This window comes from Aythya marila (genome assembly GCF_965140915.1).
Source record: "Aythya marila genome assembly, chromosome: 8".
In the NCBI taxonomy this organism is placed as follows: Eukaryota; Metazoa; Chordata; class Aves; order Anseriformes; family Anatidae; genus Aythya; species Aythya marila.
Genome location: NC_139049.1, coordinates 13,784,301 through 14,072,658, shown reverse-complemented (window position 1 = coordinate 14,072,658; position 288,358 = coordinate 13,784,301). Strand labels below are relative to the sequence as shown.

The window sequence follows — 288,358 nt, the reverse complement described above, 5'->3', positions numbered from 1 at the left end:
ATATCCTATGATTCCATGGCTCTGGTAAGACATTATGGTGGTTTTACTCAACTGGGTAGCTGAATTCCACCACAACTGCTCTCTCACTCCCCATCCTAAGGGGAAATGTGGGAGAAAATATTGTGAAAAGGGGCTCATCCATGGGCTGCAGCATTGAAATCTGCTCCATGTGGGACCCACAGGCTGCAGGGGGACAGCCTGCTCCACCAGGGGCCTCTCCACAGGCCGCAGGGGAACTTCTCTGAGCCTGCAGCACCTCCTGCCCTCCTTCTGCACTGACCTTTGTGGTTGCAGTAATGTTTCTTACTCCTCATTCTCCCAGCTGCTTTAGTGCAGCATTTTTATTTTTATTTTTATTTTTCCTCCCTTTCTTAAGTCTGCTCTAACAGATGCACAAACAACATCACTTATCAGCTTGGCCCTGGCCAGCGGCAGGTTCCTTTGGAACTGGCTGAAATTGGCCTTTATCTAACATGGGGCAGCAGCTGTACTCTTCTCACAGAGGCCACCCCTGCAACCTTCTGCTACCCAAACTTTGCCATATAAACCCAGAGCTGTTTAACCTGTTAATGAGGATTCTTGCAGTACAAAACAAGTCTCTGAAAACTGTAAATGAATTCTCTCGTAATGTTTTGTTTCATGAACTCCAAATAATGCTTTAACTTTTTATCCCCAAATTTTGAATTTTGAAGATTTTTCTCACCATTAAAAAAAATCATGTGAGTATTTTAAAATAACATTGATAGTTTCCCTGAATAAAATCATCCTTTATATATATATATATATATATATAAATATATATAAATTATATATATATATATATATATATAAAATGAAAATAGTCAAATACTTATTTCTGCAGCCTGTAACATTTATTGAATCATAAAGGACATTGGTTTCTGATATAGTAATTGAACTCAAGTATCCGATAAGAATGTAAAGAAAACACAGTGAACACCTGATGTCTAAAAACATAATACACTTCTATGAAATTAGTTAATATTGATCTTTAAACTTGTAAATAAATTGTATCAGGAATATTATCTTGGATGTCTTGATATCTTCCTTGAGGACCGGTGTTCCATTAAATGCCACCTTGGTATACTTATCCATTTATAGAAATATTTTCATTAAGAAATATTTGTATTTATTATTTCAAATTATTATTCTCTCTCAAAGATTCTGTAGTTGTGCAATTTTTGAAGTTTTTATGTTGCACTGAAATTATGTTTTGTTTAAAATATGAGACCTCTGAAACACATGATCTTTTGCAACTCAAATGTTCTGTAAAGAGAGAATTGCTGATGCGTCTAATGAAATATTACCTGACACACAAATTTCTTCCTTTATTAGTACAGTAAACATTCTGTGATCAAATCCTGACCCCACATACACAAATTTTACCCATGATTTTATCCACTGTCTTAATGTTCAACAGAGCTACAAAACTCAATTGTTACTAACTTAATTGCTGTCAGATAAATATAATTCAGTCTTCGTTGTCCACTACTTTTTAATAGGTTCAAGGTTTACTGTTAAAAATGAACAAGAAAAATTTTTAATTTCAATTTCTAATAATGCAAGTGCAAGAATTTATTTGGGTTCCTAATTATGAATTCTGGCAAAAATAAGGTTATAAGGTTATAAGGTAAGTGGATAACTCTCTTTCCTTGTACACATCATTTTTTATAGTAGCAGGAGAAGAGTTGACTAGTATAGGTACGGCAGCAGGAAAGCCTTTATTGTACCCTCTTGTCCTGAGTTATTTATAACTTACAACCCTGCTTTTATAGCCTTATTCTCATAGGAGAAAAAATATCTCATCTGGGACAAGTACAAATAATTCAGCAATGAAGATTTTAAACACATCAGCTGAGAAGAAGCATGTCAGAATCTTTAAGTTGAATGGGCTGGTCTGCATAAGACGAGGAGGAGATGTAAAAATTAATTAATTAGTTTCCATAATTTTTTTTTTTTTAATTTTTTTTTTTAAGGGTCATCTAAAACACTGAATAGTCTTACACGTTCCTCCAGGTACCAATCATTACAAAAGCATATTAAAATTCAACCTTAATATTAAATTTTATCAAACAGCTTGTATTTGTGATATGAATTAAAATTTAATTTTTACTTCATTATACTCTTACCCATATATCAAGATTTTGCTATAAATTGTTAATAGCTCAGACAGGCATCTGCTTTAGTTGATGTTACAGTAATTTGTACTGGAAGTTTTGCAATAACAAATATTACTCAGACAGTAAGCCAGTGTTGTATATCAACTTGCATTGGTTTGCTAACAAATAGATTGTCATGTTATACATTTAACTGTATTTCAGTGATTATTTCTTCAAAATGGCATGATTAATATTTTTTGAAAGTAACTTCAGAATAGTACAACTCAAAACCACGAGAATTCAGAACAAACAACTAAAAGTTTGCTATAGTTTTACCTGTTCTAGAGTGTGGCTAAACACATTCATTTTATTTTACAGGTTTGCCCAAATTTCTAGTGTTTTTTGTTTGTTTGTTTTTTTTAGCTGAAAATGGGAGCCATCCTTTTTTTCTTTCACATTTTCTATGATTAAAAAGGTAATAGAATAATAGAATGTGAACTACTTCCATAAAAGTGTATCTTCAAGTCGGTAAGTAAACTTTGCTTTAAGGGTGTAGATTCACTCACCACCACCACGCTTACACCCACTGGTTCCATCTGCAATAGTTTGGACTTTGAACGTTACAGATAAAGGGTGTCCCAAATGATTTATAAACTAATCAAGTATGGAAAGCACATAAAAAAAAGTTTCTAATTCCATATTTTCCTGGTGGTGAACTGAGACAACAAAGAACTTCTTCCCTGTTGAGATCTGACTTTACATTAGCTGCCTTGAAGCAGAATATTGCATGTTACAGTTTCAGTTCACACAGTCCATAAACCTCATTTCACTTATATAATGCTGGCAATAAATCTACAATGTATTGTTTCATGTGTATTTTAAGTGTGTAATTTAGATTCTTAAATGACTGTATTCAATAAAGATGAATTAATAATTTATATGCATTAACAGCAATCCAGGCTATTGGAGCTGATGCCCAGAGAAATACATTTTGAATAATGTAATGAGAATCAGTTCTTAGTGCCACCTCTTATTTTTCTTGCTGAACATGCTTTGTCAGAATAAAAGCAAAAACAAACAAGCAAACAAACAAACAAAAAACACCACCAACAAATTCTTTTCTGTACTCATTAAAGATCTTGCAATCAAATATTTTGTTGTAGAAACATAGTTCTAGAGTCTTAATATCTGACACAGTAAATTGTTACTGCACACTGGAGAGCTCCCAGCTATCACTGCTGATATAGTATTTGGCAAGTATCATTCTAATCTTGACATAACAAGAAAGAATCAGGAAATGACAAGAAACTATACTCCTTCTCTCCCTCCTCCCCCCCCCCCCCCCCCCCCCTTTTTTTTTATCAGGTTGGGGGAAGAGATTATTTTCATCTCTTTCATTAGAATGAACACATCCAAGACTAGCTTATGTATTGACTTGATTTTCCAGGGATCCATTATTCAGTTTCTCCAGAATTCTGCATACAAAAAAAATACAAGGGCTGCACAGAAGAGAAATGAAAATAAGACTGTAATTTTCATTACAGTTTTTGGAAAGACAGTATTTGCTTCTATAAATAGAGATGTGTTTAACAGAGAAATTAAACATTATCTCAGTTTTCAAGAATATGAAAACAGAAGCACAGAAAGCATCTCATTCAGTATTTTGCTGGCCACTAACAGGGCCAGAAATAAAATGAAAATCTTTCCATGCTTTAACTGAATTCCCTGAATAATTGCATCTAGCAGGTATCTATTTTCTCTATAAAAATAAAACTTGAAAAACTTATATATAGTTTACATATAAATATATATATATATAACGCAATCTTTACATAATGAAATAAAAAAGTAATGTATGGAAATAATTAAAAATGGACAAAATGAAGTATAAAGTTGACCACTAAGTGGGATTTAGGAAAAAACTAGCAGGGTTGTTCGATTACATATATATAAAGTCATGTAAAAAAAAAAGGAAAAAGGTTCTTGATTAGTCATACGTTTTCTCCTGGTGCAAAACCCAACAATAGTTAGACTCTAAAGTCTGTTTACAGACCTGATTCAAGTATGCTTTTTCATACTTTTAACCAGTAGAGATGTAAACAGTACCTCTGACAGATTTTTCCACACTACAACACCTAAGTTAGCTTCACAGGCACAAAGGAAATAGAAGCAGCTCTGTTAACTGATTCACTTAATCAGAGCAGATGGTTATTGCCATTAGTTCATTACAGCTAATTACAGAAATTATAGAAGCTTGTATGCCCTAATGTAATGGGTTTACATGGCAAGGTTTTGGTAGCAGCAGGCTATAGGGGTGGTTTCTGTGAGAAGGATCTAGAAGCTGCCCCATGTTTGGTAAGGGCCCCACTGCTGACAAGGGCCAAGACAATAAGCGATGTTGTTTTGCGCCTCTGTGAGAGCATATTTAAGACAGGGAAAAAAAATGCTGCGCCACACAGCAGCTGAGAGAGTGAGAGGAGTGAGAAACAGCCTTGCAGACGCCAAGGTCAGTGAAGAAGGAGGGGCAGTCCCCTGTGGCCTGTGGTGAGGACCTTGGTGAAGCAGGCTGTCCCCCTGCAGCCCATGGAGTACCACGGTGGAGCAGGGTTCTACGCTGCAGCCTGTGGAGGAGACCACAGTGGAGCAGGTGGCCCTGCACCGACGGAGGTTGTGGCCTGTGGAAGACCCCTGCTGGAGCAGATTCCGGGCCAGACCTGTAGCCCGTGGAGAGGAGACCACACAGGAGCAAGTGACCTGGCAAGAGCTGCTGCCCATGGGGGACCCAGGTTGGAGCAGTTTTCTCCTGAGGGATGGACCCCGTGGTACAGACCCATATCTGGAGCAGTTCTGGAAGAGCTGCTGCGTGTGGGAAGCCCACACCGGATCAGTTCATCAAGGACTGTATCCCGTGGGAGGGACCCCACAGGGGACGAGAGTGACCGAGAAGGAGCGGCAGAAAAGAAGCACTGTAGACTGACCATAAGCCCCAATCCCCCGTTCCCCTGTGCCACTCGGGGGGAGGAGGTGGAAGAAGGTGGATGGAGGGGAAGGTGCTTTTGGTTTCTTTGCCTTGTTTCTCACTTCTCTAGCTTGTCAGTAATAAGCAATAAATCTTGCTATCTCCCTATGCCAAGTCTGTTTTGCCTGTTACAATAATTACTGCGTGATCTTCTTGTCCTTATCTCAACCTTGGAGCCCTTTTCATCGTATTTTCTCCCCGTTCCTCTTTGAGGAGGAGTAGTGAGAGAGTGGCTGTGGTGGAGTTTGGCTGCCCACTTGAGTGGAACCACCACACCTAAATGGAAAGTAGTAAAAATAAGCATGCATGTGTAGATAACCGTTATTAAGGTAACTTTCACAAATGTAGTAATAATATTTAGAAACGGTAGCTTAAAGAAACTTGAAAGTATTGTGTTTTTTGTTTTTTTTTTTAATTTATACTTGGTTCTGATGCAAGCATTACAGAAAATGAAAATAAAAATAAATACAAATTAAAAAAAAAAGTTAGTAAAACTATATTAAGGATTCCTTACTTGCATGTTTTCAGAGTTAAGTTCCTTAAAATGTATCTCATGCCTTTGGGTTCTGTTTGACTTATGTATAAGTGGAAACCACATGCACTCTGCTTCTCTGTTCTTATTGACATTTAATGTTAATATAGTGCATGCATTGAGCTTTCTTAATGTTTTTCCCTTCATTCTACTTGTTCAGACAATCATTTCTTTAGCAGCTTTTATCTTCTCAATACAAAACGCTATCTTGTCTACAAAAACAAAGAATTGGAATGTAGCTGTTTTTTCATGACTGCAATAAATTTGCTGTAAGCATCTAATTTAGTTGGAAAGAAGTAAATGCATCAAAAACACTTATTAATTGCCCATAACTGCTGAAGCATTGTCTGCTGAAATCAGCAGAAAGACTATTATTGACTGGAATAGGCTTTGTAGCAGTCCTTTAGCTTGAAAGAAAGAGGGAAGAAGAAGAAAAAAAGAATAAGTTAATGGATGTATTTAAAATTCACTTCCTATATTGGATTACATGTGAATTCAGATCTCCCTTATTTGCTCATGTTTTGAAGCAGCAATATAATTGAATGTAAGTTCCAATCCTCAAGCATTATACATATATGAAGCTCAGAAGACTTACTGAAAAATTAAACTATTGCAGAAAACATAAAAAGTATTCAAAATACAACTTATTTCTTAACCCACATAAAAAGAAAAAAGAAAAAAAGGAGAAAAAAAATGACAAAAATAAAAGCATTCAACTGTGGTTGATATTTGCTGCAAAATGATGTTTGGAATCCCCTTCTGAATTAACATGTTACATCTTATCATATTTGAGAAAATATAACAATATAATTTGTCAATAGATATCCTTCATGAGAAGCAAAGATGTAGAGTTCATCTTCAGGCTTTATCGATAAACACATGAAAAAAAAAAAAAAAAAAAAAAAAAAAAAAAAAAACCTCACCACAGAATTGACTAAGAAGGTTTGAAGGTTTCCAAAAACTGGAATTTAAATCTGTTGAGGAAAAAAGAAAATCTGAAGAAAAAGTCAGAGCTTTGCTTTTTCATCAAAATTTCTTCTGATTATTCATAATGAATCATGTGTCAAAGTACATGTTTTACAACTAATCTTATTCTATCAGTATGCAGTTCTCCGTGAGGGTATGTGTTAAGAAGCTGTTTACAAATAGGTAGATGTTTTTTTCTCTATCATTATATTCAATGGCAAATAAATTTAGCTAATGATAGAAAGACAGCTCCTTGTTTTCTGCTAACTGAATACCCAAAATAACTTTTTAAAACCAATGAAGACTGTCTTCTATAAAAGTATCATAAGGTTTGTTTACTTTTAAAAGTATCTATCAAGAATGCATTAGAAAGTCTAAATGTTTATACCTTCTTCAGGATTGTTTCAAATGATAATTCTTAAGCTTAAAAAGTTGAAAGAGATTTTCTAGAAAGAATCTTGAGTGATTGATTTAAGAACCCTCAGACTGGAATGTTAATGAAATGCCAGAAATTTCAAGGGTAAAACGATTGCAGTCTTTTTTTGATTAAAAAAAAAAAAAAAAAGATAAAACTTTTTTTTTTTTATTGCCTAGCATTGTAGTTCTGATAAGGTTATGTTTTGAAAGACCTGGGGATATCTACTCTTGAAGGTTTAACAGGAAAGGTAATAATATGCCTCTGGTTTACAAAGGGTAAACGAACAACTAAAGATACTTGTTTAGGAAAGCATCAGTTTATAATGCATCTTTGAAGTTTATACACCAGGAGTCTCCCTGGGATGCAAGAAGATGACCTTCTGAAGCGTTTTTATCAAAACTATTCCTGTGACTCTGATCTTTTATAATAGTATTTCTCTAACAGATAAGTGGTTTTAAACTGCATTGAATGGCTGTATTTAGGGACTGCTACAGACAACTAAAAAAAAAACAGTACCTGTATTATTACTTATTCTTCTTTCTTAGTAAAGCCTAGTCTGAAAAGAAAGTTCTAATCTGAGAAAACATTATATCTAAGAACTCTAAGAACTAGATGGAAGAGTGCTTAAAACCAAAGAAATATTTTTTTGTTTTTAATGGAAATTTTCTTATTCATTGAGGTTGGGATTAACCCTTCTACAGAAGCACTTTTCCATCCAGTTTTTAGAGTTCTACAGAAGGGCAAGCCACTTGCCGAGATCAGCTCTGGGGCAGACGCATTCTGCAGCAGAGCAGGGGATTGGACAGGCAGGGCTAATTTTTCCGGCACCTAGCATACTTGAGGGAGCCACCAGGACCCGGCAGCCCTTGTAAGGGACGTGAACGAGGCGTAGGCGGAGTCAGCAGTGCTCCCTCCCCAGCTGTTCATAAACTAGGGAGTGTGAGTGACCAGGAGCATGGCAACCAGGATGGGCAAACAGGGCATGGCGCGTCAGAAGGGAGAGGCGCGGCAGTTAGCACGGCAGGTTGAGCAGGCAGGGTGAGCAGGAAGGGCAAAGCGTTCCCCCCCACCCATATGAACATCTCTTCTAACGGCAGTCTACCGCTAGCTCACCAGGCACAGTGCTGTCTCCAGGAAGTGTTTACACACCCAGACCGACTGCCCACTCAAAACTGTGGCAGTTCACGTCTCCGGGTGCAGGGAATGCCTGAGCCTGTTGCTACCACCCACGGGGGGCAAAGAGGCAGGGGACCTAGAAGTTGAGGAGGAATGGAAACAGGTCCCTGCTTGACATCGCAGGCGATTTTCCCCCCCTACCGGCACCACATTCCCAGGTGCCCTTATGCAACAGGTTTGAGACCCTGGAGCTTGAGAGACCGGTAGCTGAGGAAGAGGTAGAAAGTCTACCCAGGAGGATGCCTAGGGTGAGGAAGTCAACTCCACGCCTCAGGACTGCCTCCACCAGGACAGAAAGAAGGGTGATTGTTGTGGGTGACTCCCTTCTCAGGGAACAGAGGGACCTATTTGTCAGCCTGACCCTACCCATAGGGAAGTCTGCTGCCTCCCTGGGGCCAGAGTCAGGGACATTTCCAGAAAGGTTCCCAACCTGGTTTGCCCCTCTGACTATTATCCTCTTTTAATAGTCCAGGCTGGCAGTGATGACATTGAAGAGAGAAGCCTGAAGACCATCAAACAGGACTTTAGGGGACTGGGACAGTTAGTGGATGGAGCGGGAATACAAGTGGTGTTTTCGTCCATCCCTGCGGTGGCAGGGAGGGGTACAGAGAGGACAAGGAAAGCCCACCTGATAAACACGTGGCTCAGAGGCTGGTGCCAACACAGAATTTTTATTTTTTTTGACCATGGGGCACTTTACTCAGCACCCGGCCTGATGGCCACAGATGGGTCCCTATCTCTAAGGGGAAAACGGATCCTAGGCCAGGAGCTGGCAGGGCTCATTGAGAGGGCTTTAAACTAGGTGAGAAGGGGGACAGGGCTGAAACAAGGCTTGTTAGAGCTGTGCCAGGGAGAACAATGGCAAGGCTGGGAGAGAAGGCAATGGCCCAACTGAAGTGCATCTATACTAATGCACGCAGCATGGGTAACAAACAGGAGGAGCTGGAAGCCATCGTGCGGCAGGCAGGCTACGACTTGGTTGCCATCACGGAAGTGTGGTGGGACCACTCTCATGACTGGAGTGCTGCAATGTCTGGCTATAGGCTCTTCAGAAGGGACAGGCAGCACGGAAGGGGTGGTGGTGTGGCTCTCTGTATCAGAGAGAGTATTGATGTCGTGGAACTTGAGGCTGGGAAAGATAAGGTTGAGTCCCTATGGGTTAGGATCAGCGGGAAGGCCAACAAGGCAAGCATCCTGGTGGATGGTCTGTTATAGACCGCCGAACCAGGATGAGGAGACTGATGAGGAGTTCTACAGGCAGCTGACAAAGGCTGTGAAATCATCAGCGCTTGTTCTTGTGGGGGACTTCAACTTCCCAGATATATCCTGGAAGCACAACACAGCCCAGAGAAAGCAGTCTATGAGGTTTCTGGAGAGTGTGGAAGATAGCTTCCTGACACAGCCGGTTAGTGAGCTTACTGGGGGGGTGCCCCTCTAGACCTTCTCTTCACAAACAGAGAAGGACTGGTGGGAGATGTGGTGGTTGGAAACTGTCTTGGGCAGAGTGAGCATGAAATGGTAGAGTTCTCCATTCTTGAGAAGCCAGGAAGGGGACCAGTAAAACCACTGTATTGGACTTCCAGAGGGCTGACTTTGAACTGTTCAGGACACTGGTTGGTAGAGTACTTTGGGAGTCGATTCTGAAGGGCAGAGAGGTCCAGGAAGGCTGGGCGCTCTTCAAGAAGGAAATCTTAATGGCGCAGGAGCGGTCTGTCCCCACGTGCCCAAAGATGAGACAGTGGGGTTGGGGAAGAAGACCAGCCTGGCTGAACAGAGCTTAGCAGGAAAAAGAGGGTTTACAATCTTTGGAAAAGAGGGCAGGCTACTCGGGAGGACTACAAGGATGTTGCGAGGCAGAGCAGGGACAAAATTAGAAAGGCCAAAGCTCATCTGGAGCTCAATCTGGCAACTGCCATCAAAGACAACAAAAAATGTTTTTTACAAATACATCAACACAAAATGGAGGACTAAAGAGAATCTCTGGCCTTTACTGGATATGGGAGGGAACTTAGTTACAAAAGATGAGGAAAAGGCGGAGGTGCTTAATGCCTTCTTTGCCTCAGTCTTTAGCGGCAAAACCAGTTGCTCTCTGGATACCCAGTACCCGGAACTGGTGGAAGGGGATGGGGAGCAGAATGTGGCCGTCGCTATCCATGTTTAAATGGTTGGCAACCTGCTACAGCACTTGGATGTACGCAAGTCGATGGGGCCAGATGGGATCCACCCGAGGATACTGAGAGAACTGGTGGAGGAGCTAGCCAAGCCGCTTACCATCATTTATCAACAGTCCTGGCTATCGGGGGAGGTCCCAGTTGACTGGCGGCTAGCAAATGTGATGCCCATCTACAAGAAGGGCCGGAGGGCAGACCCGGGAAACTATAGGCCTGTCAGTTTGACCTCAGTGCCAGGGAAGCTCATGGAGAAGATTATCTTGAGTGTCATCATGCGGCACTTACAGGGCAACCAGGTGATCAGGCCCAGTCAGCATGGGTTTATGAAAGGCAGGTCCTGCTTGACGAACCTGATCTCCTTCTATGACAAAGTGACACGCTTGGTGGATGAGGGAAAGGCTGTGGATGTGGTCTACATTGACTTCAGCAAGGCTTTTGACACCGTTTCCCACAGCATTCTCCTCAGGAAACTGTCTGCTCGTGGCTTGGACTGGCGTACGCTTCGTTGGGTTAAAAACTGGCTGGATAGCCAGGCCCAAAGAGTCGTGGTGAATGGAGTCAAAACCAGTTGGAGGCCGGTCACTAGTGGCGTTCCCCAGGGCTTGGTACTGGGGCCGGTCTTCTTTAATATCTTTATCAATGATCTGGATGAGGGGATCGAGTGCACCCTCAGTAAGTTCGCAGATGACACCAAGTTAGGTGCATGTGTCAATCTGCTTGAGGGTAGGAAGGCTCTGCAGGAGGATCTGGATAGGCTGGACCGATGGGCTGAGGTCAACTGTATGAAGTTTAACAAGGCCAAGTGCCTGGTCCTGCACCTGGGGCGCAATAACCCCAAGCAGAGCTACAGGCTGGGAGATGAGTGGTTGGAAAGCTGCCAGGCAGAGAAGAACCTGGGAGTATTGGTGGATAGTTGGCTGAATATGAGCCAGCAGTGTGCTCAGGTGGCCAAGAAGGCCAATGGCATCCTGGCTTGCATAAGAAGCAGTGTGGCCAGCAGGTCTAGGGAAGTGATTGTCCCCCTGTACTTGGCTCTGGTGAGGCTGCACCTCGAGTACTATGTTCAGTTTTGGGTCCCTTGCTACAAGAAGGACATCAAGGTGCTCGAAAGAGTCCAGAGAAGGGCGACAAAGCTGGTGAGGGGTCTGGAGAACAAGTCCTACAAGGAGTGGCTGAGGGAGCTGGGATTGTTCAGCCTGGAGAAAAGAAGGCTCAGGGGCGACCTTATCGCTCTTTATAAGTACATCAAAGGTCGGCTGTAGAGAGGAGGGGGTTGGTCTATTCTCCCACGTGCCAGGACGAGGGGGAACAGGCTAAAGTTGCGCCAGGGGTGTTTTAGGTTGGATGTTAGGAAGAACTTCTTTACTGAGAGGGTTTTGAGGCATTGGAATGGGCTGCCCAGGATAGTGGTGGAGTCACCATCCCTGGAGGTCTTTAAAAGATGTTTAGATATTGAACTTAGCGATACAGTTCTGTGGAGGACTTGTTAGTGTTAGGTCAGAGGTTGGACTCGATGATCTTGAGGTCTCTTCCAACGTAGACAATTCTGTGATTCTGTGATTCTACAGAAGATTTTTTTCTATGTTTTTGTCTGAATTTAAAGCCGTATTGAAAGCATAAAAACATTCACCTCTGAAAACTTGAAATATCTCTTACAACATAGTGTTGTATGTCCCCTTACCTGATTAACTTTGATTTCATTTACTTGATCACATTAATCACATACTAGGCTTGTCATTACTGTTATTATAAAATCATCTGAGAGTCATTTCAAAATCTTTACTCATAAAAAGAACTGCTTGCAATATAAATTGTAACTTGTCTGAAAGATGTGTGTTCAATATACTTTGTTACCTATTTAATTTTCAGCTCTTCTGTGACAGGGGGAGGATATACATCAAGTGTACAAAATCAAAAATTGATTTAATGTAACCAACAGAACTTTCATAGTAGACTCTAAGACTTGTGACAACCCATGGTATCAATAAAAGGGTATAATTGCAGGGATTTAAAAAGGCTGGTTTCACGAGTGGACAGGGCTAAAGGAACAAAAGAATGATTTTAAGAATTCCTCACACTGCTATCAGGGTCCATTAAGTTAAGCCAGAAGAAGGTTTTACAGCTGCTGAAAGAAAACTTCTGCATGCCAGGGAAACAGATTGATGTTGAACCAAGCACCAGCAGATCACCAATACTTGCTGAACTATTGCCACTCCTAATTTCCAAGCAGACGTATAACAAAGGAATCCTTGTAGTGTTCCACGTGTGACAAATGGTTTGTTGCATACGCTTTCTAACATTATGTTGCCTTGTTCGTACCTTAGGATTAGGTAACATGTTTTACCATGTCTTTACTAGCTAGGATAGGCACCCAGAACAAGCACCAGATAAGGCTATACTGATTATTGATAAGGGTTGCTTGAACTAGTAGCCTCACAGACATGAAGCTGCAATGGCTTAGCACCTCCAGCTGCAGATGGTAGCAAGGGACCTGGAAGTGTTGATCGATGCTCAACTGAACATGAGCCGGCAGTGTACAAAGCAGTAGGTGTTTGGTACAGGTCACACAAAGAAAAAACAGGATTTGACAGTCAAATCTTTTTCATAAGGATTATACTTTTTAGTTATTATTTTATAAAATTTAAGGGACTGAAAATGAAATGGAATGAAATGAATGAAATATTGTCTGTTCCTTAGTTGTTTTTGTTTTGTTTTGTTTTGTTTTGTTTTTCTTTGTTTATTAGAATTGCCAGCACAGCTAAAATACAGATGAATGTGAGAAACATTTACTCTGGTCACTGCTCAGTAAACTGTTGATAAATTCTCAAAGTTACTGAAAACTCCTGGAAGAAAGACTTAAAATGGCAGTCATTTCCCATCCTTCCCAAACTGCTGCACAACTTCTGGAAGACTGTGTGGAAAAAAATCACTCTCAAAATAACCAACAGAAATAAGCAAAGAAAATGATGTATTTAAAAGTGTTTAATCTCCCAAATTGCATGTTTTTAGTGATTTGGGACGATTGATGGAGATTATATGGCTGGAGATTTTTGTTTTGTACAGGCAGAGTGATATTTACCTACTTAGGAAAACTGGTCTTACAAACCACAGTTCTTGTGATGTTTTATTGTCACATTAAGCTGTTTAATGCTGAATGCCATATTAGGCTTATTAAAACTTCTGTGAATCTCTCATTTATCCTGTTGACCTGATGTCACAGCAGAGACTTCTGTTACATCAAAACCGTAATAGCTCTGGCATTCTGGGAGTGGGGCCAGGCTACAACTTTCCAGCTGGTTACTCAAGGACAGAACTTGTAGCACTGGACTCCAGTATCATGTCACCATGTATGATTGATACAGGGTCTCAGCAATTCCGTCTTTCTGATACTCTGTCAACTGAAAGGCCCTTTCACCAATTTTACATCTTTAGCTTGCTGAATCAATGCCAGAGAGATTCCATTGTCATTATGTATGTAACTCCAGACCATTGAAGTACATCAAAGCAGAGGTTCTTATGACATTGTTGGCCTGGAAAGTCAAATGGTGGAAATGGCCCATAGCTACAAAATCTCAAGTTCTTTTGTTAGTTATGAATGAACATGGAATTATGGAATAACTCCTTTTATCTGCAGGTACCCTAGATCAAGAGATATTTGTACTAAGTAAAAAAAAAATACAAATACAAATACAAATACAAATACAAATACAAATACAAATAATAAAAATAAAAATAAAATAAAAATAAAAAAACTGTCATATGAAAATGCTTTAATTCTGAAGCTATCATGTTGTCTTACAAATCATATCAGGGGACAAAACCATTTGTGGAAGGGTAGTTTAAGAAGAAAGCATTTTGGGGAGAAAAAAAAAAAAAGCAATTGAAGGATTTCTTTTTTTTTCAGTTACTGGTTTTGTTAAATCTGACGGTTACTGAGTACAGCAGCAGCATAATTTTATGCTAAATACTTCAATTGCAAGAACAAATGACTGGATTGCTGGTGGATCAAGCCCACTGTTTGTAGAATTAATTCATTCTGGAGATCTCATAAATATTCACCACATTGCAAACAGAGACTCTCCCTCATGACTACAGCATATTGATTTTTATATTTATACCATAGATTCTTTACAACTTAAAGAAAATTCTTCCACATTAGACTGTAAATAATTGATGTGCCTATTGATCTTGTTTAATATGTTTTAACAGTTTTTCTGAGTTTGTATACTTTATAATTGACCTAATGTAATAGTGGGAACAACATGTTATGACTGTCATAAATGGTTACTCAAGGGAAAACACAATTACCCCAGCACCTTTCAGATGTCTCATGACAGGTATGCTAATGTAAGTAATTATTGCTCTCTTTTTTATAATTCCTCTTATAAATGTGAAAGTTCCTTCAATCTCTCAAGTGTCCTCAAAAATAAATAAATAAATAAATAAATAAATAAATAATGTGTAGCTATAAAAAAAAAATTCACTGAAGCACAACAAACTTTTGCAGTGATCAGTGGCACAAAGTGTAGTGACTGGTACTGTACCCCAGTGGTCAAAACTGGGTCCAGTTATGTTTAACATCTTCGATAATGATCTGGACAATGGTGAAGAATGTAACCTCACCTTCTGTAGGCACATCAGTGAAAAAAAGAAGGTTAGAGTAAATGCGGTCCCACTGTACTGAATTCCTGCCTTGCCTCAGATGTTACTAGCAAGACTGGCCTTCATGAATCACAGAATCAAAGAACGGCTTGGGTTAGAAGGGACCTTAAAGGTCATCTGGTTCCAACCCCCCTGCCATAGCAGGGATGCCACACACTAGATCAGGTTGCCCAGAGCCTTGTCCAGCCTGGTCTTGAACACTTCAGGGATTGGGACATTTCACAGCTTCTCTGGGCAATCTGTTTCAGTGCCTCACTGCCCTCTGAGTGAAGAATATCCTCCTAACATCTAATCTAAATCTCACCTCTTTCAGTTTAAAACCATTCTTCCTTGTCCTGTCATTATCTGACTGAACAAAATGTTGCTCTTCATGTTTTTTATAACCCTTTTTTAACAATTGAAAAGCCGCAATGAGATCTCCTTTTCTGTAGGCTGAACAACCCCAGCTCTCAGTCTTTCTTCATAGAAGAGGTGCTCCAGCCCCTTGATCATCTTTGTGGCCCTCCTCTGAACCTGTTCTAACAGCCCCATATCCTTCTTGTGCTTGGGCCCCGGACTTGGATGCAGGACTCCAGGTAGGGCCTCATGAGGGCACAGCAGGAGGGGACAATCACCTCCCTCAACCTGCTGGCCACTTCTCTATTGCAGCCCAGGATGCAGTTGGCCTTCTGAGCTGCAAGCACACACTGCTGGCTCATGTCAAGGTTTTTGTCCACCAGAACCCCGAAGTTCTTCTCTGCAGGGCTACTCTCAGTGAGTTCTTCACCCAGTCTGTATTCATGTCTGGGGTTTCCCCAACCCAGGTGCAGCTCCTTGCACACAGACCTATAGAATCTCATTAGGCACATTCACGTGTGCCCAATTCTCAAGCTTGTCCAGGTCCTTTTGGATGGCATCCTTTCCTTCTATTGTTTCAACTGCTCCACTCAGCTCTGTGTCATCTCCAAACCTGTTAAGGGTGCACACAATCTCACTGTCTATTTCATAGAATAAGAATCATAGAATAGTTTGGATTGGAGGGACCTTATAAACTACATAATTACACTCCCACAACCATGGACAGGGTCACGTCCCACTAGACCAGGTTGTTCATCCATCACCATCCAACTGGGCCTTGAACACTTCCAGGGATGGGGCATCCGCAGCTTCTCTGGGAAACCTGTTCCAGTGCCTCACCATGCTCTGAGGAAAGAATTGCTTCTTTATATCTAATCTACACTCTTTTTTTAAAACCATTACTCCTTGTCCTATAACTACACTCTGTGATAAAGAGCCCTTCCCCAGCTTTCCTGTAGCCCCCTTTAGGTACTGGAAGACTGCTATGAGGAGTCACCAGATCCTTCCCTTCTCCCAGCTGAACATCCCCAGCTCTCCCAGCCTCTCTTCATAGGAGAGGTGCTGCAGCCCTCTGATCATCTTTGTGGCTTCCTCTGGACCCACTTTGTTAAAGTGAAAGCCCCAGAACTGGATGCAGCACTCCAGCTGGGACCTCACAACGGCAGAGCAGAGGGGTACAATCATCTACCCTGACCTGCTGGCCACACTGCTTTTGGTGCAGCCCAGGATATGGTTAGCTTTCTGGACTGCAAGCGCACAATGCCATCTTGTGTTGAGCTTCTCATCAACCAGCGCCCCCAACTCCATCTCCTCAGACCTGTTCTCAGTCCATTCTCTGACCAGCCTGTATTTGTGCTTGGGATAGCCCTGGACCTTTCAGTTGGCCTTGTTGAACCTCATGAGGTTCACAAAGGCCCACCTCTCAAACCCGTCCAGGTCCCTGCGGATTTCATCCCTTCCCTCCAGTGTGCTGACCGCAAGACACAGCTTGGTGTCATTGGCAAACCTGCTGAAGGTGCTCTAAATTTCACTGTCCATGTCACCAACAAAGATGTTAAACAGCATCCGTCCCAATACAAACCCCTGTGGAACACTACTTGTTATTGATTTCCACCTGGACATTCAGATCTCGACCACAACTCTTTGAATGCAACCATCCTACTATTCCTTACCCACCAATTGCTCTATCCATCAAATCCTTGTCTCTCCATTTTAGAGACAAGGATATCATCAGGGACAGTGTCTAATGTTTTGCATAAGTCCAGGAAGATGATGTCAGTTGCTCTTCCTCTATCCAGCAATGCTGTAACACCATTATAGAAGGCCACCAGATTTTTTAGGCACAATCTGCCCTTAATGAGGCCATGTTGGCTGCCACCAATCACCTCCTTATTTTCCATGGGCCTTAGCAGAGTTGACAGGAGGATCTGCTCCATGACCGTGCTGGGTACAGAGGTGAGACTGACTAGCCTGTAACTCCCTGGGTCTTGCTTTTTTCTCCTTTTCAAAATGGGGGTTATGTTTCCCCACTTCCAGTCAGTGGGAAGTTCAACAGAGTGCCACAACTTGTACTGCTTCTTGTAATTCAATTACAATGTGTTTAAAATTGTCCATTTCTTCATTTTCAACCTACTTGTAACAATTACAGATCTCTTTCTATATCAATAGAAGACAAGCTGTTTCGTCTAATGTATCAAAATAGCCTTCCCTAAGCTAAAGTCTCCAAGAATAATGACTAATGACATAGGGTAAGATTCATGATTACATGTGTAAATCAACAATAATCTTTGTTTTTGTGTTAGTTTTACTTTGGTCTTTTTTTATTTTATGTTTTGTTTTTACAGCACGTTTGATTTTTTACTAAAAAGTTTTAAATAAGAGCAACCCCTACCACAAAAATACTTTGCTGTATTGCATTGGTTGTATAAACAAACTCTATTTATCATCAGTAGGTCACTGAAGGATAGCAATATTTCATTCTGCTTACAATTTATAATTAAATTTTTATCATTTTCTATGAGTTTCCTATGTTCGGAGGTACTATCATGGGTATTTAAACTATGAAGTTGGTTTGTCATGGTCCTTGCAGCCTTGAACCATTTTAATTGTTGAACCATGTGAAGAAATGATTGATATGAAAAGAAAATCATAGTAGTAAATTGTTGCACCTTAAACAGCTCCTTTCCATATATCACTTTCTATACAAAACCCCTCCAAATTAGCCTTGTTTAAATATTATTTGCATTTAAATTGCAGGACAAATTATAGATGATTATATGAACAAGACTAAATGCTAAAAACAGAGTTATATATTCTCTTAAATAGTGAAATCCACTAGTACACTTTGAATGAGGCATAGTTTGAATGAGGCAGGCTAGAGTGAAGGACCTTTGAGGAAAAATTCTTTTGATATTTGTAAGGTTAGGGGTTAAGAGACAGTGTAGAAATGCACTGACTCTGGGTTCTGAATTGTGAATAACGGAAAGTATTTCCATGTTCTGAACAGTGTCTTTGTAAACACATCTTCATTCAAGTATTGTACAGCCTAAATGGATTTTCTATATGCTGAATTGTTTTGTTATTTTGCAGTTAAACTTCAAAATGTTCTACAGAATGGTAGCATGGTAATAGAGTGCTACAGTGTCACTTCTATCCATAGCTTAAGTAATGAAGATTCTAACTTTACATTGACACTAAAAAAAATATTGTTAGGAAGCCCAATTATATTTTTTTCCATGCTCAGTTTAAATAAGTGCAGCAGGTCAGTTATTCTGAATAACAAATCAGCTTCTTAGCCTTTCCCAGAAATAGTTTATTATTTGAATAATCCATCATTGATTTTCATTTTCCAAAAGAATGATGAAAGTTTTATAAAAGACCACTTTTCTTCTCCAGGGCCTTTCAAAATTCAAGACCTATCTATTTAATAGAGTGCCAAGAATATAAGATGTGCATTTATTTCCCTTTAAAAGAATCAAAAAGCAAAAAGCAAAAAAGCAAAAGGCTATAAAATGGAAAATATAACTACATTTTTTCTATATAGGCTAAAATCTGTGGGGTTTTGCTTCATTGTGCAACAAGCTAAGAAAGGACAATGTATCACAAAATGCCTATTGAAATCTGTTAAAGAAGGGCATGGCAATATTCTTAAGAGACTAATAGTCTCAAAGAACTAATGTGATAGCAAAGTAATTTTCCAATTCAGAATATTATAAATGAGATCCTTGTCTGCAGTGGACATGAAATGGTGGAGTTCAAGATTGTTAGGGCAGCAAGGAGGGAGCACAGCAAGCTCACACCCTGGACTTGGTGAGAGCGGACTTTGCTCTCTTCAAGCATCTGCTTTGTAGAGTACTGTGGGATAAAGCCCTGGAGGGAAGAGAGACACAAGAAAGCTGGCTAATACTTAAGGATCATCTCTTCCAAGCCCAGGAGCAATTCATCCCAACAAAGAGGAAGTCAGGTAAGAATGAAAGAAGGCCTGCTTGAATGACTAAGGAGCTGTGAGAAACTAAGTTGTGCTTTTGCAGTAGAGAACTCATTTTCTGTATTCCAAGGTTGTTGTGTAGTTATAATAAGGAGAAATGCTAAGTAGATAAGTGGACAGTAGAATGCCTCACTGTTCCAAAATAAGGTAGAAGCTTGAGAAAAACAGGATGGGAACAGAAAAACAAAGATCACAGGTTCTCAAAACATAAGAAATGGGGAAAGAAAAGAGAAAAGGGAGAAATTAAAGGGTTAAAAAAAAAAAAAAATTTACATATATGGTATAGAGGAGCGTCAAGTAGCTTGTGAACCTGTAGTACTCAGCCAATGAGGAAACAGGAGAGGTGATCAGGTGTCAGGTAATAGGGAATAAAAGGTTATGATTAGTTTACTGTAATGTGTTCCTAATTGACAGAATGCCCACTATTGCAATTGCAAATAAAATAGCTTCACAGAAGATCCTGTCTGAAGAAAATCATTTGAGATTTTTCTCATATGGTCAAACTCAAACACAAAAGGGTAGCTCTACAGAGGGTTGAAGAAAGGACAGATAGCCTTGGAAGAATAGAAAGACATTTTTTTCTGAGCAGCCAGGGATGGAGTTAGGAAAGCTAAAGCCCTGGTAGAATTGAATCTAGACAAGGACACCAAGCATAACAAGAAGGGCTACTACAAGTACCTCAATGACAAAAGGAAGACTAGGGAAAATGTGGGCCTTCTCCTGAGGGAAACAGAAGACATGGTTACCTGGGACAGTGAAAAGGATAAGGTACTGAATGTCTTCTTTGTCTCTGAAGTCTTTAATAACAAGACTTCAGGAATCCTGGGCCCCTGAGGGCAGGCTGAATGGCTGGAGCAATCAAGATCTATCTTTTGTGGAAGAGGATCAAGTCAGGGAATATTTAACTTGAGCAATTGCAATGATAAGATTTACCCATGTGTACTGAGGGAGCTGGTAGGTGTGATTCTGAAGCCACTCTATAATTTTTGCTCGCTTGTGGCAACTGGGAGAAGTGCCTGAAGACTGAAGGAAAGCAAATGTCATTCCAGTCTTCAAAAAGGGCATGAAAATGGACCTGGAGATCTACAGGCTGGTCAGCCTCACCTTGATCCCTGGGAAGGATGTGGAAAAGCTAATCCTATAAGCCACTTGAAGGCATATGAAGCAGAAAAAAAAATCATCAGGAATCATCATCAAGGATTGATCAAGAGGAATTCATACCTGACCAACCTTGCTGACCAACAGGTTCAGCAATGTACCCTTGCTGCTAAGAAGGTATTCTCAGTATTCTTGGATTATTCTTTGCATTAGGCAAAATACCACCAGCAGGAGGTGATCCTTCCCCTCTACTTACCATTCGTGAGGCTGCAGCTGGAATACTGTATGCAGCTCTGGGCCCTCCAGTCCAAGACAGATGTGGACATACTGGAAAATATCCAGTGGAGGGCCACCAATATGATCAAAGTAATGGAGCACATCTCCTATTAGGAGAGTACGAGAGAGCTGGAACTGTTCTGATTGGAGAAGAGCAGGCTCAGGGGTGATCTTATCAATGTCTACAAATCCTTGAATTCAGGGTGCAAAGAAGGTAGAGACATGTTCGTTTCATTGGGGCCTGGTGCCAGGATAAGAGGCAGTGGGCACAAACAAGGCACAGAAGGTTCCATCTAAAAATCAGGAAGCATTTATTTAATGTGTAGATGATGGAGCACTGTAAGAGGTTGCTCAGAGAGGTTGTGCAATCTCCCTCCATGGAGATCTTCAAGAGCTGCCTTGTCATGGTCCTGGCCAACATGCTCTAGGTGTCCTTGCCTGAGCAGGGGAGTTAGACCAACTGATCTCCAGAGGTCCCTTCCAACCTGAACCATGCTGTGATTTTGTGAAAAGATTGGGTGACAAAGAATCTCATCCTAACATAGAAAAACTATGAAAGAGTGTAGTAACTGTAAAAAAAAAATACAACAATTATTTAAATAAATAAATTTTATTTATTTAAAAATAAACTCCTAATAGTAAAGGTGTTTATTGAAAGATTTCATCAGAAGGATAAAACAGTCCTATCTGTTTCCTTGCTGTGACTTCCAGGGCACCAGTAATCAGCAACAGGGCTTAGAAAATGGTTCTTAATGAATGAAGAATTAATTTGAGAAATATGAGTTTTTTATTTTTTCCCCATGAAGTTAGAGTATCAGAGTGTCACTTATTTGAAATACTCAGCTACAAAATAATAATAACTCACAAACAGATCAGTGGAAGTACTTCTAGTGCATCAGGCACGTGAATGGTAGAGATTACATTTTATGACATGTTTGCATAGGTCATTTACGTGCTGCTCTTGATTACAGCCTTTAAAACAGACTGCTAAACAAATAAATGAAGAACAGCATCAATTGAATCTTTGTGCATGTAGTGGGTTTACGTGGCAAAGTTTTGGTAGCAGGGGGCCATAGGAGTGGTTTCTGTGAGAAGGATCCAGAAGCTGCCCCATGTTTGGTAAGGGCCCCACTGCTGACGAGGGCCAAGCCAATAAGCGATGTTGTTTTGTGCCTCTGTGAGAGCATATTTAAGACAGGGAAAAAACGCTGCGCCACACAGCAGCTGGGAGAGTGAGAGGAGTGAGAAACAGCCTTGCAGACGCCAAGGTCAGTGAAGAAGGAGGGGGAGAGGTGCTCCAGGCGCCGGAGCAGAAGTCCCCTGTGGCCTGTGGTGAGGACCTTGGTGAAGCAGGATGTCCCCCTGCAGCCCATGGAGTACCACAGTGGAGCAGGGTTCCACGCTGCAGCCCGTGGAGGAGATCATGGTGGAGCAGGTGGCCCTGCACCGACGGAGGCTGCGGCCTGTGGAAGACCCCTGCTGGAGCAGATTCCGGGCCGGACCTGTAGCCCGTGGAGAGGAGACCACACAGGAGCAGGTGACCTGGCAGGAGCTACTGCCTGTGGGGGACCCAGGTTGGAGCAGTTTTCTCCTGAGGGATGGACCCCGTGGTACAGACCCATATCTGGAGCAGCTCTGGAAGAGCTGCTGCCTGTGGGAAGCCCACACTGGATCAGTTCATCAAGGACTGTATCCCGTGGGAGGGACCCCACAGGGGACGAGAGTGACCGAGGAGGAGCGGCAGAAAAGAAACACTGTAGACTGACCATAAGCCCCAATCCCCCGTTCCCCTGTGCCACTCGGGGGGAGGAGGTGGAAGAAGGTGGATGGAGGGGAAGGTGCTTTTGGTTTCTTTGCCTTGCTTCTCACTTCTCTAGCTTGTTAGTAATAAGCAATAAATCTTGCTATCTCCCTATGCCAAGTCTGTTTTGCCTGTTACAATAATTACTGCATGATCTTCTTGTCCTTATCTCAACCCTTGAGCCCTTTTCATCGTATTTTCTCCCCATTCCTCTTTGAGGAGGGGGAGTGAGAGAGTGGCTGTGGTAGAGCTCGGCTGCCCACTCGAGCAGAACCACAACAGTGTGCAATATTCACAGTAGCTTCAAGGGACTGTAGCATGATAAGTAGTGAAATATTTTCATGTTCCTATGTTTCCCCATGTCATTTCTCTATCTGTTAACATACAACTTTTTTTAGGGCCCAAACTATTTTTTGTTCCCAGACCTCATCTTGGATAGTCAATAGTTACTTCTGTAATTAAATTCAATTCATTCTGAACACTTTGAAAATGTGAGGATCCAGGACTGGGCATAGTGCATGAAAAGGGAAGGGAAGGGACCAGAACTGGATTGGAGAACTGTTAGGAGGCTCTGAGGGAGCCGGGATTACTGCACTTCATGCTGTTCTCCCCATCTTCTGAGTATAGCAGCTACTTTCACTCCATATTCCATGCCACTCATGCTGGCTTTTCAGAACCACAGGTAGATTATCTGGAGCATGGTCTGCTCCCCTGGGCCAACTTCATGTGCCTAAAGCTGCATATTGATCCAGCTAATATGATTACTTGTGTTTTCATGTGTATGTTTACAGTAGGTGGAGAAAATACCTTTAGCAATACATGTGAATTATTTGAATCAACTTCTCCATATTAGACTAATCCTGGGGGTCTAGTAATTCCAGTAAGTGTTTGCTCTTTATTTGCATCTCAGAACAGCATCCCAGAATAACAGGTAATACATAAAGTCAAGGGCACTTATTATAAACAGCCAATAATCTGGTCTACAGGAAAAAGTTTAGAGCTTTTTTTTTTTTTTTTTTTTTAACTAGAAGTGTTAGAATTCTATATAAAACATTTCTTCTGGTATTTCATTAATCTTAATTAAGCTGATAGTTACTGATAGGTATCCTCAGTCGCAGGGAGTCTTATAATGTACTTTTTTCAGCCACTTATCTAATATGTAATTCTCCATATCCAAAATGTTTTAGTTGTTTCTCACATCTTTATGTAATAGAGCTATGACCCTACAAGCACTTAAGCAAATTCTTTCTATTGACATCACTAAGATACACAATTTCTTTGGTTACTGTATGCTAACCACAATATAGACTTAGCTGCATTTAACTCAGAAATATGTTGGCATATCTAATGCTGCACATCAATGAATGCCATTAAAAAGCATACGCTAACTGTGCAACTGTTTTGCACACATTCACAAAGAACAATAGATAGGTAAGCATCGATTATTTTAGGTATAGGTTTGCAAAAGTTGGGGGAAAGATAGAAAGATCATACAAACTGTCAAGTTAAATGGTATCCTGCAATATATGTCATCTAGTTTATATATATATATATATATATATATATGTATGTATGTATGTATATATATACATGTATATACACACACATAAGTTTTGGTTGAGAATTCCATTAAATAATTATGTTATTTAACCTGTAAGCCTTCTAATCACTTTTAGCATAATCCTTTGTATTTTTAATTTATATTTAATTAAATAACATAAAATGTTATTATGTGGGTATTTCAAATTTACATTTTCAAGAATGGACTTCCAGATTGGACACACTTTAGTTGTGGGAGACAAAGGGATTTGGCTAACCTCTTTTCAGTGGTTTGTGGGGATAGGACAAGGGGTAATGGCCACAAGATGGAGCACAGGAAGTTCCGCACCACCATGTGAAAAAACTTCTTCACGGTGAGGGTGAAGGAGCACTGGAACAGGCTGCCCAGGGAGGTTGTGGGATCTCCTTCTCTGGAGATATTCATGGCCCGTCTGGACACCTACCTGGGCAGCCTGCTCTAAGGAACCTGCTTTGGCAAGGGGGTTGGACCCGATGATTTTTTGAGTTCCCTTCCAACCCCTACAATTCCATGATTCTGTGATCCCAAGATGATGAGAATAAAATGATGAGAATAAAGCAGAATACAAATGATCATCCCGTCCTATAACAGGGAAAACTTTTGAGGGCCTCCTCATTGAGGAACTCCTCTAGGTTTCATCTTTGAACAGATTCCCATGAAACTGATGATATCTGAAGGCAAACTGGAGTAAAACAAATCAAGCTTCCATTTAAAGTAAAGAGATGATCAGCTGAAAACTTTGTGTGCTGGTGTTAGAATTCACAGTTCATAGAGGCACATGGGAGAATATTAATCTCAGTAATCTTAAGGTGTTTTTCCTTACATTTCAGGTTCCCAGTGTATTGGTTCATCTACATAGAAGCATCACAGAGGACATATTTCTTTAAAAGATGAGAACTCCTCTATTCAGATCTAGTATGTTATTTGCTTTTTCAAATGTACTGTTTGCTTTTTGGATGTAAAACACTTAAGAGCAAAGACAAATGTCCTATTGTGCATCACATTAAGTGGCAAGCATTACCACCCCATTAAAACATGTCTATGAGTTACACAGAGGGTTTTTTTAATTTATAATATGCTTACAAGTAGTGCCAAGTCACACACACAGACACACAAATATCGTTTTTATGAGGTCTTCACTTTCTGTTATATCCTCTTTTCAGACAGAATAATTTCAAGAAATATCAGAGAACTTTTTTAAGATAATTGTCCTGCTTTACTGATACCCTACAATGACTGCTCTGATGAATTCTTAAAGAAGCGCCTTAGAAAAAGGGGAGAACATGATAAAATAGTACAATTTATTGACAATTATTACTGTCAAGTGTTATTTCTGAAATGAAAATAAAATATGAATCATTAGAATAGAGCTAATAACTTTTAATTTGGAAGGAACAACAGCAGCAGCAACAACAACAAAAGAAAAAGAAGCAAGAGAGGCATTAAAACATCAAAAGCTCACAATGCTTCACTCTTCCCTCATAAACTAAAAAGAGCAAGAAAATGATTGCAACAGCAATATTGGCACCTCCTCAATCTGTCTGTATTGTTATCACAGAAGCAAGTACAGGAGCAAAGACACTGATAATGGCAATGCTTATGTGAGAAGTGAACATAAGGCAGGGGTAGTATGTCCCATATATCAGTTTTTCTTTGCCTCCTTTTGTATTTAAAACAAAAATGAGGTAACCAGTTTTTCTCAGTTATATTACACCAACATATTGCTATCCTCCCACTCCCCAAAATTATCAGCAGTCTACAGCTTTTCAACTGCTGCAGTATAAAAGTGAACTGTGAAAAGAAGAGGCTAAAATGATCAGTCTGCTAAGTTTAAAGATAGGCAAGTTTGGATGTCTTGCTTAGTTGTTCCTGAAAATGTATGGTTAGCAAGAGAAATCCTAGTCGGCAGTCTTTCAGAAACAACCTCCAAGATCCTTTTACTAGCATTATGGCTCAGAATATTCTCTTTAAATCAGTTTTGTGGAATTATTCTAGTTCCCAGAAATGGATTTTTTTTTAAGTTATACGATATATGTAGAAACATTGTTTGTTTGTTTGTTTGTTTTAAGATGTAGCCAATATGTCTCTCTGGGACTAACATGTCCCTTTGTCAAAAGCCAAAAATGAATAATAACAGTTTGTATACATGTGACTGTGTTATCTTAAGACCTTAAGCAGAATGTTCATTTTCTGTAAAGCATCTAAGAACATATTAAACTTTTTGTATAAGAGCAATTTGACAAGACCTTAAAGCAATGTATTTATGAAATAGAAAATTTATCTGATACTAGTTCCTGAACATGCAATAAGAATCAGTGTGCAAATCCTAATAACTTAGTGCCTTGATCGGGCACTCATTTCCAGGACGGATTTTAACAAACAATATTTTCAGAGCATTGTTGAAAAGGTTTTCTAGTTTCTGCAGTTTCTGGTTAAATTTTGATTTGCAGGGGCTTACTCTTTGATATATCTTTTCCTACTTGTATGTTGTCAGAAAATTCTGTGTGTGTGTGTGTGTGTGATTACCCCCACCTCCCCCCCACTTTATTATTTCGTTGGTGTAATATTTGCTTTATTGCTGCTGCCTTACTTTCTCCTGCATAGGTACTAATCCTTCTCTTTTAAACATTCCCTCTCTTTTTTCAAACAAAATAGTTGAACGGAATTTTAAATTCCTCAACAAAAACAACACTCACTTACCATCTACTCTATGCCTACTAATTTTTGAACAATATTTCTCCATTCTACAGGCTCACAAGAATCACCTGCAAGATTTAAGTAATATGTATATATACACATATATACAGTCACTGCTTTTGAGAGATGGATACAATTTAATCTAAAGCTTTTAAGAAGTCTAAAAAATTAATTCTCTATATAAGACCCCAACAGTTTGTTCAGAGGGGGAAAGAACATGTTTTACAACTGTTACCATTTGTATTTTTTACCTTATGATTTTTTACCTTATGATTTTTTTTTCTTGGATTGAAGAAAATACGCCAAAACCTCAGAAGATATCTGAATATAGAAGATGACAGCGTTAAGTGAATTGAGTCTATGAATAAATATTGTGAGGAACAATTGTTTGCTTTTGCAAAAATTTACACTTTTACATTTTTTTCTTGTTTTTAATAAAAATTCTTCACAACTTTTTATTGTTCATGTCCAGCCCTCCCTCTTTAGATTGAAGGCATTAGACATAACCTATTCAAATATTATAATATTTATTAAGAAAATCATAATTTAAAAAATGGATAATCAATAACAGATTTAAGTAATAAATCCACCACTACTTCTAATTTAAAATTTCTAATTGCTGATTCTGGAAACCATTCACACTAGTACAACTGCACTAATTATCAGATTAGATGAATCACATACAACTATTATTGAATTATAATTCTACTATTCATCCCTCCACACAGCACTTAGAATAGCTCAATGTCCAAGTGGAAACTGGTGACAAATGGTGCTCCTCAGTGAGGCCAAGTATGATTTAACATCTTTTTTTTTTTTTTTTTTCTGATGGACAGTGGGATCGAGTGTACCCTCAGCAAGTTTGCAGATGACACCAAGAAGAGTGGTGTGTTTGACATGCTAGAGGGAAGGGATGCCATCTGGACGGACCTGACAGGCTGAAGAGGTGGGCCCATGTAAACAGCATGCAGTTGCCAACAAGGCCAAGTGCAAGGTCATGTAATCCCAAGCATGAATACAGGCCAGGCAATGAGTAGATAGAGAGAGAGCACCAGATACAGAGTACTTCTCCCTGTGCAGAAGGATTTGGTGTTGCTGGTGGATGAAAAGCTTGAGATGAGCTGGGAATCTGCACTTCCACCCCAGAAAGCCCACCGTATACTGCACTATATCAAAAGAAGCATAGTTAGCAGGTTGTGGAGTCTAGCTCCCCTAGGCACCTGCAATACAGTTTTCATTATGTTTTAACCATCCGCCTGACTATCTGGAAAGAAAAAAGACCCCAAGAGCAGTCACAACAGTTTTCATTGCATGTTAACCATCTACCTTAAAAGGGAGCTAATGTGAGGGAGTGGGCATCATGGAGACAGGGCAGTGTCTCTCTCGACCGATTTCCTCATATCACCACATCAGCAAAAGTGGCTGACTGCACCTGAAATGGGGGATGAGATAGAAGACCACCATGGACCCCGAGAACTACCCCAGACTAATTTCTTGAACATTCCACTATATGAAATACACATGCTTGAGAAAGGGTTGCATAGGACTTCTGAATCTGCCCAAATTATCAGTAAAAGTTATAACCTTGTTGAAACCCTGAAACCCATATTCTCTTGTCTTATGACCCACAGATTCAAACAAATTTATTTTCTCCCTGGCCAAGTGGGACCCAGCAAAATGAAACAAGAGACAAGTCAAAGGAGGTGATTCTCCCCCTCTATACCAGTCTCGTGATACTCCACCTGGAGTTTTCTCCACTCAGTTCAGCTCTGGGACCAGTAGCAGCATAAGACATAGACTTGTTAGAGAGAGTCTATTGGGGAGCTACAAGGATGATCAGAGGAGTGGAAAACCTTTCTTACGAGAGAAGGCTGAGAGAGATGGGGTTGTTTAGCTTGTAGAAGAGAAGGCACTGGCAAGACCTTTTAGTGACCTTCCAGTACTTACAAGGGCCTACAAGAAAGATGTGGAGAGACTCTTTGTCAAGAAGTGTTGTGATAGGGCAAAGGATAATGGTTTTGAATTAAGAAAGGGTAGGTTTAGATTAGTTATGAGGAAGAAATTCTTCATGATGCAGGTGATGAGGCACTGGAACAGGTTGTCCAGATAAGTTGTTGATGCAAATGGAAGTGTTTACGCCCAAGTTGGATGGGGCCCTGGGCAACCTGAGGTAGTGGGAGGGGTCCTTGCCCATGGCAGGGGGTTTGGAACTAGATGAGACCTGGGTGGAACCTAACTACTTTCCCTCCTTTTTTACACTTTTTTCCCCAGCCATTATAAGTGCAACCCAGTAATAGGTCTTTCTCTCATAAGCAGTAGAACAGCAGTTTCACAGTGAAGAGCTAGCACAGATAGCATTAAAAATGCATCCTCAACTTAAATGATTAATTGCACCTTTTTCAGTACATCTCTTAACTTTTTTTCTTTAATTCTATTAATTCCATCCTGGATACTGGATATTCTGGAAATAACTGTTGAAGAAAACAGCTCCATGAAGTACCCATTTTATGTGTTTCTATGATTTGTTAAAATTAATATTCAGTGAATTGTTGCTTTTAATCTCAAAGCAAACACCCAAAATATGAGGTCATGATCAGCATTGCTTTGAATGAAAGCAAAATCACTGAGTCCAACTGCATATCAAGTCCAACTTTGACTAAGATACTAAAAAGTACTGGTCCCATTAGAGATACCCAAGAGCATCTCACCATCACTGTTCTTCATCTGGACATTGAGTAACTGACTGCAACTCTTTGGACATGGCCATCCAGACAATTCCTTATCTATCAAATAGTCTATCCATCTCTCTCCAATTTAGATAAAAGGTTATTATGTGAGACGATGTCAAAGGCCTTAAAAGCCTTTATTCAGTTTATACCTATAGCAATAGAAAGCAATCAAACTAAAGAATTGGTTGGGTTGGGGTCCCCCGCTATACCAGACTGCAGAAGAAAACACAATAGTGTGCCCCTAGATTACAAGGAGAGATAAAAATGAAAAGTTGGTGTATAACTCATTTAGTAAATATGACGATGAAGGCCCAGAATATGTGAAGATATAGAGAATGGTAACTATAAAGAACAGCATATTTTATAAAAAGAATGGAAGACATTAGAGAATGGTATACTTGTATGCCTGCAGTTCCTAATATGCTCAGTCAAGATGGCAGGAATAAGGCAAAACTTATGGTGCAGATGATGAGTTAATTGTTGAGATCAGAAATGACCAAGACCTAAAGACAACCCTTTTCAATGAGAAGGCAGAACCCTATGTAGCATCAGACTATAGTAAAGGCAAAATATATCAGTATTGCAGCACTACTGATGAGAGAAGCACGTACTCTCTGGTTTTGAGTATCATCGAAATTCTTCCCAGCTTCACCTTGTCTTATGTGCAATATTAGAAGAGTCAGCGGGAATGAGTAAGTTACCTGTGTCACTTAAGGAAGAGAACTGAAGGATTAGCAAAGAAGACTAAAACCGTTAGAGCTTCCTACCATAAATATGCAGTTGCAAGAGAGGGCAAATCCATTTTTCCTGTTTTATACACAGAGAACTGAAGCTTGAAGGTGCTAAGTGATTTGATGAATATGATTATTGGAGAGATGGAAAGTGAAATCTATGTGTATTTATATTTTTTGGTTGGTTGGTTTTTATTTTCCCCTTTTTCCATCAAAGGAGAATTTTTCTTATCCTATTTTCATATCTATTGCTTTTCTGATTCTAATTTTATCTTTGTACTGTGGAGATTTTAGGATATAGATAATTTTTAACTTCCAAACTGCCTTGCACAACATGACACTATTCTAGTGGCATCTTCTAGAAGCACATTTCTTTATATTATAGAATAAATCATAAATAACAAAAATGAAAAATATATATATATATGCAGTAGAGATCCTAAATAAAGTAATAAATTGCTGTCCAACCAGCTTCTGTAAAGCTGCAAACCTTACCATTGGGACAAATCTTCAAGATAAAAAGAAAAGTGTTATTGCTTAGAGTTGTGCAACCCTTCTGCTGACGATGTGTATTCAGCATTCATTTAAAAAGTAAGCCAAACTATGTCATATATTTTTCAAGAGACAATGGAAACATGAAATTTATGATCATTGATTCTTTCTGAAGGCTGGTACTGTGAATCTGTATTTGTCACTTCAATTGTACAAAGTCATTTTTCAATTTTTTGTGGCTGGCTGAAGGGTTAGAGTGCAAATGGCAATAACACATTAAAATAACATATGTCAGAAATTTTGCAGAAGGAACTGAGAGCGGCCTTAACAGACCTTATAAAATATCACTCCTCCTATTGAATGGGGGGGAGTATTTCACATTTGTCTTTTAAGTTTATGTTTGGTCTACTTTGAACTGGAACTAGAGGATTGAGCTGTGAAGGAATTTCAGTTTGTGTCAGCGCATGTGAAGATTTCCTTTTAAAAACATTGAGCTACTTATATTGTCTTCTACTAAACAATAAATACGTTTGCTATTTTAAAGGTCCTTGAATAGTATAAAAACATTCAATCATACCTTTCGCTGTTCCACTGCAACATACTTAATTGTTGTCCTCTGTTGAATTCAACTACACAAAGATTATTAATTTCCCTTCTAGTTATGCTTCGTTCAGGGACTGTTCTCCAGTGCTTTCTGGCCTAAGCTTTGCTCAAAGATTTTGCCAGCGTAAGTATATCAAACAGGAGTGTGAAAAATCTTTTCCCTCTCAAGTACATTTCTTCTAGAAAACAGAAGTGTGTAGGGGTAAAGAATAGATGTAAAGAATGTGAATGAAAAAAAATAGTGAATTTGTGATAGTTAACCAATTTTATTGAGGGAACTGGTCTATCCTAAAAAAAAGTCCCTTTGTTGATTAGGTTTGTTGGTATGGCAGTTAACAACCACACTCTCTAATAAAGGAAAGGAATCATTTTTGCACTTCTCAGGTCTCCTATCCAGTTGCTTCCTTTGTTGTTGTTGTTTGTATTGTTTTGTTTTGTATTTTTGATTGATTGATTGATTTTTTTTTATCGTGTGTGATTGTTATTTTTCTCGGTGATGGTTTTCCATTTTTTTCTTTCTTTGTTGTGATAACTTCAACTTGGCATTTGCTTTCCATTCTAAAAACCGAGAGGATTATGTTTACAAAAGAAAGAATGTGTGAAAGATGTCCTTGGATTTCCTGGCCAACTCGCTCCACCTTGGCTGTTATTAGCTTGATTCATTACACTTCGGTTGCATGGAAAAATAGGGTATGAATCTCAGGCAGCATCCCCTGGGGCTGAAGCTTCTTCCCAAGAAAATCTGTCAAATCAGTTATGATTCAGATGATGTTCAGTTAACAGTAAACAACATGAAATGAGAAGCTGTATTCAATTTCAAATCCAATCACTAAGCTAATGTGGAAGTGAGCACATACTCCATGAGACCAGGCTGACTTTCTCACTCAGGCACTGAGACATCTGAAATTGTTTACTCATCTAGGAGATCGGCTCTGTAACAGATGTGTTCTGCTGTACATCTATACCAATGCCAACAGCATTGGCATTACACAGGAGGAGCTGGAGGCCATTGTGCAGCAGGAAAACTATGACATAGCTGCCATCACAGAAACATGGTGGTAATAGATGGTAAAACAGAATACAGAAGAATAAATACTACCTTACTGAAGAAGACAACTGTATCAGACACCAAAGAAAAAAGAGTGGTTATAAAAGAATGGTTATCAAGACTTTTCATCTTATTGGAAAACTTTCATTCAGAGCTTATACATCCTTTGGACACTGTGAAATCTAATCATAAAACACAAAGCCATAGGAAACCAAACTTCTGTGCACTGTATTAATCAAAGATCCACTTTTACTATAGCTGAAGTTAGAATATTTATTTTTATTAAAAAAAATGATACCTATTAATTAAAAAAAAAAAAAGAAGAAATAAAAATCACTTCCTGTTTTAAATCCGTTAGAAAGAAGCTGTACTAAACTAATATATGCTAAAGTTAGAACCTTACCATTATAAATAAATATGAACCTAACCATAATGCACTTTTCTTAATTTTACCATTAAATTCCAGACCATTTTCCTGTTTAGTTTAAATATTTTTCTATTTGTTTTAATAGCCTTGGTTCTGTATTCTCTGTATTGATTGAGAAAGAAATCATTTGCTGAGGAATTTAGTCAAATTTACTAAATAATACACCAGCAAAGATTAGTGTGAGCAATCCTATGAATAGAGACTAGTTTCCACACTGGTTGAAATGAATACTAAACATCTGTGACTACCACTCTGAGTTTTGATCCGTTCTGTTCCTGAAACCTATACAAGCATTAAACTCCAGAAATAACTGCTTTTTACTGTTTATTTATGTTGCCTTGTTCTCATTTTTCTGGTTTTACAGGGTTATATTCCATGCTGTAATATCATTAAATGGATTTGATGTATTTTGAAAATATATGGAAATATTCATATCTTTAACCTGCATTCATAGTAATTGTATTTCACACTGGAAATCTGATGTTTCAGAAAAACAAAACAAAACAAAACAAAAAAAGTATATAGCACATATCTGATCTTTTGGACATATAAATTCTGAGCATTTACAGTGAGACATGGTTATTACATGTACACTTTGAAAAACCACTACCCTAAATGAGTCATTCATACTACTGAATGAAATTCCAATTTCATTGTTTTTCTGAATAAACTACCTTGATTTATTTAAAAAGAGAAGAATGAGGTGAAATGTTTGAAACATTAACTGTGGCAAAAAAAGTGAATAGGGAGGCAGGATTCTCAGGTGAAAGCAGAGCATTTTGAATTACTTTTAACTTGTTGAGGAGAGATTTTTAAGCGACAAGCAGGAAGAAGCATTGCATCTTCACTCTTTCCTATTAATTTCACCATTTCTGAATGTAATGTGGGTCTCTGCATACATCAACATCCAAAGAACAAGGCAAAACAAACACTTCCCCCCAATAAATAAATAAATATATTAATTCCTTTCTTAGGAACTTAACATATTTTATTAATTAGGTATTTTTTCCAGTTTGTTTCCTTTCTTTTCAAGATATTTTTACACTGGGACTGTTAATAAATAAATATACATTTTAGATAATTTTAGTGATATTAATCTTGCAAATGTGCACATTTTCTTCAACGTACAACAAACTTCTCTTACATATTTTATAGCATCCATCGTTCTTTCTATATCCTTATCAGTTTTAAATCAGAAAATACAGTTTCCATAAAATGCTGTCTTCTTTATTTTACTCATAAATAATAGAGCATTAAATATAAAGGGAAAGAACATTTTATCAAACTATTTAAAGCCTTTCCATAATAAATTCCATCACTTAAAAATAAACAAAAGGCTAAACTTGAAAATTAACAAACAAGCAAACAAAAGAACAACAACAACAAAAAAAGTCAGTCATGCATGGCTTTAAAGTATTTTCAATCAGACCTAAAGCATAATGCCTGTAAGCCTTGTTAATACAGAGGCACATGATTTAATAAAGTCAAAAGGTTCTTTCTTTATCAAAAAGCCTAAAAATCATGACTGCATTCTTAGGTACTTCAGGATATTTTGAAACCAAAGCATACAGAGACGCCTGTACAAGGCCATAAGCTCCCCTAAGGTATATTGAGAAAGCTAATACACAGAACTAACACTATCAATCACTTTGCACATAGGAATAACAAACATTTCACAGAATGGCTTTTTACTCTCTCCCACTGAAAAAAAAAAAAAAAATGGTACTGGAAGAAAAATTTTGCTAAAATAGTCTTCCCCAGAATGAAATTACAGTGACTAAGTAGCTATGAATAAGTTGTGCTTTAAATAGGGCACTTTTTCAGTACTTTGTTGTGTAATGAATTTTTTGCAATGTGATAAAATAGTAGTGGTGCATGCTATTGATTAATGGCATAGTGTGACATAATGAAAAAAAGGTAAGTTTTTTGTTTGTTTTTGACTTTTAATAGAAGAAAAAAAAGCTGCTGCTGCACTGACAAGATCATCTTATTTCTGTATCAAGATTCATCTGAAATATGTAATATATCAAATACATCATAGTCTAACTCATTCATTCCAATACTGTTACATTATTCTGATATGTCATTTTTAGTATCTGGTTATTTCCTGAACAAGCATGTAAGAATATAAAATGTATGTGCGTGATCACTACTCTTCTAAACCGTTGTCTAAATGCATTCATTGAAGCAGATTAAAATGAAATTAAAACATTATTTTCTGGAAATTTCATGACACACAAAGTTCTTTATGAATGAAACCACCACAGGTTTTTAATGACTTCTAGAGAACTCTTTTTGGGAGAAGTTACATTTTAAGATAGTATTAGAAAAAAAAATCAACATAGTAGATTGGGAATTCTAATCCTTATTATTTTTTTTGCATTTATTTTAAGTTACTTTACTGCCTTCTTAAATGCAATGAGATATATATATATATATCCTATTATTGTATTGGCTTGAACAGTGTCAGTCTTCGACATCTAGAAAAATTGTAATTCCCCTTGAATTGAAGAAGGAATTTAATTCTTTAACACAATGACTATTTTTAACTTTTGTAAAAAATAAAAAGGTACTACCCAATTTTTACTTTCATAAAAAAGTACCTTTTGTAGCGTATTAGAGGAACTATTGCATAGCTAAAACAACAAAATTCTATTTTGTCAATAGTTATTGGTTATATACCAACACTTGCCAATCAAAAGCAAACTTTATGTAAATTGTTCCTTAATATATGTTTCTATATGCTAGGAATATGGACATCCTAAAAAGATGACTTGCCTTTTCAACCTTTCAGTGACTGCTGCAGCTGCTACAAGGAAACTACCAGTCTCCATCACAGTAATTTTCTCTGTGTCCTTACTCTTTTCTCCAATAAGTATAAAATTAGAAAAGTGAAATGTACACATTGGTCCTCCCTATATAAGAAGTGCCAAACTCTCTTTTTATTCTACATACACATGCTGTGGCATTCTTTGCAATATTTCAAAACACTGACTTATTTATACCCAATCTAAGTTTTTCAGCTGAAGCTCTTGATTTCTCAATGTGTTCAATTACTGTTGTAATAGTCCATTACATATATGTCTGTATATATATATATAATATGATATAAATCTCCATCTTTTCTCTGAATTTCTCTATTGCTGGGGATAGGATAGGCACTGTGTTATTCTGAATGTTGCTTAAAAGTAAAATTAGTTCTCGAAAAATTGCAACTTCAAAATTTCTTCTCCACCTGTGTGCCATTAAGGAAAAAATAAAAAAAAAAAATTACTGCTTGCATCATGGTAGTGCCTAAGGAAACTGTTGTTTCCATTGACAGTGACATTCTACTCTGGCCTTGTTGGAGGATAATATTTTTTTTATTATTATTATTGGTCTGTTCTCTGTTATTATATTTGTTTGTTATTATATTTGGTCTGTTCTCCCACGTGCCTGGTGACAGGACGAGGGGGAATGGGCTTAAGTTGCACCAGGGGAGTTTTAGGTTGGATCTTAGGAAGAACTTCTTTACCGAAAGGGTTGTTAGACATTGGAACAGGCTGCCCAGGGAAGTGGTGGAGTTACCATCCCTGGAAGTCTTTTAAAGACGTTTAGATGTGGAGCTTAGGGATATGGTTTAGTGGGGACTGTTAGTGTTAGGTCAGACGTTGGACTCAATGATCTTGAGGTCTCTTCCAACCTAGAAATTCTGTGATTCTGTGATTATTTATTTTTTGGCGTAATTTGAAGAATTCAGTAGCATATGCAGATGATGCTCTTGTAGCAGCAGATTTGGATAGTTGTGCCACACCACCTCTTCCACAGTCTGAGCTAATGAAAAGGTATAGCCTGCCCAGTCCCACTCTGCCCTTTCCCCTCCCCACCCACCATCTTACTACATCATGGCTGATGCTGACCATGTGCAAGATCAAGAATTCCTAGAGAAACTATGCTAAAAACAGCAAAACAGGAAACAGCACAGTAGATGTAATTCTAATTTGCTGGACTTGCAGAGGGGAGAAAGAGTGTCTTTTTAACTATTATGTTAGGAAAAGTGTTTTTTTAATTACTGGCATTAATAGATTTAAGAAAGAACTGTATTATATCTATAGAGATTTTTATTTTTTTAAAAAACTTTTATGAGGTCTTTAAAATGTTCATCTATTTTTTCTTTTTGTGAAGGTGCAGGGACATTTTTTCACTAAGAATGACAAATTTCCCTTGTGTTATTAGGATGCATTTCTTAATAACATTTTTTAATTAGAGGAGGTTCAGTAACTAAGTTATTGAAACCTACCTAGCTTATTTCAAAGTTCTTAGGTGAAATCATTAATTCTGTCACTTTCTTCTAAATATTTATTCTAGAAAGAAAACAATGGCCTTGATAACAAACTTTAAAGAGAAAGGAAAATATCCAACTTTTTCTGTCCATTGTGATGAGAGTAGAAGCATATGGCTTAAACCTTAATCTTTCTTCCTAGAATTTGGTATTAAAACCATGCTCTGTTAGCTAACATAATAGCAGTGAAATGCTGGAATAAATTGTATGTGAAGGCTGGGGAAGTTTTGTTACTAAAGCTCTGTGCAAATGAAGTAGACCACCATCTGCCAGGAACAGCATTTGGAAAGTTAGTGCTGTCGTGCTGCAAGAAAATGAACTTCAGACAGCACCATTTTCTATAATTCTGTATGTACTAAAGTTTTGTGATGATATTGAATAACATACAGAAATGAAAAAGCAAAGAGACATATCTCTGTGGATTAGAAATAAAGGGGCAAAATTGTTTATCACTTCATGCTTTTAATTAGAATAGAGACATGCACTGCTTGCAATAGCAGACTTAATGAAGGAGTCAATGCAGATTCTCTTTCTGATTTTGTTTAAGCCTTACCTCTTGCATGAGAAAAGTGTCAATATTTTTTCTGGGTCAGGGGCATTCACCCATTTGGCCAGGTGAATGCCCCTCCTTGCTAAAGGCACCCTCCCAGCCATGCTCCCTCAGGCTGCCTCCTACAAGGGTTAGGGTGTCCACCAACAGTGCTGGCTCTGTCCATGCCTCCTCAGGCACTCTCACAGGAGCTGCCACCCCTGGGGGGGGGGAAGGCTCTGCACTCCCCGGAGCTGCTCCATCTCAGGAATCCCCACCCCCACTCTCCCCATAGGCTGTGGTCCCCCCACAGTGCTGCAGAATATGCCCCCAAAGCTGATCACCTTGCAGAGTGTTGTGCCCAGCAGACAGCCAAGCACTACACAGCCACTCACTCACTTCCCCCTGCCATGATGAGATGTGAAAGAGAATCAGAAGTGCAGGAACTCATGGGTCAAGATAAATAGTTTTCTAGGTAAAGCCAAAGCTGTGCAGGCAAGCAAAGCAAAACAAATATTTCATTCACCAATTCCAGTCAGCAGGCAGGCCTTCAGACACTTCCAGAAAAACGGCTCGTCATATGTAACAGTTACTTGGGAAGTAAAATGTGCACTGTGAACACAGGGAACATTCACACCCTGCTACCACCACCACCACTTCTTTCTTCTAGCTTTTATTGCTCAGCATGACACCACATGGTATGGGATATCCCTTTGGCCAGTCTGGGTCAGCTGTCTTGGCTCTGTCCCCTCCCAGCTGCTTGTGCAACCCCAGTACCCTCACTGGTACAGGGGTGCCCGTGTGAGAAGAAGGGGGGGTGCCTCACTGTGAGAAGATGAAAAGTAGGCACTGTAAGCACTTACTGTAAGCACTGCTCTTCAACAACTAAAACATTGGTATGTTATCACCACTATTTTCATCAAGAATTCCAAATACAACACCATACCACTTACTATGAAAAAAATTAACTCTATCCCAGCCAAAACCAGGACAATGAGGGAATTAGCATTTATAAGCTGATCTGGAGAAGGCATTTATTGCCTTATGGGTTGCAAACTATAGTGGAACTATACTATATCCGTGTCTTCTGTGAATGCCTATTTCCAGGTTCTGGTATGAATGGCAGCATCATAAATGTGAAGAAATGCCACTGGCCTTGTTAGACTTATGCTGATTTTCAGTGTAAAGCTGTTTTAGGACTGAGCTAAGTTGCAGCTTAGGTTGTACATATAGTTATCCTTGAGTGAGGGTCACACAGTTTATTTTCTCCCCATCAGACATTGAAGTTTAATAATATAAGTTTCAGGTGGCAATTGATAGGTTTAATTTCCAGCTCTCCCATGTGCCATAGGTGCTTTTCAATGAATTATTCATTAGATATTTGTGTCATCTGTATATACAAAATGAGATGCAATATCTGTGCCCTGTAAAAGTGCAGAGTGAAAGTTGCTGATTTTCTATTTAATATATCTGCAAGTTCCACATATATTTTTGAAAACAGTATAAAAAAGATAATGTCTGCCCTCCATTGTCTATTTTATTTTTCTGTTGTAGTGTTAGGATTGCATGGCACCCTGATTAAAGTGAGTAACAAAGGAATTAACTTCTAGATTTAGTAATATTGCTACTCCAAAAATCCTTTTTATTATATATAATTTGCCAACTTTCAGTGAGATAAAGAAAAACATATATTACAGTCTTGAAATTACACATAATGCTCAATCTGTTTTTCAACTAATGAGAGTATTTTTCTATATTTTAAGTATTATTTTTTAATAGTGGTAAAATATTAGGGCTTATTCTAACCCTGCTCATATTCCTGTTAGAGTGAGTATGAACTGGAGTACTTTACTTATACCATTCATAAATGCCAATGCCTTGAACAGAATTTGTTCACAGAGCCTTGCAAAAACTTCCACTAAAGTTCCACAAATCAATCAAACAAACAGCAGCTTTCAGGAACTTTTATTTCTACTTCTATGCAAGATTGTCACCACATACTATACAGTTATTTACTTCTGCCAGAGACCCAGAAACTGTGAGGTAGAAAATCTAATGACCCAGAGTGGTTTCTTTGTAAGCACATGGTCTTGAAAAGAAAACCTGATATAGAATTGGTTCTTAATAAAAGCTTTAGTGTTCATGGAAATACTTCATACTAAATAATCCTCTTAACAAATGTCAATGTGCATTGTGCAAGTTCTCCCCATTAGTCATTAACATGTCAGGCTTTAGCATCTTTGCCATACAGCTTTATAAGGGAAATTCATTTTAAGAATATTCGGCCAATGTAAGCATTCTTTCAGCTTCAAAAGGTAATACGTCTTCTAATTTTTTTATGTATTTGTCATACATGCATACTGTGCAGAAGTACACATTACTTCATAGAATGAAGCTTTAAATATTTAAAGAATGCACACTTTTCTGATGTTAATGGATAGTTTTCATTGTGACTCAATAAGAAATTGCAGTGGAGTTCTTAGATTTCAGATCTGTTTGCCTCTCTTTTGTGGCAAGTTTACAATGGATTCTATTGAACTGCTGAGCTCTGACAGTCAACGTAACTGAATTACACAATGGTAATCTTAGTATGTTGCAAACATGCATCATATACATATATTTTCTTATGACAAGGTGCAAAAGGTGCTGTGCTGGAAAAATATAGTAGTGTTTCTGCCACTCATTCATTTTCACTCCCACAACTGTTTTGTTATTAAACAATGAATGAAGTAATGAGGAACCCTCTTACTAGTTGGCCTAGCAGGAGAGCACAGAGACTCAAATATGCTTAGTGGTAAAGCAAAAACAAGAGTAGTAAAGAAAAAAAGAGTTAATAAGATTCTTTCTTGGTGGTTAGCAATTGGGAGCTCCATATTGACAGAATCACAATCAAGCATCAGGCAAACAATCATTGCATTCCTGTGTTCACAATGGAAGAAATTACAGCATAATAACAGCATTATCAGCAGTGCTGCTAGAAAGCTTCATCACTGTTATATGCAGCCAGATTATAATAGCCTACATGTAAAGAGAATGTAGGAGAGGAAGACAGCAGGCATCCATGCTCTGTATTTGCAGAAGAGAGCACAAGAGGCTCATTTTCCTCAAGGTGCGTGTGAATTTAGAGCTCACAGGACCGGGCTCTTCCAATTGCTGTGATGAACTTGTGTGTGTACAGCAGTTTTAGGAAACATTCACTCTCTCTGATTGTGATGCTACATGACCTCTTAAATATTCCAAAACCTCAAAAAGAGCTCAGCTAGAGCGGTTCTTCTGCAATGTCACAACTCCACCAGTCTCTAGAGGCAGATTACTTTTAGACTAAATTGATAGCTAGTTTTTGTGCTCCTGGTATAGTAGTTCAGTGCAGGAGCAATGTTCCTTGTTCCTCTGCTTGTCCCCTGGTTGCAAAAAGAAAATAAAAATGTACTGCACTTTTCTCTGTTTGTTCCCAGAATTCCAAATAATTTTTTTTTTTTTGTCTTAATAGTTCAGGTCCATCATACCTATCTGAACTTCCTGGAAATGAAGTAGACATTAATACATTAATTCATAATGATTAATTGAAACATTACTTCTGGCACAGTTACAGATACTTCAGCTTTTTATTGATTTGAGTTTGGCATTGACACCTAGCTTTTCTTGCCAGTGTTGATGAGAGAATAAGACCTCATTACTAAAAAAACCAAGGAGCTATTGAGGTGAATGTACATATGACATATACAGTCTCTTAAATAACCCCACCTTAAGAGATCTGTCAGAGTTGTTTTTATTCACCAAAACAGTTCAGAAAGCTTTTCAGCTTTTTCCTTTAAATCTAAATATCTCATGAAATTGTGTCTGTTTTGATTGTCTTTCTCACAGAAGAGTTTTGAAATCCACTCATTGAGAAGATGAAATGAAAACCAGACCTCTCTGAGCAAAAAAAATAGACTTTTTTTTTCAGAACTGTGTTGTGTTTTTTTTTTAAAAAAAAAAAAAAAAAAAAAAAAAAAGCTTTTTAACAGGGAAGTAGTGGAGTTACAATCGCTGGGGGTGTTTACGAAAAGGTTGAAACTGGTGCTTAGGGACATGCTTAAGTAGGTGACATTAGTAGTAGGGTTATGGTTGGACCAGATAATCTTTAAGGTCTTTCCCAACGTTAATATTTCTATGATTATATGATTAAAAATTTTCTCTGAAGTGGAATGCAAAAAGAATTAGAAAAATCACAGAATAGTATTTCTGGTCTCCAGCAATCTCTATTATTCACATAGCTGTTAAACAGAATCTTCCTGAAGTTCTTGGTTAACTGTTTTCAGAAGAATAAATACATATGATTTTATCTGAAAATTGAAGAAAACAAAATACCAGAAAGAAGGGGCGGGGGGGGGGGGGGGGGGGGGGGAATAGAACATTTATATAAAGCAAGAGACTTAGAACCAAAGGATGACAACTAACCAGAACAGAAGTATTACTAGACCTTATGCTCACCAACATAGATCATTAAAGAGGTCAGGATCAGAGGCAATCAGGGCAGCATGATCATGCACTGGTAGTTTTGATCTGGAGGGGTATGGATGGGCATAGTGAAGATTCAAGTCAGGACACTGAACTTTAGGAGGCTGAAATTCCAGATGCTTAAAGAATCAGTGGATAGGATCTACTGGGAAACTATCTTTACATATAAAGGAACAGATCAGAACTGGCAGCCCTTTAAGGACTCTTTTCATAGAGTGCAAGATTTCTCAATAGACATGGACATGGAGAAGGCTGAGGTACTCAGTTTTCACTAGCAGCCACTCTTTCCACCACATCTCTTAAGTCTCTCAAGTCCCTAAACTTTCAGACAGGTACTGGGGGAGTGAAGCTCCTCCACATTTTTAGGAATGCTAAAATCAGTACTACAGTAGCAATACTGCATTACTGGAACTATTAATGTTTAATATCTTAATTGGTGACATGGACAGAGGGACTGAATGCACCCTCATCAACTTTGCAGATAACACCAAGGTGAGTGGTACAGGTGATATCTAAAGGTAAGGGATGCCATCTAGAGGGACCTAGACAGGTTTGAGAGGTAGGCACATGCAACTCTTATGAGGTTCAACAAGGCCAGGTGCAAGGTGCTGCAGCTGGGTTGGGGCAATCCCAAACATCAGTACAGACTGGAAAAAATGGATTGAAAGCAGCCCTGGGGAGAAGAATCTGGGGGTGCTGATGAGAACATCAGCATGAGCTGGCAATGTGTGCTTGCCACCCCAAATAGCAACTGACTCCTGGGCTGCATCAAAAAGAAATGTGGCCGGCAAGGCAAGGGAGGGGATTCTCCCCCTCTACTCTATCCTCATGAGGCCCCACCTGGAATACTTCATTGAACTCTGGGGCCCCAGCACCAGAAAGAGATAGGCCTATCAGAGCAGGTCCAGAAGAGGGTCAAAAAAAAAATTCAGAACACTGGAGCACCTCTCCTATGAAGAAAGGCTGAGAGAGCTGGGCTTGTTTAGCATGGAGGAGAGAAGGCTCCAGGGAGACCTTATGGCAGCCTTTCAATACTGAAAGGGATCTTATAAGAAAGATGGTGAGAGTATTTACAAGTGCATGTAGTTTTAGGACAAGAGGTCATGGTTTTATGCTGAAAGAGGGTAGGTTTAGATTAGATATAAGAAAAATTATTTACTCAGGGGGGTGAGGCACTGGCACAGGCTGCCCAGAGAAGCTGTGGGTGCCCCCATCCCTGAAAGTGTTTAAGGACAGGTTTGGGCAACCTGGTCTAGAGGGAGGTGCCCCTACCCACAGCAGTGGGGGTGAAATTAGATGATCTTTAAGGTACCTTCCAACCCAAACTATTTTGTGATTCTATGATTCTATGCTGGGCAGGTGGGTTGAAACTAGAAGATGGTTAAGGTCCCTTTCAACCATTCTGATTCTATGATCTAGAACAGCTGTGTAAGCCTGAGGTAAGTACTGCACCTGAACTGAAGGTCTAATAAAGCCTAATTCAAGAATTAACAATCTACCAATATAGCAAGGGAAATGGAAAAGCTCTAGAGGTGTCTGGAAGTTAATGATGCAGCATTGTGGTAACGACCAAATCAAATTCACAGTTCTCACTGCAAAAATACACTAAAACTGAAGTACTTCAGGATAAGGCTGTCTCATGCTGCTTGGTGCATTACTCCTCCTGATGTATTTATTATTTTTTTTCCCTGTTTATACTGCTAACTGGAAGTCCTGCACATAAATGCATTCTAGTTGTCAACCACCAGCTACTTAATAATTTTAGAACTTTGAAGTCCTATTGAACCTGCTTTGGCAGGGGGGTTGGACCCAATGATCTGTCAGGGTCCCTTCCAGCCCCTACAGTTCTGTGTTCTGTGATTCTGTGAAATCAGACCTGGCTGAACATTGACCTAAATGGAGTGCAGTGTCCCCCATGGGAAATGAACTGGTGAGATATTTAAACTAAAAAGATCCCTTGCAACAGAGGCAGATTATCTGTATACTTCTATAAACTCTCCTGTATGTGTGTTTGATGGTGACTGCTATAATTCTGATATTAAATAATAACTCGAGATTCATATGTCAAGCAGAAATAGATGTTATTCCCTGGACTTCTATTTATATTTTTATTTACTTAGTATACTAAATTAGTATCATTTTCCCATGTAGGGATACTGTTTTACTGTGACACATGCATAACAATCTGTTTTTAAGTCTTGTTTAGATTTTCCAAAAATGCAGTGCCCAATTCATAGCCTTGTTGCCTGTCCAAATGACTGGACTGCCTATAGAAAAAGGCAGTCAGTCTATCATAGGTATGGAGATACCTACAGATCTGAATAGATGCTAAGAGGAAAAAAAAAACAAAACAAAACAAAACAAAACACATTATAATAGGAATATATAACACAAGAGTTCAACGGAAAATCAAGTTATTTATCATTAAGAAAGGCTTAAAGCATACAGATATTTAAAAAGACAAAAAGACAGGTAAAATGTTTCTATTCTCATGAGCTCTGAATATATGTAACATGAATAATTTTAAATCAAAGTCTCTGTTGATCTGGAAGGCCTAACTGAGTTTAGCTTCTGTCTTATGGATCTTCAAGGAGTTTTGATTTCAGAATAATTGTTTATGTATTTATTTATTTATACAGGCTGAGTAGCAGCATATAGCTCCTATCTTTTGAGCAGCCTTAAATATATATATATGTAATTCCAGACTGGCCCATAATATAAGGATAGAATTTCATTGTCAAGGAAATAAGGATGGCAAATTTAGAACTTGAAAGGAAAGGGATAAGAGATTTGTTCTCTCACCAGCTGGCCACAGAGAAAGCTTGTTTTCTTGGGAGCACTAAAAAAAAAAATCTTCATTTGACAGCAGATCTGAAAAGGTGGTCACAAAATAAACAGTGCTGCTAACAGGAGCTGTCACCATGCTTAATACTGATGAGTAGTAATTAATGCGGATTCTTTCAGGCAAGACTTGCAGGCTCAAATGGTGTTTAGTGATTCATGGAGGGAGAGGAAAGTGAGAGAGAGAAACTCTGAATGTGAATTTACCCCGTGTTAAAGTCTGGCAGCAACAGTCCACAGAGCCTTCAGCAGCAATGAAGTGACTCTGTGTATTTATTCACATTGGAAAATGCTTTAAAGGCAAGAATATTCACACTTACTGGAGATGAACAAAATACATTCTTATTCTCTAATATACTTTGTACCTGAGGGCAATTTAGATCTTGATGGAAAATCTCAACTTTCTGGATCATTGTTTAGAAACCACATAATAAGATTATTGTGAGGTTTATAAGTTAACTATGTGGTGGTCTAAGAATGAATCATTGAGAAAAAAGTTGATATGGATGATGATTGAAAAGCACTATTTTAATACCTTTCATTTAGCTCAAGTGCCAACAGTCTGGAGAAATATATTTTAATAATAATAATATGTAAGGTGTAAGATGTAAAATATAGGATATAAATTATGATAGATATAGGTGTTTTATGTGTGAGAACCTTTTATCTCTTAAATTTTAGATGGAGGTGCACTAAGGTTGCATCTCATTATGCTCAGACAATCTGTCATGCTGTAGAAATGTTTATGCACTTTGGAAATACAATACAAAATTCCACAGTTGTCTTTATGATATTTTTAACATTGATCTTTTCAACATATGGATACTGTAATTTATAATAATGCAGAAACCAAGAGAGTGTGTTTTACATCACTGATAGGTTTTACACAAATCTGTGCATCACATAATAGTAACTATCAAACATAGTCCCACTGATATCAGGGGAGATAAAGCTGAGCTCTTCTTGGATTTTTAGCTCTTGTAATGCTACAGCTATTCTAAGTATAACTTGTTAGCCATTCTCATAGTATTTAAAAGCACTGTAAATGTGTTGCTTTGCTACCTATTTCAGCTAGATGAAAAGTGCTCAAGGATGTCCTGCTTGTTAGATTCCTTAAAGAGTTATCAGTCAGGAAACTAAAAAGTATGTCTTGTGAAGAATTTCTGAATGGGGTAGTTATTTGATGTGATTTACCCTTCAGCTATCTGTAGGCTCTGTATGGTTCAGCAGTAAAATCTGAGGATTTAATCTTGGATTAAGTTTTGTGGCTGGGTGACCTACTGGTAATTTATTCTTTAGGAAACACAGATAATGACAGATCTTTGTTCTGTGTATTGAAGACATATATTTCCCAATATAAAGTCAAGTTGGGGAAAATATTTTTTTTCAATTAAAAATAAAAGTTGAATAGTGAGAAATAAAGACAAATTAAATCAACACCTTCCCATTAACTGCTTCCCATGTTCAACTTCACTTACAGTTCATCTACCACCCTACACCCCAAGTGACGCAGGGGAATGGGGAATAAGGGTTCTGATCAGTCCATCACAATTCCTTTCTGCTTTTCCTTCCTTCTCACAGCTTTCTTCCCATGCTCTTGTGTGGGTTGAGCCACAGGGCTCAATTTCTTCAGGATAAACTTGCTTTGGAAAAGGTCCTCCATTGGCTGCACTGTGGGTATCTGCTCTAGTGTGGTCAAAACCAGTATCTTCATCTCAAGCAACCAAGAACATTACAGAGTGCAAAATTTTTTCAATATAGAAATTAAAGCTCCATGCAGCAAAGAAATAATGGTTAATTGATTACTTATGAGCTTCCTAGTGATTAAAAAATAAATAAATCAGTAATCAGAGAGATGTATTAGCATAAATTACATATGCTTAGCATAATAGCAAAAACACCAACCATGTGATACTCTGAATCTGACTTAAAAACATGAGAATGTATTGTTAAATTAACGACTCAAATTTGTTTAAGTCTATTTATTTTGATCTTTCACTCCAGACAATTTCAGCTGCACATAGGTTGCACTGAGAGAAACAAGTGCAGTGAAAAGGTGTTAATCTGCCACAGGAATGGGAGATCACAGAATCACAGAATGATGTTGCATATCAGAAACTTTGGTGGCTCTGGCAGCTTGGAAAACTTTTTTCTTTTAGTTTGAGCCTGGTATGGAACGTGCCATCTGGAAGTGTATTTCCTAGTGTATTCTTGTTTCATTACTAATTATTTCTACCTAGACATGAGGACTAGAAACTTAACATTTTTAGTGTGTGTAATGAAAACTCCCTTAGTGAAAGCTCCAAGACCTGTGCTTTAAAACATTAATCAGGTATCTTCAGACTTACAGTAAAATCCCTTAGCTGGCAAAATATCAGCACTTCCCAAACAAGTTAGTTCAGCCTGCCTGCTAAGAGGAGAATATACATTTGTTACAGGGAAATTCAAAGAAAATCAAGAGAAAACAGCTAATAAAAATGTGAATTATTTTATCTGTATGATATGTTTGGCAAAATGTTAATTCTTTCTTTTAAATAAACATCAATCAGAAAGTGCCTCCCCAAAGCCACAAAGCAACCAAAGCATTCATAGATGACTCTTGATCAATTCTTATAACAGGCTTTTTCCATGAAGTACATTTCACCAAGTGTGCAAAGTGCAGCTCCCTGATCTCAGCTTAATGCATTTAATAAAACCTAATGAAAAATTTGTAAACTTAATGAAGCACTCTGGAAATGAAAATAAAGGCAAGCCAATCTTCTTCTAAATGGAAACTAGACCATCATAGTAGTAGTACTGAAATAACTGAAATAATACTAAGCTTATAATGTGTCTTTTGGGTTCATCAGTAGGTTTTCAAGTAGAACAGAGTATCATAAAAATACTGTTACATTAAATAAAAATGATCACAGATGCATAAATAGTGCCAAACTGATTCAGAACTATGCTCTAATTCATTTTTTTTTTACTACTGACAGTGTCCAGTGTCATATTTCTCTGAAAATGGTGGGGAAAAAAAAGGGGGGGGGGGGAGAGAGAAATAAAATTGTTTGGGATAAAATTGATATCTGGATCATTTTTACAGTTACCTTGTCATTTCCTTCTCTTCTCCTCTCCTCTCCCTTAATATACACATTAGCATCTCTGGAAGCTTCAGTCCGATAAAGGTCCCAGTTCTGCAGAAGCCAGGTACAGGCACCTTCTCTTTCTGGAAAGGCTATATATGAGCCCCTTGAACACCTGTAAATGAGGTTCAATTAACTAATGAAAGCCTTTGCTGCTTTCCTAGGAAGTGAAAGCTGGGAACAGGTGCCTTCCACTGTATTTAATTCATTTTATATGAATTCTTGCATGGTCATATTGTATAGCTTTACCTTGTGAATTTATGATAATTTTTTAAGGAGAAGAATGATCTCATTCTTATTGAAACAATAAACTCCTTAAAATGAATGGTCTTCATCCACAGCATTTTGTCTGTTTTCTAGTTGTTTGATGTCTGCTAGCACAAGCAGTGAATAAGCAGATATCCAGGACTTGGTACTTTTGGGGACATTTTCAGAGTCAAGTTTAGAGTAACTTGAACCGTTGTTTCAGCAGAAAGGTTTTCCATTACTGTGAATGTACTAGAAGCTCTTGAATAAGGTCAAGTGAGATGTGGCAATATAGTTTGTACATATGGACAATTCATCCCGTATTATAAATATGGGCCTTGTTTGGCGTCATGTAAGTAAGTATAAAAAGTGCATTTTCACTGTTTTATCCAGGTCATCTCATGTCATCAGATTCATCCTGATGCTTTCTGGCTAGGACATACATCACCTGAAGCATGCCTAATTCAGATACATGATTTATGAGGTAGGCTGGATTCACTGAGTTTAATTTGATTTAGTGAAAATTCTGAGAACTTACCAGGGGAAAATCAGTTATAAATCAAAACATCATATTTCATAAGATTTTACATTTTCTCCTAATATTTTAAAAATATTTCCTTAAGGCCTGATTCTACGGTAGTTTTCACATTAAGCTGCGTTACACTTTCCTGGATTTAAGTACAACGAATAAGGAAACTTCCTTCATGAGCATGCAGTGGCTAAACATGGGCTTTGATTATTTCTTACACAGGTGATGCTTCGTAAGGTTGAATTGTTTTTGTTTGTTTGTTTGTTTGTTTGTTTTTGATGGTTGTTGTTGTTGTTGTTTTGTTTGTGTGTGTGTTTGTTTCCCTACGTTCTCATTTATATTGCAGGTTTTCCTAGGGAATAGCCCTAATTTCAGCAGAGTTGGCACAGATGACATTAAAAGATTTTTAGAAGTTCTGCTCATTTTCCAACATGGCTTGATTAGTCACGCTGTCCAACATTATACATGTAATCTAGGTTATGCGCATAGGATTTTTGGGTAAATGGTGGCCAGGTGTAGTCTATTAAGATATCTGAAAATTCTCTTCAGGTCTTTATCATAACTAGAAGAAGCCCAGGCTTTCATCTTAAAAATATATATAATAATAATTTTAGATGCTTTACATTTTATTAAATGAATACCTCCATAGAGGTATGAATGGCTTCAGGGATCTGACATTACCTTATAGCATTGTGGCAAAAAGCTTACATACAAAGCAACTTCTGCTTCTCATATATTGCTTGTATAGCACTATATATAGCGCTATATATAGTGCTTAGGTAGAAATTACAATTGTTAACCTTAAAGTCAAATATTCTTGCTTGCAGGGGGATTACTACCTAGTATACCTCAGCTCTTTATGTAACAGCTTTTACTAACTTTATCAGAGTCTACAAGTTGCCTCTTAAAGAAAAGAGTAACTAGGCAAATTCAATGAATGCCTGAATGTACTTGTGTGTATATATGTGTGTCTAATCCAGCTATTTTAATAAATAGTCGCATAAAGATTTTCAAATCAATGTGGGATGACACTGAAGTGACAATCATTACAGTTTATTTTAATAAGAGATTGTGACGGGACTTTCATTGCTGTTAAATTTTTTTCAGATGAAGGAAAAAGACCTTTCATGAACATATTACATTTACACTAGGACTTATTAGATAAGTCCTAGAAAATACCACTGGTATTTTCACTCTAATTCAGTAGTGTCTGTTCATTTTGATTTCTCAAAATGTAAATACTGAGAAACGGTATATAAATAATTAGTAATTTCCCATGTTGGTAAATAAAGTCTGATTTGTAACTAAAGTCTGACTTTGAGGTTTTCTCTGGTCCAGATAAGATTTTAACTAAGAATTTCCATTTTGTCATTTGTGTTGACAAGTCAGCACTTTAAAGCACCTAGCAATTCAGTCCCCTTCTTAACTTTGTAGATTCAAATATAAAAAACAGAAAAATAAACAAACAAATGAAAATTGTAATATATCTGTCCTGCAGCTAAACATGAACTTTCATATATAATGCTGTCAAAGTAGTCCTTTCAAGAAAGGCTGATTTTGGTGTTGAAATCTTAAACACTGAATGTCAATGAAATAAATTAATTGAACTTCACTGAAACAAAGCCAGTTAAAAAACATATTCACTTTCAGATAACCAATACATTATAGAATTATTATCTAGTTTAATTTTATTTTTAAAATAAAATTAGATTTAAAATATCTAATTTTTAATTATCTAATCTAATTATCTAATCTAATATTATTATATAATATATAACTCTTTGGCATGTCTTTTAAAAGCATATGGTTAACGTTGTTACTAAATGATACAACTCTGTTATATTGTTGGAATAAAATATGAAATGCTTTCAGCTTCTGAGAACAGGTTAAATTATTTTTTTTTCATTGAGCAAAAATTTATACATTCTATATCATGTCATCTCCTTTTTAAACTGTCTTAACTACATTTTACATTTGGTGGTGGTGATGGTTTTCATTTATTTGTTTGTTTAGTGGTGAGGAAGGACTTGGAAAATATGTAACTGAATGCAATCATATATTTTATTTAAAATTATATAGAAAACTAACTCACATTAGAGTAAATTTCTCTCACATTACAATGCTTTAATTCTGTAGGTAAAAGAATTATGCCCTAATAAATAACTGGCATACCCAGTGACTAAAGTGGAGGAGGTTGTCAGTAAAAAAAGGCACATAAAAGAACATATGCACTTTTATAATGTTAATTATCTTTTGTTTTTCTTTCATGCACATGTTTAATACTTAAAGTTTCTTCCACACCGAGAGGGAAAGAAATATATAATTTTTATTTTTTTTTTTGCTCAAAATCAATTTTGGCAAATTATCTCATGTCACAGTCACACCACGCAATAGTACCTAAACTTTATATTTCAGGTTTCCTGTTGTATTTATCCTTATTGTATCTAAGTGTTCTTGGACTGAGTTACACACCTCTGATGAGATCCCAAAGACACTTTCAGAGATTCTTTGTTCTTCCTCTTTCACCTACAGAAGAACCATAGATTGTTATGCACACACCCAGCTTTGCTTTAATCCTTTAATCCTTTTTTTTTTTTTTTTTTTTTTTTTTTTTCTCCTTTCAGTTCAGAAATGACAGAAGCTGGACCTTCTCACAGGAGTGATTTTTTCCAAAGCAAAGCCATCTCCACTTTCCAGGTGCCTCTTCTCTCTTTTCTGTTTCCTGTATGTTGACGAGGCGATATAGAATAACTAGTGCAGCAGTGTCCTAAGAGCAGATAAGCCTCCATCATCCATCTTTACCAGCATGGTTGTTTAGAATCATAGAATCACAGAATCATTAAGGTTGGAAAAGACCTCCAAGATCATCTGGTCCAACCACCTCCCCAGCCACTAATATCACCCACTAAATCATGTCCTTAAGTACAACATCCAACCTTTCCTCAAAGTGGGGAGTTTTAGATTAGAAAAAAAGCAATTCTTTACTATGAAAAGTAAGGCTCTGGAACAGGTTGCCCAGAGAAGGTGTAGATGCCCCATCCCTGGAAGTGTTCAAGGCCAGGCTGGAAGGGGCTTGGAGCAACCTCGTCAGGTGGGAGGTGTACCTAGATGGAATTAGATGATCTTTAAGGTCCCTTCCAATGCAAACCATTCTGTGATTCTATTAATCTATGCCGGGCTAAAATGTACCATAAAATAAGAGCATTTTGTATGTTGAAAAAGAGACATTGACATTCACATTACTATCAAAAAAATAAAAATAAAATAAAATTACCTGTGTGGAAAGAAATAGTTTCACCATTCCTGGAAGTTATTCATAACCCCAACCTTAATGTTGGTTATGAGAGGAAAGAAAGACATTAGGAGTCCTGCTCTTCAAGATACATGTACTCCCAAAATGGAGTAGTCTGTGGTGTGGCTATATATTATATATATATGTGTGTGTGTGTGTGTATGATCCTATAATCTCTCAGAAAGCCATACACTCCACTTTCACATGGGTACACTGACATTATATAGTTATAGGTTGCTTCAGGAGTGATCTGTATGTGTAATATTAGATTATTATACTACATCTAGAATAGGCTTTTCACTTACTGTTTGAAGGTCAATGTGTGGATTTGAAGTCAGTTGTGCAGCCCTGTAAACTGCCTGTGCTGTAAATCTCAACAAAGTGCGTATGGTATTAATAATACTTTACTAGCTGTGTGTCAAGGTCTATCATGTCACTGATTCTCACACAAAAGGAGCCATGATATGTTTTGTTACCAACTTCTATGACACCCAGGGTAATTTTGGCTTCTTTTTTTTTTTTTTTTTTTTTTTTTTTTTTTTTAACTACAGTGAGATACAGGTGTTCTCTTCCACATGTTTAAAAGCCTAGTAAAATGATACCATTTCCCTCTCCACTTTTTCTTAGGTTCTAAACTGCACTCTAGCTGTCTTGTCAGGAACTCCTGGTACACCACCTGGAGCATGCTCCCATTAATAAAAGTGACTGTACCAGAACAAACAATAGTTCAGATTCTGCCATCTACCTGTCAAAGAAACAACAGCCAGAACAAACAATAGTTCAGATTCTGCCATCTACCTTTCAAAGTAACAACGGCCACTAGATTGCAAAATCCATTATCATATCACACCACCCATTTCCTATTACACCTGCCATGCAAGACATGCCATAACTCAGTAGGACAGCAATGTGTGTTGATCAATTTTCTTTCTTTGTGCTGTGCAATATTTTGTTTTGTACCAATATGCACTGTGTTTTCAAGCAAATAACATTTTGATTTTTATAGCACCCTCCTTCATGTATGTCTCTGTCCTCCTGTGTAAACTGCCTGGCTGCCTATCCAGCCTGGAAAAAATTCCTTACTTTTGCTTCTTTAGTCAGATAAGGTATCCGATGAGTCAATTGCTTTCACAATTAATGTAGTCAGCTTATGCATACTTTAGGAAACAAAGGCTCTTCCTTCAAATATTTGTAAAGACAAAACTGTCCTGTGGCAAAGGAAGTAACACCATAATTCCGGTTTAGGCATTGATAAGGTAGAAAATCATTATTATCCTTTGTTCCTGTAATAAAACTTATAGATGTTAGCTTGGCTTCTTGAGTCTTTGAACATAGTCTGAACTGTGTTTCCTTGGAAAAGATTATTATAGAAGTTTGTCACTGGTTGTGTTTTTGTTTGTTTGTTTGTTTTTATTTTTACTGGATAGCGGTTGCCTTCACTTAAGCAGGAAGGTTACTGTGTTATAATGAATATCTATCTGGTTATTGTGCCTATAGTCACTAAAGTTTTTTCTGAGTTTTTTTTCAGGTTGTTATCATGCCATCGCATAAATTACTATAATTTGCTTGTCTTTTTTTTCAGTTTATAACAGCATGTAATAAAAGCAGTAGTGAATGCAATGGAGAATGAACAGCAAAAAAGCAAAGAGCAAGGATCTGAGGTATATCATACACTAAACAGAGGAAAAATATGTTATGTCTGAGTAAAAATGAGTGTACATATGTAAACCCACAGTTCCTTCTTATCCATAAGTGAATTCATATCCAAGTAAACAACAACAAAAATTTTATGCCTTGAGTTCTTGTCTGTTTTGACTTGTCCAGATTTTTTATTTTTTCTCTTTTTATTCACCCTTAAGTTCTCTTTGAAAACACAGAAAAGTATCAAGAGGGAAATATCATTGGCTCCCATTTGTAATGTGAGAACCTAATAAATTCTGTGGTTTTTTTTGTTTGTTTGTTTGTTTTGTTTTGCTTGTTTGTTTGTTTTTGCTATTCACTTATGATTTTCCTTTTATATTTTTCTTTATTCCCTTACTATTAAAAGAACGCCCTGGTTCCAAAGTCTGTAAGTGGCCGATAGGATTTTTTTCAGTTAAATACACTTAATGTGTTGTGTAATAATTGTCTGTCTTAATCCTCTTTTGGTTTCATCTTTTCTGTGTACATATTTGGGTCTAGAGAAGAACTTTTATTCTCAAAAAAAAAAAAAATTGAAAAAAGAAAAAGAAAAGGAAAAGGAAAAGAAAAAGAAAAGGAAAAAGAAAAAGAAAAAGAAAAAGAAAAAGAAAAAGAAAAAGAAAAAGAAAAAGAAAAAAAAAGAAAGAAAAAGAAAAAGAAAAAGAAAAAAAGAAAAAGAAAAAGAAAAAGAAAAAGAAAAAGAAAAAGAAAAAGAAAAAGAAAAAGAAAAAGAAAAAGAAAAAGAAAAAGAAAAAGAAAAAGAAAAAGAAAAAGAAAAAGAAAAGAACTGTTTTAGGAAGGAATTTGAAAAAGGGGAAAACATCTCAGGTGATTTGCCACAACATAACAGTATTTTCCTTAGCAAAGGGATAACGTGAGTGCTTTATCACTGCACCACATTTCTAGTGTAATTTTTATTTTCTATGAACATAATAGGATTTCTTGCTTTTTGTATATTTTGTTACACCAGTCTTCTGTTTATTTGAGAAGACTACAAGAGGGACTGACTAGTCAAATCAAATTGTCTAATTCTGCATTTTATTACAGTTACGAAAGACATGCCAAATGAAAAACTTGAAGATAAGGAGTAGTAAGAATCTTAACTCTTAGTCTTAGTAACGTAAGCCAGGATTTTGATACAGACAAAGAGACGGAGATGCATTATTTATCAGCAAAAGAAAGCTGTGAGTAGAAACCAAACAGGAATTCTAGAGGCTGATTTGGGGAAAAAGGTTAACTTTAGTACCGCTAGGCTTCCTGGTATAGGAAGTATAAGGAATTATCTGAATATGTGTTGGTGAAATAGGACATGTTATAACTATATGATGAAATCAGGAGGGAGATGAAAGAAGAAAAAGAAAATTCTCTGTTGTAGCGGAGTTTTTGAAGTGTTTCTGACCGTGCATTTTAATTTTCTTACATATTTAATTTGCTTACAAAACATAGCATTTCTTTTGCTGTTGTGGTCTACCTAGAAACAAACTGAAGAGTGTACCTTAAGTTCAGACTAGGCTGCAATTCAGAATTAAATTGTAAAATAACTAAATTGAAATTAAATTGAAATTAACTATTTTTATTTCTTCATGTGCAAGCACATAAATAGTGGTTTTATATGTAAATTCTGTTCCATTAAAAATATATCTTTATATAAATGGCATGAATTCAGATTTCACATAAAGAGGTGTTACCAAAAGACTTCACATCAATTTCCTTCATTTTATCCTATATTTACTTAGAAAGACTTCTGAAAGCACAGCCATTTGTAGTATTCACTGCTTGACAGATGCAGCAGAGATTTCTTGGGAGTCCCAAGTTATGCCATCTTAGACGCTTTTTTTTTTTTTTTAATGTTTAAAATATCAAATAACTTAATTCTGATCCACAAGTATGCACCATAGTTAATTCATTTCATTAATAGATAATTACATTTATTTTCTCCTTCTGCTTTTTAAACTAGATTAAAAAACTGCCATGTATATGTAAAAGAGCGTGTTATTTAAAATTGAAAAATCTTGCACTGAAAATTTATTATTTGTACATAAGACAAAAAAATCCACTTATTAAACACTTGTATTGTTAGAGAATTTTTTTGGTTGAACTTGAAGCTTGTCAGCATGGATGATATTTAGGTAAGTAGTTGAAAATGGATAATTCTATATTAATACTATTATGTGTGTACATGGGGGAAGGGACAATATATACATAGGGTTTACTATTTCTTCTTTCCAGAACTATACAAAACACATAGTCAAAGCAAAGGATTATGGAGACTTCTGAACAGGTCTTTTTCTGGAAATGATTGTCTCTTGTAGGTGAGTAATATCAATTTCACAGGCAGGCTCTCACCTGTCTGCTATTGAGCTAATGCAACCTTTCATTACTGTGCATCTCACAATACTAACCTCCTGACCATCCTAAAACCCTCAATATTGCCACTCTGGGAGTCTGTATGTCATGTTAAGCAACTTGAAACCTTTTCAAGTCTCAGAAGTGTAGCAAATAAAGCATCACTACAGTTGTCATGTCAGCTCAGCATGAACATTTAGATTCATATCCTAATAATATAATATTCCATAGTTTTGACTTTTCTGTGGTTTCTTTTAAAACCATAAGTCACTATCTTTTATTTACCTACAACCCGTTTTCAACACACAAAAGTATATCAAGGTTACTACTTTTGTGTAAGAAGAAAGAATCCCACAGCATTTCTTTTTAATAACTGTTCAGCTACAAAATTTTATTGGTATCCTTCTATGTTCCCTCTAAAGGATGTAATGCACAAAAGCATTGGCACGGAACATATAAAATTACAAATCAAATTTATTGTAAAAAGTAGAATGTCTTCTAGACTGGTGTCAGTATTTATTTCATTCATAAACCAAAACTGCAGGTATAATATATTCATTGTCAGCAAGTTCATGTGTGTGAATTGCCATCCAACAGTATTGACTGATATAAGACAGATATTGAAAAGACAATTTAAATTTACTCTTCCAAACATAAACTGTTCCACAAAAGCACTGTAAAAACTCCTTCAAGGTTTTGTGTTGTGCTTCACATTTATGGTTAACTACATAATTTGGTTGTGTCATAATCCACTGTGTTTGGCAATTTGGCATTAAATGCCTGCAAAGCAGATTGAATCCTCACCACTTCACTGGTAGACAGTTTGAGTCTATGACGGAGCAAGCAAGAGAAGAGGTCTAGACGACGTTGACCAGGTGGAGAGAGTTTATTTACACGATCACGTATCTCTAACAGCTGCAAAAGTGCCGAGTCCTGTGATCCCTGAGTATAGGGGTAGTCCAGCTGCAAAATCAAGTCTCGAATTGCTTCTGGGTCAAAGTGCATGCTGTAGCCAAACACTTGGATGTTATTGATTTTCATGTAGCCCAGATTTCTTGAGGGATCAATAAATTCCAGGGGTTCATAGTAGATGCTCTCATTGCCATTTGGACCATTTGACTTTATTCGACTCCTCAGATAGATGTGTACTGTTTCAAAAAATGTCTTCCATTTGTTGCCCAGAGTCAGTGTCCAGTTATAACACTGAAGGGGTAAGTCCAGTTTAGTCCGCTCCCAGTCTGGGAAATTATTTTCATTCACAGGCATAAACCAGCTCTCAGAGTGGCTGCCCCCAAAAGGGTTGATGTAAACAGCAAGAACAGGCTCTAAGGTGCTGTTTTTAGTTAGGCAGATTTGAAGAGAGAGGCCTAGTATCATATGAACCAGGCTAGATTTGTACTTGTTACTCTTAAGGGTAAGGAGCATCCGCTTGCGCCAGGAAGGATCAAACCAGCTGTTGAGGCGCATGTCATTGCTGATGAAAATTGCATGGACCTCAATTCTCCGATCTGTCTTCTGCAGTAAATACTTCATTTCCAAGTCTTGAAGATCAGTCTCAAACCCAATGTAGTGTTCTGTTGATTCTGCCACTTCAGGCTTGCAAATCCCTTGGCTTAGCATGTATCCAGCATTGCAGCTCCCACAACGTGTGCGGTTGTCAGGAGCACAGCTCAAACATGCAGAACCATCTCCAATTGTGCAGGGAAGGAACCCATGGCAGGCAACTTGATCATTAGGGCAGGTGCATGTGTGAGTCTCTTCAGAAAAGCTCCCCAGGAGGCCATTTTCATTGCAGTAGAGAAAGGACTGGATGCGGTTGAGCCAATAGTTGGAAGATCTGCAACATTAAAATAATATATTTTAGCTCAAACTGAGACACAAACACAATAAGTACAACCTTGTAATTTTTTTTATCAGAAAAAAAAAAAAAAAGGGGGAAAGATAAAGCTGTTTTTAACAGCAGATTAAGGCACTATAAACATACCTAAAGTCAGATGACAGCATCTGCTGGTAGATAAATACATGTCTAAATCACCTTTTAACAATGATAGAGAACTTTCCTTATAAGATCACACAACAGAAACGTTTGGTTCATTTACTTTTTTTCTCTCTATCTCTGTCAAGAAAGCCTATCAAAGAGCTGTTTTTTTGTAATTGTCTTCAGATTAACATCTTGAAATCCTATACACTTGAGATTTTTTTCCTCGTACTTTTTGCACAGGGACATGCTTTGTATATATCTGTGTGTATGTGACTTTGTACCACCTCTCTGTTTTTCTTTTGAAGATTTTTCTAAGCTTGCACACTTTCTTGTTACTAGCTGTAACCATCCTGATTTATAGACAGTGAGTTACAGAATGACCAAAATTCTTACCTGGAATAGCAAATAGGATCCCGCACCCCACTAAAACAGATTCAGTCTTAACTCTCTGAATGAATTCCAACAGAACAATATCCCTATGGGAAGCCACAGATGACCAAGCTGTGTTTAATTTTCACGTTCTGAGATGAAATTGAATGATCACTTATCTTTTTCTTGTCATTTCATTTCAGTTCCACTAGAAACAACAGTTTATGTCCTAAATTACACTGTGAAAACAGATACTGAAACCAATAATTTAGCTGATAAGGTACAGTTGCTAGCAGAAAGAAAATGTGAACATAGTTATATGGACATAGTCAAGAGAAAAATTATCTCCTTTTATAGGTCCTTCTTAGTAATCCTACAAGTGCACAGCTTAAAGGACCTGTTTTGTCTGCTGCAGAGTCAATTTTATTGTTGCCATGATGACGATGGCAATGATGATGGTTGTACAGTTCTTCTGTTTCAATTGCACTGTTTCAGTGCAAGAGCCTCATTTACTAACTTACATTTTCTATTATACCTGAATTTATCTCAAGCATTGGATAGTTCAAAAATCTTAATGATTTTTTTTTTTCCCAACTCTAGTGTAAATACTAAAAGTAAAACATATGGCATCTCAAAATCTGATTTTTTGGAAACATGAAAATAAAAACCAGTAATATTACATCATTTTATACTCTGGTGACTCTCTGTTTTTAATGTTGTGGTTTTCTTTTGTTTGGGGAGGTTTTAGTACTTTTTTTTTCACCTCTTTTCTGTTTCTTTTTTATATATTGTCTATCAGTATTTTATGGAGGTATAAGTATATACAATAGCATTTGTGACATGAATGCCTAAACAACTTGCTTCTCTATATTTAGTAGAAAGTCAACATTAAGGAAAAATATGTTTGGAAAGTTTATATCTTTCTTTCCTGAATAAAACTAGAACATCCATTCTACAAATAAATCCACTGTCACAATATAAATGTTACTCCAAAACTGAGTAGTACATTAAAACTACAGCTTTCCCAGGTAGAATGGGAAGTTACTGTGTACTTGCTTTGACAGTAATCTGTATCTACTGAGCTTGCCCTGGCATCACTATATGTTGTGTAGGTTGTTCTATCTAAGGATACATTTGCATGGTATATTCTGCTCAAATGAAAACTCACTGTGCCTGAGCTCGAAGGTTAAACAAAGGCAGGTAACTACATTAGTTTCTCAGCAGAGATTAGCAGCTTGTATTTTGCATTGTGCTAGTATGGACAAGACATTTCTATATGGCTTGGAGGTTCAACAAAGACGATTTCTACTGGCCCAGAGCCCAGGCAGTGTTATCTTTCAACTATATTCCAGCTATGAATTTTGGAGCTTGACTTCAGATACTTTTAAGCTAGATTTCTGAATAGTACTTTATTGAGGTATACTGGATGTCAGTGGCACGGTTATGGCAGTGGAGAAGGGGGAGTAAGGGCAGCCTTTGTGAGAAGAGATCAGGGGCTGCCTTAGGCCAGACACAGAAATTCCAGCCATCTTCACAACAGCCCCACTGTAGCTGTAGCCGAGTCTGTCAGTAAAGATGCTGGCACCTCTAAGAAAACATTTAAGAAAGGGCAAAATGCTTTCTACCAGACTGAGGTAGAAAAGTGTGATAAAGGAGGGGGAGGAAAGTGTGATAAAGGAGGGGGAAGAGGTGCTCAAGGTGCTGGAGTAGATTCCTCTCCAACCGGTGCAGAAGACCCCATGACAAAGCGGGTCTACCCTAAAGAGCTGCAGCCTGTGGCAAGGACCTACACTGGAGCAGGAGCAAAGTGTGAGCGGAAGGAGTGGCGGAGAGGAGCTGTGATGGACTGATTGTAGCCCCTTGCTCACCACCCTCCATCACTGCCTGGGGCAGGAGGAGGTAGAGGAGTTGGGAGTGAAGGAGTGGAGTAGAGCCAGGGAAAATGGGGGTGGGGGGAGATGTGTGTTTTACTTTTTGTTGTTGTTGTTGTTGTTTCCTACTATTTAAGTCTCTTTTGCTTGGCAGTAAATTAAATTAATTTTCCCCAAGTTGAGTCTGTGACTATAATGGGTAAGTGATCTCCCTGTTCTCATGAACTTTTTCATTTGATTTTTCTGCTGCATCCTGTTGAAGAGGGGGAGTGAGAGAGTAGCTGGGTGGGCATCTTGCACCCAGACAAGATCAAGCCACCACATGGGGAAAGGGAGAAAATTTGCAGCTTTAAGATGATCTTTAAGATTTAAGGTGTTATGTTTCATTTACCCTTTCTTCCTCTTAGATGTAGTGCATAGGATTCCGGTTTATTATATTATATTGCTACTTTGAAATAGTTCAAATAATGTTCTTCATGGTAATTTTCAGTACAAACAACAAATATCACTGCTAGTGTTCTGCAGGAAAAAAAAAAAAAAAAAAAAAAAAAAACAGGAAGAAAACAGGAAGAATATGAGGCTTTCGCACTAGTTAAAGTCAGATACTGTCTACTCTTATACAGGTATTAATTGACTCTGGAAAAGATGTTCTGTATCAAACGTGTATACTAAAAAATGTATATAATACATCTGTGTGAAAAGTTTTGGGATGTGCTTGTCCACAGTTTGCTAGGAAACTGAGTAGGTAACTAGAAGGCAGTGAGTAAAAATGTCCAGTTTGTCTTATCCTGGTTGTTCAGCCCCCATATTTATATAAAAGAATTGGGGGGGGGGAATAAAGGAGGATGTCTCCTCCTGTGGATACATCTGGGAAGGTTAGATTGGACAAGTATCTGGAATGCATGGTGAGCCAGACAGAAAGAGAGTCTGCAGAATTATTGCAGATTGACAAAGAATGGAGTTCAGAGAGCAGGGAACAAATTCTCTTGGTGCACAGAGGTGATGGAAGGAGGGAGACCTATTGATAAACATGACACTGTTGGAAGAGGAGGATTTTCAATTGCTGGATTAAGGTTATTTAAATTAATAAAATTAATTGACAGGTTGAAGGTTGATTTGACTTGGGTAGTTTACATCTCCAGTCACACAGTCTTTAGAATTTTTTTTTCCTTAGTAATGATATAATCTACTGTTTCTGTTATTATGACAAGTAAAATCCTTAATAACACTTTTTTGTTCTTTTTATTTTTAAAAAGCCTACCTTTCTTCTTTTTCTGTTAAAGGATAGAAGAAGCAGTCAAAAAATCTGCATAAAATTACATAGCTGAACAATTAAGTTGTCTACAGCTTTGAGATTTAAGGTGCTGCCTTTCTTCAGTGCCTATAGCCAACAGATGTAGATTGAGTCTCTAATACTTAAGGACAAAAAGAGCTTGTCTTCCCGAGTGATATATAAACCCCTGATATTTACTGTCCAAACAGAAAATTTTGCTGCCTCTGTAAGTTCATTACACAAGTCCAATCTATGCTAACACCAGAATTTGAGGACCATTGAGCTGTTGAATATCCTCCACAAGGACCTCAGCCACAGGTTGACTGAAAATTTTACACAAATGAGTGACTACAAGTCAGTAATTACATCTATATTATGACAGATAGTTCTGAAAACATAATTAAAATAAACAGCCTTTTAAGGAAAATCAAAAGACATTTACTAGATATCTTTCGGGATTTTAAGGGGATCCATTTTTCTTGCTCAGATCTTGCCATTGCCTCCAGACAACAGTATAGTGCAGGAATATTTTTTTGAAACTTGGTGCATATAGTACGAGACAAACAAAATCTCACTTTCTTCTAGATCATTATTTTCTTCACCTAAGATTCAACTAGTATCAGCTATTACTTGATGTCATTCGTTAGATTTCCCTTTTCTAGTACATGAGATCTAATTATTCTTTATTTTTCTAAGTTAGGTGACTGAGCTTGGTTGTCTAGATACACTATGAAGTCTTGAATGTACCACTTCTAATTCATCTGGGTCGGGGCAATCCCAGATAGGAGTACAGACTGGGAGAACTCATTGAAAGCAGCCCTGCAGAGAAGGATTTGGGGGTTTTGGTGGACAAAAAGCTCGACATGAGCCAACAGTGAACAATTGCAGCCCAGAAGGCCAATTGCATCCTGGGGTGCATCAACAGAGGAGTGGCCAGCACTGGAAGGAGGGGATTGTCCCCCTCTACTCTGCTTTTGTGAGTCCCCACTTGGACTACTGTGTCCAGGTTTGAAGCCCCCAGAACAAGAAGGACATGGATCTGTTAGAATAGGTCCAGAGGAGCGCCACAAAGATTATCATGGGGCTGGAGCACCTATCTGATGAAGACGGGCTGAGAGAGTTGGGAATGTTCAGCCTGGAGAAGAGAAGGTTCCAGGGAGACTTTGTTGCAGCTTTTCAATACTTCAGGGGGCTTATAAAAAAGGTGGAGAGCAAGGGGTTTTTTTTTGTTTGATTGTTTGTTTGTTTTGTGGTTGTTTTTTGTTTTTGTTTTTGTTTTTTCTTGGGTAGATGATAGGACAAAGGGGAATGGTTTTAAACTAAAAGAGGGGAGATTTAGATTAGAAGTTAGGAGGAAATTCTTCACTCAGAAGATGGTGAAGAACTGGAACAGGTTGCCCAGAGAAGCTGTGGATGTCCCATCCCTGGAGGTGTTCAAGACTAGGTTGGACGAAGCCCTGGGCAACCTGATCCAGTGTGTGGCATCCTTGTCTGTGGCAGGGGGTTGGAACTCAATTATTTTTAAGGTGCCTTCCAACCCAAGCCATTTTCTGATTCTATGATTCTGTGACTAAATTTTCAGTACATCCCTTCATTCATCGCATCATTCTGGACACTGCCTGTGTCCTTTTACCTTTAATTGGTTCTATTTAATCAGTTATATTCTCCTTGTTTTAATGGGTAGCTAGTCACTAAGAGGCTACTTGTCTTGAGCAGTTGCTACTTACTTATTAATTAATTAAGAAATAAATTAAGACAATAAGTATCTGGGGGAAAGCTGAAAGGGCTTTTTAATTATCCTTTCAATAAGATTATAAGCAATATTATTTCATTTGGAAAATTACATTTACTAGCCTAATGTGTTTGTTTTTGCAGACCTTGAGCTGTAGAACTTTTGTGTTCCAAACCTAGTGAAAAAGAAAAAAAATATTATTTACTTCAATGAGCTTTGAAACAAAATGTGTTGCTCGAAATATCTGTGTTTTCAAGATCATATAATGCTATGCGATAAGCAATTATCAAAAGCTATTTTAATGAATAGTATACTTGACATCATAATTACTTGACATCATAATAATTACTTCTAAATTAAAAAAAATATATAGTAATATGTAGTAATAAAGTAATATTTAATTTAGAGAAATAAATTAATTGTAGTGTAAGACACCTTCTATTAAATTACACAATGCTCCCCAAAATTCCTCCAAATTATTCTGTAACTTTTTTGTTGATTAATACAGAGTTATGGAAATTAACCATTTAAAAACCAACAAAAAGTTACAAAAGAAGTGCATATTCCAGGCTGGAATTTCTATGTAAACATAAATATTATTGATTTTTCTGATAGCAGAATACCTGTTGTCTTACTAGGAAATAGACCATCAACCCTCTGCTTACACAGTGTAGGACACTGAACCAGGTAACTCACACAAAACACATACAATTATAAACCACATACATGTACCCTTTAGTTAAAACCCATCAACTGCCCTTCCACTTTGACTGCAAAGAATTTCTAGTCACCTGAACCACAAATCTCTTTTGTGGACAAACATTTATATCCAACCCTATTTAATTAATATATTTACTTGTGTGTGACAATATTCCAGAAATCTTTCACAAGTCTTAAAATTTAGTGGGAAACAGATTTCTAATTATTTATAGTTTAATAACAGGTCCAGCCAACTGAAGGAGTAAATTCTACCTTCTCACATTTAACCCTTTTCCTACTATATCAGAAGAAAATCGGGCTGTTGCTGGATTACCAGTATCTTTTGGGTGAACTTTATGTTGCACAGGATGAACTAAGCAGTTGTCTACCATGCTTTCAGCTAGAATATTTACAGAGCAAATAAAGCCTGCCATATAATCCCACATTTACACAAGCATGGCAAAAAATAGCAATCTTAAGTGTTTTTGTAGATGAAATAATTCTGTGAGAGATGCACTGCATTGCCTCTTTATGAAGTGCTTTCTGATTTTTAATTCTAATATGTCTTTAAAATATATATATATGGCTATGCAATAACTTTACATTTCAAAAGAAAAATTAATTTCTTTGAATAGCAGTTGCAAGTTGAAATCCAAAACTTAAGCTTACTCTTGTTCAATACACTGTAATATTAAACGTAAGAACAAAGCAGTATGGTCACCTTATATAATAGTCATGGCAAGTACTTAATCATGATATGACACTTTTACCTCCCCCTCTGCCTCACTAAGTGCTTAACATCTGTTGTACATCAGATGGTTCAATAGCAGATGATGAGTACTCAGTGAGGCAGATGCTAAGTAAAACAAATTAACTGAAAGTGTATATGCAGTAAAATACCCATTACCTATTTTTCCCTCTTTTGGAGGTTGAGTCCAGTATAAATCTGTAAGACAGGAACATCAAGAGCAAATACAAGCTTAAAACATCCTACTCTTGATCTTGTGGGATCACTGCTTGGGAAGGACAAATAAGAATCCAAGTACTTAGTTCCTCTGCTGTGATTCCTAACAGGAACATTAATTTTTACTCAATTTGATAATGGCCTTTATGTGAATGCACTTTTCTTCTGGGAATCACCAAAAAACTACTATCCTGACAGTCACCAGAAGGCCAGTGAATGATTGATTAGAAGACTGAATGTGTTTTGTTTGTTGAGCCTTACAAAATTAAAGTAGTACTACAAACACTGCTCCATTAAACACGCCTGAAATTATTTGACTATGGCTGATGTTACAGGTATGTCAACGATACTCTCAATAACAGCTTCAAATGATGATAAATGGGAGCAATGCAGCTGTTCTGAGTTCACGTCTTATAATTTCACAGCTGGTTCTGCCTGAGCCAGATGTTTTAAAGCTCTTCTAAAGATCTGCACTAGGTACATGGCCTGTGGTGAAACTGAGGTCTTCACAAGCTGCATACTCATCCCACAGCATATTGTGAGGTAGAGAAGGAGCATGATACTTTTCTGAATGTATATACATGTAAATGAAAGAAAGAGCTTCTGGTTAGAAATTTGCTAAAATCCCATGCTAGTGTTCACAGAAAACATATTAATTATGTGTGAAAATTATATAGAAATATCATTACCATATGCTAAAATTGCTTCCAGCAAGAGGATGTGTGAACTAAAAAGTAGCTTGGTTTGAGACCTGTGTATGATACCTATACTACAGGAAAGGGACTGGAAGAACAAGGAGACTGATTCTGTTGCTAGGATTAATAACAACCTATACTGAATCTACATTGACTTATTGAAGTCAAATACTGTCTTCTCCCTTCTTAATCAAATCTAAGAATAATCTTTGCAGAACCCCCAGTTCTTGTGTCAGTTTCTGCAGTTCTTGCCACAGCAATGAGTGGTACTCTATATTTTAAAACCAATAATGAATGTTTAATTTAAATTCCAGATCGTCTTAATTATAAAAAAGCAGAATTAAACCCCTGTACTAAAAGACATAGACATCTAACACCTTGTGGAAAAAAAAAAAAAAAAAAAAAAAAAAAAAAGTTACTTGATATTTCATACTAAAAACAATTGACATTGAGAAGATATTTGTCATTATTTAGATTTAGTTCATTGAGATAAGTCTGACTTGGGGCAGCTGCTAGCTAAACTCCCACAAAAGTTTGTTTGTTTGTTTGTTTGTTTCCTTAAGAATAAACTCCTGACATTGTTTTATTGATTAAACAAAGCCACATACAATTTGAAGATCTCAAAGTTCTTGAAATCCTCACTCTAGGAAACAAAGCTTTTAACAATAAATCTTTAATGCTTTTTTGTTTGTTTTCTTCTTAATAAAATGTTGGTTGTGGTAACACAGCTAGAGCAACTTAGACTTTTATCTCTGAGCAAGTATGTACATGTAGTTATTTAACTTTTTAAAGATATTTAGGGCTTGTTGATTTTCCTGGATATAAAGATCATATTCTGCTTATTTTTTCAGAGGATCTTTCCAGTTAGCATGTTATGAGTACACAAATCTGTAGTTTTAACTACCCTAATGTTGCACCCCCTTTATTCTTGTAGCAAAGATTTTTGCAATCTTTAGCACTTCCCCCCCCCCAACAAAGAATAGTCATATAAATAGCATTTTAAGATAACATACCCACTCTTCTTTGACAAAGTTATAAGCATAATGACTATTGAGTGAAATCACAATCAAACTGCTTTGTAATAACAGTTACTTATTTAAAAAGCTTCAAATCGGAGACAAGCTTTGAAAGCTTTTGCTAAATAATGATCCATAGCTTTTAAATAACAATCCATAGCAGGGACAAAGGAAATGCCAGTAAAATTAATTGATCATGTTAAATTAGGAATTAAGGTGCTAGGAAAAAAAAAAAAAAAAAAGAGTTAATGTGCACAGGAGGAAGTTACAAAAATAACAATAATGCAAATTATATGACATCATATCTGTTTCTTAAAGCCACTCATCTGATACATATCTATGTTCATGTACTTGTTTTTCTAGTGTTAGATGAGTATAAAACTCATCTTGGGCAACAGATTATCCATTAATTCTGCAAGCTTTTACATGGGCTTTTCCACATGTATATTAAAGTGCAATTGTGAAGAAAAATTATGAAAGTAGGAGCTAGACATTTTAATTATTTGTCCATTTGATATGCATCTTTAACACATAAAAATAACTAGGAATCTTATTTCAACACAATCAACCTTTTCATGTCAGGGAAAGTGAAGGAAGTATATAATCAGACAAACTGAAGATAGACCCCCCAACTACATATAGAAAGGCAAGTAATATAAGAACATGATAATATAAGAACATGATAATTCCACATAATACACTCATACACTAGCATGCAATTGACCTATTGATTTGACAACAAAAAGAATATCCCTCTGTAGAGATGAATGCTTACATCTTGAAATCAGCATGATTAGTGTAGCCCTGTACCATTGCTGCCTTTCCCCCACAGCTTCATGTTAATGTAGGTAGAGCAATGACAGCTCTTTGTTCTGTGTTCAACTGTCCATAAGATAGATAAAGCAATGAATAAATTAAATGGAAGGAACATTAGCTTACAAAAAGGAAAAAAAAAATAATTAAATGGTATTTTGAGATTAAAGATATTCCATTGTAAGATGCAAGATGTAAGTGTAAAAATAGCTAATTTTTGTGTGTCTTCTGATCCAAAGTTACACATAGCAGTGAAGTAATTGTAACATAATTATGAGAACAGGGCTTCCCAAAATTATCTGAATCTATTTTAATTAGGCATACTTCTTCCTAATTTATAGGAAGAAGTGACACAGTAGGGGCTGCTAAAACCAACTGGATTCCTTTATCAATATATATCCTCCCTTTGTAAATTCGTGACAAGGTTTTGGTAGCAGGGGGCCATAAGGGTGGCTCCTGTGAGAAGAATCTAGAACCTGCCCCACGTAAGGTAAGGGCCCCACTGCTGACCAGAGCTGAGTCAATAAGAGATGTTGTTTTGCACCTCTGTGACAGCATATTTAAGAAACGGAAAAAAAAAAAAAAAAAAAAAAAAAAGTGCCACACAGCAGCTGGGAGAGTGAGAGGAGTGAGAAACAGCCTTGCAGGCGCCAAGATCAGTGAAGAAGGAGGGGGAGAGGTGTTCCAGGCGCCGGAGCAGAAGTCCCCTGTGGCCTGTGGTGAGGACCATGGTGAAGCAGGCTGTCCCCCTGCAGCTCTGCAGCCCATGGAGTACCATGGTGGAGCAAGGTTCCACGCTGCAGCCTGTGGAGGAGACCACAGTGGACCTGCACCAATGGAGGCTGTGGCCTGTGGAGGACGCCCACCAGAGCAGATTCTGGCCTGGACCTGTAGCCCATGGAGAGGAGACCATGAAGGACCAGGTGACCTGGCAGGAGCTGCTGCCCATAGGGGAGCCAGGTTGGAGCAGTTTTCTCCTGAGGGATGGACCCCGTGGTACAGACCCATATCTGGAGCAGCTCTGGAAGAGCTGCTGCCTGTGGGAAGCCCACACTGGATCAGTTCATCAAGGACTGTATCCCGTGGGAGGGACCCCACAGGGGACGAGAGTGACCGAGAAGGAGTGGCAGAAAAGAAGCACTGTAGACTGACCATAACCCCCATTCCCCCGTTCCCCTGTGCCACTCAGGGGGAGGAGGTGGAAGAAGGTGGATGGGCTGAAGGCGTTTTTGTTTTTTTTTCCTTTTTTTCCCACTTCTCTAACTTGTTAGTAATAGGCAATAAATCTTACCATCTCCCTATGCTGAGTCTGTTTTGCCTGTCACGATAATTGCTGAGCGGTCTCCCTGTCCTCCACCCTTGAGCCTTTTTTGTCATACTTTCTCCCTGTTCCTCTTTGAGGAGGGGGAATGAGAGTGATTGTGGTGGAGCTTGGCCACCCACCCAAGTAAAACCACATTACACCAAAGCAAGAATCTCCCAGTAAATATTAATGATTTTAATTAAAGAATACAAAACTCAGTTCTGTATTCATACCTCATACATGTATATTATATTAATATTTTTTTTTATAAAAAAAGGAGTTCAATGTGCTTTTTTTTTTCTCTCATGTTAATAGTAACTGAAAACAACATAAAATAACTACATTTTGAGCAAGCCCTCAGTTTTAATGTAGGCACAATATACTTTACAGGAGAAGATAAGTTTGTTTTTCTGTCACGATATGCTTGAATAAATTACAAAGGCACCCTTATGGTTCTGAAGAAAATTTAGAGGCTGTCTAAAAAAATAGTTTCATGCTGGTTTTAAAGAAAGTGTTTCTGTATTTTGTTTAACAATGTGTAATTCTAATACAAAGATGCCAATGGTGTGAGGATCATAAATAGGGAAAGTATTAACGTAAATGGACAGATGTTGCAAGTACATAATATAGACATATAAAATTTTATATTACATACAATATATAGAGATATGTAATGTAATGATATTGTATAAAACTAAATAGGTGACAGTATAGTAATAATGCTTATAAATAAATTCCAAGTAATTACACCATAATCTTTTTTGTCTATCTTAAATGAACAAACAAACAAACAAACAACAAAAACAAAAGAACCAACACTCAAATCACAGAAATCACACAGAAATCACAGAATTTCTAGGTTGGAAGAGACCTCAAGATCATCGAGTCCAACCTCTGACCTAACGCTAGCAGTCCCCACTAAACCACATCCCTAAGCTCTACATCTAATGCAACATATAAATTGATAGAAAGACTGGATGAATTGTTGTTCCCTCAGAATTTCTTCTGGCAGAAACAAGTCAAAATATATACTTGTTATACATGCCACATTAACTCCTGTGCATTAATTTGCAGTTCTGCCAAAAAATCAAAGTTGTTAGGATATATCTTACAGCTTTCTAATGGAGCTTTGATGGTTGTGGTTTTTTTGTGTGTGTGTGTTTGTTTCTTTATTTCTTTGCTTGCTTGTTTTCTTTTTGATCTTGTCATCGGCTCCCCAGTACAGTGGTTACAGCCCCCAGCCTATCAGTGTTCAATAAATGATTGGACAATGTTCTTAGATAAACAGTTTATCTCATAGGTTTCTCAGTATGGAATCAAGAATTGGAATTAAAGATCCTCATGGGTCCCTTCCAAATCAATATATTCTATGATTCTATGATTTTATTTGTTTTACAAAAAATTGTTTTCCTACAAGAAAGCAGGAGAAGGACTCTTTATCAGGGAGTGTAGTGTTTGGACAGGGAGTAATGGCTTTAGACTCAAAATGTTGGATTAGACATAAGGAAGAAATTCTTTACTATGAGGGTAGTGAGGCATTGGAACAGGTTGCCCAGAGAAGCTGTGGATGCACCATCCCTGGATATGCTCAAGGCCAGGCTGGGATGGGGCTTTGAGAAACCTGATCTAGTGGAAGGTGCCCCTGTTCATGTCAGGGTGGGTGGAATTAGATGATCTTTAAGGTCCCTTTCAACCCAAACCATTCTACAATTCTATGGTCAGGTCAATCTGTTTTGTCCACAGTTTTCTTTGCTGCATCATCATGTTATCTGTTCAAGAAAATCACATATGTGGGATTATGTTAATACCCTCCACCTGAGAAGAATGTATTATCAATTATAAATCATAATCTGAAGTTACAACCTTTGATACAAAGAAAGAACATATTAGTTCTCCTAAACTGTTTATGTTTCTAGATATTCAATCTCATGCTGATGAATTGCTCTTTCCTCATTATTATGTGTTTATACTTACCATAATATCAAAGGGGAGAAAGAAAATCTCCCCATGCAGAAGAGCTTCATACAATCATTTTTCTTTCTGTTTAGTGAAACTAGCATGCTGTTCCCAGAAGGGACACAGAACTGCAGAGAAACCATGTGTACTACATGTTTATGTAAAACTGTTAAATAGTTCTGTTAAATGTGGTTTCTGATATGGAATTATACAGAAATGCAAGCAGTGCTCTTACTTCTGGAAAGTTACCTGAAGGAAGATTGATGCACAAGCTGCAGAAAAGTGCAGTGCTGTCCTCAGTTATTACAGAATGAAATGCCATGTAGAGCAACTTGCTATCCTTTGCTTGACGTATTTGGATGTAATCTTGAAACTCATATGCAGAGTAAATGGCTGATTTTTATTTATTTTTTCTTAACCTGTACAAAATCGTACACCTGTAGTATCTTTGCACTTATAACTACTTAATATCAAGAAGGATTGTTAAACATTAAGATTGTGAATCAGGTTATGAAACAAAGAATTCCACAATGACGGTTTTTAAATACGTAATTAGTAGGATAATAGCTGTACCAAGATATCTCAAAAAGGATTTTGTCTATTCTCAGCACCTTGCAAATATTATTGTACTCTGTATTGTGTTTATAATGAAAGTGCCTTCAGAACAAGTATGAAGACATTACCAGTATAGAAAGTGCCAATCTTTCTTAAGAGACTTTGTATAGAAGAATTTCCAACCTATGTGGCACAACAGACGAAAAGAAAAAGAACTGGGATGTCGGATGTGCTCACAAAGGTTTTAGAGATATAGTGAGGGGATGACAAGAACTTGAGGTGGATAACTGCAGAGCAACTAGCTGAATTGTGCGTCTGGAGCTTTAGTATTCCCTCTGCCCTGCAGAGGATTTCTTACTGTGCACAGTGAATACCACTGAATAACAAGGAATAGCCACAAAAATAGCCCTAATGTCCTGAGGCATAAATATCACCTTTTTATTTTTTTTCTTCTGTTTATTCAATACACAATCTGTCCACGTGAGTTTCCAGGTCTTTTTTATTTGCATTTTGGTGGATAAAATGACTTCACATTCATAATAAAGGGGCATTTACAGGTGCTGAGAAAATTTGGTTGGATCTTTTTCAGCCTGCTTACTATGGCACTTTCCCTCAATGCATTAATGCCTTTTCACCTGTCTGTAGCTGCTACCATTTTGTGGTTCGTTTGACAGCAAAGGCAAGCAGATTTGTCACTGGGAAATTAAGCAAGGCTCTAACACAAACACTCTCACCTTGATGAATAATTACAGTCTCTATTGGCAAAAGGACAGAAAAGCCCAAATCTACACAGAATCCAGTGTTTTTCATAAAGCTTGTAACAACTGGAATTGACATTACCAGGAAGTTAAAGAAAAATAGACTCTGCTCAAATTTTGCCTACTTGGTTGTTTTTTGAAGTTAACTGTATGCAGCCAAACATTTGTAGGAAGACATGTAGGTAATATAACTAGATAAAATTAATGTTAGTTTTATATCTGGCAGGAGTCTTATGATCTGTGCAGCTTGCTGCAATACAGTTGTCAAGCGTTACTATTATCTGAATGCTTATTACTTTTTTGATCTACTTACCTCACTATGGACTCATTCAAAAAATGAAGGCATTGATGAAAAGACTACCTTTAAATTCAGAGCACTCATGATCAACCATTGACATCAACCAGTTTAATATTAGCCCTGTGAGAACCTGTGTGTCTGACTAGAGGCTGAAACTCAGTGACATAATTTTAAAAGTATATAAAGATACTACCTATACTTACAAACAGTACATTGCAAATGATCCTTATTTATTTAAATGTAACTGGACTGAATTCTTTTAATACTACCTACTCCAATGTGTTTTTATTTTCCATGGAAACCATTACAAATCTTTTTCACGATATTTCAAATCTGAATTGCTACATGAACTACCTCTCCACATACAGGTACTTAAGCTCTTAATTATTTATTAAGAGCTTATCTATTATCTAATTTAATTATTAAGCTCTTCATATTTACACCATTAGCTCCCCCCCCCCCCCCCAAAAAAAAAAAAAAAGGAGTTGGTGGGTTTTGTAAGACCATTTAATTTCCCTGAGATGACTGAAATGGATGAGAAAATTTGAAACTTCAAAGAGCTATGGCATAATCTGCAGTCTATTCTAAGATAACCTAAAGGTTGAGGATTGCAACAATTTCATAACATCCATATGAAGACAATATTAGGGTAAAGATAACCATTAGAAAAAGAGGAGGGAATGTTTATTCATCGCCATTGCCCTGGAAGAAAGCCTTGCTTACTTGCCCTAGGGTTATTATTTTTGGTACAGGCTGATCTGCAGTTTAATTGATTTTTCTTTTTCTTACAGATTCTACTTAAAATTTCCTACTGAGTTTGAGCATGGCTGTCAAGCAGGCTGTTTTATAGATGCTTCCAATTTTGAACTTTTTAATATGGTTTACATTTTGTGTTTTTTGTTTGTTTGTTTTTACAATATGCACTGTGATTAAAAAAGACTATGTTTTGTTAGCCAATTTGTATTCAGCATATGCTGTTAAGCACGTAAAACTTAAGTTCACTAGGATGACTTCAAAAGCAAAAACTGTAATGCCAATACTCAATCTCTCACACCCACCCCTAATAAGGTACTTACCCTTCAGGTAATCCTACAGTCAAGTATAATTCTCAAGTACATGAAGGGAAAGCAAAAAAACAGAAGACTGACTGAATCCTGTCAGTATGCTTGGGTAGCTGATCCCCATGCCCTTTGCTAAAGCACGACATAACTTAAAGTCAGGGAATTATAATTCAGAAACAGAAATACCAAACTTCAGATAAAATGAAATCAAGGTGAAGAACAGAGAACAAAAAAAGAAAAAGCTGTCTATAAAAGCTTAGCTTTAACAGTGTTGTATCAAAAAGAAATATGATATTTTATCAGCTCTCTTACTGTTGTTTGGAAAATTGCCACCTTTTTAATATTGGAAAGCATTTTTTGTTTTCTTTTTTCTTTTTTCTTTTTTTTCCTTTATTCTTCTTTTTTTTTTTAACATTTGATTCATTTGGAATACAGAGTTACAATACCTTACAATAAATAGTTAGTTATGACCAGCTTATGCATAACAATGATCTGGGTTTCCTCTTAAAATCAGTGGGCTATTAATTCCTAATAAACAAAATATTGTTCATAAGATTTTTTGTTTTTGAGAAACATTGAAAATATTGAGGAATATCTATATTACTTACATTGCGCTAAGAAATACCTTATTCTAGTTCTACAACTAGTAATGAAAGAGCTTCCTTTTCTCAAGGGAGGGTGGAAGCAGTATGTTCTTGTGTCAGGTAGAAGGGGCTGGATTTTTTCATCAGAAATTTATATAAATCAGAAATGATTGATGGATAGGACTTTCTGCCCTCAATGCATACCAAGGACATAAAAGTACCTCTAAGGATCACATGAGGCCACAACACAATGAACTCAGACCTACCACTGTGTTACAATTTTTTTCACATTTTCTTTCCTTATGAACTATCAACATTGCAACAACAACAAAATAAAATAAAACATCTGATGATTAGAAATGAGAACATACAGGAGTTCCCCTAGACCTAGGATTTCCCTGTATTGAATGCATGCACTGGGATTTATCTTTTGTTTGTCTTTTCCTGCAACTAGTTCTTTATTCATTTGCACTGCAAAAGGATCATGAATGGTTCATATCTCAGTGTTTTCAAATTTCATACCACTTTAGTATTAGTTGAGTAATGTTGGATATATCAGTCTTCTGTAAAGTACTTTTTCAGAGCATTTGAAACAATAATATCTGAGCTTTTATTTAGAAATATGCAGCTTCCCTACTTAGGATCCACTATAATATAAATGATTTGTGAAAATGTTGTTTGAGATGCTACTCAAGATTCTTCTGTTTTACAACCAGAGCTGTGCAGGCTCTGAGCAGTGAATCTAATTTAGTGCATGAGCAGCACCTGTTGTGTTCACAATGACAATAACTTCTAAATACTTTTTAGATGAGCATGCATACTAAATTTACAGGCAAAGGAAGCCCTCTCCAATTAAAAATAGATTGTTCTTAATAGAATCTAAAAATGCAAAATATAGTATCTGTGCTATTTTCCTTTTGCAAGATTTTTTTCTCTTTTGTAGCAAATTTTCCTCAACTTTTTCTGCTTTATTGTCCTGATAAGATAGAAAATTCCATTTCCTGCCATCTGTTGTTAAATTTGCAATTTTCTACAATATCTGTATGCATGTGTAGTATTTTTTTCATTTGTTACTTTAGAGAACTTACTATAGATAAGCAAAATAATTGTTCCATTTTTCACTTAAAAAACCCTATCTTGATGTTTTGATTAAGGGAAAAAAAAAAGAAAAAAAAATAAAGAAAAAAAAAAGTGGCTAAAGTTATGCTCCTACATTATCTACATTGTGAAAAGGTTTGCTGGGTATAAAAAATTGTTCCCAATTTCATCTGGTGCCATTTACAGAGACATGGTGGGATAGCTCACATGGCTGGAATGTGGTCATGGATGGTTATGTCCTTCTCAGGAAAGACAGGCCAGCAAGGCAAGGTGGTGGATTTGCTCTTTATGTGAGAGAGCAACTACAGTGTGCTGAGTATTCTCCAGGGGCTAATAAGGAGCAAGTTGAGACTCTGTGGGTGAGAATTAAGGGGCAGGTTAGCATGGGGGATACTTTTTGGGGTATCTATTACAGACTACCAGATTGGGATGAGGCAGTTGACGAGGCCTTCTGCAGGCAGCTGATAGCATCCTTGGAATTAATTCCAATGGTGGATGTGCCAGCTAGGAAAGGAGCGCTGCTGGATTTTGTCCTCACTAACAAGGAGGGTCTGGTTGAAGCAGGGAAGGTTGAGGACAGCCTTGGTTGCAGCCATGAGATGGTGGAGTTCAGGATCTCATGGCAGGAACGGAATACCAAGCAGACTCACAACCCTGGACTTCAGTAGGGCCAACTTTGGTGTTTTCAAGCAATTTCTAGGGGAAATCCCATGGGACAAGGTATTAGAAGGTAAAGAGGTCCAGGATAGTTGGTTAGCATTCAAGGACTGCTTTTTCCAAGCTCGAGATCAGAGCATCCCAACAGGTAGGAACTCAGGAAAGGGAGCCAGGAGACATGAATGGTTAAACAGGGAACTGCTGAACAAACTCAAGTGGAAGAGGAGAGTCTACAGATCATGGAAGGAGGGGCTGGCCACTTGAGATCAATATAAGACTGTTGTCAGAGGATGCAGAGATGCAACTAGGGAAGCTAAGGCCTCCTTAGAATTAAACCTTGCAAGAGGGGTCAAGGACAACAGAAAGGGCTTCTTCAAATACATTTCAGATAAAATTTATACTAGAGGCAATGTAGGCCCACTGATGAATGAGGTGGGTGCCCTGGTGACAGGAGATACAGAGAAGGCAGAGTTACTGAATGCCTTCTTTGTCTCTGTCTATAATGCTGGAGGCTGTCCCCATGAGCCCGGTGCCCCAGAGGAAGTTGGGATGAAGCAGGAGTTTGCCTCAGTTGATGAGGACTAGGTTTAAGGACTGACATGACCATGAGCCAGCACTGTGCCCTTGTGGCCAAGAAGGCCAATGGCATCCTGGGGAGAATCAGAAGGGGTGTGGGGCAATGGGTGCAAACTGGAACATAGGAGGTTCCACTTAAATATAAGAAACTTTTTCACAGTGAGGGTGACAGAACACTGGAACAGCCTGCCCAGGGGAGTTGTGCAGTCTCCTTCTCTTGGGACATTCAAAACCCCCCGGACGTGTTCCTATGTGACCTGATCTAGGTGTCCCTGCTCTGGCAGGGGATTGGACTATATGATCTTTCAAGGTCCCTTCCAATCCCTATCATTCTGTTATTCTGTGATCTGTCTCCTCAAAAGTACAGTCTATTTCTTTTGAAATGTTTGGTTTTTATTCAGCTTGAAAGCACTCTGGCAGATTTCTGGGAGAGAAAAAAAAAACAAATAAACAAACAAAACAAAAACATAAGGAGAAAAGTCTGATATATGGATGCTGTATTTTAAATTCTTTTATTTATTTATTTATTTATTTTTAAATCACACCTTTAACAGATCTATGAATGCTGAAGTTGGTCAGAAGCTAAAACCAGTCTCTCTGAAGTCATTAAGGAATACCAACTAACTCCTGGTTTAATATGTTTATGACAAAGGAAAAATGACCAGAAGAAAACATGATCTATATACTCCATGTCAATAACTTCTTCAGTACAGTGTAGCCAGCATTCAGAATGTTCAGAAACCTGTCACTACTTTGCACATCTATTTGCCACTGTATCTCAAAGAATACTGACAGTTACATTCATAGCAACAGTCAGGATACTAAGTTGAACCTTTTAAAGTGGGCATACTCTTTAAGGACATCTTCGTTTTCACATTCAGTTAAAGGTCATTCTCTAAAGCAGCGTTTCAGGGTTTGAGCAACAGGAAAAAAAAAAAAAAAAACTTTTATTTAAATGTATTTTACAAAGCATAAGGAACAAGAGCATTTTTTAGCTCTAGGCAGAATTTGTTAATATGTGTTTACCTTTTTAATCATGACGATGTTTCCATGATGTGTAGTATATTTGCATTACTCCTGTTTGTTAGGTAAAGAGATGCATTGCCTTTTATTATTTATATTTTTTCTGACCTGTGAAAATATTTCTTATTACGACTTCAGCTTCACCTAGCCAGATCCATCTTTGTAAGTTCTTGTGTAGCAAAAAATTGATACTGCAGTAATATACTAAAACTACCAACAACAATTTTCAGTATGTAGCTTAAGTACATAGTCATTGCTTGTAGCTAAAAATATACAGATACTATATTATACTTTCTTATAAATAGTTGATGAAAGTTAATATACTGAAGAAAACTACTGTTTTAGAAATACTTATTTTTGTATTCATTTACTGACAGTTTAACATATCTATGTCAAATTAAATACTAGTATGGGGAAGTATTATCTGAGCTATGCATATGGAAAATATACAGTTCAGAAATGTGCATATAATTCATATTATTCTATTAATGAAAAAAGGCTAAAATTCTGCTAAGGAAATTTTATTTGCATAAAGGAACTTCATTTTTTTTTTTTCACTTGTTTAATTGATAATTTTCTTTCGACCTGTGTCTTTTTGATACCTGCCAGATTGCCAGTAAATTGTTCTGCAGATTTATATAATTGACGCTACAGAAATCAAACTGAATCCTTATGACAACAGACAAATACAGTTGAAGTTATTGGAAAAAAAAGTTAATATGCTATCAAAGGTAAATTTATACTGCCTTACAAATAACAGAAAAAGAGGAATGAGTGAGAATCTGAGCAATTAAGAAAAAAAAAAAAAATCTCTTCTTGTGTCTCAACCAGTCATAAAAAATAAGATACTTGAAAAAATACTAAAGACTTAAGGATGATTTCGCTTATATATATATATAAAAAAAAAAAAAAAAAAAAAAAAAAAAAAAAACGGTAACTTAGTCTTTATAAAGGAGAAGCTTTTATCAGCTGCTATATCCTGCATGTCAGTAAGTTGATACAAATTGGTATTTTTAATTTGTTATCATCAGCCACTTCCTTATTTCCAAAGCATAATATATTATTTTACAATATTATTTTATTATATTATGGTTAATATCATAAATATGTTTTTTATTTTGAATACACCATGATTCAGTAACAATTGATTCTATAAAATGTCTGATTAGTAGAAAGTATTGAAAGGAAGAATACCTACCATGGCCAATAGATATAAACCATAAATCAAGAGAGTAGAGGTAGACCATGACAAAAAATTGCTTGAGATTAGTGTGTATCTTCCAGCTGATGCCAGCAGTGCATTAAATGAATATCTTTTGTGAGTGATATTTCACGACACATGGCAGCAATTCCATTTGTGTTTCAGCAGAATTTATATGGTTGTAAACGTCTTTTCCTGCAATTAGTGAGTGGTAACAACTTAAAGTCAAATACACTGCTTATTCAGAGTTGTCAGTATACTATCACCTCTTACTGCTGTTCAGGGTATTTCGGTGCTTGTGCATAGGTCCTATCATGAATGCCCTAAATGTTGATATGGTATTTCAGGCACTCTGTGCCATCTCTTCATGCTCAAGCATGAGACTGAAAGACAACGCATTTGATCCTTAAGAAGTACACAGTCACTTTCTTCACAATATATTCAATGGCTTTGCAGCTAAACCCTTTAACATGAAGTAAAGTAACTACCATGATATTGGGACTCAGAGCAGCAGTTCCCAGCATCCAGCTGTACCTATGCCCAGGCATGCCCCCTAGATCTCCTCAGTCTACCTGGACCACACAAGTTAAGAAAATATTATTTTCTTATGCTCCCATGCAGATCCAAATATTTACATCTCTTCTGGCATTTGTATAAGGACATCAATGTCTTCTGAACACCCTTACAGAGTTTTATACTCCTCATCCTCTTTGAAGGTGAATGACTGAGGAAGACACTGAGTTTCTATGCAGAATATTTCTTTTTGTTAGAACATGGGAACTGTTAAGATTCCAATAATTTTTTAGATATTCAAAAGTGCTGTACTACAATAATCTACTTTTATGAGAGTTTGGAAGATGAATATACAATAACATAATCCCCAGCTGTGCTGTTATGTGCAAAGCTATCCCATTAATCATACTCAGTTTTACTTCATAGCTTAGCAGTATGCAAAGTGTTACTGCCATTCAGGTGCCTTAATACCAGCAGTTGCACACCTTAACTGCATTTTCAAAGCTATCTTCTCAAGAAATTAAGCACTCAATCTTTTCCTTTGCTCCAGTGGAAATGTTAATTCGGCACCTTCTGATGTCAACAACATATTCAGAACATCCTAGAAATCCAGGCATGCAAATGAAACCTCACCAGTAGACCAGCTTCCACACTCAAACACAAAGTGTTAACTACATTAAAAATAAGTTCAACTATTCTTTTTGTTTGCAGATTATCTGAAATGATTCAGCATCTTTAATTTTCCATCAGGACACTGAGCACAAATAACAGTAAATGGTTAACCTACATCATTACAGGGAAAAGGGATTAGATTACCTGAGCTTCAAAAGAATAAATCCATGCCAGATTAGACTGATGTTGCCAATAAATATATACAAATGTCAGTAATATCTATGGGAGCTTACAGACATAAGACTGCAGAGGAATCGTTCACTTTTCTGGTGCTGGTAACAACGACGATGGATTTGAATTATGATCAAGCAACTGAGTTTAGGTCTACAAGAAATATACAAAAATCTCATGAAGAAAGGACATTACGGTAACTAATTACACTTTTTATCTGCGTGTTGAATACTCCAGTTTTCTACTTGTGAAGGCAATGCCTCAGATCACAATCAGGAAAATGTAAAATAAGGCTTTTTTTTTTTTAAAGTATGCAAAGTGCCACTTGGAGGGATTGATCTGTGATATACCCTCTTAACACAAAAGTCCTAGGAATGTTAAATTAGCATCTGGAATTCAAGGTAGTCTTATAAAATTGCTGGGGGTAGATTTAAGAAACCAGTTGTGTTTTTTTTAAGATACCAGGTTTTATGCATTTTAACTTGTGTGCATAAGAAATTTCAACTTGGTAATTATGATAGAAAGTTACAGAATTTCAGTAGAGTCCTAGAAATATTCTCTTTAATTTTATTTATTAAATTTCTGTATCTGTATTTGTGTGAATACGATTTTGTGTGCAGAGTTGTATTTTTGATATCAATGAATAGGGATTACAACATGCAAAAATTACAATTTATATTTACCATTAAGGATAGACATTTAAACAGAACAATATCAAAATTATGAGAATTTCACACACAGAGAAAGTTTCATTTCAATTCTGCACCCACTCCAAGGTTAGAAAGAATTTAATGAATGCTCTTGCATGTTCAGAGATGAAATAGATTTTTAAAAAACGTTTGTAAAATATATTTACAAAATTTGGTGAGATGTATGATCACATAGGCTGTGAGACCTGCAATGTCATTGATTTCAGAACTGCATGGCTCTATTCATCTGGATTTGTCTACAACCAATTACTGTCGGCTATTCAAAAAAAAAAAAAAAAAAAAAAAAAACAGGCTCTGGAATCATTATTTGCCAAGATTCACAGGTGCCTCCTGTAGGAAACTCCTTTATAATGCTTCACTCCTCTGTATTAGGACACTAACCTCTATTCAGTACAGAGAAATTTTGCCTTTCATAAACATAGGGTCTCTTCTCATCTTTGAAGTTAATCCAACCCCAACTTGCAACAACACTTAGAAGCACAGATGTAGATATCCTGTATAAACTTCCTTTTAAATATTCATGGATGGAAACATGTTCCTCTACTTCTCACATTTATAGTTGAAGATTCTGGCTTTTACAAACTTTTGCTTATGTCATAGTCCACAAGTAAAATGTTTCCTCTCCAATTCTGTTGACATTATACCCTAATGTGGATAATATGGATAAGCAGCCTGAATATGCAGCAGATGATTAGATGAAGAAACAATAAAATAAAATAAAATAAAATAAAATAAAATAAAATAAAATAAAATAAAATAAAATAAAATAATCACTTAATGTTGAACAACCCCATACCAGTAGCAAGATTCATCAACTGTGGACTCAACTCAGCAAGAAAGAAAATGCTACTCAACTGTTTTGCAATGTATTGAGGGCTAAATTGATGAAACTGAAAGCCTGCCTGCTGTCTTGGGATTTGCTACATTGGTCTCTACTTAGGGCTAATTTAACTGAAGTTTTGTAGAGAAACATTACGGACAACACAGTCATCATCTTAGCTATCCATTTCACAGTACCTTGCTCACCTCTTGGATATATTTGCCAGCTTTCTCATTTATATTTATACTGTATCTTAGCCATCGCTCCAGGAATTACATAAACCAGTAGTGCTTTCTGAAGAAAATACACTGATGAAGCAATCTATACAGATGGTAAGCTTTCAACTTACATTAAAAAAATCATCAGTTATTGTCCCCACTTTTTTCCAAAATTAAGGCAAGTTTATCCTAAAATGTATGAACTAATATACACAGTGTTTCAAGGGTACAATGCCTGTGGTTTCTTCTAAGGTCAGTTAAAGAATCTTTTAGGATTTCTACCTAGCTTTCAAAAAGAAGTTTCCTAACACTGGGAAAATTAAAAGCAAACACAAAAAAATGGACAAGTCTAAGATAATCACCCTGATTCTGGAACCTATTAGAAATATCCCAGTTTTACAGAAAGGAGGAGGGTTTTAGGATCTATAGTGAACAAAGTCTACACCATATTGACATAGCACTGCATGCCAGTTGAGAGAATTGACTGTTCTGTGCTGGTGGGGTTTCACCTCAAGTAGTTTTTTTCCTCCTGGAAGCAGTGTCAAGGCACATGCTAGACCAAGAGGCGATCTGAAACAGCCAGCATGGCTTCACCAAGGGTAAATCCTGCCTGACCAATCTGGTGGATTTCTACGATGGAGTGACTGCATCAGTTGACAAAGGAAGACCAACCAAATGTCATCTACCTGTACTTCTGCAAGGCATTTGACAAGGAGGGAGATGGATTTGATGGGTGGACCATTCAGCGGATAAGGAGCTGGCTTGAAGATCACACCTAGAGAGTGGTGGTTAATGGCTCTATGTCCAAATGGAGGCTGGTGACTCCTGAGCGGTGTACCTCAGGAGTCTGTCTTGGGACCGGTACTGTTTCATACCTTTATCAATGACACAGTGGGATCGAGTGCACCCTCAGCAAGTTTGCAGATGACACCAAGCTGAGTGGTGTGGTTGATACAATAGAAGGAAGTAATACCATCAAAAGGGACGTGGACAAGCTTGAGAAGTGGGCCCACATGAACCTAATGAGGTTCAAGAAGTTCAAGTGCAAGGTTCTTCAAATGGGCCAGCAAAGCCCTAGACATGAATACAGACTGGGTGAAGAACTCATCGAGAGCAGCCCTGCAGAAAAGGACTTGGGGGTTCTGGTGGACTTGGGTAAAGCTCGACATGAGCAAGCAGTACGTGCTTGCAGCCCAGAAGACGAACTGTGTCATGGACTGAATCAAAAGAGGAGTGGCCAACAGGTGGAGGGAGGTGACTGTCCCCTTCTACTCTATCCTTGTGAGGCCCCACCTGGAGTACTGCATCCAGGTCTGGAGCCCCCAGCACAAGAAGGATGTGGATGTGTTAGAACAGGTCCAGAGAAGGGCACAAAGATGATCACGGCTCTCTATAAAGAGAGGCTGAGAGAGCTGGGGATGTTCAGCCTGAAGAGAAGGATCCTGGGAGACCTCATTGTGACCTTTCAGTACTTAGAAGACTTATAAAAAAAATTGTGAGTGACTGCTTAATCAGATAATGACAGGACGATGGGGAATGGTTTTAAATTGAAAGAGAGGAGATTTAGATTCAAAGTTAGGAGGAAATTTTTCACTCAGAGGGTGGTGAGGCACTGGAACAGGTTGCCCAGAGAGGTTGCCCGATCCCTGGAGGAGTTCAAGGCCAGGTTAGATGAGTCCCTGAGCAACCTGATCCTGTGAGTGCCATCTCTGCTTATGTGGGAGTTGGAACTAGATGATCTTTGAGGTCTCTTCCAACTGAGCCATTCTATGATTCTATGACCCTTGTGGGTCTCTACCAACTTGGGATATTCTATGAGTCTATGTTCTGATGATGATTAATGGCAAGATAATTTTTTAATTGCCAAGTTTTAAAAGACTATGCATTTTGAAAAGTTAATTTATTTCAAAATTTCTTACAGAATACAAAGATATATATATGAATTTTAATTGAGGCAACAGATCCTGATATTTGTAGCACTTTTAAGTGATGAGGAGAGAGTGCACAGTGAAGTACACGCTGCAGCCATTCTTGTCACATAGGAGCTATTTCTCTTAAGAATGTGAATGATCAAAAAGCCAGAAAGTGAAAAGAAAAGAAAAGAAAAGAAAAGAAAAGAAAAGAAAAGAAAAGAAAAGAAAAGAAAAGAAAAGAAAAGAAAAGAAAAGAAAAGAAAAGAAAAGAAAAGAAAAGAAAAGAAAAGAAAAGAAGAAAAGAAAAGAAAAGAAAAGAAAAGAAAAGAAAAGAAAAGAAAAGAAAAGAAAAGAAAAGAAAAGAAAAGAAAAGAAAAGAAAAGAAAAGAAAAGAAAAGAAAAGAAAAGAAAAGAAAAGAAAAGAAAAGAAAAGAAAAGAAAAGAAAAGAAAAGAAAAGCCTCCAATCTTCTGGAACCTCTTCAGATAACCAGGAATGCTGATAGATGGTGGAAAGCAGCTTGGCAATTACCTCCTCCAGCTCCCTCAGCACCCTAGGGTGGACCTCGTCTCGTCCCATGCATTTGTGATGTTCCAGATAGAGAAGCAGGTCTCTAACTTTCTCTTCCTGTATTACAGGGGGGAGGGGTTCTTCACCTGAATCACAGGGGACATCCAGGTCAAGGAGTAAAATACCCTGAAGATAGCTGATCTGACTACTAAAGATAGATGTAAAGAAGGCATTGAGATCCTCAGCCTTATTCTTATCCTCAGTGATCTCATTTTCTGCTGCATCAAGTAAAGGATGAAAATTTTCCTTGGTTTTTGTCCTGGTGTTAATATATTTATGAAAGGACTTCTTGTTCTATTTTACTGCAGTGGCCAAGAATTCAAGACAGGCTTTTGCCTTTCTAACTTCCTCTCTGCATATCTTGGCAACTTCCTTCTAGTCGCCCCACGTAGCCTGTCCCTTCTTCCAGCAGACATAGACTCTCTTTTTCTCCCAGAATCTCAATAAAAGTTCCCAGTTCATCCATGCCAGTCTTCTTGCTCTCCAGCTTGCCTTACAGGACACATGAACAGCCTACTCATGTGACTTTACAGTTTCCTTCTTGAGGAGCATCCAGGCTTCCTGGACCCTTTTGTCCTTCAGGATTGACTCCCAAGGGACCCCTGCAACAAGTGACCTGAATAGGTCAAAGTCTGCCCTCCAGAAGTTCAGGACAGCAGTTTTGCTAGTTACCCTTCTGACATCACCAAGGATAGAAAACTCTACAATTTCACGGTCACTCTCCCCAAGACAGTCCCCAACTTTCACATCTCCCACCAGTCCTTCTCTGTTAGTGAAAAGCAGGTCTAGCAGGGCACCTCCCCTGCCTGGTAGGCTCTCATACCAGCTGTGTCAGGAAGCTGTCTTCCACACACTCTAAAAACCTCCTGGACTGCTTCCTCTGCGCATTATTATACTTCCAGCATATATCAGGGAAGATGAAGTCCCCCATGAGAAGGAGTGCTGGTGATGGTGTAACTTTCTCAAGCTGCTCATAGAATGCCTCATCCATCTCTTCATCCTGATGAGGCAGTCTATAACAGACCCCGACCAAGATGTCACCCCTACAGGACTTCCCCCGATCTTTATCCATAGACACTCAACTTTATCATTTCCAACCACAAGCTCTTCAACATCAAAACACTATTTAATATAAAGAGCCAAACTACCACCCTTCCTATCTTGTCTATCCCTTCTGAAGAGCTTGTAGCCATCCATCACAGTACTCCAGTTGTAGGAGTGATCCCACCATGTTTCAGTTACTGCAACCAGGTCATACTTAGCCTATCTCCCAATTGCTTCTAGCTCCTCCTGTTTGTTGCCTATGCTGCATGCACTGGGGGAGACGCACTTCAGATGAGACATCTGCCTCACCCCCAGCTTCAGCACTGTTCCCCTAGGCACTTTTCTGGTGAGCCCTGTTTTAACCCTTCCCCCATCATAGTGAGTTTAAAGCTCTCTCCACAAGTCCTGCTAGCTCCTGTGCTAGGATTTGCTTCCCCCTTTGAGACGGGTGAGCTCCATCCATCGAGAACAGGCCAGGGGTCAAGTAAACTGCCCCATGGCCAAAGAACCCAAAGTTCCTGTCTCAATACCAGACTCTCAGCCCATTATTCATTCCCTGTGTTTTCATAGCCCTCTCCATGTCCTCCACCTCCCAAGAAGGAATAGAACAAAACACAACTTGCACTCCTACTCCTCGAACTATTTGCCCTAAATCCCTGAAATTGCTCTTCAGAGTTTGCAGGCTTCTCTGAGTGATTTCATCACTGCCTGCTTGAACTATGAGTAATGGGTAGTAATCAGTGGGGTGAACCAGCTCCAGGAGTTTTCTAGTTATGTCCCTGCCCCAGGACCCAGGTAGGCAGTACACTTTCCTACGGCTTGGGTCTGCTCTGCAAATGGGGCCCTCTGTACCTCTGAGAAGGGAGTAGCCTACCACAACCGCCCTTCTTTCTTTCCTGGCTGAAGCAGTCTGAATGCGTGCAGTCAACTGTCTTGTCCTTGGTAACTTCTTTGGAGGACGTTCCTACACCTCCCCACTTACCTCCCCTTTGACATCCAATGCTACAAACCTATTGCTTAGGGGGACCTGAGGGGATGAGGGAAGCAGATGGGGGGGGGGGAAGGCGGAGTGGCTCGCCCACGATGCCGAGCAGGGACCCTCTCCCAACCCTCCCCATCCCTCAGGTCCCCCTCCTCTGCCCAACAGGGGCAGGGCAGGGGTCCACCACCAGTTGTGGGATACCTCCCTGGTGCCTTTCCCTCTGGCATGCCAAGGAGCTGCCCCGCCAATTGATCTCCTGCTCACATTCCCTGATGGCCCTCAGTCTCTCAGCCTGCTCTTTCAGCTCTGCCACCATGCTGACCAGGTCTTCCACCTGCTCATATCTCACACAGGACACAGGTGATCTCCCCGCTGCCCTCCCCCGGGCAGGCTCAGGCACTCCCTACAGCCAGGGCTCTGGGCAGCCCTCTGTCTGGGTCGCCACAGTCTTTTTGGAGTGAGCTCTCTGCCTACTGGACACCATACTAGGCGTTTGATCTCGCACACTGCCAACAGTTAGTGCAGAGGCCCCATGCCCTGCCACACCAGCAGCACGCAGCTGCAGCCCCCTCCCTCTCTGTGATGGCAGCACACAGCACCGCCCTCCCAGGAGCTGTTTCTAGGTAGAGGGCCGGGGCGGAACCGCCCTTGCCCTGTCAGCCTCTTGAAGGAGCTGGCGGGTGCGGCCTGGCCATGCTGGTGTTCCGGGCCACCCCTGGCGAAGCAGGGGCCCAAGGTGTGCCTAGTAAACAAATCCCCCGAATTGTTTATTTGTGAATATTTTACAATTCGGAGACTGGAAAAGCTTGTTTTCAGAGACTGACAGGCGTGACCTGCCAAGAAGAGGCCTCTGTCAAAATGAAGCATTGGAGCAATGAAAGGTTTTGCCTGAAATATGCTTATGTATGGAAATAACTCACACACGCACTTTCTGTCACCAAGTCCACTCTTCATATTCCCTTTTATTCTGCAGTCATATCAAAGCTTTTGTGTGTTTTGCATTAATACTACCTTCCCGCAGAGGAGACACATTTTTACTTCAAATACCACAGGTCAGAAAACCATTTATATTATACAAATTAATACCAGCCCTAGCTGAGATTGGGTCCACACTGTGACGTGTGCTGTACAAACATAGTCTCTCACATAGTGAGAGACAGTCTGTGTATCAGTTTGAAGAAAGACAATAGACAAAACAGAGCAAGGGAAATGTGATATTGGCAGTATATTGTCAGCTCTGTTGCCTAAGAGGAGCACAGGCAGAGGGACTTTGGTTACTCCACAGAGGAAACGTGATGCTGGAGACTGAATATCAACGATTATTCTTTCTTATTTTTCTCACACCTTACATAATAGATCACAGATGATAAAAGACCTGCTCATTTGCTACATTTTATTCTCTTCTAGATTACATAAAGCAATGCTCAAATGTTCTCTTATTCTACAGGTGAAATCTGGAGAATACTAGAACTATCTGGACTTGTGAACAGCATGAAGCCCAGGATGATCTGAAGTCCAGTATCTCATGCTTATGTGTATGCCTGACCTCCTGCTGAATTTGTGGTTTACATGAGCGTGCTTGTTGAACTTGGGAGGCACTATTTAGAATGCATCCTAGCCATCATGTCAAATGTCATGACTGCAAAGATAGACAAGCATCAGCCCAAGAGCAAACAGAAGCTGCCAAGCCAATAAAAGTTTGCCAAGATCTATCTATATGTCAAATAATTATTTTAAAGTACAGGCTCACGCTCCTCATGAGTCACTGCAGTGTTGGCTCTAATGTTATTTCTACAAGCAATTTGTGTGGAATGGTGATTAAGATATCTTTAAATTTGGCATGAGTGAATGTCCATTACAGCATTTAGGTCGCAGTGAAAATCAAAAGGCCAAGAGCAAGCTCCGCAATATCCTGGATATACATTGGAGAGCCAACGTGCTGAAAACTGGATCTTTATAATAGAAATTCTGTAGCAGCTTTTTCTTAATATGCCCTTTTCTTCTTTCATACACCATGTCTATAAAATAAAATTTAATTCAAAGTTGATTTCATTTTATTATGTTACAATTTTCAGTCTCCAGTGCTGACAGCATCAATCGTGTTATAAAACTTGCCTGGAGGAGAAATATATATTTGGGCATTTAGGCTATAAACAAGGGACTTGGGCACTTGGGCATTTGGAAACAACAGAGGCAATTCACAGTGGGATGAGTGTTAGCAGATCTAAAAAAAAAAAAAAAAAAAAAAAAAAAAAAGATACTGTAGATACAGTTTCATAATGGAGAATGGAAATTGCATCCCAATATTTCACTTCTCGGAACTGCACTGTACAGAGGAAGCTTATCTTTGAAAGGAATTTAGTATTTCTGTTCCTCTTACCCTGTTATTCTTAGAAGATAACTTACAAGGAGTTTGACAGTAAAGTACTCATCAGTCTTCTTGAGTGAAATGTTTTCATTGAGTCATTTTCTGCTGTTGGACCTCTGAATACTGTCACCTTTGAGCTATTGTCTGAGATACTGTTGTCTGAATATTCAATGTTATTATATAAAGGAACCTGGAATGAAGTCATATCCCTCATGCCAATGTTTTGTTCTTTTAAAGTGTAGACTGTTTGCCATTCTTCTAATAGTGGTTTGTGCTTTAGTAACATTTTAAAATCATAAGTGTCAAAACAAGATGTGATGCAACATCCCAAAATATTATATTAAGCACGTTACATTATTATTTTATTGGTAGAACTCCTTTCATGTCCGATGATTCCTACTATTTTATTTTTTTTTTTAACATTTTGTTACATGATGCAGGACATTATACCTTATCTGAGACTTATGCTACTAAAATGTGATTACCAAAGCACTATTAGAGTACTGTTGCACTAGCAAGTAGTCCATACTTTAAAAGGACAAAACATTGGCATGAGAGATGTGGTTTCAGGTACACTCTTTGCTGGGTTAAAAACTGGCTGGACGGTAGTAGTGGTGAATGGAGTCACCAGTGGTGTTCCCCAGGGGTTGGTGTTGGGGCCCATCCTCTTTAATATCTTTATTGATGAATTTGGATGAGGGAATTTAATGCATCCTCAGTAAGTTTGCAGACAACACCAAATTGGGGGGAATTGTTGATCTGTTGGAGGGTAGGGAGGCCCTGAAGAGGGACCTGGACAGGATGGGTGGATAGGCAGAGGCCAATGGGATGAGATTCAACATAGCTAAGTGTTGGATCCTGCAGTTTGGGCACAACCCCAGGCAGCGCTCCAGGCTTGGGGGAGAGTGGCTAGAAAGCTGTGAAGAGAAAAAGGGTCTGGGGGTGCTGATTGATGCTCATCTGAACATGAGGCAGCAGTGTGCCCAGATGGCCAAGAAGGCCAATGGCATCCTGGCCTGTATCAGGAATAGTGTAGCCAGCAGCGCCATGGAGGTGATCGTCCCTCTGTACACAGCTCTGGTGAGGCCGCACCTTGAGTAGTGTGTTAGGCTTTGGGCCCTCAGTACAAGAACAACATCAAGGCCCTGGAGCGCAACCAAAGAAGGGCTACGAAGCTGGTGAAGGGCCTGAAACACAAGTCCTGTGAGGAATGGCTGAGAGAACTGGGGTTGTATAGTCTGGAGAAGAGGAGGCTCAGGGATGACCTTATTGCTTTCTACAACTACCTGAAAGGGAGTTGTGGGGAGCTGGGGGTTGGCCTCAAGTTGCGCCAGGGGAGGTTTAGGTTAGAAATGAGGACACATTCTTCTCAGAAAGAGTAGTCTTTCTTCTCAGAAAGAATGGGTTGCCCAGAGAGGTGGTGACGTCACTGTTCCTTGGGGTGTTTAAGGAGAGGTTGGACGTGGTGCTTAGGGACATAGTTTAGTGACATTGGTGATATTGGTGGTAGGGTGATGGTTGTACTAGATGATCTTGAAGGTCTTTTCTAACTGTAATGATTCCATGATTCATTCCACATATTGCTCATGTCATAATTTCAGAACATGGAAGCAGGCATAAGGCTGCTCTGTGACATTACTATAACCTGTCTATTAGTTTCACAGCAATTTATAAGATGATGAGATTATTTTCTTCTAATGTTGTTAGTCATCAAAAATTCACAAAAGGAGTTATCAGAAGGCTTGAAAAAATGTCATGTATGGCAAGAGATTGAGAATAGCTTATGTGAGTAGATAATAAAGTGCAACATTACAAAACCAAAACAGAGAGCAGAGAGCTTCTGAGTGGTTTCCCCTTTTGTATGCACAGCTATTACGTTATGTGTGAAAACATATCTATAAACAAAGTTTTATCCTAGATATCCATGCTATCAGAATTATTATATGAAGGCCTGTGTATCATATTTTTATATGTCACATTAGTTTTAAATAACTCTAATCCCCCATGCAATTAAAGGCATCATCTCAAATTGGATTGCTTTATTTCCTCTGAGGAAAGATGTGGACTTATTATTCAGTTTACTAAAGCAATCACTGTCAAACTGACCTTCATTTTATCTCACATACTTTCACCTTATCACTTTCCTTTTATATGGCATACAACTTTCAGATGTCTACATGGTGTCTTAGCTCAAATCAAATTTTAACTGGATAGGGTTCCCTTACATTCAAAGTTGCCAATTCCCAAAGGTGAATTGATCCACTTCTTAATGAAGTGGATCAATTAATTTTCTAGTATTTGTTGGTAATTTAAAATGTTGTACAATCTAAGTGCATTTCTCTTTGTCCTTTCTTAGAACATTTTTTTTAGAAATGTCACTAAGTTGTACTCTATAAAAAGGTGAACATGTCCCCCACCCAAAAAAAAGAGGGATATTATTGGTAGTTCAATTTTGCTTCTTCAGAAGCACCATATTTAGACCCAGTCCATACAACTGAGTTTTTGCCGTCTTACACTGTCTTTCTGTAATGCAATTTTTGTCTAAAATCATTATTTACCTATCACTATTTACCAGTCTGCGAAGTGATGTATCAGATGAATCAGATCTTTCTCCTTACATCCAGTGCCACGAACGTGCTTTGAAAGGAAGAACATATTTGTGATGTATTGTGAAATATCCATGTATTGAACTTTGTGGCTTCCTTAGTGGAAAATTTTATTCCTTAATAATTCTATGCCCGGAATCAATTATGCTTACAGTAAAGCAATCTAAAGTAGCTTATAACCAACTTTGGGCAGTAAGGAATTAATGCTGTGTGACATCTTGAGGGCAAAAAACATTATGGTTTTTGTGTATTTCATTCTGAAGCATTCTCCCGAAAACAGGTTACAAAACCTCCATATTCAGAAGTTTAAAATTAGATTTTGTTATTGGTGTTATAGAAAAGTCAGATTTCTCAAATGCTTCTTTTTTTTTTTCTTTTTATTTCTGCATATGGGCTGTAGAGAACGCTGAAACACAAGTACCTTCTGTGAAGTGTTTTTAGAGTACTCAGGCCCTGTTGTGCTCTTAGGGCATGTGAATTTTTTACCCTGTGAAGTTCATGAAGAAATGGAAAAATGCAAATTCATAACTCATCTTTTTTTAGACCTTCCTGTGGTGCATTCTTTGGGAAATTCCAGAACTAACTTTCTTTTCAAAAAACAACTATTTTTGCAGCTCTTCGGTTTGATGCATCCATTCACCATTTACAATGATGAACAGCAGCTAAGTCTACATTAGCTCCCAAAGTATGTTTCTTTAAAAAAAAAAAATAATTAAAAAAAAAAATATATATATATATATATAATATTAATAGTCCTTCATGAAGATAAGGACATACTTCAAATGTAAGGTGACTGAGAATGGCCTTCCCTTTAGAGATAAGAATTCTAATATTTTAATTAAAATCTTCTTTACAAGCTATTAAACAATTTTTTCTATATTTGCCTTCAGCTTGCACTATCAGAATCAGATTTGGTTTTTGTTTGTTTTCGTGGTTTTGTAAAATCCATTCTGTTAATGACTGGGCTGGAATGTTGGTATAACAAAATTCCTTGCTGTACATTGTATGACAATATGAAGCATCCATTAGTTTTAAAGATTCAAAAACTGACATTTTATTCAAGATTATATGCTTTTTGTGCAATATTTTTCGTCTTTTAAAATTAAAAGTTTTATTTACATGAGTTGCTCATAATCTTCAGCTGCAATTTCTTGCAGCACATTTGCATTTGTTACCATGCCAAGCAAGACGTAGTTTATTCCACTGGTTGTTGTGTTTTATTTTTTTTATTTGTGTGTGTGTTCTTTTTTTTTTTTTTGCATATTTTTGTTTGTGTCTTTATTTAATCACAAATTGTGCTGGTTAAATTTGGTCTTGAGTGTTGCTTCTTCATTATGAAGTGTTTTAAACTGCATATAAATAAGGTTCATACATACAGCAATATCCTGCACAACATTCATTCACTCAAATAAAATTAGCCAAGGACCCTATTTGAATAACATAGAAAAAGAAGGAAACCAAGCGCCAAACTGGCACTTCTGAAGGAAGAAATGAAAGCTGCTCCCTGTCTTCAACGTCTTTCAGTAGTGCTTAGGTATCAAGTCCACTCATGGAAAATCATTGCAATTCTAATTGAAATTATAGTTGGGAAAGTGAAGATTCTTTTTCTCCTTCAACACAGCTTATACTTGTTTTACACTCTTAATCATAAATCTGCCAATTTTATAATCTCAGTTCCCTAATTCGGACAGATTTAAGTGCCTGCTTGCCCTCAGCTCTGATTCATGTCAGAAGTTACACTGATAACATTTCATGGGTAAGATCACATCTCTTCCTTTGATTTTCAGCTTCTCATTATATAGTCATTAAATTTTAAAAGAAATCTTACTGCTGTGTTAACCAAAATAGAAACTAAACCCACTTTCACTCCCCAAAACACACTGACAAATGTATAACCACAATTTAGGTGGCTGTTTGCTATATGGCCCATTGCTATATGTGAACTAGAGTGATGTATATGGACTATTAAAATATAAAACCAATTATGTAACATTGATACTTCTTTATTTCCTCCATTTGTTTTGTCTTTGAAAAATGAGGAGATTCAATCCAAAGGTGACCTTAACATGAGATGAAAGATACACAGATCCCAGGACAACACTTCCTCACCACATTTGAGAAAGACACTAACAGAGTCAAAAGCTTGGACTAACTTTAGGGTTGTGTCATTCCTTTTCTCAGGCTAGATATACTAAAGCACAGATATCATATGCAAACTGCTTCCAAAGATTTACAATTATTAATTAAGCGTCATAGTCTCAGTACAGAAGTAATGCATGATGGCATTAGTGCAGAAATACAGTTTTACACAACACCTTGATTCCTATAGAGCAAAATGTATTGAGCTGCTAGCAATGATTCAAGAACCCTCTAATGCACATTTTATGCCACCTACTGATTCCTGCAAAGCGAAATGTATTGTGCCACTAGCAGTGTTTCAACAATCTTCCTGTATAAAAACTGCAGCAAGATCTGGCCATCTAGTGGAATAACAATTGCTGCATATGGTGGACTCTGGCAAAGCAAACACAATAAGCATACCATATTTCAAGGTTTTAAGGCTGATACGTAAATGCAATGAGAGCATGTTAGTAATAATCTCTTGAACCTTTTGAAACAGCAGAGCCTCAAGTTCGTGGAGGCATTAGATCACCCTGGTAGTAGTCTTTCACAGAAAATCAAAAATTTCTCTTTCCAAGTACATTTCTTTTAACCTTGCTTTTTTTGTTGTTTTTGGTTTTGTTCTTTTCCCTTACTTTCTTGGAATGTTTTATCGTTCTATCACCCCTATACGCAACATGAGAACAGGTTATCCACACAGTGATTTCTGTAGAATTTCTGTAGTCCTTGTTGGTTTTGAATAGGTATTTTTCTTTGAACTTAGACAACCAGTAAATACTTCAATGATTATTGAAGTGTATTGATTAATTCAGGTGAATTTTAAAAGTTATGCTGAACTGTGCTGTAACAATTTATAATGCAAATACATAAACTTGTGATGTATCTTGGCATGATATGACTTTCAGGAAGAGGAATAATGATCCATTTCATGGTAATGAAAAACAGCTTAAATCTGTGAAGAATATCCGGAACTTAAAAAGCTTTGTAATGAGCAGAATAAAAAAAAATAGTAATCCTGTTCCCATCCTATGTGTATATGAAAGTGCTGCAATAAATAAGTCCTTCTGATTGCTAGTGCAGACTGAAAGAAAACTATTTACACATTATTCTAGTTGAAGAATACAAACTGTCTTTTAAAAACAGATAGACAAATGTATCTTTAACTTGCAAGTTAATTGACCCTCTTCTACCATGAACAATGATGCTAAGAGAGGATTCAATGCTATTTTCATTCAAGGATTAGAAAATGAATATATAAACATAATTTAGTTTCAGCATTATTTTAGCATTATTAGGGGGCTATTTTCAGGAAATATGGATAAAGTTAAAAGCAGTTGTGACTAACAGATTAATTGAATATCATTGCAAAAAAAATAAAATAAAAATAAAAATCAAGCAATGTTATTTTTCATGTTCAGTAACACAATTCTAAGGCCAGAAAGATGGGTATTTTCAGTAATGAATTACAACCTTGACTCTATGTAGGAGCTCCTTCAACTGTGACAAAACGATTTCTGGCAGACTACATAGATAAATCCCTATAAAACTCAGTCTTACAGAAAGTTTTCATGAATTAAATTAAACTTTTAGGACATAACTCCCAACTTCATGAAATAGAAAGCCAGCTCTCACTTTCAACATGTTCATTTAAAAATCTTTTGTATATATATCATCTATTGAGTTCTGAAATGCAATGTAAAATTAAACATTACCACAGTTGCTTTGTTTTACTCACCTCCAGCATCATGATCTTTATTAAAATCTGAAGGCTTTTTAATCTATATCTGAAAAGACAAGTACCTAAAAAATATAATTTTAAATAGTATTTATACCTCCCTTAACTCTCTCTAATTCTGTTTTTTATTTTTGACTGGTCCTTTGGGGACCCAGCAGTTGGACTTGATGATCCTTATGGGTCCCTTCCAACTCGGATATTCTGTCATTCTATAATCTCTCTTTACATAAAACAATTCACACTTAACTCTCTGTAGCAGGACCCAAACACTAATCCAAATGAGTTGTTTTGAAATCCTTTAGAAATTATTACATTTTGTTCAAATTCTTGAACAAAATTCTTTCTTGTTTTTGTTGGAGTCTTTAATATCATTGGCACATGAAGCTGTTTTTTGCTTTTACTTCTGTCTTCTCTCAAACTCAAGAAAAAGTAGTATTTAGCTTTGCTCTTTCATTCAATTCCCTTTCTGTTGAAATGTCTACTTTATAGCCTGAGAGATAATTCATGCTTCTCCATTGCATACCCTAGGTTTTTCCTACTCATTTACTGCTTAACTGTTAGCTGTTCCTTACAGACAAACACAGCATGGTGCTTGCATTAAGTATACTGTCATCACTAGAAGTACCTGAACAGTATTCTGTCATGACCTCTGTTTGTATTCTTCCTACCATCCCTCGCGACTGAATCCTTTATCCATCCCTGTATCTCTTTCTGAGTTATTTGTTGTTTGTTTGTTTTTCTAACCAGTTTTGGAAATTAAATCAGTTTCTTTTGGCCTTTCCTTCTCACTTCTCACTTTAAAGCTTTTTCTTATCAGGCATAAAAGCCTTGATGTCAGAAGGCAATTTTCCCACATAATCTGATGGAATCCATCTTTTGAAAATGCTCTCTTTTAGTAAACGCATCCCGCTGGCTAAGTATTCCCAAACCTGCCTTTAACATTGATCTTGGAGCTATCTATTGATCATCATTATGTCATCATATTCCAGTTTTCTTTTGTGGTAATTATATAACCTTTCTTAGTGGAATGTTTTATAGTTATGAAATGACTCCAAAAAAGCAAACATACATACATATTTTTGTTTCAACTAGCAGATCACAGGATGTGGGGAAAAAAAAAAAAAAAAAAAGAAAAAGACGTTGAAGGAAGGAAGGAAGGAAGGAAGGAAGGAAGGAAGGAAGGAAGGAAGGAAGGAAGGAAGGAAGGAAAAGAGATTGGATTAGCTGTGTGCTACCAAAAGGCAAGGGGAAATTGATGGAACTCCAGCAGAGCTGAAAGAAGGGGAGTGTAAAGTACCCCTGGCAGTTCTGGAATACTGAACCTAAACTAGATTTCTTCAAAACTGATGGGGATAAGTGCTAAATTCAGGAGTCACTGGAATAAATCCATGATGCTTTTGCTCAGAAAAATAATTTCCCTAAAAGCTCATTCATTTCAGATTTATTCTGTGTCATTCCACTAATTTCAATAAAGTTATTTGATCAGCAATCAACAATAACCACTTTATGTTAATATAGATTTGACTAGGTAGCTTTCAGGTTCTCTCTGTTTTTAAGCAGAGCTAAAACACGTTTTCTTTCCTTAGGCATCCTTTCAAATCTAATTCATATCTGACGAATGAGACAAGAAATCAATAGTATGTAGTATACACTGTATAATGACCTGGAAAGTTCTTAAAATAGCTATGCTTGCTTCAGAATAGGTATTGAGTATTCTGTATACAATTATTTGGCACTGTTACAATTGGCCAAGTTCCACTGAAAATAGAATTCTGTAAAAAAGGGGTAAACCAAGCAGGGCATGAATCTGTATGCTCACGATACTTTTAAATTGCCTGACAAAACACAATAGCATACAAATCAGGTTTTATTTTGATCTTTACCATCACATTTAAGACAGCATGAACAGAAAAATATGAACATATGTAGAACATACACAGCATGAACAGTATGTGTATGTTGTACATACACAGCATACTGTACATTCCCACTTCCATGTCATTAAGGATACTGTAGCATTAGACAATACTATGAGTTTCTCAGGTTTTCTTACCTCTGCCTTGGCATGCGGATGAGTGGCTGTTTATGGCATCTCTTACTAAGGCCAAAGAGCTTGTGAACAATTTTCTGTGCCTTGAGGAAGAGCTGCTTCATGCTGTTTTCTAGTTGCTCATAGCGACGTTGAAAATTAGAATCCATTGTCCACAAATGCATTACAGTAGATGTGTTCAAGAAATAATTCATGGGCAGCCTCTTCATAAATAATTTGAATTCGTCTAAAAAAAAAATAAAATAAAAGAGGTAAAATTTAATAGACTTTAATTATGTAGCTATTTTTGCAGCAAAAATTAACTTCTTATTTGGTGTTCTCAAACTTCAAAAATTTTCAAATGAACTTTTGTAATTTTGGAATTGAACTTTTTAACTGTTTTAAAGTAGAAAGATAACTACATTTTTAATGGCAATACTAGCACAAAAACATCAAATGTTGATTTTCCATATTCGGAAGGACAGAGGTCCATGATGAAATAAAACGTATTTTTTGGCATAGATTTTTCTGTGATGGATTATGATTCATTGGAAGAAAAATGATATTGAAAGGTCTTCAGGAAGATACAAAATGAAAAGCAAGGGCAAAAAGAGTGATTTAATATCTAATAAGCTGGTTTTAATAATGCATTTGTGATCTCCTTAGCAATGTGTTATTCATTTTCTTGCCTTGCCTTCCTCTTTATAGCCTTCTACTATTCTCCACTTGAGGTCAGCACCACTGCCCCCCTGCTGTCTCTGGGTGCAAATTAAGGGTCTTAAGGAGTTGTTTCATTTATGAAGTATTTGAACCCTAACTCTTACCCTTCACCTCTTCCTGATCCTTTTCCTAATTTTATCTAAGATATTGGTTCTTATCCCGTATTCAAAAAGAGTAAATATGTGTTTTTACCTTAATTATTCGATTTAATAGAAGTATTTGACAAGTTCTGCTTTACCACATGAGCAGCTCTTTGTCTTTTGGTGTAATTCTGGGAGAACCTATTCCCAAGTGACAAAGTGACAATTACACCGTAGTCTCCTTGCACAACACATCCCAGATATCTTTTCCCTTCAAGGCTTGCATAGATGTTGTGAGTGAGGGTTGTTTGGTTTGTCTGAAAGAGGCACAGTCTCATTGATTTGGTAGAGCATTTCAAGCCTGAGGAGTGTATTTTCAAATTTATGAAACCAGTATCAAAATAAATAAATAAATAAATAAATACAATAAATAAATAGGGTTAACTGAACTGTTTCAAAGTATGTCCTTCGGCAAAGCTCTGATCTGCAGTTTGTATAAATCAGCTAAGCTCTACTGACTTCAGAGGAGTGTACTAATACACCCAGGTAGGATCAGATCCAAAAGCTGCTTTCCTGAATACCTGTTCTAATCACTAACTTCTCATTTCTCTTCTGTTCTTCTGAGACACTGGTATATTTACTTAAACTCAGTGTCATGATGACCAAAAATAAAAATAAAAATCTCAGAGAATGTATTCAGAATATGACTTTTCAGTTTCCATATTTATGTATTAATTTATTTAAGAAGCACTGTCCTCTGCACAATGGTAATAAACTCTACAGCTAACAACTAATCAGATGCAATGTTTAGAAGCAACAAGGAGGGTTTACAGACTTTAACTTACAACAAAAAACCATTCCAACAAGAAAATGCTCCTTTTCCTTCCTGTAATAAACATCATCCTTGACTATCCCTGTGCCCTGTATGATCATTCTAATGAGCACCACCACAATGCAGGTAAAAGAGAGACAGAGATAAAATGAGCATGGTTACATAGTGCCTTCTGAAAAAAAAAAAAAAAAAAAAAAGAAAGAAAGGAAAGGAAAGGAAAGGAAAGGAAAGGAAAGGAAAGGAAAGGAAAGGAAAGGAAAGGAAAGGAAAGGAAAGGAAAGGAAAGGAAAGGAAAGGAAAGGAAAGGAAAGGAAAGGAAAGGAAAGGAAAGGAAAGGAAAGGAAAGGAAAGGAAAGGAAAGGAAAGGAAAGGAAAGGAAAGGAAAGGAAAGGAAAGGAAAGATAATGTGCTCATATCTTAAACAGACACATTTCATGATCTGTGAAACTACAACATGAACTCCTACCATTGAGAGATGATTAAACTATTACATTCTTGTAATTATTGAAGGATTGTTTTTCTTCAGAAGAATTGACTCAGTATTTCATAATATTTTGTAGATAACACTTTATGCTTTCTACGTCTCAACAGTCTTTTCTGTTTAGATAGCCAGTTCTTCAGAGAAGAGCCTGTCCCTTATTATATCTTTACAGGGCACTTAGCACAATAGACCCCAAATTTAATTGTTGGCATGTAATAAAAATAATAATAATAATAAATTTGCCTGTGTCTTAAGGCAACTGTATCCTCTGGATTCCACACTGATTGCTGCATTTAATGTGAAGAGCGAGACTTCTGATGGGAACAATCTCATAAATCCCAACACATTATTACACCTTTTACGTAACAGGACTGTATGTGGAGGAAGAAAAAAAAAAAAAAAAAAAGTTTCTCCTTAACAATATGACCATAGTAATATAATTACTTTCCCATAACAATGTTTTAATTGTTACCAGGGCAATACATATTACAGCAAGTCAAATACCAGCATCAGCTGCAAATTGATACCTCAAACCACAAAGCTGTTAGTCTGAGAGAATAAAAAGCAATAGGGCCTACATTTCTAACAGTTGGATACGGTTGCTGTTCAATAAAGTGCTGCCTCAATATTGTTTAGATATTATTAAAGAGATTTATAAAAGATATATGATTTTTAAAATATACCACTGTGATTCAAAAGCCTGGAGAAAACAAAGTACTAAAATTAACATATATTTGTTTTTATGTTGCAATGAATTTTAGTTGTTTGTGATACATTACTTAATTTGTCATGGAAGTAGCAGCTGTGATCCAAGAAATATATGTTTGAAACTAATCCAACTGAAGGAAGCATAAGACTGTGGCTTTAAAACCACCTTATTTCTTCATAGAAAATACAGGAAAAGTAAACTTTTTCTTTCCTTCCTCCCTTCCTTCCTCCCTTCCTTTTCTCTAGTTTTCCAATTTATCCACATTTAAAGGATAAATCATTTAGCTTTCCCTATAATTAAAACACTTACTTCTCCGAAGTAAATTAATTTTTTTTTTTGAACTTTCTGAAGGACAAAGATAAGGAATGAAATGTATCTGCTCTGGCAATATGGACTTCATATGAAGGAGAGAAGCTCAACATTTAATATTGGAGATGCCGTTTGAACTGGTACAATCTAATTGCTTTGCAAGTCTCAAGTGAAGCAAATTTTTATTATTCTTGTAGTGGGCTAGGGGCTTCTGTTTGTTTGTTCTTCCTCTTGGCTTTCATTTTTGAATTGAAGATTGCTGCAGGAATAGATCCTCTAAACTCTAGGCCTCTAAACTCCTCTCCAAAGAGGAGACAACAGGGCTAAGTATTAGCACAGTTGAAGGTGAGATTGGTGGGGAACAGAGATCCTTTGGTCCTTCATTAATGTGTAATTTCTTAGGAACCATATGCAAATGTTACAGTGGAACTAATTTTACTAGAACAGGAAAGTCTAGATATTCCCGTTACAAACCCCTCTTGGTGCACAGATAAAAAGGAAAACATTGTAGAGTTAAAGGTGTCAGTATAGTTAGAATATCATCCTGCAAATCAAGGAGAAATTCTGAGGTTTTACTAGGCAGCAGATAATTTTCCCTAGACTCTGCTGAGAGCAGAAAAGACACAGATTTCATATAAATAAGAAAAGACTCATTTCTTAATTTCAGTCTAAATATGACTTTGACTGTGAATTCACTTTGCAGAAACCCACAAGATGAACTCCAACAGCCGTCTCCGTAAATCCCAACTTATAAAGGATCCTTCCTTTGTCCTGTTATTCTTTCAGGTGTGATTTTAAATAATTGTTCCCTTCAAATTGTTCATATCACTACCCTTCCACTGGCCATTCTTTGTAATTAATTGTAAACTCAAAATAATAATAATAATAATAATAATCTCAAGAAATGTATCTGTTTTGAATCATGGGTTATTTTGGATTTTTTGTGAACATTTTGATAATTTCAATAGTTTTTTTGTTATACAAATATTCCTGCAGCACGGACATTCCAATTTCTATCTCGTGCTAGCTGTTATCATTCTATAGCACTGTAAATGCACCTAATGCATAGGACATAATTCTTATGTGTAGATTTCGGCATAACCTTTGTCATCCCCAGAAGCTACCTTTCTTATTCTTGGCCATGTTGATAACTCCTACACCTTGAAATCTGGTTTAAGCAAATAAACACGTAAATATGTCAGAGAAGGATAGTTCAGGAAAGCGAATGAGTTAAACTGAAAATGTTCTTGGAAAATGCCTTGAAGTAAATAACCAATGTTAAACTGTTACAAAAGAAGATTTAAGAAGCTACAAACCAGAATAGACAGCATTGCCTACATTAAAAGTGAGACCATGGAGTGACATCCCTCTTAATAAAGTCCAAAGATGCCAGAGAAGGTCGGAATTCCACCAGGAGTGAGTTTGTCACCAGCTTTGAAGTGAATTACATTATGTCCTGTACATGGTGGACATAAGTAGAATTGTATTAGATCAACTCTTCCGCTCCTCCTCTTATTACAATATCATCACAACATTTTAAGTGTCTAAGAATGCAAATACTGTGAAAATCTTTAATAGGTTGATTTGCCAGGTGCTGCTTAAGCAGGAGGTATATAATGCTTTTAGGTTTGAAATACAGGCAATTATACTGACAGGACCTAATGGGCCATAGCCTCATTTTTTGAATCAGAGATGAACATTTTAGATATTGACTCTCTGAAGAAAATCTACACATCCCACCTGTTCATTTTATTAGAACAGTGACACCTCTGCAGGGGTGAGGTGGGGAGTATCAGTCACAGAAGGAATGACAGCTTGGTATATCGATTAAACTTCCTGACAACCACATAGGGAAGTTAATTACTGGGAGGCAAATTAACACCTTTGCAAGATAATAGAGAAAACAATAATTATGTTAGGAACTCAGGAGGCTAAATTTTCTTGGCCTTGAGCCTGAGGCTGTGAATGCTGTTTTAAAGAAAACCACTGCTCTAGTGCTCTGGGGCAAATAGTTTGAACCATATTGATTGAAGTCTTTATTCTCTGTGATTAAAAAGCACCTTCAACTTCCAGTGAGTCTTTTGAGACATTCCACAAGGAGTCTTTCAATTAAGATTTCAAATGAGACTCACTTTGCATTGCAATTGGTCTATTCTGGTCAACAGAAAGGCAAACTGTGCTACCAAAATGACCTGTGCAGTTATGCCTTATGTGTGCCATGTAAGATGAGATTGCAAGGACCTTTTGACAGGTACATTCTCTCTCCTGAATCAATAAAAATTAAGCTTATTAGAGAGCAAGATGAAATCTGTTGCTTTTATAAACAGAAGAAATCCTTCAGTTTTCCATTTGAATTTCAGGTTTATTTTTTGTAGCTTATGCTACATGTGTATAAGTTAAAATACAGCAACTGGAAAAGTAGTAATCTGTCACTGAATCACAGTAAGAGAGAACTTTAAGTGGATATTGTTTTCTCTGTAAATGGCAGTGTGGAGCTTTAGATTTACTGCCTGTCTGTAATGCAAAATCAAACCTATGCAGCTCACAATGTTATTTTTTAAGAATTGGAATCCCAACACAGACCCTCAAAGTCACTCTGGGCACTTGTCTTCTATTATAATTGCAAGAAGTTTCTTCTGGTCAGAATGTATGTATAGCAATACCTATGTTTGATATGACATTCCTAAATTAAACCTTTAAAAAAATTAAAGTATTATCACAGTAGTTTACACATGAGTTATTGAGGGCCCTGTTTGGATCTTAGGTTGTCCTTCCTACTGGTAGTAAGTGAGAAGTCCAGAACCCAGGCTCAGAGATACACAATGTAGTGAATCTGCAAGCTTGGCAGATGGGAAAAATTACCTTTTTTACTTGTCAGCTAGGTGACTGATTTGAAGATAGCAAGAGGCAATAAAAAGAAATTCCATAATGCATATTTTTGCTAAAGCAGTTTTAGAAAGAACTTGCACTGGGGAATAGAAAAATTGGTGGCTTATTGGGATGGCAAACAAAATTATATTAGAGTCTCCTGACTAAATGGAGGGATTGTTAGTGTTAAACATCACACAGTTACAAAATGGAGTGCTAACATTTCTTTTAGATGACACTGGACAAACCACCTTAAAAGAAAATTGATACCATTTAAATTATTTGAATGAAGTGGCCAGATTTCAAAAGGTACTCAGCAGCCTACCACACCAGGACTGGTCTTTGGTACAGACAATGCATGATAATTTTCTTACCCCGCTATCAGAATCCAGAGCGTGTGGATGGATATTCATGCCTTCCATCCATTTTAGAACAGGTATCATGATTTCTATAAGATGCTAAGTTGCCAGACAGGGGTTGACAGGGTTATTTGTTAGAATTTGCTTCTTTGCATTGGTAAGTCTTGCTAAAAAAGAGTCTCTGGACTTTCAGAATCAGCAATGTACAACGACTATGTGTTCCTTAACAGCATTACACACATCTTGTAACCAAAAGCTTTCAGAGTCCTACGTAGTTTTAAAATTTGGGAATATTCCTAAGTAATCTTCTGACACGCTTTACTGTGTGAAACTAATTAGCAGTTGAGTGTTTAGATCAAACATTTTTCCTGAATGGGAAAGATTAAATTTACAGAGCAGGTGGAGTAGGAGGGGGAGCTGGACATTGTCCTAACAAAAGGAGTAAAATAGGTAGGGATACAAGAGTAAGTGACAACCTGAAAAGAGCAACACATTGAAAACAGATATAGTCCTGCCCTGCAGAGTGGTCATACTAAATTTTCACCTTTATGCAGTTGTAATTGTAATGTACAGGACCTTTGACTTTTAAGTATGTACACACATTTTTCTTTTGCATCTCATGATTTAAAAGGCAAAGTAATATTGTAAACTGGCTAATCTGGAAGAGAGCAGTAAGCCCTAGAAAACAGTCATATTTTCTTCTTTTATTCTTTCCTTCCTTCCTGCATTCCTGCCTTTTTCTTTTTTTTTTCTTTCTTTCTTTCTGGAGATTCAGATGGAGAGTTTCAAACATACAAACTAAATCTAGCTACCCATTGATTTTAAATGGGATTTAGGCACCAAAGAACTGCCCTTTTTCACTTTAAAAAATATGTTCATCTGTTTTATCTTGAACAGACAGAAAGAATGATAACACTGACTGTAAATAAGCAATTTTAAATAGACTATTTACTTCCTCTTTAGGCTAAATTCTGTCCACAGATAAAGTGCATGACCTCAGGTGAACCCAGGAAGTTTTATAGGTCTTCATCTGGGGAAAAAATTGTCTCTGAATTCAGATAATTATTCTGTTATATGTAAAGTAAGGAAGGGTTAGGGTTGCAGGAAAGTTAGGAAGTTAATACACTTGTATTAAACTTTATGTGCATCTGGAGTTCCGTATAACCTCATAATAAATGTAAAAGTATGGAATTAATCCATTTATTCCTCTGCAGTTTGCAATAGGCTATATAGGCCAGTAGTTAGTGTACTGGATTATGCTGTATTTACCTACTCAGATTCCAAATTCTTAATCTAGACATCCTTTTCCCTATTCTTGTCTAGCTAATTTATTTTTATTCTAGATTGATTTCAATAAAATAACATACTCATCCCAAAAGCTGACTTACATTGATTAGACAAAGCCTGAAGGATGTACTTCCCTCATCAAACCTACAGAATATCTATTTAAAACATTAATTTTGTCTAGTAACAGTCACTTTTGTTCTCAGAACACATAGTTAACATGAATCAGATATTGCAGGTATGTTATTGTTCTTAAAGTTTTCACAAGGAAGGTCTAATTTTCTTCAGAAAATCTCGCAGTAATCACTGTTGCTGGAAATGCTTACAGATTATGTGTGTCAATATTAGACAGGCATTTGAGGTGGTGACATATGATTTACAGAGGAAGACTGAATGAACCATGACTACATTATATGTCAAATGTTCACATGACAACTCTTCTTCAGCAAAGTGCAGGCCCAAGCACTGAACAAGGTTTCTTATGCAAAATTGTTTATAAATAAGAACAGAGATTTCCTAAGCTACATATGAGATGTAGACATGATGCTTCATACATTTATTAGATTAAAAATAATTCAAGGGCTTAAATGTACATGTGGCATATGGCTTAATGATACTGATAAACCATATTTCACAGTTTATTAGTTAATGTGATTACTAGCAATAACCTAATTGGCATATGTAGGTAAAGTTTTCATGTTGGGTATTCACATAGCTGAAAAGATACAGAGAAAAGATAAAAAGATAAAATTTCTAAGTTTTTTAAAAGCATAGAATTTAACTCTTACCTGTTTGCCTCCTGACAATCATGGTTCAGTCCTGAACACAGGACTACTTGTGTCTGACAATAAACTATTCTAACTTGTAAGTTATTTGATGTCCCTGTATATCTTGCCATAAGAATTCTCCACAGGTTCCAGTATGTGTATAATCATTATTTTCAGGTAACTAAAATTGCTGCTAAGTAGGTACCATCAAATGAAATTCTTCAGTTATTGAATAAGATTTCATCCTGATCAAACAAGACAAATTTTGGTAAACAAATCTGTGTCATTTAGTAGAGTCAATACACTCATTCCAGTTTGCAAAGCAGTAAATGATATCATGAATCCAGAAATGTATAAGGATGTTAAAGTAGCCATTGACAAAATGCTGCTTTTATGTACACAAAATGAAATATAATTTAATGCTTTATAATCAGTAATTATATATTTTTAAATTTTATAATTAATTTTATATAATTTCCAGGCAGAAATGTTCTCCGGAAAGAACGTTCTGGTGTTCTCATGTCAAGAGTAAAACTGGAGCTTGGAAAAGGACCTAAGATCTTCAAAAGCAGACTGAGATGCAGACATCAAGTCTCACTAACAGTTAAAGTGATGAATATGTAACTGATATAGAGTCTTTAGAAATTTTTGAATTTCTTTAACAACAAAACAGCGAATGTAAAAATGTAAAAAGTAGATCCCTGAGGAGGTTAAACCTTGCTCTCCTGAAGTCCAGGGTCACAATCTTACATTTTGCCCTGTTTCCTCCTCATAAGATCCTGAACTCTACCATATCATAGTCACTGCAGCTAAGGGGCTGCCCCCTACCTTCACATCTCCAACTAGTCATTCATTAGTACAAGGTCCAGCAGCACACCCCTCCTTGTTGGCTTCTCCACTAACTGTGCCAAAAAAAGTTGTCATCAATGCACTGCAGGAACCTCCTGGACCCTGTGTGCCTGGCTGTGTGATCTTCCCAGCAGATATCAGGGTGGTTGAAGTCCACCACGAGAACCAGGGCTTGGGACTGAGAGGCTACCGGGAGCTGTCTGAAGAAGGCTTCATCTACCTCCACTTCCTGATCAGGTGGCCTGTAGCAAACACCCACAACAGGGTCAGCCGTGGTAGCCTGCCCTTTAATCCTTACCCATAGGCACTCAACTCACTCTTTGTTCAGCCCTGGGCAGAGGTCCACACATTCCAGTTCTCCTGTGAGAGAACTGCGCTCTATTGTTCTCTTGCTGTTCTCTTCTGTTCTCTTGTAAAGAGCAACTCTACCACCTTGCCTTCCTGTCCTGTCTTTTTTTAAAAGTGCGTAGCTTTCCATGATAGCATTCCAGTCATATGAGCTATCCCACCTCGTCTCTGTGACTGCAATGAGATAATAGCCTTGTGACCACATGCAGCTCTCCAGTTCTTCCTGTTTGTTACCCATACTAAGTGCATTAGTATACAAGAATTTCAGGGAGCTGAAACACCCATTGCTGAAATGCTTAGTCATTTTGCCCCTCTCTGCCACTTACTCATCCTCTTTCCCCAGTACAACTCCTTTCAAACTATGATTTCTGCTTTTTCCTTATCTCCCTCATTTATCTTTTTTCTTGGTGATTTTTCCCAGATCTGCTTAGATCTCCTTACTTTTCCCACCATCTGGCTAGACAGATGTTACTGATACCACTGAGTGAAAACAGCTGTTCAGAACCTGATTTTACCTGTGGTTCTCATTCTCTAAGGGACAGGAAATTCTGAAGATCAGGACAGATGAAATGATGTATGAAACAAACCTTGATGCTTTAGAGAAAACTGATGTGGTATAAACATTCTGCAATGGCAATGGATAGGCCCAGCATAAGCAGAAATCACATGAAGATAACATATAAGTTATCAACTACAATGGGATAACTATTAACTATTTGGTAAATTAAAGGCAGGCTGTGCTCTCTGTCTCTTGGCATCTCCAGAGGTATGAGATAAAAAGGAAGTACAACTCTGACCCAACACAGCAAAATGGATGTGAAATGAAACAGTTTTTTCAGCAATAATTGAATAGACAGTTGTTTCAGCAACAGAATAAAAATTCAGAATACCTGTGTTAAGTATATGCAACCTGACTTTGTTCCCCATTTGATTTGCTTTCTGCCTGCTCCAGCACAATTCTTGCTCCAGTAGGGACCAAGTCCTCACAGCCCTGGACTCCACAAAGTGTAAGAGATGCATACTCAAACATAGCCTGCTTAAACACTGATGTAATCACACAAACTGTTCAACATGATGTGATGAAAGCAGTTTATCAGAATGTTTTAATAATTAAGACTGAGATCCAGGATGTTTAGCTTTAGATCTCTGAACCATTCTGGATATAGATGTAGTCTGTCGTATAAATCTTATTTATAATGCAGAGCCAAATAGACAAAAATCTTATAAAACATCTCACCAGATTCTTCAAATTCACTGTTGTATGCATTCCAAGTTTCACTTATGCGTAGCAGATTTTCTTCCATGGCTTGAATGTCCATGTAGGGACAGTTGCACTCTGGGAATTTGGGGCCACACTGACACCAGCAGTCATTGTCCTTGCAGATGAACTCCCCCTCTGAATTGCAGGCAATATAGCTCAGAGCTGCCTGGACAAAATGTTCTTGAAGATACTCAGGGAGGATGACTTGAAGACCTGAAGGAAACAGAGTAAGTACTGTGTTATTAAACCCAAATGTATATTCAAGTCAAGCAATTTCCTGTACCTATATAACATGGTAATAAATAAATAAATAAATAAATAAATAAATAAATAAACAAACAAACAATAAGCTAATACTAAGCTACAAAAATAAACTATATCGTTTACTTAGGACAATTTACATATATGTCAAGCATTTGCACTATGTCATGTATTTCCTTACCTAAGAATTAATTTCAGATATATACTTTACACTCCTGTCTCATTATGGAACATCCATTCCAGTAGATAGTAACTTGTGTTCCTCACATTGTATACTAGTGTAATTTCTTTTTTCTTTTACAAACTCAGCTGTAGAAGCTATTCAGTAAGGAAACATGCAGATGAATTACAATACTGATACTATGCAGCTAATACAAATTCTGGGAGTGCTGGAGGGAAAGCAGCTTTGAAAGACAACAGTGAGAGTAAAGGGGCTGTATAACCAGAAGAAAAGAGGTTTGAAGACAAACATTTCCATTCTGTATTGGACTTGTTTTCCATGTTGGCTTTGACGTAAGTAGGTATGCCTGAAGTACAGAAATGTCTAAATTACTCTGGTTATTTCTCCATGATTCTGTAGACACAAACTAAGAATAATCAGAAAATTGAACTGTAGGACATTTTAGGAAAATAAAATTAAAATAATATTTCATTTTGTAAAACATCAATAAATAATGGCCTATTTTCAGCAAGGCATTGCAAAAATATGTGTACAATGATTCGTTATGACCAGTAACTGTGTCAGTTTGAGCAAAATCAGATAAACATCAGTTTTGTTATTGATTTTTTTTGAGTGCATGCATTTATAATGTGGTTTACCCCTATTTCATCTTTCAGTACTTTAAGCAGACTTTGCAGGATGGGACTTCATCCATCACCACAGAAAGTCCTCTGAATACAACATGCATTGGAATTAGCTCAAATCAGGTGTTATCAAATAGATGTTTACACTCCTACAGGATTTCAGAATGCTAAGAGACAGTTAGCTGGATGTGCTGGGTAGGGCTATAAAACCCTAAGAAACAGAATTCAATCAACTAAAACTTTAGCATGGAGAAGGGATGGAAGATGTAGCTACCATATTGTTTAAAAAATTAGCATGCTATGTCCCAAATCCCTTTGCAAACCATTTTCACACTTCATGACAGGTAGAAGTCTTATAAAATCATGTTTCACATGTATCAAAATGTATGTGGTTCAGATGTATCAGAACCACAGAGCAGGAAAATTAAAAATTCAGAATGTCTGTGACCAGAAGTTTATTCATCTGAAAATTTTTACCACTGTTAACATGATTTCACTGATGGGAATGAGTATTTTATACAGAAGCATTGTAAATTAATTGTAGCCATCAGTCCTTTAGCTACAACAATAGTCAGAAACAAACAAACAAAAAACACACACAGCAAGATTTTTGATTTATTACATGTAGCTATATTCTGAAGTAAAAATAATTTTTCAGGAACCAGTGGGGCTTATTTGTAGGCCAAGTAATTTCTCAGCATATTAAATGTTTATTTATGATAAAGGGTACTTGGACAATTTCATACAGATTTATTCCTAATTTTAAGGTAAATAAAAAAAAAATAACAGTAATTTTATGACCTTTCCAAGTAGAAAGCCATATTCAAATGCATTATAATATTGCTAAAACTGTGTCTGTTTGTGCTTTCTTCTGCATCATATCAAAACTTGTAAAACTCTTGACTATACTTTTTAATGTACCGGTATATTTGTGAAAAACCTTGGTATTATGAAAGTAAAAGAAAGCCCAGATAAGCAATCCCACCTTGTTCAATTCCTACATAGTAAGCATGAAATAGTCTAAGCAGTTCTGACACTAAATTTCTTGTGACAATTTAATGGCATGTGTAAAACTGTTCTCTGACTGATGTGAGGATTGATTTCCAAATTTTAACTTAGAAACATTGTGCAAATGCTGCAGACCATTAAAAATGGCTTTTTTTTTTTTTTTCCTGGAGATATTTCATTGCATTTCAATAAAAATGACAAGTTCTTTTAAAAAATAAAAATCACATATATATAAATATATCATCTGTGAAATCATTGTTTGATTTAATGGCTTTATACCGATTCTCACCTTCTGGAAAGAGAGAGGAAAAGCAAAAAACAACCCTCTCCTCCTTTCCCCCCCCCCCCAAAAAAAAAAAAAAAAAAAAAAAAAGGATGTATTAGACAAGAAGATAATCTTTCCCAGACAATCTTATTAATCAGCAACAACTTCACACTATATGTCCAACTGAGATATGAACCAATAGTAATTTTAATTACAGCTGGAAATAATTGTGAAGCTACCTGTAAAAGCAAATTGACAACCATACTCTTCTCTTCTTGTATATACACGGGTATACACAAAAACATCAGTTAGTCTGTTTTCAAAATAATAATAAAAAAGTTGTTCATGTTACATTTGTGTAACTGAAACAAACAATAATTAGTAAGGTCCCTAGAGGTTCACTTTCAAAAATGTTTAGGTGCCTAATCTGCAATTTGGGGTACGTATCTGTTGGAATTAACAACAAATAAATTAGAAATTAATCCTCTTTATATATATATATAAATATATATATTCACTTTTTCTTTTTCTTTTTTCTTTTTTTTTTTTTTTCTGTTATGTGAGATGTCTAAACTTCCAGATTTTCTTAAAAGTCCCAGAGGAGCCTTTGGACTCTGCGTTTGTTCCAGTGGGATGACTGCATGATGTATATGCCACCACTCAAAATGTGCAAAGCAGGCTGAACACATTAAATGTCATTCCCTGCTTGGTAGAATCCGTGGGAATTCAAGCTTTGTAAAAGGTGAGCAAGTCGTTGCTAAATAAGGCTGTAAAATGTTAACATTATTCAGATTATTTTCTGATGGGCACAGAAATTGCTTCTATTTCAAAGGCAACATGAGTTACTGACATTTCTTTCACTTTGCCTAGAATATACTTATTGGGGAAGGAAAAAAAAAAAAAAAAAAGAAAAGAAAAAAAGAAAATGACCTTTCATGAGGTGGAAAAAATAAAAACAAATAGTGTGATAAATGTCATCCTGTTCCAAAACAGATTAATGAAATTGTACCTACATACCTTGCAACTGAATCTTATTTTCAGGACTCTGAACCAGAACAGAACTGACAGAATCTAGGTTGTCATAGTTACTGCAGCCAAGAGGACCAGTCCGCGTTTCTGTTACCTGATGGTAAGGGAATGGAAAAGCATTTGCTGCATTATTCAAAACAGACTGAAGAGTTCAGAAGGTTGTTGCATAAAGTTTCCCTTTAATTCAGCTGTCTGTACATTTCAGACTTAAGGTGAAATATCTCATTTTATATATGACAAGTATGATTGTAAATGTTTTACCAGTACAACAAACTTTGGAAAGTGCTATTTCAATAGCAAGGAATCACTACAAGTGACCAACAGTCTACAGATGATTTATTTCTTCATAGCTATAGAATTAATTTAATAAATATGGTTCATAAAAATGCAGACTATGATTTTCATTGATGAAACTTGTGCACATGGCAGCTCCCTGTTGAAATCATGAAAAAACTTTGATTTCTTCTCTATAGCACAGCAGGACTCAGAAGTAAAAATACTTTATGAGCTGCGCTTACAATGGTGATGCTGGGTTATCTTTCATCTGGGAAAGATCTAAAATAAGATTAGATGTAAGACTCTAGACATCCTGCCTACTGTAATCACAGAATCAATGACCACAGGATCAAAATACATCTAAATTTATCAAAACAATATCACCACAAATAAAGCTTTGTGTTAGCAGTGGTGGGTTGTGTTTGGCAAGATGCAGTTTGTTAAATGAGTAAATACATTATTAATAATAATAACAATAATAAAGGCAAGTGATTTATATACTTTATGGAATATTATATATGACACTTAAGTGTCAAAAAAAAAAAAAAAAAAAAAGATTAGAAAAGCTAACTTCTTTTTAAATGCCATAATAAGTGAAAAAAATAGGGCCTAATCCAGTTTCTCTGCAATTAATTGCGACAGCTGTTGAAGCTCTTTAGTGATGCCCAGAGGGCAGGCTGGCAGCTCCACAGCCAGCCAGGCAGTGTCTCAATGGCTATTATAGCTTCTATAGGTAGCTGAGGAAAAATCTCAAATACTTAGGACAAGTGGGTATACCAAGATCTCACTTTTTTTAACTGGATTGGATGCTGTAGAAAATTCATGGCTTTGGAATTCCTTCCCCTTTATACCAACACCAGAAAGAAAGAGGACGTTGATTTGCTTCAGCTCTGAATACTATTCTTTATTTCAGGTAGTGTATTATACCCTGAATCTCCTGGAGAATAAGTCTAAATTACGGGGTCAAAGAGCTCATTTCCAAAATTTACGCCTCCACTGAGCAGCAAACATCTAACATTAACTCTTATGAATAGAAGGAAGCCTGCTATTTAAGCAATCTGTTTTTAAAGGAATATGGAGATTTACAAAAATAATTCATGAATGATTATGTTGTTTAGGATCACTCAGTGGTCTTACAGTGTCTGTGCTACCACCAGCATGTGTGAGTGGCTGCAGCTGGATCATGCAATTTCTTAAACTACTGAGATTATCTATACATTGTTTAATATTTTCCTAGCCCTAAAATTTTCATAAAATAAGTGTGAAATCTTATGCTATCCCAAGTTATTGGCCCCTTTCTTTTACTCTGAACTAGTATTCCTGAGAACTGAGAAGGATTTTGTAATGCCATCAGCCTGTGGGGAGAACACGCTGAAATGATTTCAGCCAAATCTGGTAGCAAAGTGCTAGCCATGCAAGGAAATAAATGTAGTCAGGATCTCTACTCCCTGCCCAAATTTGGCAGTGTCTGGTATTTATGCCAAGGCCAGATTTACCTCGTTTTTTTGCTTAATCATCCTGAATCAACATAAAAATTCTTGCATGGGTATCAGATTTGTGTGGGACACAGCCAGAACAACAACTTTGATTTATCGGTGACCCTCCAGGCCCTTTCCCTTCTCCCAAGTGATCAGAGTTTCATTCTAAAATCCCATTTTCTATAGTATCCTCAGCCCATATAAGGAATACTAAACTGTTCATATAGTATCAAAGACAGGCATCTACATTAAATAAGATAAATAACCAGAAGAAAATAGGAATGAAGGTAGTTATAAGTTTTATCCTATTTCTGAAAGATTATGCTAAGCATTTATCTCTGAAATTCTTTATATAAAGATCCATTTATTTTTGCATTTTTTTTAATTATTATTTTCAATCATTTGTTTATAAGGCAATGCAATTCATGAATTCATCTGAAATGTAGGAACTATAAAGACAGTTTTACAAATTCCTATTCGTTCTGTTTATTCTTATGCTTCCTGCAATTACAAAATAAGAAAGGTTAGTAAGTAGTTGTATAATTATAATGTCTCATTTTTTTCATGAAACATCAGTCTTCACTTGGATGATGCAAAACACAGATAGCAATAACCATTGTTTTGATTATGGAAGTGACAACACTTGGTGTATCTTGGTGTATCTAGGAAGCAGAGGGGAAATACATATCATTACAAGGTGCTTTTTTTTTTTAAATTGTTTTTTAAGGACCAGCCATATAAAATTTCTGATTCAAATGAAAATTAAATATATGAGAAAAAAAAAGAGCAGGGTTAGATTTTGTTGTGGACATAAACTCATGGGAAGGGCTATGTTGAGCTGACAGGCACTCATGCTCATTGTAGGTAAGCAATAAAATATTGTTTTAAAATAATAATAATTTAAAATAATAAATAATGATCTAAAAATAGAGCAATATAAAAGGCCTTTTTCTAAGCATTAGATTTTCACTGAAATCTATATATTTCTATTGTTCATCTTTTCAAAGTGCTCTAGCCTTCTTCTGTCTAATCCTTTTCTCTGGTACTTTAAACTTCTGCATACAGATCATATTGGAAAAAGAAAATAGACTGCATAGTTCGAACATAACTCCAAACCCCAAAAACAGTTATAAAACAGCCAAACTCCAGCTTTCCATGGATGGCACTTCTAGTCAGAGGCCAAAGTTACATAAATCATATTATACCCTGCACAAGCCCTACTCAACAAAGATTGCAAATTGGATTACATAAGAAAGCTTCAAATTTCTGGCAAGTTATTTGATCAAATGAAAGGATTTTATTTTGTGGAAAATCCTTTAAGTAGAAAAGTAGACTACAAGGGGGAAAAAAAAGATGGGGGGGGGGGGGGGGGGGAAGGGAGGTAGAATCCAAATGAGTTAATTCTGTCTCAGTGCAGGTGTTACTAAAATCACCGATAATTTTGCATTTTCTGTCTGTCAAAGGAAGAAGATACAATGATAGAAGAAGCATTGGAAAGGAATTGGCACTTCTTTAAGTATGTTCCAAACACAGAAGTATGACTATATTCAGTTCCAGGATCACAGCTAAAGTGTTTTGTCTGAAGGTGTACAATAAAAGCTAAGTCAAAAACAGGAGAGGGAAAGGTAAAATGTAAATATTGTATGCTAAGATGCTAGTATAGTCCAGAAGTGATTGCAGATGAATAAAGACAAATAAAGATGAATAAAGAACACTGATTTCTAAGAGCTTGATCCAGAATCTGTAAAGGACACTAACTCACAAAGCAAAATACAGCAGAACAGTTATTTAATAATGAAAAACCCCTAAGAACCAGTAACAAAATATTTGACGTGAACCAAGCAAGCTATTCTCAAGTGCCTTGTTTTCAAAGATTATCACAACACAGGTTTCCCTGGGCAGCAGGATTTTCAGTTCCCAGAAATAAACTGTAACATGTGGCATTAACGAGATAAATGCCTACAGTTTTCAGTCAGTTAAAACTCATAACCATGGTGATAATGACCTGATTATAAGTGCACTGAGTATGTACCTCCCAGCGCTGCTTAAGGGCTGAATTCCTGTGATATCAGTGGGTAGTATTTCCCTGGGAAACTACTTTTTTTTGTCCGTGATAATTAGGCCTACAGAAGATTCTCCTAATAAGAATAAAATATATTTCTGCAGAGCTTTTTTTTTTTTTTTTTTTTTTTTCCCCAGGTGTTTTCTTTCAAATACACATAGCTAATATTCTTATCTACATGCCCATCCAGAGATAGTAGGCTGTCTTACATAAAGGACTGTCCTCTTTACGAAGACTCTTTTAAAATGTATTTGGCTTCTAAGGAAGATAACTAAGCACATAAAGGAGAAGGAAACAATGCTAGTCACTTCAAAATAGGAAGCTGCATTCATATTCATATTACCCTCTTTAATATTTTAAACATTTAAATAGTGACTTAGGAAATTCCTCATATATATGTGACACCAGTGTTGGAAGAAGGTATCTTCTGAATGACTGGTACATATAGAAGAATGAACAAAGGCATATCAGGAGAAGAAACCCAAGGAAAAAGACAAAATTGGAGTGATTTAATATTTTGGAGGATCATCTGACGAAGAGGAAGAACTTTTTTTATGCAAGGAAGCTAATTGTTAGGTAAAACCAGATCCTGCCACCATCACTCACTAAGTTCTTTCCTTCATAAATCATTCAGTGGGATTAATTGCATAGTAACAGCGCTTGGCAGTTCCTAAAATAATTGGAAGTCCCCAGTGTAATTACACATTATCAGCAATCAGACAGAAGAGTTAACCTAGACACAATGGCGTCCATAGTCCAGTAGTGCTGCAAGGCGGCAAGGATCACTTAATGGTGGTAGGCAAAGGTCTGTAAGGGATAAATCATACCTGTGAGCTACAAAACCAGGTGTATATATGACCTTGATAGGGAACAGAAGAGTCATGAGGGGCTGCCTGGCTGGATGTTATCACAGCACATATTTTTCATCCCCTATTGTCTTTAGAATTTTTCTGTATGACTCCCTGTCAACCCTACCTTAAGGACTTGTCTTCCAGCCCATGTTTCCTCACCTTGTCATCCCTGTACATTCAACTCAATACTCATTTCACTTTAAGAAAAGTTGATCACATGAATAAGACCTAACTGTATTTTCTGTTTAGAAGTGGCTCTCCTGCCAATGCAGTGGGGTGGTTTCATGCTGATGGACAGCTAACATCCACCCTGCTACTCTCTCACTTCTCAAAAGAACAGTGGGAGAAAATATTATGAAAAGAGACTCATGGGCTAAGATAAGGAGATCACTCACTAATTATCATCATAGGCAAAACAGATTCAGCATAGGGAGCTTCATATATTTTATTGTCTATTACTAGCAGATTAAATAAAAGGAAACTAAAAACCTTCAATTACCATCCACCTTCTTCTACTTCCTCCTTCCAGGTGGTACAGTGGAATAGGGAATGGAGGCTGTGGTCAGTCCATAACGCTTCGCCTCTGCCACTCCTTCACGGTCACTCCCTGCCCCTGCTCCACATAGGGTCTCTCCCACAGGATGCCATTTTAGGAGTTTGCTTTTTGTTGGTGGTAGGCTTTTTTGTTGTTTTTGTTTGTTTCTTTGATTTTAGAATTGCTAGTATTCTAAAGCAATACCTCATAGGCATGTGACATTTTCAATACATTTTCCATCAGCTGTCTTGTTAGTATAAGACTGACTTTTTAATTTGATGAATCCACTAACTGAGACAATCTGGAATCACTACCATCTTAATTTTCTGTCAACTGATGTTATATGACATTGCAGAGTCAGTAAACTTGATGTTTCAGCAAATGAAATAAATTGCAAAATGTTCATTAACCAGGAAAAGTGGAATAAGAACTTCTTTCAAATTTGGAGGGAAGGAGACAACTTTCAGTTTCACTGAACACAGCAATAAAACTTCCCATGAGATCAGCGTAATCCCTCTCACTCCTTTCTTTCTCTATTCTCAGGAATGTACTGTGAGCTACGCTGCTACATTACAATGACAAAGAATTGAAAGGTATTATCCCCACATTAAACATTAAATACCTTGGAAATCAGAATATTTTATGAATTGGAAATGAACTCAGGCTATCCTAATTCTGTTCTGTTTTTACATTCTTATAAAAGATAATGATTTGGGGGAACTGTTTAGTTTTATCTGATACAGAGCAAACACTTGTAAGTTCAGTTCTATTTTCCACTATTTCAGACAACAATTTGTTAACTGCTAATTGCAGGAGGATGCACATGAACATCGACAAACCTTTGAATCTATGCTATGCCACAGGAAAGTTAGAGAAGAAATGAAGACATTCAGGAATGCACCAGCTTTGAGCTACCAAAACATATGTAAGTTAAACAGCTTTCTAAAGATAGCTGGGATAGAGGTGGGGAAGGGAAGGAAAAATGATTATTCCTTATGCTGTTCCATAACAATGGCTCTGCAAACTTTGCAACACTTCTGAGGCTCTAGAACTTGAAGCTGAGGAATTACCCCAACTGAAATTGCTGGCAACATTGACAGTTCTGACATTGGAGCCACAATCTTCCCTTTTATTCCCATGTATCTTTATCTGAAACAACAGGAAAGCTCCCAGAAAATTAGGCTGTCTGGGCAGGAGTGCCAAAATCTTTATTACCTGCACTTCCAGGAATCAAGGGTTGCATCAGCCTTACAACAGATAATGAGGATAGGCATTCTCATTGAAAGAACAAGTCATTCTTTTTAACAAGTTTTGAGGAATACATGAGAGTGAAGTTCTCTTATGGAGAAGTAAGGGACTTCTTAGTAAAGATGCAATAAACGCTCAATATTTTATTTTTGTTTACATTTAGATACTTCTGCTAACCCACATCTTGAATGAATGCTGCTAGGATTTTTTAAGTATAGCATGCTCCCTAGCCCTCACTTCTTTTCCAAACATAATACAATTATTATATAAAGCACAAAAAAAGCTCCAAAAAATCCTGGGATGCATAATGTAAAGGGACATCTTCTGTCTTTATTTAGTCCAACTGCAAAATCCCATGCAAGGACTTCCAAAAAGGATTAGGAATAGGATTTATATCTTCATTGCTGAGTTTCAATATACAATGCTGAGGATACTGGGATTTTTCATTGTGTTCCCGTTAGTTTTAAAATGATAGAACAATTTGGAAATTTATAAGACTCACAGATATTGTCACAATCACAGTTGAATGGACAATTATTGTCTTAGGTTGGGAAACTATACACAAAAATATAAAGTCTTTCTAGAATCAGAATACAAAGTCAAAATATTCCTTTGTGAAACCACAGAAAAAGGTCAAGATTAATAAAACATTATTTCTGCATAATTTTTACACATTTTACCTTTTACCTGTGGTCGGTTTTAAAAATTATACATATTATATTTTCAGAAAAAAAAAAAAAAGTATTAAAAAAATTTATTAAAGATATTAGAACTTAAAAATAACATCAAAAGAAGTAAAATCTTCAAGCTCAAAAATCAAAGTAAGAATAGGTTAATTAAGATCCAGATTTTCTACAGAGATCTTACCTAAGATTAAATAGTTCAGTACAAGTTTAAAACTTATTTGCAATGTCTTTGGTAGCATTATTAAAAATTTACTAATTTAAGATATTCCCAAATTTTATATTTCCTCTTGTCAAATGCATATAAACTACAGAATTATTTTTGCTGGCCATAGCACTACAGTTCCTAACATTCAGCACCTCACATGTGTTGACATCTGCAAGGACATTTTACACATCTACTTTATTTTACCATACTCCAGTCAAACTACCCCTTTTGGGGTTGTCACTGTAACCTCTCAAAAAAAATCACATTACTGTCCATAATATGCATGTCTACTGGTTTGCTCTCTATGTAAAAACTTGCATGTTTTTAAGGATTTATTTTTAGGTTCTGTCCTTATTATTTCTCGCCCATTTATTCCTTCTGGTAAATGACTGCAACACATTTGCCCTTTCTGATTCATCATTAATGATTAGTCTCCATTTATAGTTTTGTACAATTCTTATTTTTATGTGACAGTTTTTTACACTTTTTCCTGCCCATCAACTTATCAATTACAACTGATCTATAGTTTAATCATTAAGCACCTCTCAGATGTTCAAACTAAAGGGAAATTCTTGGCTAAATTTGTTGTAGAAAATCAAAGCAACTTTATGTTAAAGTTCTTAACTTCATTTAAATTGAAGTCTCCTTTTTGTTAGCTGAACAGTTTAGGTTTATTGTTCTGTAACTCTGACTAATTGTGCTGTTCCATTACTATTGTGTAATTTAATGTTTGGGGAAAGCAAATACTCAGCCTTTAAATCCCATGGATTTATGTAAAGACATAGAAAAAACACATGAGATGGGAATCTGATTCCAAATTTTGCTGCAGTAAATACATATATTGCTGACGATACTAAACTGGGAGGAGCTGTTGACTCTGTTGAGGGTGGAAAGGCCTTGCAGAGAGATCTGGAAAAATTGGAGAGCTGGGCAATCACTAACCACGTGAAGTTTAACAAGAGCAAGTGTCCGGTCCTGCACCTGGGACGGGGCAACCCTGTCTATATGTATAGACTGGGCGACAAGACACTGGAGAGCAGCCCTGCAGAGAGGGATCTGTGGTTGATAGCAAGTTGAATGTGAGCCAGCAGTGTGCCCTGGCAGCCAGGAGGCCCAACCATATCTTGGGGTGCACCAAGCATGGCATTGCTAGCCAGTTGAGGGAAGTGATTGTCCCACTCTACTCTGTGTTGGTGCGGCCTCACCTCAAGTACTGTATGCAGTTCTGGGCACCACAGCACAAAAAGGATGTGAAACTGTCAGAGAGGGTCCAGAGAAGGGCTACAAAGATGGTGGAGGGCCTGGAGGGGAAGATATACAAGGAGCAGCTGAGGTCACTTGGCCTGTTCAGCCTAGAAAAGAGGAGGCTGAGGGGAGACCTCATCGTGGTCTACAGCTTCCTCACAAGGGGGAGTGGAGGGGCAGACACCAATCTCTTCTCTTTAGTGACCAGTGGTAGGACCCATGGGAATGGCGTCAAGCTGTGACAGGGGAGGTTCAGGTTGGATATCAGGAAGAGGTTCTTCACCAAGAGGGTGGTTGTGCACTGGAACAGGCTCCCCAGGGACCTAGTCATGGCACAAAGCCTGTCGGAGTTTAAGAAGAGTTTGGACTACCCTCTCAGTCACATGTTCTGAGTTCTGATTTTTGTGTAGACTTGTCTAGAACCAGGAGTTGGACTTGATGATCGGTGTGGGTCCCTTTCAGCTCAGGATATACTATGATTCTATGATATATCATGTATAACATATTGATACAGATAATATGATTCTTATTCAAAGTAGTCTAATATGACTGGCCAGCTTTTTCACTACAAAAATTATTAGAGATTTAAGACTTGGAAATCAAATCTCTGGCATTTATGTTTTAAAGTAAATGCATGTGTTGTTTGGCAAATATTATTTGTTAGGGAAAATATCAAAAAAAATATTTATTATTAATTGCACTGGAAACTCAAATACCAAATTGGCTAAAAATAGTAAAACACAAAGCACTAAGTGTTAAATCTGTTTTGAAGTGTATATGCTTGCTGATATTTTCTATGTCATTTAAGTGAGTTGAAGGAGCAATGTTCATACTCAAAACAAATGTAAGCATTTATGAACTCTACCCTAATTGCAAGACTCAGAGTACTGGGTTCTTAATTTGATAAATGAGCTTTTATATCATCCAAGCAGTTTTGAGGACTTCATTTGTGGGATTCTCACAAGATACAAGAAATATCAGTAGCATTTGTCTCTTTGTCACCCAAGCAACATCTGAATTCACTGCAGGGTGGGGTGTTAAGGAAAACCTTGGTGGATTACATAAAACAGCATAAATCTCCAGTGGTCTGAAAAGTAAAATTTGTCATTTATTATGATTAATCTTCATATGTAAATTACTCATAGAAACTTCTCCCACAGAGTTCCTATTTCTGTTCCAGCTGCCAGTCTTCAGGAAGAACTGTCAGTGTTTACAGGCTTGTTTCAGACTAGTCATAGCAGAGAAAGCACCATCGAAGAAAGAGTGTAAAAGAAGGCATTTTATTTATGATACTAACTCGCTATGTTATCTTTCTGCAATCATGAGCTGATGGTAAATAGTTGACAGTAAATACACTGAACTTTTCTTTGAGGCTAAATTTTATGACAATGCAAATATTCACACAGTTCTAGATCTCTACTGTGTCTCTACTGATCTCTGAGTCTCTACTGTGAATCATTTAGTGTAATCATTAATTTTACCTAATTTAAATTCAGATAACATTTTTTAAGCAAACAGAAAGCTTGCTGCTATGGTAGTAAGCATGGCTCTTGACAAATAAATAAATAAATAAAGATTCGGAAAGGTAAGGCATAAAGGAAAGAAACAAAATTGCAGTTGAATTACTATTTGAAAGAAAAAAAAATGGTAAAAAATAAACTAACTAATCATAAACTCAGAGCAGTTTTCTCTAAACAGAATAAATTCCCCCCCCCCCCTTTTTTTTTTCCTCTGAGATCTAGTGTTTTCTGGATAATACCATTCTCTTATTGCCTTTCTGCTATTGATTGGAAAGGAGAAGGATCGAATCCTAATTTCTCAGTTCAGCTGAAATTTATTGGAAATGTGAGTTGGTACTTGTGTTTTTGTTTGTTTGTTTGTTTGTTTGTTTGTTTTTGTTGTTTTTTGTGATGTGGTCTTTCAAATTTAGTTTGTCAAACTAATTGGAAAAAAAGACCATTTATTTCAAACTTAAGCCATGTCATGTATATACAGGTTAAGGACATATATGCCAGTATAAGGACTGGGAAGTTTTTGGTTATGCTCAACCTTAAATATAGAAACTTTTAATGTCACTCCAAGATTTGAAGATTGTGGAAACTACCTTTAGCAAATGAGAACTGGAAAAGATGTAGGAAACAAACTATATTTTCTTGGTATCCCTTAAAATTTCAATGCATATACAAAAAATCTTACAGAATAAATGCAAGCAAATCTATCCAAAACTGCTCAAATATCTCTAATTTTACTGTAACAAAAGACCATTGTGAAATGGAAAAACAAAGAATCAAAAAAAAAAAAATCTTGGGAGGAAGGAAAAACAGTTGGGTGGCAAATTCCTGTATAGTCATGCCAATATCCCATATTGGCATATGAGATATCAATATCTCATATATTGAGAAATATGAGATCCTCCCCAGTATAAATCAACATTAAATTTGATGGAACATTGTGGAGTTGTACCCTGTTGTTTTCCATGTTTCTGACAGTGAAAATACCTTTGCCCCATGGCATTAAGGCTGTTTTCATCAAACTCCTCTGCTAAACCTTAACCCATTCACCATCTATAAAGACATGAATGAACAAACTGACCACTTTTTAGAAAGGTTCAGATAGTGACTGAGTGATCCTTGATATTCTTATTTGATGAAATAGACAAAGAGATAATATTAATATGCAGAATACTGCTCTTAGACTTAATCTCAAGGGGCAATGTTATCATGACAAAGTGGTGTGCCTAGATGAAAAATCCTTCAAATCAACCTGATTTGTGGTAATAGAAGGCCCTGCAAAATATCAAGGCCCATTCATTAGGCCTTGGATGCGGACAGATATTTCATTAATGAATTCATGTGCAAAAATTGTTTGGAGTACAGAATCTTGTCCAAGGACTTGTTTCATTCATTTCTTTCTGAACCTGATGTAAATGAGAATACCTAAAGCAAAGAATAATGTCATAAAGACAAGCGCATTTCTTCAACCAAAAAAGAGACCAAAAAAAAACCAAAAATAAACAAACAAAAAAAAAAAAGATCTTGAGCATGAAAATCTAGAAAGAAGTTCAGAAGAAAAAGAAATAAAAAGAAAAAAAAAATAAAAGGGAAAAAAAAAGAGATATCATAAGATATAGTATAGAACTGCTTTTACTATGTGCTGTAGGCACTTGCTAGCTTCCTATATTTTCATCAAGACCAGATCTTCTCCAGTGTAAATTGACACTGAAGTCATTGACAAGCTTTATTAAATTATCTTAATTAACTTTGCTAATTGTCTTACCATTTTAAGCTCCTGATGCTGTGGAGTTTAAGAGTTGTAATGCATGAGTTATTTAACTCAAGAAAGAACAGCATAATATTTTACTCCTGTGTTTGTGTAATATAACAACTGCTTTCTACAAGATTATTTTTAATAGATAAATTTATATGGCCAAATGAAAAAATTTCAAACATAAATTAAAAATCAAAAAGCACAGGTCCTCATGTATATTCTAAAAAAACAAAACAAAACAAAACAAACAAACAAAAAACACCACACATTTTAACATTATATAAATTTTGCTATGCTTTATGTGTATTTAGTGTATGCATTTCTTCCAATGATATGTATGGCTCAGTATTGCCATGAGTATTGTATTTCAAACAGATAACCAGATTTATAATAAATAACAAAGATTTATAAAAATAATAAAGTCTACTTAAATTCACTAAAATAAGATGGAAGAAAAAATATTAATGTACCTCTTCAATCCATTTCCTCTATTATCAGTACTATTTTATCATCACTTTACACAGTAAGTATTTAATTAAAAGACAAAGAAAAAAAGATGGAATGATTTTTATTTTCAAGGCTTTATGTACTTTGGAGAAGATATATTCCTTACAAATCTGCATACTAGGTAGGACACTGTATACCAGTGTCCTCTACTTTTAGGATTATTAAAACTGTTAGAACAAAATGAACTAGTATAGCTAATATGTTATAGTACATATTATTATGTATTATTATATATATTATTATTTTACTTTTCAGGAAGCAAATATCAAAGGTAGAATACTGCAGCTCCCTGCAAGAACATGAAATGTAGCTACTATTTTGTGGGAATTAGAGTGTTAATTCTGATAATCTGAAGAAAGAATATGAAAACTGGTTTGATAAATTAGGAAGATGATGGTTGAATTTGAATGGAAAAAAACCTGATATCGATATTGATTTGTTCACAGAGAAACCTTGTTGACTTCATTGACTTCTATGGAGCTTATTTATTGTGTAAGATTGCACAATGCAAAATTACAAAAAAAAAAATTTTTGAATGCTTGATTCAGCAAACAAATCTGTAGAACAATGATGAAAACACCATCACTTCAGACATTAAAGAGCTGAAAGCACAGTATAGCAATCACTTTATACTATAGAAAGTGTCCTTCCTGGATGAGTTTTTTTCTTAACAGCAGCTTCTGCCATTGCATATATTGATGTTGTAAACATTATAATGCATTGCTTGCATTATATAGTTTTGCTGTAAGAAATGTAAATCCGGCTGTAGTACCGTGTCAAGTCCTGAAGATAGAAATAATTGTGAATTGCATGAGAATTCAATGCTGTAAGTCTACTAATCACTTGCCTCTAAAAGATTTAAACATGAAGGATTTTTCAGAGGTGTTTGTATCATTAAATTAATAAGATTCAAGAGGAAGACTAGATTCAAGTTTTAATTATAAAATCTAAAAGCAAAATACATGAAAATGTATTTGTAAATTTATGGAATATAGAATTTATAAGATATCTATATCTCCTCTCTTCTCTCCTCCCCTCCCCTCCCCTTGCCTCCCCTCCCCTTCCCTCCCCTCACCTCTCCTCACCTCCTCTCCTCTCCCCTCACCTCCTCTCCCCTCACCTCCTCTCCCCTCCTCTCCCCTCCTCTCCTCTCCCCTCCTCTCCTCTCCTCTCCTCTCCTCTCCTCTCCTCTCCTCTCCTCTCCTCTCCTCTCCTCTCCTCTCCTCTCCTCTCCTCTCCTCTCCTCTCCTCTCCTCTCCTCTCCTCTCCTCTCCTTTTTCATCTTGTCTTTTGTTGTTCTCCTTGTTCCTCTCTTGATTAAACTACATAATTAATTTAACAAAGGTGTTCAGTTTTTTATGTTCCATTATGTCTATTCTTGGTATATTTTATTTTATTCTACTTTATTTTTATTTATTTTATTTAATTTATTTTTAAGACTGAAGAATAATTATCTAAAGTCTTTCCAAAGTATATATCATAACATCTCCATTATGTGCAAATTTGTTCCTTTGAGAGCATCTCATGATGTCACCAACTAGCTGGCAATGTTAGAACTTCTCTTACTCATTACTCCTCTATATGCTTTATTGAAAATATATTGAAACAGTGTAGTCTGTGTTAGAGGCTGCTAAAGCATATCCGTTTATGATTGTCATGTTGCAGCTGCTGTGATGCATGGTGTCAATTACGCTGAATATGCACTCCGAGATTATGTAGTAAAACATGACTGCATGAACTTGCCTGTGTGACTCCCCCCCCACCTTTTTCCTCTCACTGGGATAGCGAGGATCAGAACCAACTGAAGAGCTGACCTCCACATTACCTCTGAGGAAAAGCAGATGTGGAGTTTCTACTTAATTAGAACTCTACTGTCCAAATGAATTAAGGTTGTTTTTAATTTTATCACCTTAAACTCCTGAATAAGATCTGGCAATAAATCCCTAACCTTTACAGCTGGTGTATGCTTAGAATTAGTTTACGTCCCTACATAGCAGTCATTATATTTTGTAATGTCTACGGATAATTTGATCCAAAGATCTCCAACAGCTCCTAGACATAAATGTATAAAGCCTCATGTATTTCGATTTTATAATGAGACAAGCACAAATTCTGTGCTGTGCAGTAGGATGTGGTACTGTGATACCTTCAGAAAAAAATCTATCTTCAGAAAAAATCTATCTTCAGAAAAAAAGAAGGGATATAGCTGTAGAAATTCAGGGTTGTAGAAATTCAGGGCTGCTCCTGAGCAAATAAACCCTGTTGAGCAACATGATATAATTGTCTCAGCACATAATTATGGTACTGCTTTCAGGTCATGTCCTCAAAAGCTTCAAAAATTTTGCCATGAGGCAAGCTGTGGAAACAGTTACAGTTTGTCAGGAATTTAACAAGGGCAGCATTTCCACTTTTGATTGCAGCAACTAGTTGAATCCACAGGAAACCACATTCAAATAGAAGGTATGAAAGAAAGATTTAAAAAAAAAAAAAAAAAAAAAGCGGGAAGTATTTTCTGACCAAACAAAGAAACAAATAGTCTGGATTTCAGTCCGAGTTTTGACTGAGAAGCTAATTTGTTTAATTTCCTTTCTAGCAGTCCACTGTAAGATGGGGTCATTCATATATAATCAGATATATTTACCATCAAAATAGAGCCCTGTTCTTATAAACTAGATGTGTTTCTTATCTGTTCTACATATCTATCTGTTCTAGTGCAAATTTCATTCAGCAAGTGTTTAGCACATCCTCTAAACTATCTATGGTCCTATAAAGCTGTGTGCTCTTCTCAACATAGCATTTCCTCAGGGCAAATCCTACATTCAAGAGCAACACCAGCCAAGGGCAGGCAGTGATGCAAGCTAATTCTCACTAATAATGTCATTCCACTAATTGGTGGAAATGACAGTGGCTTCCAGTGAACAGGATTTAGGGTTGCTTATAGGAGTAAGAGCTTATACTGCTATGTATCCCCATTGTGTTACACTCAGAAAGCAGAAAAACGTTTGGACATTTTATTCATAGCCCTATCTACCCACCATTAAAAAGTCTTCTAATTAGGTGCTAGGAAAACAGATGCATGATCTCAGGGCAGTACACTGAGGTCATTCTGCTAGTGGGCAAAGACATAATACCGTCACAGAAGGTGCTAAGGAACCTTGTGACCTTCAAATGTTGTTTACACCATCCATCAATCAGTGAAGGAAAAGGTCAGACATACAGATAAGGGTTATTTTATAGTGCTAGGTCTCAGGTCATTTGACCTTCCCCTGGACATTCAGTTATGGTGAAATCTTCAACAGATGCAAATTAGTATGGCTGTACAGAGGTAAGGGCATCAGTGAGTTGGAATAGCTGAGAACATTGCTCATTAAACACAAACAGAAAGAAAACCTTTCCTGGCTTTGTCTGTATTATGCTTCCATAAATTTACAGGATTATATAAAACAAGAGGAGTACACACCCCATCATCCTAATATGCATGTTAATAGGGAGACTTAACAGCTGTCAGTGCATCTGAAGAGAAATATTCATAGGAAAAAGCTTCTAAAATGAGTATACAAGGGAAGTAATGTTGGATCTGTAATATTTCAAACACAACAGGATGTGCATTCATGTAAATGTGTATGCAAATTAGATGCAGCCCTCAGGCTCTTGGCGAGAGTCCAGTGATGCCCTTGAGGCTGCAAACTGTTGATTTAACATAGGAGCCTAACTACTTACACTAAAATGAATGCATTAAAATAATATTGAAAGAATGTATGTATCAGAGATTTTTAAATAAGGCAAATATTGATATAGGCCCTGGGTAGCTCCCATGAACATTTGATTTCAACTTGGAAAATCAGACTTGGTGTTTTTTCCTCTTTTTATGTGAAATAAACAATGTCTTGTCAATGTAAAAATGTGAAGCTTCAATCAGTTGTGCTGATGTCATTTTTTCTTGTTTTGATTTTTTTTTTAAGATAATTATGTCACAATCAACAAACCTGATTATAAATAGATTTGATTAACAAATTTGATTTATCAAATACATCTCTTGTACTCCTCTCATGCTGCACAGGAAAAGATTTTGGTCTGAATTATAGGTTTGTTTTACACTACTTAAATAATAATTAGGCTTGAAGACTTTTAATGTTAATTCTCATTTCCCCCTTCCTAATGTTTTCCTTTCTCTGTAACATAAATGAGCATTTCTGACAGAAAACCTTAATTATTAAACTTATCAAAATCTTATCTTCCTGATCAGTCCCACAAAATAATGTATCAAGACCTGTAAGAAAAAAAAGAAAAAAGAAAAAAGAAAAAAAAAAAAGATACTACATACCTCAGTGAATTTGAATTGAAAATATAAGAGTTGCTCAAGTATTAATTGTTTTAAGTAAATTAGGGAGAAAAATATTTCTGCCATTTTTGTTTGTAATATTTGAGAAAACAGATATATATCCATAGTGATATATACATATATGTATATTTTCTCAGAAGATTGATTGAGCTTGATTATTCACATCTAATATTTGACCTAATATTTGGCTCTGCAACTCAAGAGACTTAATGGATCCCTCTCAATGTCCCATCTGCAGAAAACTTAGACCTTAATCTGTGGAGGACGCACCAAAAGAAGAAGCTGGAAATACTAAGACCTAAACGTACAAACACAAAAACAGATATAGTTTGTGAATGGATGAATTACTCATTGCTGTCTTTACATTTGACTGAGCACTGCTATAGCACTTTTGAATGCTCATCGTTTCCTGTCCTAGACAAATCCATCTTTGGTGGTGCTTTAAAAGTAACTGAAAGTGCCCCTCTGCTCTTGGATGCTTAGGTTTTTTCCTTCTGCCTCACAGTCCAGTAGAAGAGAGAATATGTCTTCGCATAATATTATTGTGACTTTTTTTTTCCTTTTAAATGATCATTAAATCTTATTAATGTATTAGCAAGTTACAATGTAACCAAACAGAAAATATCTCTTTCCCAAATCAGTTAGCCTAAATGACAGATCAAATGAGTAAAAAGAAAAGAAAAATTGCAAGAAGAGGCATAGAATTAACATAGCAATTTGTTTAGGATATATATCATGGTGGAATTTGTAAATATCCTTTTTCATTTTATGAGAAAACATTTTTATTTTTAAGGGAAGAATGTGTCTTCATGATCTAATTTCTTGTGGAATATTTTTAGAGGTGTTACAGTCATCAAGACAGACATTTGAGAACACTACAAACAGAAAAATATGGTTGTGCACAGTTGTTTTTAACTAAAGCTGCAGTTTCAGATTGCCCATAGTTACAGGAAATGTGAAAAATAAACAAGCCAACAAGCACATATAGTATCAAATATCGTCTGATTGTTTTGGAAGTCCAAAACTCCACGAACACCTTTGTGGCAGAACATTAACATTGATAAAGAAACCCAAACCATTAAAGGTTGTTTTAAACTGCATGAATTTGCATGCAGATGTAATGCAGATATTCTTTGCACAATATAACATGTTAATTCATATTCATGAAAACACTGGAATTGTTTACAGACCAGCAGCCTATTTAATCACGCATCATGTCTCCAAACATGATCAGAAACCTGTTTCAAAAGGTAAAAAATGCACTACGGTATGTAGTTATATGATCCAGAGAACCAAAGGAAAGGATAGTTGTATCCCTTACCTTTGATTCTGGATGCTCATTTGCACACTGAAGCATTGTTTTTTATCCACAGTACTGTGTATTTTGATTTGTGTTTTGTCTTGCCTGTTCTGATTTTTTTGTTTGTTTGTTTCATTGAGGTACACATTCCCAAAAGGATAGCTGAGTTTTTCCTAGTAAGGATATGAGTAATATGAAGCATATTAATATTCTCAGTTCTTTCTTCCTAAATATAAACAACTCTTTTAGCAGGGTATAATCTAGTATACAGCATATTAAAAAGCCTTCCGGAATCTAACTAAAGTTGACTGATAAAAAGGAAGGGAAAACAAGCAATTCAAAAAATATCTAAATATCTAAAATATCTAAAAATGAAAAAATATCTATAAACTATCCTTTTAGTCTTTTTCTTTTCAATTAAATGAAGTTTTATGTACATGCAAATGATGTTTGAGACATGGAATTGCTACCTGGGAGTGAATCATAACTGATAGTGTCAAACACTAAATAGATTCTGAACGTATTATTTTTTGTTAATTAGTCAGCAATCAAAAAATGATTGTGTATTACTCAGAAAACTTATACATTTCACAATTTCAGGGATTTCTAAATGTGGGGAAAAAATCATCACCTGTTCCAATATGTTAGTATTGGATTTGTCAGAAGGGAGTTATGGTGAAGTGAGGGAACATTTCTTGGACTACCTTTGCAAATCCCATTTTACCTCTCATGCAGAAGATTTGAGCAGGGCTCTTGAGAGCAAGGCAGACAAGGCTTCTGTGAATAAACCCATGCAGAAATTTACAGGCTAGGTTCACTCCCCTCCTTGAAGCAGTCTAGGAGGGGAAGGCACACAGATGGGTGATGGCCCTCCCTGTCCTCAGGTCCTGCAGGGTGTTACTACTGCCAGATCTTCCCCCAGGTATAACCGCAGGGATGGTGAGATCTGCAAGTCTATGGAAAGCCTGTTGTCTAACTCAGTTATCAGTATGTTTTAATAAACAATCTGAAAATATTCTATTTACACCATGGATCTGGACCGTTATTTCATGGCTTTCCAATGTAAAAACTGTAGTGTTTCAAAAATCTGTATGGAGAGAAAACAAAACAAAACAACAACAAAAAAAGCCTTCTCTGTCTGCTCCTGTGTTCAGTGCTCAACAGAAACAGGTTTTTATGTTTAGTTAAGTGTTCTAACAATAGAAATCTGTAATGCAAATATTCCCAATCTCAATGAAAGTAAGCTACAAAATGAGTGTTTCATGTGTCAGTACTGTTGCATCTGATGTGAAAACTGTTTTCTAGAGACCTGCTGCAGTCAATTACCCAAATTAGATTTGTGTGTGGACTACCACTTGCATTTATATCCATCTCATAAACAGTGGAGGTGTGTAGAGAAAACTTGATCATTTTGTGGTGTTTGTAAAAAACATTTGACATGTGGAATATTCATTACCTAAATCATTAGGAAGCAGGGTTTAATTTTGTATTATAGCACAGAATTGCTTTGAAAATGCAGCTAATAGGAGACATTTCTTTCAGAGATTGCTTTGCTTCTGCATTTCTATATTCTAGCACTTTTGTTACTACCTTTTCCTGATAATAAATTTTCTTAACAAAGAAGGAAAATTTTGCCTGTGCTTTGAAGGAAGCAGACTAGTTTTAAAGGTTGCTGCAGCTCTGCGTAATGAATGTTGAGATTGCAGAGGTAAGTCAGATCAGAGGGATAGGTAGAAGGACAGTCTGCAGCAAGATTGTGTGATCCAGCAGGCAGCCACCGGATGAGACTGGACTCTGTGTTGGTTCTGCTGGGTTTTCATCTGTTATGCTTGAAGAGCCAAACACTGTCTTGCACCTGCAGATGACCAGCTCTGAGCTGAGGTTAGCTGCCATGATGGATGGGACAGGAGGAATATCCTCCATATAACAGACAAATGAAGTGGTTGCTGCCATGCCACAAGTTCTGCATGTATTCTTGTATGTAAAGGACCTGGCACTCCCAAGGAAGTAAATTTATATTTACTTAAGTAATAACTAAGGTAGCTGAAAAATACAAATTTGCTTCAGATGGTCTTTAATAAAGACCCTTGTTACCAGTGGTCTGATCCAATAAATGTAGTGGATTCTAAATCACATCTTACATTAAAAGCCTCATAATTAACATGCTTTCAACTGCAAGTTGCGTTTTGATTTGCTCTTCAATTCTGGAAATGGACTGAGAGCAGCTATTTCCAATAAGAAACATTCAGCTAAAGATTTGTTCAAAAGAACAGTTGTTGCTTTACATAATACCTGCAGAGACACTGAATTTATCCAAGTATCCTCTAGTGCTATGAATGACATACTGCAGTCAGTAGGTTGGGTATTTTGACTGTACCAAAGCAGTTCTTGGCAGAAAATAGGATGTGCCTCCACAGTGCTGTAGAACCAAGAGCTCCATTTATACATATTTATTTGAAAGATCAGTAAAAATTAATTCATGTCAATCATAAGAGTGCACTAAACTATATTTAGAAAAGAAAAAAAAAAAAGTGCAAGGGAAAACATAAACTATATGTACCTGTGGGAAAAATATAAGTCTGGCTATAAACATAATTGCTGAACACACATGTAAAGATTGTCTCAATGACCTAATACTTCTGTAAGGGACATTTGTAGCATTAAAATTATACAATGATCATTGAGAGTGCTATCTTTAGTGTGTCAGACCCACCTCTTAACAGTCTTCTTCATTATAAATGTAATGCTTTGATTCAAGTAAGAAAATGATTAGGACAAAATTTGTTATTTTCCAAATCAATCTTTTTTTACTAATCAAAACATCTCTCCTGAAAAGCAGGTAGTGAATCTGGAAACATGTCTGAAGGTTTCTATCAGAGTACTTCCCGTACCTTTATGGCAGTGGAGGCTATCTGGATGTGGTGGAGTCTGCGCAGAGTGCTGTCCCTGTCAATGAAGTAGGAGGCTGCAAGCTGATGCAGAGTCTCCAGAGTCACTGCAGAGCTGTTGGTGCTAGGATCACTTCCTTCTGATCTCTTGCTCAGCTTCCTTTTGTCCACAAAAATTGTGAGTGACTCCTCTCCTGAGTATGGAAACAGAAACCACAGCATTCATCAGTGACATCATCTACAGATTTTGTTTTGCCAGAAATAAGGTGGCAAGCTGTTGTTTTCCACAGCAGTTAGATAAACACCCTGCTGTCATACTTAGCTAGTTTAGTGCCTAAGCACATGAATGAGAACTTCCATGGGTCTAGTGGTCTGACCAGTGTTTATCCTCCCTCTCTGACATTTCTGAGAATCTATCCACCTTTATGAAAGTAAAAAACAACACTTTCTATTTTTTCCATATGAAACATCTCTGAAAAATCAACAGAGAATTACTGTTCTTTTCCTTTTTTTTTTTTTTTTTAATGCCTTGTAAGAATAGCGACAATAAAATTGAACATATTTATACCTAAAAAGCAGTGACACCAGGGATAAATCTTCTACACTAATTCCAACTTTTTATATATAAATATTATGTAGACTTTCAATCTTAATCATATAAAAATGTGTCTGTATACAAGGTTGATCAATACCTTCGTTGTTTTTTTTTAGTATTTAATGTTAACATGAAATAAAATCAAAATAATTTTTGCGTCTTTTTGTTATTTCCTTCTTTTGAAATATAAATCTCATTTGATTTCAGAAAAAGAAAGATAATACCTTCTTATAACCTTTATAAACTGTCAATATGTTTATGCTGTGTAATCAATTCAGCAATGATAAGATGCTTGAAACCTGATTTAACAGATCTCTTAAACCAAATTCATATCATGAAAAAGTATAAAAAAATATGTAATCAGAAACTTAATCAGTTTCTTTAAAAGCAAGCAAACAAACAAACAAACAAAAAGGGTCAGGGGGTGCGGAGGGGACAAAAGTAACACTTTCCTAACTTCTAAAGCAGATTTGTTCTTCCAAAAGCAAAGAGAAGCTCCAGCATCTTAGGTTGTGGTTTTCTCAGTTCTATCCTCTCTAAATAGACATGGGCAAATACTTGAGTTTAGAAAATTTAATTCCCAATGGATAATTAAAAAAGAAAACAAAGCAAAATCTCATTCATTTAACTGAGCAGGTTCTTAAAAACATTTTAAGTAAAGAGTTACTGGGAATGTTAAATTTGTAAGGAATATTCTACATTAATTGTTTACATTGTGGATGTTTTTTTTCCTGTATTTCAGGCTAAACAAGAATTCATTCACTTTGTGTTTTATTTAGACAAAGCTCTTTTCTTCAGAAAATAAAATAGAAAAATAATTTATTGACTAATATTTTCTTCTGTGCAACTTATGTAGAAAGTAACTACTAAAATACTTTTCTCACTTTCCAAACCTTTATTTGGTAGGCAGCATTCTTCTGTGTTAATTTGCTCAAGAGTCAATAAATAATATCATTATACCTGTATTTTATGTGCTGAACAGCTCCACAGAATGCTGTTTCCTCACTCCTGGAAAGGAAACTACACTGATATGGCCTGACTTGCCACTCACTCTAGTTTCATTGCTCATGCATCTGCTATGGTGGCATTTTGCCCATTCAAGGGAAATGATGGCAATTTCAGATGGGCTTATGTGCCAACAAATATAGCTGTAGAGGGATACTGTGTAGGACAAAAATATGACATCTTATTTAAAAGGAGATAATTTTGGTGGTGAGCAATGTTAAATGAAGAACTCATGTCTCTATGCAGAACACATCTGCTGACACACACAGCTACTTCTGCTTGAAGAAAATTCATTTGTGTTTGGAGAAAGAGGAATGTGTTCATGTTAATCAATTTATACTGTTTCACAGTCTCTCACAAGTTCAGAGGACAGACAGGCTCTTCAGCCCATACACAGGCAAAACTTGTGTTATCCAGGATTCTCGTATCTAACTAAACCTTCCTGGCTTGCCCAGTATATTCATTTCATCCTGGAAGGGAAAGCTGCTGCCCAGAATATTCCAGCTGGAGTCTACCTCATTTTATTTGCCACTCTGTTTATGCTTCCCCTTCAGTAGCTTCCTTTTGGGTAATTTTTGTTTTGTTTTGTTTTGTTTTGTTTTGTTTTATTGTGGTTTGTTTGTTTGTTTGTTTGTTTGTTTGTTTGTTTTGGTGCATGCAGTCATTGAAGCAGGTTTTAATTGCTTGAACTCCAAAAAACAGAAATCAAAACAGTCTCCAAAAGTAACAGGGTTTCCCCATCCAGTTACCTAATCTGTCTGCTCTAATAAATAGACATGCATTCACGTTGTATTTAATTGATGCCAAAACCTCCTGCAAAGCAGACTAGGTTCATTTGGCAGGAGAGGCATAAGCATGTTTTATGAGCACAGGCGTGTGTGCCACATTTTGCCACACCACCCTGATGTGAGATGGTGCGGGTCTTGTGGCCAGATGGGCCACTACCCACACTGGGATGTTGCCACCCTTCCTGCAGTGAGCAGAGGGATGGAGAAGCACAGAAAAGTCTCATGGCTGGTGCCTTGAGAGAAATTTGCCATCAAAATCTGCTCTAGGTTCCAGCACTGTTGGCTTTCAGTTATGCCTATGAAATAAAACCTGCCTTTTCAAAAGTTGCCCTGTGACACTAGTCACAATATGAAACGCCTTTCTGAAATGAAGAGCAATGGAGTGAGCTGAGATGGGAGCACGGGGCCATGGGCTTTGTGCAGTTTTTTGTGGCACTTTAAAGACACAGCTGTATCAGAACAGACAATACCACAACTCACAGGCAGTAAACACTAAATCAGAGGTCAGTACAGGCAATGCAAAAAAGGTGTAATTTTTCATTAGATTTCATTTGCTTTTTTTCTTTTTTCCAGGTGTCTCAACTAATGTATTTAGATTAAAGTGAATATTGGAAGCTCAATCAGCTTTCCACTGAAAATCTGGACAGTAGAAGGGAAAAAAAAAAAAAAAAAAAAAAAAAAAAAAAAAAAAAAAAAAAAAAAAGAGGTTCTTTGTGTTTCACTGGGCAGTGAATAAACTTCTGGTTTAAACTCAGAGAGTCCTTTCGATTGATCTGTGTTAGAGATTAGTAGGGCCAGTGAGGCTGTTTCCATCAAAATCATATTTCAACAGAATGCTGATAAGCTTTATTATTAAAAGAGACTCTGTTTGTTTTTCTCCCATCAGAAATAGTTGCTCTTCAGGGGGTGAAGATCAGAGTAGTGATAAAAATCCTCCCATTTCCAAAAAGAACCTTGAAAAAGAACAGTGTTGTATGTTGCTTTGTTTTGTTTTCATTAGAAAATGTCAAGAAAAATAACCTTTGAATCTCTTCACAGCTATCACATCATCCTATCCTCATGGTATTGTTTGACCCCATACTTGCTGCAGAAGTTGCCAGTGGGTGCGTTTTGGCAGGCAGGATCCCCTGCCAGCATCCTACGCTCATCCCCAGCCCTGTAGTCTCTGTCCCTGCTCCATAACAGATATGTTTTGTTTCTATAACTGGATTGAAATAATTTTGCATGTTTGTTTTGATTTAGATCACATCAGATTACATTTCCCAAGGTTGAGCGAAGGCACACAGCTTGAGTGAAGGGGCCTTTGATGTAAAAATGAAGGAAGCTCTTTCTCCTCAAAAATCTCTGCATCATTCTTGAATGGCATGCCAAACTAATTCATCACTAATATTCTCAGGCACTGTGGTGCAATCAGATACATTTCAAAAGTATTTGATGTTCAAAAGGCATTTTGCATATTCAGGAAGTATTTAATCTTACAGCGCTGATATAACAATTGCTAGATAAAACATTAAAGTGGACTGAAAAACAAAGACCTCCACCATACTTTGTTACTTGGGCTCTACCATGTATCTGGAGAGTTGTAACAGGATTCCCTTTTGCACCCAGAACTGTTGGCTTTGTAAAGTAACACCATTGATTCATGTTTAATTACTGGGAGACAACTTAAATTTTAAATTTATTTAGGAAAAATTAAACCCATGCCTAAAGAAACTCTTCTGTCACACTTGAAACATGAATGTATTTATTTATTTATTTATTTATTTATGAATTAGTTATAGTCTGAAAATGGCTAAAAAGACATCCAGGCTTTAGCTAAAAATTAACTGTAGTTTTAGAAAACTATTCAAGGTTATGTATTTTAAAAACTGAAATGGATTATGGCAGGGAATACAAAGAAAAAGTGGTTATTCAGCACTGGATCCATACAACTGTGTCTTCTGTAGGCTCTAAAAGCAGTATTCTCTCTACTTCACGAAATTCAAGAGTCAGTCTACTTCACTTTCTCAGGGTTAAAAGAGATAGCATAAAAACATTTGGTCATCCTTACAAAAAATCCTCACATGATCCAATGACTGGTTCAAGAAATTAGAAGACATATGCTGATGCTTTATTACCATGTAGCTGCTGCCACTGATACGGATATTCAGCTGGGGACTGGGGACTGACATTCACACTACAGACTGACCTTGGCACAATATATACTAATGTCCCTGTGAGCCTTGGAATTATACCTTATATTATAAGGAATTATACCTATACCTTAGCCTATATATTTCTTTCTTTCTAGGTTTATTTTGAAGGATTTTTACTTATAAGTTAAATGACTGAGTTGAGATAAATATTCTATGAGCTGTTTTTAAGAAATGAAATAAAATAAGTATGTAGAAATTTACCTAGACAAATAACCCTTCCATTTATATATGACTCCTAAACAGCAGTTTATAAATGGCATTCAGATATCAGAAAATAATTTTGTGTGTATCTTATTAATATATTCACGAATTATCTAAATTTTAAAAAATGCAAATAATCTTTTGCATAGTAGAATAGAATAATGCCATAACAACTGTAACTCAATAATATATATAAATCAATAATATAAATGTATATTGGAGTAAATGTATTTTGTTACACATAATAATACATCTTCATATGTTTTAAATTTTTAGCCTATTTTATGCTTCAATTATTTAGAGATTGTTTTCTTGTACCTACAACTTTGTAATGACAAAAGGATCACGTTCCTTGGTGTTTTATATTTTCATGTGTAGACTGGGTAGTGATAGGAAAAACTAGTGATTCAAGCATCTTTCATCAATTCTTTACAGAAAATGAGGAAATGATAAAAATGAAAATAAAAAATAAAAAAATAAAATATATTAAAAAAAAAAAAAGAGAGAGAGAGAGAGAGAGAAAACTCAGAGCTGGATACATCTCAGCATTGTCCACAGTTACCTACTTGGAAGATACAGTTACCTACTTTTAAGTACTTTTTACATGTATGAATATACATGTAGATGTATCTTAAAAAAGATATAAAGGTCTTTGTTTTGTGCAGTTCTCAAATATTTCTTGTTAAATATAATACCTCAGTTACAATAGCTGTAATGCAATATAGTATTACATGTATATAAAACCATTGTTATAAAAAATCGCTTAGTACCACTAGAAAATCTATTCCTGTATGAATTACAGAACACACCATCAGATTAGTTTCCCAAACCTAAGCAGATGCTGATGGAAGTACACAGCTTCAAATACTATATAAATTAATGCTAGGCCACATGTGTCATCATTTCTGTGGTTCAACTTAATAACTGCACATTAATTCCATATATACCATCTGTGAAATGATTTGATTATTTTCTTCCTTGAGCAGATAGGAAGAGAGAAAAAAGAGAATATATCGTTGGGCTTTTTTCTTCCCCTTAGCATCCATTATATTAAATTTCTAGGGGGGTTTGGATATCCAATAATAAATTTTCAAGGTTCTTTATCACATCAGTTACTTAAGACTGTACTCTCTCTTACTTTGTTTTCAATACTTTGTACCTTACCTTGAATGAAGTGACACAGAAAGCAAAGGTCATATCAGCAGTTAGTGTAAATTATCGTAAATACTTTAGAGTTCATTGAGATTCACTGATTTTCACCAACTGAAAATCTCTCCCATCTCTATATGCAGTGTAATATATTACTCAAGAGGAATACCAATCAGGGAAGGAAAATCTGACCCTTTCTTTTTTTCAGTTCACAGAATAGTATAGGTGTGAATATCAAATATGTTTGCATAACTGTAAACAATGGAGAGGACAAAAACAGGAGGTTGGAATTAAACTGATTTGCTCATATTCTTAAATTGTTGTAAAGAGAAACTTTTTTTTTTTTTTTTTTTTTTTTTTTTTTTTTTATCTCAAAGCTTTCAGAGTTATGAGAGATATTTCCTGACCAAAACAAGCGAATGCATTGATGGTCTGGTAATGAGCATTTTGAGCACTTGTCTGACAATAGGAGCAAAAATCTCAAACATTTGAAATTGCCCTTTAGCCAGTTGACCTCTAATGCTTTAATTTCGTAACAAGCTTGGCAACCTTCTGCAAATTTGTTTTTTTTTTTTTAAGAGCAGTTGCGGTGTTCCAGATGGTAAGAGGACCCACTGTCTTCTTCTTGCAGAGCACCAGAATCAGACTCATTTCACCCAAATGCCAGGAATAAGACCTATAATTTCATCGTAATGGGTCAGTTAGCTGTAATTTCCTCATCATCAAATCTACCCAGTTTGCTAAGCAACTTTGATATCCATATGTAAGAACAGTGTGAAACGTGGGATCCAATGACATTTTCATCCTCCTACACTTATTCCACGGTGGTGCGCTGGGCTTCACAATAATTTTCAGTTCTGTAACTCACTGCTCCATCCTATTTGTTGTAAACCATTAAGGCTTATGGCAGCTAATACTTTTGTATATTATTCAGAAGGATGGACGTTCCTTGCACCGTGCTGTAGGCAAGCAAAAGCATTAAGTATAAATGCAGGAAAAAAAAAAGGGGAGGGAGAAAAATAATATTGTGTGTTGTCTCTCACTTGATGAAGAATCTGCTTAACAGCAGTGCTAGTTGAAAGCTGGTAAAGAATTCAGAACTACATTTAATGGAATCAGAGAATAATTTAGGCTGGAAGGAAGTTCAGGAGGTCACACAGCCTAAAGCAGTTCTAATTAGATGAGATGTTCAGGGATTTGTCCAATAAAGTCTTCTCTCACCTTCTAGGATGCAGATTACATGTATGAATCCTCTCTTGCCTCTCCTGTCAAACAGTCCCGGCCATTTTTGGATGGGTTGTGTAAATTTGCAATCTTTCTAAAGTAAGCAGGACATGTGTCGCTCTAGAAGAGTGGAGGAAAATGCCTCACCTACTAGTGATGGCCCAGCCCAATACAGCATCCCAATTTTTGTGCAAAATTGAAAGAAAATGAGCAGCCACAGCTCCCTTTGTCTGCAAATTGGATGCTGTAGACAGTCAATGCAGAAAAAGAAGAGGTTACTCCTATGCACAAGCATGTAGATTCATCCATGAACCCAATGCTCAATCATGGCTTTGGCTGTACAAACACTGGACTACAAAATGTTCTTCCATTGTGCAACTTGAACCTGCTCATTATGGATATTTGACTTTCCTTATGTCATAAACATATAAAAATTTCCATTTCATAGAGAAACAGTGAGAAATGTCTTTTTCCACATTAACTCGTGGCATCACGGAAAATAGAACTTCCCTAAATTCTCATTTCAGAATGCCCTTGAGGAGTATATTTCTGTGTTTGTGAATAAAGACATGGGAATGTCTCACAAACTATGTGCAAGGGTTCCCTTTACAGTCAGAAAGGGATATTCATGAAAGCCAAATGGTCACAAGGGCACACAAATCTTACCACAAGATCATTCATTTGCCAATTTTTCCTTTATGGCCATGAATACAGATGACTGGGAATTCATTAAATAAAAGAAATATGTGCACTCTGTTTGGTCTTCTGCTTTTTAGAAGCTGCATAGGTGACAAAGCTTTCAGAATAAAACTCATAATTAAAGAAAAAGTATGATTACATTATTGAAATAAAATAGATGACATACATGTTAAAATATGGACAAGCATCTCTGGGAATTTCCATTCAATCTAGCCCCAAAACAAGAATGAACACATACAGAAAAGTATAGGGTTATTAGCCTCCTTATGAAAGCACTCTTAGAAATTACTATTTTCCCATAATTATTTTAATAATTGAATTTTTCAATGTATTCAGCACCCATCCAATGATAATGGAAGGCTGCAGGTGTGTCTGAAATTATGCCTAAAACTTAAGGCTAGGCACTTAAATCAAAACCTTAAACATTAAGCTTAGGCACAGTCCTAAGGTCAACATTGTCTCCTTGTAAGTAGTACACTTTTGCAAGTATATGGCAGCTACTGCATTTTAGGGGCTTTCTGAGATGGTATTAAGAGAGAGGAGAAAAGGGGACCCTACCCTGGATTCCCTGCAGGAAATCCTATGGGTTTGTGGATCAAATTTAATGTTTAAGATGAAATTGTCAAATGTCTTTTTCTCTAAAGACCTGTCCTTAGGTTTTAGTTTTTACTTAGGGCTATACTTTCTAAAAGGCATTAAGTCTGAAGCTCTTTTGTGATCAGGGTGATATTGGTGCTTTGTACTTTTGAAATAACAATTATAATTGTGTTAGTCTGTTTTTCTTAGGTTGTTAGGTTCAATTTCAACTTTAAAGTGAATTTGATGATATGGTTGTTTGTACCAAAATTTATGTTAGTTAATAATAAGAAAATAGCTAATAAAAATAACTGTTTTACCACTGCATAATCTTTGCATTACCATACCTGTTGCAGATAAATCTTTAATTATTGTACATAAATATTTGGTAAAAATTTAATTTCTTTTCTGCAATTAGGTTTACTGTTCATCTGTGCCACACACATAAGAAAATATATGCTTATTTCTGAAATATGTACTTTTTGTATGAAAGAAATACACAAAGCAAATTAAAAAAAAAAATAATCTGGGAATTTTATTCCAAATTTCTGGTCAACACATGTAATTTATTCTTAAATTTCAAAAGATCGATGGATTTGCTGAAGAGGCACTAGTTTTGAAAATAATGATAGAAATTAGTTCTGTATTGTTATTTTAATATCTCCAGTAAGGCAGAAATTCACCTTGTTTCTAGAATAGTCTTCTCCAAAAGAGAGTTACTGTTAGCCATTTCAGTTGCTACAAAGCTCAGATATCAGCCAAAAGAGAAAAGGAAGGCTGTCATTTCCTTAATATATGGTTTGAAATCTGTTATGAAATGTGTTAAAGAGAACCATTCCTCAGGTGAATAAAGGATTTTGACAAGACTGTCCTGTTGGAAGGATACTCAATCACTAGAATTATCTTTAATATAATCACCCACCAAGGGATAAAACTGCATTTCTAAAATGTCAGTTCATTTTGTGATGACTCGATGGGTAATCTCAGGCACTAATTATCTTTTATTCGGAACAATTTATGCTCTCCCTTGGACATTAGGCCTCTTCACTGGATTTCTTTAATCCATTTTATGACCAGATCCCAATTACACATCTAGCTACCCTTTCCAAATTAGTCCATGGAGATTTAGAGATGCAGCTTCCATTAAGGTAATACTAATCGCATGGAAAAGCCTCTCCATCCCATTCTGAGACTTTTAGTCCCACTGGTTAAGTGGAGAGTAGTCCTAAAAAGGGTAGACTGGCAATATATGGACTTCCAAGCAGTCAAAGTCATTTAAAAGTCTCCTAGGTGAAAAGATTTGTTGGAAACAACTGTTACTGGGTTTGTTGCTTTATCTCTGCAGTCCTGTAATGGAGCAAGACACCTGTGTAATTTGTTATTGTGTCAGATTGTTTTAGGGTCCTCTTACTGAAAACTGTCGCTCACTGACTTCTCAGTTCAGACCAACATCCCCAAAGGACCAGGATCATGCACACCAGGAGCTCAGGCCTAAGTACGTCACTCTTAGCAATGGGCATTCTTTTCTTATTGTCCTTAAAATTGTTTACAAAGAATTAATAAAACAAAGTTTATCATCAGCAGAAGAAGGAGCCATAAGGCTGGAAGACAAAACCTGTTCCTGTTCTGTAAAATCTAACCGAGGCATAGTGGCTCAGTTTAGCTGCTCTGGGAACAGAGAACACCACAGTTTTACAAGGAAATCAGTTGACCAATGCTTTTAGTTCAGTCATATGCACCATATTTCCAAGCATTAACCCTACCTCCCAAGGTAGCCGATAGTAGGAAGTGTGTCCCATACTTCTTGATAAGGTTTTCTGTGATCTGTTGAAGTGTTGGGCGGCGTCCTAGTAGCCTTATGTTACGGAAGAATTCAGGGGCAAGTGGCAGCGGGGAGCCAAGGAAATTTCTTCTTTCAACAGCAAGATTGTTTACTTTCCAGCGGCCAAACTCTCTGCAAAGTAAAGTGATTCTCATTCAGAAATATGTCATTCAGACAAATGTCTTAATTTGCAAACTACTCTGCTCTGTTGACTAGCTGGGGGCAACAAGCTGGGTATTACAGCAGGCCTTGACAGTGACACTGTCATGTATCATAGGCATAGGACAAGCAATAAGTGTTATTTATTGGAATTGCAGGGAGTATTCCATTACAAAATAACTGTCCAGAAAAAAAAAATAAATAAATAAAACAATTGGGGATGCTGCTGTTCTTATTGTTTATGTTTAGTCCCTGATATGAATACAGCCTTGAACAAATAGATATGTTAGGAACTGAAAGTCTACTAATAATTTTTCAAACTTTGAAACAAAAGAAATATATAGTTTCATTAACATAAGGCAACTTTTAAAAATATTTCAAGAAATGGCCCATGTTATTTGCTTTTTGATAATAAGCCACTTAGGTACATAGCTAGCTAATTTGAGCAACATACATTATCACACCACATTTTACTTTACTATGATGTTTCCAAAGTTTTCTGTAGTTTTAGTCTTCATTTTGAAGAAATATACAGGTAGTATGTCTGATTCCTAAAACAGATCACTTTTCAATTGTAGGAGGGATAAAAATTAATTCATAGACTTGTCCCCTGCCTCCCTGCAAAATACATCACTGAGAACAGGGAAAACCACAGGTCAATTACACAGTAATAAACACATCTTTTATCCATTTACATACCAATTAAGATACCAGGTACAGTTTTTACCATTGCTCTCAAAATCTAGACAAGACACTGAATGTCTGCAGCAACTTTGCTTTTCCGAGATACACCAACAGCGACTTTGGTTACAGACTCGAATGTTGTAAGAATTAAGTCCAAGACAACCTTTGGACTGTTGTTTAGCTTTTCCAAGTCCTCTGTCAATTAAGATTTGCCCTCAGATAAGGTTGTAAAAAAGCAAATAGATTAGCGAGCTTGAAAGACCCTACTGAAGGTCCCAGCTAAATATAATAAAACATTCATTTTCAAAATTAATGCAAAACACAAAAATCACGGTTGTAGCTAACATATAACATTAGTGTGATATTTGAAACAAAACAGTTTCATGGGGCTGAATGAGTAGTATGAGCTGTATAATACATAAACACTATTTTTTTTCTGTTTTCAATACTTTTAAGTCCAAGTCTATGAGTAGAACCCAAATTAATACATTTTTATAGTCCTTCTTTCTAGCAACCTCCTACTTCTCTTGAAGATCCAAATTGCCTTGTCCCCAGGGTAGCTTAGACATGCACTTGATAGATGACAATTTGGTGCAGCTTCAGTGAACTGCCTTCCCTCTCAGATGCGTTCTTGCAGATGATTTTTTTCTCAAAAATAAATTGGCAGAATTATAGTAGAATGAGTATTATGTAACTTAGTTGATCTTTAATGTAATTTACCACTCAAGAACACAGGACTAATCAGATGCCCACTGTTTCTTAAAGACTCTGTATATTTTCCATATGCCTAAATTAGTATCTGAAAATTGTTATTTTATAGATGGTTGATTGTTTTGTTTTGTTTTGGTTATGTTTTGTTTGTTTTTTAATTCATTTGCCATTTGTAAAAGTTTTAATCTCACAAATTTATTTTCCTTTTATGAATCTAGAAAAGTAATAATATATTCTTTTAACCTTTATGGAACTACTGCATATTAGAAAGTGATGAGGAAAATGAAGCACAAATACTTTCATTTTCACTCTAAAATGAAAAGGTATTGGTTGGTCACAGTGACCACAATAATACAAGCACTAAATACAGTAACATACCCTGGGTTGTAAATGTACTATTCAAGTGAAAGAAAAAAAAAAGAAATAAGGAAAGCAGCGTGTGTTTTTATTTATTATTATTATTATTATTATTATTATTATTATTATTATTATTATTAGTTAAATTCTATGCTTTTTGGACATATTTGAAGTTGTTTTCATTTTTTTCTTTCTTTTTTTCTTCATTTCAATACATCAGAAATATAGCTCAATTACAGTTGGTGAACAGACCATCAAGACAGAAGTGCTTTGACAGTGAGATAAAAATTTAAGCTTTGTAATATAAACCATTCATATAAAATACATTTTATAACTAGATTAAATCTTTTCTTCTTAACTTGCTATCTGACTAATTCTCTGTATCAAAGCTGAAGTATAAACACAAGGATAATGGAAAAGTTACAATTCTTATAAAAGCTAGTTTGCTACTGCTGTTCATTCTCTTATTGCTGTCAGAGCTTCTTAGAAGTGAAGATGACCATAATCCATGCATATTTTTTTTTTATTGCATCCAGAAGAGTATCACTAAATGGCTCTTGCTATCTATGTCAGTAAGTTTGTGACTGAAGAAGAAACTGTCTCTCAGAAAAACATCTCAATCCTGAGTTAAAAACTGATGTTGAAGATTTATCAGAGTTTCTTGACAATCTGAACACTTTCTGTATTCAGAGAGACCATTTCATTTTCAGATTAAACCTTGACAACATTACTTTCCAAATCTTAGAGATTTTAATTCATGTCAGGTAGATTAAAGGCCCTTCTAAATACTACTCACGTTCTATGTAACTAATTACAGCTCTTGTCTGAATCATCTCTTAACCTTGGACTAACTAGGTCAACAGCTGCCTTTTGTGTTTCTTCCTGAACTGTAGTTTTAGATGGTAATTCATTCTTACCATTCCAGCTCTTCTTCAAAAGATGGAAAATTATTTTTTGGAGGAGTAAAGCTAGAAATGGTGGTCTCATCCATACTAAATTCAGAAGTATTTCCAAGTTCAGGTCCTCTTGTTCTACTAAAAGTCCTTTGTTTACTGAATTTAGGGACTGAGTTATTCTAGCACTGTGAGAAATTTATTTGGCTTAATTAATCAGACTTGATTTAGAGAACCTCCCTTCCACAGTTTTTGCTGTGGAAGAAAAGATTGTTTTTCCATATCTTATGCTATTTCAGAGAGAGGACCTAGGCTAATGATTTTGTAAAATTTAGGTTTGTTTTTATTTTGAGCATATCAATGGAAATAATTATTAGCACTCCAATTAATCTTCTTTTCAAATTCACTGCTGTGGAAACTGAGAGGGTAGAATATGGATCTGCTTTTTTGTTCTTTGTTTGTTTATTTGTTTAATATAACATTTTTGTGACTCTGTAAGGCTGAGATGAAGCTTTTAAAAAACTTACTAACCAGCGTACAACTTTTCCTGAAGTCTTTCTTAAGTCATGTGTTTTGGAACCATGACAGATGAAGATCTATTTCCCTCTCCCTCTTCTTATCATACAGTAAAGCTCAACTTTTATTTACCCATTCCTGTTACAGTCGTTCTTTCTAACACAAACTCTCCAGCCCTCAAATGATTTTTCTACCCTGTGTGATATTCTCCTTTGGAAATAATGTTCCTGTTCACTGCCAAAGGCAGACAGAGTTAATGAACCTTCTTAGGAGAGAAAATACCACCTTCCATAGTCACTGGAATACCATTTACCAGAAGAATACCGCCCACGGAACAGCATAGCATCAGCGCTGGCTGCTGGTCAAGAAAACCAATTACTCCTTGAATATAAACAGTGGCGTTACTAGAAGTTTATTCTTTCCTCCTCTTCCTCTTCTTCTAATGTATAAGATCCGAGACTAGCAGCTGTCTCAGTGCTGTCAGGAAGCTAAGATTTAATAACATGTGGTAACAGCTATGCTTCCGATCTATTTCCAGCCTGAACAATATGTTAACCATTGGATATAGTGCTTTATTGCTCAGGGCAGTTATTGGGAAGGACAGTGGCTTTGAGTTCCTGAGCTTACACAAGAGGAAGGGCTTATATAAGGAAATAAATAAGTCCAGCTCCCAGGATAAAGGGTATAATAGAAATGCATTATTGTCATAAGCAGCACCAGAAGCCATGAGCAGCATTCTCTGTTCCTACATAACAGACCCACAGATTTGTATGTCCTACCAAAAATCTGTTCCCTTGCTGGTTGGTTAACACATATGCAAGAGATCTGAAGCCTATTAGTGCCAATTCTGACCAGCTGTACTGCATGCATGCCACAGCCTGTTTCCTGAATGGGGTCTCCTGCCATTTGCTCCATTTAGAGAAGGTTAGGTCGAAGTCATGTAGCCAGGACAGGGTAAAAATAACATAAAATTTTACAAAGCTCTGCTTAGATATATGTGTGTGTGTGTATATACATATATATACACATTTATTTCTTTTTTGTTTTGCTACACTATGTCATAAAGAGTGATGCTCAATCAAATACTGTTCTGACATGATGTACCTCTTTATAGAGTAGATGTGAACATGTTTTCATCTTGAAAAAAGTTAAAATTACATGTGGATCTGAAAGTAATTCTAGGGCAGCAGGCAAACAAGGGTTTTTGCCTTGTTTGCCTGCTCTTTTGCCTCTGTTTTTTGCCTGCTGTTTGCCTCTTTTGAATTTCAAGCCATTGTTATTTTATTTCAAATTTATATATAAATTATACATTTCTTTTTACTGTTGCATTCATTTTGACACATTTTAAATTATACAGTATGGGGAGATATAGGGAAAGGTCTCGATAAAACATCTAGTTGAAGGAAATAAAAAATGCCATTGTACTCTAAAATTGTAGTGTGTGTAGAAGATTTGAAATGGTCGTATAATCTCTGCTATTCCACATAATTAATTAATAGATTTATTAGATTTATTATGAGTCTAATGGATTCTTCTTAAACATAACACTCTTTTCTAAGGTCAACCATACCCAAGCGGAGCCCAGATAAAATTTGAAGTGTTAGGCCTCGTTATAAGTAACTTAGGTGTTCCATAAAACAGCATTAGTGCCAGGAAGCATAAATATTAATAAAGAGTAGTGTTGCATAGTTTGGAAAGCCTGCTTGGAGAATGAACATCAGATCATTTTAATATTACAGAACTCTGCTCTCCATTCTCTGTGCTCTTAATGTCTTCTAAATGACACGGCTCCACTTTTGGCTGGTGAAAAGGTAACTGCTTCAAATGGGCTGGAATGACAGCAGGATTTTGAAGCCAATTTTTCCCAAGCAGCTGAAAGTTAATCTGTTGGCAGAACAGTTCAATGGGAGAATATATGGTGTTTTTCTCCACCTCCTTTCTTTGCAAGACTTAATTTTGCAAAACTTAAGATTTCTTAATGCCTGAGGCCATAACTTAAATAAGACCAACATGATGTAAAATGAAATGACTGCCATAGTAATCCTCAGAGGAAAAAGGTCAACCAGACATTATAATGTTTATAAGTTGTATCATACACTAATCATGCACTGATCATACACTGGGGCTCATGTAAACTGTGAGCTGCAGAGACATGAACCAAAGCTGGGTTCAACAGTCTGATTTCGACAGGAGTTGTAACACTGTCAACCACACTCCCTGTATCCCGTTTTCTGCAAATGCTATTTTTAGATAGCTTTAACTGTTAAGAAAACTTGTACACAGCCTAATTCCAACACAGGAGACAGGCTCAGAGTGGGTTGTAGTTATTGTCGTGGTTTAACCCGTCCGGCAGCTAAACACCACGCAGCCGTTCGCTCACCCTCCCCCTCCCTCTCTGGGACGGGGGAGAGAAATGGAAAGCGAAGCCCGTGAGTTGAGATAAAGACAGTTTAATAAGACAGGAAAATAACAACAACAACAACAACAACAACAACAACAACAATAATAATAATAATAATAATAATACAATGGTGATAATAGTACTACTAATAATAATATGTACAAACAAGTGATGCACAATGCAATTGCTCACCACCCGCTGACCGATGCCCAGCCTAACCCCGAGCAGTCCGGCCCCCTCCCCCCGGCTAGCCACCCCTATATATTGTTTAGCATGACGTCAGATGGTATGGAATACCCCTTTCGCTAGTTTGGGTCACCTGTCCTGGGTCTGTCCCCTCCCAGCTCTTACCGCACCCCCAGCCTGCCTGTTGGCAGGACAGAGCAAAAGGCTGAGATGTCCTTGGCTTGGTATAAGCACTGCTCTGCAACAATTAAAACTTCGGGGTGTTATCAGCACTCTTCTTATCCTAAGCCAAAACACAGCATTCCACCAGCTACTAGGAAGAAAATTAATTCTGTTCTAACTGAAACCAGGACATCTATGCTCTTTGAACCCAACTGCACCACATCTTACAGATGTTTTTAAAGGAGGATCCCATAACAGCAATATTGCATTACCTTGCAGCTACTACCCACACACCCACACACCGTTCTGCAACAGTAAATATGCAAATTCTGTAACATGTAAATATGGAAAACATTCTCTAAACACTGGAGTTAAAACACTGAAGAATTGGCTTTTAAGCAGAAACTTCATCCCCATATGAACAGAATCGGGTAATGCCCAAGGCTGCAGTATTCACAGATTTTCAGGTGAAAAAATCCCCCTCACTGGCACAGGTCATGAAACTTTCCATGCTAATTAAAATCAGTTTAGTGGTGGAGAGTCTGCCACAACTTTCATTAAATGTTTGTTACAGTGGTTTTCTACTATTCAAAGTGAAAGAGAAAGGAATTACTGACACATTGTCTGAGCAGCCTTCTAAAAATATCTACCTACATATAGAAACATGATAATAGGGACAAACACTGTAACATGGGGAATATAAATATAACATCTTTTGTCTAAAAGAAGCAGCTGAGTGTGTTAGTATAGAATGTATCATATCTGTGTTTCTTAAAATTGCCAATTATCAAGAATTGCTGATTAAAAAGAAAAATAAATTTTGAGATATATGAAAGTACTTTTAAACCATTTTCTCATTGCTAAAATGAGAAATGCAAAAATACTGTATTTCTTCATTAACCATATTATTTTTCCAATATCAAAGCAGAAATGTTGGATATATATATATATCTTCTATATTATTTCTTATATTTAGACCAACTTTCATCTTATAATGATTAAGCAATATCATCAGGATTATTTCTTACCTTAATATACCATTATTTTGAAACATCCTAGTAATATTTCTTCCCTTTGTATGCCATTTTCACCTTATCAGTTTCCTAGTACTTGAAATTCTGCTTCCAAAATTTGAATTCATTTGTACCAGCTTCACTATCTTCTTGCATTATGCAAATGAAATATACAGAAATTTAACTTATGAAGTATATAGAAATCCACGAACAAATACGAACAAATTTTAATAAAAATTAGATATGTTATATACCCCTAATATATTAAAAATTATTTATTTTTCTATGCATAGTCAGTCAGATTACTTTCCCTCATACTATTTCCCTCTACTAGTGGGAACTATTTCTGTATTTTGTCTTTGTGTTTTTGTTTGCCTTTTATCCACAGTTTGTGATATACTTCCAAACACACTTGTGAACATTAATTCAATGTCTCATTGTTCACATATTTAGCTACACCTTTATTCCTGAAAAGGTGTTTGCACAAAAGTAACAGCTTTTTGTGACTTACTCTTATTTACCTTTTGCCTCCATTCAATCACCAAACAGTATATAGTAATGTTTTGAAAAAATGCACTTACTAGTGATAAGTTGCAAATTAGAAAAAATAAATAAATAAACAGCAAGAACAGGTAAGTGTGCAAAGTCTACTGAACTGGAATATATTTTATTTGAACTGTTCATCTAACGGTGAAGAACTGGTGAAATAGCTTGTAAAATATGCTTGTAAATCAAGGATTAAATTCAAGTAAATTTTTTATCAGCTTTACATATAATAATAATTAGTCACAGAAGGCAGAGAGGACAAGAATTCCTAGTAAAACCTTTCCTTGTCTGTACTACATCTGAAATGGAGAATGACTGAGTTACATGGGAAATGTTTTGCTGTAAATGTGTATCTTCATACAGTCTGAGTAGGCAAGAAGTAGATTTTACAGCTTTTTCAGAAAAAAATAATTTTTGTAAAAATCTAGATTTTTACAGCTTTTCTGGACCTTGATAATTTAGATATGCTGAGCAGTAGATACATTAATGACAATAACCTTTATAACCTGTTAGGTAAAATGGTGACACTTTGGAGTAACAAGCAGTTGTCCATCCAATTAACTACAAAAAGTCTAGGTCGCTTTTCATTATAAGGGATTTATATGTTTATCCTTCCTTGCAAGAAATTCAGTATTGATTTCATGTTTTGGCACATGTCCAAAAGGGATAACAAGGCTTTTCATTCTCCCTTTGATATTACGAGGAGAGTTTCTAATACCCACATTGCTCAGACTAATCTAAACTTCCTATAAAGTCTTGGCAAGCTCAAAACTTTCTGTTTTCCCTGCTCCCATCTGCCCAGAGAAAAAAAATTATTACCTAGGAAAACTATTACCCAGTTTTCTGAAATCGTACATTTGCTTAGACTTGCAGAAGAGAAATAAAATAAAATAAAATAAAATAAAATAAAATAAAATAAAATAAAATAAAATAAAATAAAATAAAATAAAATAAAATAAAATAAAATAATAAAATAAAATAACTTTTGATTGGAAGATTCTTCCAATTACATTTATTTTCAAGTACAGTGAAAACCTATGTTGTCTAAATTTCAGTGTGATGAAAAAGTGTGGATGTAAGTTTTGTAAATGAAATATAAATACTGTTTTCTATATTTTTCACAATGCACCAATTACATTCACTCTTATTCCCAGAATATCTTTTGAGAAGCCATTATAGATATGACAACAGTAACCCCTAAAATGGAAAATGTCTCTGCCTTGAAGAAGAGCTTTTTGATGCATTAAACAGCTATGATAAAGAGAAGAAAAGTATATTTACAGTCTTTTTAATGACATTAAAAGACAATAGGTCCTGTTCCTTTCATTGATTGTTCATTAAGAAAACACAATGACTCTGGAATTTCATAAGAAAAAAAGTCATTAGAAGTCATCTTTCGAGTTCTCAGTTGAGGAGAGGTTTTAAGGAGCTTAGAGTACCTACTGTTGCTTCAAAATCAACAAGATCAGAGGTTTTGTTTTGACTAAAATTAAAATAATGGGATTGGATTTCTTGTAGAGATAAAGAAGAAAGCTGAGTCTGTGGAAGTGTTTTAGTGCATGAATCAACACAAGAAGATGTAGTTTTTGAAGATGGAATCAGCAAATGGATCTGTTGGAAAAAATGGAGGAGAAAATAAGAAGGAACTGAGTAGAGCATTCATTGATTTGGTGTTGGTGAATACCCAAAGATGAATCACAAAGGAAACTCAAAATGCTAAAATTCATTGTTAGTATGTTGCTGCAGTTCTTAGTTTCAGTCTTTTAAACATCTTATATTACTGCTTTTATAATTTCAGAACAACAAAATTGATCTGTTTTACTGGGCAATAGAGAGACATTTAGTTAAAATCAAACCGTGATGAATAATTTAAAATTTAATAGAAGTGCTTCCTAATCACCCTATTTTACATTCAGAAAATTGTGGTATAGTAAGGGTTCACCTGTACAGAGCACTGTGAACAGACATAACCTTATTTCCATAGTCAGAGCAGATGAAAAGCCTTTATGACCTGAACAGAGTAGCAGTAAATGTGAGCTTTTAAGTCCTTTGAAAAGGTTTTGTTGGATTGTTTGCTTGTTTCTGGAATGTTACATCTGCTTAGTATTGGCTTAGGCTCAATGCCACGGAGAGACCAAATTCCCGTCTCTCAGAGCAAAGGCTGGTGTTGTGTCTGCCTGCCGTGAACTGGTAAAAGGTACCTTAAATGATTGGCTTGAAGGCAAACAGAAATTGGATAAAAGAGGCATCACATTCTCAAACAAATGCTTATCCAAAACCTTATCTATGAGGCTACATATAATGTCTAGAGCCTTTTCCTTTCCAGTAAGAATGTTATATAAACATAAATAAACTTTTATATTGTAAATGATTTGGCTCATTTTCACAATTCATAAATTTATCTGTCCAAATGAGGACTTCTTGTCTCCCATTTCTTTATATGTTTGTCTTGCAGAGCACATGCCAGAGGCACTGGCACTAACAGACAACACAGTTATTTACCTGCATTTGAATTTATAAGGGCAGTTCTTTCTACCAACACTGTGGGCTGAATATGGTTTAACACAAGTGTAAATCTCATAGACATAGGCCTAAACACTGTTCTGATATTGTGAAATGTAACAGTCACACTATAGATGTTTGCAGCAATTCAAGTTTTTGAAAACAATAGTAAATGTAAAAATGTAGACTTTCTTTATATATATATACTTTGGTGTGTTATTTGTTTTTATGTATTCATTTTTTAATTGCTTAGCTCTTGGATGAATATGCTGCTGATCATCTTTGGATCTAAATGTTAACCTCCAGTATATGGGTTTTCATCATTAGTAAGAAATGCTCAGATCCCTATTGCCCATACAAACACAAAGAGAAAAAAAAAAAAAAAAAAAAAAAGATTTATTCAGTATATAAAATGTTTGATTTTTATTTTGTGCCAGAACAAAGGATGCTTCTGTTTTAGCATGACTATTTGTATTAATTCCAAAATAAATTTTGAGCTTTCTTTATTAAAAAAAATGGTCTGGTGATACTCTTTCTTCCAGTGGCATAAATTGCATCTACCTTTAAAGAACAAGTGGAATTACAACAGTAAACTGAACAGAGAGTAAGGGCAATAAACTTGCCAATACAGTTCCAAAATATAAACACAGAGTTCTCTAATGCTCTTAACTAAATAAAAGTGTTGGAGTTGAGTTACTAATTTCTGTAACAGAAACAGTTAAACATTACACGTATTCTCTGAAAGAATAAAGCCTGTTTATCTGTTGCATTTCAGTTTGAGTCATTGTCAAATGGCATGGACATAGCGTTTATGCAACCTGAGAAAAAGGTTCAACTCTGAAATAAAACTTTCATTACTGTCACAGGTTTCAGGAATCCTGGGTAGGTCAGCTTGTATCTTATGACACATATGTGGAGACTTTGTATGTAACTAGATTTATTCTGGTGTTTAGACTACATTAAAACTGCTGAGTAAAATACATTATCATCTACAGAGTCCACATATGATTTTTTCTAAGAACCTTGAGATGGAATAAATCTCTGCTCTGAATTTTAAAATATATTTATTGATCATGCATTATTGTAAAATGCATGTGTCTGTATCCATTTCATCATCTCTCTCAGCACCTTTGTACAATAGGTTTGTGAGAGTAAAATAAAAGTGATCATGGAAAAATTCAAATGGGATACAAGCAACAATAGGAGATGGAATATAATTTAGAATGTCATATAATTATCATATATTCCATGAATTGTATTTATAATACCATAAATATTGACACAGATTTGGAAGGAGTGAGACTTTATGCACTCAACAGAGACTGGAACAAAAACTTCAGAAGAGAGACATATTTTACAAACAGAAGCAATACATGGCATATGCTCACAAACATTTAGTTATGCTCAGGGTTACCCTGCCTTTAAACTAAAATGGCTGAGTAAAAGCCTATTCTGAATCATTGGTGTCTGCATTTACAGTGTCTTTACCATGCTTCAGCATCATCATCAGAAAGTGTGAGCAAAGTGCCATCAGCAGCTGTACTGCTGATTCGGATCTGGTCGGCTTGCCAGGGTCAGGAGCCTTCATTTCTCTTTGATTTTTTTCACAAAATATAAGTTTAATATAACATAGGAAGTACTGTAAGATAATCAGGCCAGTTGCAATAAAGAAGAGACTTAACTGTTGAATTAAAATAAGCAACAAGATTATTACTTTTCTTCTAGATGCTTGTCAACTTCAGCTGATTATTAGCCTTAGTATAGCAACCGTGCTTAGGGCTCCATTCTTCTGGTTGCTATATTGCTCCAAGCTACAGATAATAAGGATCTACATGAAAGTTACAGTATTTTTCCTAGAAAAAGTTCATTAGAAGGTTACACAATGCAAAATGGCTGTACAGAGCTAGAAATAGTGCCAAGATTAACTATCTTTTGAAGCCATATGCTCAATGGATGTGATGGTATTTTTGTCCAGCTTCTTTGCATAAGGAGAAATGCTGAACAATTACTGGGGATTCTGTTTTGGCCACAGTAAATGTAACCTTAGCTATTAACGCCTTGGCCAGAATGATTTTCATCCTATTGTAGAACATGCCTCCTTTTTAATTCTGCCATGAAAAAAATACCAGTGAACTTCCATAGCATGTGCTGTTTCTCACAGACTGAGAGACGTGTTAAATATAGTCCAGTATTTAATATATAATAAAAATGTTACATCAAATGAAAGATGTGTATGGATAAATGCAGTAATCTATGTTGTAGTGGATAAATGAAGTAATTTATGTTGTAGTTATGAACAATGTAAGTGCATTGATACAAATCTGTTCAAGTCCTACCTGATTATAAAATCTTGCCCTTCCAGATTTCCAGCTTGAGCACAATTCAATGTGGCAACAAAGAAATTATTTTTACCCTCCAATGATGGTCTAGTGGCCAATATGAAGAAAACTGAAACTCTGGTTCCTATGGTAAGTGGATATAACTAGCAAACAAATCACAGGAGAAAGGTAATCAGCTTATTCATAAAATACTTTCAGCGAAAAGAATGCAGGCAGTAGAAAATACTAGTCTTTGGTCTCCCTGAATGAGAAAACATAGGCAGTGAAAAAAGACAGGACAACCTTCTTTCCTCAAGCTACAGGCTATCTTTATGCTGCCTTGCATTTAGCTGGCTTGGTATTTGGCTGCTCTGTAACACATACTGGTTTAGCATGAAACACATATTGGTATTTAGCATGAAATGCATATTGGTATTAGCATGAAACTCACAGTGCTACTAACATCCATAGATACATTCATCTCCTCTGAGTAGACCTACTTTGGTGCAGAGAGTAGTGATCCTTGACATGTTTTAGACAAGGCTGGAGAGAGTTACCATGCCATATGTGTGAAACAATTTGCTTCACCCCTCAACCTGGCTGAAAGGGTATTAAAGATGACAACAAATTAGGAGTAGACTATGAGGTGTTCTACAGTAAATAGCTGAATAGCACAGAAACAATCTGTGCTGTGAGACTCCTTGACTTACATGTACTTTTCTTAGAATAAATTGTTCACACACAAACAAAGCTACAAAAACACAACCTCCCCAGCTCCTCTACACATCAGTTACTTCTCTATGGTTGGACAACAAAATATATATGTTATGTTCCAGAGCTCAGCTACCATCTTAATAGCAATAGTGCCCCCAGAGAGGAGAAACAAAATGAAACAAAACAAAACAAGAACAGTGTTCAAATAATTTTGAAAAAAAAAAAAAAAAAAAAAAGGGACATTAAAAAGTAAAAGAAACTCCTTATTAGGATAGGTCTTTTTTGTTTTGTTTTGTTTGTTTCTTGTTTGTTTGTTTTGTTGTTGTTTTTGCTTGGTTGATTGCTTGGTTTTTGAGAGAGAACATGGCTTTCAAATAACAAATCTTATTCAGAAATGTGAAGTGAAGAACTACTCTCTACGAAAAAAATATCTGTACTGGGTGCAGATACATCTGAATAAACCTATTTTGTTCACTAATGTCATACAACTCGCTGTATTCCACTCTCATCAATATCCATCTACTATCTCTTATTTCTTACTTAGATTGCAAGTATTTTGTGGGCACCTTCTTACTCGTTTCTGTACACACTCTAGCATGAGGGAATCTTGTTCTGTTGGCAATTCCCTGAACACAAAGTAACAATAGTAGCAACTATTGTGTTATCTCTGGACAAAAGTGTAGAAACGTTATCACTGAAGGAAAATAAAGAACTGTCAGCCAAATAATTGGATTTAATTAACTTTTATGTAGAGTAAAGATTTGGTACAAGTTGATACAACAATTTAAAATAAATGAAATTTTAAAGAGCCAATTATAATTGTAATAATTTATAAAGTGTTAGTCATATAATGGATATTGCAATATGCAGGCAGCAGTATTCTGAAGTGCTGAAGTGGACCTGTAGTCTAGAGCTGTGCAGTCAAGAACACTATTTTCTACTGCAAAAGTCACATATGCAGTATTTCCTAGTTGTTTCAGCATTTCAGTAGACACATACATAAAATGGTTTGGTGATATTCAAAATATACCTAGATTCTTTTTTATTGACTAGCATTTTCTTGAGACTAATACTTTTCCACACCTGATACATTTTGACTCAGAGACACCAATAAGATGTCATTTTGATTACATACAAGTTGTGCAATTAAATACAATATAAATTTTATCCACGTGTGTTTAAAAATAAGACAAAGCTTATATTTTGTGCAAATTTGTTTTCCTTTATGATTCTAGGCCTACTCTTAGATAATCAGTGATTTTCATTTTATGTCAAACATGGGCAGAGAAAAAGAAAAAAAAAAAAAGTAAATTCATACAAGGAGGAATAGTCAGAGAGAAAATCTGCTGCTGATTTCTGAAACTATGAAATTGTTTCTTACTTGAAGTCACAGAGAGAGGAAAAGCTGGTCCTAGATAGACATATTGCATTTCACACATATGACCTTGACAAATGACACACCTTTGTCCAGAAGTGTAGTGATAGGACAAGGACTAAGGGCTTTAAACTGAAAGGGTAGTTCCTTCACTGTAAGGGTAGTGAGGCCCAACAAGTTGCCCAGAGAACTCCTTGATGCCCCATCCCTGGAAGAGTTTAAGGCCAGGTTGGATGGGGAGAACCTGTGGGGAGTTGTCCCTGACCATGGCAGAGGGGTTGGAATTAGGTAATCTTTAAAGTCCCTTCCAATCCAAATTATTCTATGATTCTATGACCTTACAAAAATAATAAATTATCACTGTGTGATTTGAGGGAAACCTCATGACAGAAAATTTAATTTTACAAAGATTTTTCTCCTTTATATTTTTAATTGGGTCACTTTGCTGCATTCTTCTAGTACATTGTTCAGTAACTGTCTGAATCCTTACCACGTAAAGTATTAATTTTGTGTATGTCACTGTTAGAAACTAGTGCTGGGATCAATAATTGCGATTATACTGATCATAGAATTTCCTACATAAAAATAATATATATAATGTTACAAGAACTATATTATTTCAGGTGAACACTCTGAGAAGTGATTCATTAAAAGTTTATGTCCTTACTGTGAACGAAAACAAACAGAAAGATGCTTCTAATAATTACTTATTAGGAAATTGTATTTCTAGACTTTCTACAGAACAACTGTAGGTTTTTAATAAACTACAACTGTGGTGATGTCCTGCCCTCTCAGTCCCACAGTCAGTAATTCAAATGTGCTTGTAACTCAGAGATGATAGCTACTGACAGCTGGAGATAAGGTGACAAATAGCTTTTCCAGTTGAGACACTGACATAATTGAAATGTGCTGCCAGGGTGCAACAGAAAAGAAAGCATGGATAAGCAGCAGTAAAACCCAAGTGAAGGGTACAGTTCTTCCACTACCTTGCTTTTACTGGCACAGCAGTTTTAGATTGTTCAGGTCAGCTGTGATAATTGTGATCCCCTAATGGGATTGCCATCACACTGGAAACAGAGTGGATTGATCTTTCATTAAACATTTACAAAGCTCACATGGTAGCCATAGAAGATGAAACATGAAAATTCCACAGAGGTAGTAAAATGCCATAGAGGTACTAAAGTTTACAGGAACATTCCACTTTAGAACTTTCATGATAACATGTTGGGGAAATATAACCTAAACTGTATTTTAAGGTTCTATTTACTTTAAGTAATCCTAGGATTATTTATCAAAACACTCTACTATATTTGTTCAGCCAACAGCTTGGATGCAAATAGTTTCATATAGTTGACAAGGCTTGGCACTGAAAACCAGACCTGTAAGAGATCTTATCTCATTTTCACAGATGACTCAGATTTTTTACATACTCATATGCTTTTTACAGTTTACTATACTTATATACCTTTGAAAAGTAGCAGAATATATCTGTATTTTTTATTTTATATATATTACTTTTTTTTCTAGCAACTATTCTGGGATACAAAATATGTCACTAACCAGTCTGTTCTTGACCTTATGATGTTTGGGAAGGGGCTTTAGGGACTTTGAGACTAAAATATGTTTTACATCAATCATATAGTCATTGCAAATGGCATTTTTTTAAACACAGAGGAAAATACCTTGGAGCCTCAGTTTTCCCATCTGTAAAATGATAGGGATTGAAACATTTATTCCTTACTTTATTATGTCTTAGATGAAAGGCATAATAATTCTATTTGTAAAATGTTATTCAAGGCACAGTTCTGTGCCACCCTATAATAAAAAATGTCTACACTGGGAATATAATTTATACCTTTCTTCAACAAGAGAAGAGTAGTATTTTAAAAGAAGCTGCTCAGGAAGAACATAACCTAATAAATAGTTGTTTACAAGGAATAAACTGGAACATTTGTAGAGAACCTTCTTGGCCACTATTGTTTTCGTCCCTTTGTTCTTTAGAATTAGAGATATTGAATTTCTCAATATTCTGAGAACAAGTTTGGGATTTCCAATACTCTTTTCAGCTAATCATGGTCATTCTTGATTAGACTGACAGATAGTCTATGGGTAAGAATTTCCCTCTTAATCCTATTATACCGCAAAATACACTATCATGTTCTTGGGATGACAAAATGCAGAGTGAGTCAAATACTCCATCTAGGGACCAGCAAGAACAGAGCTAATGCTCGGAGGAAAATCACAGCTGCATAGACAGCTAATCTTTTGAGGACAGTGTGTCTGGAACCAGGTGGGAAGAATTAAGAATTCCTCAGAGCATTTAAAGATGGTTTTATTTAAGGAAAGGCTCTTATGTACCTTTTTTTACCTGCTTTTCAGGTGAGGGGAATGACATATAGAGAAAAAGAAAGAGAAGGGATGCTTAGGAATGCTGCTCCTGCCAACTACAGACAATCAAAAGGCTCTATACATATTTTTGAGATAAGCCCTGCAGAGAAGGACTTGGGAATTCTGGTGGACGAAAAGCTTGGTATGAGCCAGCAGCATGTGCTTGCAGCCCAGAAGGCATCCTGGGCTGCATTAACAAAGGAGTAGCCAGCAAGGGAGGGAAGTGATTGTCCCTGTCTGCTCTGCCCTTGTTAGGACCCACTTGGAGGGGGTCCCATTCCTAGAAGTGTTCAAGACCAGGTTGGAGGAGGCCCTGTGAAACCTGGCAATCTAGTGGGTGGCATCCCTGAGCATGGAAGGGGGGTTGGAACTGTATGATCTTTAAGGTCTCTTCCATCCCAAGACATTCTATGATCCTATTCCTTCTACAAAAGTAATTTTCAATGAGGCTGGGGATACTCTTTGAATAGTTTGCAGGAAGGTTCTGTATTTGGTCTGGTATTTTTAAGGGACCTCACTGCACTTTGATTCAGTAGTGAAGCTTCATTAGTTCTATGCAATTGTTGTTTCTTTGAACTGATGTATCTTGCTTGTCCTCCTTGAGACAGTTAAGTTGCAATTATCTGTATTTCTGTACAGATGTACACGGGCCTATAAGCTATACTAAGTCAGTTAATGAGAAACAAATATAAACCTGTTATCCAGAAAATTACCATGGTATCATAGGATGACCTAAATGCTATATTTATAAATAGTCAAAAAGATGGCAAAAGTCAAAATCAACAAGATTCAAATATAATTACTTTCATAGTTAAATAGGCCACATCACTTATGCAAGCCTCCGATGTTATTGGGAAGGTGAAAATGAGTATGGGTTAGTTTTAACATCTTTACATCAAGCTGTCAGTCATATTACTGACATCAGCAAATGTATTTTATTCACAGCAATGGAGTTGAGATTAGAGGTGTGCTTGATTTTGTTATATTTTCACAATTGTATATATCATCATGTTGAACTGAAGTTGTATCTGTCAAGGTTAAATCCTCACTAATAAAAATGAAGCCTTCACACAGGCTTTATGCTAAACAGACAGAATAGGAGGATGGATATCTTATCTTTTGCCTGCTAAGCTTCTTTTAATTTCTACTTAGTTTTTACTGAAACAGGTCTCTTATCTCAATACACATCTAAGTACGCATAGGTACCTTGCACTTGGTGCTTGTTAGGGAAACACTCATAGCCAGACCCAGAACACCTCTAAGACAAGATACATTTATTGACAAGATATGAAGAAAGTTGTTGGATCCAAGTGTAGGGGCTTCTGTGATAAATTTAGCTCATCTATCTATACAGAACACTAACACTGGTAATGGTAAAAAACAATCAGAATACTGCATGACAGCATGAAAGCTCATTAATCAACAAACTCTTTTTTTTCTGTAGGGTTGGGGGGGCTAATCTGCCCCTATCTTACAATTAATAATGATAAATCAGATAATTAAACAATTTTTGTTGAAATAATGCCTTCCAAACATATCAAACAATGTAAATGTGTTAAATTGTATAAAAATAAAAGATGGAAACAATGGATTTTGCAAAAATCTACAGTCACTTTGCTAGTGTGAATGGAGATAAATTTAATGATTAAATTTAAAGATGGATTCATTTTAATTTAAGGTGAAATCTGGTCCACTATTTCAGTATCTGCTTCAGTAAGCAGCAGATATGCTACATGTTTGTATTACTCTTTCTGCTTTCCCTCTCTCACCTGTCCAATGATTTAATAGATTAAAGAAGATTTAAAAAAAAAAAAAAAAAAAAAACAGTATAAAAATTACAAATGCATATCTTCATTTTATCTATACCTAGAAATTTAAATATCTTTCTCCCTGAGGTGTCTTTACAAGGATGAGCCATCAAAGTGCTTTCAATCACTCAAATAAGACAGTAATCTTCTAAATGCAAGTTTGGAAACATAGCTAATGATGTAAATAAAGATTAGTGTGAAGAAGGTCAGATATGGCAAGGGAATGAGAAATGCATAATGTTTGTTCTGCACCTGCTATAGGTATGCAAATTTGCCATGAGCCACTGGAGGCCTCCTAGCACTGGGAGGTGTCCTCAGTAATGAGAAAGAAGTTGCTTTTTTCCCATCATCAAAGACAGACATTTTTCTAGTCTTATCCAGTGTCTAATAAACATATTTCAGGATACTGATATTGTGTGAGATTATTTTGAACCTTGGGATTCAAGACCCTCTGAGATTCTTACATGTGGTTCTGATACTACCTAATAATATACAAAGGCAAAGTTATTCAACATTGACAAAATGTCACTATCTGAAATGTTTTGGTACTTAGCAGGCATCAGTCACTAAAGAAAAGTGAATTGTAAGTGCCTGTTGACTAATTTGCAGTATATATAAATAAGTGTTTATCTATAATTTTCATATAAGATATGTAGTGTATATCTATATTTAATTTTACATGGTATATTTAAGAGGTATAAGCTAATCATACATTAAAATACCTAAATTAATTTTAAATTATAAAGCCATTAATAATCTCTGAGGAAAACCCTACTCTAAGCAAACTTAAAAACTAAAATGTGTCAGAACAGCTGACAATACCATGAGTTTAGATCATATGATTGATGTTATAGATCTTAACAGAGTAAAGAGAGCATTAGCAGATAGAAATGATTTTTCATACCATATGCTAAGATTAAAGAAGCAAATGATAAAATGGACCCTAAATTTAATGATGTCCTCTATCAGTCTAGTCTATTACAGTTCACTACAAACCCCACTGAAGTAAATGAAGAGACACTCACAAGATAAATCCACAAGCCACAAAGGCTTTTAAATGGTATTTTTACTCTTCTTCTCTTAACAGTGATTTAAAATTACATTTTAGTCAATTATTCACAAGATATGTTTGATCAATTTGAATTCTCTTGATTCACTGCATTTTTGTTAACAGATTATTTTTCATAGCTTATTCACTATTTACATGTACTGAGACTATTTTCCTTGTATTTTGTACAGGAAATAATTCACTGTATATATTTAACACTTTAATCATAGAGCCAGTAAGCTGTGATTGGTACATGAATCTTCTTTAATTGGATTAGCATAACTGGTACGCAAGCAGATGTATGGCTGAACTGAAATCACACGAGAACATACTGCTCTGTCAATTTCAAATTGAATTTCTGTGGCTTTGGGAAGAGAACATTTTTTTTTTTCCAAAATTGTACAATAAAATGGATACCAATGTATTTATAGACCCGGTATGCACACAAAAACAGGATTATTCACTCCGAATTAAAAAAAAAAAAAAAAAAAAAAAAAAAAAAAGTATCTGAAACACTTGATGGAGAGGAACAGGCCATCCCATTACAAACTATGCATATGAAAAACTAGCTTATATATTTGATATCAAATTCTTCTAAAAGAATTGGATCAATATAAAGTTACCACAGCCAGACATCCAGATGGTGTTGATTTCAGCCAACTAAAATTAGCTGCATTGGTCTTGGCTCACTTATCTATTCCTGTTGTTTAATGTGATTTTCTGGAGAGCTGGATAACAGACAAAATTATACCCCATTCATTACAGATGTGACTCCATTTTTTTCCAATTAAAGTATATTACAGTGGAAACTCTTTTTTATTGAAAGCATACATGAAATTGAATTTTAACCAGTAGTTACATTTTCTATGATAAAAGCAGTATATCTGCTTTTCAATCAATTTTCAGAATAGACATATTCAATTTTTATTTTATCAATCAAAATCTCAGATGACTTTAACAGAATAACTAATGACCTTTTAATATAACCTGAATATATCAGCCTTGAAGGTTTCAGATATGATTAATTCTCCTTTGTTATTTATTTATTGCTATTTCAGTAGTGCCCCTGTACCTAAGCTACATTATAACAAGGTTATTATATAAACTACATGTCACAGCACATGGCAGCTAGAATTCACACAGCCTCTTATTAATAGTCAAATACGTGAAAATGAAATATTTTGCTGTCTTATTTTATAGATAATGGGCCATGCTATGTGATCATAAACTGTGCATCTACAATATATGTGAATGATAGGAAATTGTCTCAAGAAAAAAAAAAAAAAAAAAAAAAAAAAAAAAAAAAGCTTACTGATGTTAAATATGCCCGAATGAAAATACCTATAACTTAAATTAATAGGTGTGACTTATTATTTAGTGATTATTAGTGTATAATGCTGTTTTAAGGCCTCTATTGAGGCAAGCTGAAAGATATTTCTGAAGCACAGTGATCACAGGTTTTTTAACTCACAGATCTATATTTATTTCCAGATGTACTAGGTCATCAGAATCAAAGGCAAAAAGGCAGAACTGAAAATGTTTGAAGTTCAAAGTGCACGTGTATTGACTCAGAAAGGTCTTTGTCAGTTAATCTGTATGTCTCTCTATTGCAATCTGAACTGTAACTTGTTAGAAGTATTTCTTGATACTTTTCACACATCTTCTTAAGCAATATCATAAGTAAACAAAAGTGACAGGAGTTTTGTCAGAATGCCTTCTGGAGGTTCCCTGACAGAGAGCAAGCTTGCTAGCAAAGACAAATATGAAGGTGTAGTCTTTGCTTAATTTTGTTCTGTATGGAAAAAAATAATTATTATACACTATAAAACAGAGTGTTCACAGACTTTTGTTTTGATGGAAGGATTTACACTGTTACTGTCTTGGAATTTTTTTTGGCAAACAACTTCTAAAAAAAAAAAAAGAGGCAGTTCAAATCTTCTTGTTAATTGGACAAAATGCTACCAATTTTGACATTAAGCATATGTGGGAGAAACATTCAAATTTTCATTAAATTTCATTTTACTTTAAAACTAAAGACTGACCAAGTGCATTAGTTGCAGCCATATACATCAGGATTGAATTACAAATTTAATATAACTTGTAGACTACAGTGGAGTCCACTCAGTTGTGTTCACCTCATACTGTAGTTATATTAGGTGCATGTTCTGTGTACATTTACTTTATTATTCTGTAAATTCAACTTAGAAAGTGAACACAAAATTCAGAATGAGCTTAATGTAGCAAAAATCCATTTGTGAAGGCAACTCTTTCAACAAGTATTACAATCTGATATGACCAATTAATTCTGTGTCTATTATTTAAGTTAGAAATTCAAACTATACACTAGTAGATAACAATGTAATCAAAATGCTGAAGCTGATGACACCAAGGTCATGATTGTAAATGAGATGTTGTATATCAGTATATCTGTCCCTAAAAGAAAAAATAAATTACAGAATCACAGAATTTCTAGGTTGGAAGAGACCTCAAGATCATTGAGTCCAACCTCTGACCTAACACTAACAGTCCCCACTAAACCATTTCCCTAAGCTCTACATCTAAACGTCTTTTAAAGACTTCCAGGGATGGTGACTCCACCACTTCCCTGGGCAGCCTGTTCCAATGTCTAACAACCCTTTCGGTAAAGAAGTTCTTCCTAAGATCCAACCTAAAACTCCCCTGGCGCAACTTAAGCCCATTCCCCCTCGTCCTGTCACCAGGCATGTGAAAGAACAGACCAACCCCCACCTCTCTACAGCCTCCTTTAAGATACCTGTAGAGTGTGATAAGGTCGCCTCTGAGCCTCCTAGCACAGTGACTACAGAGTAGGGTGAAGAAGTGTACACATATCTGGGGTTGTCTGGAGCTGAAATGAGAGGGGCATTGTCCTTTACCTTCATCAGTATTTTTAACATATAAGGTTTTCTTCTGTATTGGAAAGTGATTATAAATGAATTTCTAAAACTAGTCTGTCTTGAAGTTCATTTTTCTGTATTCTCTGAGTGCACAGTTGACACATGGTGGCAAATATTACCCTCTGTTACACTTCAGTGGAATTCTGTCTATTTTCCCCAGTGCCCAATTTACAGTGGAGAAGTAGCTTATAGCAATCACCTTCCTCCAAGTGTTCTGTTTATCATTTCTCTGTTTCTGTGCTTGATAGTTTCTCTGTGAGGAGTCGCAAGACATTTCCATTTTCTTTCATGTGTATTTTCCTGCTATTTCATTATCATCTGCTAAATAGCATTGCAGCACATACTTAAAGGAATTGTCTGGGATAACAAGCACCACACTACTGAGAATGTGCTGAGATGGCTGCATATGCACCAACTATATAATTGCTTCATTTTTATCTTATCTTCCTCTGGGTTTGTTTTTCTCTCTTTTTGTATCTGGTTACCATCGCTCTAGTTTTGGAAATAAGTTCTTTTTTAATTAGGGCATTCCTGAAGTATCTGTATCTTGAAAAAGGCATTGAGGGGATTCTATCTCTCTCTTGCCACTAGGAGTTGTGTCTTCTTCCCTCAGTGCCCACTTGCCATCTGCATTCAGGCAACTGCATCTATATCTCTGACAAAATTAGCTGTTCTCCACAGGTAAAAGGCTTGAATTTAAAGTCTGTTTCCTTGTTTCCTCACACCTTTTATCACCACACAAGTACAGGCAGAACAAGTATTCACAAAGGCCAGTTTTCAGTCCAAAAAACTAGTCTCAGGAAGATCAAGGAAAGTCCTAACTCCTGAGCAATTCAACCTTTTTCATGTACAGTTATAATCTTACTCAGGTTTTCTTTAGCTAAAAGTCTTACTTTTTTCCATTTGTTCTCAGCTTTCATGGTAAAGAATTACTTTTCTCATTATAATCACTAGCTTTTCTTCATAAGATACTGAACAGCTCAGAAATGACTTTGAGTATGCCCTTCCCCCATTTCACCAATCAGTTGGCATGGTGACGCAACAGCTGCTGCAAATTACAGGAAAGCTGCTTAACAGGGACATTTCAGAGAAAAGTTAATGCTGAAGAAACCACTAAATTTGCAATCATAGCATTTGTTCTTTAGGCCACTGTGTTCTTATGACAGCAGATAAAGGAAAAATATTTTGGAAGTGTTGCAACTGATGTATTAACAAGCTTGTGTTGAGAAACAAGCCATGATGTGATCCAACACATTCTGTTGTTTCATGGATTCATGATGATCAGAGATGAAGCCTACACAGGTCAGCACCACACAGATCCAGAGACACTGAGGTGCAGCTGATGCTGTTGCCTCAGCTTTGAACGTCTCTTTCTCTGTGTCCTTGCACACATTATCGCATCCCCAACAATCAAAAATGTGGAAGTTTAAGCCTGTCGTATAAAATCATAATATTCATTCTTCCAAAGGTGGTCTCAGCTCTGGAAATTGTTTGGTGACCAAACGATGAATCAAGTCATAATGTGTCTGACAATAATGTATGCCAGAACAAGAGCTAGGTCCATTCTCCTCTTCCCATCCTCCTCATGAGTAGATAGACGTAGGCCAAAAAGCACTAAAATCTTTCTCATGCTGTGTTGTTTGGATTGTTTGGGATTTAAGGACGGTATGTTTGCCAGATAACTGCCTTTCCAGAACTTATACCATTTTTAATAGTGCACTTTATTTGAAGAACTCTTTTCATACATTTCCTAAGTCCGATTTGGAAATTCCTAGTGGCATCTGAAGATCAGAGACAATTCTATCCATTCTTTTTGCTAGATTTTTTTTTCCTGGTATTCTGCTTTTTCCAACTGTCACTTTTTTCCTGATTTTTGTTAACAACCATGAAGAGATCTAAAAGATCCTTTCCCCAGATGCCTCCCTTCCCCTGTCAGCAGACATTTCTGTCTTTTTTTTTTTTATTGACTATTTGCATTTGCAGCTAGAACTTAACAAATCTTCAGAAATTAAACTGAAATTCCCTAATCTTCTGTTTTAAAAAGAGGTGAGTGTCTACTTTTAAAATTACTAATGTTCCTTTGAATTGATTTGTGCTTGAATTTGATCGTGTATATGCTACTTTTCTGTGTAGAACACACCTTCTTGCAAATGAACAGTATTCACACTAAAATGAGATTTACAATGGAAATGCTGACATAATGCAGCAGAAAAGCTAATGCTATTGAAATTATGCAGGATTAAATAACCAGAAAGCAAGACTTGAAAAACCGAATCAGGTGCAATACATTCTCTCATACATATTATGTTCTTCTTACAACTCTGACATTCTCCTTTTGCAGTGATGAGATCCCGATGGTTTTAACTTATGTTTTTTGGAAATATTACACCACATGCTGAGAAACGTGTTTCCAAACTCAGATACTTAGCAAAACAGAGAGTAGTTAAAACTAGACAATGATACCATTGTTCAGCATGACTGAAAGTTTCAATCCTGACCTTTCTCTCACATCTCCAACTTTTTTTTTTTAATGAATTAATTTAGTATTTATATCAGCAATATTCCATGCTTTTCAGAAGTAGATTGAAAAGTATTCCAGGAAAGGTTTGTCTTCATAGCAGAGGAGATGCAAAGTGAACTGACCAAGGCTATTCAAGATACAATTGGCAGACACAGAAATGGAACCACTAATGGAAACACTATAAGCATTACTAGTTCTTTTATCCCAAAAATGTTCAAATGGTGAAAGCACCAATATGAATAGATTTTAATTTGGCTTTTACTGCTGTTATATATACATATATATACATATATTCTTGGAATGTTGTATATAGCATACATATTCATGGAGGACAGAGTCAACTGAGTAACACTTTCCAAAAAGGGATTTTTATCTCTTTTTTCTTTCTTTCCTTCTTATTAAAAGCACCTTATCTGGGAAGAGTGTCTGATAGTTCCACCATTGCTGATGTTGATTAAACAAGTGAAAATGGAAACAGATTATATATAAAATTTGTTCCAGCTTTAGAGAACACAAATATGTACTGCATGTTAGGAGAATTCTTGTGTTATTTTGCTTCTAACTTGAAGTTTCCACAATGTCCACTGGGAAAAACTGAACTGACGTTTTTGTGACATTGAGCATGAGTACTGTGGCTTCACTGTGGAAACCATGATCAAACCAGACAAATCCATCAGATCCCAGTCCCACATGTATTGACTAGACATAGGAGTTGGTTTCTAGCCTCCTAGCATTCAACAGTAATTCTAACAAGAACTACAGCTACTTTAAAATATATATATGTATATTCACAAAGTGAAACAAAGTGAATAATATCTGTCTTCTGACTCTTCATTTTCAGTTCATCTCAGAGCAGTTTATAAAGGAGTTGAGAAGCACGATCCATTTTAAAGGTGTCACCCATAGTTAAAATATTCAAAATCATCTGGCTGGACAGCAAGATACCTATTTCCCTGACTGACCCTATATAGAATCATACAATGGCATGGGTTGAAAGAGATCTCAAAGATGATCTCGTTCCAGCCCCCCTGCCATAGGCACAGATGCCACCCACTAGATCATGTTGCTCAGGGACTCACCTAACCTGGTCTTGAACGCCTCCAGGGATGGGACATCCACAACCTCTATGGGAAACCTTTTCCAGTGCCTCACCACCCTCTGAGTGAAGAATTTCCTCCTAACCTCAAATCTAAATCTCCTCTCTTTTAGTTTAAAATGATTCCCCTTGTCCTGTCATTATCTGATTGAGCAAACAGTCACTCTCCATCTTTTTTTATAAGTCCATTTTAAGTACTGAAAGGTTACAATGAAGTCACCCCAGAGCCTTCTCTTCTTTGGGCTGAACAACCTAAGCTCTCTCAGCCTTTCTTCATAGGAGAGGTGTTCCAGCCCCTCGATCATCTTTGAGGCCCTCCTCTGGACCCACTCTAACAGATCAATGTCCTTCTTGTGCTGGGGGCTCCAGACAGGCACACAGCACTCCAAGCAGGGCCTCACAAGGGCAAAGTAGAGGAAGACAATAACCTCCCTTGTAATCTAGCCCAGTCACTGATCAATCTACAGTGTATGACAGGGAAATAAAACCAGCAATAAACAAACACAAATATCTGTAACAGTTGTTTTTGGCATGTTTTTCCATTATCGGAATGCCTATGAAATATCTGACAAAGAGTAGGTAAAAGATGTGTGACTGCTATCTATTTATTAGCATGATACTCTGCCTCCTTGGGCAGTTCCCGTAGTGCAATGTAGACTACTGTCCACTGGTATTGGGAGAGTCTGTAGTTTAGGTGCATGTGTGTGGGCAGGTTATGTTTAGCTATAACTGCATAGCTTTGAGAAAGAGAAAAGATCGTCCCATTTTATTTTATTTAAGAATGTCTACTTTTAGAGTCCTTGAAAATGTTGAAATGTTTGGAATAACTTACTCTCCAGAAAAATACAAAGTTTGTTGTTATCTAATGCAATTCTTACAATTAACATTTTTAGTGTCATTATTGTTGCTATGTAAAGTTTATGTTTCAGAGAGTTATGGCCTATTTTTATGCTTGCTGTTGATCAATCAGAGTTTGAATAGCTTCTGCTGCTCTGAGAAAAGCTTAAACTGGTGAGAGCAGGAAGGTGAATGATGCAAACAGAGAAAGGAAGCTGCATTAACAGAGGCTAAAGGAGGATAGAAACTCAATGCTTAGGCTATAATGAATATTTTCCTCCATCTGATTGGTCTTCTCCTTTTCTGTGCTGGCAGTTTGCAGTTCCAGGTAAGGTTATGTGAGAAACTGAAATCATCTTCTTAAATTAAAATACTCACTGAGGTAGCAATAAATTCTTTCCTAGAGTTATAATTAACAATTAAACAGATTTTTTACTCTTCAAAATCTCTGAATGTTGCTGACTAATCTTCATGGTATTTCAATGACTTGTGCTAGAAAGCAGAATATAATTGATACTTCTCAGATGAAGGAGAAGAGGAAGGAAGTTCAAGTCAAACAGAAAGACAGTAAATGAATGAAGCTCCACAGGAACCTTTTAAGAATGATGATTATATAAACTTGTCTTTTCGATATAAAGTTGTCTGCAGTTTATTTGGTATTAACTGTCTTTCTTTGAAAAGCACATATAGGATCAGGAATACTGAAAGTGAAGGTGGTATTAGTCAGATTTCCTGGTCATAATTCAGATTTTATCTGCATAGACTATGTCTTGACTAAGTTATTTTTGTATCTCGTTTTTGCTATCCATATATCTGAAAAAAAAAAAAAAATCATTTCTTTTAAAGGGGAAGAATTTAAAGAAGAAGAAGCTATGATAATTAATTCTTTAACATCTATTCCAGACTTGGGAAAGTGTAATTCCCATTATTCTACTTAGAAATATTATCAGAAGACCATGCATATATTAATTTACGCTCTATCTCATCTTTCAGTTGACATTTTCTTCTTAGTGAGTCTCCTAACATCAAAATCTCAGTACTTCAGGTAATGAAGATGTGAAAAGTTCACCTAAAGTAGAGCTATTTTATAAGGTATCTCACCTCCCAGCACCCTCAGAAAACTATGGCAGAAGCCTTTTGTAGTCCAAAATAGCTTATATGTCGGTATCCATTTGCTGGATGAAGCAGCAGTAGAGTCTGTTTCATCTCCCTTTGTATCACCAAAAGCTCTCACTTTTCACTTCCCAGCATATTTTTTTTTCTGATTTGCTTGAAAAAAAAAAAAAAAAGGTAGCCCATGTATAAGAATAATCTGACTAGCAAGTGTATCAATGATTGTGAAATGATCCTTCAAAACATTTAGCTGCAGTAATTAGATTACTTGTGACCAAAAAAATTGCAAAATTGGTCACCACTATCTCTAAGATTTAGACAAAGGCACAAATCCATAAGTCTTTCATCTCTACTCATTCAAGCTTCTACACAAGCTTGCCTGCCATTTTCATATATCCATGCTGTAGAAGGAACACTAGCTGACATACCTCCTTATAGATGGTTTCAACTTCAAACTGGTAAGCCTCCTTAGTAAGAATTAAATATTTTGTGTCTAAGTGTTCTTGTGTTTTGATTTCACAGCAAAAACCAAGGGGGATGAAGCTGGTAATCTCTCCTGTGTGTCAATAATAAACCATTTTCATTTTAATCTCTAAATCAGTTATTTTACTGAGCTTCTTTAGCTCTCTTTTTCCTAGCTGTGCTGTGACTGAATGACAGTGTGACACCTTGTAGAATGTGTCTGCCCAATTATGAATTCTGTTTTGTAATTGCAATAACCTCAGTGGATTAAATCACCCTTTCTTTGTGAAAAATTGCAACACGTTGTGGAGATACAGTCTCAAAGAAATCAAATCCTATCAACACTGAATAGCTCTTTCCAGCTTGAATTACAGTGTTATTGCCAGTAGGGCTTTTGATTGCAGTGGATTTTGGAAAGAAAACTAAAACAAGCCTGGCCTGTCAGGCCACACCCAAAGTCCTCCATATTCTGCTGCAGTCTATGATGTGGAGAACTGATTTACACCACTTGGCCAAGAAAGCATGGAAGCTCTGCCTGTTAGCCTGCAACATGATTTGGAAATACTTTGAACAAACAAATGCTGTACATGAGCATTAAAAATTAAATACTTCATAAGATTTCAGCATGGTGATAAAGACAAAGCTGTAAATGACTGTTAGCAGCTTTTTCAGCTCTTGGTTCTGTGAAAACAAAGATTTTGCAGTAACAGGCACCTTTAAAAAAACTTGGGTACAAGAAGCAGTCTAACTGCACAGCACAAATTCCTCCCTGTTGAGTAAGTCAATGTGCTGACTATAGGTCAGCTGAGGCTCTGGAGTAACTAAGAGACTAGACATGTGGTTGTTGCACTCCATTAATGAAAGTATTTATTTACAGAGTATACTGATGTCAGACTGCATGGTACAATGATCTGACTGAACCAGTCTTTCCTACCAGAATATCTTTCATCTCACATTCAACCATGTTTAGTCACAGTAAGTCAAGACAATAACTGGAGAAAAATCTCTCATGTAGCTATGAAGTTAGAATAGAATCATAGAATCAAAGAATATCTTGACTAAGAAGGCACCCAGAAGGATCATCAAGTCTAACTCCTGTCTCCACATAGGACCACCCAAACATCAAAACCTACATCTGAGAGCCTTGTCCAAAAACTTATTGAACTCCAGCGGGGTCTGTGCCATGACCATTTCCTTGAGGATCCTGTTCCATTGCCTGGCTACCCTCTCTGTGAAGAACCTTTTCCCAATACCCGGTATAAACTTTCTCTGATTGCAGCTTCATGCTGTTCCCTCACGTCTTATCACTGGTAACCAGACAAAAGAGATCAGTGCCTCTGTCTCTGCTTCCCCTCACAAGGAAGCTGAAGGCCCTCATGAGGCCTCCCCTCAGTGTCCTATGGGCTCAACAAACCAAGGGACCTCAGCTGTTCTCTTATGTATCTCCCTGTAGACCCTTCACTATGTATGTTGCCCATTCAAATAGTTTTATGTCCTTCTTATATTGTGGCACCCAAGAGTAGACACTGAACTTGAAGTAAGGCTGCACCAGCACAGAGCAGAGCAGGACAATCACTTCTCTACCAACTAGCAATGCTGTGCCTGATGCACCCTAGAATACTGTTGTCCCTCCTGGCTGCCAAGACAACTGCTGATGTGTCTTCACACTTACAATTGTCCAGGATTCCCAGCTTATTGTCCTCCAGTTTTACATATACCCAGGGTTGCCACATCCCAAGTGCAGAATCTGGCAATTTTTTTTTTTTTTTTAAGCTCCATGCAGTTCAATATATGATTTTATTTTCTGCACTAAACTCCATTTGTGAAACAGTATGATGTCAGCTATAGGATAGTTTCAGACACTAATTAGTTGTTCCAAGATATAGTCAGGCTGTGATTTTTTTTCTGCTGAGTTCAGTGAGCTTTGGATTCCATCCCACATCAGCAATTTGGGTCTCTTAGTAGGAAAATTAAATTAATTCCAAAAGCAGTGTTAAAAATAAGAGGATTTAATGGCTGTCAAGACTGTATACAAAGATGTAAAATAGCCAAAGCACAGGTAGAAAAATGGTAACCATCTGGATAATTTTCATGTGTTAATTACATGTCCCTCTGGTTAGGGACTCAGCATTTCATTTTCGCAGAGTTTACAGCCAGGCACAAGACACCTGAGCAAAACTCACACTGCATGCTTTTCAAAGGTCTAGAGCTCTTTTATATGGTCTCTAGTTCAATACCTTTGCTTGTTGAAACAATGACAAAACCAGCCTTTGTGAGACTTTGGCTCACTATTTCTGCATCAAGTTACAGTGTTCCACAAAGGGATCAGCATTGCTTTCATGTTTTAGCCAAAGCTAGACTTGCCAGTTCAGTTGCTCCAGAGTTCATGCTTGTTGATCTGATAACCTAAGGAAACAGGCTGCCAGAAGACCTGTTTACCATTTATTTTATTTTGTTTTGTTTTTGTTTCATGGTTGCTAGGCAAAACTCAATGCAAAAGCCACTTTAACACTGGTCATTGAATGTCTCTAACATTCACATATGTGGGCACTAGGCATTTGTGAAGTTACTGATTATAAGCTTCAGCTCATTGCAAAACTTCCTGTGCCCAGTATCCATGGTATGCACCGGACAGCACAGCACAGGACTGCAAAAAACTCCTATCTCAGCACATATCCTTGATTGAATGATAAGTATACACAGATTTCTGTGATGTCAAGGGAAGGACATCTATAGATTTATAGATTGCTGGGATGATGGGGTACCTTTTAGAAAGCTAATGATTCAACAACTGCAACTGAAAGGTAGCAAACCACAAGCCTTAATTAATCTCATTAATCCAAAGCACTCCTTGTAGAAATTCAGTCTTCGGAAACACAAAGACTGCCTTGGCTAAGGTTGATCATGAAGGTTAGATTTCTGGATCTCATACTGCTGATTTCACATTCTCTAAGGTTACTAGTTGTACATTTGAGCTTTTTTGATCAGATGCTTGGGCACTGTGAGCTCATTATCTGTTCGATATTGGTATGGCAGAACAAGGTTCAGGGAGGCAGTGGACCCAGCATTTTTTGTTGTGACCAAAGCACTTGTTACTGTAGAGTCACTGCAATATCATGTTTGTCTTCATGTCCCAATAGTGTGCTTCAATATTATTCTAATGTAAATCAGACTGTATAGAACTAGTGTCTTTTTTCTTTTTTTTTTTTTTTTTTAATTTTTAAGTCTTTTTATCATATGTTTCAGTAATTGTTAAGACATACAGTTGTCATCCTCCTGACATATTAGTCTGTATTAAAGCTTTGTATAGTGCAAGGCTTAGCATGTGGTGAGGGGAAATTGATCACATGGGCTGTCATGGACAGTGAAAGGTATGAAAAGCTAACTTAGCAGTGGATTACCAAAAAAAAAAAAAAAAAAAAAAAAAAAAAAACAAACAAACATGAAGAGCGTGAAGAGCATGTAAAAGCAGAGAGACTTTGAAAACATTTGTTTTGTGTATAATAACCAGTATATCTTGTTAATAGGCACAGGAGAAAAGTGGCATTAAAATTTCTGGCATATAGTCAGAAAGACTTAACCATACTTTAAGAAAGATGAAAATAAAATCAGACATCAAAATATTTTTTGGTAAGTGCAGAAGTATGTAATAAAGGAAAAATACAGTTAAATTTAATAATCAATTATCTGTTTGTCTTCTATTTTTATGGGTCCTTTAACTTGGGATATTAAAAGAGTCTAGAGAATCAGGCATGTATTGTTAAGTTATGCAGACAAATGACTAAGCCCTGGACTCAGTTTTGGGTAACCAAACAGACCTTGGAAAACTGCCAAGCATGACATAAAAAAATGCTGAACCTAACAAATAACACAGTGTGAAGAGTACAAAAGATACAGATAGTGCTGTTAGGAATGGCTGCTAGATTTTACAGGTTTTTAATGGAGCTTATTTTAGAGAAAGCCCTACTTTACAACTATTTGCAGTGGAGCACCGGGGACCTGTTAGAAAGGCAGTCTGCAATGCAAGCAGGGAACTGTATCAGTTACACCAAGATTGTCTGGGAAATGCTATCAGAAATACTCAAGTTGTATGCTGATGTAGAAAAAATAACTTCTCTGGGGAAAAAATAACTAGGGACAAGTTGTTTAGTTAGGAGGAACCAAGTGCAGGGAGGGAGAGATCATGGTAGGTGGGGAGAAGAACCAGCATGGGGAACTGGTGGGAAGGGCCTGAAAAAGGGGTCTATGGGATTTGTGTGAAAGGCTGTGTCCATGCTGTATGTCTACATGCCCAGAATAGGCCTTGCTGCCAGCTAGTCATGGGAACAGACACACAGCGGTCTCTCAGCCTACAGGCTGGGATGGGAGAGGTTGGGAACTATTCCCGGGGTCTGGTAGGCCAGGAAGAAGGAAGGAGACTCCTCTTCATCCTGAAGCCCAGTGCTTTTAGCTAACCAGAATTCACACAGAATTTCAAGAGACTGAGAATTCACTGAAAAAGTTTCAAACATTTCCATACAAAGCCACTTACGCTATTTATATTTAACAGCATTAGGAAAAAAAAATGTCTTCTAATACTTTTCCAGTGATTCATCATAAAGAAACTAAATCTAAAACATATATTTTAGCATATATAGAAAAGATCATAGAGTAGAATCATAGAATCATTACGGTTGGAAAAGACCTCCGAGATCATCTGAACCAACCATCACCCTATGACCAATGTCACCCACTAAACCATGTCCCTAAGCAGCACATCCAACCTTTCCTTGAATACCTCCAGGGATGGTGATGCCACCACTTCCATGGGCAATCCATTCCAATGCCTTACTACTGTTTCTGAGAAGAAATGTCTCCTATTTCCAACCTAAGCCTCCCCTGATGCAACCTGAGGCCATTCCCTCTAGTCCTATCACTGGTTGTCTGAGAGAAGAGGCTGACCCCCAGCTCCCCACACCTTCCTTTCAGATAGTTGTAGGGAGCAATAAGGTCTCCCTTGAGCCTCCTCTTCTCCAGACTAAACAACCCCAGTTCCCTCAGCCTCTCCTTACAGGACTTGTGTCCCAGGCCCATCACTGTTTTTTTTAAAGTAAAACACTAAAATCCATTGATGATCTGAGCAGATTGAATATAAGGTCTTTTTTTTTTTCTTTTTTTTTTTTTTCTGATAACTACACTGTTTCCTTTGTGCAGAGATTTTTTTTTTTTTAAGATTCTATAGGAGCTTAGGTGTACAATTTATTATTCATTCATCTGCATTAAAGGTGCTACAGATTTTACAGACTAAAAAAACAAAAACAAAAACAAAAACAACAAAAAAAAAAAAACAAAAAAAAACAAAAACAAGGGATATTAAAGGCAAGCATCAAACAAGAGTAGGTAGAAACATCTTGCAGTTTGAGCAGTAAGGGTATTTCTTTTTCTTCCGTATGTAAAAGTTCAGGCTATGTAAGATTTGACTAATCTGTATGTTTACTGAAACAATGATATCAAGACTTACTACAAATGTATTACTTCAAGTTTGTTTTTAAAGGAAAACTACCTTCCACATCAAATGAAATCTCATATTGGGTGATTTTTAAAATAATGGTATTTCTCTTACTCTTTATACATAGAATTGAATACAGTTCCCACCTGTCTGGTGTTTTTTTCCCCCAAATTTTAGATATTTTCTACTTATATAAAAAATAAAGATAATCTACTAAGATATCTGTTTTCTAGTTTGCAATGTTTTATTATTATTGTTGTTATTGTTGTTGTTGTTGTTGTTGTTATATTGTATTGACTTATTCTTACTCTCCAGACCAAGTAACAGCAATATTATTACTATTTATTAACTTTGTGTGACCTTTCCTCAAAAACACTAATTCTTTTATATGCATGCTATTTCAGATTTTGCTCCTTTTTTAATTCCCTTTTGTCTTTCCAGTGGTGTGAACTTTCCCATTCTTGGGTTGGGGATTCAACTGCTCCAAGCAAAATGGACCATGTAACATCAGCTAATGCACATGTAAGTGTAAACAGTGTTTGAGTGAAACACCAAAAAACATCTGAGAGCATTTGCTGCAAAACTGAAAATGCTCAGAAGGAAAGAGATGTCCCTTGGGTTAAGCAGTAACCAGGTGTCACCTTGGCAGCATCACAACTGCCAACTTCACCAACCATCAGCCAGCAACCAGCTCTCTACAGGGAACAGCACCCAGGGAAGCCCTCAGTTGTTCAGCTGGGACACCTGGGGAGCTCTGTGCGTGTGTGTTGGGGGGATGCATGTGTGTGTTTGAGCCTATTTGTGTCATATTAGAACTCTTGGGATTGGTTACAGAAGTGTGCCTGGAAATTACAGGAAATTAACTTGTAGGCATCTAGTATTGTGGTTTATCATTGTATTACTAATATTGTCTCTGAATATTACTAATATATATCTCTGTTCACTAACAGAGAGTCAGTTGTTTAACATCAATAAATTACTTACACTTTTTTAGTTCTGATTTGATTTAAAAGTACACAAAACTGCAATTTCCTTGCAGCAGGCATCTATGCCACTGATTCACAGAAGCAGGTGCTCTGAAGCCCATGGGTCTATTTGCAAAGAATCAAGATAGCTGTGTGACAGGTACCCTTGATACAATAGATTTTTTTTGGAAAAAAAAAAATAAAAAATAAAAAGTAAAATCAGTGGTGAATCTTTTTCTGTGACCTTTTCTTCTTTTCCCCATCCAAGCATTTTTTTAATTATGAGGACTATATATTTATTTTTGTTTCCTAATGGAAGGTTAGTACCTCCTGTGGTAGAATAGACAGAGATCTATATTGAAGGTTTTCTTTCAGATTTTCTACAGCAGAGTTGAAGCCAGTCCTCCTCAGCTTCTATCTTTGAGTCTATTAAAACATCTTGTCTCTTTTGGATATGCCATCAGCTTTCTCTTACCACTGAAGGAATTGTACTGTACTATCAAATTTAGCCCAGAAAAAAATATCTTTTCCTAAAACATCCCAAATTAGTTATATTTTAAGGTATGCCATTGTATATATTTTTCATGTTGCTAGTTTTTTTTTCAACTTCCAAAACACTTTACTTTACTTCATAACTTCTTACCCTAGAAAACAGATTCATTAACTTTGTGCATGCAGTACATAAAGCAGCAGCCATGGCTCTACTTCATTTATTACATTCATTTTTATTTTATTTTTTTACTACTATCATTTGAAAATGTCAGGAGTCAGAGATCTAAACAGTCTGAGGAGTAACTGAACAATTTGTTTGTGATAAGAACAAACAATTTCAGGCTGGTAGACAACTTCCAGTATCTGCATTATATACTTTCCAGTGCGAGACCTTGACAGATCAAACACCCTCTTCTTGTAAGAAAAAAAACAAGGGCAGGAGAAAGGGATTGGTGTGTGTTATTGCACCTTCATTTATCTGAAAGCATATTTCCATTTTTTTCAGCCAACTGAACAGCAGATGCTGAGATGAATTGTCCATGACAGCAAGAAAATTAAAAGCAATCTGTAGGTCAGACTGGATTCAATTTTAGATGACTTTCTAAGCATGCATATGGTATATCTCAGAAGAAGTACCAATATTTTTTTCAATTTATTGGTATTTTCAAAAGCCACATGAAAAAACACTTTGGTCACATGGATGCCCAAAACAGCACGAAACATGTTTGCTGTTTCATCAGATACATAACTATAAACACACTGAACAGAATAGCCGGAAGAGAAGAAAGAATCTTCTAAGATCTTCACATATAGCTCAGACTGCAAATAGTGTGTATTCTGACTGAAAGTTAGATGTGGATGAAGAGATCTGCATTAAGACTGCTGATCTAAGAAGCTGTGTTACTCCAGTATTATAACTCCTGCCACTGAGATAACACTAGGAAGAAGAATAAGCATAACAAAAAAGACAGCAGCATGAAGCAGCTGCATAATTGCATGTCTATGGAAATGGTTTTAGTTACAATTTTTGAGTCCATGAAAAGGAGTGAATCTTTTCGTAGGATCAAATGGAAGCTTGCATGAATAGAAAGGAACAGAAAGAAAATCTATCCCATGAGCAAGAAATAAGATCAGAAATTTGTAACTCCACATATAATTATGTATGAAGATGAATGATCTCTTTGAAGAGCAGCAGGACCAATTGCAAGTTTATCACCAAGCCAAGCACCTGGACCAAAATTTGTTCATAATATCTTTGTGTGGGCTCAAGCCTCAGCATTGTCTATATCTCCTCATCTAAGCTATCTGCCTTAAGCATCCAACATTCTACCTGAAGGGTGAAGTTAGTATTTTGGGGCATCTAGTGATGAGAAGCCAAGACTGAATCTGAATACAATTGCCAAGGGCAGTACAGCTTGGGCAGTACAGCTTTCTTCTGCATTCCCAGAGTTGTCTTGTCTGAAGCCGAAGAACAGCATCTGTTGTCTCCCATTCCAATTTTCACCAGAGAAGAAAGTTAGCTGCATACCAGTACTATAAAAAGCTCAAGAATTTTTGAGGTCTGGAAGGAAAGGACTTGATTAGTGTTGTTTTGTTGTTTGTTTTTGTGTTTTGTTGTTTTTGTTGTTTTGTTGTTTGTGTTTTTATGGGAAAGGGGTAGTGAGAGAAGAGGGAATGGAACTGACCACACACAAGAATGAGTTACATTTTTTTAAACAAAACAAATGTTCTCAGTTACCTGTCTCACAAAACCCTTTTGTCCCTTCTCCTTTGTGCAATCATGACAGACACACACAAACATGCAGTGGGTTTATATGCCAAGGTGCTGGCATCAGGGAGAGATACAGGGTGGCCTCTGTGAGAGGAGATGGGGGGCAGCCCTGTGCCAGACACAGTCGGTTCCAGCTGGTCGCAGACAGTTCCAGCTGGTCACAGCTGGTTCCAGCCAGCTCTACAACAGCCCCACCACCAAGTCTGAGTCTATCAGCAATGCTGGTGGCATCTCCAGGGAAACACAGTTCAAAAGAAAAAAAAAGCTGCACATCAATGTGGAGTGGGGGAAAACAAGGTGTAAGAAACAGCCCTGCACCAGGGCAGAGCAGAAGGAGGGGGAGGAGGTGCTCCAGGCACCAGAGCAGAGACTGCTGGGCAGCCCATGGAGATGCCCACACTGGAGCAGGGGAAAAGTGTGAGGAGGAAGGAACAACAGAGAGGAACTGTGATGGACTGAACACAAGCCCTTACTCCCCATCCTTCCCTGTAATACTCAGGGCAGGGGAGGAGGCAAGAGTCAGGAGTGAAGGAGTGAACTTTAGCCTGGGAAGTTGTTAGGGAGCAGGAAGGTGTTTCAGGTTTTGCATTTGTCTTTCACCATCCTAGTCTAGTCACCATCCATTAATTGCTAGTAAATGAAATTATTTTTCCACAAGTCAAATGTGTTTTTCCTGTTATGGTAATTGAGATGTGAATTCCGTGTCCTTATCTCAACCTATGTGCTTTTTTTGCCTCCTGTTTTCTCTGCCTGTGCTGCTGAGAAGGGGTAGTGAAAGGGCAGTGGGCAGCTGACAGCTGGCCAAGGTCAACCCATCACAATACACACACACAGTCACACAGTCACAAACTCACGCTCACACTCACACACACTCTCTCTCTCTCAGAGACACACCCCCATTATAATGGGTTTTAACATTGTGTTTAAATTCACCACAAATTTCCTGGCCTTCCTAATCCATTCTGCTCTCTCAGATATCCCATTCCAATCTAGAGAACTTCACAGCATCCCTGCTTCATGTTTTCTTGCAGTGTATTTCAGTGACCTTTATTGAGTAGCCTATTCTCATATATTGCTTCAATCCTTGCCTCACTCATGCAACTTTTTTATTGTCAATTTCTGTTGTCATTTTACCTTTTTATCCTTTTTGTTGTATAGATAGTTGTGTAGAAATGAAGGGTAAAAACAAAGCCAAGTTCATAAATTTGTGAGCTTGGCAACCTCCACAATGTGATACAGAATGGAGAAAGCTTGGTATCAAAGTAAGGGTTCCACATTAATATGGCAAACAATGTTTTATGTTTATTTTTTCTGCCAAAATCTACAGCAGAGAATGGAAGATTTGAATACAGGTGTTTTCTTCATCTTCAGCTTAACAAATATTTAATATTCATCCCCTCTTTTTTTTTTTTTTTCTAACATGCATTGCAATAAATATATAGAGATAGATAGATGTGTCATCTCTCAACTGCAGTGCCAAATGAAAAAGGCTCTCAAAGTCAAGCAAAGTAGGGACAAGAATGATGTAGAGATAACTTTTTTTTTTTTTCCCTTGTAATCAGAGAATCATTGCGTGCCTTGTGTTGGAAGGGACCTTAAAGATCATCAAGTTCCAACCCCCCTGCCATAGGCAGGGATGCCACCCACTAGATCAGTTTGCCCAAGGCCTTGTCCAACCTAACCTTGAACACCTCCAGGAATGGTGCATCCACAACTTCCATGGGCAACCTGTTCCAGTGCCTCGAATGCATGACCACAGTTACATAGGCCTTGATAGATGGAAGCATAGTGGGAGATTACATGCTTCCTTAAGAAAAAGAAAATTTTGACACCTGACCTCTCTGATGAGTTTCTCATAATTACTAACACTCAGTGCATTTAGTTTATTCATCTTTGGTAATAACTGTTACATTATGGATCAAAATATTTTTTAAAATTTATCATAGAGAATAAGTCATCTAAATTCATTTTTTTTTAATAAATGTATTACTTAATGTATTACTATAATGTATTGAATGTATTATTTAAGTGTAGCCTGTGATATAAAAATGGGTGATTTCCTAGCTGTGAAATGGCATAACACAGCAGGTCTTATTAAAAAAATATTATTAAAGTACACACCTTTCACAGAAGGAACCACTGAAGCTTCTAGAAACACTTTCTATTTAAAAGAATAAGTTTGCACTATACTATGTCTCTCCTTTGCATAAGTGCAAGGGGCTGCTCTGTTCCCATGAATTGCTACTTGAAATAATAATCTTTCACATAGGACTTTATAAGCTGATTTTGCAAGAAGGTTTGTAAAAAGGACTACAGGGCTACCTACAGGAGATTTAGTGAACCCTTTGAAAGTAAGAACAGTATTTTCAGGTGAAAGTTATTAAAAAAGTGCAACAGGGTAAATAAAATAAAATAAATAAATAAATAAATAAAAGGTGTTATAGCTATGGAAGTGTTTTTAAATAACCATTTTTTATTGTGTTCTCTGAGATACTAGCCTTCAGAAAGTTCAGCACAGTAACAGCAACAGAGAATACATTAACCTTGCATATTCTCTTCCAGGGTTGTACACAGTTTTGTTTCAAGTTTCAACTTTTTAAGGCAGCTAACAGAAAATCTGGTGTATATATAACTTTTTAAAGCTATTTGCTATCAAAATTATTATGTCAAAATTATCAATGTTTTAGCTGATCACATGTGTGGACATGTAATTAACCTCTAAAGATGTTGTTTAGTGACCCTGATGTTGAACTTGATCAGGTCACAAATAAAAAATAAATAGTAAATAATAAAAAAAAATATAGCTAAGCAGTTTGGCTACAGCAAACTGAACTTCCCATTAAATTGACAGCTGCAGTCATTTTCAAGGCGCAAAGCTTATCTCAATCCCTAAAATATACATATGATAGCTAGAAAGCATCAAACTTACTTGCCTAAAGTAGGGAGAATTCATATTCAAGCTTCAAGTTTGGAGTTCCCTGGCTTATACAGCTGCACTATATGAGATTTTTTTAATAGATTTTTGGAAACTGGAAGCCTCTTAAAGTGGTCAGACTAATGGGTATGAAGCCTGCCTATCCATTCTTATTTCTGCAAAGATATAAATTAACTAGATATAAATTATGTAAATTAATATATTCCAAGTGGTCATCAGTTCACTTTTTTACTTGAGAGTTGAAATGAATCTAAGTTTACTCTTGCTTCTCTGCACTAGCAACAAAAAATAAATTTATGATTTCCTGATTTGTAGCAATTCCCTTGCTTAGTGGGTGACTGGTTCTGAAAGTGTTACTGGTGTCCTGCCACGACCCAAATACCACAGCACATGTCAACAACCAGGCACCTTCCAAGGCTGCTATTACTGTGTGACATACAGTCATATTTCCCAGATGATCTCTCTGAATCAAATGACCTGCCACTCTTCTTTCACATCATCTCTGAAGATAACAAGAACTTATTTGAACTGCTTTGAAACACTGAAGTTACTAACAGTAGCCATAGTAGCCAAAAATGACTTCTGCAAGGACTCGTTAGAGGGTAAAGGAGGGTATTTTCACCTGAATTCCAAGTGACACAGACAGTGAGACTCACTCTCGTAAAAGTTTTGCCGTATACTATGAACAGTATACTTAAGGTCCAAATTAATCGTATCCCCTGTTTTCTGTCAAGACATGGTAAATTGTTTATCTTTAGTAATGTTAAGTTCTTAAACACTTACAGTTATGCTTACTACCTTATTTTCCTCATGCTTGTGTGAAAATTGTTGGCTATAACAAATCTTCCCATCCCCTTTACATTTCCATGGCATTTTTATTTTGCCTAAGCTCTTCACCTCCATACGTCATTAAGGTATCTGCTTGTCTTTCTCTGAAACTATAATGGAGGAAAAAAGTTTTACGGATGACATAGATACGGATGGCATTTGCTTTTCACTAGTTGCACTGTGGCAGTTTTAATTTTATTCTGGAAATTGAATGAGTGCTACCAATTGTTGGCAGAGCATTGTTAATCATTTATAAAATATTCTTTTAATTGATGAAATGCATCCAGAGTCCTCCTGAGGAAAATGAGCAAGCTTGTATCTATATGCAAGTAAACCTAAAACTGTTACTATTAAAAATCAGAATGTCAGCCAGAATCTCCTCGACACTTATAACACAGCATTTCTCAAACACTATACTGCCTCTAAACTTATGGGCTTGATCTCTTCAGTAGGATAAGGGGCTACATAAGTGATATTAATTTTATTTTCATTCTGAAGTCTGGGATTGACCTGATTCTCCCCTTGATGAATTACATCCTCACAGACATTTACATTTAAGCATTTTTAAGTATAAATTCCTCCAAAGGGTCATAGCCAAGCCAAGATAGATTATTTTCATGAATAATTCTTGTAAGCTATGGTATCAAATGCTTTACTGAGTTCAGATATTAATCTAATGCATTCTCCCCAGAATATGGAAATTAGAGTCAGTGGTTTAGAAAATTCCTCAGTGAGGCTGGAGGTCCTTGTGGCTGAAGATATGAAATATGATGTCTTTTGCTTCAAGGATGAAAGGATCAATGAATAAAAATGGGATAAATCGCCTGGATTTTTTCAAAGTTCCTGAAAGGGTAGGAAACCTTATTACAGTGTGTGTGTAAATTTGCCTACACTCACTCTGATTAGTCAAATCCATATCAAAACATAAGGCATAACATGAATGAGATACATGTTAGATTCAAACATATTATAAATTATTTGGGAATTAAAGATTCCAGCTGAGACCTTTGAGCAGTGTTTTCTAGAATTTAGCTATAGGAATGAACTTGGTGGAAGACTCCAAATATAGAGAAAAACCACCATGAAAAATTCTGATTCATATACTAAGCAAGACCATACTGTGGCTGAGATTTGTATGTAAGTGTACAAAGATGAAAATTGTTTTTGTTTTTGTTTTTGTTTTTTCTCCAACCATCAGAAGAAAGCTCTTCTGAAGAAAGTGACTGAAGAGTAGAGCCAAGTTCTCTCCTTGCAGTCATTAACTTCCCAAAAGTACAGAGAATAAATTGGATACTAATGAATGTAAAGCTGCTGAGCCCTTATTTATTTATAAATTTGCTAATCAAAATTTGCTATTAGTATAGTGCTACTAAATTCACTAGTAGTGCCATTATCAGAACAATGTCTGCAAACTTCAGTTGCAGGATAAGATTCCAATTGCAGTGTTTTTTTAAAAACAGAATTAAAACAGTCCTTTAGTCCAAGAGGATAGTACAGGGAATACAATTAGCCCCAAGACAAATTTTAAATGTATTAAGTGGAAGCCTGACTGCAGGGATATTTCTCTCAAACTCTTGTCCACCCCTCACTCCCTCAACAGCTTTCCATAGGATACCAAAACTATATAGTTCTCAATGGCTAACTGCCATAGGTCTTGCGGTCTCTTATCTGTCAGTTATTTTGCACGTCTAATGAAGCAGAACAGAAGCCACTCTGTCACTGAAAACCTATTCAGCTATTGTAAAATTCTGATTTTTATTCCAAGCTGTCATTTAGTACTGCCCTTGAGAAAAGACAATGCATGGTGTATAAGAAGACCTGTTTTTCTGAAAGGCTTTTTATGGAAATGCTTGTTCCTAATATGCTGCATAATGTCATACATGACTTGCTTGAACACACATCTATTTGCATTCCTGGAAAGGAATTCACCATACAGTATTAAAGAGGAATTATCTATCTTATAACTGAAGACTATTTAAGTATGTCCAAAGAAATAATACTTATGAATAATCTTGTTCCAAGACTTTTTCAATGAAGTATCTTGTTGAAAATTCTAAAATTATGGGGAAATGAATAGGACTTCTTTTCTGCATGCATAAATATAATGTATTAAAATTGCATCACTGAATTTTCTTTTTAATATGAAATTCTTTTGCTTTAGCTATACGCAGTCTTTTTTCCTTTTGAATTTCAGTTTATATCTGACTTTTCAAAATCAATGGGGACTCTTTTTTTTTTTTGGACAAGGATTATGTACAACAATATCAAACATATATCTCTGTGTTAAATATCTGGGATTCCAGTTTCTCTTCCTAATGAAAACCAGGAAACTCAGCAGCACCACCTCCCCAGGACCATTTTTGTGAGTATAATCCCACATCTTCTGTTCTTAAAAAAAAAAAAAAAAAAAAAAAAAAAAGAGAGAGAGAAAAATGAAGTCCAAAGAAACTCACAGTCTACGGGGAATGACTGAAGATGAAGACTCTAGTGACAATTCCATAAGCAAATGAAATTTAGAAAGAAAAGCATGAGTAGAGGTAGATTTTTTTTTTCTACTGAGAAATAAAATAAGCTGAAATGTGGATATTGATGAATGAAGGTGGTGGAAGCAGAAATGAACAAGACCAGTAAAGACAAAAGAGAAAAAATAGAAGAAAATTGAAATAATAATAATAATAATAAAAAAAAAATAATACTGTTTTTCCACTCATCTCTTATCACATTAAATTAACATAACTATAAAATAATGACTTATTTTCTGCAGCATAGGTTAGCCCTGTCTTATTTGTCTGGGAATTTTCTATTAAGTAAGCAGAACTTATCCCTTGCTGTAAAAAACTCAAAAGCTCATACAGGTTGCATCAGCAGCTCAAAATTAAAGCAACAATACTCCCATGCATGTATACTTTTTGATGGTATTTCCACACTGTTTGCATTCCATAAGCACTTACAGCACTGATGTAATACCTTCTGTTTCACAGATGAACAAAACCAGCTCTGGACAGTTACTTGAGATCAAGCTGAAAGTAAATTATCTCAGAAAAAGGGAAAACTGTGAAAGTTCTGTGGAAGTGTGACTTGAATAAAACATGGTACACAGTGATCAAGAGCTGAAAGATATTCTGAGCTGAGCCAGCTGGACAAGTCTCTGAACTTATGAAATTATTCTTTAGAGAAATACTTGCTGCTTGCATCTTGAGCTACATTTTTTTATCTCCTCAGTCATGTACCCACGCTAACCAGTATTAAACAGGCTAAAGCACATTTGACATGCCAAAAGCATCAGCTCAGTCTGCATTCATGACATTCAAATTTTGAAAGTGCATACTCAAAAATGTTGCATTGTGCAGAAGAGAATAAATATTTTATGACAACAGTAAAAATATGCTTTCCATTTTCAATTCTAAGAAACTAATGCTTCAATACTGTATTTAATTTCAATGTATTCTTTAGTCCTATAACAAAAAGTGGCCATGTAGATTTGCAAAAACTACCTTGAAACTGTTAAGGGCCTTTGTTATCTTTTGGCAGTCTGCAGTTTTGATTTGTGTGTTTCACATAGCAAAAATTTTAGTGGTAACATTTCTACATGCCAGATTGTTCTGTAAATATTACAGGCTAGTTCTGCTCCTGTCTGTATCAGTGAAAAGAGCTTTTTGTCTAAAGTAGATTAACTCTAACAATAAGCTTTCCATTAAACTTACAAATAATAATAACAAAAAAGATTTTGGATGTTGATGAGGTGGTAAGGTGTGTATGATGATGGAAATGAGCGGTAGGAGGGATTACTGTAAAATTTTTTGTCTCTTTCGATGAATCGTAATATTAAAAAAGAAAATTTTGGATCCTTTGCACAATTTCAGCAGGAAGCAGAAGAAAGTCAGCTAAAAAAAAAAAAAAAAGGAAAAAAAAAATTTTCCTTAGACAGCATAACCTGGCAAGAAGCTACTGTTTATAGCCCCTCGTTTGAATGTAGCCCTTGTGACTACGGGTACTGAGAAAGGAACTATAGAAGATACTATACCCTGGCCCTGGCTCAGACCTACACTTCAGGATGAGTTGGAGCTTGGGCTCCCATGCCAAGTATTCCTGTGTTATGCACAAAGGTAAGTACAGACCTTTCCTATTAGTGTTATATATTTTTATTTGGACTGCAAGCCAATACTCAGTGATATAATTGCTCAGGAATGCAGATCATACTAAGTCAACTTGAGTATTAAACTTGGATTCTTCCCTTTCTTGTGCCCAGACTTTACCATGGAGTCGAGAATCTCAATAATATAAACTGTTGTGTTTATTTTATTTTATTTAACAAAAGTAGCCTTCCGTTTCACAAGATAAAATTGTATATATTTGGAGATCAAACAAGTATTGGAATGGAGGTGCCCAAGTCAAGAAAATGCTATGACAAGTGCTGATAATTCACTGCAGGAATTCAGGGACGACAAAATGCAGGGAAAGACAATCTGTTGTTGCTGTTGTGTTTGTCATCCCTTGTCATCACAGGGCATGGAAACCCATAATCTCTCCTTTTCTGATTCAAAGTCCTACAAGCATTTGCCTTAGCTATAGCAGTCAATATGATCACCAGTTTGTTACACGTCTCTTTGAAAGAAGTCCGAAATTCAAAGACCTGTATACACCAGGAGATGTAACAGTACTCCTGAGAACTTTCAATACTGTTTTGATGCTATGCTGATAACATGAAATCATAGTACGACATCAACAACCAGATCGTGCATTGAAATGTCCTTTTGAAGATGGCATTTTGTCTGTGCTACCCTTGAGAAGAGATACCACAGCTGCAATAAAGAAGGGCCAGGCTTATTTACTTGCCTTGATGAGTCCATGTATTTTACTTGTCACACAAGTGGCTGATAATTCCCTCCCCTAAGAGGAAAAATCAAGGCATTAAGCTCAAACTGACCATGGAAAAGTTCCAGTACCAAGCTAGAGATGCCTGAGCTGACACAGCTGGTTTGAATAGAAGTCATATCACTGGATACCTCAGTATGTCTTCTGTGAATGACAGTACTTAAATTACATCATTAGTTGTATGTTCCTATTTTATGTAGGCAGAAATTTTCATGTAGCTGTCAATTTATACAAATATACTTCATAATCTGTTCTTTATTTCACTGGTTGTGCATGAGCCTTCAAAATCTATGATGTTTCAGAAAGCTATGTAGCAAGTATTAAAAGAAATGGAAGAATTTGAAAATTCTTAACCTATATATATTATAGTTATTAACATATGCACCCTATGAACAGTCTGGTTGTTACCTGGTTATTACCAATACACCTGTTTGTTACTGTGAATCTTGTCTCTCCTTCCATGATCCTGCCATAGTTTTGTCTGGCCTTTCTTCTCCCTAGTAAGCATGATAGGATACAGCCTAGTATAGTATTAGGCAAAAGATTAATTAGACATAGATAATAGATCAATTAGACATAGATTAATAATGATAGTTTTGATATAGCTTTAGAATAACATTCATTCAGCCTGTTTTTCAGGATTTAGTGACCCAAAATAACAATCACATTTAGCTTGAGATTACAAGAGCAAAAATGCTTAGAATCAGCTCCTTTTATGTACCTAAGACAGCTAAAATTTCAGTCTTGAGCTGTGTATCTCACAAGAAGGTTATCTACCATTTTGGATTACTGCAGAATTTTTTTCATGATTCATGTTATGTAAACATAATACCTGTATTCAGGAAGAACAAATGGTATGCAAACTTCAAGGCATTCTTATTATTCTTCAAGGCAAATGCAGGGACACTGGAAAATGTACCAACTGATTAAATCAAGAAATCAAAATCCTTGAGGGAGAAAAGAATGAAAATACCATTGGTGAATTGCTAAACCAATGTGGACTGATCTCAGTGTGGACTGAAAGTCATCAGTATTCTGTGTTTGTACTGATAGCTAGTTAGTGCTCACAAATATTAACATAATGTACTAGTACAACTAATTATAGAATGACATATCTATCTACTTGGTTCCTTAAGCATGTGCATGACGACATTAAAGTATTGCACAAGACTAAGTTTATAAACATAGAAATTGCTAATAGCACAAGATTAATAGCATATGCCATGTTACTGAAAAATTACAGTCATATGCAGCAACTTCTGTATTTATTGCATAGTGTAATGACAGAATGCTTCAGTTTAGTAAAGCTTACCTTATGGTATCTTAAGTCCTTCTAACTGTGTTGCTACAGGCTTCTTTCCTTTTGCATAAAACCTTTGTGTACTAGTAGTGAGCTATTTAGGTCACTCTCTGGCTTTAGATAAGGAGGAAATCAGATATTGGCCCAGGACTACGTACTCAGCAAGGCCATTGATGACTTATGATAACAATCTGATTTAAAAAGCAGTAAATAGTGAAAGCAATAGACGTCCTGTGGGGAACTGCTTACAGGGACATGTAACACTGTGTTGAAGTTGCAACCCAAGATGACACCACTACGGCTAGGTGACACCACCAGCCAGCACCCAGGCATCTGGAGGTGGGACTAACTGTACAGTTCCTTGGGTACAAAGTAAACATCTGAACTGGACTGGATGGGCTGTGGTCTTGGAAAGCAAGAGTGTGAAATGAGTGAGTGTCAGAGGGTCAAAATCTGAAAACAGAAATCACTATCCACATGCTTTTCTAATCCCACTTAGCAGATACGTTTTAGATCTTCTGACACCACAAGCGGTGTGGTTCTGTTCTTGTGATTCTACGCTAATTTCCCCAATAATAGCTTGTGTTGAAGCTCCTATTACAGTGTAGAAGGGAAATAGAAATGAAAAAAAAATGACAGAAATCAAACTGATACAAGTCTAAAGCTGTAAATTCTGGCAGAGTTATAATAGAAACTTATATAGTTTCTAATAGAAATAAAAAGAAAAAGAAAAAGAAAAAGAAAAAGAAAAAGAAAAAGAAAAAGAAAAAGAAAAAGAAAAAGAAAAAGAAAAAGAAAAAGAAAAAGAAAAAGAAAAAGAAAAAGAAATAATAGAAATAGAAATAGAAATAGAAATAGAAATAGAAATAGAAATAGAAATAGAAATAGAAATAAATAGAAATAGAAATAGAAATAGAAATAGAAATAGAAATAGAAATAGAAATAGAAATAGAAATAGAAATAGAAATAGAAATAGAAATAAAATTAAAATTAAAATTAAAATTAAGCAACTAATCTGTGTCTTCTTAAACTGTCTTGAGAATTAAGTCCTTTATATTGCTTAAATTATCCCATAGGATGAAATTCTTTTCTCTTTGTTGCTGCTGTTGTTTTCCCTGGGTAATTTTAGCAACAGTTTTGTTTATATCAGGTATAGTACTGCCAGTCAACCATTGCCAATCCCTTTATAAGGCCTTCCTAATAGTACCCTATTTGCCAAAGTAGCATGACTGCATCGAAGACGGAGAGATAATGTAGTAATGGGCACGGTTTGAATTTCTAGCATAAATAGAACATTTCATTTTAAATTATTAAGAGATTTAGATGGTGATTCCTTAAGGCAGCTGGTGTTATGGACAGTTGCTGCATAGGGAATGCTGCAAAGTGCAATAGAAGTGCAGGGACTAATTTTGCCTTTAGGCACAAGACAAAGATGAAAAAAAAAAAAGCTAGGCTAATTCTAAGTATTGAGCATGAACTCAGTCCTAAACACCAATGAAGGAACAAATGATTTTCTGCCATGACCAAGCACTTGGTTTCCACAGTAGCAATGACATGGTTGGCAACTGTGCCCAAGTTTGATATTTATGTTCTTTTTCCTTCCCTTAAAAAAAAAAAAATAATAATAACAAAACAAAACAAACAAACAAACAAAAAACCCACTAACTTCATTCAGACAAGTAGTAATTCTTGAGTTTCACCTTTAAGGTCTTATGAGCTGTTTGATTTATGGTGATACTATGTATAGAAGGTTAATTCAGTGACACTAGAACATGGCTAGAAATGGACACTAAAAATGGACAGTGGCACACTCAGAAATATATTTGAAATAACACTTGACATGTTTTAATGGAGAAAGTTTTGTTACCTTTGAAAACACTGCTGGCTTTACAGGATTTATATTATTATTATTATTATTATTATTATTATTGCTTTTCAAAAGTATTTAGGGTTCAGCTCTCACTTTTAGAAACTAAACAGTAATGTAAAATAGCCACACCATGTATGAAGCTTATGTGGCAAGGTTTTGGTAGTGGGGCAGCTGCAGGATTGTCCTCTGTGAGCACTGAGCAACAGCTGCAACGTCAGATCAGAGCTAGCTCCAGCCAGCTGCAAAAGGGACTCACAACTGGCCAGAGCTAAGCCAGTGAGTGATACAATAAATGATTTTGGTTGTCCCTCTCTGATAAAATGTTTAAAAAAGGAAAAAAACGCTACTGAGCCACAGCAACCGGGAGAAAGAAGTGAGAAAAATCTGGAGTAGGTGGGGGGAAAGTGCTTTTAGTTTGCTTTCAGTTCTCACTGCTCTAGTCTGTTTTCAATATGCAATAAATTACATTAATATCCTTTAAGCTGAGTCTGTTTTGCATGTGATGGTAATTGGTGAGTGATCCCTCTGTCCTTTTCTCAATCCATAAGCATTTTTTTTTCATCACATTTTCTCCCACTGTCCTGTCGTGGAGGGGGAGTGAGATAGCAGTGTGGTGGAGCTTAGATAGCCATCAGTGTGAAACCCCCGCATACAGACCTGAACTAAGGTTCCTTCCTTTTAATAGAGTGATAATACTTGAGCTGCTGAATAACAGAAGACTAAGACTAAATTATTTGTTAAATATCGCTCTTTAAATTCAATAAAATAATAATAATAATAATAATAATAATAATAATAATAATAATAATAAAGTCAAAAAAAATGAAAGAGATGGCAAGTTAGAAAAAAAAAAACACACACACGCAATATTTTTAAACGTATGGTAAGACAAACTGTTCTGGATTTCATGAGACATCAACTTCCAAATTTGGTGACTTTACCAAGCATGGACTTTATACCATGGATGTTCAGCTGTTGATACAAGAGCATCAGGTGGAGGTACAGGAGAGTCTAGCCAAACTATCCCATTGTTCTTACAATCCAAAATAGCAATTTAAATTGAATAAATGCCAAATGCAAAGCATGTGAACCAGGCTGAATTTAACTGTAATAATGAGTACCTAAAGTATTCTTATTGTTGTCTTTAGAACTAACTCAGTGAATTTCTCTCACGAATAATGAAACATAAAGTGATTGCTATAACTGAGTTTTGAGATTGCAGCAGTGTGACTTTTTACTGGATTGTCAGCAGGTAACTGCATGTCTGAACAGAGTTCCCAAACCTACAAAAAAGACACTCACTAGTATAAGCATAATTAAAAAATGAGGAAAGCCTTTAACTTTTAACTTCCACTTCCAAGGCTTTCAGACAAGTTCACTCTAGCAAAAAGGCAAGATAGATTTGGTTCATAAAAAATAATCCTTGTTCATCAGATCTTTGTCAGCCAGTAATGAGGATCCAATTGCCATAGCACTGATTTCCCAAAGTGGGACTCGGTGCTTCACATTTATGAGCAATATCCATTATTGTCTGAAGCAAACAACAGGCTTGACTGTACCAAAAAGGTGTAACATAACCAAGTGATACTACTCAGATTCTTAAGTTCTGATGGAGTCAGACACATATTTAGAAAGTGAAGTTGGAGAGTGGGAGAAACACATCTAGGAGTTCTTTTGCAAGCATTTCCAGACTGAAGAGTCACACTCATCTGCTTTCCACCAAAATGCAGGATTTGTGAACAGATTACAAGCACCTCAGTACTAATCACTTCTGATAACCAAGCCAATTCAAAATATTTCAGCAGAGTATTGCATCACTGTTTCCTTCCCAGTCAAGAGGATGTCAATGGCAATGAAAACTGGCAGTATTACTTCAGCAGTTGGCCAACAATTTACAGCAATGTAATGTATTAACTATATCTGGCCAGACTCAAGGTCATAGTACATTAAAGATAATCCTAAAATACCGAGGAATATATTCTAAAGTAAATTGATCATATCCACATGGAAAGAATTGCAAATGAGTGTAATAAAAGCAACTTTGGAATCTTTATAGATTCTAATAAGCTTGCTCTTAGAAAAAAAAAAAAAAAAAAAAAAAGGTTTCCAATCAGTGACCTATTTACTAGTCACTTCAACTTACTTTCAGTCTAAACCAGGATAGTTTTCACTCACAAATGTATGTATTGACCTTCCTCACTTCTGCTGAAGTCTTATGTAATCAAGATCCCATTTAACGTGTGTCCATGTTTTCTCTAGAAACAAATGCTAGTACATGTATTTCACACCTGAGTCCAAATTAGATAGGCTTCATAATATATCTAATTGGGGATATGCATTTCAAGAAGGAGCAACTTTTCTATTGCTGTTTGACCATTGAAAGTATCAGTGTCTATTAACATTTTTTTCCCCTTAATGTGAAATTGTGCTATACTTCAGCTTATGAGGAATTTCAGTCACTTTAAGCAATACTATTATTTGCCATTTTTAATTTTTTAATATTTTTATTAATATTTTATTATTTTACAGAAATCAGAAATCTTTTGATACCTACATTATCTTAGATTTATGAAAAATTAAAAAGAATTTTGCAAGTGGAAAAGCTTGGGACAAAAGATAAATCTTTTTGTCTACAATTCATATATACAAGTTCTAAGAAAAGTCAATTCTGTTGATTTTCTTCTGCTTCTGTTCCAAGCCACAGTAAGGCAAATTCACTTCCATTTCAAGTCTTCTGTCATTTGGGTATAATTTTTTTTTCCTGTTCATAGCAGAAACTGTATTCTTGGGCACATCCATTCATGTGACAATGTTCTAGTAAGACTAGAAGAACCTATGCATTTAGGGCCTTCAGAGACTGTTGCAAATGATAACACTTCGGCCTACCAGCCTGGCTTACCAGTAGAAAACAAACAAATAAATAAATAAATACTTATTTGGGCAGCAAATGCTGCAGGTGTAAAAGGAACAGATACTCAGCATACTGGTTCTGTACTGCAGTGATGGAAGAGAAGGGCAGAAGGGGAAGGGCAACAGCTGCTGTAAAGGGCCATATTCCCTTCATGCACCAGCAGTTCCTACCTAGCTGTTAACAGGAGTGTTTAGTTCAATTCTCCCATGTGAGGGGCACAGGCTTGAGCAGAGAGTAGGAGGGCAGAATCCAGAGCTGTAAGGGATAGTCTTAGTTTCACTCAACCTATTATTTAGATTTCTCCTGGAGAGTATCAAATAAAGAAAACGTTTTATTCTGCCTATTCTGTTGCCTTAAATTACATATGCTTGGATCAGTACAAATCTATCTGCTGTTTGCATCAGGGTCTCTGTGTTGAGGTGCTATCTTGATTCTATTACTTACTCTGTCTTGTCATACAGAAAGACCATAGATACTTCTTCCTAGTGCTTTTCTCAACTCCCGTTCAAAGATGTAACACCTATATATGTAGTCTTGGTTTAAATACCATAGATATTTGAAGGTAGTGACTCCTGTTAGAAGAGATACCCATTGCATATGTACTTATTTGCTACATTAGGGCATCAGAACCTAGCTCTGAAGAGCAAACAGAACTGGAACACAAGTCCTGTGAGAAGCAGCTAAGGGAACTGGGGTTGTTTAGTCTGGAGAAGAGGAGGCTCAGGGGAGACCTCATTGCTCTCTACAACTACCTGAAGGGAAGGGGTGAGGATCTGGACGGTCGTCTTCTTCTCACAGGCAACTAGTGATAGTACTAGAGGGAATGGCCTCAAATTGTACCAACGGAGGTTTAGGTTAGAAATGAAGAGATATTTCTTCTCAGAAACAGTAGTCAGGCATTGGAATGGATTGCCCAGGGAGGTGATGGAGTCACCATCCCTGGGGGTGTTTAAGGAGAGACTGGAGCTCAGGAACATGGTTTAGTGGGTGACATTGGTACCAGGCTGATGGTTGGACCTGATGATCTTGAAGGTCTTTTCCAACCTTAATGATTCTATGGTTCTATGATTCTATCTTGCTATATATTTTTTTTTAATTTTGTGGTCCAATCTTAAACTAAAAGAACTGCTGAAATGAAAATAATTATATCTATTCATTTTAGGAAGTTTTCTTTGAAAATTACAACCTTTCTATGTCAATTTGAGGGTATCATTAGTGTTCTAGAAATCAGTTTCATCGTTTTCATTTTAAAGATAAATTGTGTCCTGAAGGGTTGTTTATAAACAATTTCCCCAAATTATTTTATGACCTTGCAGATTCATGCTTTAAGCTCCAGCTATCTGACAAAGCCTCATGACTCATTTCCTGCTTTTATTTTCAGGTGTATCATCCATGACTATTAGGAAAGCACATCTATCCCTCATTATCCTTGGGAACGGACATATCTGGTGAAACAGAAATGACACAAAATAGAGTGATTTCTCTCTTTTATCTTTACTTTAATTACTGATTTGTATAAATTCATACCACTTTCCTGTAAGTTACCTGAAGGCTTGAATTGCGTATTTTGTTATTTTTGCTCAGATTTTTTGGCTTTTGAATTCATATTATAACAAACAGATGTTTCTTAACCTCTTGCGGTTGTAGTGAACTGGTTGAGTACAGCTTGTAGTATCTGAGTTTTAATTGGCTATCCTCACTGAGCTAAAGCTTGGTTCACATTACTAAATAAAAATAAAAATAAAAATAAAAATAAAAATAAAAATAAAAATAAAAATAAAAATAAAAATAAAAAAACAAATCTTGTTATTCTATCCCTTTTTTTCCCAAATATCTGATGGGATAAAAGAGTGTCCAGATATTCAAGTATTCCTAGCAAGCAATCATGCAAAACTGTCCTTGAAATAAAACTAATTTTGTGCCTTGTAAAACTGTAGAACATTTAGGAAATATAGTAGGATGTTTGCGTACTCTTCAAATGAATATGTTTAAAACAGAGGATTACATGCAAGCTATAGTGCACTCTTTATAACAAAAATATACATAACACTTAGAGATGTTCACATGTTCCCCTGTCCAGCAGTTTGTATCAGTGGTTTAAAGGTTTTTATGTTCTTTGTTTAACCACAGAAAAGAAGTCCTGTTGCTAAGGTGTCAAATTCAGCATATAGCCTACAGGTGTTGAGATTTTTAGCCCCCCAGGTAGATTTTATATGACCTTTAATAAATATCTCTGTGCTTCATTGCAATCATCTAAGAAACAGGGGTGATAAATATGTCTTTTTCTGACTTCCTTTTCCCTGTTACCATTCCAGGTATTAAGCACTCTCAAGATTGTGTTCTGCTGTAGCAAGTGTTAGTTCTACAGTAACACAAATGCTGATAGCAATGCCATGGAAAAAAAATAGCAATGCCACGCAAAATCTGCAGCAGATAAATATATGATTCAAGTAATGCAGTGCAGCTACAGGATATGAATCCAGTTTTATTTTTGATGTCTTGCTTCAGGACAAAAGGTATGCAAATAAGTGGTCTGGATCTCACTGAGATGCAGGAGCTTTGTCTTAATGAAAAGATGAATTTCAAAATTTAGAAATGGCACTGGTTAGAACTGGTAAAAGTCTGTGAGCTTTTTGCTTGCACTGAAAACTAGAGTAACATGCTGGCTAACCCATTTGGCACAGGCTAAAAGATCATTTTAGCACATATATAGCACATATATATTCCTACAGATATGGATAAATGCTCCTTCTCAAAATATGTGAAGCTTTTATGCAGGTCTGAGTTGCACCCTCTGTACTTCAGTCAAAAACTTAGTTTTGTCAAATAAGAAATACTGTTGATCAATCAAGCTGTTTTCCCTGTTTCCATGTTTATTCCATGGTTAGCAGCCACAGGATTTTCTTCACCTTTTCTTCATAGCTCTCTATATGAACTATTTCTCTATATGAACTATTATTTTTCTCTGAAGAATATTTTTTCTCTGAGCATAGAATGTCCCTTAAAAACCTTATCACCAGCACTTTTTGGTGTAGGACAAATGACATTTTAAAAGGATAAACTAAAGGAAATGTGTAATAGTAAATAAGGTATATGTGTGTGTGCAAATGGATTCAAGAGAAACTACCTGCTGGATACAAATTCACAGCTTCTGCTCCTCTAAAATGATGTATCTTTCAGGAAATCACCCTTATCTCCCTCTAGCCACAAAGGGACAGATACCACAAGCACTCTCATTTGTAGCATATTTTTGAATTGCATTCTCTTTAGGTATGAGCTAACACATCATCTGATCACTTGTTAAGGTCTTGCTTCATCTGTTAAGTTCAATTAGCCTACCTGTAATTATCAAACTTTTTTTTTTTTTTTTTTTTTCCACGCAAGCTGTCCATCAGAGCTGCATTTCTTCAAGTAACTCTCCCGAAGCAGTTTGGCTAACTATCTGGTGGTGCTAAAAGTTAATAAATCTTTTTAGGAGCACAGGTAGCCCTGTGTATGCTTTGAATTTAAAGTCTGATTTATGTCCTTGGCTCAGCAGAAAGATTCTTTAAGAAGAAAAGTACCAACACTGAAGTAAAGCTGCAAATTCTTGAACTGACAAAATATTACCTAAGTCTGGATTGAGATTTAACTGCGTACTCTCTGAGAACCTAAACCTTAATTGGCCTGTCTTTACTTTAGTAAACTTTTCACTTTTACTTTGAAAGCTGATCTAATTGCCAATTAGATTTCTCTTTCCTGAGGAAAATAAAATTGCTGTTTGGAGTGAGATTTCATATTCATCCACTGGAAAGAAAAAAAAAATAAAAAATCATTCAAATTACTGGAAGGCTTGACATCAATAAAATAAAGTATCAGTGAATGAAAACCCATTATGAAAGGAGAAACCCATTTCCAAAACCTTTTTATAAAATATTTTGGGATAGTCTGATAGAAACGTGACTGTAGGAGTTTTATAAATATTTTATTGCATGTGTCTTTTCCTTCTACAAATCTGAATCAATCATGACCACGAAAGAAAGAATATTTATAGTACTCTGTGTGTTGTTTTTTTTAAGGATTAAGTTATTTTTTGGTCTATGTTATTTTTTGGCTTCATAGACTCAGACCAATTTAGATTGAGAGGAAACACAGGGGTCATTTAGTCCAACCTCTGAAAGCAGATCCCAGAATCTTAGGCTGCTTGGGACATTTTCAGTTGAATCTTTAATATTTTGTCCAGTTGAATTTTGAAGATCTCCAAAGAGAAAGATACTTGTACTTTCAGTTTGTGGACAACATAGTCTCCTGCTTAATTCTCATTGTGAATTTTTTCTTCTATGCCCAGCTGCAATTCCTCTTGCTGCAAATTCTGATCATTTGCTCTACAATATTTTGCTGTAAATTTTGATCATTTTCTCCACAGTATTTTGCTGTGCCCCCGTCTGACTCTGTCTTTTCTATAACCACGGTTATTGTTGTGTTGGGTCTGTCTGAGCTGGAGTCACCTTTTCCCTGCAGCAGCCCACACAGTGCTGTGCTCTGCACTCGTAGCTGAAACAGCACTGATATCACTCCAGTGTTGTGTCTATTGCTGCGTAGTGCTGGCACAGCATCAGGACTCCTTCCAAGCCCCCAAGAGCCAGCAGGCTGGGGGTGGGCAACTGATGGAGACGGGACATTGCCAGGGCAGCTGACCTAAACCAACCAAAGGGATATTCCGTAACACCTGATGTCACACTCAGCAATAAAAAAGGAGGCTCTCGTGGGGGAGGGGGTGGTTCCTCCTGAACAACCACTACGCGTTTTGAGGCCCTGCTTCCCAGGACGTGGCCAAACTTCTCTCGTTGATGGGAAGTAGAGAATAATTTTTTTTCCCTCTCTCTGTGCTTCCACGTGGACTTATTGTTTCTTTTATTTCTTTTTTCCTCCCCATTCCCTTTCCCTTTAATTAAACCTTTCTCATCTCAAACCTCGAGTTCTCTGTGTTGTATTTTCTCCCCCTTCCTCTTTGAGGAGAGGGGGAGTGAGAGAGTGGTTGTGGTGGAGCTCGGCTGCCCACCTGAGTAAAACCACCACAATTGTATTCAATTATCAGTGTAAGTTCTGGTAACTTCAGATATCTATGTCTCCTCAGCTTGTGTTTTTTCACGTCCATTTCAAAGTATGTTATGCGTACTACAGCTACTCTACCTTTAGATACACCTTGTGAAAGCCAGTAACAGAATGGTGAGTCAGGACCAAATTCTACCACGGAAAAATGAGGTGATGGTCCCCTAATGATTTGTAACCACTCAGGAGGGACAATCCCAAGTCTTACTAATTTCTAGCTGATGGCTGGCAAACAAGATGTCTCCACAGCCAGAAAAAAACCTGCTAACAGTAGGACAGTTAGAATAACAGCTGGCTATTTTTTTTTCCTTTGACATCTCGTTCCCTTTTAAGTAATGTTACTTAAGTATGATACTGCAACCCCACTAATATTTTTCATACTTTTTGGGAGAGTTCAGAGCAGAACAGAGACAGAGATTCAGAAATTTATCTCAAGGATACATTTTCTGATATACTGAAGAGGCATGGCTTAAACAGGAAATAAACCCAGTAAGCAAGTATTATATGTACTATTTTAGTGTCTAAATGGATTTAATATGTTTTGTCTATATAAAGATTTTGGATATCTATAAAAGATTATTTCTTTAAATAGTAGACTTTCTAAAGCTCAGACTTCTTGCACTCTAACACATAGTATACATTCTGTTGGTGAAATAAGAGATTTAAAATAAGCTATATGTCTAACAGTCTTTACACTTTGATGAATGTTATGCTTATTCATAAATATATGAGAAAATGAAAAACTTTTTTAGTTACAAAATAGAAAACAGAAATTAGTTTTCTCATTTTAATAAACTGAATTATTTTTTTTCTATGTACTATAATTTTAAAAAATCATGTACAGGGATAGATATACTAGCAAGTAATAAATCTGCCTTACCATTGTTCTGTTATTGCTAACTGTGAATGAATGGTACAGATTTATGTTCTAGTAATTCATCTCTTTCCATCCATTATCCTGTAGGTAATTTGTTATGCTTATAATAACAGATTCTCAAACTTATTATATTAAATCCTCAGATAGTAGAAAATATATAAGATTGAAGGGAAAATCCTGAATAAGCCACTGCTGCTTTGGTAAAATATGGATACAAGTTTTGTTTTGGTTTTATATTTCAGAGGTAATAAAACAGTACTTACATGCTACATCAGAGCCAGAGATGATAGTGAAAGCAACTGTTGTGACAACTAGCAGAATATTAAGAAGCAGAGATAAAAATTGCAAGGCTAGTCTCCCGGGTTTTGCAATTGCAAGCCAACCTCTCCACAGTTGCTGCTTCAGCTTTCGTAACTTTAACATTTTACCTGTATTTGACATCTTTTTATTATATGAAAACCTAGTCAGCTTTACTATCCAACAACAATCTACATATACGTACATTTCGTGGTGGTTTCACTATAATGGACAGCTAAACTCTACCACAACCTCTCTCTCACTTCCCTTCCTCAAAGGTGAGGCCGCACCTCGAGTACTGTGTTCAGCTTTGGGCCCCTCACTACAAGAAGGACATCAAGGCCCTGGAAAGTGTCCAGAGAAGGGGCTACGAAGCTGGTGAAGGACACAAGTCCTGTGAGAAGAGGCTGAGGGAACTGGGGTTGTTTAGTCTGGAGGAGAGGAGGCTCAGGGGAGACCTCATTGCTCTCTACAACTACCTGAAGGGAAGGGGTGAGGATCTGGATGGTCGTCTTCTTCTCACAAGCAACTAGCGATAGTACTAGAGGGAATGGCCTCAAATTGTACCAAGGGACGTTTAGGTTAGAAATGAGGAGACATTTCTTCTCAGAAACAGTAGTCAGGCATTGGAATGGATTGCCCATGGTAGTGGTGGCATCACCATCCCTGGAGGTTTTCAAGGAAAGGTTGGACCTGGCACATAGGGACATGGTTTAGTGAGTAACATTGGTAGTAGGGTGTTGATTGAATCAGATGATCTCGAAGTTTTTTTCAACTTTAATTATTCTATGATTCTATGATATGAGACATTGCCTGTTTGATCTGATTCAATACTTAACTGGACAGTTGTTAAGTTTGCTTTCACTTATACCTTGAAAAAGTGGAAATGAAGAGACTAAGAGACTGTAGGAACTTTCAATCCAGCCTCCTACAACACCTTTGATATTAAATAAGCAAGCCTCCAGGATAAAACTTGTACCTTGCTTCCTACACATGGTAGGATAACAGTTTTATCTGCTTTTCTCTCTTGAATTACTATGGGGCTATGAAAAAAATGTAACGGCAAATTAACAAAACAAAACAAACAAAGATCTTCCCCCTCACACACACAGGCCTTTTTTTCAGGCAGACTTTAGTGTATAGAAAAATAACGGGATAAATTAAAAGAATTCATTGGGTACACCTGGAGCAAGGTCCTAATTGTTGTGTTTCAGATTATCAAATCTGTCTGTCTATAAGAAATTCTGCAACTTTAGCTTATGATCTGAAATTGTATCCATGGAAAAATGGGTAGACAGGAAGAAATTCTTTCCAAATGATTACATGAAAAAGAATGATTATTTGCAATGAAGACTGGTCAGCAAAACCCTTGGAATTGTCTGTGAAACTAGGTACCTGCAAGATGAAGGTATAAAAGTATGTTGTAAAAGCAGAGCAGCTGCTGTAAAAAAATAAATGCTTAGGTAAAACAAGTGATCTAGAATGCTTCAGTTCTGCTAAGGATATTTACAGTTTATGCAGACAAAGAGCAAAAAGATAGGAAAGCTCTCTAAAAATTATTTAATGGCAATAAGTGTCCAAAGAGCTTGCATGGCCAGCAATAAAGCTTTTCATGATAAGCACTGGAAAGTACCACTGTGTAATTACAGGCACGGAAAAGGGGAAAGAATTCTTGTACTTGCCTTCTGAGCTGCAGTTACATTTAATACCTTCCTCAAATGGATGAAAACTAGTTACTAGAGAGACATTGTTCATTAATTTATAAAAACAAAGATGAGCTTCAAAAGCGATTAGCAGCTGGTATCGGACATGATACTGAAATAAAGGCTTGCTACCATCAATGTTTTTGTTTTGTTTTGTTTATTTTGTTGGTGGTGGTGGTGGCGGTCTGTGTGTGTGTGTGTTTGTAGTGTGAGTCCAGGCAACAAACTAGTTGAAAAACTAGTGAACTCCATGAAAAGTATATGCATGATGAATATGTATATGCATAAGATTATGAATTTAAATAAGAAGATTCTATGAAAATCCTCCTTTATGACATTATGACACAAATAGCTTGAGTACTTTAACACTTCTTAAGTACTTGTTAAGTACTTAAGTACTTCTACTTTAAAAGCAGAAATCTTGGACATAGCTGAATTGTGCTTATCTGTCTTTTAATTACATTTCCTATGAGACAAATATGCACTACTTTATTTTAACATTGAGAAGACCATGTCAGTCCAGACATCACAAGTATGTAATGTGATTTCGTTCAAATTCAAAAAGCAGCGATGGCTACACTTGCCAACAAAACTGAATTCCTGCAATATTCAAATTCATTCTGAATTTAGATGGGATAGTAGATACTATGTCCAGCTCATGGAAAATCTAATATGCATGCAAGAAAGTCTTTTGTATTAATGAGAATCCCACTAAAGATTATATTGTCACCTGGGTGCATAAAAATTGAACTGATGGTGATGAGCATATGCGGGAAGAAACCTGAGCGCTGCTGATTACCATGCTGGAGAGATCAAACAGCAGCCCATAAGCGTAAAGAAAGAAAACCCTTCTAAATTAATGAGTTGGGTATCCCTAGCCTAAGCATAGTATTACAGAAGGAGAGAATATTTGTTAATTAAGGTTTTACTGATGAAAGCATTTCTGACTTTATGCTATTGCCAGCAAAATCCTGTACAATACACTCAGACAAAATGCTTGCACTTTGAGGCATTCAGCTGCTTCCGCAATGCCGTTTCTGGAAGCTGAATGCAGTCCTAATGAGCTCACCTAATATCACTTTAATGCATAGTGCTATAACATTACATAATAGCATGTGACAAGAGAAGTTTTCTGCTACAGTGAACTACTATGTGTTTTTTTCACACATTTTTATCACAGGGAACCAAACAGGATTCAGCTGTTTATCAGCAAAGACATACTAGGATTCATTGTTCTGGAACTAGAAGACTTGATGCGTCACCTCTTTCAGCCCTTCCTTCCCTTGAAGCCTCAATACATTTCCATATTTTTCTCCATTTTTACAATATTCTATTTTACCTTATATCCCATTGAAAAAATAAGTAAATAAATAAAAATTTGTAATTAGTCTGTAAATGCCATCACAAGTTCTTCACCTGTGAAGGTATAATCTGGTTAATTTTCAAAGGTCTTCATTATCAAAAAAAAGAACTATCTTTTATCCTAGGAAGATGGCAGCATGAACTCCATGGTATATAGAAAGCTATTCACAATTATTTTAGAATTTCTTTAAACGACCAGTTTTCTTTAAGCCACCAGAATTTCTTTAAACCACCAGTACTTATAAAGAGCGATAAGGTCGCCCCTGAGCCGCCTTTTCTCCAGGCTGAACAAACCCAGCTCCCTCAGCTGCTCCTTGTAGGACTTGTTCTCCAGACCCCTCACCAGCTTCATCGCCCTTCTCTGGACTCACTCGAGCACCTCGATGTCCTTCTTGTAGTGAGGGGCCCAAAACTGAACACAGTACTCGAGGAGCAGCCTCACCAGAGCCGAGTACAGGGGGACAATCACTTCCCTAGACCTGCTGGCCACACTGCTTCTTATACAAGCCAGGATGCTGTTGGCCTTCGTGGCCACCTGAGCACACTGCTGGCTCATATTCAGCCAACTATCCACCAACTATCCCAGGTCCTTCTCTACCAGGAAGATTTCCAACCATTCATCTCCCAGCCTGTAGCTCTGCTTGGGGTTGTTGTGCCCCAGGTGCAGGACCCAGCACTTGGCCTTGTTGAACTTCATACAGTTGACCTCAGCTCATCAGTCCAGCCTATCCAGATCCTCTTGCAGAGCCTTCCTCCCCTTGAGCAGATCGACAAACACACCTAACTTGGTGTCATCTGCAAACTTACTGAGGGTGCACTCGATCCCCTCATCCAGATCATTGATAAAGATATTAAAGAAGACCGGCCCCAGTACCAAGCCCTGGGGAACGCCACTAGTGACCGGCCTCCAACTGGTTTTGACTCCATTCACCACGACTCTTTGGGCCTGGCTATCCAGCCAGTTTTTAACCCAACGAAGCGTACACCAGTCCAAGCCACGAGCAGATAGTTTCTTGAGGAGAATACTGTGGGAAACGGTGTCAAAAGCCTTGCTGAAGTCAAGGTTGACCACATCCACAGCCTTTCCCTCATCTACCAAGCGCGTCACTTTGTCACAGAAGGAGATCATGTTCATCAAGCAGGACCTGCCTTTCATAAACCCTTGCTGACTGGGCCTGATCACCTGGTTGCCCTGTAATTGCTGCATTATGACACTCAAGATAATCTGCTCCATGAGTTTCCCTGGGACTGAGGTCAAACTGTTTGTTTGTTTCTATTCTGCCTATTGTTTCTTAGGTCTGTCTTCCAGCCCTTCTTGTAGATGGGCATCACATTTGCTAGCTGCCAGTCGACTGGGACCTCCCCCGATAGCCAGGACTGTTGATAAATGATGGTAAGCAGCTTGGCCAGCTCCTCCGCCAGTTCTCTCAATATCCTCGGGTAGATCCCATCTGGCCCCGTCGACTTGCGTACATCCAAGTGCCGTAGCAGGTCACCAACCATTTCCTCATGGATAGTGAGGGCCACATTCTGCTCCCCATCCCCTTCCACCAGTTCAGGGTACTGGGTATCCAGAGAGCAACTGGTTTTGCCGCTATAGACTGAGGCAAAGAAGGCATTAAGCACCCCCGCCTTTTCCTCATCTTTTGTAACTAAGTTCCCCCCATATCCAGTAAAGGCTGGAGATTCTCCTTAGTCCTCCATTTTAGTAATTGCATTAATGTATTTGTAAAAACATTTTTGTTGTCTTTGATGGCAGTCGCCAGATTGAGCTCCAGATGAGCTTTGGCCTTTCTAATTTTGTCCCTGCACTGCCTCACAACATCCTTATAGTCCTCCCGAGTGGCCTGCCCTCTTTTCCAAAGACTGTAAACCCTCTTTTTCCTGCTAAGCTCAAGCCACAATTCTCTGTTCAGCCAGGCCGGTCTTCTTCCCCGCTGTCTCGTCTTTGGGCACATGGGGACAGACCGCTCCTGCGCCATTAAGACTTCCTTGCTAAAGAGCGCCCAGCCTTCCTGGACTCCTCTGCCCTTCAGAACCACCTCCCGAAGGACTCTACCAACCAGTGTCCTGAACAACTCAAAGTCAGCCCTCTGGAAGTCCAATACAGCAGTTTTACTGGTCCCCTTCCTGGCTTCTCAAGAATGGAGAACTCTACCATTTCATGCTCACTCTGCCCAAGACAGTTTCCAACCACACACATCTCCCACCAGTCCTTCTCTGTTTGTGAAGAGAAGGTCTAGCAGAGCACCTCCCCTTGTAGGCTCACTAACCAGCTGTGTCAGGAAGCTATCTTCCATGCTGTCCAAAAACTTCCTAGACTGCTTTCTGCTTTCTCTGGGCTGTGTTGTGCTTCCAGGATATATCTGGGAAGTTGAAATCCCCCACAAGAACAAGCGCTGATGATTTCATAACTTTTGTCAGCTGCCTGTAGAACTCCTCATCAGTCTCCTCATCCTTGTTCGGCGGTGTATAACAGACCCCCACCAGGATGCTTGCCTTGTTGGCCTTCCCACTGATCCTAACCCATAGGGACTCAACCTTACCATTCCCAGCCTCAAGTTCCGCAACATCAAAACTCTCTCTGACATAGAGAGCCACACCACCGCCCCTTCCGTGCTGCCTGTCCCTTCTGAAGAGCCTATAGCCAGACATTGCAGCACTCCAGTCATGAGAGTGGTCCCACCACACTTCCGTGATGGCAACCAAGTCATAGCCTGCCTGCCACACGATGGCTTCCAGCTCCTCCTGTTTGTTACCCATGCTTCATGCATTAGTGTAGATGCACTTCAGTTGGGCCATTGCCTTCTCTCCCAGCCTTGCCATTGTTCCCCCTGGCACAGCTCTAACAAGCCTTGTTTCAGCCCTGTCCCCCTTCTCACCTAGTTTAAAGCCCTCTCAATGAGCCCTGCCAGCTCCTGGCCTAGGATCCGTTTTCCCCTTAGAGATAGGGACCTGTCTGCAGCCATCAGGCCGGGTGCCAAGTAAAGTGCCCCATGGTCAAAAAAAACAAAATTTCTGTGTTGGTACCAGCCTCTGAGCCATGTGTTTATCAGGTGGGCATTCTGTGTCCTCTCTGTACCCCTCCCTGCTCCCGCAGGGATGGACGAAAACACAATCTGTACTCCCGCTCCATCCACTAACTGTCCCAGTCCCCTAAAGTCCCGTTTGACTGTCTTCAGGCTTCTCTCTTCAACGCCATCACTGCCACCCTGGACTATTAAAAGAGGATAATAGTCAGAGGGGTGAATCAGGTTGGGAAGCTTTCTGGCAACGTCCCTGACCCTGGCCCCAGGGAGGCAGCTGACTTCCCTACGGGTAGGGTCAAGCCAACAAATAGCTCCCTCTGTTCCCCTGAGAAGGGAGTCACCCACAACAATCACCCTTCTTTCTGTCCTGGTGGAGGCACTCCTGAGGTGTGGAGTCCACTTCCTCATCCTAGGCATCCTCCTGGGTAGACTTACTACCCCTTCCTCAGCTACCGGTCTCTCAAGCTCCAAGGTCTCAAACCTGTTGCATAAGGGCACCTGGGAAGGTTGGTCTGGTGGGCGAGGGCACTCCCTGCACCCAGAGACCTGAACTGCCACAGTTTTGAGTGGGCAGTCGGTCTGGGTGTGTACAGACTTCCTGGAGAGCACACCATGCCTGGTGTACACCATTGCAGCTGAGCTAGCAGTAGATCACTGTTAGAGGAGGTGTTCGTATGGGCGGGGGGGGGAGCACTCTGCCCTTCCTGCTCACCCTGCCTGCGCTGTCTGCCGCACTAACTGCCGCGCCACTCCCTTCTGACGTGCCCCGCCCTGTTTGCCCATCCTGTTCACTCGTGCTCCCTAGGGGCAGTTTATGAACGGCCGAGGAGGGGGCGCTGCTGGCTCTGCCTACGCCTTGTTCTCCTCCCTCGCAGGACCTGGCGGCTCCCTCGAGTAGGCTCGGTGCCGGAAAAATTAGCCCTGTCTGTCCAATCCCCCACTCTGCTGCAGAACGCATCTGCCCTGGAGCCAATCACCTTAAAGATATAATGCAATTAATTTTTAAAAGTGGTTAAATGGTCCGTTTTATTTTATTTTATTTTATTTTATTTTATTTTATTTTATTTTATTTTATTTTATTTTATTTTATTTTATTTTATTTTATTTTATTTTATTTTATTTAAGCTGAGGCAGGGGAAATTTAGGCTGGACGTCAGGAGGGGGTTCTTCACAGAGAGGGTGGTTGCACACTGGAACAGGCTCCCCAGGGAAGTGGTCACTGCACCGAGCCTGTCTGAATTTAAGAAGAGATTGGACTGTGCACTTAGGCACATGGTCTGAACTTTTGGATATTCCATGATTCTATTATTTTATATTTTGTTTCACTGTTGTCCAGCATTCCCTAATGCATAGTTCTTATTTATATTGCCAGAAATGCATTATTTTTAATACATTGAGGCTGTATATTATAGTTTTCCTTTACCTTCCTTCTCTCTCTCTCTCTCTCTCAATATTCTTATAAAGAATTCTGTCTGCAATTGTATGGTTTTGTCACAGCTATACCTTGTCCTACAGCAGAATACAGTGCCATATAGAATGTGTGGTGTTTTTACTGTAACCATAGAGAGGAAAAGATGTGTTTTCTGCTTGTTTTGATGTAGTTAAATCAAAATCAGTTTCTGAATCAAAAGAAAAGGAAGAAGAATCAAAAAAGAAAATGCATCAGCTGATCATACCATTAGATTAAATGCTTTGCCACTGCATACTATTTGCTGTTGTTTTTCTTTCTGAATTGAACAAGCAGGGATAATATAAAATAACAACCTTGGTTTTATAATTATGTGTATGTGGTATTTATTAGTCTGACATAGCAACAGAGATCTTATTTTTATGAGGTTGGATGAGTCTAAATACTGACCAACTGATGTTATGGTCTTTAACAAAATCTTATAGTTTTTGTAAGTTCATTCTTCTAGTGTTTTGTTTCAACTACATAATGCACACTTACTATAGTTGCACTGTGCTGGCAGTGACTTACAGAAAGATGACACAAGGAGGAACAAATCTACATATATTAACGAGTAATGGAAATATTGCTGTCTCAATGTCAATCCAAAATGTACTAATAAAGGATTTCTGAAGTGCCAAGTACAATTTCATTTTAGAAAACGGAAAATATCAAACTGTTTAAAAGTATAGCCCACAAGCCAAGATTACCTTATTTTCCCAAATTACCTGAAAGAATGTAGGATCACACAAAATACTCCTGAGAATATAGTCAGGTAGCTGACTGAAAACCAGGTATTTCAAAATATCCTTCTGAATTCCCTAATCCCAAGCACTGAAACTATTATTTATAACTGACTGAACATATACTGTCATGTGGTGTCACTTAAAATATCTGAAGTAGCAGCTATAGGCTTAGTTCAGAAATTACTGAATGACCTTCCATAATTGTATTACCTAGGAAGCTGGGACAAATGTTCATAGACTTTCTTTCTCACTACAAAAAAAAAAAAAAAAAAAAAAAAAAAAAAAAAAAAGGAACCATTTTATTTGTTTTCATTGCTGGAACATCTGGAAATCCCCACTAAGGCTGAGTGAAGCTTCACTGTGTCTTTTGCCTCTCCATAAAGGGAGGAAAGGATGCTTTGTCAGGCTGACTGTGATGTTGCAGATGTGCTCACACCAGGGCAAACTACAGAAATACAGCTGCAGAGTAGAAAAGTAGGGCAAAAACATTTATTTCGTTCCTCAACAGCATACTTGCTCAAAATTTTTGGCACAGCGGGGGAAGAGTTTAGTGTCTCATTTTTGTAGCTCAGTATGTCATTTACCAGGGCACCAAGATTCAAAACATTCACATACTTCCCTTCTCTTTCACTATTCTTCTTCTGGGACTTATTTTCTTTCATTAGGTTAGCTAAATGCTAAATCTGATCTCTTTTCTGATAGATAATAACAAATGTTTGAATAATATTTTTTTCTTTGCTCTTAATGAATATTTTTATCTCTAGGGTGGGCTCAGCATGGAGCTTGAGGTGGTCCACAGAAGCCTTATTAGTCTTTGCAGCATTTTATTGCTGCTGCAGATACTGAAATGAAGTTAGAGACAGATCATGTCCTCTGTCATCTGTCAAACTCATTCCATATGCTGATATGGATCCATTTCATATTTCAGAGTGGATTGCTGGTTGTCCATTCATTTATATCTGGCTTTATGAGATCTTCTTTAACTTGAACAACAAGATGTACTACAGATACTACAAGATACACTACACATCCTGTAATAGTACCCAATAGTACCCAAGATACTACAGTTTCTAAGGCTCAGAAAGGACACTATTAAAAGGTTTCATTGTTTGACTGTTTCATTGTTTGACTTTTATTCTCCATTGAGAATAAAACAAGTAAGTTAAATAAACATTTTAACTTTCATACTTTCATTAATACAGAGTTACTTTCATTTATACAGTGCCTTTTTAACTCCAAAGTATCATTAAGCTCTTAGACAAACTTTAATATATATGCAACCTGTATAGATGAATCACTTCACCCACCACAGGGGTGGAACAACTACTGGTATGAAATACGTGAGGCAGTTAACAGTCTTGGCAACATAGATGCACACAGACAAGAAATTGAAAAATAACTTCTCTATCTAAAGCTGAAGGGAAAGTAAATGTCATGAATGGAAAGTGCTCCAGGCTTTGGGGCTCATAACCAAATTAATTTTGGATTGATTTTTTTTTTAACTATACGACTATAAAAACCTTTTGCTCTCTGTCTCTAGACAAAGAATAAGCAGAGTGTTCACACTATTAGATCAGTAGTTCAGTGCTGTTGATTTGTATTGTGTATGCTGCTACAGTTTGGCTTATTGGTAGTTTTGTTCACCAACCCACGCTGAGTGAGGTGTTGAATTTCACTGATTTGTTATGAATTTCTGGTGCCTCATATGGTATGAGTTCTCAGATCACTAACAAGCTATGCTTTTCTCAACAAGAGAAACAACTCTTTCCTCTGCATTTCATGGAGTTGCTCCTCCTTTTCAGCACATGGGAGGAGCAGGTTGTACTGGCTGTATGCTCTTCCTTGGACCAGGATCTGTGACTGCCTTTTGCCAAGGCAGTCAGATTCTTCTTTGATCTCTTCCATTTCAGATCACAGAATCACAGAATCACAGAATCATCTAGGTTGGAAGAGAACTCCAAGATCACCTAGTCCAGCCTCTGACCTAACACTAACGAGTCCTCCACTAAACCATATCACTAAGCTCTATATCTAAACGTCTTTTAAAGACCTCTAGGGATGGTGACTCAACCACTTCCCTGGGCAGCCCATTCCAATGCCAAACAACCCTTTCAGTAAAGTTCTTCCTAATATCCAACCTAAACCTCCCCTGGTGCAACTTTAGCCCATTCTCCTTTGTTCTGTCACCAGGCACGTGGGAGAATAGACCAATCCCCACCTTGCTACAGCCTCCTTTAAGGTACTTAAAGCCTCCGTTCAGGTACTTAAAGGATATTTCCATCGTTGCAGATACACAGGGGACTTTTGCACTTGAGCCCAGTATGTCAGTTCTTTGATCTGAACACAGAGGGAGGTTATTAAAACACACTTTGTTTAACTTTTTAGGTGGAATTGGGTAACAGTGTTTTAAAGAAATGGCAGCTGCGTGGCCCCAGGACTTTTTTCATAGGTCCTGCCATTGTGACGCAAATGGCATAAGCACCTAAAAAGACATATGGCCCAGCTGGGCATGTTAAGAGATATGACACTCTGTGGTTTAATGAAGACACAGTTCTATTACTGGCACCAGTGATGATGTCCATTCAGGAAACATTTTGTCTCTGATTCATAGCCTACTTCTTGCTCTTTGTATAAGAAGAAAACACAACATGACTTAAAGTGAATGACTTTGAACTTCATCCCACATTATATTTTTCAGTAGTAGATAAATTTATAAGTTTCCTGATTATAGTCACTGAAAAGTGGTATTGAAAAAGTTAAGTGCTAGTCTTTCATGTGGAAACTGAAAAAATCTTCCTAAAAGTCTAATTTTTCATATTTGCAACCCACCTCACCTAGACTTTCTCGTTTCACAAAGACACAGAGAAATGCAGAAACATTAGCAAAAGATGCAAAATTCAAATGGCTTGGAGGATTTCAAGAAGAATGCCTCATTCACAACTGTCAAAATGTCCTGAAGTATATAAGATTATACACAGAAAAGCTGCAACTAAGTCTATACCTGCCTAGAAAGTGTAAAGTACATTATGTTATTCCTGAGACCTTTATTACTCATGTGACTGGTTGTAATCCATATCCAGGGATGGTGGGAGGCTGATCTATATTGAAAAAGATAGATAGATAGAAAGACAAACAGACAGACTTGGTTGTTGAACGTTAGCTTGGACATCTAGAAACACTGGCATTCAGTTTGGTGGCAAAACACAAAGGTCAACCACTTCTCTTTAAAAATCTATGACATAGATCCAGCCAAATTTCCCAGTTCTTTCCTCCATTCATGGTTGCTACATTACCTGTGTTGCGGTTCCCCATAACCAGCTAGCTGCAAAGCATTTTCCTGACTGCATAAAAACTAATGGCTTGAGCTCTGCTTCTTCAGATAGATCAACAGGATTGTGCAGAAGAGCCACAGTTTATTGATTTATACTTCTCATTATAGTTGTAATACATCTATCTAGTCATATATTTGCTGTATGTTGTTCCTATGCCTTGCCTATTGTTAACAAATGTGCTTTCAAAACAATCACACTAGGCTTGTGTGAAAATTTTAACAAAAAAAAAAAATTATAGCTAACTGTCATATGATAAATTTACAGCCTGACACAATTAAATGTAAAATGAAGACCCAAAAGAGGGGTCACTATAAACAGCCTTTGCAGAAGACACTTGAAATCTGTGAAGTATTTCAACTAAAGTGATTTTGAGTAACAAAGAGCAAAAAGAACAAATTCTATTTGTCCCTTCAATGGGAAAAGTTCTCAAATAGTTTATGTTATGATCATTTCACAGAGAACTGCAAATTGAGTGGTTTTGCATGAGCTTTGTGTGTGTGTTGGATGTGTCTAGCTAACCTCAAGGTTTTTCACAGAACCATGGAAAAAGCAGTATTGTGAAGAAGAGTCACAGAACTGGTGATTCAGAGAACTGCTGCTACTTGCAAATGAAGCAAACACTTCTGCAGTGCTACCGACGTTTGTTGTTCCTTGCACAATAGATGGGACTTGAAAACAAATTGGAGAAAGAAAAAAAAAAAAAAAAGCTAATGAAATTTTACTGTAGAAAGAGTCATTAACTGCTTAAATAAATACATTTTCTAAGATTATTACATTAGAATAAGTGCCGTTTTTACTGACTTGAAAATCTGTGGAGCTGCTGAGAACTGCTGCATCCCTATAAAAGATAAAAGGAGTAGGATTTTATAGGCTCACAATTATGTTTACTGGAGACTAGACAAATAAAAATGTGCTGGTCAGGTAAAGAATTATGTATGCGTGTTTGGGGTAAAGAGCAGGAATCATCTGATGTTAAGATAAGAAATAGAAAACTTGTTCAACTTCCTCTACAAATGTCCTTATTTAGCATTTTATATTTGTCTGGTTTTTGTGGGAGAATACTAATTATCCAAAAGCTCTCCATCCTTCCAAAAAGGTTTGATGAGATACTTGTTTTCTCTCATAAGACCAATTTTTGTGGAATGAGATGATACACTGCTTTATTTTATTTCACATTGTGGGGTCATTTCTGCAAGAAATCTGTGCTATAGCCCAATAATACTTTTAAGCATACCAAACCAGTGTGACTATTTAGCTACTGATATGCTCAGAGGGTCTTGTCCGAGTGCTCAGAAACTCTTCTTTTTTGTCTTTTTCTACCATGTCCTGTCCTACCTGTAAAAAAACAAAACAAAACAAAAAAAAAGTATATTTTCTTCAACCTGTCCCCTCCTTTCAGACCTCTTAAATAGAAAAGGTTGAGAAGCAACTATACTTGATATCTTGGAAGTATTCAACAAAATCTTAAATGAACTTATTTATTGCAAATTTCTCAGAGGTCGCAATAATTGGTATTCAGAAATAATGGAAAAACGATGAAGATATTTAGGGTGGTGATGAGCTGAAAGTCTTAGAGAAACTAAAGACCATAACATATTATACCATTTCTCAATTTCTACTGGGGAAAAAAAAAAAAAAAAGTTATGTGAATTTCTTTACTTCACTGAAAAGAATCATTAGTTACTTGTGATAGTACTCTGTAAAGGCAATTTGAATATACATTAATAATGTCCAAATTATTAAGGTGCAAAAACTATATTAAATGGAGGTGAGATGTCCAAGGTAAACTGTATTTTGTATTTTCATTAAGCTTCATTACTTCATGCAGCACAGCTTGGAAACCAAAGGACATCTAAAGCCTGTAGTCAGCTCTTCTCCTCATTTAAAATCTGTGTATTTTCTTTTTCCCTCCCAAATAACATCTTAAACTGTGCCAGAGGAAGACAGACATCAAATTCTAAAGCATTACCAGAAAACAGAGAATGAAAGAAGTGACTACCATAGAAAATAAAATGAAAATGCAGTTTTCTTCAAAAAGTACAAGAAAATTTACCAGTCAAATAGTGAAAATCATACATTGTACTCAAGTATTTTTTTCAAGGTCAAATAGCTTTTTTAATATACCTGCAGCTGTGTCATAAAGTAGTCTGAATGAAATTTAATACTTCTAAAAGGTTGGAACTTGATGGTGATTCAATCTCAAAATATTTTATCTGTCAAATAGCCTCATGAAAGTTATTGGCTGATAGTCACATAATTTAATTTTTTTCTTACAATGCTAAAACAGTTAGGTGAGCCTCACCTTACATAGACTGCTATTTTATACCAAAGTACACTAAGAAAGAAATTCATTTCTGTTTTCTGACTTCATTATTTCTTTTTCAATAAGAGCCCTAAATTATCTCTGGCTGGGATTCTTACAGGCACAGAAAGCCTTTTCTGAATCAAAGACGAGTTGCCACACTTGCCACTTCTCCTCTCCTGTTCCCCAAACTTTTCTCAGATCAATATCATTGAAGCACAACAAGACACAGAAGAGAAAGTCCACGTATTTTCCTGAGCTTATATTTTATAAGTAGTAAATATTTTGTATATAGAATATTTTAGAGGATTTTGTAAATAGAATGACACTTTCAGAAGTTCCAAATGAATAATAAAATAAAATAATCATTAATGTTAGGAGGGGAAAAGGGAGAGAGAGGAGAGAGGGAAATAATTTGAAGGTGTTAGAAATCACTCACATATATAAGTAAGTCTTGTCCCTATGTTTCCTTTGGATAAATGGGTTCACAACTTAGTTTGATTTTAAGACTGCATTTGTGATGAATTTACAATTCTCCTATCACATTATCTTCACTTTCTTCCTAATAACCTCTTTGTATTCTGCCAGATATTTCAGTGCAAGTATACAGAAATGACAGTGGTTTAACAGACTATTGTTCATTATTTTCTGCATCTTACCTTCATCTGTGGTAGAGTGGACAGTTTACAGAGAAGTGATAGGGAAATTGCCTGCTCATATTTTCTTTACCTTTCCCTTATCTTTCCTCCCGACTCTACAAAATCTTACACATGTGACTAACTTGATGTTACAACTATCTACATCTGTCTCCTTGGAGATAGCAATGTACATGAACTCTCAGCTAGTGCAAACCTGCAGCTTTCGTTTATGAATGCAGGAGAGTGAATTGTTCCAATGTAGCTAGATCAATGCATACCAAATGCATAACTGATAGGTGATGACATGGAAAATACTAATCAACTGACATTTTGATAACAAAATAAGCAAGTATGTCGCTTTGAAGAAAAAGTATGATTTCCAAAAGACAAATTTGTCAGTAAGAACTGAGATGTAGTTGACCCATTTTTAAAAGAGGCCTTCAAAAACTAAGGCATAGAAATATGGGAATAATTCAGTCTTTATAAACAGTTTGTAGAAAACATCACAGTATTTTTTTTTCGAAATGCTGTGTAAACCCCATAGACTACCTTTTAAGCAGAATCAAAAGCCAAATGAAAGCATACTAAACATACTTGTGTTTTAAAATATGCTTTACTGTAGTGGTTCAGTGGAGTTTCATCACATTATACAGGCCTGTCTGCATGGAATATCCCAGGGAAAGATGATATGCCTTCTAGGTAAATTGTTGTTTGTTATTGTTGTGTTGGTTTTTTTTGTTTGTTTTTGTTTTGTTTTGTTTTGTTTTTGTTTTGTTTTGTTTTCTTCTGTCTCTCTCTTCTTTATTGGTACCATTGTTGTTTCATGGTATTTCACAGGTCAGGTGAATTTCCCTGCACCATAAATGAAATTGGAATGGTGCTGAGAGACCTATTTTACGATACATATGATAGTAAGCCTACAGGCAATCTGTTCTGCCTACTAAGTAAAACAAGAAATTCAATTTTTGCTCTTCATTTACAACTTTAATCTTATGTACAAATTACATGAGATGTCTGTGATCACAGGAGTCTGTTAAGACATATGTTTAACTAGTACCAAATTCTCAGATTGATTCAGGCTCTAAAACCAGGAATTCTAATTCTGCTTATTTGGCTAATGAAAGAGGTTAATTGCTGCTTATGATGTGAGCCATTATGAAAGATACTGGGAAAACAGGAACATGATCTGACAAACAGCAACAGGGAATATTATGTGGATATAAGGTATGATATCTCTGGTGAGGCATAAGTATTTGTTACGCCTATGGCAGGATTAGTCCCAGGATACCACTACCGTATGAAAAGAAAAACAGTCATGCTTTGATGGTTTTGCAGCAGTAATGACACTAGCTGTGCATGGTCCCATTACAATTCTTCTGTAGGGGATTACCAGAGTGAGTTTTTCCCCTGTCCAAACAGAAACAGCTTCACTTTAATCTTGTAATACTCAGCTTTCCAAAAGACTTTAGACAAGTTTCCTACCCAACCTCTTATAAAGAAACCATGGTGCAATGGAACAAGACAGAAGGTCTTATAGTGGATAAATAACTTGTAAAAAGACAGGAAAAAAAAGAAAAGGCAGAAAAAAAAAACAATGGTTTGCACAAGGGAGAAGATTATCATTTCATCCCATGTAGATTTCTGTGCTTCAGCATATTCCTAAATCATCTGGAAAATGGAGTGAGGAATGAGGTGAAAAAGTCAAGATTTAACATTTTTAAAATGTAATAAACAACTTCAGCTGAACTGATGATAGTTCCTCTTTGGATTTTTTGCTCTTTTTTTTTTTTTAAATCTTTCCAGTCCAACATTTGAAACCAGTTTTTAGTATTGGAGAATATTCCTTCACAGCTCCATTTCTGAAAATCTTCTAGTTTTCCTGAAGAAATAGTTGAGTTATAATGACAATTAAAAAACTTGCTTGTCAGTCCTCTTAAGACTCTACTTCACAATTTTACACCTAATGCACATTCTAAGTCAGTAGTGTACTAACTCTTTGGCCTTGAAACTTTTTTTTTTTCCTAAAATCAACACCTTTACTCAAATCTATATTGCAAGTAACTTGATGGTTGTAAATGCAAGGAAGAAGATACACAAAGGATTTTTTTCCCTTTCACTACCTGTCTCCAAAAAATTCCAGGGCTGCAAAATTTTGATTCCTATATGGTACTCAAGTTCTTCTAGCAATATATAAGTACTATAGGGAATATGCGTATTGTATGACATGACATGGAAGGTGCAGCATTCTCTCATTGTGTGGACTGTTTCTACATGGTGGTGAGCTGTGGCTAAGAGATGCAACCTTGTTTCAGAGATTCATATATTCATGTGTTTTAAGGCCAGAGGGGACTCTGTATTCAGCCGGTCTGACCTACTGCAGTACAGGGCAGTGAATTCTGCCTTGGAATGTGTCCAGTAGAGAGAAAGATTCCTCCATCCTGTATAACCAAATGATAGTAGAGCAGGAATTGTGGCTTCTGGATCTAATTCTTACTCACAGTGCTGATAGCTGTGGAAGACAATGACAAAGTCCTACTAGTGCCTACAAATCTGTAAAGGTATTATATCACCAGTTTATACTGGAAGTTAATACTTATTATATAATTTGCAGTAATCCTTGGTTTCCTTCAGATTCCAATTTATGGATAATCCTTCCTCCTTCCCCCAGTTAGTCCAGGAAAAAAACTGTTCCTAGACTTTCCTGATATTTGCATTTCCTCTCTGACCATATGTTTTATCATCTTCATCTGCAATAAATTAATCAAGGGATATATGTGGAGCTGTGTTTGAACTACCAATCACTACTCACCTCTCAGAATCACTGCTTCATAAAACCATGAAATGGAAGACAAATCCTACTTCTTCATGGGTGAAAGGACTGCAAAATTTGTCCTGAAATCTTCCACAATATCACTTTGTTTTTCCTTCTACAAACAGCAAACAACACCTTGAAGTAGGAATTAAACCTACAATATACAATATACCTATAATACACTGAAAACATGTACAACAATACAATAACAACAATGAAATCATGCAATGTGTTGTTGTGATTGAAAAAGTTGTAATTCCTCCCTCTCTGCTAAAAGAAGTTAAATTCATTAACAATAAACTCAATTTATAATGATTATTACTATATCCTACTAAGTTTTTCATTTCGAGAGGTTTCAGTTGAGTACATGTATATACATACAGGAAACAATCCCCCTGCACCTACAAAAAGATTAAATAAGAAGGAGAGCACATTGCTAGCTTAATGATTGTGTACTTAAGATTTTAGGAACTATTATGGACATTATCATTACACAGATAATTAATAGCAAGAAAATTCTTTTGATTGTGATTATGTATTATTACCCAGACAGCTCATCTTAGAAAGACATATTGGCCTAAATGCGAAACAACAAGCAAGTTCATATTCAGCAAAAGCGGTATTCATTTAATATCCGTGCCCCTTACGCTTGACATAGTACCTGGAAACATTTATATGAATTCATCCTGACAGATTCCTGTGAGGCAGGAAAATGTTTTTATCTATTGCAAAAGCAGACTAAAGGATTTGGCATGGTCATACACAGTGAATCTGTAAGGAAAAGGGATTTGGGCATAAGTTTTCCAAGTTACAAAAAGCACCCTAAGTCCTAAACCCATATTCTGTTTCACTTAAAAGCATGTAAGATTAGTCACCCATATTTTCTCAGGTAGCAGTCAGTTCTGAGTCCCTTAATGAGATATATAAATCTGCACTTTTCTAGAACTTAAGGAGGAAAGGCTAGAGTCTACTCTATTAAACCCACAAGGTTAAATCTGCCAGAATATATGCACAAATCATTGTCTTTTTTTTCTTTTTTTTTTTTTTTAATCTTATAAAGCAGATATATTTGAGCCATCAAGAAGGAAAATACAACTGAATTCCCTTTCTCTGCAAGAAGTGAACAATGAAGCTGGTCAATTTTTTTCTGCATTTAAACACTTTTCAAAAGGAAAATGCTTTTGATCAATTAGAAGTAAAGAAATAGTATCTGTCTTTTTTGCATTTTTCCTTTTTTACATTAAAAGCTTTTTTGGTTTTGTTTTTGGCTTTTTCCAGGGTAGGGACTGGGGGGAGGTTAGTTTTCCTGTCTTGTTTAGCCCACACTTAAAGTGCTTTTACCTGAAAACAATATTCTGGAACTTCATAAAGGTTTTAGCCCACTCACCTCAAAAAGTATTATGTATTATATATTATTTCCATTGATAATCAATGATGAACCAAGTCTGGTCAGTCACACTAGTTTATGAGAGAGTGTGAGAATGTAGACATATTTATCCCAAGAAGGTTATCTGATGGAGGACTTAGGTGGGAGACAATCAGTAGAAACAAACCTCCCGGTCATATTAATTGGTGGACAAACAAGTTACAGACACCATTTCTAGAAAGCATGAAACTTGCAGCTAATAAGATTGCAAACCAAGGGGGACAAGAGTGGGAGGGTGCAGTAACTGCAGAGCTCTTAACCCATGGGGAGTGTGCAGGGTGAAGGGGAAGCAGGACGAACAAAGGGGGATAGGTAGAAAAGCGGGTAAGAGGGCCAGTCACGTGTAAAATGGGGCATGTCAATATGCTTGTCTGTCCAAGCTCTGCACCTAACACCCGCAGTCTGTCCTATCTTATATCTTTCATTCATTAAATCATTTTCCTATCTCTCTGTGTATTTGCATTCTCTCTTCCATGTGTATGTGAGCTGAAAGGACTAAGTGCCAGCTACTGGTGAGACCTGGATGTGGATGAGTAAAACTCAGTGCCAGTGACTGCAGTCGCATTGGGGAAGGACACCCTAGCCTGTGGTGTCTGCTACTGGAGGTACATAACTTAATCTGGTGAGTCAGACAATTTTTCTTTGGTCAATCCACGCTGACTGTTCCCAACCACCCTTCTCCCTTGTGTCCCACAGTATTGGCCTTCCAGCAGATGTCAGGGAGGTTAAAATCCCCCACAAGAACCAGGGCTGCTTAAGGAGTGTTTCATCCACTTCCTCATCCTGACCAGGAAGTCTGTAACACTCCCATGGCAATGTCACTCTCTCTGGCCTTGCCTCAGATCCTGACCTGCATGTTCTCACCCCTGTTGTCCATCCCATAGCAACACTCCATACATCTGAGCTGCTTCTTCTTCACATGGGGCAAAAAATTAAATTAACTTTCCACAAGTCAAAATTATTTGGCTTGTGATAATAATTGGTAAGTGATCTCCCTGTCTTTATTGTGACCCACAAGCATTTCTCATCCTGTTTTCTTCCTCTGTCCTGTTGAGGAGGGTGAGTGAGAGATCATATAGGTGTATAACCCCTAGCCAAGACTAATGCACCCATTTTTCTCTGTCCATCACAGCACTACAGTTGTATGAGCTCTCCTACAGTCTCCATTACCCCCACAATGCTGTGACTGGTCTTAGAGCTCCAGTTCATCCTTCTTTTTTCCCAGGCTATATTTCTGCGTATAGATACTTGAGGTGAGTGCCTCTTTGCTTTTTTTTTTATTATTATTATTTTTTTTTTATTGCTGCTGTCTCTCTTGTACCCATCACATTGCACCCTTCCAGCAGCATAATATGGAAAAGTAGCACATTAACAGAATTCTCCATTCTCAATAGCAGTAGTAATCCCAAAGGGGAAGCCATATAAACAAGTACTATTTCCATCAATTAGTACTTCGTTAATTGATGGAAATATTAATAAAGATGTTCTGGACAGAGGTATTCCTTAACCATAATTTGGAACCTGTGTATTATCTCTGCACATCTGATTTCTTCTAAAGAACAAAAAATGCCAAAGATCTCCCTAACACAGAGATTAGCATAGACCTTTTTCAGGTCATTCAGCATACTAATCAGATTATAGCAGGAGACAAAATAATCAGACATATCATAGATTCCAGAATCATAGAATGGTTCAGGTTGGAAGGGACCTTAAAGATCATCTAATTCCAACCCTCCTCTCATGGGCACAGACATCTACCACTAGACCAAGTTGCTGAAAACACCATACAACCTGACTTAGAGCACTTCCAGGGAAGGGACATCCACAGCTTCTCTGGGCAGCCTGTTCCAGTACCTCAACCTGCACCATGATCTTACCAGGTACAGAGGTGAGACTGACTGGTCTGTAGTTCCCCATGTCCTCCTTTTTTCCCTTTCTAAAAACAGGTGTGATGTTTCCCCTGCTCCAGTCAGTGGGAACTCTACCACACTGCCACAACTTCTCAACTGGACAGGTCCTTAGCAACTTCATCTGACAGTTACCTCAGGACCTGCAGTTGCATCTCATCAGGTCCATAGACTTGTGGACCTCCAGGTTCCTTAGACGGTCTCAAACCTGATTTTCTTCTACAGTGGGCAGTTCTTCATCCTCCCCAGTCCCTGCCTTTGTCTTCTGGGACTTTGGGCTGTGTGGCTAGAGCTCTTGTCAGTGAATGCTGAGGCAAAAAAGTCATCAGCCTTCCCCATAACCCTGGTAATCACATCTCCCGTTTCCTTCCAGAATGGGCCCACAATTTCCCTGCCCTTCCTTTTATCACCAATGTACCTACCTATAGAAGCCTTGCTTGTTTTCCTTGATGTCCCTGGAAGCATTTAATTCTAATAGGCTTTTAGCTTTCCTACCCTGATCCCTGGCTGCTCAGACAATTTCTCTGTATCCCTCCCAGGCTATCTGTCCTTGCTTCCACCCTCTGTAGACCTCCTTTGTCTGCTTGAGTTTGGCCAGGAGCTCGTTGTTCTTCCATGCAGGCCTCCTGGCATTTTCACCCAGCTTCCTCTTTGCTGGGATACATCTCTCCTGAGTTTGAAGGAGGTGATCCTTGACTATTACCCAGATTTCTTGGGCCCCTCTTCCCTCCAGGGCTTTGTCCCATGGTACTCTAGCAAGCAGAACCCCGAAGAGGACAAAGTCTGCTCTCCTGAAGTCCAGGGCGGTGAGCTTGCTGTGCTCCCTTCTTGCTGCCCTCAGGATCCTAAACTGCACCATTTCATGGTCACTAATCCAAGACTGCCTGCCCTTGAGCTTCACATTTCCCACCAGTCCCTCCTTGTTGGTGAGAATGAGGTCCAGCACAGCACCTCTCATTGTTGGCTCCTCTATCGTTTGGAGAAGGAAGTTGTCATCAGTGCATTCCAGGAACCTCCCAGATTGCCTCCCTGCTGTGCCATGTTACATATCCATACCACATTAATTGAATTATTTGTTCTTACCAGGATCAATGCAAGAACGAATGTGAGAAGCTGTGTGTCTTTCACCATCTGGGCAATCAGATAACACAAAAAGTTTTCCTTCTCTTCTAATGCTATTAATCAACATACTTCCTGTCACTTTAGAATTTCACGTGGTACATTACTGAGCATCTCACCTAACTGTTGGTTCTTAGCAAAATGTTTAGTGGAAGATGGTTCTCAGCATAAATCCCAGAATTAAACAGTTGCTGTAAAAAATAAATAAATAAATAAATAAAAGAAAACACAAACAACAACAGCAAAACAGTAAACAGTAAATTGTTTACCTCTCAGTAAAGTGGATAACAACTTCTAATTAATGCTGAAAAGTGCTGCCCCTCCTGCAGATATTGGGATGGCTGAAGTCCCTCATGAGATCCAAGGCCTGTGAATGTGAGTCTGCTTCTGTCTACCCATAGAGGAACTTATCTGCTTGGTCTTCTTGATCTGGTGGCCTGTAGCACTCCCCCACCATAATGTCCCCTGTCCCTGCCTTATGTTTAATCCTGGCTCATCAGCTCTCTGTCAGCTCCTCACCCATTCCCAGGCAGAGCGGTATGCACTCCAGCTGCTCATTGACATTGAGGTTTATGTTCCCCCTTCGGCCCCCATGCCTGTCCTTCCTAAAGAGCCTATATCCTTCCATTCCAACACTGCAGCCATGGGAGCCATCCCACCACATATCCGTAATGTATAGGAGGTCATAACCCTGCAGATGCCCATACGTCTCTAACTCCTCTTGTTTATTCCCCATCCTACTGCATTAGCATAAAGACATTAGAGTTGGGCCCCTGATGAAGTTGGCTTACTGGCTGCAGTGGCTGGAATTCCTTTGTGCTGCCTTCAGGTGCTCTCCTGCTGACCTGTGACCTTTTCCTGGTATCTGGACATCTGTCACTGAAACTGGCATCAAGCTCAGAGGAGTGGGATGGATTGAGGTTCCCCTTCACCAGTAACTCCAGTTTAAAGCCCTCTTCACCAGCTTGGCAAGCCTATGACCACAGATGCTCTTCCCCTTCTCTGACAGTTGGACCCCATCAGACCAGGTTTCTCAAAGTGAGTCCCATAGTCTAAGTAGCCATACCCCTGCCTGTGGCACCAGGCCTGCAACCACCTGTTGATTTGCCAGGCTTGACTGGCCCTTTCAATCTCCTTTCCTTTCAGCAGCAGGACTGATGAAAAGACTACTTGCGCTCCTCAGTCCTTTACTGCTGCTCCCAGGACTCTGTAATTCCTCCTGACATTGCTCCAACTGCTCCTGGCTGCATCATTGGTGCTCATGTGAAACAGCAGCACCATGTAGCAGTCCATGAAAGACTTTACATTACAGATGCAGTCGGCAAAGCCCCTCTTATTATTTACCCTTTGGCAGTACCTAGGTCCTGAAAGTCAGGGACCACATCAGCTCTGTAACAGTGTTATACAAAAATACTAATAAGTTGCCTCTAAATTAACCTTCTGGGATAGAAAACCCATTATCTCAGATGAAGAAATCCATTTGTAATTAGAGTAAAGGATCTGAACTGACTGACTACAGAAACCTCTAGGTTTAGGCTATGGCATGGTACGTTGATCCTCATTGTAAATAGACAGCCGTATTAGAAGAAAATATGTGAAAATATAAGTGTGTCTGCTGTTGAGTTGATGCTGAGACTAATCCTGCAAAAGGATTAGGATTTTAGCACCTTTCTGACATAAAGAATGATGGTTTTTATCACTGATAATAAATGCTGGAAATTGGAACAGTGTAATTGAGATTTAATTCTCATGTGAAATGAGCAATGGTCACAGTCCTCACAGGCAGAAGCAAAAGGTTGTCTTCACAACTAATGTGTCCAAGGATTACATATTATTTACTATTTATGAGATCTTCGTTTACTAATGAATGCAGTATGTAAATTTGTGAACACTAGTTACAGAGCTTTCAATGCTTTTCCATCAAAATCTTAATGACAAGCAACGTCCAATTAAATGAAAATTTAACATTTTTAAGGATTCTTTGAAAACCTAAATCCAGACTTTAAAACAATAATTTGTTTCTTCAGCTTCAGCTTCTCACCCCTCACCATAACCTCTACAAATGTCTCCAACATATGGTTTTATTAGATGATTTCCCTCCCTTCTCCGCCCCTGCCCCCCCCCAAGCAATTTTAATCATCAGTAAATATGATACCTAATGCCAGTTCCAAATCAAACCTGGATATAGAGGAAGACGAAGTATCCAATGATTTTTATTTTTGGTTGCTGGAATTTCTGATCCTAATGTTCTGTGGACTAGCTGCAGAACAGCATGCTGTAGGATAGGAAACTAAAACATTAGAAGGTGATTTGGATATCAGAGGGGAAGTTTAGTCCCAGTTATATTGGTCCAAAACCAATACGAAATCATAATGACCCGATATAGAGTAGGTACAAATGCTATAAAATGCACTATGCTGCATCATCACATAGTGCTTTATAATACATGGCAGTTGAGAACTAATTTTTTGTTTTGTTTTGTTAGATTTCTCAAAAGTATTTGCAAGTAGTTTGAACATTTTTTTTTTATACCAAATAATATACCAAACTACCAGTTTCACTGAGTTCAATGATGTAATTAACATTTTACTCAAAAGATGTAATAATGTGAAAATATGTGTGTATGTGCAGCTTTTGGAAGACATTTCGATGCTGGTAGGATATTAGACACACCCTATGTGCCTCTAAGTAGTCGGTAGTAATTCCTGTTTCCAACCGATTTTGTTATGCTGTTAAGCTAAAATTGTCATTGTAGAGAAAGAACATTACTGTCTATCATAAACATCCCTGATTTCTCTGTCTTCCCTAATGTGCTACTATCATTTCTACTGTGTAAATCTTGTCATGTTTCTGGTATTTGTGAAAGGATTAGATTCATTCTGTATGTCTTTCTACTCTATTGCCGGTGGTTTTCAATGTTACAAGATGATTTTGTTGTTGAAAATCTGACAAAGTATGGAGTAACACAATCCTGGTTATCCAACAATATCCTGAAAAGCAAATGGGGTTCACTTTTACCATTTTAATGTAATGCTAGTTCCTGCATTTATTTTATTTTATTTTATTTTATTTTATTTTATTTTATTTTATTTTATTTTATTTTATTTTATTTTATTTTAATTTTCTAGAGCTGTGGACATCATATAGCAGCAGCAGGCAGTGAGTTGCAGAAGTAGGTTCCCTCCAGAAGTTATAGTGGTATTGCCTTTTCTGTTTAAAGATACATGGAGACCATGATATTGCTATAGATGCTACAGCAGCTGCTAGAGCTGCAATACTTTTGGTTGGTGAGGGAGCTTGTATTTGTGCATTCATTCACTGGGAAAAGTTATTTGATACTGTATAATTGTAACTGTCCTTCTCTGGTTTTACTGAAATGAAAAAGGTATTTGTCAGATGAACGGGAAATAAACTTGTAAGGATAGATTCTTATTTTCTTGTAGTGTATTCAACTGATTTTGTAGATTAGCTGATACTGAAGTATGAAAAAATCTTGTATTTCACTCTTAAAGCATAACATATTTCACATTTTCACATCTTTTACTCTATTTTGTTTCCATGACAAAACATTAATCATGTCAGGAGAACAAAGCTGACTCTGTATTTCATATTAGCCCCTAATAAAAAGTAGCCCATGTAAATTTTTCTGAATACTAAACCATCTCTTTCTGTCAATATAGACACAACTTACTGATCAGCAACTATAAAAGCTCTTTAATCGTATACTTTTGTAATACATATTTCTAAGTAAGCATTTTCAAAGTATAAAAAGAACAATTAAAATCTATATTTCAACTATCTGGGCTCATTGATAGAAATATAGCCATGTTTTAAATGAGTTTTAACAGCTCTGTGCTTCAAAGAAAAGTAGATTAATACAAATAGGCTGCAGGGAAAGATAAAGGTTCAGATCTCAGAAATCTGAAAAACTTTGCATTTCTATGGAAGCTAATTTCAGTCTGCACAAATAAAGTTAAAAGGATGAGTAAACTTGCTGCATAGAATATTTTGTTATCTTAACCATTGTTGCACACTGAATTAAATTTGGTCATTCTGATGAAGTTCCAATTTTTCTTCATTCCTCAGAATACAGATATGTTCTATCTTTGATGTTCTCTAAATATCATTGAAGCTAATGCCATATCAATTAAATATGCTGTTAAAGGACCATTTTTTTCTCACTAGATAATCTTTGTTGAAATTTTCTATAAAGCTTAACTTTACTTTTCAGAACAAGTATCTCAAGAGCCTCATCTTTTCAGAAGATTTTAGTCCTTTAGTGTGATATTTGTTTATTTAGGCACCTAACAAGGGTAAGAGCTGCACTGAGGAAGATGACCCATCAATTTTTGAATTAATTTCTAAGATGGTTCCATTGTCATTAATCATCTAATGCTTACATTAAACTGGTGTTAACAATTGATGTGTTTAACAAGATTATGCCTAGTAGTTTGAATTAGCAGGTTCAGATCCTTATTGCAAAAAGTTTGGAATACAGAATGATTGATGAATAAAATAAATATCACTCTGCTCCACTCTTCTCCTCTACTCTTCTGTTGTGAGACCCAACTTAGAGCATTTCATTCACTTCTGAAGGCCCAGACATAAGAAAGATATGCACCTTCTGGAGCAAGTGCAGAGGAGGGTTGTGAAGATGATCAGAAAGCTGGAGCACCTCTCCTATAAAGACAGGCTGATAGAGTTGGGGTTGTTCAGGCTGGAGAAGAGAAGGCTCCAGGGTGACCTTCTTGTGGCCTTCCAATACTTAAAGGGGGCCTAGAGGAAAGCAGGAGAGGAACTTTTTGTCAGGGAGAGGAACTTTTTGTAGTGGTACGACAACAAGTAATGGATTTAAACTAAAAGAGTGTAGATGTAGAGTAGCTATAAGGCAGCAATTCTTTGCTTGAGGGTGGTGAGACACTGGCACAGGCTGCCCAGAGCAGTGGTGGATGCCCCATCCTTGGAAGCATTCAAGGCCAGGTTGGATGGGTCTTTGGGCAGCCTGGTCTCATGGGAAGTGTCTCTGCCCACATCAGGGGGTCAGAACTCAATGGTAATTCAGGTCCTTTCTAACCCAAACCATTTTATAGTTCCATGAAATAATGACAAGAGGCTACAAAAATAAGAGCAAAAAGTTCAGTCTCTCAAGAGGAAATCTTGATGTTTTTGTGAGGTAGGGGAGATTTATTAATGGGTGATTAATGGCTACTTACAGGTGACCTAGTACTATGGATTAGAAGATTAGGGAGCAGAAAAGGAATTTGCAGAAAACAAAACAAATAAACAAACAACAACAGAAAGATTTTTTATGGAATGATGAAAATGTACATATAATGAGCTCAGTTAAGAAAGCTAACATTTAAATGAAAATAATATTTATATATTTATATTATATCAAGTATATTGATACATCATCATTTTATATAGTTTATGACATTTTGTTTTGAGTAAGTTTTGTCACCTGCTGTGGCAGTGAATGACATTGTATTGGTTGGCTAAAAAGTTGTCTATAAGTTTCTAACACATTAATTTCTAAGTTGTGGTTAGAGACACCTCATTTTAATGAATTACAAGGTAACATTTCCCTCCTTTCTTAAGCTTCTGAACAATTGGTGTTTGCTTCTGACACTGTAACTGATCATGGACTACTTGGTTTACTAGCAAAGAGTTATCGTGAAACAATGTCAGGATGTGGAAGAAAGCAGGATTCCTGTTCATGCTTATTGATAACAGAATACTTCCCATTTGAATAGCTAGAATTATAAATTAATGTATTTAGAAAGATGTAAACTCATATTTTGTGGTGGTCTACCCCAGTAATTACCAAACAAGAACAAAACCAAGCAAGCAAGCAAGCAACCAAACAACCAAACAACAAAACAAACAAAACAAACAAACAAACAAAAAAAAAAAAAACTGAAAAAAAAGAAAGGTAAAGAAAGCAGGTGTAGTGTTTTAAAGCATCAATACTTGATAATTGATACAATTGCATTAACGAAGTCAGTGTTATGTGGCTGTGTGAATTTTACGTTCATTGCCCATTTACTTTTCCTGTTGACCTCTTGTGAAGAAGCTAATAGTATTTCAAAGTTGTAGGTGAGCAGAGTTCTGTCAGTACAACACAGAGCTATCTTCTTCAAAGTTTACCTTAGAATAAAGGAAAAAGAATACTGAGTGGTTGTCAACATGTCTTTCAACTTATCTGGCTAGATTATTATGGTTTTTCTTCATTTTATTAAATAGAAAAAAAAAAAAAAAAAAGACGCATATTAAGTTGTGTCATTGTTTGGGTTGATAGGTTGTTCTCTTTCTTGTAAGGCACTAGTTTACTTGACAAATTGTTCTGATCACATTCTTCTCCAAAAGCATTTCTGAGAGGAGAGCTTTTTTTGTCTGAAGTTGTACAGTTATTTACTTATCATATGTATGCTCCCTTTAGTTTCCTGGTACATATATTAGAGACAGTGGTCTCCTAGTACACCCTGAATCAGGGTGATAGGGAACATTCTGCATTAACAGCCCACGAGCATGAAGACAGGAGAAAGTAATACTCATCTTGCTCCATTTTCCGTAAGAAATTACCACATGGGGAAGAGGAATAAAAACCCAAGAATTAAGACTTTTCTTTTTTTCTTTATGTGCTGGAAAATTTATGTTCTAAGGGGAATTGTTTAAGCTTTATGGTTTCAGCAAATGGTATCTAGAGCTGGATTCATCTGAGTTAGTAGTAGATTGGACAGTCCACTGCAGCGTCTCTATTCCCTGTAACATGACTTGAAGTCCCACAGTAAAATTTCCCAATATGGTAATATGGTACATTTTTACTCCATGGAAACCATTGATTGGGTGTTATTCTGTCATTAAAACGTAGATTCTGCTAAGTGAACTGGACTACTCCTTGTATGGATACTCATTTGTAAATTAGATTAGAGCTAAATCTATAGAGTAGCTAAATAACTGGATACATTAACAGAAAATTTTTTGGATTGCCTCACACAGGTGCATAAGTAGATACAAGATAATCTGTACTCCATTGCACAGGCTATGTCCCTTAAGTTCAAGGCAGGTAATAGAAAAAGTGTTCTTCCCATGAATGTAAGTGAGAACTCTGAGCTGGTGTAGAACAGGGAAATAGCCTGTGCCAACAAATGGGTAAGTAGAGATGACCTCAGTCCTGAAGCAAGGAAGGAACCCAGGCACTAATACAAGTCCTTCTGGACCTTCATCTCTCTTGGAAAACCAAGCCTACATGTTTACCTTGCTTCAAGGCAGAAATCCATGAGTCTGAGTGAGAAAGTCTGCTCATTAAATCTTACAATATTTATTTTGAGTTTTCTTAAAGTGAATTTTGCCGATCAGTTCCATCTGAGAAGAGTAGTAATGAGGCTTGATAGACTTTGCTTAATTAAAAAAAAAAAAAAAAAAGTGAGGAAAAACAAAGAATATGCTACTTTTTCATCAGTGCAGATTTTGTTGTTGTCGTTGCTGTTGTTGGTGTGAAGTTGGTGCTGTCCCAGCAAGTAACCAGACACCTATTCTGTGCCAATGTTGCAACTTTGTTCAGCTGCTTTTGTTAATGTCAAGGCTGACATGTGCTTTGGAAATCTTAAAAACATAATTGGCTCCCTGACTGTCATCTCTCTCTTTACAGAACAAACTCAGATGTTGGAAAAGATCTAATTCAGAATGTCAAATACTCAATGCTGATAATTCCCACAGCTAAAAATCTTTCTTCCAGCATCATTTGGTTGTTAAAAAAAGGAAAGTTATATTGACAAAAAGCTTGCACAAATAGATTAACATTTCTTTTTAGTTCAATAGGTTAATTTCAAGTAAGGTATAGAGGCTGATAACATGCAGACAGAAATAATTACAGAAAACCCCATAGAAACCAGGATTATTAAAAATGTATTACTGTCAAGCTATTCATGATGATATATGCCAAACACTGCATTATGCAATGTTTTTAATTATACACGTACTTCAAAGCAAAGCGAATAACCACTAAATATCCCCAAATTCAGAAGGGATGCTGCTGTAACAATTATGCTTCTCAAAATCTCTACATATAGATTCCTTTCTGTAACCATCTACATACAGCTTCCTAGAGTTCTTATAAAACATACTTTCACCTAACAGTTGAATTTAAATATAGTATCTCAATTGCAGACTTGTTGGGTAAGTGTTATTTCACTGTAACAGTTAACATATGGTGCTTGGTGCTGAAAGAAAAAAAAATGAAGTCAAAGCCAAGTTGTTAGGAAGCTACCAGAATGTCTATAACGTAAACTGCAGGATTTCTCCAATGTTTTGGGGCTCCTTTCTCACCTACTAGCATTCTGGTATTTATATCTGTATTTGACAGTTTTGGAGCGGTCACAAGGTATCACTGGAGAAAAACAGATCCTTCAGAAATTCTGATGTGTTGACATATGTAATTAAATATCTGTTCAGACTATTACTCCAATTAGTGAGTGCCTTTTTTCAAACTGCAAAGCTTGGACGGAAATAGACTACATTGAGCAAAGGGACCCCTTTCTTGCCCATCTGGCCTCTCCCAGTCACAGATGTTGCAGATCTCATAAACCTTTTAGCAACCTTTTTAGGTGAAAGGACAGGTTAGACCCTAAACAGCCTTTGGTTTGTTGTTTTTTTTTCATCTACCTTCTCTACTAAATTTTGTTTTCTGTCTGCTTCTTTATCACGTCTGCTTCCTTACAAAAACTGGTGTTTAACAGAGATAACTAATGCAACAGTCTTCAGAACTGAGGCTGCTCTTGTAAGGAACTCACCAAGCATTACTGTATTAAATTATTATGTTTCTCGACGTCTGTTTTACTGGGTGGAAAACAAAACAAAACAAAACAAACAAAACGAAGAAGGAAAACACATGCGCGCACACACACACACACACACACACACACACAAACAAACAAAAAAACACCACCAACAAAAACCCAAGCAACAATGTTCAGAGGTAGCTACTCATTCCTCAGATGGAAAGTTGCACTAATAAATGACACTTAAACTTTTCCTACAGTGTAACTTTTAGAGACTGATATGAAGAAACATGCCACTTCATAAACACAGGTTGTCATATCCACAGTTACATAGTCATTACTTTTTTTAATTTTTTTTTTAAATTTCATTATATTTACCTCTCCTGAAAGTTAATTAGTGCTTGTAGAACACAAGATGAACAGTGTGTAGAAATGCTGGGTTTTAAATATACCTCAGAAACAGTTAAATTTCTAGCAAGAGTAATGTGATATTTGCTGGTCTCATGCCATGTGAGAAAAGCAGCAGCAATTCTGATTCAGCAGTAAGCATAAACAAATACATTATACTACAGTTTTGGGGTACTTTCATTAATGATCTAGATTGTACAGCTAAATAACAGTTCATCCTCTGAAACAGAGAAGCTTAGAATAATTTAACATTCATTAGATTTAATAGTGAAGGCACTAGTTGTAAAAAAAAAATTGCCATTTAAATTTCATTTAGGTACATATTTCAATCAGTAGGTTGTTGAAGGCTAAATACATTTGCCTGATTTAAACACAAATGTCTCCTAGATAGACTTCCTTAGCTCTTCTTTGTAATTTCTGGTATTATCTTCTTCACTACAAAAACTACAAAATATAGGAAGTTAATATGGTGCAATGACTTGCAGAAATGAACTGGTATATAAAGGACTTTTTGTGACTCTGTAGAGATTTAGATAGAGAAGTAGTCACAATTATGATCAAAAAGTAATTAAAATCCCAGTTTCAGCTACCCTCCAGAGAAAACAATCATAATCCTGTTTGTTTTAGTTCAGCTTTTCATTTTGTCAAACTCCTACAGCTTGACTTATTTAAGAACTAAAAATCTTACCAACCAAATATTAATATCTAGACAGAAAGGGGAAAAATAGCATTCAAGCCCTTCCTTTTTCTTTCTAATGTTTCATGTCAACAAGTATGAAAGAGATCATGAGTCTTAACTGCTGAAAGTTTCCTTAATTTTAAGAAAGGATTTTGCAATTAATTCTTGTAATGTTGAAATATTAATGTGTTTTCTCTGTCTGCTATTGCTATAATCTTGCCTGCTGTTACTGGAAATGAGCTAATTATAGGTATATTTGGGAAGAAAAAATAACACAGAAAACAGTGATTTGATATGAGCTGCATACCCATTTTTCTATTATTTTGTAATCAGTATAATATCAGTATGACATGTTGGAGTTAGTGTTTTCTGACTGCCTGTCAAATGAGTCTCTGATTAAGTCTTTGGTTGGAGCCAATTCTTGAGGTAAAGGCATTCCCTGCAAAACAGTTATTGATGCAAATCACCAGGTCTTTAAAAAAATATGACTTTAATGGTGCTGAACATCTCATTTTCATATTGGTACTGTTATGCCTAAATACAATAAATCTTTGTGTGTATTGTATTTGTCAAATGGTTTCAGACACAAAAATTTAGATAAATTCTGCAGCCTGCTTCTTTCAAAGTGAAAAACTGTATTCCTTTCTTTATTTCTTTTTTTGTACAAAAAGGAAAGGTATAAAAAAGGATTATACATCCCAGACCCATGTCAATATTTTTATGTGCTGAATGAACCCCTGGTACTACTATTCATAACCACTACATCATAATGCCCTTCTCCTCTCACATTCTCTTTCCCCCACAGTCTGGTCAGAAACAAAGAAAGAAGGCAGATGTGAAAAATGGGAAACAGTAGTTAACAGCTGAACAAAGATCTTTTGTCACTTTATTGTTAAAACTTAAACAAATAAATAATAACAATAACAACAACAATAATAAAGGAAATGAAGCACGGTTTTATGTATTTAAAACTAAACAAACAAACAAAGAAAGCTCTTGCAGATTTGAAACAAAATCTTGATGTTTATCTAGGGTCTCCCATCTCCTCAGAAATGCAAAATATGAGAGCTTTATTTCTGCCTTTATCATTTTACCTATTTACCTCTCATAAGGTCACAAATCAACAATATTTATGCCCAGAAATCACTGGCTGGGGACGCACCTCTGAGTGAAGAAAGCATACCTGAGGACACTATCACTCTAAGTAATGGCAGGTAAATACTTGGGAACTGCCCCATATTCAAGTATCACTTCCTCCAAGCTCAAGATTGGTGCATCCCTTTGAGCAAGAAGGCAAGCAAATGGGGCAGGAGACCTGCATGGATCAGCAGGGAGCTCCTGGCAAAACTCAGACAGAAGGAAGTTGACAACTTGTGGAAAAAGGGACAGGCCACTTGGGACAAATATAGGAACACTGTCAGAGTATGCAGGGAGGTGAACAGGAAGGCGAAGGCCCATTTAGAATTAGATCTGGCATGGGATGTCAATGACAATAGGAAGGGCTTCTTCAAATGCATCAGTAGAAAAAAGAAGATGGGAAAATTTCAGCCTGCTGCTGAATGGGGTGGATACCCTGGTGACAAACAATATGGAGAAGGCTGAGTTGCTGAATGGCTTTTTTTTGCTTCAGTCTTTACTGCTAGCCCTCAGCCATCAGAAATCTCAGATCCTGAAGAAAAGAGCAGAAGTCCAGAGAAAGGAGGACTTTCCCATGGTTGATGAATATTGGGTCGGAGGTCATTTAAGCAAACTTGACATCCACAAATCCATGGACCCTGATGAAATGCATCATTGGGTGCTGAGGGAGCTGGCCGATGTTATTGCTAGGCCACTCTCCATCATCTTTGAAAGGTCATGGAAAGGTGCCTGAGGACTGGAAGAGAGCCAATATCGCACCAGTCTTCAAGAAGGGCAAGAAGGAGGACCCAGACAACTACAGGCCAGTCAGCCTCACCTCCATCCCTGGAAAGGTGTTGGAAAAGCTCACCCTGGAGGTCATCTCTGAACATGGGGAGCATAAGAAGGTGATCAGGAATAGTCAGCATGGATTCACAGAGGGAAAGTCATGTTTGACTAATCTGATAGCCTTCTATGATGCAATGACTAGCTGCATAGATGAGGGGAGAGTGGTGGATGTGATCTACCTTGATTTCAGCAAGGCTTTTGACACTGTCTCCCATAATATCCTCATAGGCAAGTTCAGGAAGTGCAGCCTAGATGAGTGGATGGTGAGGTGGACTGGCAATTGGTTGGATGGCAGAGCTCAAAGAGTTGTGCTCAGTGATGCAGAATCTAGCTGGAAGGCTTTAGCTAGCGTTGTCCCCCAGGGGTCGGTACTGGGTAAAGTGTTGTTCAACTTATTCATCAACAACCTAGATGATGGAACAGAGTGCACCCTCAGCAAGCTTGCTGATGACACAAAGCTTGGAGGAGTGGCTGATACCCCAGGGGACTGTGCTGCCATTCAGAAGGACCTCAACAGGCTGGAAGGTTGGGCCGAGAGGAACCTCATGAAGTTCAACAAAGGCAAATGCAGGGTCCTGCACCTGGGAAGGAATAACACCAAACACCAGTACAGGCTGGGCACTGACCTGCTGGAGAGCAGCTCTGCAGAAAGAGATCTGGGAGTCTTGGTGGGCAGCAGGCTGACCATGAGTCAGCAGTGTGCCACCGTGGCCAAGAAGGCCAACAGAATTCAGAAGAATGTTGCCAGCAGGCCAAAGGAGGTGATCCTCCCGCTCTACTCAGTCCTGGTAGGCCACACCAGGAGTACTGTGTCCAGTTCTGGGCTCCTCAGTACCAGAGGGACATAAAACTACTGGAGTGAGTTCAGAGGAGGACTACAAATATGATTAGAGGACTGGGGCACCTGTCGTACATGTATGAGGACATGCTGAAAGAACTGGGCTGTTTAGCCTGGAAAAGAGAAGACTGAGGGGAGACCTCATCAATGTATATAAATCTATGTATATAAGTATAAATGTGGTGTAGGCCAAGTGCTGGGTCCTGCATCTGGGGCACAACAACCCCAAGCAGTGCTATAGGCTGGGAGATGAGTGGTTAGAAATCTTCCTGGCATGTTGTATATTTTTTCACAAATAAGTATGTGAAATGTAAACAAAAGTCTTTTTCCTGTTTGTTAGTGTAGTTTATCAGATGGGTTATGCTGTGTATTATTTAGAATTTGGTTTTATTATTATAATTTATAGCTAGTGTTTTACATAAACAGCTAAAGACACGATTTAAATAAAATGCAGATGAAACTAGATAAAATTGTGTGGCCTTTTTTTAAAACCTAAATATAGCATATATATATATAAGTAGGCAAAGCTGATACTGTATTTGAGTTCCTAGTAAAATATCCAATTTTACTACTAGCATTCAGGGTATAGGTTAAAAACCCCTGTTTTTTAAACTTCAAGAACTGTAAGAATATAGTTCAAAATTAGTTCAATTCAATAAATACAAATATTTATTTTAAATGCATCAATTATATTTCAGATTCCACTGATCTTTCAGAATATTTGGTAGAATATTGCTTATGCTTCAGATTTTGAATTATGTTGCTCATATAAGTCAAAACCTGTATATGTCTTTTTCCCTTGAGAAATTAATATTCATTGCTTAAAGCCAGATGGTATCTCTTCAACACATGTGAGACCTGCATACACAACTTCTAAATTGCTAGTGGGCTTTGTGTGTGTAGTTTGCAGAACTCTCTCTATATACATAAAATTGTCTGATCAGTAAAAATGCCATTTCTTTTCAAACTGCATAATTAGTTGGAAATGAGTGTGTCAGAAGATGAATTGAGATATGCAGCCATTAATGACCTTAAGAACACTATTTTCCGTAACAGTCATATTGGTATTCTAGTGATAATCGAGCAACAAGACATTCTTTTGAGGCATTGCTTTTCTTTGCAAGGGCTTTGTTGGAAGGAATCTGGAGTTACACAACAAAATTTCACAACCAGTATAATGACAAGTAAAACCCATACAATCAGAGGAAGAAAACTAAGATTTGAATTCTGAGATACTGAGCATGACCTTAAGTTAATGGTATCAGAAAAAAATGAAAAAAAATCCTAAGTAAGCACATTTGGTGCCAGTTGTTCGTCTGTATGGAAAACATACAACTACTCTTCTATAAAAAGAATCATACTTTCCAATCTATGCTTCTGCCAATACAGAAAATGTTTCTGTGCTGTTCTGTTCTTTTCTCTGTGTAAAAAATTACATGCCACCCATGCAGACTTAAAATGAGGATAAATTCTAATAACAAAAAAAAACAACTGAAAACTTTAGCCATTCTGTTTGGAGAGCACTGCTGACCTAGCAGCAACAATGAAAAACAATAGTAAATGGGTTAAAATGATAGTACAGATAAATTGTTTTGAGTAATAATAGAAAAGCCTTTAATTTCAGTAAGCAAAATAAATATTGGCAATTTTTTTTTCTTTCTTTTTTTTCTTTTTATGGAAATCATCAGCATTTGAGATGCTCTACATCTATAGTAATAGTACTATCAGGGATATTCAAACAAAAATGAAAAGGAAAGGTAAATGGAAGAACAAAGCCCCATCTAACCAAAAATCATCAAAGGATTAATGATAATGGCCTGATTTCATGTCCAAGATCTTGGCAGACCATCCTGCTGACTTGAGAATTAAGCTATTATTAGTATTAAACAGCTTTAATACTTCAGTGATTGTTTGAAACCATTAAGTCACAGCTTCTATTATCTTATTTTTTTAAGACATCTTAAATGATTTATGAACTTACTAGCTGAAATGATGATACACCACATCATCTAAATAAATGTTCTTTGTTCTAGGAAAACAAGTCAGTAGGGGGCTTAGTCTAGTAATAATCTTTAAAATATTAGATTTTGAAAGAGGATATATTCTGGAAATGGATTACAGTAATGTTCACAAAAAATAAGATTCACTCTCCTCCTTTTCATTTGATTTTTCTCAGGATCTATGATTAATTACACCATACAAATAAGAAGAAATACAAAGATTGTCAAAACACAGACTGCTGCAGTGTATTATAAAATAAAACAAAAAAATACAGAAAGCAATGTTGGCATCAATATTCTCTTTTGTTGCCAAGTTTAAACATTCTTGTATTCTTGTCAAAAAAACTGACTCCTAAGAACCCTCCTCGTCTTGCTGGGTCAGCCAGCACCATTCCCCAGTATCTTATCCAGTGCTAGCACTTGTTTTGAAACCCAGTAATTTAATACTCAGCTAACAAAATGGAGTGGGATGTTAGGGTGCAGGTCTCATTCTGGTCATTGGAAAATCATCTTGAAGATATTTGAATGCTGTAGAATTGGGTTCTGATAAATTTCTTGTTTTTCTGAGAATCCTGTAAGATTCAGTAGGAAACCAGTATCTCTTAAAAATATAGTGTTTCATCAGGGTGTGGTCATACTCTTCCCTAGACCTTCAAAGACTGACTTAGAGCCAAAGTTGTAGAAAGTGTCAGAAAGTATCTGCTTGATTTCTTATGTGTTCATTCTTGAATAAGAAGCTCTAGGTCTTTACCTAGACCATATGACTTCTCTACTGTGATGCCTCACATATACAACAGAGATGGAAAAGGAGGGACCTTTTGGAAATCAGAACTCACTACTCTTGGCTCTTTCTGCTGACCTCGGATGCCCTTGTTCTTGTCTCCCTCTTGTCTCCTGGGCCACAAGCATCCACAGGAGCTCAGATTCTTTTATCTTTGTTCTTGGGGATAATCATACTTTGGGTAAACCTATTTCATAACTGGGATTGTGAAGACATACCTAAATGTGTTCAGTCCTTATCTCCTGCACCTCCTATTTTCATCTGAGAGGTCCCTTAGTCTGCCAGTGCTTTTGTAGGTAGTCCATATGTGGTAGTCATAGGACTATCATTGAAAGACTTCTCTGACTTTGTGAATGTCCATTTGATGTAATCACTAACTCCTTGATATTACTGGTGAACCAAACTAGATTCCAGATTTAATTCATGTGAAAGCATTTTAAAAACTTTTCTGTGATGTAAACGTAGCTTCTCATTTTAAATTACATTTCTTTTTTTTTTTTTTCTTTCTACCTCATCACAGACATGTACTTTTCAGAAAATCCACTTGATAAATAGGTCAAGAAACTAATATAATTTTGATAATAGCAATTTCTAGTTGTAAAGCACTTCTGGCTGATATATGTTCAGGCCCTAGAGGTAAGACAGAAATGCTTTCCTACGAAAGGGAGATTTGCATTTGAAACAAAGAGCTGGAAATCTAACACTTTTGCAGAACACTGTCTAGCTATTGCCAGAATGGAAATACAGTCATTTAAAGCTTTTACCTTGCTCAAGTATGTATTTATACAGGTAGCTTTAGCAAGGTCAGTTGTTTAAATTTTGACGTCTTTGTTGTCCTCAGCTACCTAGACTAAGAGAGGCTGTTAAAGTATATTGCAACCAGAAACAAAACTTATTCATATTTTTCAGATCCATAGATTCTTAAGAAATATTGTACACTTTTTATGTTAGTTTTCAAATCCTTTTTTCCTATAAGAAACCACAATTGTTCAATTCTTCAGAAAATAATTTAATGTCTTTTTGTTCTGTGTAGTTATACTGCTTGCAATAATAAGGTCACCAGTGCTGGATTACAAACTAAAGTGAAAATCTATCACTTCACTATGCCAGAAATTCTCTTTAAGCTGTTCTTCTCTATTCCCAGTCTATGAACTACTGTATTTAAAAAGAGGACTTTGTACATTCGGTAGATTAGGCCTTTGTAAACCTTCTGAGAATGAAGATACATCTGATTACTATACCTTTTATCCACCAGGTTGAATGGAAAAATCTCTAAAGCAAGCTGACCAATTATGATGGAGGCTAGAACCAATTTACTGATACAGTGAACTTCTGGAATAGGCAGATAGAACTGTTTCTGCTATTTATTTCCTACTGATAGGGCAGTTGTGGAAGATAAATTTGTTTTCTCTTTCATACTTTTACAATCCTAGTTCTCAGCTGCCCAGCAGTGACACTGCATGCAACTGAATGCCCAAGGAAGCAAGGGCTCTGAAGAGTTGAAAGCAATGGCTGACCAATTTGCTAAGCTTCCCACTGAAAGCTACCTCACACTGTCACCTGATAAAGTCAGAGGTTTCTGACTACAGACCATTTCTTTACTCAACTTCTGCTGTACTAATTTACCCCCCACTTCAAAAACAATAAAAATAAAAAAAATCCTCTTCTATTCCTCTGTAACTACGTCTCTCATCCATTGTGGGTTTTGTATGTTAAGAAAACTGAGGTGCACGGCTAATACATGAGTTCCCATACAGTTTCCAAAGAAACAGTCTTATTTAAAAAAGACAATACCTCTGATGCTTCCAGTATCAAATGGTCCCTTCCAAAAAATATCAATGATAATGGCTTCTAGAGTATGATCAAATACATACATGAAATAACATCACCAAGAAATGCCACACCATTGTTTCCTTATTTTTTTTTTTAAGGGATGGCAGAAGCTATCTCTTTTCAGTCCTCCATTTTATTAAACATTTGTATTGTAAGAAATTACTGAAGACATTTACTAGTTCCTCTCAATGCCCCAAAATTCCTAAATTATCAGTTGAAAGCAGCCTTGGGCAGAGCACAAGGAAATATCATTCCAGACTATAAAATGAAGAGCAAATCAGGGCATGCTGTTGTGCACACACACAACTGAATCTGCCTTTTTTTAAATAATGCTGTATGTCGAAGGCATATAACTGTGAAGAAATTTGTTGATTTAATATCTTTATCAATAATCTGGATGAGGGGATCGAGTGCACCCTCAGTAAGTTTGCAGACAACACCAAGTTAGGTGCATGTGTCAATCTGCTTGAGGGTAGGAAGGCTCTGCAGGAGGATCTGGATAGGCTGGACTGATGGGCTGAGGTCAACTGTATGAAGTTCAACAAGGCCAAGTGCCGGGTCCTGCACCTGGGGCACAACAACCCCAAGCAGAGCTATAGGCTGGGAGATGAGTGGTTGGAAATCTTCCTGGTAGAGAAGGACCTGGGATAGTTGGTGGATAGTTGGCTGAATATGAGCCAGCAGTGTGCTCAGGTGGCCACGAAGGCCAACAGCATCCTGACTTGTATAAGAAGCAGTGTGGCCTGCAGGGCTAGGGAAGTGATTGTCCCCCTGTACTCGGCTCTGGTGAGGCCGCACCTCGAGTACTGTGTTCAGTTTTGGGCCCCTTGCTACAAGAAGGACATCGAGGTGCTCAGAAGAGTCCAGAGAAGGGTGACGAAGCTGGTGAGGGGTCTGGAGAACAAGTCCTATGAGGAGTGGCTGAGGGAGCTGGGTTTGTTCAGCCTGGAGAAAAGGAGGCTCAGGGACAACCTTATTGCTCTTTATAAGTACATTAAAGGAGGCTGTAGAGAGGTGGGGGTTGGTCTATTCTCCCACGTGCCTCGTGACGGAACAAGGGGGAATGGGCTAATGTTGCACCAGGGGTGTTTTAGGTTGGATATTAGGAAAAACTTCTTTACTGAGAGGGTTGTGAGGCGTTGGAATGGGCTGCCCAGGGAAGTGGTGGAGTCACCATCCCTGGAGGTCTTTAAAACACGTTTAGATGTAGAGTTTAGTGATATGGTTTAGTGGAGGACTTGTTAGTGTTAGGTCAGAGGTTGGACTAGGTGATCTTGGACTTCTCTTCCAACCTATATGATTCTGTGATTCAGTGATAGTTGTAGGCTAGAATATGTTGATAGGTGGGTAAAATTAAACTAACTTCAATGTTGATCCCACTTAACTTCCCATACAAGTGATAAACCATACTAATGAGTGTTCAAATAGTCTTCAGTCTTTTTCACTTTACCCTATAGGTTCAACTGCCAAAGTATTCAGAACGTATGAGAGGAAATCAATATGCCTTAATACAAAATGAACTTTAGTTTGATAGCATTACTTTGTAATCATTTTGAGTTGTTCAGGAACACAAGCCTTTTTAAAACAACTTCTGAGGGAACACTTCTCAAACCACATACATGTAAATATCATTCTGCACAGAGCTACTTAGTACTTTAAGAGACAATTTCTTCTCCTTTTGCAGAATACTCCTGAAGAGTATTCTACACTTGTTAGGAACACTTACCTCTATACTTACTAAAACATAGTCCGCTATCATAAGCAACATCTTATCACTTTTCCCCAATTTCTAGGATTTTAAGGTTTTGCAACGTAATTTCTCCCAGAACGATTTTATTCTGAAGGTTAGAAGCCTTTTTTAAATAGCCAGCCTAGACTTATTTGTAGCCAGTTTATATCAATTTGGCATTGTGACAGCTTTTTGTTGAAATAGTTCATATCACTGTATGCTATGTATATTGCCAGTAATTGTATCCTCTTCCAGCTCTCTCTTTTTTTTTTCTTTTTTTTCCAAATGTTCCAAAGCTTTCAGACTTGAAAGAAAAAGCTACGCTTTTTTTTTTCCCTGATTTTTCAAATATGTTTCAGATTTTAAATCATTTTACTTGAACAAAACTAAAGAATATCCCTGAGGAAATTTCCTCAGAACCTTATTTGATAGCATAAATGTTTCCATATGTTCATAGAAATTACCTTTTCTGATATGATATATATTCTTTGCATAATTTCACAATCACTCTTTCCATCCTGGTAACATCTTTTCTTGTTTTATTTTCATTTAAATTCCTTTGTCCATGTAGCTGATTTACATAAGCAGCACAGGATTCCTATTGTGTATTAAATAAGTTATAAAATCAGGTTCCCTTGCTGAAATACTTGCTGTTATTAACAACACAAGCTACCTTCCATGAAATAGACACCTTCCATAGACACAGCATTCCCACCAATTTAGCAGTTTTCAGCAGGCAAGCAGATGTTTCCCTGACATTTCTCTTCATAGATTATTGGCAATAAATGCCATCAGAAACTGCAACAATTAAATTTCCTGCAGGAGGATATTTCCTATGAAAAAGTATAGAAATATTACTCCACCACAGATTCACCATAAAGAGTCCACCTTCCCCAACTTATAACAACAATGGTGACGTCAGTTGCAATTAATTAGTGTTCTGCAAACCCTTGTTTAAAACATTGTATATTAGTTTAAAACATGTATATTTTGTTTCTTCCATCTCTATCCTGTAACACTGAAAGTTCCTTGAGGAGCTAGGCATTCTACAGGATCAGCTTGTTTGCCTGTGGATATAACTGACCTTTAGTATATAGATTAAAATATGGGTGAGAGTAGATTTTTCTACTGCTACTATCCCATAATTTATGCATCAGTTGTTTTTCTCAAATAGTTGTTTTATGTACAGAAAGCTAGATAAGGCAAAGTGTAATTTTATTTCTTTGTGTTTCATATGCTTAAATTAAGACCTCCCATAAGAAATTGGGCTCAATTAATAGGTACATTTTCTCAGTACCAACCTTTGACATTATCTACACAATTTATAACAAATTCATGGTCAGATGAGCAGTTGTTTATAGTGCTAATACAAAGCAATGTTTTTTTTGACTCACTGGCATACAAACAGGAGGAAAACAGAAATGCTAGCATAGAGTCCATATATTGATGTATTTTCTTAAGTGTTTTAGTCTTGAAGCTGGACTCCATCTGTTTGAACTGCAAGCCGATTATACAATGCAAGTGAAAAAAAAAAAAAAAAAAAAAAAAAAAAAAAAAGATTGCCAAACATTTTGGAAAGCAATTACTATATACATGTAGGTGAAACCAAACCTTAAAAATAGTCTGTCTCCTGCCATACAAATGACAGTACTGGTGTGGCAGATATGGGCTCTCAGGGGTGAAAAGAAGAGAAAAGGGAAAGGAGGCCCTCCTGTCATCACTGTTTGGAGTGGCACCTTTTTTTCTTGGCCGTATGATTCAGATAAGTCAATACAGGCCTAGGTTCTGTGTTTCCCCCTCTTTCTTCTCCTTTCTTACCTCTCCATTTTAATCAGGACTGTGTCCCAGTGGGATCATTTTCATTAGATAAAAGATAGGTGAGGCAATGAACAGTCCAATTAGACTCAAGATACTTTAGCCTGAGAAAGCTTATAGACAAGCAACAGGAATTAAATTTATGATGTGTGGTTTGTAGTAAGGTCACCATGTTCTGCACTACTTGCTAATGGGACCATATTTTATATGGGAACTTTGCAGTTAGATTTGTACTGGGAGAACTAAATTTAAAATAATAATAATAATAATAATAATTTAAAAGACAGTTTTCTATTTATTCTGGTAGCTTGTGCCTCTTTCCAGATCATTTGTTGAAGAGAATAAGCAGAGGACAGGAATAAATACAAACGACACTCTCTTTGGGTTTGAGTAAATTAAAGTCAATTAAAACCTATGCAGAAATATTAGAGACATGATTACAGATCTAGAAAACCTAACAATGATTCTGTAATGATGTCTCAGAAAAGAAAAAATCTTGAGGACCTGATTGAAAGAGCTGAAATGAAATACTATTCCATCTTTCATGTTTTTAGCAAGATAATTTTTGTTCAGTGTTGACTAATATAGAATAATAGGAATAAAATATGTTATCTCAGTCTCTGCATTATTCACTTTACATTATTGGCCCTGACAGCTAGCTTTTAAAATGCAATAAATATAGGACAATGCTGTTCTGTTCAGACAAGCCGCTTCATAGAGCATATTTCCAAATCACACTTTCTTTTCAAAGTGTGTTTAATTTCTCTATAATATCAAAGAAGAACCCACTACAAAATTGACCTGCAACAGAGTGCCCTCTACTGCATGTATTTAGGAAAGAAAAATAAAGCAAGTTCCTTAAAAATAAAAGCTTTATATACTGAGACCAGCAGATTTGTAACAGGGCACTGGGCATTGAAATAAAGAATGGCATATGCATGTAGGCATGTATCACTCTTTCCTTCTAAAGAAATATATACCACCAGGGAATAATAATTTAAAGTAGGTATAAACTTTACACAGACTGTTTCGTTGTTTTAAATCTAATCAGTATGTGTTGTTCTATGCCAAAATGGTCTGTGTTTATAGGCTAGAGAATTATTAGAGAAGTTAACAATTTGTCCTACATTACACCACTGCCACCACTATCTCTGCTTCTGGGAACAATCTATAACAATAAGTCTCTCTGCTTATAGATTTGTTTTTTCAGTCCTTATTCTCTCATGTTTTCTCATTTCTTCCCTTCTTTTCATTTGTCATTGACTCACGACCATTAAACTGAACTCTCTTTTTCATTCCAGGTCCATTATAAACCTATTAGGTGTTACTGAGTTAAACCTCTTGCGAATGATTAAGAAGATATTTCACCAGTGTCGCCTCTAAAGACTGAAAACTGACAGGTTACAAATATATAATGAAAGTGATTCTATAGCCAGGTACAAATTCTCAAGCAGATCTATTCTTCTGAAGTCTTCCCCTGTTTTTCCCTTTTTTCCTCAGCTGGTCTGCTGCTGAGGTTTCTGTTGGAACAAACACTTTAATAACTTTCTTGATGATTTGGATGAGGGAATTGAGTGCACCCTCAGTAAGTCTGCAGATGACACCAAGTTATGGGGAAGTGTCCATCTGCCAGAGGGTAGGAAGGCCCTGCAGAGGGTCCTGGACAGGATCGGTCGATAGGCAGAAGGTAATGGGATGAGGTTCAACATGGCTAAGTACTGTGTCATGCACTTTGGTCACAACAACCCCATGCAGTGCTACAGGCTTGGGGCAGAGTGGCTGGAAAGCTGTGCAGAGGAAAAGGATCTGGGGTTGCTGATTGATGCTTGCCTGAACATGAGCTGGCAGTGTGCCCAGGTGGCCAAGAAAGCCAACGCCATCCTGGCTTGGACCAGGAACAGTGCAGCCAGCAGGGCCGGGGAGGTGATCATCTCCCTGTACTCTGCTCTGGTGAGGCCGCACCCTGAGTACTGTGTTCAGCTTTGGGCCCCTCAGTACAGGAAGGACATCGAGGCCCTGGAGAATGTCCAGAGAAGGGCTACGAAGCTGGTGAAGGGCCTGGGACACAAGTCCTGTGAGGAGCAGCTGAGGGAACTGGGGTTGTTTAGTCTGGAGAAGAGGAGGCTCAGTGGAGACCTTATTGCTCTCTGCAACTACCTGAAAGGAAGGTGTGGGCAGCTGGGGGTTGGCCTCTTCTCGCAGATAACTAGCTTTAGGACTAGAGGAAATGGCCTCAAGTTGCAACAGGGGAGGTTCAGACTGGAAATATCTTCTCAGAAAGGGCCGTCCGGCATTGGAACAGGTTGCACAGGGAGGTGGTGGAGTCACCATCCCTGGGGGTGTTTAAGGAAAGGTTGGATGTGGTGCTTAGGGACATGGTTTAGTGAGTGATATTGCTGGTAGGGTGATAATCTTGGGAGGTCTTTTCCAACCTTAATGATTCTATGAACTTCCATTAAAATTAACAGGGACTCAGACCTCAGTCCCTCAGGGTTAAGAAAGCTACTTCTCTAAACATGGGAATAAACTAATGTAAAATCTTTTGAGTTACTTTTGAAATGCCCTTATTTGTACAGTGAAGCCTATGCTTTGCCAGCTGTATCTTTGAAGCCACAATTTCTTTTGTAAAGTATCAGTTCACGTCTTGATGAGCAGCACTGAAAGCAATTAAACTGGATCTTTCTTCACAAACAAGGGTGTCCCATAGTAACCCCAGAAAATGTGATTGAATACCTTAGAACATTTTTGAGTATGTCACTAGGCTCTCAGACTAGAGATAGGTAGTAAACAATGCTTTCAAAAGCAATATTATCAATTAGCAAAATTTCTTTAAACAGAATAGAAACAATACAAGCAAGCATTTCCATAGCGTGCAGTGCATATATGGACTTGCATATATGATTTTTGTGTCTACGGACATGTAAAACTTTCATTTAAGGAAACCCTTGTGGATAATTTACAGCTTCTAAGGATGTTATTTCTGTAATTGCTTTCCCTTTGCTTCATACCTGTAAATCTTGTATCTTGTGCTAAATCCCTGTCGACTTCTGTCCACAAAATCTGTGTATTCCTGTGAGCGATGGAAGGGTCCCTTATCAGAGAGGAGCCAGTCGAAGGGGCTTGTGGCATGCTGATCCGAAACAGCAGCAACCGCTAAAACCCAGCAATGAAGACTCAGTGCTATCCACTCCCATAGAGCCATCAGAGAGAACAATTCAGCACCAGCACTGCATCGCCATATCATGCTTCCACTGGGGACTTAGAGCCTTCATTCTCTTAGCTTTCCCTCAACACCTAGACAAAATACACAGTCAATTAGATAAGCACACACTAGGCATCCCTTGGAAGTAGAAACAAGTTTCCTTTCTTTCAGCGTAAAGAGATAGTGGCCTCTACTTTATTACATTTTACATTAGCATAAACCCCACTAGGCTAGTTAACAGTGGAGTGTTTCAATACTTCAAATGCTTTGAAACTAATGTCTTCATTAACATCATCAGTATAATGTTCACTGTCAAAGGGAAATCTTAACAAATTTTCAGGGGAGGGATTGTTTTTTCTTTCTTTTTTTTTTTTTCCCCAAATAATGATGATCAATAATGAAGAATATACAACAGAAGAATGATTGCCTGTTAGCATCAGTACAAAAGCATTCAAAAATGTCTATAAATAAGGTCTCAATTCATCTACTGGACAGAAAACAGGTGAGATCCAGAAGACACAGCCTGCTTTCTCTTTTTTTTTTTTTTTTTTTTTTTTTGGCCTTGGAAGAGTCACTTAATGGCATGCCTTCACTACAAACTTAGTTAATAGACTCAAGTTATTCTGTTCAAACTAGCATAACTGGACAGAGAGCGACTATGCCGTTCAATAGTTCTGGAGCCAGAGAGAGTGATGAGTTCAATGAACTATTCAGGCTCCAGGTGCCACAGTTTTAAGTATCCCTAATAGCAGCACTTGACTTGCAGTCCAATTCACTCCAATTGAATAGATCAACACTATTTAAATTGAACATAAAGAATTGTTTGGTTGTCCAGTTAAAAACCAAGAATCAATCATAGCATCATTTAGGAATTCAGTGAAGACAAGCCAGTTTCCTTCTATACCTCAGTCCCGTAACTGTGAACTGGAATAATGATTTGGTATCCTGTTCAGATTTTGTGAAAACATCTATTCAAGAGCAAGACGTTCTCAGAAATACTGAAATATATAGAAACATTCAGTTCTAATTTTCAGTATTAGGTAAAACTGCACAGAATTAATCAAAATATGTTAATGTGAGGGCCTTCATATTTCTAGTTGACGAAACAATGTGAACATGTTCATGAAAAACAATTTCTAATTCACAGTCAAATAAAACAGCACTTATTATTACACTTTTACATTACACTTGCTATGATTTATTTTTTTTTTACTTGTCAGGAACATTTTTTTTTCCATCAGTAATTTAATTTGCAAGTGTATCCCAAACGAAGCCTGCTTCCAATAGAACCATCCTGCAACTACGCAGTCTTTACTGTTCAGTCATTATAATGGAAATGATGTAGCTGAATAAATACACTCCTCTCATATTTTCTAGACATTAATATTCTAAAGAGTGTTCAGTATAGGTTATAAGCATATCTGCTGCAAGATGTTAACTGCCTCCAGAAAAGAATAGAAATTCATATGAATCAACAGGAATTTGCATCCTGAGAATGGAATAATTGTCATTACAACCAGAGAAGGTTTATTGTCTTCCTAGACATAAATGTAACATGATTTGGACCTATCATGCAACCATTAAATGTGTAAGTAACCTCACTAAAAAAAAAGACTAGTCATCTATTTCATGCTGAGCCAAAGCACCGAGTTGAAATCATGGTTGTTTATGATCACAAAACACAGACTGCATTAATTTTATACATCTTTTTGAAATGAGATTCCAGGATATTGCAGCAAAGAACTCTCAAATTTTTATTTATATTTTCAAGCAATCATTTACATGCAATCATTTACAAGCAATCATCAGATCTGTGTATACTATATGAAGTTTTAGTCTTATCCCTAGATCAGTGTTCTTTTCTTTTGCAGATTGAAGTTCATGTACGTGAGATTACACTGCTGTGTAAACTTTATGAGATTGATGAACATGCATGCATAGATCTGAAGCAAAACAGGAAATCGTTTACTCTCCTGGCCCATAGAAGCCATTGTAATTATTCAGGTGCCATTTCCAGGTAAGAATTATCTCAGTATGAATGAAGAAGTTAGTCTCTTCCAGACAGGCCAGATGAGTTTTTGCATCACAAGAGTTAAAATGCACAAACACTACTCTCCCTCTCCTTCCCACCAATACATTCCTATAATCAGGAAGAAATATATTGCACAGCAAACTCACCTCCCTCCCTCATCTTCTTAACAGATTAGGAAGATCCTGGGCATAATTTCTTTACATTATGCGAGGTTATAAAGGGTATGATGATAATTTTAATTTTTACATCTAATACTGTTATAAAATTGCAAGATAAGACATAATTTCCTGTGATTCTTAAATTATATTTTCTATTGGAAAAAATATATATATAATGGTTTAAATTAAGAAATAGGTATTTACTCTTTTGAGTACTTACTAACACCGAAGTGTTTCAGAGCATTAAACTGTAATGATGACTAACTGAGCCCCTTTTGTATTTAAAATGTTAATAGTAAGACTAGAAAATGAATTGCTTTGTATATGTATCATCTTTCTACATGCAGACCAAATACACACTTGGAGAAGGGATATTGAAGTGCCTTGCACTATACTATCCTTAAGGTTACACCTCAGGGCATGTCATAAATTTACCACTGGCAAAACATCTTTAGAGAAACTATGTAGTTACAGGGCAAAACAACTTCAGAGAACCTGTGCAGTTGCAGAAGAAAATAAACTCTTGGTTTTAAAAATATGAAAATATTTTGCAAAAACGTGTAAATATACAGCTAATCTTTAGGGAGTGGAAAACAATGTGTACATTTATGATACTTATCCACTTGTATATACTGTCCAGTCACTGCAAAAACAATCTGTATATCATTAATTCCCATAATATCCTTTAATATATATATCATTATTATAATTATCAATTAATATATCAATAATATAATATATCATTAATTCCCATAATATCCTTTACTGAGGTAGCTTTTACCTCAGATTAACAAATAAGGAACTGAAGCATGAAAAGACCAAGAATTTTGTAAGCTGGCAAAAATATTTAAATATGTATTTCCTATTAAAAGATAATTTAGAAAATCCCAGCCTAAGGAATTTTCCTAAGGTTACACTGTGAAAAAATATTTCAAGGTTTTAAATACTCAAATTCTCTAATAAATGCAAATACATTAAAAAACAAATTTCAAAGACTGTTACAGGCATACAAAGGTTGTAGTTAGAACAGCCAGCACAGAATTCCAGGGAGGAACAATCTGAATTAAATTTGTGGTAGAGCACCTGCTGTTTTCAGAGTGGGATGTGAGAACTGAAAAATAAATGAACACCTGTTAAGTAACTGAGCTGGTGTATTTTAAAGGAGAGAAGACACTCTGTAAAGAAGACACTTCAGACAAAACTGGCTTATCAACATGCTACCTCTTTAAAGTGCTAACTTACAGGATAATTATCAGGTATAGGTGCACAGCAAAATTACATTCTGCTATCCCCAGGTTTTCACCCAGTTACCACTTGCAAATGCTAATAAGTCTTCAGCCTTTCCTCTTCTAAATTCTGAGGTTACATTGAGTTTGAGAAGCATAATGGGCTAAATTCTTCTTTAGAAATCTGTTGGAAATCTATTGTCCTCACTGGCGTTGATGCAGAATGAATTTTACTCATGGAATGAGTCATGAATTTGATTTCTGGAAATGCCATAGCAAAGCCTTAGCTTTCACAAAAATGTAAAGGGTGCAGTAGACTGGTAAAATCTGTGCATTTACATCAGCTGAAAATATAGTACTGGCAAGTGTAAAACAAACATGACCGCTGGGACAAATTTCACAAATTCAGCTTTGAGCAAGACAACAAGAAGTCTGTAATCTTTTTGTTATGTACTTTAGGGTAAAATCCAGCAAATTTGTCTTTTTTTCAGGGAAATATTTTTTTAAATATTAAAAATTATATATAGTTGAGTTAAAAATTATATATAGTTGAGTATATATAGAGTTGAGGCCTCTTGTGTAAAGAACATTAATTGATAAATCATGCACACTAAGATATACAGAATAATATGGGGCAAACCAGATACATGGACAGCTATGTTCAAGAAAAAAAAAAAAAAAAAGCCAGGAAGTTTAAAATCTTCCTAAAATGGAAGTGTGGTATCCTCACTGCATAAAACTCACTGTTTTCTTTTCTTTTCTTTGTTTTTGTAAGAGATAAGAAATGTGTATAAAACAGACATGCTAAAAGTAGAGATATATCTCCTAAGTAGATCACGGTCAAGTGGGTCATCAGTGGAGTAACTGTATAGCTAATAAGGAGTGAGTAAAGTTGACAGTAGTCATCAGTGGCTTTTGGGGGGCCACGTTTTAACCTGCAGTTCTCAAGCATCCTAATAAAATAACTCTACATTAAATGGACAATTTTAATAACATGGGGGGTGTTGTTTTTTTACAATATTTCACTTTACTTTGCAAGTCTGAGAAATGCAGAACTCAGAAAACAATACTTAATTTTCTTTGAACAAACCAAAATAATAACTGATAAATACATTTCCCTTTAAAAATAACAAATCTCTGAGTCTCAGAGATTCCTCTTATTTGCGAGAACACTCTAGATTCACTACTTCATGTCCCTGTGCTTCCACTTCCTTATCTGAAGTGAGAGGATGAGAGATGATCATGTTGTCCTCAACTTTTGGCATGTCAACAATGTTAAATGAATGAGTTGAACCTGTTCTCAAAATTCTCATACAGTCCAGTGTAAATGAAACAGTCGTGAAGCTGATGATGTGCCATGGAAGAAAAAAGCTGGAATCAATATGGGCTAAAGAGAACGAGGAAAAAGCAGAGAGTTAAAGTGCATGTCCCTTGTGCTATGCTCTACTCTCAGCCATCACATGGATTTTGTTCTTCAAACAGACATATTCAAATCCATAGAATAAAATCTCCCAAGCTAAACTTTCTGAATAGCAAAAGGACACATGAACCACTAAAAGGCTGACACAGTAACAACAAAGGCAGGATGTAAGTTTGGAAGTACAAGATACAACAGAGCAGAGTCTGGGAAATTGAAGGATGCCTGTCACGAGATACACAGGAGCTTCAAGATATAGCTGGTGCCATTATGCAAGAAGTACATATTTGTCAACAGAGGATTTTCAGTAAGGGGATTTGAATCAGCTTGCTCTCTGTTGTTCTTCAATGAAGACTCAAAAGCAGATATGTTGGCATATCTGAAAGGATAAAATAATTCTATACGTAACATCTTTAGGTGAATTTAATATTTCTGGGCTTAAAAATAAGTGGGATGCTCATATCAGATCCTGCTGTTTGTTTTGACTGCATGCACCCTTTTAACAACTCATCTTCTTTGCTCAAGCAGAGCTTCATCCACTGCTGTATTTCATTTTTCTTCTCTCTTCTGTATGTGACAAGGACTAGACCCCAGTAACTATGTCCCCAAAAGCTGAAACAAAGAACAAATGGGACTTCTGACCCCACTTCCCACCCTCCTTTTTTTTTTTTTTTGGGGGGGGGGGGCGGGAGGGGGAGGGAAGGGTGTTGTGGGGGGTTATCTATCAAAACCCTGCCATGTAAGCCCAATACAAATCCTACTATTTGTTTTATACCCCTGCCATCAGAGAAGAGGAGCAAAATTAAAGCACAACCACAAAAAGATGAGTTTTTATCATCCTGACTTCTGCAGCCATCATCGGCTCAGTTTGGAACATGTTTTGAATGTCAAGGGTTGCATGGTTTCAGCTATAACCAATGGAAAGTGCCTTGGTGTTTGCTCTATATGAGCAGGATTTCACCCCTGCAAATGTCTGTGAGTCCTTAAATGGATGTGCTTTTTATTATATCTCTGTACATCTAGTGCCAGTCTCTTTAGTCCTTCAAGTAGTATGCATTAGCTGTCAGGTATGCTGAGGTAATTGTTTTAATGCCTGATATTTGTAACAGACCTCATTTTACATTTGCTGTCCGATCATAATGTCTAAATTCCCTCAAGTGTTTTTTCAATCTGTTAATCTAAGTTCATCCTTCTGTGCAAACTAGTCTTTACATGTTTTAGCTGACAAAAGAGGCCAACATCCCCAAACTGCAATTTCAAGTTTTCTACCTTAACAAGAGTCTGCTCCTCTCATGAGCATGCTGTGGAGAAGTCAGCTGACAGGGCCCTGAGTGCATGAATGGGCTTCAGTGGCCCTGACTGGCTTCACCTGGGGCCTCCAGCAACCTCTTGGGATTCCTGGGTCTTCAGTCCCTGCCTGGGTGATGCTGGTTTGCCTGCTCCTGCCCTGGTCCCTGCAACATTACTTGGGCTTCCAGCTGGACCTCAGAACTAGCTGCACCTATCCATGCATGAAAGTCATCAGGCCACTGACAGACCCCTGTGACCATCAGCCTTGCACTGCTCTCCAGCATGGCCATGGGGCCATGCCACCACTGAGGTCTGCATCTGCCTGGGTTGTGGCTTGGCTCCTTGCTTAGATGCAGACTCTGGCTCTTTAGCCTTTTTTCTGTGGTCACAAACCAGGAGGAGCAGCTCTTCTCTACCATGTAAAGATGCAGCACAGTGCATGATTTATGAAAGAATGTGAGGCATCTGGATGCCTCAAACACATGAATTGTGTAGGTTATAAAACAGAGAGAAATTTACCCACTCTTCATGGTATCTCAGCTCCTCATCTTTAGATGAGAGTTACTGCCCATGTCCTTGGGAAGATGAAATCCATCAGTCACACAAAGAGCTACAAAGATGTTAAATCCTGAGACATCTAAGCAGGATCCTGCTTGACCCCTAGGTATCAGACACCCAGGGTGCCATGAAGACACAGTAAAACCTGCTCCTTTGAGAGCTTTAAACCTACTCCAGGCTGAATTACTATATCCATAAAAATTATGTTTTCCTTTATGTTTCCAAGATCATGAATGTGTGTGGACTGTCCCATGTACAAAAAATATTTACATGTAGTATTGTACATGATAATTCAGTCTTGTCACATCTCTATCCGATAAGTTACTCTAAGCATTCTCCCAAAACATTATCTTAATATCTGATGGTATGAAAAAGGTAAGAATGGAAACAACACAAGATCTCTTTGAAAAAGTTTGGAATCTGTTCTACAGGAAAAGGACAGGAAGAGTTTCTGGTACAGTATTTCCTCAGGTACATACTGATGTGTATTGCTATGACACCATTTTGCACCCTGGAGTATTCATGTTCACAGAAAATCCTAACAGAAAATAAATATTTAGAAACTTGTGTTCCAATTAATTGCAATTTTTAAAACTTAATGTTTAACCTAAAATGTTCAGTGTCACGTACATCTTGTTGGGTGTATTTTAATGGTGATTAAGTAGGTCTTTAGTATGCTTTCTAAAATGGAAGGAAGTAGATAAATATCAGCCTGCAAACTAAGGTTTCCTTTCAAGTCTGAGGACTAACCCTAATAAAACTAATTGTTGATTGCAAAAGGACTCATTAGGCTAAAAGATGGGGTGAGAGGAAATTTTGTTCATCAACAGTTTGTTGAGTTGAATAAAATTCACATTAGAGGGAATGGAGACTGCTTGGTGCAAAGTGATGTTGAATTCTCCCTCTGAGGCAGGGCGGGAAGGGAAGGGAAGGGAAGGGAAGGGAAGGGAAGGGAAGGGAAGGGAAGGGAAGGGAAGGGAAGGGAAGGGAAGGGAAGGGAAGGGAAGGGAAGGGAAGGGAAGGGAAGGGAAGGGAAGGGAAGGGAAGGGAAGGGAAGGGAAGGGCCAGACAAAACAAAAGTTTTTTTTAAAGCTGTTGAAGCTTTAGCATTGTTTATAAAATGAGGAAGTAACAAAAATTATGGAATGAAGCTCTTCTCTGATTTTAGCAAGAGAGACAAATATTTGATTGAATTTAGCAAGGGCGTATATACAACATTCAGTTGACAGCCTAGTTTCATATATTTCCAGTCCATCAGACAATATCTAACCAAATCCATAACCCTGTTCCTGTTTCAAATTTTCATAATAAAAATCATGGGTTTGGGATTTCTAAAAATGAATTTATCAGTTTAGGTGCTTTAGTTCAAGTAGTGGAATATTGCCCTGTAATTTTAGAAAAGTGATATCTGATTAAAAACTTATACTCCTCTTGATTTTATTTTTTCATGTGAAAATGAGTCGTTATAGTTTAGACCAATAGCTAGAAATAATCTCCATAAAGATCTAAAAGCATGACATTTTTCTTTAACTGCATTTCTGGATACATTTCAATAGGAATTGACAATTTTTTGTACTTTGTTTCTTAGTGTTGATATCTAATAGAATAATAATGTCTTCTATCATGTCTTTCAGACAACAGTGCTCCATATTTTACAGATGATTTCACAGACGGTGGAGCTGATTTGCAGTTGTTGTAAATGGACGGTTTCATCTCCTTTCAGATTTCCAGGTTTCAGCCCATTTATCCTATCAGAAAAAAATAGACTTATACCACGACTGCCCTATCAGGGAATAAAAAAAATGTTACCTGTTGTGCACACTGCCTACTGCCTACACAGGACTCATAAAGGATTCAATAAACCATAGTTCCATGTCTGATCCTACCATAAACTGTTGCATGACTTTGCATAAGTCCCTTTGCCTCATCATTTTAAGCCTATAACTAGTATATGGGAAATAGCCAGATCCTCTTAAATGTTCATGTTATAGCTATTAATTTTTTATAGTAAGAGTAGGGACTTTATGGCTGACTGAACAAAGATTCAAGCTTCAGCAAGTCATTCTGGACTTAATTGCATCTCAGGATGGATAATACACAAGACTTGGTTGTAAAAGTAATAATTATGTCATATACTGGGCAGCTTGCTATCTCATACAAATGTATCATTGAAGCTTTCTCTTAGGTCTTGTTCCTAAGCATGATTGTGATTCATTAATTTTATCTAGAAAAAAAATATATTCTTTGACATTTTTTTGACAAATTTAGAAGAAATTACAAAATTAGGAAAAAGAATAAGTATGTCTATTAAAAGATGCCTCTCAAGAACATCATTATACAAGGAGAGAAAGTCTGGGTTTTAGATTCCCATCACAGATTACAATCTCTCAACTGTTTTAATTTAGCTATGTGATAAACTAAAACCATGGTAGCACAAAATTATCACTATTTCTTTTTTCAGCTGATAGAAAAACACATTCTGAGATAGCAGAAAGATTCTAAGCTAATACTGAAAAGCTTTAAACTTTCAGTTAGTATCTTTTCAGTGAAGAACAGGAGACATTGACTATGTTTCTTATTAGAGATTACACATCAGTGAAGTCCTCTAGATAGGAGGAATGTAGGATGTCTTTATTACAGTCTCTTTCCTTTTCTTTTCTTTTCTTTTCTTTTCTTTTCTTTTCTTTTCTTTTCTTTTCTTTTCTTTTCTTTTCTTTTCTTCTCTTCTCTTCTCTTCTCTTCTCTTCTCTTCTCTTCTCTTCTCTTCTCTTCTCTTCTCTTTTCTTCTCTTTTTCTCTAGAAGGACTGAGAAAATGTTCTAGGAAGGAAGGAAGGAACGAAGGAAAGACTGGTTTATAATGGATTTTAATAATCCCATTTGACTTGGAGTGGTCATCCACAGTCAGTTAACCAGGTCTTTTTGTTATTTCCAATGGCTATAAATCCTTTGTATTTATTCAGTATTTTTATGCAAAATACTGAAAGAGCTAAATGATCTCTCCACAGTTCTCAGTAGTAATAATATGAGATTAAAAGTCTAGAGTAGTGATCTGAATCCCCAGATTTAAGTCCTTTATTTGTAACGTATAATAAATATCCAAAAAGTCACTATTTCATTAATCGTGCTGGTAGATGTGGCAGTGAAAGTTTTACTGCAAATGAGCAGAATTATCTAATCATCATTAATGTGACTGCTACTATAAAGGTATCTGAAAAACAAGCCTTGAAATCACACCTCATTATTAGAGAAACTTCTACTGTTTAATAATATTAACTTAGCTAATAGCATATAATGCCTGGTCAATCTTCTTTTGAAGGTGGAACAAGATTTGTGGCATTTGTGAAAGGCTCATTAAATATTAAAGCTTTGACGTGGCAGAGAATGTCCTTGTTTCCTCTTGTCAGCCTGTTATCTTGTGGCACATAGAATAAATGGAGACTTTAAATGGAAGGTGGGAAAAAGACTGCTTAACCGCATGGTGTGACCCAGGGCAAAGGAGCAATTATACATACCATATGTGTGGATAAATGAATGGATACATATGTATGGTATAAATTATACATGTTTATATACACCTGTGCATATGTATATAAAAACTATCTTTATGCATTTACACTTATTATAATACATAAAAGCAATTAATTTCAGAGTCTGGAAACAAAAATAACCACATAATAGTTTCAGTAGCATGATGACTTGAGTCACAAGGTACTGAATGCCTGCAGTTCAGTGAGGCATTTCAGAAAATGGAGCTCTCTTAATGTTCTTCATTATATATATAATGTTTATTTATCAATGAAGATATAATAATACTAAGATGTAAAGCAGCATAAGATCATATTAAAAATCCTTCAATTCTTTATTGTTTTAATAATATTTGAATCACGATATGCAAAGTCTTATATAGCTCTGTATACAGTATTTAACTTCATGGTGCTTGCATTTTTTTCAAAAACTGAAGTTAATTTTGGTTGCAATTTATTATCTTGGAAATTGATCTTTCTTTCAGTGAAGTTAATGACCATGCTTTGATCTACTTTAATAGTACAAGATCAGGCCCTCATTGAACAGCAGACATATTGAACAATAGGAAAACAATGCCACAAGAAAAATGTGGTTGCAATTTAAAAAACAAAGAAAAAAAATATCACTCACACTTGTTTGCATGTTAGGATGAGAATACGAAGAGTAAGGTAACTTCTGAAATTACTAACTTAAGTTACTGCCTGCAGCAGTCTATCAAGACAAGTTTTATTAATGCAACCTACCTGAAAGAGTATTTTGGCTCTTTTTGCCAAAATGTCTTTCTTGTGATTTCACTCCCAAACAAGATTACTAGTATTTCAGGACAGAAAACAAAGGTTCATCTCTCCTTCTGACTTTGAGAAGGAGAGATGAACCTTTGGGAGGAGTAACAAAGAGCTACACATAACACCTATAAAACATGTAAGGTTTCCAGAAAGTATCAACCACCACTCCACCACTCCCTTTTTCTCCTAAGCAAAAACTTAGGTAAAAATTATTTGATGTCCCATTTCTCCATTTAGATTTTCAAAAACCACTGAAGAAGCAAGCTTGCTGGTAAAAAAAAAAAAAAAAAATGAAAAATGAAATAAAGCTATTTTAGTCCCATTAAAAATTATTTCCACATGGGATTGAGAGGAGTGAAATCACTGCAATCTACGTGACTAAAGAAATAACTTTTCAGACACACATTGGAGTAAACAATGAGTAGGCTCCTGTAATTGATTCTTCACAATACCATTCAGACTGTAGTAGAAAAAATGGGAAACGATGAGACAGAGAGATTACATCACTTTAAGATCTTCAAGTTGTTTTGCTGGTTTGTTGAACAAATGCTGCCTTCTGCAGCAAGATCTGTAAAACATTCAGCTGCTTGTTTTCATGTCTCCTAGTTAACGCTTTCACTCACAGGGTTTCAGCATTTCATGAAAAAGCACCCCAAACAGCTCCTCTAGTGAACTCAGCATCTGTTGGGAAGGTTAGTTCTCACTGGAGGTTGATCAGCTTACTGAAAATATAACAGATTTTGTTTTTTTTTCTTTCTCACTTAAATTATGTACATGATTTAGAGAGAAAAAAAAATGGTTGAAGGCAAGAAACTGTAGGTAATTTCTTCATGGAACTCTGATAATTAGCACAGCAACAGTGTATAAGACTACAGCTCTTGCTAGGCTTAGATACAGAAAGAAGAAGAGATATACATCAAATGACTCTTTTCTCTAAGCTAGGTCTTCCAGTAAAGCTGATAGAGCACATATTTAAAATGAGAAACCCCTTGTACTGCTGGAGTTGGGCACTGACAGCAGCCTGAAAACTCTGATATCTAAATGGATTCTGAAGTTATCTCTGAAGCTATTTCTTATATCTTGTAAATGTAAGTAGGACCACTCTAGCTTTACCTCTATTTGTATACTTAATGTGTCGGAGTTACCTGTCTTTGAAAATAAACAGTCTTTGAGGTTTTGACTTCATTTATTCTTTTTAGAGCATTCTTTTGAGATGGCATATTTAAGTAATGTTAGATGTGAGCAAATACGTTATTTTTGCTTCTTCTGTCAAATTTGCTTGTCAGAATTATTCATTATTCAATATTCAATCTCTCTGAATTATTCAATATATATATATATATATATTTTGTAAATCAGGTCTGACTCACATTGGCCTTCATTTCATGTGGATCTATGACTGATTTTGATGCTGTAACAGAATATTCTTCACTTATCACATGCATTACATTTTTCTTCCAGTCGTGAATTTACTTCACTTCACATGCATACACGTCCTTAATCTCTAAAAGAAATCATTACCACTTGAAAATAATGTATTCTTTCAAAAAAAAAAAAATTCAAATGGTAAATCATGCCATATTCTACTTCTTCCCACTCTCTGCACTGCATGATTTAACACTTAAAGAAAGGTATGCAGAAGATACATTTGGATTTGGGAGTCAGTCACAATACAGATCTCTGGTAACGAAGTCCTTACCTTTTTAAATGCGTGATGATCTCTAAGTAGCACAGGAATCGTAGCCCCCCAAAATCAGGTCTCCTGCCTTCTGATATGCAGTGATGGTGTACACCCTATTTTCTTTACCTTGCTTTTCACACCATGCTACATATAGTTCATGCTTCTGTTGCCTAGGATTGGCTACTGCATCTATGAGGAGCACTCAGGACTCATGCTTGGAGCACCCTGCAACCCCTGATTAACCCTTCCCAGTCAGGTCCCTCTGGCCCCCTGTCACAAGCAGTCTTGGTAAGTCTGCAGGGACAGTGGGTAGCCTCAGGGCTGAAGCAGCACAGACACCCAGTCCCCTAAGTGCTCAGTTCTTCCTTCCCCTGCTTAGGACCAGGTGAGGCGGTGAAGCAGCAAGCCGCCCTCTCCAGCGGGGAGTCAGTGGAAGGCCAGCACTGCCAGCGGGCTGCGGGAGCCCCTCCGGCTGCCCCCGCCTGCCCTGCCCACAGCGTCTCACCCCCAGGGACAGGCACAACTTATAGGAACCACGACTCAGGGTTAGGTCCAGGCATGCATCTCTAAAGGTGTTTCCTCCACCTGAGCCCCCTCCCTGGGGGTCAGCCTGCCACCAACAATATTTGAGAATGGAAAATCAGCTCCTAATCAAAACAGATTCCCAAAGCCACATAGCTTCAGGGAGTTTGAAGGTGACAGAGGAGAGAATGGTAATCCTTGACAGTGAAGCCAGCCACAAACAAGCAGAGAGGCTGGACACCTAAAAGAAGGGCAGAAGGCTGTGGGCAGAAGGCATTCCCCCAGGACTGGGGTGTGAGGATTGGGAGGTATTTACACGCTGCCACTCCTTTGTACAAAAAGCAAACGAACCAACCAAACCAAAGCAAAAAATTGCCAGGCTGCTCCCTGGCATTCTTATTTTTTCTGAGTCATACAGCCCTATGTGAGTAGAGGGTATCCTCTGGTCTGGGAGTGCTGGACGCTAGAAATGAACCATAAAGGCTAATGGGAATCTTCTGTATTCAACGTGTCTCACGCTCGCTGGTTACAATCGCCTATTAAGACTACATTAATTACGTTGATTTATTTGATGTTTGTATGGAAATGTTTCGGTGCCCCCCCTCCCTGTCTGTTGAGTATAGAAACACCAACATGTCCAACCTGTGTCAGTTTTACTGCCCAGGCACCGCTGCCATCCATCACCATGACTGTGATCTAAACCCTTCCGCTGCCCTCATCCTGTCCTACCATCTCCCACCCTCGTCGGCATAGAGAAAATACAGATTGCTCTGAAACCCGGGAAATATTCTGCTGATGGGCACATAAATCTCTTCTGCAGAGCACTATCATTTAACTAGCAAGGCAGGGTGATGCTCAACAACAGATGAGTTATTCCCGCAGTGAGTTAACCCCCCAGGACTTTTTTTTTACGCTTAAAAAAAAAAAAAATAGGGTGAAATTTCAGGTAGAGATTTTGAAACACACTTACCTAGGTAATCCTCTACTTGGGAAGGGAAAGGGGTCTGAATGAACAGAAACTTTCCTGAGGAGCCTGGTGCGGGAGAATCCCCGTAGCAGCAGCGTCAGAGGCAGGCAATTCGGGAGAAACGGCTGGGATTTGGTTCATTACCCCGTCCCGTGCTAAGAGGGCCGAGGCAGGAAGCGGTGTGTACAGCAGGGGGGGCGGGAGGGGGAGAGGACGCCAGGTCGGCAATGCCGGTACAAAGAAAATCTGCTGGAGGACAGTCTCCGGGAGAAAGACCCTTGTCTGTAAGGAGGGAAATAGCCGGGGGCGGGGGAGGCGGTGGGGTGTCCAGCTGCTGGGAGAAGAGAGGAGCTGGAGGAAGGATGAATTTTGGATCCCACGCTTGAAGGGCTCTTTTTTTCACTCCCCCTTTCCCGACATTAACCAGAAATTTGGAGGCGGCGGTAGGGGGTGGGGGAGGGGAGTGGGGCGGGCAGAGCACTCTCGGGAGCACGATATAGAAGAGGGCATTGATTTTTTCGGTTCTCTGCTTGCCACCAGGCAATAAATTCAGATCTCGTGTGTTTCTCACTGGCACCTCTACCTGCTTGCAAGCCTTGAGCACCTTTCTCATGATCTATGCACGTACTGCTTTGGAGACATGACTGCACACACACACACACGCTTATCCCGCACACTAAATGACAGATTTAGATGGAGCTCAGTCAATACCTCCCCGTGAGAAGTAACGTTCCCTCCCTACCTTCTGCTATTGAACGTGGGTGGATCTCTGCCGCTAATTAGAGACGCTAAAATGTTGGAAGCATTAGCCAGAAATAGCACTCTAAAGGTGCTCGATCTTTTTTTTTTTTTTTTTTTTTTTTAACAAAAACAATTTATTTCCCTTGGTCCTCTTCTGTATTTTTCTGTCAAAGTAAAGAAGTGCCTACATGATTCAAAAGACAGTCTTCACTTTGGAACACGGCAGGTATATATATATATGCATATATATATGTGTTTGTGTATATATATATATATGTGTGTGCATATGTTTTGTGAAGGTGATGCCTCGTTCTTACCCTAGGCGAGCAAAATTATAAATATTCCCTAAAACAGTAAAAAATACAACCAGGACGTGCAGTGGGATTCAGAACAACAGCAAGAGTGCACAGTGGGGGCAAGCACCAGCACGGCAGAAGCGCGCTGCAGCAGCGCTCCGCTCCCCTGGTGAGCCCGGCCTCCCTTCCAGAGCTGTTCCCTTTGAGCAGAAACGGCAGGACACAGGTCTGGAAAATCCCTTCTCTTCCCCTCCAGCCCCATCTGGGGCACAATTCCCTGCCCCCAGTCCAATCCAAGCTTCTTCGGGGATCAGTATGAGTGATGGACTTTTCCACATTATTTCCCCACGCAGACCTCCAGCCACTCCTTTCCACACACAACCCCGTAACCACTGGCGATTTCTGTCTGTCTTCCCACACGAAGAGAAACACCGGGCCCTTCCAACAGCCCTGTGAGTCACTGTGTCTGCAATGGGTTAAACCAGAGAATGTAGCAGCTAGAGTGTCTGATGAAAATATTAATAAAACGTGATGAATAAGCAGTGGAATGGTAAGGACGGTGCATGTGAGACTGCGGTGCAGATTGCAACTTAGTGCTGAGAGCTGTGACTAATGTGTGGAATGGAGTGGGCAAATAGGGCTGTTGCTTCAGGATTTCTTCGAGCTCAGAAAGTGGAGAGAAGCAAGCTATTGAAAGATTGAGAAGCAAGACGAGACAATTGTAAGGTTCCTTTTTCCTTTTCCTTTCCTTTCCTTTCCTTTCCTTTCCTTTCCTTTCCTTTCCTTTCCTTTCCTTTCCTTTCCTTTCCTTTCCTTTCCTTTCCTTTCCTTTCCTTTTTCCTTCCCTTTCCTTTTTTTTTTTTTGTTTTTTTTTTTAAAGGGTCTGTTTGGTGGAGACGAGCAATCTGAATGTGAAATAAAACCTACTCACCGGGTGAAATTTCAGGAAGCGAAGCAGCTGTGAGAAAAATGCACCCCGAATCCAAACATACAGTCCATGATCTTCAGCTTCAAGCTAAAGGAGGGATTTGCGTGGTGGTGGGACTTTGGAAACCATCAGCAGCTCCTTGTGGCACAGCGGCAAGTAAAACCATTCACACCGTGCGTGCCTGTGTGTGTGTGTGTCTGTCTGTGTCTGTGTGGGGGAGAGGCACAAGACCCAAAGAAACTGCAGGGGGAGGGGGACGGAAGGAAATCCAAATAGCAAGAGGAGGGGATACGATTTGGTGTTGCCTTGTGTGTGTGTGTGTGTGTGTGTGTGTGTGTGTGTGTGTGTGTGTGCGCGCTTCTTGTTTTGTGTTTTGCTGCTGTTTTTGTTGTTGATGATGGTGGTGGTGATCCTTAAGGAAACCGGGGGATCTGAATAGTGGGCAGGACGAGAGGGGTTTTGCCGACCCGGGCCGAGCAAAGACAAGCCTGCACCGAGCAGCAGGTGACTCGCAGGCGCGCTCGTCCCGCTGTCTGCGGCAGAGGGGCGGGCTGGGGCGCTGGGGTGGGGACACCAGGAGGGGTCCCCGCGCCGGAGCCAGGATCCTCTGATCGCCCCCGGGAGGGAAGAGGGAGGTGGAAGGGAGGGAGACAGGGATAGCGCGGGGAGGGGCAGCCGCGGAGAGCCCTGCGCGGTGGGACGCGGAGAGGCGCGGGGCAGGGGGCACCGGGCTCGCCGCCGGGCCTCGGAACACGAGAGAGCGGCACGGCCGGGACGGGCAGCCGGCCATCGTCTTCCTGCAGCCGCAACCCAGCGAGCGACAGCGGCGGTATCGACCGGGTAAGAGGACCCCTGCCTTGAGCATCTCCGCTGCCCGCGGAGAAGCCTTTGTTTCAGATCCCTTTGTTTTGGGTATTGGTTGTGCGTGGGTTTTTTTGTTTGTTTGTTTGTTTGTTTGTTGTTGTTTTTTTTTTCTTTGCGCAGACGTTTTCCCGCCACCCCTGGAGCTGCCTTTCCCCGGCGCCTGGCTGCCCGTCCGGCTGCGGCGGCCCCATCGTGGCCGCAGTGGCTGGGGCCCGCTCAGCATCCCCGGCGGGGAAGGGCGGCAGGCGGCGGCTCCTGCACGGGGAACCCTCTTGCAGGGAGGGCACCGGCGGTGGACGGTAGGGCTGGGGAAGCGCAGGGGGAATGTTCCCGCGGAGCATCCGTGCCCCCCTCCTTGCCCTGTCTAAACGCAGCGTTCCCCCCTTCCTCCTCCCCTTCCCTGCGCTTCTTGGCTCTCTGTATGGAAATCACGAGCTGGATTGGCTCCCTTTTGCTTGCACAGTGGCTCCAGAGTGTGTGCTGAATTTCAAGGTGTGTGTGTGGGAGGGGAGCCAGCGACAGCATTTGTGGAGCTTGATCTTTCTTCCCATCCTCCACCCCTCCTGTTCTGTCCCACTCTTAGATATATGACTGTAACCAGACATGCATGTTCATGGCAAGTAAACACATAATTCCATAGGCATAGTTAGCCTGAGAGCTTATTATTAATAAACTGAGAGCTAGCCACTGACAGGGAATGGGCTGCAGCTCAACAAGAAGTTTTGGCATCTTTACATGAGAGTAAGGTAACTTGGCCATGTTTACAACATGTTTACATGCTTTCCAGGATCAGTAAGTGATCATATACACCATGTGATGTATACATTGGACAAAATGGGGTGGTTGCCAGTATAACATCAGCTCTTGTTCATTGTGCTACATATGCTCTTCACAAGACACATCATCTCTGTTGACCTTTTTGATCAAAAAGGTTTTTGTCTTCTCTCAGTCATCTCACTGAGCACTATGGTGAAGTGTCCGTATATATGTCAATCAGGCAGTTTTTTGCTTCCACAATCTTTTTTGAGCAATTGAAGAAGCCCATTTGCATCACCTTGCTTTGCTCCTGTCAGCATTTTTAAGTCATTTTTATAGTAAAAAAATCATAAAGTAATTTGTTTTTAGTAATGATTTAGCCTGCTTTTTGTTGGTGGTGGTGTTGTGTGCTTTTTTTTTTTTTTTTCTTTTTTTTTTCTTATGGGGGAAGAAAAGAAGTAGAGGAAGGATGTTACTCTTAATGAAGAAAAAAAATATAGTGTCCATTCCAGGTGTAGTAGCTGTTAAATATGTAGGCATATGTGTGACGCAGTTATAAAAACGAAAGGCATACCATCTTTCCCCTTTGCCTTGAAATACGCTTTCTCCTACATCAACAAGTAGTACAGGCTCCCTCTCCCTCTTCTCACCCCCTCCTTCCTTCAGCCCCTCCTGACAAAATACCAGTTAAAAAGGTCAGTCTGTTTATGTAAAGATCAGTGTTTCTTAACAAAGACTGCTGCACATCAAGTCTGCAATGACTATCAAATAGACTTTGGGATTCAAAATACTCAATAAGACTACTGTTCATTTTCTAAAATTGATGAAATCCCAGAGAAAACACAAGACAAAGAGACACAGAGTGTGAATGGGATAGATCAACAATGCCAGGTTGTGCGTAGGCAACGATGTCTTCATAACAGTGTTTGTTGCTGTAAATGCTTTTAAGATCTGGTGGACCTTTATATGTTTATGTGTGTATATGATATATACATATGTATGTATAAACAGATTTTCTGCTATGCTAATGTTTTTCTCTTCTTCTTTTTAGGTTTCATGCTAGCCCAAATGATGTCATAGGCTGAACTTGTTTTTCAGTCATTTCACACCAAAGATTGTCTAAGTCAAGCAAGAAGAATTTCGAGTCTGACTGACACCACCAAAAAAGAGAAAATTAACTTAATTACAGATTGGCTCAGACCCTTAATAGTTAGGTTCATTCTTCATTTATCTAGAGTGCAGTAGAAACTGCCTGATACGTATTTCACGTTTCCATTTCCCTCCTGATAACTTCTTTAATCAAGAGTAATGAAACTTTGGTTCCTCAATTCATATCACTTCTTCTGGCCATTTTTCTGCTTTAAATATAATGAGGATTTTTGATATTATTCATTTGTGCACATTTGCTGAATACCTAAAAGTTAAAAAAATGTTGCCTTGGGGTAATGACATAGATCTTCCAATGATGCCGGTTTGCAGAATCATAGAATCGTTAAGGTTGGAAAACACCTCCAAGATTATCTGGTCCAACCATCACCCTGCTACCAATGTCACCCACTAAACTATGTCCCTTAGCACCAAGTCCAACCTTTCCTTAAACACCCCCAGGGATGGTGACTCCACCACCTCCCTGTGCAACCTGTTCCAATGCCGGACGGCCCTTTCTGAGAAGAAATGTCTCCTCATTTCCAACCTCCCCTGGCACAACTTGGGGCCGTTCCCTCTAGTCCTAAAGCTAGTTATCTGCGAGAAGAGGCCGACCCCCAGCTGCCCACACCTTCCTTTCAGGTAGTTGCAGAGAGCAATAAAGTCTCCCCTGAGCCTCCTCTTCTCAACTAAACAACCCCAGTTCTCAGCTGCTCCTCACAGGACTTGTGTTCCAGGCTCTTCATCAGCTTCATAGCCATTCTCTGGACACATTCCAAGGCCTTGTTGTAGTGAGGGACCCAAAGCTGAACACAGTACTCATGGTGCAGCCTCAGCAGAGCAGAGTACAGGGGAAAAATCAATGCTGGCTACACTGTTCCTGATCCAAGCCAGGATGGCGCTGGCCTTCTTGGCCACACTGCCAGCTCATGTTCAGGCAAGCATCAATCAGCAACCCCAGATCCTTTTCCTCTGCACAGCTTTCCAGCCACTCTGCCCCAAGCCTGTAGCACTGCATGGGGTTGTTGTGACCAAAGTGCATGACACAGTACTTAGCCATGTTGAACCTCATCCCATTACCTTCTGCCTACCGACCGATCCTGTCCAGGACCCTCTGCAGGGCCTTCCTACCCTCTGGCAGATTGACACTTCCCCATAACTTGGTGTCATCTGCAAACTTACTGAGGGTGCACTCAATTCCCTCATCTAAATAATCAATAAAGATATTAAAGAGGATGACCCCCAACACCAATCCCTGGGGAACACCACTGGTGACTGGTCACCAGCTGTATTTCACCACTGCTCTGGCATCCAGCCAGTTTTTAACCCAGCAAAGAGTGTACCTGCCCAAGCCATGGGCTGCCACTTAGTCTCCAGTCATCTGGGATCTTTCTGGATTACTATGACCACTGATAGATGATGGAAAGCGGCCCAGCTATCACCTCCACCAACTCCATCTTGCCCCATGACTTGTGACAGTCAAGGTGGAGCAGCCTGTCTCTAGCCGTTTCCACCTGAACTATGGAGGGGTTCTTCTGCTCCCCATCCCAGACTTCCAGGTCGGGAGGCTGAGTACTCCAAAGATGAGTGGTTTGGCTAAATAGACCTTTTACCATGAACTAGAAATACTAAATCCAAACTCAGACCTAGTCTCACCTGAGGAGCGAGACAGCAGAGCATCATGTGAGAATGGAGAGGCACATGACATCTGTCAGTCTTAAAAGCCAAGTGGTACTGAAGTGTAGTTCATTAGATTCCTTTGTCCTGTTAATATACATTTGATAGTGCTGTGTATGTATATTGGTAAATGCACATCTTAACAGTGTATCCCATAAAATATTTTTTTACTTCATATAATCAGATTTTTGACCCTCTGTCTTCCAGAACTAGCTCCATGCTTCTTTTTAGCTACCAAAAACACATGCAATTCATTAAATCAGTTCAGGAGTTACCCTTAGTTTGCAACAGGCAAACATACTATGCAAACAACATGGCCACCTTCTTGAAGTAGCTTCCTCTTCAAGCTATAATGAATTCTCTGCATGGTACTCTCTTGTAAATTCCTCATCTAAAAATTCCATATACTACATGTTTTGTCAGGGGAAACTACTTGACTTTTGAACCAGTTGGGAAGAGCAAAATGATAACCTACTGAAGACCCTTGCCCTTAACTGAAATAATGGCAAAGTAATTAAAGTTAAAGCAAAAAGGCTTTGGACTCCTCATATTCTAAGAATTGCGTGTTTTGACATGGGTGAGGTTTTTTTTAGAAGTCTGATTTGAATGTCAAATTTGCATATTCAGCTAGAAGGCATAGGGAATGCTTAATTGTCTATGTCCAAGTGTTCGTATTTTGCTTTGAAAACAATATGTCAGATATTCCTGGGTTTCATTTTCTGTTACTATTTAAGTGCATCCATAAATTGAACTCATATCTAAATAAGACCTGTGTTTGCTCACTGCAGAAATAAATATGCTACATTTAGAATTTTACTTCACAAACACGTTTCAACATATATGCTTTTATTTAAACGGAGATATGATTCATTTGAATAAAATTATAACCACTGACTTTTTCTTTTCTTGCAGAGGAGTTTATTTTTAGGATTACCCAGCATTTCACTCCTAGGGAACGAACTGGAACTGTAGATTATCTTTAATTTCTTACCAAAAATTGCATCAAAGAAATACAGCATTGTAGTGGGTTTACGTGGCAAGGTTTTGGTAGCAGGGAGCCATAGGGGTGGTTTCTGTGAGAAAGATCTAGAAGCTGCCCCATGTTTGGGAAGGGCCCCATTGTTTTCCAGATCCGAGCCAATAAGCGATGTTGTTTTGCGCCTCTGTGAGAGCATATTTAAGACAGGGAAAAAACGCTGCGCCACAGCAGCCGGGAGAGTCAAGGGAGTGGGAGAACAGCCTTGCACCAAGGTCAGTGTAGAAGGAGGGGGAGAGGTGCTCCAGGCGCCGGAGCAGAAGTCCCCTGCGGCCTGTGGTGAGGACCATGGTGAAGCAGGATGTCCCCCTGCAGCCCATGGAGTACCACGGTGGAGCAGGGTTCCACGCTGCAGCCCGTGGAGGAGACCACGGTGGAGCAGGTGGCCCTGCACCGACGGAGGCTGCCGCCTGTGGAAGACCCCTGCCGGAGCAGATTCCGGGCCGGACCTGTAGCCCGTGGAGAGGAGCCCACGCAGGAGCAGGTGATCTGGCAGGAGCTGCTGCCCGTAGGGGAGCCAGGTTGGAGCAGTTTTCTCCTGAGGGATGGACCCCGTGGTACGGACCCATATCTGGAGCAGTTCTGGAAGAGCTGCTGCCTGTGGGAAGCCCACGCCGGATCAGTTCATCAAGGACTGCATCCCGTGGGTGGGACCCCACAGCACAGGGGACGAGAGTGACCGAGAAGGAGCGGCAGAGAAGAAGTGCTGTAGACTGACCATAACCCCCATTCCCCGTTCCCCTGCGCCGCTCGGGGGGAGGAGGTGGAAAAGGGTGGATGGGGGGGGAAGGTGCTTTTGGTTTTTTTTTCCTTTGTTTTCTCACTTCTCTCGCTTGTTAGTAATAGGCAATAAATCTTACTATCTCCTTATGCCGAGTCTGTTTTGCCCGTTACAATAATTATTGCGTGATTTTCTCGTCCTTATCTCAATCCTTGAGCCCTTTTCACATAGTTTCTGCCCATTCCTCTTTGAGGAGGGGGAGTGAGAGAGCGGCTGTGGTGGAGCTCGGCTGCCCACTCGAGCGGAACCACGACAAGCATTAATGATGACTTTCTGCCTACTTAGACTCCTATAATCATAGATTATCCTGAGTTAGAAGGGACCCACATGATCATCATATCCAACTTGTGGATCCACACAGGACTATCTAAAAATCAAACCATATGCCTGAGAGCATTGTCTAAATATTTCTTGAACTGTGCTGGTGCCTGGCTACCAGTGAAGAACCTTTTCCCAATACCCAGTCTAAACTTTCCCTGACACAGCTTCTTGCTGTTCCTACAGGTCTTATCACTGGTCACCAGAGAGAAGAGATCAGCACCTGCCCCTCCACTCTCCCTCATGAGGAAGCTGTAGGCCATGATGAGGCCTCCCTTCAGTCTCTGCTTCTCTGGGTTAAACAAACCACATGACCTCAGCTGCTCCTCATATGTCTTGCTTTCTAGACCCTTCACTATTTCCGCAGCCTTCCTTTGGACACTAACAGTTGTACATCTTTTTTATACTGTGGTGCCCACACAGTGCTTGGGATTTGGCCACAACGGCATAGAGCAGAGTGGGACAGTCACTTCCCGGAACAGCTAACAATGCTGTGCTTGATGCACCCCAGTGTACCCCAGTGGCCCTCCTGGCTACCAGGGTACACTCCTGACTCAGATACAGCTTGCCATTATTCCCATATTACTTTCCGTGTGCTGTTTTCCCACCACAAGTCCTCCAGTCTATATGTATATTCAGGATTGTCCTGTCTCAGGTGCACAGTCTGGCACTTGCTCTTGTTAAATTTTATATGGTTGGTGATTGCCCAGCCCTTTAATTTGTCAAGATTTCTCTGCAAGGCCTTGCAGGCCTCCAGGGACTCAACCACTCCTCCTAATTTAACATCATCTGTAAACTTAGTATGCATTTAAGTCCTGCATCCAGATCATTTATAAAATCATTCAAGAGACCTGACCCCAAATGCAGCCCTGGGAAACCCCAGCAGTGACTGGTTGCCACCCTGATGTAACCCCATTTACTATAACCACTTGAGCCTGACCCTTCAGCCAATTGTTCAAACATTATCTCATATACCTGTCTAGCTGTATGCTGGACATTCTGTCCAGAAGGATAGTATGAGAAATGATATCAAAAGCTTTGCTGAAATACAAAAAATATTGCATTTACTGTCTTCCCTTTGTCCACTGGGGGGTGTAACCTTGTCAAAAAGGGAAATTGTTAGTTAAACAGGACTTTCCCCACGTGAATCTATCTTGGCTATAGCAAATGATTGTGTTGTCTGAGTGTTTTTCAATGCCTCACAAAATAATCTTCTCCATAATTTTGTCAGTCACTCAAGTGAGACTGACAGGCCTGTAAATACCAGGGTCTTCTTTCTTGTCCTTCTTGGAGATGGGGACATCTGCCAGCTTCCAATCAACAGGGACCTCTCCAGATTCCCAAGAATGTTAAAGAGAAATTGAGAAGTCTCAATGACATCAGATGGTTCTTTCATTACCCTGGGATGAATCCATTGGGCCCCATACATGTCTTATACTCACCCTATTATTTGGCAGTAGAGGACAAAAGATGTTTTTTGTTTGTTTGTTTTGTTTTGTTTTGTTTTGTTTTCAGGCTCTTAGTATCATTCAAACACCAGTCTTCTGAGATGGGATAATGCATATGAAAAGACCAATGGTATTTTGCTACTCTTTTCAGGCCTATAAGACCTGTAAGCTCACATGACCTCACTAGAAATAGCTATACATATGTGTTTTGAAGGGAGATAAATGCACGTCAGATACGGAGGCATGAACATTTCTAGGGCTTGAACATTTCTAGGGACTAGCAAACTAGCTACTCAGTCACTGTTCTTGGAAGACTGAAGTCTGTTTTGTGGAATCTTTGGTGCAGTTATTATCTGTGCTAGGTAGAGCACTACAAGGTCCTCTACTTGTATTGGACACGGCAGCCCAAACCAGAAACACTATCTTTGAATGAACAGATGGATTTAATGTCTGTGCTGCAATAGACATAGCTTTATAATTGTAAATTCTCCTTAGCGTATAAAGCAAGTGATCACTGCTATCTGGTATCTTGGTGGGTAAAATCATGTAATTCCTTCAAAGTATTCCCAACCTTGACATTAGAACTGAAGTGGGCAACAGAAAATGAAGCAATTGTCTTCAAATCCATGAGAAAATGACAATAATAATGTGTTAGAATATTGTTACTGTCATTTTTCTCTGTTTTATTTGTTTATTTATTTTTAAATTAAGTCATATTTGGCCATGTTTCCAAGATTTTGTAGGCAACGATAAGGGCTTTGAATTTTTAAGTAACTTCTGATATATTAATGTATTCACTTTTTATTGGTAGGTGGACTTTAAAAATCTCCAAAGACTGTTACTTTCAAGATGAAAATAGAACAGTAGAGAAAAAGGTAAAGAAGATGTGTTTAAAATCCCATTGAAGCTTTGTGCTGGAATGTCTTATAAATCAAATGTCATGTTTTATTGTGGAAAATTTTTTCTCAATGACTGTGGTAGCCTACTCTTCAGTATCAGAATAAATGTCCTACACATTATGCCATATGTACTTCTAGTAGTTGGTGTAATGGAAATGGAATGGAGGAAACTATACCACAAGCACTAACTTTACAAACACTTTGAGAAACACTAGCCTAACGTTTCAACAGATCTGCAGAGGAATGGAGTGGTACTTTCAGTGTGTTTGTGTTTAAATGCAGAAGCCATGCATTTAAACAGCAGGTAGCTGACTATAGTATGTCACACAGACTTAAAATCTGGTTGTTGGTATTTTGTTACTTCTGTGTCATCAGAATTGAGTTATTTCTGGACTAAGCAAGATATTAACAAAAAATAATTAAAAAATAAATAAAAATAATAAATAAAAAATCACTGCCCAGAGAGGTTGGAATCTGAAAAACATTTGAATTGATAAAGGACAGAGAAGTGTTAGCATGAACAGAAGACTCTTCAGTGTATTTTCTGTGGTGCAGATAAAAGACCAAGACCCGCTTTCAGATGAGTTTTTGGAAGTGTGGTTGGTTCAAATGAAATTGTTTTCTATCTATTCTGTGGTACAAAGGACAGACTTGCTGTAAGTTTAGCAAAAACAATTCTGTATTCAGCTGGTAGGGGATCCTGATTAAAATCTATGTACTTTTTCTTTATGAATGCTTGCAGAAGGAAAATATATGTTTGTCAGGGTGCATTAAAGAAATTTGTCATGGACTGAAAAGGAACAACTGGCATATACCACTGAAAATCTTGAATGATGCTTTGCAGTGTGAAGGAATTACACACTAGAAAAGTAGGGTTTTACAGGATAGTTATGCTGGGAAGAAAAGGGCATGCATAGAAAGTAATTTGCATTTGGAAAATGGATTATTTTACAGATATTATTCCAAATATATAGTCATTCTCTGAATAACATCTGGTGCATTATCTCAACAGATGTATTTATGTCCCATATAAATGAGCTGAACAAAAGATAAGACTTGAAAATAATCTTTGTTATTATATGTCATTGCCTCATAAGAATCAAAATACATAGGTCACTAATGACAATGAACAAGAACAATACAGTTTCTTGAACAATCTGTTCAATGTATTTCCAGTCTCTAGCATACACTTAAAATACAGCAATATTACAAGCATTTATCATTTGTCAAGGCTATGGAGTTAATGAGATAGAAAAAACATGATGTATGTAGATTGATGAACTTAATTTATTTTGTGTTTATTTATTTATTTATTTTCTGTTTCTGTCTTTTACAATTTCTGTGGGCGTTTGGTCATCGTGGAACAAAATAGATATATTTTTGTCAGCAACAGCTATGTCCATTGTAATATTTCAACTTCTTACAGACTTGTGGGGGATTGATATTAGAAAGATCTCAGGTTCTTTTCTCAGTCACAAAGGAAAGGAGGCAGTAAAAAAGATGTCTTTTGCTTCATTTATTTGATTTGATTCTCCATTTGTCAAGGCATTGGAGCAAAAAGACCAAATGTATTTTATGAAGCGCTCTAGAATCTGCTTGATTTGAAGCACATGCTTAAAAACTTCAGCAAAGAAGGAAGAGATTATGTCTTTGATAGACCTTTAGCATGTATTTTTCCAAGTCGCATGGCAGTAGTAATTTATATAATTAAGGTGGTGAAATTCCTTTATCATAAAGCAATGATTTCAGTCAAGTTTCTTTTAATGACTTTGTAGGGAGAACAAATCAAATTTTAGGACCTAAATCAGAAAACGTATATCCAGTTTTGAGTTAGCTGCCTTGGTTTTGTTCAACCTTAAAAATAACATTGACTTTTTGGCAGAAATCTCTTACACAACAGAACATTAAGTCATGTTCCTATTTTGAACACTAGGAGGTCAAATGTGTTTCCTTATGTTTTCAGATAAAGATGTGAAAAGCAACAATGAGAAAATATACATGTAGGATAATCTCGGTGCGCATCAGTTGCACATTTTGCATGGCTAAATAAAACAAAAGATTACGAAACACAACTCAAAGGTAAAGTTTTCATTGACTATTTTTTTGACCATCTAAAGGCAAGAGATGGCCTTTTCAACCAACTACTTGAATTTATTGGACAATTCAATGTCAGCATATAAAATAATTGGCAGTTGCTTTTTTGAGGCAATAAACACTATTTGAGGCTGAATAACTTTTGTAGCTAAAGTTTGATGCATGTTGTCGTGGTTCCGCTCGAGTGGGCAGCCGAGCTCCACCACAGCCGCTCTCTCACTCCCCCTCCTCAAAGAGGAATGGGGAGAAAATATGTGAAAAGGGCTCAAGGATTGAGATAAGGACGAGAAAATCACGCAATAATTATTGTAACGGGCAAAACAGACTCGGCATAAGGAGATAGTAAGATTTATTGCCTACAACTAACAAGCGAGAGAAGTGAGAAAACAAAGGAAAAAAAAACCAAAAGCACCTTCCCCCCCCATCCACCCTTTTCCACCTCCTCCCCCCGAGCGGCGCAGGGGAACGGGGAAATGGGGGTTATGGTCAGTCTACAGCACTTCTTCTCTGCCGCTCCTTCTCGGTCACTCTCGTCCCCTGTGCTGTGGGGTCCCACCCACGGGATGCAGTCCTTGATGAACTGATCCGGCGTGGGCTTCCCACAGGCAGCAGCTCTTCCAGAACTGCTCCAGATATGGGTCCGTACCACGGGGTCCATCCCTCAGGAGAAAACTGCTCCAACCTGGCTCCCCTACGGGCAGCAGCTCCTGCCAGATCACCTGCTCCTGCGTGGGCTCCTCTCCACGGGCTACAGGTCCGGCCCGGAATCTGCTCCGGCAGGGGTCTTCCACAGGCGGCAGCCTCCGTCGGTGCAGGGCCACCTGCTCCACCGTGGTCTCCTCCACGGGCTGCAGCGTGGAACCCTGCTCCACCGTGGTACTCCATGGGCTGCAGGGGGACATCCTGCTTCACCATGGTCCTCACCACAGGCCGCAGGGGACGTAAACCCACTACACATGTATGAATAGAATAGGTCAGTATGAATTTAACCAATCTGCACTTTACAGATGCACCTTACAGTTAATGGTCAAATCATTGTCTACACATAAGAAATAGCTGTAGCATGATTTTTTTTTTTCAAACTCAGTAGCCAACAATATTTTCTTGCTAATGCAAAAAATAGCATAAATATCAACAGCAAAAAAAAATGCAGTTATGAGTACATGAAGAAATCACTTCCAGTTTCCCAGACTTCCAAGAGAGAAAAATATTTTTCTCTGTATAATTAAAACAAACAAACAGAAAAAAAAAAAAAAAAAGAAAAAATTAAAAAAAAAAAAGAGAGAGAGAGAGAGAGAGAGGACAAAGGTATTCAAATTGTTCTTCTACTTCCAAAAATAAAAGGAATTTTTGATCATGAATTTTTATTCTGCAACAAGAAAAAAACATTGGTGACGTATAACAAAGAAAACTCTACTGCCACAGCTTCAAAACAAGCTACTCACTAAAACGTGGGCTTGCAAATGGATGTTGTGATTGGAAAATATCCTGGCTCACTATGTATTTTAGCTTGTTATAGAATATTAAGACCTCTTGATTAAGAATATTCAGTCTTCTGTAAACCTTTTTACTCGGTCTGTCTGGGATAGAGTTAACTATTTTCACAGCAACCCATATGGTGCTGTGTTTCAGATTTGTCACCAAAACAATATTGATAACACACCAATGTTTCAGCTATCACTGAGTGGTGCTTGAACAACATCAAGACCTCTGTTTGCCGCTCTGTTCCCTGAACTGGGTGCAGGCCTAGCTGCCTGCTAAGGTTAACCCTCCACAGCCTCCATGGCCACTTTTGGAAATGGAGAAGAGGTGATACCTCAGCAACTGTGGAATTTTTGAAAAAGAGAATGGTCTCTCATCTGCCAGATACTATAGCTTCATCCAATTTTGCTGTTTCTCAAATCTCAGATTCAGTATATACTTATCTGTGATTTTCAGAAGTGTAAGAAGGCACAAAAAATATCCAAATAAGTTAGAAAATAAGAACATAAGGATGTGAAGTTAGAAATAACTTCACATGTAAGTTAGAAAATAAGTTTTAAATAAATTTTGAATCTGAGAAAAATTGCTGTCTCATCATGCACTTACTGTGGGTCAATTTCTGACAAAACTCACCGGGCTAATTCACTGAATAGAAAGTTCACTGACTAACTTGTAAGCAGTTTCAATTGTAAATATACTTTAAGGACTGCATCTTAACATAATATAATATAAACCTGCCATTATGTTAAACAACCTATGTGGATTCAAATGTTTCAGTTCTTCCAACATGCCTCATTCTTATAATAACAAGCCCATCTAATTTTTAAATGATGTGAAGAAATGAACTTAGAAACATGTACTGATGTTCACTACATCTTGTATTTTTCAAATGCTAAATGTTTCCACAGAAAATCAAGGCAAAAATCATACAAATTAAAACAAATAAATACATAAATAAAAAATCATCAATCTCATTCTTTCAGCAGTGCATTTCATATGTCTTATATTTGCATGTAGATGATCTTATTCTGCAAGGTACCATAAAGAACAGTTGATAAAATGTACCTAACACATAAAATATTATCTTATGCTTGTCACAGATAATTGTGGTGCACTTTACAGTGTCTTAGTTTAAAATTTCTCTTCTTGTAGAGCTTTAATGTTGGTAAGCAGCAAAGAACTCCTGCAAAGTTTGCCAATGCATCCACAATTATCCTAACAAGTGTTCTATGTTATTTTTTATTTAAGTTAGGTAAAACACATTCAGAATGCTAGCTTTTCCATGAAAATCTACCTCTACACCCAATGATATTCTGACCCCACTAAGACACTCTCCAGTATTATTTAAATAATCCTCTCACAAAGCAATGACTGATATCTTTAGCCAATCACAAACAGTCTTGTCTTGGTCACTGAACATATTCCCTGGAGGTAAGTACATAAGCACCTCCTTCTTGCTAAAATCACAACTATTTAAAGCCTTCACTCTCTAAGTAGCTTGAAAATAGTTTCTAAGTCTTCTTTTGATAATGCAGCATCATTAAGGTGATATTCCTATGTGTGAAACTGACCTAACCCTGCACCATTGAAGTTGGTAGAAATTGTACATGAACCATGCAGAAATTGTTCCACGTACCTCTTGTGACAGGAGCAATTTGTACTTGCATTGGGTTGACCTTGCTCAAATGCCACACACCCACTCAGCCACTCTACCACTGCTCCATCTTGACAGGACAAAATAAGATGAACAATCTCATTGGTCAAGATGAAGATGATAGGGAGATCACTTAATAGCCACAATCATGAGCCAAACAGACTCATCTTGGGGAAAATTCATTTTGTTTCTAATTAAAGTAGGGTCAGATACTGAGAAACAAGGGCAAAACTTTAAAACAACAACCCCACACACAAGTCTTTTCCCAGGCTCAGCCACACTCTCATTCCCAATTCCTCTGTATCCACAGAAGCAGTTCAGGGGGTTGTGGTCAGTTCTCATTCCTCCTCGCATTTTCCCCCTGATCCAGCAGGGGTCCTCTCTCTCCACGGGCTGTTGTTCCTTTGGGAAACAGCACAGAGTGCTCTCCTCCACCCCAGGCTATGGTGTAAATATCTGTCATGGTCCTCTCTGTGGGCTGCAAGGAAATACCTGCTCCACCATGGTCTCTTCCATAGTCCTCAGGTGAATCTCTGCTCCAGCACCTGGGGCACCACCTCCCTCTCCTTTTCTGACTCTGGAGTTGCGAGGTTGTTTCTCTCTCATTTTTCCTTTACTCCTGTGCCTGTCTGACGTTTCTGCCTTTTCTCAGTTATGTTTTCCTAGAGGTTCCACCAGCTTTACCAATTGGCTTAGCTGTGGCTGCAGTGGGGGCATTGTGGATCTGGCTGGAACCAGCCGTACCTGACACTGGGCAGCCCCTGATCTCCTCTCAGATGCTGGCCTGTAGCCCCCTTTTTCCAATGTCTAGATGTGGACACTCAATAGAACACTGTTGTGGAATACTTTAGAAAACACTTTTTCATAAGAATGAGGGTATATTGACCTCATTTCTGTAAAATAAATAAATGAATAAATACAGTTCTAGTTATTAGATACTAAATAAGGACAGGAATAATGTTAAAATACAGAAACCCTGGAATTTGTTGTGCTATATCATACCATGCCTGAAGTATATTACTGTGGGCTAACATGAAACACAAAACACGGATAAAAATTGCAGGGACATTACATAGGACTGGTCCTCCTTTTAAGAATGATGTGTGAATCTGTTACCTTGTTGATCTCAGTTTGTTTATTATCACTGGGCCAGAAAAGACCTGACAGGTAGTTCTATGGTATCTTCAGTCTTTTCATGCACCTTCATTTTTCTTCTCCATTTAAAGCAATATCTATCTATCTATGACAGCAGCATTGTCTATATCTTTCCTTTGAAGGAAAGGAGGAGCTGAAAACAAGGAGAGTTGACTTTCCAGATGTACTTACAGCAACATGAAGTGAGACCTTTGTTCCATTCACATTTAAGTTTACCTAACACTCTTCACTACACATATCCTGTCTGTTTGTCTTTGCACAGGTGTTTATATGCAGACTTGAACAGAAATAGATAGAAAAATATGCCTGAGTGCTCTGCTGAATGATTGTCAAAATCTGTACACAAATGAAAGAGGGTCTGCTCTAGTTTATTCTAAAAATATTGCTGGAGGAGAAAAAAATGGTAAGAACATTCTATAAGTTGTCAAGATACATGTAGGCAATGAACTAAAATCCAGAAGAGAATAGTTCCTCTCCATTGTATGCCAGTTTCTACAGTTCTCACTATAGTAGGCAAAAGATAATGTACTGTAGTACAAGTATCAGCTTTGTTAATTTGCCTCTTTTCTGAAATCCTCATAAAAGAAAGATCAGCATAAGAGTGCAAGATAATTTCTGTCCATTGCCAAAGTACAATGAAACTACAATGAAATAAGAAGTCAGTTACTGTAAGGAGAAAGGTCCACATAGTCAGAAGGCAGACATGGTAAAAATGTTCAACTGTATTGTGGCATGGTATACTGAAAAAAATACAAAGCAATTTCAAGTTTCTTTCCCAGATTGCTTTTGAGAGAAGAAGGTGCATCAGAGGCTGCATGACATGAAAATCTAGTATTTTCCTTTTGTATGTAAGTCACAGCAGGTTGAAGGTTTTGATTGGTTGGTTGTCTTTCGTTGTTGTTTGTTGCTGTTGTTGGTTGGTTGGTTAGTTGGTTTGCTTTTGATTTGGTTTCGCTGCTTTATAGTTATTATTTTATGTTACTTATTTGTTTTTAATTTCAGATGTTCCTTTTTTAAAAACAGTACCAACAAGCAAAGCTGCCTATGCAATGGACTGTCTGGTGTTGTATACATTAGCAGTGCAGAGTGGAAAATTATGCCTTGACTTCAGAATATTCCCTCCAAGGGGATTCTCTTCTAGGAATTTAGAGCCATCTTAATAGTGCCTATATTAATTCATGTTTTTCATATTTCATGCAAACCAGTTATAGATTGGGATCTAAGGCAGCAGTTCTCATCTATACTTTGTGTCTGTATTCATAACACCTCTTGTGGTCACACTTCCAGAAACATGATTTCTAGTTTGGGAATGGTTGGTCTAAGGCAAAGATCTGACGGTCTCTGTCATGATGTAGAGTTTAGATTCAGAAGAACGTAAGATTGGTTTAGTATGACATTGCTCAAACAGGATGTGGTGTGGTCTCACTTCAGTTGAGAGACTGGGGACATAATTCTCTGTAATAACCTGGATCTGAACAGAAAGACAAAATGGCAAATAACTCTGAGTAGGCTGCTTTTGGCTATGTAGAGTAAAATTATGCTGGATACTGAAAAATCATAGCAAGTAAAAGCATCAAACCTGTCTTCCGGCATCCTTTGAGTAGTTATCGATGGACTTGTGGTTCGGAGACATCCCAATTCTGAACCAATGCCACATTTAGGGGTGGAGAGGCTATTAGCAAAAGGTGTAGTGCCTCCAGAAAGTATTTGTAGAACAAAATAATTAGATGTCAGCAAAAATTCTGTGTGGTGCAAACTGAGAGCACCTGGCCATCAAAAATTCCAATCCTGTGAGGTACAGCAAGCACAGACTGATCAAAGAAACAAACAATAAATGCCAACAGCCAGCTACAACTCTCTTCCTTCATTATTTTCCCCTGGCACTTTGTTTTTCTATACTTCTGCTTCTTTTTCCTTAACACACACACATACCGTAATAATGCATGTTCAGAATAACTTCATATTATACTTTATAAAATCTATTCTCAATGCATTGCATATGTAAGAATTGAATACTGACAGACAAATACCAGAGTTTGCTGTCAGTCTTGACTGTGCTTGGGTTAGCTTCAGCCTTTTTCACAGTGAATTATAATGTCCTTAACACCTTTCTGCCTTTCTGCATTGTTTAGCAGCTGGCATTCAGTCTCTCCAAACTTTTTTTTTCTTTTTTTTTTCGTTTTTTTTTTTCTCATATGGAGCAATTGCTTCGGGACAAGTAAATATACAGAAAATTCAATGGAGGGGTACAGACTCTTAGGGGTTTGTAGAAACCCCTTAGGGGTTTTATAGGGTCTGCTCAGAGATGTGCTAAGCCTGTATCTACAAAGAAGCTTAAAACTAAGCCCATTTCATCAAGGTTTCTGTTAATACTGATGTTCATCTCATGGCTGGAAACATCTGGTGGTCTGAGAGAAAAGTTCAATTTTGCAGAAAGGGTTCCCACATGTTCATTTATTGCTTTCTTGTATTAGACTATGTGATTTTTTTTTTGTAGTGGGTTTATGTGGCAAGGTTTTGGTAGCAGGGGGCCATAGGGGTGGCTTCTCTGAGAAGAATCTAGAAGCTGCCCCATGTTAGGTAAGGGCCTCACTGCTGACCAGAGCTGAGCCAATAAGTGATGTTGTTTTGAGCCTCTGTGAGAGCATATTTAAGACAGGGGAAAAAACAAAACAAAACAAAACAAAAAAAAACACTGTGCCACACTGCAGCTGGGAGAGTGAGAGTGAGGAACGGCCTTGCAGGTACCAAGGTCAGTGAAGAAGGAGGGGGAGAGGTGCTCCAGGCGCTGGAGCAGAAGTCCCCTGAAGCCTGTGGAGAAGACTGTGGTGAAGTAGGCTTTCCCCCTGCAGCCCATGGAGTACCATGGTGGAGCAGGGTTCCATGCTGCAGCCCATGGAGGAGACCACAGTGGAGCAGGTGACCTGGAAGGAGCTGCTGCCCATGGGGGACCCAGATTGGGCAGTTTGCTCCGGAGGGATGGACCCTGTGGTACAGACCCCTGTTAAGCAGTTCTTGAAGAGCTGCTGCCTGTGGGAAGCCCATGCCAGATCAGTTCATCAAGGACTGAATCCTGTGGGAGGGACCCCACAGCACAGGGGACAAGAGTGACCAAGAAGGAGCGACGGAGAAGAAGCTCTATAGACTGACCATAATCCCCATTCCCCCGTTCCTCTGCGCTCCTTGGGGGGAGGAGGTGGAAAAGGGTGGATGGGGGGGAAGGTGCTTTTAGTTTCTTTCCTTTGTTTCTCACTTCTCTAGATTATTAGTAATAAGCAATAAATCTTACCATCTCCCTATGCCGAGTCTGTTTTGCCCGTCACAATAATTACTGTGCGATCTCCTCATCCTTATCTCAACCTTTCAGCCATTTTCATTTTATTTTCTCCCCATTCCTCTTTGAGGAGGGGGAGTGAGAGAGCAGTTGTGGTGGAGCTCGGCCACCCACCTAAGTAAAACCATCACAATATTATACAATATATATGAAAATATATAGAGACGTTCTTGTGGACTATGTTGTGAATCCAGTAAGTGTCTCATTTGCACTGCCAAAAATTTGTCCTCTCATTCCTACGTGGTCCAGAGCTCTATCTAGAGTTTCCTTGAAGTGTCAGTCGTGGTTACAATGTGCTTTTTTTTTTTTTTCATTCAGAATACTGATATTACGAGAGCTCAGTGTCACAGTTCATGAGAATAGTCTTGAATATCATGACACTCAGCGAGTATGTGAGTTGATGGGATGTGGCAGGAAGACATGCACATATTTAAAGTGACAGTGTTTGTGGAGATATCCTGGATTGCAGAAAACAAGGTTGGTACAATTTGCATTCATCTGGCTCGGATCTTGGCCAATTATATCTAGATTCTTTCTGGTAGGATTTAGCAAAGCAGTTCCCTTTCCATGGCATCAGGCAGTGAAGAGCAGGCAGTGAACAGCAAACAAGCAGCGTTAGCAGTTAGGGGACTGGGGCTCCGGGAAAAAAACAAGGAACAAACAAAGATGACAGGACAGAGTTACCATGACATTCATAATTTTAATTTCACTTTCTGTATTTTTAAAACAAATATTTTCTCTAATAAACATTTTCATTTATTTAAACAGCAATATAATCTTTTTAGTCACAATGATTCATTCTGTAAGTTATGGGAATGTTTTAACCACTTCTTTCCTCATTTCCACTGGATCATTTTCAACATTAAGATTATTTCTTTCTCTTTGATATAGGTATAACTTGACAAATAATACCTTCCAGTAATCTTGTAGTATTCCCTGTGCTGCAAATGGGAAACCATTGGCCTATCTTGAATAAGCTTAGGATAATTTTTCCCAAGTTTCCCATCTAAACCTTTCTGTCGTGAATAGGTTGTTCATTAAGATTAGGTGCTGAGGACGAAATAGGAGAGCAGAGTAGAAACTAAGGCTTCCTTTGGGAAGACAGCTGTATAAGAAATACTTAATAGGAAAGTGTCACAAACAAATGTACAGTGTCGTTGTAATGGTTGTCTTGTCTCCACATGCAGGAAAAGTGTAACTATTCAGCTCCCTCTGCTGATCTATTTGCCCAGCTTTTCTAGACTGGGTAGATCTGTATATACCTGTATAAAGTTCTTAATACCTTTATCAACGGAATATGAAAGTGATTTAATTTCTAATACAGTTTCTCAAGGTAAATACTACAAACATGCATAAATTCTTTTCTCTGTGTGTTACTATGGTATCTTTGACTCTCATAATTACATGTTTACTTAATTTTACTTTCACATTTAGAATAGAGTCGTTCAGTTGAAAGAGACCTACATGGATCATCAAATCTAACTGCCTGACCACTTCCGAGATAAACAAAAGACCCAGAATAACTAGATCTGTCAGAATTTCCTGTATGTTGTCTTCTCTTTACTGCTCAGATTTACTTGCAGAGATACTTCCTTCTCTGTCTTTTCAGATCCTCCACCTACCACACTCAGAGCCTCATACCTATTCAGTAATGGAAACTGTGTGGGCAGACAGGGGCTGTCTTCCCACTCCTTCCTGAAGGTTGGCCACCAGACAGAGCAGCTCATTTACCTGGGCACACCTCCCACAGGTGTGTGTGCTGTCACCTTCTATATCAGCAGCACTAGGTATAGTCCACGGCCTGAATGCTTTGTGGTTGCATGAACTGCCTGGAGGTTTGCCTGGGTGTTTGCATTCATCCTACTGGGGGCCAGTAGTTGCTTTAGAATTCACAGTAATTTCTTTAGAATTAATGAGTCCTCTTAATGGTAGGAAGGCTAAAACATGCACTTGAGTTGTGGCTTCCTACTGGAAAAAATATTTCAGCTCCTATCAGGAAGACACTTTTGCTGAGTACAATCAACAGCCACCTAAATTTTCATCTGTGCTATCTACAGTCTTGAACAAAAAGATGCTGATTTTTTATTTAAATATCCAATTTATTTGTGTACTAATGTAGAGTGCAAAACACCAATTAAAATGAAGAATTTTGAAAGGAACCTAAGCACATAGTCTCTTAGATTTCAGCACTGATGTCATGCAATAATTATTGGACAGTATGAAAAATTATATATTGGACAGACATGCTACAGGAATGGTAGAAAAAATGGAATGGAAAAAGCATAACAATCAACTCTCTACATGTGCACTTTGTGTACTTACATAAATTTATTTTATATGTTTAGATCTCTCAAGAAATTAACAGAGGCTGAGTTAGAATGTCATTTTGCCTAACAGATGCAGCAGCTCATAAAGTTCAGCCAGGAAGAGGAAAGAAACCAAGAAAGCTACAGGTAAAGATAGAAAGCCTTTGAAATGAATGTCTTATCTCCATCCTCAGCAAAAGTAGATGAGGTCTATTTCCTTTTAATAGGTGGTTAAAAGTGTAGTGGATATAATCCTGCACTCATGTTATAGCAGTTTAATTGACTTTGACAGCCGTATGTGGATTATACCAGATAAGTGTCTAACCCACTTGTGGTACTGAAATTGAAATCTTGAAATCTAGTGATTTAAATTCACTAAAACATTTAGATGAGCACAGGACCAGTGTGTTGATCAGTATGGCAAAAGCTTGGCTTTTCATAAAATTGTTATGAGTTGAAACTAGATGGTTAAACTTAGAAGTTCATAACATGGCAGATATGATATTTACCATTACTAATAAGAGACCATTAGTAATGGACTTACAAGCCTTGCATTAACTTGACAGTACTGAGTCTCAGGATTTGCCAAGTTTGCCTTGTCCTGAGCTGTTTTTAATTTGTAACAATGGTCACTTGTAACTTGTAACTCAAGGATCTAATGTCTGCCCAATAGTTGCTTAAACTTAATTAAAGCTACATGTGATAGAAGTTTGACAAAACTCTGGGGTCACTTAGAGCCAATGATAGCTGTTTTTGTGGTTTGAGACTAGGATGTTTGCTTTACAGCTTTCAAATTTTATCCAGGAACCAATGAGGAGGAAGAAAACTGTATTGATAAAACATATGAGTAACCCCAAGCAGAACCCAAAACTGAGCAGAAAGAAGCCTTAATTCTAGGCTTCATAATCCCTCCAGGAAATATCTCAGAATCATAATTGTACATGATAAATCTCCCCTCATACAACTCTTCAGGAAGACCAACATTTTTAACCCCAGGGTACAGAAGAACACTGGAAGGCTAAGCATAGTGCTAAAGTAAAGCACTATGAAAGTGTTTTGAATCATAGAACAGTTTGGGTTGGAATGAACCTCAAGGATCATCTAGTGCCAACCCCCCTGCCATAGGTAAGAACACCAGCCACTAGATCAGGTTGCTCAGGGACTCATCTAACCTGGTCTTGAACACCTCCAGGGATGGGGCATCCACAACCTCTCCAGTCAACCTGTTCCAGTGCCTCACCACCCTCTGAGTGAAAAGCTTTCTCCTAATTTCTAACCTAAATCTCCCGTCTTAGTTTAAAACCATTCCCCCTTGTCCTATCACTATCAACACATGTAAAAAGGTGTTTCCCCTCCTGTCTATACACTCCCTTCAAGTACTAGGCTGCAATTAAGTCTACCCAGAGCCTTCTCTTCTCCAAGCTAAACAGTTCCCTCAATCTTTTGTCACAGGAGATGTGCTCCAGCCCTCTGACCATCTTAGTGGCCCTCCTCTGGACCCGTTCCAAGAGCTCCAAATCCTTCTTGTGCTGGGGGCTCCAAGCCTGCATGCAGTATTCCATGTGGGGTTTCACAAGAGCAGAGTAGAGGGGGACAATCACCTCCCTCTCCCTCCTGGGCACCCCTTTTTTGATGCAGCCCAGAACATAGTTGGCCTTCCGGGCTGCAAACACGTGCTGACGGCTCATGTCCAGCTTCTTGTCCAGCAGTACTCCCAAGTCCTTCTCTGCAGGGCTGCTCTCAAGTTCTTCTTCACCTAGCCTATATAAATACCTGGGATTTCCCCAGCCCAAGTGCAACACTTTTCACTTGGCCTTGTTGAACCTCATTAGCTTCTCATGGACCCACTTCTCCAGCTCGTCCAGGTCCCTCTGGATGTCATCCCTTCGCTCTGTTGTATCGACTGCACCACTCAGCTTGGTGTCATCTGAAAACTTGCTGAGGGTACACTTGATTCCATTGTCTATCTCACTGATAAAGATGTTGAAGAGCATTGGTCCCAAGATTGACCCCTGAGGGACACCATTTGTGACCAGCCTCCACCTGGACATAGAACCATTGACCAAAACCCTTTGACTGCAACCAGCCAACCAATTCTTTATCCACCTAACAGTCCATCCTTCAAATCCATACCTCTCCAGTTTAGAGAGAAGAATGTGGTGAGGGACCATATCAAAGGCTTTGTTCAAATCCAGGGAGATGATATCCATCGCCCTTCCTTTGTCCACTGATGCTGTCACTCCATCATAGAAGGCCACCAGATTGGTTAGGCAAGATCTGCCTTTGGTGAAGACATGCTGGCTGTCTCAGATCACCTCTTTATCTCATGCATGCCTTAATGTGTCTTCCAGAAGGATCTGCTCCATGATCTTCCCGGGCACAAAGGTGAGGCTCACCGGCCTTTAGTTCCCCAATTGTATGTAGGCTGAACAGCACCAGCTCTCTCAGCCTTTCTTTGCAGGAGAGGTGCTCCAGCCCCTCAGTCATCTTTGTGGCCCTCCTCTCAACCTGCTCTAACAGATCAATGTCCTTCTTGTGCTGGTGCTTCCAGCTCAGGCACAGTACTGCAAGTGGGTCCTCACAAGGGCAGAGTAGAGGAGGACAATCACCTCCCTTGACCTGCTAACCACTCCTCTTTTGTTGCAGCCCAGGATGCAGTTGGTCTTCTCAGCTGCAAGCGAGCATTGCTTTCTCATGTCAAGCTTTCTGTCCACCAGAACACCCCAGTCTTTCTCTGCAGAGCTGCTCTTAATGAGTTCTTCACCCAGTTTGTAGTCATGTCTGGGATTGCCCCAGCCCAGGTGCAGCACCTTGCTCTTGAACTTGTTGAACCTCATTAGGTTCACATGGGCCCAGTTCTCAAGCTTGTCCAGGTCCCTTTGGATGGTATTTTCTTTTGGTTTGGGTTGGGTTGGTTTGGGTTTGTTTCTTGCTTGTTTGTTTGTTTTGTTTTGTTTGCTTGTTTTTTCTCCCCTTGTACAACATTTTTCATTGCATTATTAATGAGACTTCTGTAGCAAGTAAAAAAATTGGGAAATTAAGCAGTTAAAATATAAATCTGGCTAAAACCAAGGTCTTAATGTCATATGTGCAATGCTTCTTTGTGTGCACAACAGTATTTTGATTGTCAAGGTTTTATCAGAGAAGTCTGATTTCCAAGATTGGAACATCAACCCACCAAGATGTCAATTTACTTTGAAATTTGATTTTTCCCATTGTGTACTTTGATTTTCCCACTATTATTATCTAAATTCTTAAGTTTATATAGAAAAGACTCTATGTTTATATTGTAAAATGTCCTTCATGCCTAGGCCAGATATTACACGCATTTCCATCCTATCTCTGATCATTGACTTCAAATGCATACTTTAATGAAGAGTGATACACACCAGTGCTGGAGAGAATAGGTGGAGAAAAGATAGAAATGACACCACTGCTCTCCACCCTGAGACAATCTCAGCATGCTTAGGAGACGTATAATTCTGACAAACATTCCTCCTAAGGCTGCTTTTGGTGTGGAGTCTTAGAGTGGTTGAGGTCTTTAAAAAAGAGTACAAATCACTGCTCAACCACTGTGCATTTTTCCTTTCCTGCCAGATAATTCATACAAGCTGTGCCATAGGAACTTCTGTGTTTAGGCCCATCAAACAATTAGAAGATATAAGTGAAACATGACAACTTCATAGTTCTCAAATAAATAAATAAATAGTCCTACTGAGGTTGTGAGTTCAAGGCTCAGAAGGAATATTACAAAACAGCTGCCTGAAGAAACATAAGTAGATGTGGAACTTGAGGGAAGTACTCTGGAGAACTTTTGCAAAATGTATTGAGTAAAGTCATCCTCAGACAAAAGGGAAAAACTGAGTGTCTCTGAAAATTCCTTGAAAAAAAGTTGAGGAGTGTGAGGCTTCCTGAATGCAATACCTAAAGGCACAAATGTGTTTGAGTAATACCGTACTAGAAGGTGTGACAGACATCCTGATTTGGAGGTTTAGACTCTTATTCTTCATTATTACATCCCTGCAGAGAGGAATGCTTAACTATGGGGTCTTCTTGATGTTAAAAGTATTTCCAGAACATTTCATAGAGTGATTTGAGTATGCGGTAATCTTGTTTTGCAATTTGCGTAGATGTCCATCAATTGAGTCACTGTTAGGAGGCTACAGAACTTGGCACTTAAAAGGTTGTATCTTTTATTGGTACAATGGTTTACAACAGTGATACAATGCTCAATGTCACAACATTAGCTTCTTAATTTTAGGTGTAGTACTTATTACATTAAGTAAATTAATTTTTTGCCATCTTCCTAGATAAATTACAATACTTCATATTCTTAAATGCAACAGTTTTTCAGTGTAGTCCATGACAACTACATGATTGTATGGCAAAATAAATA

The 288,358-nt window shown here is 37.4% G+C and overlaps 1 protein-coding gene across 2 annotated transcripts; it reads right to left on the bottom strand.

Moving 5' to 3' along the window:
- Positions 1-56,995: 56,995 nt before the first annotated feature.
- Positions 56,996-263,167, bottom strand: BRINP3 (BMP/retinoic acid inducible neural specific 3; the record flags this gene model as incomplete). Of its 2 annotated transcripts, XM_082766539.1 has the most annotated exons (8): positions 263,016-263,167; positions 246,692-246,977; positions 142,549-142,739; positions 132,357-132,547; positions 111,452-111,557; positions 108,073-108,309; positions 97,254-97,476; positions 56,996-58,112 (listed from the first exon to the last, which is right to left on the bottom strand). In XM_082766539.1, exons 2-8 carry the CDS (start codon positions 246,925-246,927, stop codon positions 56,996-56,998), a joined length of 2,301 nt encoding a protein of 766 aa, XP_082622665.1. In that variant the 5' UTR covers positions 246,928-246,977; positions 263,016-263,167. The 2 variants fall into 2 exon arrangements, with proteins under 2 accessions (XP_082622665.1, XP_082622666.1); XM_082766540.1 differs by lacking the exons at positions 142,549-142,739; positions 263,016-263,167 and having other exon boundaries at positions 246,692-246,876.
- Positions 263,168-288,358: the final 25,191 nt, after the last annotated feature.